The 288358-nt window shown below is 35.7% G+C and overlaps 1 protein-coding gene across 1 annotated transcript; it reads left to right on the top strand.

Annotated features, from left to right (window-relative positions):
- Positions 1–40252: 40252 nt before the first annotated feature.
- LOC122755171 (V-type proton ATPase subunit C 2-like) lies at positions 40253–233814 on the top strand. The gene is given in 4 exon segments (XM_044003512.1): positions 40253–40454; positions 231278–231302; positions 232649–233568; positions 233571–233814. Coding segments are annotated over 4 exon segments (1344 nt in total). The 3' UTR covers positions 233768–233814.
- The last annotated feature ends 54544 nt before the right edge of the window (positions 233815–288358 follow it).

Below are 288358 nucleotides of genomic sequence, written 5' to 3' on the forward strand. Positions count from 1 at the left end.
TAAAATATGTCTGTTTTAATTATTAATTTGGTAAAAATAACCAACTTTAAGAATCTCTTTCAGTTCTCCATGAATTTTTAAGTACATTAAGGGTTTCCTAAAACCAAAAGAGGATGACCTAGAGTGAGCCTTCTAAAAGGAAAAGAACAAAAGTGTCATCTAGTGGCCAAGGTAAAAGCTCATGAACTGATAGAAAGTAATATAATCAGAAGTGCCATCTAGTGGCAGAATAAAATATTCTAGGGCATGATTGGGAAAGAGACAGGGGCTAGACCTAGACCTAGGCATATATTATCTTTGCTATTTAAAGCCTTTTCAAACCTGACCTAAATCTACCACACAACTTTATATAATCCCTTTCATGAACTCTATAATTTAGCCAAATGAACTATTTCTTCACACAATACTCCATGTACCACCTCTGTGCCATTGTGTAGAATAGAATCAATTGGGTATTTCAGTGGGCTTGGAATAAAGAAGACCTTTCTTCAAATCTAGACTTAGGCAATTACTATCTTTCTGACCTAGGACAAGTGATTTAACTTCTCTCAGACTCAGTTTCCTCAACTATACTATGGAGATCACAACAGAACCTTCTTCTGAAAAATTGTTATGAGGATCAAATGAAATAATATTTATAAAGCACTTACCACAGTATCTTTCACAGAGTAGGTATTATATAAATGCTTATTCCCTTCCCTTGCCTGGAATGGATTTCCTCCTAATCTCTCTTAGAATCCCTAGCTTCCTTCAAATCTCATCTCAAAGACAGTTTTTTGCATGAAATCTTTCCTTATACCATGGCTTCCTCCCATTGCTAATGGTTCCTCCCCATTAAAAAAACATACCTGACATTTGTGTGTGTATACATATATGCCTTTGGGTGGAGACAATTATCTACCCAAAGGCATCAAAAGGACAGTTCTGTGTATGCTGCACACATATGTGAGACCTGATTACCTGAACTTACAGCATTAAGTCAAGTTGAAAGAGGTGAAAGGAAAGGAATGGAAGGGACACAATAGGAAGTAGTATAGGAAGGGAAAGCTAGAGCACAAGGGTGAGGGATTAGTCAAGAGATACAGAAGAAAAGCAAGATGTGAAATTTGAAAGTATGACTGGAGTCCACATAACTATAGATGCACAGCAATCTAACCTCTCCATTTAATGCCCAGCATCTGTAACCCCAGAGATTGTTAAAAGACTTGAATTGGTAGAGCTGAGATTTTATCTTGCTCTATATCAGTCAGTCAGCTAACTAGAATTTATTTAAGTGCATATAATGCACTAGGTGCTATGCTAAGTACTATGGGTATAAAGAAAAGGGGAGGGGAGAAGTCACCTGCTTTCAAGGAGCTCACAGTTTAATGGGAAAGATAACATGTAAATAATTACTTACAATCAAGGTATAGACAGGATCAATGGAAAGAAGTCTCAGAGAGAATGACCTAAGATGAAGGAAGACTTGGAAAAGCTTCCTACAGAAGGGGGCACCAGACTGAGACTTTTAAAAGGCCTGAGAAGTTAGATAGTTTTGAGAAAGGAACACAGGGAGTAACCAATAAAAAATGCTCAGAATTGGGAGATGGTGTATCTTTTATGAGGAAGAGCAAGGAGGCCCGTGTCACTGGATCTCAGAATATGTGGAAAGGAATAACATGGAAGAAGACTAGAATGGTAGGAAGGGGCAAGGATATGAAGATATTTAAAAACCAGTGGATTTTATATTTGATCCTGTGGACAATAGTGAACCACTGGACTCTATTGAATTGGGGAAGGGATGTGACATGGTCAGATGTGCATTTTAAGAAGATGAATTTGGCAGGTGAGTGTAGGATGGATTGGAATGGGGAAAGATTAGAGATAGGGAGACAAAGCAGCAGGCTACTGCAATGTCCCAGGCATAAGGTGGTAAGGACCTAGAATAGGGTGGTGTGAATGTCAGGGAAGAGAAGGATCCACACACAAGAAAATGTCTTAAAGCCAAAACAAAAAACTTGTCAAATGATTGGATTTGGGTCATCTCAATTGGATATGGCCTTAGATAGAGTGGTGGGCCTAGTCAGAAAGACCTGAGTTCAATCCAGCCTCAGATACTTATTAGCTATGTGACCCTGGCCAAGTCACTTCACCATGTTTGCCTCAGTTTCCTCATCTGTAAAAATGTGAATAATAATTGCATTCACCTTTCAGGGATGTTGTGATGATTAAATGAGATAATTATAAAGTGCTTAACATAGTGCCTGACACATAGTAATTCCTTTATAAAGGTACATAATTATTGTTATTGGTTGTTTTTGTTGTTATATGCAATAGAGAATTCAAGGAAGACATGTAGGTTATGAGCTTGGGTGACTGGGAGGATGTTGAAACCCTCAATAATTATTATTTTTTTATTATTATTTTTTTGGGGTTTTTTTTTTTGCAGGGCAATGAGGGTTAAGTGACTTGCCCAGGGTCACACAGCTAAGTGTTAAGTGTCTGAGGCCGGATTTGAACTCAGGTACTCTTGAATCCAGGGCCGGTGCTTCACCACTGTGCCATCTAGCTGCCCCCAAAACCTTCAATAATTATAAGGAAATTGGGAAGAGGAGAGGGTCTAGGTAGAAAGATGATAGGTTCTGTTCTGGGAACATTGTATTTAAGATGAGACATTCAGTTCAAGATGTGAGACATCTAGTTCAAGATGTCTAAAAGGCAGTTGAAGGTTATTTAAAGGGAGATATAACTGAATAAGTATATCTGAAAGTCAACCACATGGAGAAAATATTTCAAAGACGGGAGCTGGTGAGATTAGCAAGTGAAAATAGTATAGAGGGAGAAGACAAGCAAGCCATTGGTGGAACCACATGAGACACCCATGGTTAGCTCCTGAATAAATGAGCCCATTTATCTAAATTATTCGGTCTCCTTCCTTAATCTGTATAATTTCCTTGATGTCTGCTTACTATTTGCTTGGATAAATGTTTTAGAACATTTTTTGTGTGTAAGAAATTTTTGGTTGCTAGTGTCTTATCTGTGTGAGAATAAGCTATCTTTTAACTTTCCCTTTAAAGCAATTAAAGAAAGTTGGTTTTTAATGTCTAAAATAGCAATATAACCACAATCATAAATATATAAAGGACAAAATATAGATATAATTTTAGCCCAATTAAAATAGAAGACAAAGAAAGTGATTTTATAGTCTTGACTCTCCTGGGTCCTGAGTTCCTCATTAAGCAGGTGACTGTCAGTAGAAGGAAGGACTCCTACTCTCCATAATAGTATAAATTGCAGTCTCCCAGGAGAGAAAGTTGGCCAGATCCCAGACATCTGCAAGTATGGATTCTTTGGCTTAATATATTTGTATCCCCATTGCTTAGCATGGTACTTGGCACTTATTAGGTGACTGACAAATGCTTCTTGAATTTTCCTTGCTTCATTGATGTTTTCTTCCAAAACTGCATTTAAGGTTCTTGAGGGTGGGGCCTATTTTATTTTGGTCTTTAAATACCCAGTACTTGTCACATAATAGGTGCTTCATAAATGCTTGTTGTTGGAAGATATGATAATTTCACGTTTTAACGTTTGTAAATATTTTACATAAATTATTCCATTTGATCCAAACAACAACCTAGTGAGGCAGGTGATATTCTTACTAACATTTTATATGGTAGAGTTTAGATTGAAGCATACCTCATGAACCATTCATGGGGAGGATGGGCATTCCTTGGAGTATGCATGGAGTTGAGATGAATTCCCTTGGACAAATCTAGTGATACATGTCATTCAGTACAGTACTCATAGCAGCCACCTCTTAGGGTTATTGTCAGGATCAAAAGAGATAATATATGAAGTATTGTGAATATTTCAAAGCCATATAAATCTTAGTAGGTAAATAATAAATTGTAAATTATAAAATATCTACCAAAAATGTTGAGATGAATATCTAAATGTTAATACTCTCAGTCAACACAAATACCAAAAGGAAAAAGAATGAAAAGGCTTTAGTAGCAAATAGTAAAATTGAATTACTGAAATTTCATGTCACTTTCATATCAATTTAGAGCAAAGTTTTTGTTCTTATTATCTCTGAACACAATATTATTCCTATAAGTTTACAAGAATGATTATTTTCCTTAACAAGTATTAACTGTATGCATACTAAATATACAAATCTGTGTTCATTCTGTATGGAAGGTGGGGTAGGAAATAGAAAATTCATCACAGAAGAAAAAACATAGCTTTTACAAAACATAGCATAAAGTAGTAGATGATTATATGATGCAATGAGTTGCACAGACAATAAACACAACTGTAGCCTGAACATTGTAGGTTGAAATGATGAGGAAGGATTCATGAGAATGGGAATGAAGTTGAGATTTTAGAATGGGCCACATTTAGATAAACAGAGGAAGGGGAAAGGGCATTATAGTAATGGAATCAAATTGTGGTAGAGTAGAAAGAATAAGAGACTTTGAGTCAAAGCTTGGGCTCTATTCTAGAAACTACTGTTTACCATTTGGAAACCTATGGGAAGTTATTTCACCTTTATGTTCCTTAGTTTTGTTATATATAAAATGAGGTTGATGCATTAAAATATTTATAAAGACCTTATAGCTTTAACATTATATGGTTTTGATACTCTATATATTAGGTACAGAACCAAAGAAGACCATTGCATGTTTGGAGTAGCAAAATGAGTCTGTTGTGATTGAAAATTAATAATTAATAAAAAATAGCAATCCATTCCTGGCTAAAAACATCCCAATCTTTCTTTAGTAGGCAATTAAACATGATGCACATAGTAGAACAATTTAGCTTGATAAACAAGGGGGTAGCTCTGTTTAACTCCATATTTTATCAAGAACAGTAAACTCGACCATATTAGGGGCAGAGTGAAGATGGCAGAGGAGAGTCTGTGACTCCCACAAGCTCCGGATAAACCTGTCCCAAATAATGCCATAAAAATAAAAAATAAAAACCAGAACAGCCTAATGCACATATGAACAAAGTGAGACTATTTTTCAGCAAAAGATGGCAATTGCGATCACCTGCTGCTCAGGCTGAGCGAGGAACTCAGCATGTGGTCTGGACCCAGGCAGAAACAGGCAAAACATCCAGCACCTCAGAATCTTCAGCAACAGTGACTTCTTCTGAGATTCCCCCACAGACTGGTGAAGGGGTTCAGCAGTTGGCTAGGGAGAATTGGCTGCAGTCTCTGCTGGAGTTGGGGCAAAGTGCCCAGGTTCTGAACCAGTGGGCTGAATTGAGTGGTGGTGTCCCAGTGGGGAAGGGGCACAGACACACCAAGCTTCTGACCATAGAGAATCAGTTTTCAATCAGAATTCTCTTTCCCAGTCAAAGAGAAGGAAGCCATGGTTAAAAACAGTCCAGGCAGGCTGAGAAGAAACCCTATCACCCCCTGGGCCATTCTGTAGCTCAGAACAGTGTGTCCTGGAAGCAGCACTACACTTTAACAGTGAGTTAAAAGCCAAGAAATAGACAGTCATGATGAGTAATAAGAGAAACCATAGACCACTGAAAACTTCTTTGGGGGAAAGGTAGACCAAAATATACCCTCAGAAGAAGATAATAACAAAGTCGAAGCTCCAACATCTAAAGCTTCCAAGAAAAATATGAATTGATCTCAGGCCATGAAAGCACTCAAAAGTGACTTTGAAAAGAAAGTAGGAGAGATAGAAGGAAGATGTAGAGATATGGAGGAAAGTGGAAAGAGAAATGAAAGCAATGCAGGAGAGTCTTGAGAAAAAAGTCATCAGCTTGAAAAGCCAAATGGGAAAGGAGATAGAAAAGCTCTCTGAAGAAAATAATTGCCTAAGAATTTGGATTGAACAAATGGAAGCTAGGGACTTTATGAGAAACCAAGACACAGTAAAGCAAATCCAATTGAATAAAAAAATAGAGGGCAATATGAAATATCTCCTTGGAAAACAGCTGACTTGGAAAATAGTTCTGGGAGAGACAATTTGAAAATCATTGGACTACCTGAAAACAGGATCAAAAAAAGAAGCTAGGCATCATGTTCCAAGAAATTATCAGGGAAATTTTCCATGATATTTTAGAAGCAGAAAGTAAAATAGGAATTGAAAGAATCCACCAATAACCTCCTAAAAGAGATCCCAAAATGAAAACTTCCAGGAGTATTATAGTCAAATTCCAGGGATCCCAAGTCAAGGAGAAAATATTGCACACAGCTAGATAAAAGGAATTGAAATAATGTGGAGCTACAGTAAGAATACAACAAGAACTAGCAGTATGCATATTAAAGGATTAGACGGCATTGAATATGATATTCCAGAGGTCAAAGGAAATTTGACTACAGCCAAGAATCATATACCCAGCAAAATTGAGTATAATCTTTCAGGGGAAAGAATGGGACTTCAATGAAAAAGAACACTTTCAGGCATTTGTGATGAAAAGACATGAACTGAATAGAAAAACTGTCTTTCAAATACAAGACCCTAGAGAAGCATAAAAAGGTAAATTGCAAATATAAATCATGAGGGATATTAAAATATTAAACTGTTTACATTCCTACATGGGAAAATAATACTCCTAATTCATAAGATCTTTCTCAGTATTAGGGCAGCTGAAAGGAATATACTTAGAGGACACAGGTGTGAATTGAATATGAAAGGATGATATCTGCAAATCATTTATTTTCTGTTTATCCTTGGTTTTTTGTGTAGCAGGCAGGGTGGGGTGGCTTATGTCTAGGACTTGATGTGTGCTTGGGGCCTCCTGGGTCCAAGTCTGGTGCTTTGTCCACTGTGTCACCTTGGTGACCCATGATAACATATTCAAAATAAAGGTAAGGGGTAAGAGGAATGCCCAGGAAGAAAGAGAAAGGGAGAGGTGGAGTGGGTAAAAGTAGTTCACATAAAAGAAACAAGAAAAGTCTTATGGAGTAGAGGAGAAGATGGGAAAGGAGAGGGGAAAGGATTGAGCCTAACACTATCAGAATTGACTCAAAGATGTTTTGTATAACGGCACATGCATGACTTATATTGAATTGCTGGATTTCTTACGATGGGATGAGGAAGGAGGAAAGAAGAAAATTTAGAACACAAAGTTTTAAAAAATCAATGTGAAAAGTAACGATGAGGAGTAGACTGAGGGGGTGGAGCCAAGATGGCAGAGGAAAGACATTAAACACACAGAGCTCCTGATACAATCACCCCAAAACAGCAATAAAAGAACCCCTGGAGCAGAAAAATGCACAAAAATACGGGCTGAGATTATTCTCCAGCTATAAATAGATTTCAGGGGCCTGTGCTGGAACATTAGTAAAGTCTAACCCCACAATCGAGCTGACAGATACAGCAGACATGCCACTGAAAGAACTTACCCTGGAGCCTCTGAATTGGCTACAGTGCCAGTGTCTTCTGGAGCTGAGCATGCAGTCGGGTGAGAGAGCTGATCAGCTGGAGGGGGTTGAGCAGAAACTGCAGAGGTACCAGTGCAAGCAGGGAAAAATTCAGCTGTTCCACCTCAGTGGGGAACGAGGAAGAAATCCTGACAGCGGGAGGCTCAGGTGGGGGAGGGGAGTAGGCAGGCTCATCTGAAGCTAAGAACCACACCACAGAAAGCTTTGCTGGTTGGGTGTTTAGTAAGGAGGCTTGAGATTATCTCCAGACCAGAGAACAGGCCAGGTGAGAGAAAACCTGGCCCTCCCTCAAACCAAAACACCTGGGACCCTCTGAAGCTGGGAACAGGAGTGGAGCCAAGAAGCAGCTCCGCACCCCCAACCCCAGTGGAGAGTTTAAAATCAATTAAAACATGATCAAGCAAAGAAAGTTCAAAATAATAGAAAGCTATTTCAGCAACAAGGAAGATCAAGGCCCAGCCTCAGATGAGGAAATCAACCACAGGGCCCCTCTATCCAAAGCTTCGAAGGAAAACATGAACTGGTCTCAGGCCATGGAAGCTCTCAAAAGGGACTTTGAAGAGAAATTAGGAGAGATAGAAGGAAGATGTAGAGAGAGGGAGGAAATAATGGAAAGAGAAATTAGAGCAATGCAAGAGAGTCATGAGAAAAAAGTCAACAGTTTGAAAAGCCAAATGGAAAAGGAGATTAAAATACTGTCTGATGAAAATAGTTGCCTAAGAATTAGGATTGAACAAATGGAAGCTAGTGACATTATGAGAAACCAAGACACAGAAAAGCAAATCCAATTGAATAAAAAAATAGAGGGAAATGTGAAATATCTCCTTGGAAAAACAGCTGACCTGGAAAATAAAGCCAGGAGAGATCATTTGAAAATCATTGGACTACCTGAAAACTATGACCAAAAAAAGAACTTAGACACCATCCTCCAAGAGATTGTGAGGGAAAATTGCCCTGATATTCTAGAAGCAGAGGCTAAAACAGAAATTGAAAGAATCCACCAATCACTTCCTGAAAGAGATCCCAAAAGGGAAACCTCCAGGAATATTATAGCCAAATTCCAGAACTCCCAGGTCAAGGAGAAAATATTGCAAGCAGCTAGAAAAAAGGAATTCAAATACTGTGGAGCTCCAATAAGGATAAAGCAAGATCTAGCAGCTTCTACATTAAAGGACCGAAGGGCATGGAATATGATATTCCAGAGGGCAAAGCAACTGGGACTACAGCCAAAAATCATGTACCCAGCGAAACTAAGTATAATCTTTCTGAGGAAAAAATGTAATTTCAATGAAAAAGAGGACTTTCAGGCATTTGTGATGAAGACATGAACTGAATAGAAAATTTGTCTTTCAAATACAAGACCATGGAGAAGCATAAAAAGGTAAACAAAAAAAAAATCACGAGGGACATTAAAAGATTAAACTGTTTATAGTCATGCATGAGAAAATAATACTTCCAACTCAGAAGAACTTTTTAAGCAAGGAATACACAGAGGATACAGGTCTTAAATGAATATGAAGGGATGGTATTTGTAAAGCATTTATTTTTTGTATATCCTTGTTCTTTGTGGAGCAAACAAGGTGGGTTGTCTGGTGTCTGGGGCTGGATTTGAGCTCTAGGCCTCCTGGGTCCAGGGCTGGTGCTTTGTCCACTGTGCCATCTAACTAACCCATGATGATATCTTTAAAATAGAGGTAAGGGGTAGGAGGAATAGACTCAAGGAGGGGGGAGAGGGGAGGGGAGAAGTGGAATTGGGAGAAGTAGATCACAGTAAGGAAACAAGAAAATCAGAATTGGCTCAAAGAGGGAACAACATATATACTGAAGGGGGTATAGTAATATATTTTTTTTGTTTTTTTGTTTTTGTTTTTTATTTATTTTTTGTAATATTTTATTATATATTTTGTTATATTTTGGTTATATTTTGTTTGTTTTTAATTAATAAAGTATTTTGTTTTTCCGTTACATGTAAAGATAGTTCTCATCTTTTGTTTATACAAGCTTTACAATTTCAGATTTTTCTCCCTCCCTCCCCTCCCTTCCCCCTGCCCTAGACAGCAGGTAATCTGATATATGTTTTATATATAATATATATGTATATATATATATATATCCATATACACAAATATATGCATATACATACATATATATACACATATACACATAATAACATTAATCCTATTTCTGCATTAGTCATGTTATAAGAGAAAAAATCAGAGCACTGATGAAAAACCTCAAAATAGAAAAAAAAACAACAGCACCAAAAACAAAAGAAATAGTATGTTTCATTCAGCATCTATACTCCGCAGGTCTTTTTTTTTTTTTTCTTGGATTTGGAGATCCTCTTCCATCATGAGTTCCCTGGAACTCTTCTGTACCATTGCATTGGTGAGAAGAATATAGTCTATCACAGTAGATCAACACTCAATGTTGATGATACTGCAATGTTCTTCTGGTTCTGCTCATCTCACTCATCATCGGCTCACGCAAGACCCTCCAGGTTCCTTCTTTGAATCAAATCTAATGAGAATAGGGTTGAAACAATGTTCACCCCTCCTTTCTTTCCCCCTATTGTAATACTTTTTTTTTCACCTCTTCATATGATATAATTCATCCCATTCCACCTCCCCTTTCCTCTCCTCCCCATAGACTCCCTTTTTAACCCCTTAATTCTTTTTTGTATCATCACCTCAAAGACAATTTATATTTATACCCTCTATGTAAAGTCCTTCTCTCTGCCCAAATACATTTACAGTTCTTAAGAGTTATGAGTATTATCTTCCTGTGTAGGGATATAAACAGTTTAACCTAATAGGGTAACCTTTTTTTCCCCCCTCTGTTTACCTTTTTAAACTTCTCTTGAGTCTTTTATGTTGAGAGTGAATTTTCTATTCAGTTCTGGTCTTTTCACCAGGAAAGATTGAAAGTCCCCAATGTCATTAAATGTCCATCTTTTCCCCTGAAAGAGAATGTGCATTTTTTCTGGGTAATAGACTCTTGGCTGCAATCCAAACTCCTTTGCCTTCCAGAATATCATATTCCAAGCCTTGCGGTCCTTTAATGTTGAAGCTGCCAGGTCCTGAGCAATCCTGACTGTGGCTCCATGATATTTAAATTGCTTCTTTCTGGCTGCTTGGAGTATTTTCTCCTTCACCTGATAATTCTGGAATTTGGCTACAATATTCCTTGGAGTTTTCCTTTTGGGGTCTCTTTCAGGAGGTGATCAGTGGATTCTTTCAATGATGATTTTATCCTCTGATTCTATGTTATCAGGGCAATTCTCCTTAATAATTTCCTGGAATATGGTGTCTAGATTCTTTTTCTGGTCATGGCTTTCAGGCAGTCCAATGATTCTCAAATTGTCTCTCCTGGATCTGTTTTCCAGATCAGTTGTCTTTCCAATGAGGTATTTCACATTTTCTTTTTTTTTTTCATTTTTTTTTCTGCTTGACTGATTCCTGGTGTCTCATGGATTCCTTATCTTCCAACTGTCTAATTTTAATTTTTAAGGCATTGTTTTCTTCAGTAAGATTATGTACCTTTTTTTCCATTTGGCCAAGTGAATTTTTTAAGGCAGTGTTTTCTTCAATGAGATTATGCACCTTTTTTTCCATTTGGCCAACTGAATTTTTTAAGGCATTGTTTTCTTCAGTGAAATTATGCACTTTTTTTTCCCATTTGGCCAATCTTTGTGCTTCCTTTTCCAAGCTGCTGATTCTTTTTTCATAGTTTTCTTGTTTTGCTTTCATTTCTCTCCCCATTTTTTCTTCTACCTCTCTCAACTGATTTTTTAAATCCTTTTTGAGGTCTTCCAGGAAGGCTTTTTGTTCTTGACACCAATACACCTTCCCTCGTGAGGCTTCACATGTAGGCAATTTGAGGGTATTGTCCTCATCTGAGTTTGCGTTGGCTTCTTCCCTATTGATACAGGAGCTCTCATTGGAGAGGGCTCTTTTTTGCTTCTTACTCATTATTGCAACTTATTTATTTATTTTTTAAGTTGAGGTCTGCTCTGGGGGCACCAGGGTCCCTGTTTTGGGCTTCTTGTGCAGGGGTATAAGTGCTGTGTGACTGGCTTTTTACTCTGAGGCCTTTATATTGTGTGCAGTTCGCCCCCCTGAACTTCCTGTCTGAGTGTGCTCGGCCAGGCACCCAATCCCGGCCACCGATCCTGCCTGCCCCGTTCGTGGCCCTCCTGGCTGGGGCAGATAGGTTTTTCCACTGTCCTTCTTGGCCACCAGATTTTTGAGCTAGGTTCCAGGGACCTCAGTTGTTCGGCTGTGGCCCGCAGCTCCTGCTGACTCGCCCTGACCCTCTCAGTGCTGGGTTGCTGCCCTGAGATGGGCCTCCCTTTTGCCCAAGTCAGACCGACCTTTTCCTGAAGTCTTCTAAATTATCTCTGTTTGGAAGACTGTGTCTCTCTGTCTCTTTGCAGGTTCTGTAGTTTCAGAATCTGTCCAGAGGCTTGATTTAATGTTCTTTTTGAGGGAACAGAAGGAGAGCTCAGGCAGCTTACTGCTTCCTCTCTGCCATCTTGGCTCCACCCCCCCAGTAATATATTTTTGCCCTGAGGAAAAGGGGGAAGAGAAGGAGATGGGGGAGGGGGTGTTGGGAGAAGAGGGGAAAGAGGGAAGGGAAGTTTGGGGGAGGGAACTGTAAAAAGCAAAACACTTTAGAGGAAGGTGAAAAAGTTCAGCATAATACCACATGTATGACATATATTTAATTGCTTGATTTCATAGGGAGAGTTGAGGAGGGAGGGAGGAAGAAAAATTTAGAAAACAGAATTAGCTCAAAGGCCATAACCTCATCAGAGCAGGCTCAAGGAGGGAATAACACACTCATCCAATAGGGAAGAGTAATCTATTTAACCCTTCAGGAAAGTAGGAAGGGAAGAGGATAAGGAGGGAAGAGTGAATGAAGGGAGGGTAGAGTGGAGGAGGTCAGTAGCCAAACACTTATGAGGAAGATTAGGGCAAAATAAGGTAGACAATAGAATAGATATCATTGGAAGGGAATGGGATAGAGGGAAATAGTTCCATTAATTGCCTACAATGTTAAAATATATGGTACCTACTCTGCTGGGCTATTGTGAAGAAATTTCTATGTCAACTTCAAGATACCATATGAATATGATGAACAGGATGCTATCAGAAAAACCTGGAAAGACACACATGAACTGAAGCAGATAGAAATATACTGTATACAAAATAACGGCATTAGTGTAAGATGATCTGCTGGGAAGCATGTGATTACTTTTAGCAAGGCAATGATCCAATATAACTCTGAAGAACCTAGGAAAATTGCAGTACATCTACAGAGAAAGAACTGATAGTATCTGAAAACAGACTGAAACACATTTTTTTTTGACAATTCCTTTATCTGAAGTTTTGTTTTTATCTGATTCTACTCACAACCTAGATAAGGTAGAATTGTTTGCCATGACTACTCATATATAAATTATTTTGAATTGTTTGAGTTCTTAGGGTGGGTGTGGGAGGGGAGGGAGGAAAAGAAGTTGGAACACAAAGTTGTTGTTTTTTTTTAATGCTGTCAAAATTTGCTGTTACATGTAACTTGGAAAATAAAAGTCTAAAAGAAAAAAAAAAAGAAAAGTAATGATGAGCAGGAGGATTTCAGAGAATCCTGGAAGGACGTATATGAGCTGATGCTGACTAAAAGGAGCAGAACCAGGAGAACATTGTACACAGTAACAGCAACATTGTGTGATGAACAATGGTGATAGACTTGGCTCTTTTTAGCAATGCCCTGGTCCAAAGTAATTTCAAAGAACTTCATAATAGAAAATGTTCTCAACATCCAGAAAAAAGAACTGTAGTTTATGAATGCAGATTGAACCATATTCTTTCTACTTTTGGGCTGGGGGTTTTCCCCTTCTTTTTTGATGTTTTCCCCTTGTGCTCTGACTCTTCTTGCCAATATACTAATGCAGAAATTAAAAAAAAAAAACAAGAACAGCCAAGTCAGAAAATGTAGTGCTCTAGAGGAATGGGGAATAAATGACACATCAGAGGTTTGCTTTAATGGTCATTATTTAATACTATATATATTATATATAATCTACTCTTGATGAATGGATTTAATCTGGCAGAAAACTATGATTAATAATTAGTGAAACCATTAGGAAAAACAAGGGTTTTTTGACCCTCTGACCTCTTCTATAGGATTATTTCCCTACTGACTTCAACCTTCTGTCATTCCATTGATTTCACTTATATTCATCATTCATCCTAATTATCTGCACTCATTTCCTAAAATAGACAACCTCTTCTTTAAATCTATATGCCATCCTAAGAAAAGTTTAGAGAATTCATATTCTTCCTTTCTTCAATCTCAATATATGCTTTTTTACCTAAGCTGTGTAGATGAGAGATAGAGAGGGGATAAGTGAAATGGGACAAATAATCAGAATAAAAATGATACATTCAGAAATTATGATAATAGCTGATACTATCTAATATTTATATAGTCCAAGGATTTTTAAAATTGTATTTGTATTCCCATTGTTTAGCACAGTGCATGACACATAGAAGCCACTTAATAATGTTTGTTGACTAACTAACTAAGGAATAAGAAAGACTTCCTGAAGAAACTGGGAATTTAGTGATGAAAATTATAGCTTATATCCTCTTGAAACCTTCATGGTATATGGCCTTATCCTAAATGCAGGAAAATTTACTCATAACTAGTAAATTGGGTACCCAGTGCAACAAGCACAAGCCCGCAAATCAACTTTGTAATTCAAGACAGTAAAATAGAACAGGAAATAATAAAGGCATTATGAAGAGAAGAAAGGGAAAATAATTTTTATAATGGTTTCTTCCCCCTGTGTTAAATTTTTGTCTCCCTTGTACTTTGATTATCTGGGGGAAACAATTATCTCACCTCATCTCATCTCTATATAGAAGAATAGGTTTTCCTGGGTGATCGTTTTTTTTCTCATTAGCACCTTATTTTGACTCTGACCTACCTTATAGTTTGAGCTACTATTTATTTATAAATATCTAAAAGTAATGAAACTGATGGATCAAATCCATATTGTTGTTGTTAATCATTGTCTACTGAAACCACAAGTACAAACTTTACTGAGGAAGACTTCTTTTCAAAGTAGAAGAAATATTTTATTAAGTAATGATAAAAATAACTAAGTTATAAAATGTTTCAAGGGTCATAAATCACTTTGCAGATATTAACTCATTTGAAATTCACAACAAACCAGTGAAGTAGGCATTATACTATAACATTTTAGATTTTTCAAGGAATAAATATTTAGTTTTCTTTATAGTTTCTGTAGTTTCTTTGGATTACAATTTGTCTTCTATTCAAATTTTCAGTATTTACTCTTTTGTATTTATTTTAGATTTCTTAGATTTTTTTAATGCAGATCCAGTATATATATATATATATATATATATATATATATATATATATATATATATATATATGTATGTATGTATGTATGTATTTTTTAATTTATATTTTAAATCATTGTTTGTATAGTCTTTGTAGACTGCTGTGGTTGAATCTCAGTAGTTTTAGTATATTGCAATTAATATTTCATTTCACATAATTATTAATTAATTTTGTAATATGTTCTTTCAATCACTGTCATTTAAGATTGTATTATTAAATTTAAAGCTATGTCATTTGTTTGTGCTGCCCAAATTGATTACCATTTTAATTGTTTTACTGTCTCTAAAGCCTTGCTTAGAACTGCTTTTTTCATTTACTTACAATTTCTCTATAACCATATAGAAGGTTAGTTTTTACAAAAGCATGATTTAGTATGAGAAATGTGTAATGTTTTTAGTGGTTCAGAACACAAAGTGCCATGATTCTTTTAGTTCTAATTTCGCTAAAAATTTTATTTTGTTCTATATTTTACCTTTTGTTTATCTTACTGTTAGATTTGTCCAGTTGTGGGAATGTGAGAAAGCAATATTAAAGTCTCGTTTTATATATATATATATATATATATATATATATATATATACACACACACACACATACATACATACACACACATATATACACATATAAATACACATATACGTATATATCTATACATATGTGTTTTTAGCTAATTTTTCTCCATAAATTTTATTTTTATGTCATTTGGAGCATATGTATTTAATATTGATATTGGTTTGCTGTCAGTGATTCATTTCTTGGCAATAAATGGTAATATATCATCATGGCAAATCTCTATATTGTAATTTTTTTGCTTGTTTTTTTATTCTTCTGAAAGCATGATTGAAAATTCCATTTTTTTAAGATATACTTGATGTAGAATAAATTTTGTCCCAGAATCCCCTCTTTATTCTATGTAACCCTCTCTTATTTGGAAATTTATTTTGTCAGCAACAAATTGTATGGTTTTATTTTCTTATCAATATGAGCTGTCACGTTATTAAATTGTTTAATGCTTTACATTTAAAATTATGAGGTTTACATTTTCTTCCATTGGTGCTGTTATATTTTGTTTAATATTAAGATTTTTTGGTCTTCATTTAAATCAGTAGATTGCACAGTGAGTTGTTTTTATTATTCTAATTTGTCAACTCCATTCTCAAGGCTTTCTTCCCTTTACCATCAAGTGTACCACCTTCATCCCATTTTCAAGCTCTTCTTTAGATTTTATTTTCATTTAAATTATTGATTTCTCAATTGTTGTTGTTGTTTTCCCTTCTTTATTGAAGAGAACATTGGAACAATACCATGACCTGCACTGAATTGGATTTGTGAAGGAAGGATGTGCAAGGTCATCAACCTCACTCTCTCCTCCAGAGAAGTCTTGGTTAACTGGCAAGATATATATATCAGAGCAACTAGAGATGGGCCTGGATTTTAAAGAAATTAGGGTTGATAACTTGACCAGGATCATACAGCTAGTAAGGTTCTGAGGTGAGATTTGAACTCGGGTTCTCCCAACTTTAGGGTTACTTCTCTATCCATGGCACCACCTAGCTATCCATGATTTCTTAATATTTTATTCTATTTTTCTCCTTTTCATTTCTCTGTTCAGCTTATCATTGAATTGAAAATCCAACCTTTTCAAAGTCCTTTCTATTTTTTCTTCGGTAGCTTTATTTTATTTTTCTATTAATTTTGATTTTTAAATCATATCATTGTCTGTTTTTTCATATTGTAAATTTTTACAGACCACTTTCATTGTTAAGACAGCAAAATCATTCATTAAATCTGATCATACGGTGATCTGAAAAACTGGCAGTGCTCCACAGGCAGGCTCCGGCAGTAGGACTGGCACGCTGGTGATGGGAATCCCTGGCAGCAGAGGCAGCTGCAGGAGGAGCAGCACCTCAGGCTGGCCTCTCAATTGATTTTTAAAATCCTTTTTGAGCTCTTCCAAGAAGGCTTTTTGGCCTTAAGACCAATTCTTCTTTGCTCTTAAGGCTTCCCATGTAGGTAATTTGAGAGTATTGTCTTCATCTGAGTTTGTGTTTAGCTCTTCCCTGTTGACACAGAATCACTCAATGGCAAGAGCCCTCTTCTGTTTCTGACTCATATCACAGCTTATTTTTTTTTTAATTGAGGTCTGCTCCTGGGGCACAAGGGTCACTGTTTGAAGCTTCTTGTGCTGGGGGATAGGGGCTATGTGACTGGCTTTCTACTCTGAGGCCTCTATGGCTTGTGGATTTCTCACCAGCCTAGACTTACTCCCTGTACTTGCTCCAGGTACTGGGATGGTCAGGCCCAGTGGTGCCTGTCCATGGGTGGCCCTCCAGCTGACAGCCTGCCCTCTCAGCTGGTGATGGTGGATCTCACCACTGGCCTGCTGTGCCACCAGCTTGCTGAGCCAGGAACCAGGGATCTCAGTTGCTCCTCTGTGGCCAAGAGCTTCCTGCTGACTTTCCCAGACCCCCTCTGTGCTACAGTGTGCTGAGCTGTCCTGTGTTCCCCTTTTGCTGAGTGAGACCGACCTTTCCTGAAGTAAAATTATCTTGAGTTGGAAGATTGTGTCTCTCTGTCTTTTTGTAGGTTCTGTAGTTTTGGAATACATTTAGAGGCTAGATTTAATGTTGTTTTTGAGGGAAATTTGGGAGAGCTCAGGCAACTTCCTGGCTTCTCTCACCATCTCTTGGCTCCATCCCCTCCTGCCTCCCCTTTGATACACCTTCATATTATGCAATCCAGAAACACATTGGTTCCTTTGTAAGAAGTATAAGAATTCTGGACTTTGGTCCATGGTGTTTTTTGCCTCTAACTCCATTATCAATTCTGTTTCTTTGAATTCCACTATCTCTCTTAAAGGTATCTTTGCTTTTTATTTCTCCTCCTGATGGCTATCTTTCTTCTTTCCCTTACTCTTCCCCTTCCCCAAAGTAAAAGCCCTCAGTTCTATTTGGAGACCTACATACAGCTTAGATGCTGGTGGGGGGAGAGATGTTGAATAAGAATCTTAAGTTTTTACTTTTTTGAATATTAATTTGTAATGTTTTGTCTTGTTATACATTATTTTTCTTGTTTATTATTATTTATGTATCTAACATTTTAAATATTATTTTATTAATATTTTTAAATTTCTTATGGGGACAGATAGAATAATTCTACCTTGAATTATTCTCTCTTTTAAGAGTTACCAGAAACTGAAGAAAATGCCTGCTCCTAGTCTTGTGATTAGAAGTTGTTTTTATTGTTGTTGCTCTTGCTGTTTTTACCTAAACTACACTGTCGTAAATTTGGTAATGATGTTTTCATGAATTTGGGAAGAGTTAAGGAAGACAAAAATACCTGCAGGCATCAGAGAAATGGAATGGGGCTTACTGAATATGAGATGGTATATAGAGAGTAGAAGTATAATGCACTATATATAAAGTCACCTGGTCATCCCACATTACTCCTGGTCAGACATAGGTTAGCTCAATTAAATACATGGGCAAATTTAGGTAACTCAACTGTAGAAGTCCATGGTAGAGACAGAAATTTGAGGAGCATCCCTTCTAGCTTTGTGTACACTACTCAAGGCTGCTTTATATGCAAGAAGTCAAAGAGAATGACATCTGGCCCATATGAGCAAATAGCACAAAAATCAGAGGACTCCTATCTATTCTCCATTATGTCTTTCATTAACCCGGCCACTTTATGTTCCTGACATTATCAGGTTTTATAGGTTGTTCTGGCAAGAAGATATGACAGAATGATAACACCAGTTTAGATAGGTCTCTGGCAAATATGGGCAATCTTCCTCCCCCCGAATGTTACTTGTAACTGCCCTACTCTGGGATAGTAGCTGTAGTAATCAAATCAGGACTGCGCTGAGTATTCATGTCCCTAGGGACACAAGAAGCAATTTGGGAGCTTGGTTGGTCTGCTTCTGTTTTTACAAACTAAATGTTCTCCAAGGTGACATTGCCTTGGTCAAGCCACTGATCATATAAAACAAGCATCAGCTCACAAAGCATCTGGTCTGAGATCTTACCTTTAATCTGACTCCACAAACTATTTTTTTTTTCTTTTTTTGTTTTCCACAAACTTTATTAAGTGAGTACTATATGTGAGACACTATTCTAAGTGGGTTTTTTTCCCCATATTTAAATAAAATACAATAATAAACATCTCACAGGAATAAGAACAAGTATACATGGATGGAGGTTCAGGGGTTCAGAGCAACAATTACCCAACATATCTATCAAAGGTAACCTGAATAGCCCTGACATTAGTGATGGGAATAATGGACAAAAGAATGTACCCACCTCCTTGTTAATATTAGGGGAATGAAACTTTTTATCATGTGTCTGTATGTACGTTTAGAGATATTGATCAAGAGTAATTCAAACTCTCTCTCTCAAACACGAACACACACACACACCCACACCCAATAGTTGTTTGAGGGATCCTTATGTGTGATGGCCAATCACATTTGACTATGCAAATTGAACAATCTTCCCCTCTCTCTGTCCTCGCAGCTCATATATTACCTCATATTTTACTGAAAATGTTGATAACATTCTCACAGAATCTCTACCTTTTTCCTCCTTACTTTATATTTCTCAGATGTTCTCAAGCTATTAAATCCTTATTTCCCTTGTCTCACATGAAGATGTGGCCCTTCTCCATTCCAAGACATTCCATTCCATCCTGTCTTCTCCAGACAAGTCATCCCACTCTATTCTGTTTTCTCCAGAAAGGTACTCTCTCTTTCATCCCATGTACTCTTAATGTCTCTCCCTGTTTGCTGGCTATCTCCCTACTGCCCACATACAAGCCCCTGTCTCCATCATCCTTCAAAACCCACCATCCCTGCTATCATCTCTCCTCCCTTTCATGTCTAACTTCCTTGAAAAGGTTGTCTACAATAGATGTTTCCAATCTGTTTTCACAAACTCAGCTTTCTGCTATCTGACTTCTGATGTAATCATTCAATTGCAACTGATGCCTACAAAATTTAAAATGATCCTTTAATTACTAAATCTAATAGTCTTTTCTCAATCCTAATACTTATTGACCCTCTACAGCCTTTGACACTGATGATTACCCTCTTCTCCTATTGATTTTCAAGATATCCCCATATCCCAGGTCTCTTCCTATCATCCTAACCATTCTTTCTAAGTACTCTTTGCTGGAGTTTCATCTAAGTCATGTATGCTAACTTTGGGTGTCCTCTAAGGATCTTCCTGGGGCCCTCTTCTATTGGTTTATATTATTTTGTTTGGTAATTTTAACAGATTCTACTGATTAAATTATCATCTCTAATCAGATTATATTTAGATCTATTTATTCAGACCTATTTTAACTCCTGACCTCCTGTCTCCTCATATTTCCAGTGACCTATTTAACATCTCCAAGTGGATATCTTGAAAACTTCAACTCAACATATCTAAAATTTAAACTTCTCTTTCCCCGAAAATATCTTCTTTCTCCAACTTCCCTATTGCAACTGAGGGTACTACCATCCTCCCACCAACCCAGGCTCACAATCCTTGTGCCATCCTAGACATCTTACTCTCTATTACCACTGCAACCCCATACAAGATTTGTTGCAAAATTCTGTCATTTTTACCTTCACAGGGAAAATATATGTCACTCATATATGTTCTCTTCTCATCTGACACTACCACCTTTCTCATATAGGCCCTCATTACCTCATGCCTTTACTACATCAATAGCATGCTGATTGGTCTCCTTGCCTCAAGTCTTGTCTGACTCCAATTTATCCTCCACACAGCTGTCAAGTTGATATTTCGAAAGTGCAGGTATAAATCATGTCATCTCTCAATTCAATAGATTCTAGTGGTTCCTTATGGTATCTACAATCAAATATATTTAAAAAATTGTTTCTTTTTAAGTCCTTCTTACTTTCCAATCTTCTTAGACCTTTTTACCTCCCAGTGACACTGGCCTCCTTACTGTTCCTTGCATATGCCACTTGAACTCCTGACTAGGAATTTTCACAGTCTGTTTCCCCATACCTGGAATTCTTTCCCTCTTTATCTTTGCCTTCTAACTTCCTTCTCACCTAAAGCTTCATCTTTTACAAGAAACCTTTTCCAGTGCTCTTTAATTTTAATGCCTTCTTGGGTATATTATTTCCAATTTATCCTGTATATTTGTTGTTTGTGGATAATTGCCCATCCCCCCCCATTAGACTATCAGCTCTTTTAGAACAGGTACTTTTTGTTTTTTAGAATAATTTTACATACACACACACACCCATTCACATCTAATGATAACTATCTCTAGCTCAGGGCAGGGTAGAGAAGGAAAAACTGGAAAAAAGAAATGTATATGATAATTTTGTTGTATATTTGAAAGTAATAGCAAGTTATACATAGTATATTTGCGGTTTCATGTACAGTCATCTTTTTTATTGTACCATGTTATAGAAATACTTGTTTTATTACATAAATGAAAAATAAAATAAAATTTTTAAAAGAACATGTACTTTTTCAGTTTTTTAGGTTGTTTGCCTTTCTTTGTATCCCTAGAACTTATCAGAGTGCCTGACACAGAGTACACACTTAATAAGTTATTGATGACTTGATATTATCTGAGGAAGGAAGAAATGTGTAATATCCATGTTAGTTAATCAATAAGCATTTTTAAAGGGGGGCAATGAGGGTTAAGTGACTTGCCCAGGGTCACATAGCTAGTAAATGTTAAGTGTCTGAGGTCGGATTTGAACTCAGGTCCTCCCTCCTGAATCCAGGGCAGATGCTTTATCCACTGTGCCACCTAGCTGCCCTTATCAATAAGCATTTGTTATGCAGTTACTATAGGAGTCAGGGGTGTGCAAAAAAAAAAATGTCCTAAGATGATAACAATCAAATGGGCAAGAGAATATGTAAACAAACATACAAGTAAGCTACATGCAGTAAATAATTAACAGAGTGAAGGCACTAGAATTTAGAGGGATTGGAAAATGCTTCCTAGCCAAGAAGACTTGAAGGAAACAAGGAAGCAGAGATGAAGAAAGAGGGCACTCCATGAATGAAGGACAACGAGATAAAATGTCAGTGCAATAGCAACCAAGATGCTAAATAGGCTACAAAACATGAATCACTTTAATCTGGAAAGCCTTCTCAAAAGTATTCACAATAACTTTATTATATTTATTTCAACAATGTATTACTCTAAGCAGGGTAGATGACATCTCCATCAAGTAGTAGCAGCAGCAGCTTGGAAAAGACCAATTCAGAGCAATACTTGTGGGAGCACAATACAACAGCAATAAGGTCCAAGAAATTGCAAGGAGATAGATCCAGGAGAACCATTCCAGCTGGGAGTCAACATCTTGTAGGAGATTGAGCACTAGACTTGTAATCAGGAAGAATTGGCTGCAAACACTGCCTCAGGCACTTACTAGCTAGTATGTGACACAAGGGAAATCGTTAAATATCTCTGGTACTCTTTTTATTTATCTATAAAATGAGGGAGTTTAACTCAGAGAGTTTAACTGCCCATCTAATATCCTGATCATGAGTAGTTCTAAAGAGCAATCCTTCTCCCACCCATGGTGTGAGACTATAAGCAATTATACCCCATTGTGTATGAAGTATTCTTCTTTTTTAAAATTTTATTATAATTATTATTCTTTTGATAGAAAACGGACTGGGAGAGCTGCCTTGACTTCAAAGTTGTTCGAGTGTAATGCTCATTTTAAAAATTCAGCTCAAGTTTGCAATAAGGAAACTCTACACCTAATGGTACCAGGTGGCCTGTAAGTTTTCTTAGCTTTTTACAATTCAAGATTCTCTTTCAGTCCAGATTGTAGTCTTGAGTTGATTATACACTTACTGATATGCACATTTACTCCCTGTTCTTGTTTATCTAATCAGTCCCACTGATCAACCTCACTGTTGTTTTTGTTGTTGTTGTTGTTGTTTTTTAAATAGTACAACATAGGGAGTGAGGAAAGAAAATAGAACATTTATTAAGTACTTATCATATGCCAAATATGATAAAAATCACTGGTGCCAAACTGTATTGGCTCTGCCTCTCCTTTGGATCCACCAATGTCGCGGAGAGGGAAAACCTGCTGCATGGGCAACAGCTTGTATTCCATATTTGATCTGCCCAGGCCAGCACCCTGGGGAGTATACTCCAGCTACTCCTTATAGGGTAGATACAACACGGAATGTGGCAGTTACCGGTTATAAGTCACTCAGGAGCTGCGGCTCTCACATCGGACTGCACAGCCACACTGTGACCTGTGGCTCTTCAAGGTGCTGATCCATGGTCGTCCTTGACTGGTGGAGGCCTACTACAACTACTACTACTATCATATGCCAAGCAATGTGTCAAGAGCTTTACAAATATGTCATTTGATCTTTGCAACAATCTTGTAGGTAGGTGTTCTTAATATCCCCATTTTGCAGTTGAGAAAACTGAGGCAGACAGAAGTTAAATGGCTTGCCCAGGGTCACAAAGCTGATGTCTAAGACAAGATTTGAATTTGAATCTTCCTGACCAAGGGCATCACCTCGTTAACTATATCATATATCATAATTTTGATAATTAATGCTAATGATAATTAGTTTTGATTAATTAATTATAATATGGAACATTATTTGATAGTCAATTTTACATTCTAACCCCTTTTTAAAAATTCTATCTCTTGCTATTTTTATCTTAAATTCCTCTAATGGGATTTTATTATTTTTGTCTAACTTCATAAAATAATTATGAAAATATTAATAATAGTAATCATTATCATGTATACAGTGTTTTAAGGTAGGCAAAGCACTTTACAAATATCATCTTATTTTATCCTTAAAGCAACCCAGGGAATTAGGTCCTATTATTTCACTCATCTTATATATAAAGCAACTTTTATGTAGATAAAAATTAAGTGACCTCCCCAGGGTAAAATAGCTAAGCTAGTATCTGGGGCTGGATTTAAATTCAGTTCTTCCTGCCTCTAAGTCAAGTGCTCTACTGTACCACCTAGCTGCCTCCAGTACTATGCTCTAAGTACTAAATGGATTGGAATGGCACTAAATCTTTAGAGTGGTATATCACTCTATAGGTTGGAAACTATAGAGTTATTTTCATAATATCATCATTTGTATTATATCATTGTGGCCCCGTCACAAATAGTGATTCTCCTTCATCTCTCCCAGTTATTGATACCTCTCATTATGAAAAATTGTTTTGTAATTGCATGTACATAAATTCTGCTTGTGTATCTTGGTAGGTAAATGTCCAAATATAATGTAATTTGCTGTTATTTTAAATGGATATTTTTCTCCTTTTTTTGCTTCTGACTTCTGTTAATAATATACAGATACGTTGATTTCTCAAATGTATTTTATGAATTTGCTGTCCCATTTAAGGTATTAATTCTCCTAAATTCTGCTAATTCTCTAGGGTTTACTAGGTTAGCTCTAATATGTACAAAGTGACATAACTTCCCCTCCTCTCATTCCTCTAAATTATTTTTATTGCTTTATGGAAAAAGGAACCATTTCTCATACATATCAAATAATAGTAAAGAAAATTGGAATGGTTCTTTCAAAGCTGATTTTGTTAGAAAAGATTCAAAGGATTTTCTAATACAAATAACATTAGCTCTTGGTTTAGTGTCATGTTTTATTCCTTTACTTTTCAGTATTTTTAAATGAGAAACATTTTGGTGAAGACTTTTTTCTGCATCTTTATATAATTGTGTTTGTGGTGATTTTTATTATTATAATTATTTATGCATATTTAAGGTATCTTTGTCTGCCTTGCATAATCCACTGCAACTTGTAATAGTGAAAAAAATACATATATTGCTATAATTTCTTTGTTTCTATCTCACTTAATATTTTAAATAATTATTTTCAATATCAATGGAATTGGTATATGGTTATATTCCTAAGATTTATTATTTAAAGAACCATATTTTCTCATGGAAGAAATTCTTTCTTGACTTTTACTAATAGTTTTGTGTTAAATAGAAATCATTTGTTCCCTAGATTTTGATAGATTTCACTTCTAAATCAGTCTGAACATCAAGCCCACCCCTCCTTCCAACTTTGGCTTTGATTTACAAGTTCATCTAATACTCTTTCTGAGAACAAGTCATTTGGAATCTCTTAATAGTTTTAATATAGTTGTTATATATTTTATTATAAATGTTACACATTTTAATTTGTTTTAAAGATAATTTGAGGAGCATTATAAGTAAGTATAATAATTTCTGATGCTTTTTTTGTATTCCATTCTCTATGTGTTGTATTGTTTTAAGTAGCTTTTTTGTATACCAAAAATTATTGGGTTGTATTTTTCTAATGCATTCCTGGACCCATTTAAAAAAAATTATACTCATAGAGTCCATTAAATCCATAGTAATAAAAAATTTAAAACCCCATAGCTATATGCATATAGTGAAAATTATTCTGTTGTATTAAGAATACTAAAAAACGATTAAAAATAAAATAATATATCTTCAGTATGATTAAAGGTATCTTGCTAAAACCATGAGCTAGCATTTTTTGTAATAAAGAAACACTGGAAATGTTCTCAGTAATTTATCAGGGCTCATTTGCTCAACAAGTACTTGACGTACTTCAGTGCAAGAAATACTAGAATCCAAATGTGGAATATACTGTCTCAAGGTACAGTTGGTTCCAAATCACTGGAGATCTTCAAGAAAATGCTGGCTATTTGTCAGCAACACTTCAGAAAGTATGTTTGATGAGATATAGCTTGTACAAGATGGTATCTGGGGTTCAATCTGATTCTTACATCCTATTTTTTCTTCTCTTTTGAAGATTATTTCATTTTACCCATTGTTATACTAGGTTTATATTGCCTTGCATAAGTGATTACAGCAATATTTTATAAGAATTACTGGATTTTGCACAATCTATTATAGTATTATTTCTTTTAGAGGATGTTGCATTTCACAGAAAATGAGTGATTTTTAATTCTCAAAGATTTATATTTACTTTGAATCAAGATACAGCTGGGTTTCAAACTTGGCCCAATGTATTTTGCATCCTTCATCTGGCAAAACTATAGCATCTCTACTTTCAAACAGTGGCTTTATTCCTTTTTTGTAGCACAATCAAAGTATTCACAGGGCTCAAAAAGGCTTATTCACAATTATTCTGGAAGCTTCCTCCAGAAAATGAAGTGAGCACACTGTTTCTCTGAAATACAGCCAGGACTCAGCAATTTAATGAAAACAAGTGAAGCGGACCACACAGTGAGTACAATCTTATTGTAGGTATCCAGCCTGCTAAATTAGTAATAATACTACCCAGATCACTTATATTAAATGAGAATATGTCTCATATCTATTGTTTACATTCTGAATATACACAATTTTAAAGGTACTATGTTCCTATTTACTGACTACTCAATCCATTACTTTTATTTTTTAAAAGCAAGCAAGATGATAGTTATGAGGCTAATCAATTTGAAATGAGTTGTTGGGAAAATGTCCTTCCTGTACATGTACACTGGGTCAAACATGAAGCACCTACAAATAGGAAATGGAATGTACGACTTCCATTTTGAGAAACTTATTCCCAGTTAAATAGGAAAATGAGACGTGCCAATGAAGCATGAAATATTTAGTTTCTCAATATAGTGGCTTTTACTACTTGATTATTCTGTTCCCAATCCTACTGAAAGGTACATTCAAATGCTGTGGGGACAACTTAAACAGCCTCAGCCCTCCAAACATATTGGGCCTTAATTTAATTTATTCTTTAAAAATAATTATATAATTGGCTGATACTCTCAAAGTTTTCCCTCTAGCTAGTGGGTTTGTTTACTTTAGGGAATTTCTGAACTTATGCATAAAGAATTAATGAGCAGAATAATTTACTCATTTTATGTCCATGAAGAGCTTTTCCACCTCACAACACATCTACCTGACATAAAGCCTGAGAAGCCTATGAAAAAGATGGTTCTCGATTATAGTTATGTTACTAAAGCAGTTAAATTCAATGCAAAAAAAATTCTTTTTTTTTTTTTTTTTGCATTGCTACTTATAGAATTCTAAAACACTGAGAGGAAGATATCCAATGCATTGGGAAGATCATCAAAGGAGAATTTATGGGAAAATATGAATAAAAAATACATAGTACTAGAACATAGGGATAATTTATCACTTCTACCATTAGAAGAAACCTTTACATTGATGAAAGCATGGAACCACTGAAGCATAGAAATACTTTTTAAATTTTGCCACTATAAACTCTATATTTGAAACTTTTTAAAAGGATCTGCAGGAAAGATCATCAAATTTGTATCTAAAAAGTTAGCATATGTGTATGAGATAGCTAATCTAAATCCAATTATGAAAAGAATATGAAGGATTGTAATAACTTCTTCCTTAAACACTGGGGAACTTGTAAGTCCTGTGACCAAGGAGGTAGAGGACTAGATAATTCCTCCATTACCCACTAACTGTCAAAAACAAATACAAACCTACAAAAAGGAGTAATGGATCAGAGGAAGAATAATTGAAATTGAATCTACAGGAGAAGAAATTGAGAAGCCCCAAAAGTTAAACAGTCCATTAAATAACATTGGAGAATGACAAACCTCTAGCTACTCACTCAGTACCCCTCCCCTACCAACCTCCATGTGCAAGCAAAATGTATAAAATGACTTATTGACTTGAGACTTGGGAACCACATAAAATGCTGCAGAATATTTGTTTGTGCACTCCACCTCTGACTTTTCCCCCATCATCCCATTTCAACAAGGGACTGATATAAATTCTGCTAAGATTGGTGAGAAAGTGATAAATGAGGGGGTTAGAGATCATGCTTCCCTTTCCCTGAGGAAGTTTCTAGTTTAGGGAATGTCAAGAAATCAGAAACTATACAAACTCATATACCACCCTCCTACAGCCCTGTAAAAAAGTAGAAAACATTTATTTATTCCACCCATAAACCTAACAAAACATGAAATTTGGACAGAAAATCTGCCTGAATAGATGCATCAGCTCAGAAGATAAGGGGAATGATATCTAGCTGCAACAGTGTTGCCTGCCAGAAACTCCTTTGTGGCAGATACTGAGATCAAGAAAAATTCCTTGGCGAGGGGGGGGGGGGTGGAGCCAAGATGGCGGAGAGGAAGCAGCAAGCTGCCTGAGCTCTCCTTCTGTTCCCTCAAAATGAACATTAAATCAAGCCTCTGGACACATTCTGAAACTACAGAACCTGCAAAGAGACAGAGGGACACAGTCCTCCAACCAGAGATAATTTAGAAGACTTCAGGAAAAGGTCGGTCTGACTTGGGCAAAAGGGAGGCCCAGCACAGGGCAGCAACCCAGCTTCACTTAGCCAAATGGAAAAAAAGGTGCATAATCTCACTGAAGAAAACAATGCCTTAAAAATTAAAATTAGACAGTTGGAAGATAAGGAATCCATGAGACACCAAGAATCAGTCAAGCAGAATAAAAAAAATGAAAAAATAGAAGAAAATGTGAAATACCTCATTGGAAAGACAACTGATCTGGAAAACAGATCGAGGAGAGACAATTTGAGAATCATTGGACTGCCTGAAAGCCATGACCAGGAAAAGAATCTAGACACCATACTCCAGGAAATTATTAAGGAGAACTGCCCTGATATCATAGAATCAGAGGATAAAATCATCATTGAAAGAATCCACTGATCACCTCCTGAAAGAGACCCCAAAAGGAAAACTCCAAGGAATATTGTAGCCAAATTCCAGAATTATCAGGTGAAGGAGAAAATACTCCAAGCAGCCAGAAAGAAGCAATTTAAATATCATGGAGCCACAGTCAGGATTGCTCAGGACCTGGCAGCTTCAACATTAAAGGACCGCAAGGCTTGGAATATGATATTCCGGAAGGCAAAGGAGCTTGGATTGCAGCCGAGAATCTACTACCCAGCAAAAATGTGCATTTTCTTTCAGGGGAAAAGATGGACATTTAATGACATTGGGGACTTTCAATCTTTCCTGGTGAAAAGACCAGAACTGAATAGAAAATTTGATCTCAACATACAAGACTCAAGAGAAGTTTAAAAAGGTAAACAGAGGGGAAAAAAAAAAGTTACTCTATTAGGTTAAACTGTTTATATCCCTACACAGGAAGATAATACTCATAACTCTTAAGAACTGTAAATGTATTTGGGCAGAGAGAAGGACTTTATATAGAGGGTATAAATATAAATTGTCTTTGATGTGATGATACAAAAGAATTAAGGGGATAAAAAGGGAGTCTATGGGGAGGAGAGGAAAGGGGAGGTGGAATGGGATGAATTATATCATATGAAGAGGTGGAAAAAAACCTATTATAATAGAGGGAAAGAAAGGAGGGGGGAACATGGTTTCAACCCTATTCTCATTAGATTTGACTCAAAGAGGGAATAACATATACGTTCATTGGGATAAAGAAACTTAACTCATTCTTTAGGGAAACAAAAGGGGAAGGGAAAGGGGGGGACTGATAGAAGGGAGGACAAAAGCAAGGGAGAAAAGGCTAAAGAAAAGAGAGGGGGGTGATAAAAAGGGAGGGCAGATCGGGGGAGGCAGGGGTAAGAAGTAAAACATCAGTGAGGAGGAATAGGGTGAAAGAAGGGGGGAAAAGTACAAAGGGGGTAAATAGAATGGAGGGAAATAGACAGTCTGTAATAATAACTCTGAATGTGAATGGGATGAACTCTGCTATAAAACGGAAGCGAATCTCAGAGTGGATTAAAAACCAGAACCCTACAATATGCTGTTTACAAGAAACACATATGAAGCAGAGAGATACACACAGAGTAAAGGTAAAAGGTTGGAGCAGAATATATTATGCCTCAGCTAAAGTAAAAAAGGCAGGGGTAGCAATCCTTATCTCAGACAAAGTACAGGCAAAAATAGATCTCATTAAAAGAGATAAGGAAGGAAATTACATCTTACTTAAAGGTACTATAGATAATGAAGTAATATCAATATTAAATATGTATGCGCTAAGTGGTATAGCATCCAAGTTCTTAGAGGAGAAGTTAAATGAATTACAAGAGGAATTAGATAGTAATACTATACTAGTGGGGGATCTGAATCTCCCCCTCTCAGAATTAGATAAATCTAGCCAAAAAACAAATAAGAAAGAAGTGAAAGAGGTGAATAGATTATTAGAAAAGTTAGACATGATAGATGTCTAGAGAAAATTGAATGGGGATAGAAAGGAATATACCTTTTTCTCAGCAGTACATGGCACATTTTCAAAAATTGACCATGTATTAGGGCACAAAAACATCATAGTCAAATGTAGAAAGGCAGAAATAGTAAATGCATCCTTCTCAGATCATGATGCAATAAAAATTACATGTAAGAAAGAGCCAGGGAAAAATAGAATGAAAATCAATTGGAAACTAAATAATTTCATTCTAAAGAATGAATGGGCCAAACAAGAAATCATAGAAACAATCAATAATTTTATCCAAGAGAATGACAATAGTGAGACAACATACCAAAATCTATGGGATGCAGCCAAAGCAGTGCTTAGGGGAAAATTTATAGCTCTAAATGCTTACATGAATAAAAAAGAGAAAGAGGAGATTAATGAATTGGGCATGCAACTTAAAAAGCTAGAAAAAGAACAAATTAGAAATCCCCAATTAGACACTAAATTAGAGATCCTGAAAATTAAAGGAGAAATTAATAAGATTGAAAGCAAAAAAACTATAGGATTAATCAATAAAACTAAGAGCTGGTTTTATGAAAAAACCAATAAAATAGATAAAATATTGGTTAATTTGATTTAAAAAAAAGAAAGAAGAAAACCAAATTACCACTATCAAAAATGAAAAGGGTGATGTTACCACCAATGAAGTGGAAATTAAAGCAATAATTAGGAAATATTTTGCCCAACTGTATGCCAATAAATTTGACAATCTAAATGAAATGGATGAATATTTACAAAAATACAAACTGCCCAGGTTAACTGAAGAGGAAATAAAATCCTTAAATAAATCCATATTAGAAAAAGAAATTGAACAAGCTATTAATGAACTCCCTAAGAAAAAATCCCCAGGGCCAGATGGGTTTACAGGTGAATTTTACCAAACATTTAAAGAACAATTAATTCCAATATTATACAAATTATTTGGAAAAATAGGTAAAGAAGGAGTTCTACCAAATTCGTTTTATGACACAAATATGATGGTGATATCAAAACCAGGCAAAGCAAAAACAGAGAAAGAAAATTATAGACCAATTTCCCTAATGAATATTGATGCTAAAATCTTAAATAAGATATTAGCAAGGAGATTACAGCAAGTGATCACCAGGATAATACACTATGACCAGGTGGGATTTATACCAGGAATGCAGGGCTGGTTCAACATTAGGAAAACTATTAACATAATCAACCACATCAATAAGAAAACCAAACAAAATCATATGATTATTTCAATAGATGCAGAGAAAGCTTTTGACAAAGTACAGCACCCATTCCTAATAAAAACACTAGAGAGTTTAGGAATAGGAGGAGCTTTCCTTAGAATAATAAACAGTATCTACCTAAAGCCATCAGCAAGTATTATATGCAATGGAGATAAATTAGAGGCCTTCCCAATAAGATCAGGGGTGAAACAGGGATGTCCATTATCACCCCTATTATTTAATATTGTTCTAGAAATGTTAGCTTTAGCAATCAGAGAAGAGAAAGGAATTAAAGGAATTAGAATAGGCAAGGAGGAAACAAAACTATCACTCTTTGCAGATGATATGATGGTATACTTAAGGAATCCTCGAGAATCAACTCAAAAATTACTTGAAACAATTAACAACTTTAGCAAAGTAGCAGGATATAAAATAAATCCACATAAGTCATCAGCGTTTCTATACATGACCAACAAAGTCCAGCAGCAAGAGATAGAAAGAGAAATTCCATTTAAAGTAATGGTAGATAATATAAAATACTTGGGAGTCTACTTGCCAAGACAAACCCAGGAACTCTATGAACACAACTACCAAACACTCTTCACACAAATCAAATCAGATCTAAATAATTGGAAAGATATCAATTGCTCATGGATAGGCAGAGCTAATATAGTAAAAATGACAATACTGCCTAAATTAATTTACTTATTCAGTGCCATACCAATCAGACTACCTAAAAATTATTTTATACAGCTAGAAAAAATAATAACAAAATTCATCTGGAAAAACAAAAAAATCAAGAATGTCTAGGGAAATAATGAAAAAAAAAATTCACAGGAAGGTGGGTTAGCGGTACCAAACCTGGAGCTTTACTATAAAGCAGCAGTCATCAAAACTATCTGGTACTGGCTAGAAAATAGAGTGGTAGATCAATGGAATAGGCTAGGCTCAGGAAATGCAGTAGTAAATGACACTAGTAATGTAGTGCTTGATAAACCCAAAGACTCCAGCTTCTGGGATAGGAACTCAGTATTTGACAAAAACTGCTGGGAAAACTGGAAGATAGTATGGCAGAAATTAGGCGTAGACCAACATCTTACACCTTATACTAAAATAAGGTCAAAATGGATACACAATTTAGACATAAGAGGTGATACCATAGGTAAATTAGGAGAGAAAGGAATAGTGTACCTATCAGATCTTTGGAAAGGAAAACAGTTTTTGACCAAACAAGAGATAGAGTATATTATAAAATGCAAAATGGATGATTTTGATTATATTAAATTAAAAAATGTTTGTACAAACAGAAGCAATGCATCCAAAATTGGAAGGGAGGCAGAAAGCTGGGAAACAATTTTTGAGGCCAGTACTTCTGATAAAGGCCTCATCTCTAAAATATATAGGGAATTAAATCAAATTTATAAGAATCCAAGTCATTCCCCAATTGAGAAATGGTCAAAGGATATGAACAGGCAGTTTTCTGATGAAGAAACCAAAGCTATCTATTCCCATATGAAAAAATGCTCTAAATCTCTAATGATTAGAGAGATGCAAATTAAAACAACTCTGAGGTACCACCTGACACCTATCAGATTGGCTAAAATGACAAAAAAGGAAGATAATAAATGTTGGAGAAGCTGTGGGAAAATTGGAACACTAATGCATTGTTGGTGGAACTGTGAGCTGATCCAACCATTCTGGAGAGCAATTTGGAATTTTGCCCAAAGGGGGATAACGCTGTGCATACCCTTTGACCCAGCAATCCCACTTTTAGGTCTTTTGCCCAAAGAAATCATGGAAGGGGGAAAGGGACCCACATGTACAAAAATATTTATAGCTGCTCTTTACGTGGTAGCAAGGAATTGGAAGTTGAGGGGGTGCCCATCAATTGGGGAATGGCTGGACAAGTTGTGGTATATGAATACAATGGAATACTATTGTGCTGTAAGAAATGATGAGCAGGAAGAGTTCAGAGAAACCTGGAGGGTCTTACGTGAGATGATGATGAGTGAGATGAGCAGAACCAGAAGAATATTGTACACAGTATCATCAACATTGAGTGTTGACCTACTGTGATGGACTATATTCTTCTCACCAATGCAATGGTACAGAAGAGTTCCAGGGAACTCATGATAGAAGAGGATCTCCAAATCCAAGAAAAAAAAAAAAAGAAAGAAAGAACTGTGGAGTATAGATGCTGATTGAACCATACTATTTCTTTTGTTTTGGGTGCTGTTGTTTTTTTTTTCTATTTTGAGGTTTTGCATCACTGCTCTGATTCTTTCTCTTGTAACAGGATTAATGCAGAAATAGGATTAATGTTATTATGTGTATATATATATATGTGTGTATATATATATGTATATGTATAGAGATATATAGATATAACCTATATCAGATTACCTGCTGTCTAGGGGAGGGGGGAGGGAGGGGAGGGAGGGAGAAAAATCTGAAATTGTAAAGCATGTATAAACAAAAGTTGAGAACTATCTTTACGTGTAACGGAAAAAATAAAATACCTCATACATTAAAAAAAAAGAAAAAAAAAAGAAAAATTCCTCAGAATCATCAGAGACAAAGATGATATTTCTTTTGAGTCTCTAGGGAATACCTCTGTATAATCAAAGAAAGAGTCAAAGTGAATGACAGAGAAATAAAAGAAAAAATAGAGAGAGCAGAAGTAGATGAAAACACAGAAAAAAGAGCCAAAAGAAGAGAAAATAAGTAACAAAATAGCTAACTCTGTAAATCAATATTCAAACAAAAAACAGTAAATTCTTTAAACATTCAAAACATTGTTAATAAATATTAGAGCAAAAAATAATTGATTAATATCGGAAGAAACAACCATGTGGATTTCCAAGAGAAGGTGGGAACACAGCAAAATATTCCAGAATAATTTTTTAAAATGAATTAGAATCCTAAGAGGTTAGAACAAATAACAGAATTTATAACCTGAACAATAGAAAAATGTGGCAGAATAGTAAATCTTAAATCTATAATGGTGAGTCACTCCAGGTAATTGAAAGAAGAATAAACTGGGTATACCAATATAACAAAACCCAGCAAAATCTAGAAAGGAAACACTTTTTTTTTAAAGCTAAAAGACCACATGATCTCAATTCAATCAAAAGTCATTGGTGTAGTCATTGATGAGGCAGTATTTTTAGAGACAAATTCCAGAAAGAATAAAACAAGTTTAAAATCCTGAATATCATAATATAAGAACTCATATAAGAAAACTGCCCAGACTTTCTGAATACTGGAAGCAAGGCACTTAAAAGAACCTACAGGTTCCCTTTAGATAAAAACTCATGCTTCAAACTCCAAGACAGAGGGTTATTTTATGTAACAATTTCAAGGTCAAGCAAGAATTTCTGCAAATGGGGGGAGGACTTTTAAATATAAAGAAATGAAATTTGAATAAATAAAGGTCATTTTACCACCACCAAAAATAAAAGAAGGGAATAATATATTACAAAAGGCAAAAGTGCTCAAGATGCAGCCCCAAATAATACTTTCTACAAAAGTGAGTTTAATCATCAATTAATAAAAAAAGATTGATATTGAATAAGAGAGAAACATGTTAAGCAGCCCCACAGAAAGAATCATTATCAGAATACTGCAGAAACAAAATAAGCATAAACAAAAGAAAGGAAAAAATATCACCAGGATCCAAGATGGAAGAGGAAAGACAGTGACTCTGGTCTTTTAGTGACCACAAGCACTCTGCCCCTGCTGATCCAGGGATCTTATTGCATTATTTAAAGGTATTTTGAGAGGTTTGGAGGAGACACATAAAAGAATTGGAAATTGATGGGATGCTCACCAATTGGGGAATGGTTGAACAAAATCAAAGTTCCTAAATCAAAAGCCTCTAAGGAAAATATGAATTGGTCTCAGGCTATAGAAGGGCTCAAACAGGACTTTGAAAATCAAGTAAGAGGTAGAGGAAAATGGGAAAAGAAATAAAAGTGATGCAAGAAAATAATGGATAAAAGAGTTAACAGCTTACCTAAGGACACACAAAAACAATACTGAAGAAAATAATATCCTCAAAACCAGACTAGGCTAAATGGTAAAAGACATACAAGAAAACAATATAGAAAAGAATGCCTTAAAATGAAATATTGGTCAAATGGAAAAGGAGACACAAAAATTCACTAAAGAAAACAATAACTCCTTAAAAATGTGGAATTAGGCAAATAGAAAAAAGAGGTTAAACTAGAGAGTTTAGGAATAGGAGGAGCTTTCCTTAGAATAATAAACAGTATCTACCTAAAGCCATCAGCAAGTATTATATGCAATGGAGATAAATTAGAGGCCTTCCCAATAAGATCAGGGGTGAAACAGGGATGTCCATTATCACCCCTATTATTTAATATTGTTCTAGAAATGTTAGCTTTAGCAATCAGAGAAGAGAAAGGAATTAAAGGAATTAGAATAGGCAAGGAGGAAACAAAACTATCACTCTTTGCAGATGATATGATGGTATACTTAAGGAATCCTCGAGAATCAACTCAAAAATTACTTGAAACAATTAACAACTTTAGCAAAGTAGCAGGATATAAAATAAATCCACATAAATCATCAGCGTTTCTATACATGACCAACAAAGTCCAGCAGCAAGAGATAGAAAGAGAAATTCCATTTAAAGTAATGGTAGATAATATAAAATACTTGGGAGTCTACTTGCCAAGACAAACCCAGGAACTCTATGAACACAACTACCAAACACTCTTCACACAAATCAAATCAGATCTAAATAATTGGAAAGATATCAATTGCTCATGGATAGGCAGAGCTAATATAGTAAAAATGACAATACTGCCTAAATTAATTTACTTATTCAGTGCCATACCAATCAGACTACCTAAAAATTATTTTATACAGCTAGAAAAAATAATAACAAAATTCATCTGGAAAAACAAAAAAATCAAGAATGTCCAGGGAAATAATGAAAAAAAAATTCACAGGAAGGTGGGTTAGCGGTACCAAACCTGGAGCTTTACTATAAAGCAGCAGTCATCAAAACTATCTGGTACTGGCTAAAAAATAGAGTGGTAGATCAATGGAATAGGCTAGGCTCAGGAAATGCAGTAGTAAATGACACTAGTAATGTAGTGTTTGATAAACCCAAAGACTCCAGCTTCTGGGATAGGAACTCAGTATTTGACAAAAACTGCTGGGAAAACTGGAAGATAGTATGGCAGAAATTAGGCGTAGACCAACATCTTACACCTTATACTAAAATAAGGTCAAAATGGATACACGATTTAGACATAAGAGGTGATACCATAGGTAAATTAGGAGAGAAAGGAATAGTGTACCTATCAGATCTTTGGAAAGGAAAACAGTTTTTGACCAAACAAGAGATAGAGTATATTATAAAATGCAAAATGGATGATTTTGATTATATTAAATTAAAAAATGTTTGTACAAACAGAAGCAATGCATCCAAAATTGGAAGGGAGGCAGAAAGCTGGGAAACAATTTTTGAGGCCAGTACTTCTGATAAAGGCCTCATCTCTAAAATATATAGGGAACTAAATCAAATTTATAAGAATCCAAGTCATTCCCCAATTGAGAAATGGTCAAAGGATATGAACAGGCAGTTTTCTGATGAAGAAACCAAAGCTATCTATTCCCATATGAAAAAATGCTCTAAATCTCTAATGATTAGAGAGATGCAAATTAAAACAACTCTGAGGTACCAGCTGACACCTATCAGATTGGCTAAAATGACAAAAAAAGAAGATAATAAATGTTGGAGAAGCTGTGGGAAAATTGGAACACTAATTCATGGTTGGTGGAGCTGTGAGCTGATCCAACCATTCTGGAGAGCAATTTGGAATTATGCCCAAAGGGGGATAAAGCTGTGCAGACCCTTTGACCCAGCAATTCCACTTTTAGGTCTTTTTCCCAAAGAAATCATGGAAAGGGGAAAGGGACCCACATGTACAAAAATATTTATAGCTGCTCTTTACGTGGTAGCAAGGAATTGGAAGTTGAGGAGGTGCCCATCAATTGGGGAATGGCTGGACAAGTTGTGGTATATGAATACAATGGAATACTATTGTGCTGTAAGAAATGATGAGCAGGAGGAGTTCAGAGAAACCTGGAGGGTCTTACATGAGCTGATGATGAGTGAGATGAGCAGAACCAGAAGAACATTGTACAAAGTATCATCAACATTGAGTGTTGACCTACTGTGATGGACTATATTCTTCTCACCAATGCAATGGTACAGAAGAGTTCCAGGGAACTTATGATAGAAGAGGATCTCCAAATCCAAGAAAAAAAAAAGAAGAACTGTGGAGTATAGATGCTGATTGAACCATAGTATTTCTTTTGTTTTGGGTGCTGTTGTGGTTTTTTTTTCTATTTTGAGGTTTTGCATTACTGCCCTGATTTTTTCTCTTATAACAGGATTAATGCAGAAATAGGATTAATGTTATTATGGATATATATATGTGTGTGTATAGATATATATCTATATATGTATATGTATAGAGATATATAGATATAACCTATATCAGATTACCTGCTGTCTAGGGGAGGGGGGAGGGAGGGGAGGGAGGGAGAAAAATCTGAAATTGTAAAGCTTGTATAAACAAAAGTTGAGAACTATCTTTACGTGTAACGGAAAAAATAAAATACCTTATATGTAAAAAAAAGAAAAGAAAAAAGAGGTTAAAAAGTTCAGAAAAGTATTCCTTAAAAATTAGAATTGAGAAAATGAAAGCTAGTGACTTTATGAGAAATCAAGAAACAATAGAATAAAACCAAAAGAATGAAAAAATGGGGCACCTAGGTGGTACAGTGGATAAAGCACTGGCCCTGGACTCAGGAGGACCTGAGTTCAAATCTGTCCTCAGATACTTAACACTTATTAGCTGTGTGACCCTGGATAAGTCACTTAACCCCAATTGCCTCACAAAAAAAAAAAAAGAATGAAAAAAATGGATGGTGATGTGAAATATTTCACTGAAAAAACATGTGACCTGGAAAATAGCTCCAGGAGTGATAAATTTAAAAATTATTGGAATACCTGAGAGTCATGATCCAAAAAAAAAAAAAAATTCCTAGGTATCTTTCAAAAAGTTATTAAGAAAAATGTCCCCAATCATCTAGAAACAGAGGTTAAAATAGAAATTGAAAAAATTGACTGTTCACCTCCTGAAAGAGGGGAAGGGGATAATGGGAGAGGGATGAAAGAAGGGAGAGCAGATTGGGGAAGGGGGAAGTCAGAAGCAAAACACTTTCAAGGAAAGATAGGGTCAAAGAAGATAGAAAATAAATATCTTGGGGATGGAATAGGATAGAGGGAAATACAGTTAGCAATAGTAACTGTGGGGAAAAAAAATTGAACCAAATTTGTCTGATAGGTCTCAATTCTCAAACACATAGAGAACTGAGTCAAATTTGTTAAAATAAGAGCCATTCCCCAATTAATATATGACCAAAAGACATGAAGTTTTCAGATGAAATAATCAAAGCTGTGAACTGATCCAACCATTCTGGAGAAAAATTTGGAACTATGCCCAAAGGGCTATAGTACTGTTCATACCCTTTGACCCAGTGGTACCACTGCTAGTTCTATATCCCAAAGAGATCATAGAGGAGGGAAAAGGACACACATGTACAAAAATATTTATAGTAGCTCTCTTTGTGGTGGCAGAGAATTGGAAATCGATGGAATGCCCTTCATTTGGGAAATGGTTAAACAAGTTTTGGTAAATGAATGTAATGGAATACTATTGTGCTGTAAGAAACAATGAGTAGGAGGAGCGAAGAGAAACCTGGAAAGACTTAAATGAACTGATGCTAAGTGAGAGGAGCAGAAGCAGGAGAACATTTTACACAGTATTAGAAATACTGAGTGATAAACAATGGTGATAGATGTGGCTCTTCTCAGCAGTGCAATGATCCAAAACAATTTCAAAGGACTCCTGATAGAAAATGTTCTTAACATCCAGAAAAAAAGAAGTATGGATTATGAAAGCAGATTGAACCATACTGTTTCTAGTTTTGTTTTTTTTTCCTTCTTTTTTGAAGTTTTTTTTTTCCCTTGTGATCTGATTCTTCTTTCACAATGTGACTACTACAGAAATATGTTTAATGGGATTTTACATATATACACTATATCAGATTGCTTTATGTCTTAGGGAGGAGAGAGGAGAAGGTGGGAGAAAAATTTGGAACTAAAATCCAATGAAAACAAGTATTGAAAATTATGCTTACATGTAACTGGAAAAAAATAAAATATTTTTATTGAAAGAAAAGAAATATTCAAAGCTACCTATAGCCATATGTGGAAAAATGCTCTAACTCACTATGGATTAGAGAGATTAAGGTAAAAAAAATTCTGGGTACTACCTCATACCTACTAGATTGGATAATAGAAAAGCAGAAGGAAATGACAAATTTTGTACAGGATATGGAGAAAATGAGACATTAATACACTCTTGGTAAAGTTGTAAACTGATTTAAATATTCTGTAGAGCAGTTAGGAACTATGGCCAAAGGATTATAACATACACACTCAAGTGGGTATAGTAATATATTGTGCCCTGAGGGAAAATGGGAGGGGAAAGACATGGGAGGGGGAGAGGTGAAGGAAGTGAGGACAGATTGGGGGAGGGGGCGGTAAAAAGCAAAACAGCTCTGAGGAGGGTTAGGGTAAAGGAAGATAGAAAATAGAGTAAATATCAAGGGGAAGGAATAAGATGGAGGATAATCCACTTAGCAATGGTAACTGAAAGAAATGATGAGCAGGATGATCTCAGAAGGATGCATGAAAAATGCAAACTATCAACAGAGGAACAACTGATGGTATCTGAATGGAGATTGAAGTATGATTTTATTTATTAACTCCTCTTTCTAAAGGTATTTTTTCTATTTTCTTTCACAATCTGACTAATGAGAAGATGTTTGGCATAACTCCACATGTATGGCTTATATTGAATTTTTGGATTTCATAGAGAGGGATGTGGTAAAAAACAGAAGTTTTAGCTTAATCATTTGAGAGTTGAGTATATGCTACTGAAGCGGCTTTTGAAGAACCACCCTTTTGGAGAGAAGACGAATGGCCATGTGCCTGCTGCTGCCCAGAGAGCGTGGCCAAGCATGCCGTACTTCTGGGATGCCAATTTAAAAAGGGGAGTAGAATGGAAATTCACTCTCTGCTCTCGGTCTCGCACACTCTGGCTTCTCAGTTTAGTGGTGACGGAGCGTTTTGGTGATTGGCTCTGGTTCTCGGCCTGGCAGGCAGTTTTGGCATTTGGTGAGTTTTATAAAAGAATATAGACTAAGCTTAGATCTAGGATTATTCATTTGTATTTCTACTTTCCTATTTCCCTAATCGGTATCACCTGTTTGTTGTCTAATTAATTTCTAAACAATAAAAGCTAATCCCTCACTGATTAAAGTTCAGAGGCTTCTTTTTCTTAGTGGTCTGGGAGATATATAAGGGAAAAGTTAAAGGGGGAGTTTAATGTTCTTATATCCAATTTTAAATCTCACAGGGATGAGGAGGGAGGGAGGAAGAAAATTTGGAGCACAAAGTTTTAAAAAATCAATGAGAAAAGTAATGATGAGCAGGAGGATTTCAGAGAAACCTGGAAGGACTTACATGAACTGATGCTGACTGAGAGGAGCAGAACCAGGAAAACATTGTACACAGTAACAGCAATATTGTGTGATGAACAATGGTGATAGACTTGGCTCTTTTTAGCAATGCAATTGTCCAAAACAATTTCAAAGAACTAATGATAGAAAATATTCTCAATATCCAGAAAAAAGAACTGTGGATTATGAATGCAGAATGAGCTATGCTGTTTCTACTTTGGGGTTTCTTTTTTTCCTTCTTTTTTGAGGTTTTTCCCTTATGCTCTGACTCTTCTTTCACAATATGACTAATGCAGAGATGTGTTTAATGTTGTCGAAATTTATTTTGATTTGGGGACCCTGCCTTTAGGCTGACATTAAAAAGCCTTAGGCTCTCAGGGGTTTTTTCTGTGTGAGGGGCTGGCTCCACTTCAGCTGAGCCAAAAAAGCACAGTGGGCTTTTCAGGATGCCAGGTCAGATGGCTGGGGGGAAAAAAAAGTCCCGGCTCCCTATGCCCTGAGACAGCTGCCCCAGAGATCCCAGGCTTGTCATCCCAAGTCCTAGCATAGCCTGTGCAGAGGTCCCAGGTGCACAGCAGGGTGCACGACCCCTTGAGCCCTGCTGAGCACAGCCCTAGTTCGGCCAGCAGATTAGCTTGGGGTGGGGGTGGGGGTGCAGAGAGCACAAGGTTTGAGGGGAGAGAAGGATCATATATACAGGGGAGCGAGACAGTGGAGGGTGCAATGCCAGAGGACTAGGAGGATGCAGGGAAGCCAGAAGATTAAGAAGACAGGAAGGGAGGACAGACAAAGCGGGGACTCTGGATCACTAGGAGAACAGAAGGAGAGATCAGTAAGAGAGAAACACAGGGGTTCAGCACAGTAGTACAGAAAGGAAAATTTAGAGGGCTTTTCAGGGGGGTAGACAAAGTGAAAGGGGCTTAGAGTTAGAAGAAAGGAGTGGAGCAGTGAAAGCAGAATTGAAGTGAAGGAGTAAAAGTTGAAGAAAGCTGGAGCATACCCTAAGGCAAGAAGCAGCAATGGCCCTTATTATATTAACAGCAGACAGGTTGTATAATTTGCATTTCTTAACCCTTATCATTTACATTGATTTTTATAAATAAATTCTGCTTTGATTAATTAATTAAGAGGCTTCTTAATCTTTTGCTTATTAATTTAGGAGTGGAGCAGTGTGGAGAAAAATTTCAAATGGCCCATATTAAATTAATAGCAATTAGATAGTCAGCCAGTCTAAACTCCCCAGATTAGTCCTTCAGTTATATTAGGCCTTGCAGTCAGTTTAGTACCCCCAAATTAGGCTAAGCAGTTAAAATATTCTTACATTTGAATGGTGACTCTAGTGGGATTTACAAGCCAATTATAATTTTTCTAAACTTATAATTTTTCATATAGATATAATTTTTCATATAAGTACAGTTATAAATATTTTCAGATTAAGATTAGCTAGTTAATAATTTTTTCTTTACAATGTGATTGCATCATATATAAACTATATTGGATTACTTTCCATTTTTGGAAGGTGGGAGGGAAGAGAGTGTGGGAAAAAATTTGGAACAAGAAATCCTATGAAAACAAATGTCGAAAACTATCCTTATATGTGACTGCAAAATAACAAAATATTGAACTAGAAGGAAGGAAGGAAGGAAGGAAGGAAGGAAGGAAGGAAGGAAGGAAGGAAGGAAGGAAGGAAGGAAGGAAGGAAGGAAGGAAGGAAGGAAGGAAGGGATGCTATCAGAAAAACCTGGAAAGACATACATGACCTGATGTAAAGTGAAATGTTCTCTATATAAAATAACAGCAATAGTGTAAGATGATCTTCTTGGAAAGACTTAGGTATTTTAAGCAATACAATTATTCAAGACAACTCTTAAGGACTTATGAAAAATGAAATCCATCTACAGAGAAAGAAATGATGGTACCTGAATACATATGGAAGTATAATTTTTTTGCTTGTTCCCTTTTCTAAAGATGTTTGCCTGTTTTCTTTCACAGCCTGACTAATGTGGAAGTGTTTTACATGACTACACATGTATAACTTACAAAGAATTGCTTTAGTTCCTAAGGATGCATAGAGAGGGAGGGAGGAAGAGAATTTGGAACTCAACATTTTAAAAATCAATGTTAGGGGCAGCTGGGTGACACAGTGGATAGAACACCAGCCCTGGATTCAGGAGGACCTGAGTTCAAATCTGGCCTCAGACATTTAACACTTACTAGCTGTGTGATGCTGGACAAGTCACTTAACCCCAATTACCTAACCAAAAAAAAATCAGTGTTAAAATTTGTTTTTACATGTAATTTGTGGGGGAAAATAAAATTCTAAATAAAGCTAAAAAAGAAATATTTCATTGGAAGAAAATCTGACTTAGAAAATAGATCCAGGAGAGATGATAAAAAAAATTCTAGACATTATCTTTCAAGAAGTTTTCAAGAAATATTGCCCTGATATTCTAGAACCAAAAGGTAAAATAGAAACTGAAAGAATCCACTGCTAACCTCCTGAAAGAGATCCCAGAATGAAAACTTTCAGGAATATTATCATCAAATTTCAGATCTCCCAGGTCAAGGAGAAAATATTGCAAGCAGCCAGAAAGAAACAATTCAATTATCATGAAGCACACAGTCAGGATCACACAAGATTTAGCAGCTTGGATATTAAAGGACCAGAGGGTTTGGAATATGATATTTCAGAGGACAAAGTATTGGGGATTACAAACAAGAATCACCTACCCAAATCACTTAAGGGGGAAAGGGGTATTCAATGAAAAAGATGACTTTCTGGCATTCTTGTTTTGTTTTATTTTGGTTTTTGGTTTTTGGTTTTTGGTTAGGCAAGCTAGTAAGTGTCAAATGTCTGAGGCAGAATTGGAACTCAGGTCCTCCTGACTCCAGGGCCAGTGCTCTATCCACTGTGCCACCCAGCTGCCCCTCTTTCTGGCATTCTTGATGAAAAGACCAGACCTGAATACAAAATTTGACTTTCAAATACAAGACTCAAAAGAAGCATAAAATGATAAAAATGAAAATAAAATCAGAAGGGATTTTTTAAAGTTTAAATTATTTATGTTCCTACAAGGGATGATGATACTTATAACTCTTAAGAACATTTTATTTATTACAATGGTGACAGGCAGGATCAAAACAAAGTCAGAGGAGGACAACAATGATAAAACTCCTACATATGAAGCCTTAAAGGGGAAGAAGAATTGGTCTTGAGACCAAAAAGCCCTCCTGGAAGAGCTCAAAAAGGATTTTATAAACCAAATAAGAGAAGTAAAAGAAAAATTGGGAAAGTAAATGATAGTTATTCAAGAGAAAGTCAAATAGCTTCAAAAAAGAACATAATATATTAAAAGATCCAAATGGACAAATGGAAAAGGAGGCACAAAAGCTGACTAGGGAAAATCATTACCTAAGAATCAGAATTGACCAGATTGAATGACTCAAGAAGACAACAGGAAGAGGTAAAACAGAATCAAAAGAATATAAAAGTAAAAGACAACATAAAATAACTCTTTATACAAAACAACAGACCTGGAAAATACATCCAAGAGGGACAATATTACAATAATCAGATTACCTGAGGACCATAACCAAAAGAAGAGCCTAGACAGCAAATTTTAGGACATTATTAATAAGAACATTTCCCAATGTCTTACAATGAGAGAAAAACTCAGTCATTGAAAGAATCTACCAATCAACTCCTGAAAAAAAACCCAAAAAGAAAATGCCAAGGAATATTGTGGCTAAATTCCGGAACTATAAAGTATTGGAAAAAATATTGCAAGGACCAGAAAGAAACAGTGTAAATATCAAGAAGGAACAATAAGAATTACACAGGACCTGGCCGCTTCAAAATTAAAGAATAAAAGGGCTTGCAATATTATATTCTGGAAGTCAAAGGGACTGGAATTCCAACCAAGAATGTACTACCCAGCAAAAGTATGCATAATCTTTCAGGGGAAAATATGGGAATTCAATAAAATAGGAGACTTTGAAAATTTCTTAATGAAAATTCCAGAACTGAACAGAAAATTCAATCTACAAATACAACACTCAAGAGACACATGAAAAGGGGAAAAGGGGAAAAAAATGTTGGGAAGAAGATACTTGTAAATCTTGAGAACTGTATCTTTATTAAGGGAGATAGAAGGAAGTACACACTAACAGAAGGTATGGGTATAAGTGGATTCTGATGTGATGATATTAAAAAAAAAAACGTAAAGGGAAACCAAAAAGGATGATATTGGAAAAGAGGAAAGGGAAGGAAGAATGGGGTAAATCACATCACATAAAGAGACACAAAAGACCTATTACAATAGAGGGAAAGAATGGAGGGGTGAGTATTGTTTTGACCTTACTCTCATCTGATTTGGCTCAAAAAGGGAATAACATATGCACTTAAATGAGCATAAAAATTTATCTTACCTTATAGGGAAGTAAAAGGGGAAAGGGAAAAAGGGGTGGGGTGCAGATAGAAGTGGGAGTAAAACTAGGAGGGGAAAGGGGAAAGGACAAAAAAGGAGGTGGGGGTGATAGAAAGGAGGGTAGACTGATGTGGCCAGAAACAAAGCACTAGTGAGAAAGGAAAGAGGAAAAAGAAAGAGAAAATACAAAATAGGGAGAAAATAGGATGCAGGGAAATACACAGTTAGTAATCATAACTGAATGTAAATGAGATAAAGGGATAAACTCACATATAAAATGGAAACAGTAGAGTGGATTAAAAAACAGAATCCTACAATATGTTGTTTACAAGAAACACATTTAAAGCAGAGAGATACACACAGAGTAAAGGTAAAAGGCTGAAGCAGAATATATTATGCTTCAGATGAAGTAAAAAAAAAAAAGCAGGGGTAATAATCCTTATCTCAGAGCAAAAGCAACAATTGACCTAATTAAAAGAGATAAATAAGGAAACTCCATCTTGCTAAAAAGATACCATAGACAATGAAGTAATATCAATACTAAACATGTATGCACCAAGTGGTACAGCATCCAAATTCTTAGAGAAGAAGTTAAGTGAGTTACGAGAAACAGTAAATAGCAGAACTCTAATAGTGGGAGACCTCAGCCTCTGTATCTCAGAACTAAATAAATCTAACCACAAAATTAATAAGTTAGGGAAGTGGGGGTAGCTAGGTGGCACAGTGGATAAAGCACCAGCCCTGGATTCAGGAGGACCTGAGTTCAAATCCAGCCTCAGACACTTGACACTTACTAGTTGTATAACCCTGGGCAAGTCATTAATCCTCATTGCCCTGCAAAAAAAGTTAAAAAAAAAGTTAGGGAAGTGAATAGAATTTTAGAAAATATTATAGACCTCTGGAGAAAACTGAATGGAGATATAAAAGAATTTACCTTTTTCACACTGGTACATGGCACATACACAAAAAAATGACCATGTATTAGGTCATAAAAACCTCATAGTAGGATGCAGAAAGGCATTAATAGTAAGGGCATCCTTTTCAGATCATGATGTAAATAAAATTATGTATAATAAAGGGCCATTGAAAGAGACCAAAAATGAATGGGAAACTATATAATTTCACCCTAATGAATGATTGGCTCAAACAACAAATCATAGAAACAACCAATAACTTCATCCAAGAGAATGACAATAATGAGACAACATACCAAACTCATGGGAGGCAGCTAAAGCAGTTCTTTGGGGAAATTTTTTATCTCTAAATGACTACATGAATAAAATAGAGAAGGAGATCAATGAATTGGGCATGCAACTACAACAGCTAGAAAAAAAAATTAAATACCCAAATAAATATCAAACTGGAAATTCTGAACATTAAAAGAGAGATTAATAAAGTTGAAAGTAAGAAAACTATAGAAATAATTAGTGAAACTTATATGGTTCTATGAAAAATCCAATAAAATAAATAGTCCTTTGGTAAATTTTATTTAAAAAAAGAAGAAAGCCAAATTACCAACATCAAAAATGAAAAGGCTGAACTCACCACCATGAACAAGAAATTAAAGCAATAATTAGGAGCTATTTTGCCCAACTATATGACAATAAATTTGACAATCTAAATGAAATGGATGAATATTTAGAAAAATATAAACTGCCCAGATTAACAAAAGAGGAAATAAAATCCTTAAATAAGCACATTTTAGAAAAATAGATTAACAAGTGTGGTAAAAAAAAAAATATGAAAGTTTTTTAACAGTCGGTTAGGATAACTGAAAGACGCCAGTTTTTCTTAAGGACCACCCTTTTGGGGAGGAGACCAACGGCATGAGCTACGCACTCGACTTCCGGGGTGCGAGCTTAAAAGACAAGGAGAGAACGGACGTGGAGCTTTTTCGTGCTCTGCTGGTCTCCTGACTGCGCTGCACAGATGGTCTCTCACTCTCTCTCCAAAGGTGGCCTTCGGTTTTGGTGAGTTTTTATAAGGAATATAGACTAAGCTTAGACTATTGATGATTTGTATTGTGTTTCTACTTTCCTATCCTTCTAATCAACATCACCTTGTGACTACCATAACAATAAAAGGTCTATCTAGAAAACCAAAAGCTTCTTCCATTTACTAGTCTGGGAGATAAATTAAGGGAAAAGTTAAGTAAGGGAGATTTATGATCTAATATCCAATTTTAAATCTCACACAAGCCATCAATGAACTCCCTAAGAAAATTCTCCAAGACTGGATGGGTTTACAAGTGAATTCTACAGGCATTTAAAGAAAAATTAATTCCACTATATAATATATTGGGGAAATTAGATGAAGAAGGAATCCTACTAAATGCCTTCTATGAAACAAATATGGTGCTGATACCTAATCCAGGAAGAACGAAGAGAGAAAGAAAATTATAGACCAGTCACCCTAATGAATATTGATGCAAAAATTCTAAATAGAATATCAGCAAAGAGATTATAGCAATTCATCAACAGGATAATATACTGTGACCAAATAGGATTTATAACAGGAATATAGGGCTCGTTGAATAGTAGGAAAACTATTAAATTAATTGACCACATTAATAACAAAAATTACCAAAATCATATGATTATCTCAATAGATACAGAGAAAGCTTTTGACAAAATATAGTACCCATTCCTATTTAAACACACACACACACACACACACACACACACACACACGAGATCACAGGAATAAATGGAGCTTTCCTTAAGATGATCTATCTTATCTATCTATCTAGCAGTATCTATCTTAAACCATCAGCAAGCATTATATTCAATGGCAATAAGTTAGAGACATTATCAGTGAGATTGGGGTGAAACAAAGATGTCCATTATTGTTACAATTATTCAATAATATACTAGGATGTTAGCCTTAGCAATAAGAGAAGAAAAAGAAATTGAAGGAATTAGAATAGGCAAGGATGAAACAAAACTATCACTCTTTGCAGACAATATGATGGTATACTTAGAGAACCCTAAAGAATCAACTAAAAAACTACTTGAAACAATTAACTACTTTAGCAAAGTTGCAGGATATAAAATAAACCCACATAAATCATAAGAATTTCTTTATCTGATCAAAAAAGCCCAGCAGCATGAGATAGAAAGATAAATTCTATTTAAAATAACTGTAGACAATGTAAAATACTTGGGAATCTACCTGCCAAGGCAAACCCAGGAACTATATGAACACAATTACAAAACACTTTTCACACAAATAAAATCAGATCTTAACAAATGGAAAAATATAAATTGCTCATTGTTAGGTCATGCTAAGTTAAGAAAAAAGACAATTCTACCCAAATTACTTATTCAGTGCCATACAAATTAAACTACCAAAATAGAATTTCCTAGAGCTAGAAAAAAAAATAACAAAATTCATATGGAAGAATATCAAGGGAATTAACAAAAAATGCAAAGGAAGGTGGTCTAACTGTAATATATCTAAAATTATACTATAAAGCAGTAATCACCAAAACTATTTGGTACTGGCTAAGTAATAGAAAGGAGGATCAGTGGAATAAGTTAGGCATACAAAACATAGCAGCAAATGAATATAGCAATCTCCTGTTTAATAAACCCAAAGACTCTAACTTTCAGCATAAGAACTCACTATTTGACAAAGAATGCTGACAAAAGTGGAAAATAGTATGGCAGAAACTAAGCATAGACCAACATCTTACACTATACATCAAAGTAAAGCCAAAATGGGTACAAGATCTAGATATAAAGGGTGATGCCATAGGTAAATTAGATAAGGAAGGAATAGTTTACTTGTCAGAACTGTGGAAAGGGGAAGAATTTATGACCAAAGAAAAGATAGAGAATATTATGAAATGCAGAGTGGATCATTTTGACTACATTAAATGAAAAAGGTTTTGCAGAAACAAAACCAAGGCAAACAAGATTAGAAGAAAAGAAAAGCTGGGAAACAATTTTTGCAGACAGTGTTTCTGATAAAGGCCTCATATCTAAAATATATGGAGTACTGAATAAAATATATAAGAATTCAAGTCATTCCCCAATTGAGAAATGCTTAAAGGATATGAACATGCAGTTTTTAGATGATGAAAATAAAATTATCTACAGCCATATGAAAAAATGTTCTCAATTAATACTGACTATAGAAATGCAAATTAAAACTACTCTGAGGTACCACCTCACACCTATCCAATTGCCTATTGTGACAAAAAAAGGAAAATGATAAATGTTGGAGAAGATGTGGGAAAATTGGAACACTAATGCACTGTTGTTGGAGCTGTGAACTGCTTCAGCCATTCTGGAGAGCAATTTGGAACCATGCCCAAAAGGCTGTAAAACTGTACATGCCCTTTGGCCCAGCAATACCACTACTAAGACTAAATAAAGGGACCCACATGGACAAAAATATTTATAGGTGTTATTCTTGTGGTAGCAAAGAATTGAAAATTGAGGGTACACCCATCAACTGGGGAATTGCTAAACAAGTTGTGGTCTATGAATGTAATGGAATACTATTTTGCTGTAAGAAATGATTAACTGGGGCAGCTAGGTGACACAGTGGATAAAGCACTGGCCCTGGATTCAGGAGGACCTGAGTTCAAATCCAGCCTCAGACACTTGGCACTTAGCTGTGTGACCCTGGACAAGTCACTTAGCCCTCATTGCCCTTCAAACCAAAACAAAACAAAAGAAAGAAAGGAAGAAAGAAATGATAAGCAGTTAGATTTCAGAAAACCTGGAAAGACTTACATGGATTGATGCTGAATGAAATGAGCAGAACCAAAAGAACATTGTACACAGTATCAAAAATATTTTGTGATGATCAACTGTGATAGACTTAACTCTTCTCAGCAATACAATGATGCAAAACAATGACAAAAGACATAACAGGAAATGCTCTCTACATTCATAAAATGAAATATGAAGTCTGAATGGAGACTGAAGCATACTATTTTCACTTTAATTGTTGCTTTTTTGTTATTGTTCTTGTTTATCCTTTCTTGTGTTTTTTTTCCTTTTGTTCTGATTATGTGGAAATATTTAACATGACAGTAATGTATAATCTATATCAAATGGCTTACTGGTCTCGAGAAGGGTGAGGGAAGGGAGGGAGGGAGAAAAATTCGGAACTCAAAAATATCTTTACATGTAATTTAGAAAAATTAAGAATTAAAAATTAAAAATGGATAGAAAAGCAAAAAAAGAATAAATAATTATATCATCTCTAGATACTATTATAAAGATAAAATAGATTCAGTTGAAACAAGAAAAACAGAAATTTCTCCTTTAAAAAGTATACAAACAGGGCCAGCTAGGTGGCACAGTAGATAGATCACTGGCCCTCTATTCAGGAGGACTGGAGTTCAAATTTGGCTTCGGACACTTAACAATTACTAGTTGTGTGACCCTTGGCAAGTCACTTAACTCCAATTGCCTCACCGAAAAGAAGAAATATTTTTTTTTAAAGTATACAAACAGAAAATGTGTTTTCAATACCCAAACAATACATTTTGTGTGACTAACTTTAGAAATGCAAAGATATATAGAGAAAAGGAAAAAGGGATAAAAGTGGGTATTCTGATGGATCCTTATGAAGACCTTAGGTGAGCAAAATTAAATATAGCTCCTCTCATTTCTCAGTAAGAGGGGTTTAAAAAGAATGTAAAGGGAGTGATTGAAACCAGGGCAAGGATATTAAAAAAAAAAAAATTCTACGTAGGAGGGAATCTCCCCTTAAGCATACTTCCATGTTGGAAGTGAAATAATCTGTTATAGAAGAGTGGGACCTTGAAATGATTCCAATCTGTGGGGAATTGGCATATAAGTAGACCACCTTCCCTGTGATAGTTCTGTACTCAACAGATAACATCTTATTCAGGAGAAAGGAAATCATATACCCCGAAAGAAAGTGCCAATGGGAAAAGTGGAGGAAATTGACCCAGAGAAGAGATCACATAGCAACTGGAAAAAGAAATGATCATGGGGTATTTAAAAGATAGAATTATGTAACAAAAGAAACTGGGAAGCCTATCTGGGCAAAAAAACCCCAATATCTGTTAAGAGGAACAAAGTTGGAGTGTACAATCCATCCAGTATGGTCTGAGACCCTGCTATGTAAAATTCACAGTTATTTATTGTTCTCTTGATTCATGTATGTTGCCACAAAGTCCTCTAGAGTCTGGTTCATGTATGGCACAGAACTACATTTTGTAGGTCTTTATGTTTTAATGTTTTTCTTTCCATGATATCTCAATTAGTATTTTCCAGGGCTTTCTTACTTCAACAATCTGCTTTACATTTTCTTACTTCATCATTTTAATATGAAGATTAATATAAAGGTATGGTTATTATGGTCACATACTTAAAGTTTGTACTTTATAATAATTATAGTCACCCTCCTAAGGTTAGCTAACACAGGTACTACATATATATAAAGCAGGAATAACTGTGTTAGTTAACCCATTAGTGTTCCTCTGGGACTACATCATAGTTTCATTTACATGGATTTTTACCCAAGATTATACTCTTACTCAATCATGCAATTACTTCCCATCTTATTAAAATTATTTTCACTGATGAATGATTAGCAAAGTAAAGCACACAGGGCACTGATTATTGATCTTTCCTGTTACAAATGGAACACATGATTTGAGACAAAGGGAAATCTTTACCATGGGACAATTGTCATAGTGAGGTAGAAGAAGAAAGTGTGGAAAGGGAACATTTACAATGCAAATATAGAAATTAATTAGATAAGGAAAATCAAACTTGATACTTGAGAAGCTTTAATTCATTAAGGAGACAAAAGAAGCTGGAGAATCAATAGGTTTGTAGGCCTTTAGATCATGTATTAAAGAATGAATTCTGGAAGATAGCAAGGGGAAAGAATTAATGGATAGAACAAAGTAAAGAAATCATTCTTAGTAAAAGGCACAGAAAAAGAAGAAAAATTAGCAAACAAAAGCATTTGTTGGGAATAGACTAGATGGGATTTCAAATTAGGTATTTAACTATTTTATGGAAAATACAAGTGGAAAAAGGGATGATTAGATAAATAGGAGGGGAAAAGAAAAAAAAAACACCAATAAGTAAAACTCCAAAACTAGGAATAAGCTTGACAAAAGTCAAAGTGTGGTTAAGGTGAAGGGAAAGAGAGATTGTGGGAAAAGTATTAAGGTATTATAAACAAACTAATTGTAGAGAAAATGTATTAAAGTAAGAAGGGTAACCCCCCAAAAAAAATCTGAGTATAGAAAAGGTATACTAGAGGCACAAATGGAAGAAAATATAAAGGTAATTGAATTTTAAATGTTGATAGATAAGAACACTGAACATTATAATCTATTGCTGATGCTCAAAAAAAAAAGACATAAAATAACATATATCAGGGCATGGAAGTTATTCTTAGACCAACATCTTAAACTATATTCCACAGTAAATTTAAATGAACATGTGACTTGAAAATTAAGTAACTGTGAGATCATGGGTGAGGTATGAAGAAGAATAATGAGGCAAACTGTTTATTACTCACAATCATTTAAGTATGTGGCTCTAAAACCCCAGTTTGATTCTACAAAAGCTAATGCTGTCTTGGTATACAGTATAATGCATGCTCCAAAAAGAGCCCAGTTCTTTGGGTATCTGTTCTTATACCTAATTGTTGCTTCACAGATTCAAAGAAGCTGAGTGTGAGGGAGACTTCTGAGGTTGTCAAGCAGTATGTGGTCTGACTGTACAAGGGTATTGTCATTTAAAAAGTTTTCTAAATTTGCATACATGGATTAGGTGGTTTGCTAAACTGATCATAATCCATTGAATCTTGCATTCATCGCCTAAATGATGTTGACTAAACTAATATTTGATAAATAGGAAATTCTTAGAATATAGGAAGGTCAATCAGTAGTCAAACATAGAGTCATGTATGTAGGCTAATAGGCCAAAACTCACAATAACATAAAAATTCTAAAAAGAAGCAGCTATGTACCTTTCACAGCTACGGCTAAGAGATGAATTCTTAACCATAAAAGGAATGTAAAAAAACACAAAAAATAAAATAGATAATTTTGTATTCACATGAAATTAAAATGGTTGCACACAAAGTTAATTCATCGAGGATAAGAAGTAGAACAGTCAAATTGGGGGAAAAACATTACAAACTTCTCAGATGTGTTTGGAATCCAAGATATATAGACAATTAAGAGAATCATATAAGACCAAAGCATGAATAAACATATCTCAAAAGGAATATTACCAACTATTAACAAAGAATTAAAGAATACTCCAAATCTCTAATAATAAGTGACATGCAAATAACTGGCATTTTCAGTAATGCCTAACAAACTAGTGAAATTTTTTTAAAGAATAGTCAATGTTGGAAAGATGTGTATTTGGTGGAGCTATGAATCAATATAACCATTTTGGAAAGCAATTTTAAATTGTCCTAAATATCATATTTCTCAAGGAAGTCAATTGAAAACAAGAAATACTCCATATACACAAAAATATTTACTACCGACATGTTTTCTGGTAGCAAAGAATTGGAAATAAAGTTAATAAAAGAAATGAATGAATAGATAGATAAACAATCCCATCTACTGAGGAAAGGCTAAACAAACTATGAAATATGAATATAATTGGATATTATATTTCTGTAAGAATAATCATGATGAATACAGAGAAACTTAGAATGACTTCTATTGTAAACTGAAATAAAGACAAAAAAGCAATATTCACAAGGACTACAATAAAGTAAAAGGGGACAAAAACACAACCACAAAGCGATGCAATATAAACCTTGCAAGTTACAAAGAAAAAGCTGGGCTCCAAAGAATACTTTTGAGACATTTCCTCCTATTCCTTTGCACAGTTCGGAGTGGAGGGTCCACTGGTAGCAGAGGTTTCATATAAAGTCAGATCTTTTTTCAAGGTATTATTGATTTTGCTGATTTTTTTTTCTTTTTCCATTGTATTGTTTTATTTGTATTGGGGTTTTTTGCAGGGCAATGAGGGTTAAGTGACTCGCCTAGGGTCACACAGCTAGTAGGTGTCAAGTGTGTGAAGCCAGATTTGAACTCAGGTCCTCCTGAATCCTGGGCCAGTGCTTTATCCACTGTGCCACCTAGCTGCCCCCTCCACTTTATTGTTTTAAAAAATATGTTCTAAGAAATAATTTAGAAAATCTAGGATATATAAAATAAGCAATATCAATACAAATATATTGTTTTATAAAAAGGAAAAAGCTTTGTGCAAAAACCTAGTAGTAAATAAATATTTTAAGGGATCAGAAAAAAATTTTACATCATTTTGTGAATGACATTGAATTTTTCAGCATCTATTATTCAGTTGTTTCACTATTCTGAAGTACTTAAGTTCTACTCCCACATTTTCCTATATAAAACTTATTTTAAAAAATAAAATAAAACTCAATATCCTCTCCAACTACTTAAAAAAAAAACCTGATGTGTTGTGAAATAGGTAATTTTCTCGCAAATCCTAACCTTTTCTTTTCCTTAACAAGATTCACTGTACTATAATACATACCACTAACATTATTTCTGTTCCTTTTCTATTAGGTCAATCAAATGAATGAGGTCAGACAACACTAATGAATACCTGAGACTGCCAGGGCGTGAATGAGACTACCAATGCAGGGTACAAACTATCCAATGGAAGAACAGGAATCATGTACCAGTAGCACTGATGACCATATTGAATCACTAGCATTACAGTAAACAGATCTAACCTCAGCAAGCCTTGGTAACAAAATCATGAGGGGGAGGAAGAGATGTCTGTCCATCCCAACTGGGCCTGTCTGAGGAAAAGCTATGAAACAGAGAAAGTTTGCATTTAGTGCCTGTCACTAGTGTGTCCTATTATCCTTTTCTGTGTGCCTCCTTCACCTCTAACTATTGCTCCTCACTTGGGATCACTCCATTCTCAACATGTTGCATCACTTTCTTCTTATGAAAGTTTATCTGTACTTGAAATTCCTACTAGGTTACAGGAAGTTATCTGGCAAAGTAACTGAAGCAATATGCTCAAATGTTTAATATGACAATTTTCGGTTTTATTTTTCCCTCACAACCAATAGCTTCATTTTAACATATTTCATAATCTTATTTTTTAGGAGGAGATATTCAGGGAGGAATCTGAAACTGTGATTTAATTGGTATAGAGAAATTTTTCCTACTTCATACCCCAGACTCTATTTATTAATGCAAATCAGCAACTATTTAACAATTTATAATATTAGATTAGTCACCAATACACCAAAAAGTTAATTTCTTTGCCCAGGAACACATAACCAGTATTTGTTCAGGAAGGAAACTTGAACACATGTTTTACTGATTCTGGTTTAAATTTCCAGTTCAGCATACCAAATTGCTTATAAACTCCTTAACAGAAAGGGAAAATGGGGGGATTTCAAATGTTACTTTGAAAAGGCTTTTGCAGGAGATAATTTGGAGACAGGTGGAACTTTCAGAATCTTTCAAATTATACATTTCTATGTGACTGCCTATACAGCTCAAACATAAGCCTAGTTTTACATTCTAATTTGCCATAAATTTTACTGCTAATTCTTATGTCACCAAAAAGAGCCTCTGGGAAGAGGAAAGAATGTATATGTATGCATTTGTGTTCTTATTTTTGTTTCAAACATGTAAGATTACTAATGGTGGATCACAGAACTTCAGGGAGGTTGGTCATGTGTTGTTAAAGATGCAAATATGGGAAAGGCATACATTCAACTGGCAAGTCAAAACAGAAAGTGTCCATGGTGCTAAGTGCCAGGGATACAAAGAAAGACAAAAAACAAAAATTCAAGGAGCTCACAGTCTGTCGTGGAAGATAGCATGCAAACAACTATGTACAAAAAAGATGATAGATAGATAGACAGAGCAATTGATAGATGGATGGATGGATGAATAGATAGATATCCAATATATAACACATTTATCACTTATATATATGTATATATCATATCAAACATAGTTTATATATTTATCCTATAAGAATGTTGCATATTGTTAATCATATTATATCATAAATATACGTATGTATATAATTTATCTTACTTATAGGATAAAATATAGTCATAGAAGGAATGCACTAAAATTAAGGAGGACTAGAAAAGACTTCTGGAAGAAGGTGAGATTTTACATGAGACTAGAAGGAATCTAGAAAGCCGTGAAGCAGAGGGGAAGAAAAGAATTACAGGTATGTGGGCAGGACAGCCAGAGAAAATAGAACAGAGTCAGGAGATGGATTGTCTTGTGCAAGGAACATGAAGGAGGCCAGTGCCACTGGATCATGGAGTATGTACTAGACAGTCTCAAAAAAGTTCGTGTGGATGGATTCACAAACAATCCAGAAATTAACATTTTCCCAGAGGGATAGCCTACCATAATATCTGGTGGGTAAAGGGATTACAGTTATTCCCCAATTGGTGCTTATATAATTTAACAAATAAATATTTTTTTTACAAAATTATCCCAGGTTATCATGTAGTACTGTCTTATTGTTTCCAAAGGTCTTTTCTAAATTCAAATATGATAAAGAAAAGGGAAAGAAAACTAAGCTTCTTTTCTCAGAGGTAAAGTCTAGTTACTCCATCCTCCCAGGATATATAGAGCTCCTTCTACAGGGATTAGGGAGCTGGGATTGGCTGGAAGTCATGCTTTAACCTTGAGGTAAGAAAACAAACAACATTTTCTTGGTACCTACATAACGAAATAGACCCACTGGGCATGGTGAGGCATTGGGGGGAACATTTCTTTTTCCTTCTCCCTCTAAGGGAACCCTCCCAGAGGGTGTCTTGGAAACTCATTATCTGTCCTACTAAGGCACTCCTCTGTTCTGAACCCATAGCCATACATCAGGTTCATTCCTGGAAGCAGAGTGAAAATTCTTGGGTTACTGAAACATATAGCAAAGATAACTAGATGTACAAATTTACTTTTCAATGGGACTCTTAGGCTAACTTCAAATGGAAAACAAACTCAAAAAAGTCCTTAGGGGGTATGAGGCTCCCCAAAATGCTTTAATCATTTGGAGTTGAATAAGGTTTTCATAATCATCAGACAAGCATTTTCTTATAAATGTGCATTACGTAAGTATCTTGGAAAGTGTTATGGACTTGTGTCATGGTAAGACAAATAGTGTAGGTCTTAAAATTTTAAATGAACTTGAACGAACTCCTTTAGTGTGTGATAGAAAAATTGCTAGATACCAGTATTCTAGAGCTACAATATCCATCCTGCTTACATTAGTTGTAGTACTCATGATGGACACAGTAATATAACAGTTAACAATAAATTAACATTCAACCATGCAGAAATTATCTCAAAGAAACTGGTCTGACCTATAAAGAAAACACACCAGGAAACTAATTACAATCTAAAATAAAAGAGAAAATTTGCAAATTTTTTTCTACTTTATGCCTACAAAACTAGGGCACCCAAAAAAAGAAGATCCCAGATGGAGAATCTCTCTAGTGCATTCCTGCAAATGCATAGGCCACCCAAATATGACCTGTATAAATATTCATAGTATAATATTAAGGTACTGGCTATTCCCTCCCAATTTGAACTAACACTTGTGCTCTACATCCCTAGAGAATGGCTGCTATCTTTTTTATGGGAAAACTCTGTATGGCTATTGCTAATGTAACTTAATTAGCTCTTAGCAAAAGTATTTACTCATAGGAATGGTTGCTACAAAATATCCTTTCTCTCATAAACTCTCCAACAAAAAGAATGGGCCCAAGCTTGGAGTATTAGTGAGGCTCATATTTAAGATACTTGTCCAACAAAAAGTAATCCACAAATCCTGTTATTTTCTGGTCCACCAGTCTTTCAAACAATCAGATCTCAAAGCCATATGTTGTCCTGAATCACTACTGATTTTCTAGGGCCTGCTGCTCTCCATAGCTATCTGTTGCCTTTCAGGGTTCCTATTCCTAAATTCTTGAAATTGCTTCTTCCCTTAATTGACTGACTCTCCATATCTGTGTCTAGCTGAAGTGCATTTTTTTCTATTGCCTTACTGTGCCTCAAAGTTTCTTTTACTAAGGAACTCAAACTTCTGAGTAGCTCCTTATATTCCCTAATCATCTGAGGTAATTTATTCCCTTTAATTAAGTCAGAGAAAGGTGGTCACATGTCTCAATGGGATCAGAGTACAAATTTTTACAGTTTAATATCTAGTAATTAGTTCCATTTTATGCCATATAGTCTGTAGTCCATTGCCCTAGAATGTCCTCCACTCTAATATATACACATATAGACACAGATACAGATATACACACATACACATACACACATATCCATCTCTTCTTAAAAGAATTTAGAGAAGCCCAATGACAAGAATTACAACAGAAGAGTGGGTATAGATAGATTAATATTGTCATAGTTAGAAGGAGCACCCATATTGATGAAATCATAGATACAGTGGAGAATTAAGCATTGAAGAAATATAATTTTAAAAAAGATAACTATGGATCATGACATGTAGCCTCAAATTCTCCTAGTTTCCCTTATTTATTGATATAAATTCATGAAATGGCAATGACTTACCCATTATCTACTTCCTCCACCATAAGGAGTTTGGTCTATAATAATGTTAAACGTTATTCCAAGTACAAGACTCTGTAATTCTGAAATATCATGGTATTCAAACTGCTATCAAATAGAGGTCTTATTCACTATTATATCTCCATTCCTAGCAAGGATAGTATATGTAGACTACTACTACTACTACTACTACTACTACTACTTCTTCTTCTTCTTTCTTCTTCCTTCTTTCTTCTTTCTCCTTCTTCCTTCTTTCTCCTTCTCCTTCTCCTCCTTCTCCTTCTCCTCCTTCTCCTTCTCCTTCTTCCTTCTTTCTCCTTCTCCTTCTTCCTTCTTTCTCCTTCTCCCTCTCCTTTTTCCTTCTTTCTCCTTCTCTTTCTCCTTCTCCTTCTCCCTTCTTTCTCCTTCTCCTTCTCCTTCTCCTCCTTCTCCTTCTCCTCCTTTTCCTTCTCCTTCTCCTTCTTCTTTTTTTGGTGAGGTAATTGGGGTTAAGTGACTTGCCCAAGGTCACACAGCTAGTAAGTGTCTGAGGCTGGATTTGAACTCAGGTCCTCCTGAATCCAGGGCCAGTGCTCTATCCACTGTGCCACCTAGCTGACCCGTATATGTGGACTTCTAAAAGCCCTACTCTATTGTTCTACTGATATCTGTGATTGTCAAACTCTGTACCTGTTTTTTTTTTTATCTTTGAAATGAGATAATTGGACTAGACTATCTCTCTAAAGGCCCTCTATGATCTAACATCTAGTGATCCTTTCCTTGTATTAGAGAAAATTAGAAATGTCTTTTTTCTTCAGATTTTCAGCTGATAAAATTCCAATTAACAATTTTTATTATATTGCTTTTTCAGCGCCTTTTTGGTTTCATTCCACATTCTGATTGAACTAATGAGAAGGAAAGAAATTATAAGGTTTCCAGAGGAGAGCAGCAAAAATGAGATATAGGAATGGAAAATAAATCCTCTGAGGAAAAAAATAATAAATCTGGGGTGGAAGTTCTTCAGTCAAGGGAATAGAGAGCTAAACACTGAATTAACTATCTTTTATATCTATTTTTAAAAGGAGTCCTAAAAAGAAGACACCAATGATATGTATTTGGTTTTTTAACCCTAGATCATGAAACTGGAATAGATCAATCAATTAAAAATTATTTGTTATGTACATACCATGCGTCAGCCTACTTGCTAAGTTACAAGCATGCAAAGAAAAAGAAAAAAAATGTCCCTCATCTTAAATATCTTATATTTGAAGGGGAAAGATGACACAGATATAAATAGATATGTATAATATGCATGCAGAGTTGTTAGAAGGGAAGGGATTAAGAGCTAGGAAAACCAGGAAAGACCTCCTGCAGGTAGTCGAATTCAAGCTGAGTCTTGAAAGATTCTAATTAGTTAGGAAGCAGATTAAAAGCATAGAAATGGGAGATGGGATGTTGTATATGAGGATTGAAAAGTAGGCCATTATGACCTATGGATCTAGGAAAGTAATGCATAAGGAAAACAGAAACAGGGAAGAGTTCAGGTTGTAAAGTGCTCTAAATGATAAAAGAGATTGTATTTAATTCTAGAGCTTAATAAGGAGTCAAGTTCAAGTAAGAAGATGATATGGTCAGATCTTCTCTTTGAAATGATCACTTTGGCAGGTTGTGAAGGCTAGACTGGAATATGGAGTAACTTATGGCAGGGAGAGCAATTGGAAAGTTATTGTAATCAACTAGTTGGGTGGTAAGTAGTTCCAAAACTAGGATGTGATTGCACGGAAAGACACTTGACACTTAAATATTAAATATTGGGGAGACTGAGATTATGGAGTGAATCATAGACAGGAGCTGAGAAAGACATCAAACTTGAGAACCTAGGTGAATAAGTGGACAGTTATGCTCTTGCCAGTGATTTGTATATTTGGAAGATAGTTAGATTTTTGGGGGAAAGATTATGAGTTCTGCTTTGTACATGTTGAATTGGGCATTCCCTACAGGATATCTAATTTGAAATGTTGACAATTGTAGTTGCAGGACTAGAAATCAGGTGATGGGGGATGGATATGCATATGCCTATATAAAGAATGTAATTTAACAAATAGGAGCTGATGACATCACTAAGTGAATAGTGTCTAAAGAAAAAAGTCCAGGACAAAGCCTTAGAAAACACAAAGAATGGGGGAGGCAAGGTGGTGCAGTGGATAAAGCACCAGTCCTGGATTCAGGAGGACCTGAGTTCAAATCTGGCCTCAGACACTTGACACTTAGTAGCTATGTGACCCTGGGCAAGTCACTTAACCCTCATTGCCCCACCAAAAAGAAAAAAAGAAAAAGAAAAACAACATAAAGAATTAGTGTGTGTGACATGGATGAAGATCCAACAAAGGAGTAGTCAGAAGTCAGATTGATAGGAAAACTAAGAGAATGAAATGTTACTTCAGCTCTAATCCTATCAAATATATATTATATTATTCTACATTGTATCACATTACATTATATTAACTGTCTTGTTGCTTTGTTGTGTTGTTATGTGATGTGTTGTGATGTGATCTGATGTGATCTGATGTTCTATTATATCTCCAATGCTATATGTGTCTTTATGTATAGGAATCATCAAAGAGAGGATGCTAACCACCATGTTAAATATGTAAGCTTATGCTAGAGAAGAAATAAAATATTAAAAAAGAAACTTCTTTGGATTTATGACATCATGAATGTGGGTAGACCTTTCATTGTTGCAGATTGCAACCAATGGACAAGTTTCCATTCTAAAATATTTTTATCCATGCTCCCAAACAAATTGTTCATCCCTTCTCTTAGGTACTTTTTTCATTACATAGGTACCAATTCAACATGTAGCATGCTCATCTGTCATCTCTTGCTCTTTCTTCATATCCAAGCCCCCTTCTTTCCTAATCATGATATAGGGATGTTTACCAGATATGTGATTCCTTTGGGATAGGGAATTCCAAGGAGAGAAAGTAAATACATTAATGCAAGTAGGGACCTTCTCTGAATCTTATAGTCTTGGAGAGTCACCTAGAATACAGAGAATCTAAGTTACATGGCCAATATGAGTAACAAAATCAGAGGTAGGACTCAAATTCAAGTCTTTCTGGCTTACACTAGAACTCTCTGTCCACTACAAGAAGCTCCCCAATTCCTTCATCATACATGTGGAGAATACTTTTGGCAAAAATAAATCCTCATTGCTAATATGTACCAGCCTATTTATACCTAACATATTCATTGCCCTTTATATCACATAAAATTTAAATTCTTAGGAGACAGTAGTGTTTCATAATTCATTCATATAGCATCACAAGATGACTATCACAGTCTTTTGAGTATTAATGTTTTGAGGAGGTTGGTTGGACAGGAACAAATCTGACTAGTCCTGTGTATGGAGATTAGAGTTAAATGAGGTCTTTACTTTTATCACAGGTATTATTTGTTTAAGTTAAGCAAGACCTGAGTATAACTGTAGACAGAGGATAATGCAATGGAGAGGGAGAAATTGAAAATTCACAATAAGTGGACTAATGTTCTGGAGAAGGCAAGGGGGAATGGGCTAGAGAATTCAAGTTGAGTAAATCTTAGAAAAACAGGAGCATTCTGAAATAAAAGATGATGGCAAAAATACTGAAAAATTTTGAGATAGAGAAGAAGGAATACTAGGGAGCTCCAAGAGAATGGTGTTGATCTATTCCATAAAGGAAGAGGTGAAATAATTTCTCAAAAGTGAGTGGGACAAGAGTTCATTGAAATTTTAAAAGCTATCACACAGGGTTCTGAACACTAAGAGTAATTTAATACGGAGAAAATGGTAGGTGAATAAAAATCTTTCCAAAAAGCTATTGAAGTTAGATAGTATGGTATTTAAATTGGTATGTTTGCACACCATTGTGATTTTCTTGACTGTTGAGAACCTGAAAGAGGAAATAAAAACCACCAGAGGTGACCTGTGGTTGGCAATTACATCATGGGCACAGGATAGTAACATTTGGGTTCAGGGTCTTCCAGGACTATCGTGAGACCAGTAATGAAATGTTTTACTATGATTTACACCTGGGAGGGGGAGGGTGGCGTCCATTCAGAGGTGGGTATAACCAAAAAGAAAATCATACATGTGTGAAAATAAAAGAAATAGAAAGTAAAGAGATGATGGTTAGACAAAATGTGTTCTCAATTAAAAATCTTGGAGTTGGAGCAATTTGCCTGGAGAATACATTCCAAGATCTAACCCTGCCAATGGATTATTCAAGTTGTAGTGTATGAGAGGTTGGAATAAGCTTTTATATATTACCTATATAAGTGGTGTGCTATTTATATAACACATATATGTGCCAGGCACTGTGTTAGGTGCGCTACCTCACAACAACCCTATGAGTTAAGTGCTAATATTTTTCTCATATTACAGTTGAAGAAACTGAGGTAAATGGATTTAAAGTGGCTTGTCCAGAGTCACAGAGCTAGTCTGAAGCAAAATTTGAACTCAGGTCTGTCTTCCTGACTGCAGTCCTAGTCTTCTATCTCCTGTGCCATCTAGCTGCTGAGAATAAAGTAAAAATGATAGCTGTTAGCAACAAGAAACAGTGAAGTTTGGGTTATCAACATGGAGCTGAAGTTTCTGAGAATTATGGCAAGGAACTGGAATGGGAAAACAGATCTCCAAGTCAGGTTGGTGCATCAAGGACCCTTGGAATTGACAGTGATTTTCAGAAGGTTGCACAGGTTGATATTATACACTTAAAAATTTCTGGCGAAACAGCTACCTAAATTTTCAAAGAGAACAAGAAATAGATCACCCTCTCTACTTGACTACTGAATCTGAGGAAATAGGATGCAAAATGTCTTCTAGGCTCCTTTTCCAAACTGTTCATTCATTCATTCATTCATTCATTCATTCAACAAATACTCATGGAACATAAAACAGTGGACAAGGAATTATACTAGGTTCTATAGTTGAAATAAATATGAATTAAATGGCATTTGTGTTGTTAAAGAGTTTTTCATCTAGCAAGTTTGAGGACTTAAATGTCTTCTTTGAAGATTCAATAAAATATCTCCTATTTCCTCTCTCTTTTGAAGGTTCAAATAGAATGATGTTTACATTCAGTATAAAGGTCTGTGTTCAGTGCAAATTGTTTCTACATCTTTTTTAAATCACTTTTCAGTGTTTAAACAAAAGTGAATGAAATGACCATGCCGATATAAAATAGAAATGCTTTTAGTCTTTGAGCAGAAGACTCTGTGGTTTCTCTTCTCCTGTTTCAATTCTTCATACAATGAGCTGTATTAATTACTGTGAGTGGTACAGGATGCTTTATTATTAAATAACAGATTTTTCCTGGCATGGAATATCCCATTAGTGCTACATTATAATAGCCTAGTAAATGGAGTTCTAAGTACTTTATCAGCTTCCTGTCCTCTTTTTGAATGACAGCCCAAATCATTAAAAACAGTCAGCACTAAAATGATTTATTTTCATCTAAATAAAGATTACTTCATTTAATTAAATACACTTTTTCATGCTTCCAACAAAGTGCTTCCTGAAACCTTCCACCTCAATATTTAATACACAGGCTCAATGGAATACCACAGGGGATGTGGGTTTCAGCCCTTCTTTTGATTTGCCTTGCAAAGTACTTTCAAAACCTATGAAGGTTGTAGAAATGTAATTTCTACCCATTAAATTTACATAGTCCACACCCACAGATATCAATGGTCACTCTAGCCAATATCCAGGGCTCTTAGCTTCAAGTTATGGACTTTCCTGTCAATCATTTCTCCCAGGTCATAATTTTAAAAAGCAAATCCATATTTAATCCAGAGACAGAACATCTCAAAGATTTATGAAGGCTGAAAAAATGGTTTCATAATTCTCCCACCAATTCTATTACTTTTAATTTTATGGTCTTATTATATAAACCCTGGAAAATATTGGTATTAAAAATGATCCCAAGGAGAATCTTTGGGTTATTATAAGTCCTCTGAGGTTTTTCAAAGGTGATTGAGCCTCTTATTCTTTTTTTTTTCTGGGTCCAAATTACTTTTCACTTGCATTGTTTGCCCAATATACGTACATATATGCACATATACACACAAAGATAAAGAAAGGTAGAAAGAGCAACAGAGTGATTGAAAAAGAGACATCTATAGATACAGGCCTATGTATATGAGATAGTACATTAATTTCATTGGTCAAGGGAGTCTATGATTTCATTTGGTAATCACTAATATATAATCTATAATGTCCAAATAGAGTATGCTGTATATATTTTGGATAAGTTTTGTGAAATTTAAATCAGATTTTATGTATAAATAAAAACAATTCCTTTTAATTATAAACTTTATATTGATTACAAATCAGAAAACAGATATGTTTTGAAAATATATTGAAAATAAAGTTTTTATTTAATTTACTAGTTTTGATTTCTCATTAGAGAAATAATATGAATTTGCACCCTTGTAACATTTGGTATGAGATCAAAATCTTATCAATTTCTTTTGGTAGAAAATTGCTGATTTTTCTTAATGGTATTCATAAGGGGCCTAAGTTTAGAATTTCTTGGCAGGAATCTCAATGGTTACTTCTTATTCTCAGGACTTAAAAAAAGTAAAGAAAAAATGTCATACCAGTCTCTTATAGCTAGAGAAATGTCCATAGTCATACGATAGTATCATGTAATTCATTAAACCATACCAAAGTAGAAAATAGAATAAAAATCCACTTAAAGCATTTCAGAAATAGAATGACCCTGGGCAGGTCACTTAACCCCCATTGCCCTGCAAAAACAAAACAAACAAAAAAGTGAAAAGGGTGAATTCACCACTAATGAAGAGAAAATTAAAGCAATGATTAGGAGCTATTTTTCCTGTTTTCCAAAAAACCTGACAATATAAAGGAAATTGATGAGTATTTACAAAATATAAGTTGCCAAGTTTAACAGAAGAGGAAAAAATACTTAAATAACCCCATTTAGAAAAAAGAATTCCAACAAGCAAGCCTTCAATGAAGTCCTTAAGAAAAACCCCCAAGGCCAGATGGATTTACAAGTGAATTCTACCAAACATTTAGAGAATGATTAAATCCAAAACTATTTAAGTTATTTGGAAAAATAGGTGGAGGAGACCTATCAAATTCCTTCTATGACACAAATATGGTGCTGATACCTAAACCAGGAAGAGCCTCAATAGAGAAAGATAATTATAAACCAATTTCTCTAAGGGATATTGATGCCAAAAAATTTAAATAAAATATTAGCAAAGAAATTAAAGAAATTTTTTACCATGACAATACCCTATGACTAGGTGGGATTTATACCAGCAATGCAGGGCTGGCTCAATATTAGAAAAAGATTAGCATAATTGACCATATTAATAACAAAATCAATAGAAATCATATGATCAAATCAATAGATTCAGAAAAAGCTTCTGACAAAATATAGCATCCATTCCTATAAAAAAAAAAACACTAGAGAGCATAGGAATAAATGGTGTTTTCCTTAAAATTATAAGAAACATCTAGGGAAGCTAGGTACCACAGTGAATAAAACACTGGCCCTTGGATTCAGGAGGACCTGAGTTCAAATCTGGCCTCAGACACTTGACACTTACTAGCTGTGTGACCCTGGGCAAGTCACTTAACCTTCATTGCCCCACAAAAGAAAAAAACAATGATAAGCAATATCTATCTAAAACCATCAGCAAGTATTATCTGTAATGGGGATAAGTTACCAGCATTCCCAATAAGATCTGGGTGAAATAAGGATGCCTATTATTACTACTACTATTATACAATATTGTACTAGAAATGTTAGCTTTAACAATAAGAGAAGAAAAATAAATTGAATGAATTAGATGAGGCAAGAACAAAACTATCACTGTTTATAGATGATATTATGGCCTACTTAGATAATCAGCTAAAAAACTACTTGAAATAATTAACAACTTTAGCAAAGTCTCAGGATATAAATTCAACCCACATAAATCATCAACATCTCCATATATTGTCCAGAATCAGGAGATAGAAAGAGAAATTCTATTTAAAATAATTTCAGAGATTATAAAATATTCATGAGTCTACCCACCAGTTCAAAGCCAAGAACTATCCAAACACAATTACAAAATACTTTTCACACAAATAAAGTCAGATCTAAACAATCAGAAAAATATCAGTTACCCATAGGTAGATGGAGCTAATGTTTTAAAAAATTACAATTCTAGGGGGCAGCTAGGTGGTGCATTGGATAAAACACCAGCCCTGGATTCAGGAGGACCTGAAAACAGCCATGAATAGAAGGAAAGAATATATCTGAAAATAATTTTTTTAGCTAGTATTTCTGATATAGGCCTCATTTCTCAAAAATATAGAGAACTGAAACAAATATATAAAAACACAAGTCATTTTCCCCATTGATAAATGGTTAGAGGATATGAATGAGCAGTTTTCAGACAATATAATCAAACCAAATGTTATGGGGGAAATGGGGTACAGGGTTTGGGTTAGGGGTTCTTAGGAATTCTTCTTTAAAGAATTACACCCTTTTGCACACAAAAGCAGTTAGAATAAGATGGTAGTTGATTTAGGGGGAGGGGAGGGGAGGGGAGGGAAGGGAAGGGAATGGGAGGGAAACCAAGAGAAATTCTTGGACATCTCTTGGAGAGAAAGGCACAAGGCAGGGCTCTGAGGTACCAATCTCCTGGAGCAGGAGACCAGCAGGTAATTTTATAGGGGACTGATGGGGGTGTGACCATCTGCCTATGGAAGGTTCCTTTAGTGAGGGAGGATCATCCCCCACTAGTGGTGGCTAGAGCAGTTGGGTGAGGAGTGGAGGACCATCCACCACTGGTAGTGACTAGAGGAATTAGGTGAGGGGTGGCTATGGATCTCTCTTCAGGACACAAAGGCCACAGCCACACCCAAATTTATCTCCCCAGGGGTAAGGGAGATCAGAATGAAGGGTGGAGATCCCAAAGTTAGCTCAGTCTGATCTGGTTCTACTTATCTCTTTTGGGTGTGTATGTCCTTGATTGAATTCAGGAGGTCTGGAAAGCAGGGTGTCCTTTCTGACAGGTCCCCCAAAAGGGGATGGCTGCAGGTTTTTATGGGCCATATGTGGCCACTCCGACAGGTACTGGAAAGGACAGCTGCCAGGTTTTGTTTTCAAATCATGTACCACATGATTGCAAATACTAGCAGAATTTAAGTCTGACCCACAACACTGGTGGCCACAGTGGGGTCACTCCTTTTTGAGTTTGGTCTTGATTCTGCCAGTTAGTGGAAAACATAACTTGATCTGAAAACCAATACAGGCAATTATATAAAACTAGAATAAATTTGGTAAGCAAGGTGTGGCCAGGGTGATATTTGAAATCTGTTAAATATTACCACTTTTAAGCTCTTTTGTAGTAGGTTAGCTGGAAATAGTGAATCTCATAATATGAAATGCTTGGAATAACTAGCCCTTATGTAAAATATAATACTGAATAATTGAAATTATTAATTAAGGTTCAGTATGATAACATTTAGAAAATAGATCCAAGTTAATTGAATTTATTCTGGTCTCATTTTAAGTGAAATTTAGTATTTATTATTAATATACTATATCAGGAAATTTGTTAGCTGTGTGGTTTTAAGTCAAGTTACACATTTATGTGATTTGTAATATGTGAAAGAAGCGTGCCTAACATTGATATAATAATATATTGTATTAGAAATATTGTTAAAAATGTGACTTCTTATTTAACTTTTTTGATGGGGGCTGTTATGGATTTAGTTGTTCAAATTTTAATTGTTAAGACTGATGTAAAAAACTGATCAGTGACAGATTAGTAACTGAGTTAGAATATCATTATTTTAAGATTTCAGGATAAAGCCCCAATGTTTAGGTAGTTAAAGTACAATGATTTGACCTCAGTTAAGAACTAGAAATTATAAAGGTAAAGATTTTTAGAAGTCAGTCTGTAATCAATTTTAGTCTAAGAGTAAGTTTAGGTAATCATCTGGTTAATCATGTCCACCCACTTTTGAGGATAAATCTATAAGGAGGCCTTATTAAAATCTAACACTAAATAAATGTTGAGTTGTGATTTGTCATTATTACGTAAAGTCTCATTGTTTCCTTGAACTGTTCAATTATTTAATTATTTAAATTAACCTTATAAGTAACTGTGAAAGCTCAGATTTCTGGCTTGGGAAACTGGTCATTCCCTGACAGCATTAAATCAAATGCCTTAGCTCTCTTTGCCTGGGCCAAAAAGAACAGTACAATTTAGAATCATGGAATATTTTAGCCCAGCACATTTTAAGCTAACCTGATAATAACAGGTGTGAATTAAACAGTTTGTAAAAAATTATATGTATTTCCTAATTACATGCAGCTTGAAATTCTGAGGAGGATGGGAATGAAGAGCTGGAATGCTCTTTATCTGGGTATCTGGGTAGCTCTTTATCTCATAAATCTCAAAAGTAGAGAAAGGGGAACTTAGGAAGGAGAGGAAAGGGTTATTCAGAGTTAGGAACTGTCACCATGTGTCTTTTAAAATGGGAAATACATTAATTAATGGCTTGTAATATATTTTCTTTGAAACTGCTAAGAGTATTGGGCCTTAGGAATTAAAATGTTACCATTAATGATTATAAATCCAGATTTGATTTGATTTAAGCCAAGATCTTTCCTGAAGAAAATAAGAATGGGGTATGAGAGTTCTGTCCTTGTCAGTATTTTTAAAAAATATTTCTTATTTGGCATTAAGAACTTTGCTAGGTGTATGGCCCCAGGAAATTTCCATTAACCTCAGTTTATTAACTTCTGTAGGGGGATAATAGAACCCACTTTCCAGGGTCTGTGTGAGAATCACATGATTGTAAAGTACTTAGCACAATGCTTTGTATAGGGCAAATGCTATATGAGGTTTAACTGGTTTTATCATCTCTTCAATTAGATCTAATTGCTCCATACTTGATCACTTTATATGAGATTTTAGATGTGATTGTATACTGATACAGTGCCAATGTGGATAAGATGAATGATTTTCTGTGTAAGGTAATTTGGCAGGGTATTCAATTAAATTAAAGTCACCCAATTGGTAATGGGTTTGTTTCGAGTTTAAAATACATATTATTGCTTATGGTATTGTTATATTTCTCAATTTTTTATGTTGTATAATTTGGTAAATTATCATATCAGATATGTTGTTAGAAAACAATTTCTCTCATATTCTAGATGTTGTTAGATTAAGAATTGTACTGTGTAAAAAAAGAGAATGAAGGGGGCAGCTAGGTGGCGCAGTGGATAAAGCACCAGCCCTGGATTAAGGAGGACCTGAGTTCAAATCTGGACTCTGACACTTGACACTTACTAGCTGTGTGACCCTGGGCAAGTCACTTAAACCTCATTGCCCTGAAAAAAAAAATGAATGGGTTAGGAAGCTATAATATTCTGGAGTACTGTAATTTAAGAACTCGAAAGTTTTGCCTTTATTTAAAAGGAGATTCATTTAAAATTATTTGGATATCACTGTGAAAATCATAAGATGGTTAGCTAAGTTATTTGGAGTTTTGTTTGTTTTTTTTAAATCAAGTATACATAGGTATTTTAAAGAGAAACTGGTAATTATACAAATAAAATACCTTTTTAAATCTCTTTTGCAAATGCATAAATACTCTTAGAATCAACTAGTCATAAATTTTGTCAACCCTGTAAAAGTTTTCTGTGTTGTGGAATTCTTACTGAATAAATGGGAATCCTTGCACAAAATGAGATTGAAATTTTCCAGCCTATTCTAAGGTTATTTGCCTATCACTTATGGTGGTTAAATACATCTTGAAGCAACTTTTTTTTTTTTGGCAGGGCAATGAGGGTTAAGTAACTTGCCCAAGGTCACACAGCTAGTAAGTGTCTAGTGTCTGACCCTGGATTTGAACTCAAATCCTCCTGAATCCAGGGCCAGTGCTTTATCCACTGTGCCACCTAGCTGTCCTGAAGCAATTTATTCTTAACAAACTCCACTCTTAAAGATTAATTTTGCCTTAAGTGATGAAAACAAAATACATACATACATACATATATATATATATATATATATATATATATATATATATATAAATGTGTGTGTGTGTTATGTTATGGGAGTATTATGGGCCCCAGTTACCCCAGAACTTTTCTGGGGAGGTCAAGGAACTTTTTCCTTGAAACCCCAGGAGTTTTCCCTTGAGATCAAGGAAGCTTCTCCTTGAGCTCAGCCAAAGGACAGACACACCAAAGTGATGAGCAACACTGGATGGAACTGAGCAAGATTGAGGACCACCACCCTGCATTCCAGTCCTCTTCACCAACTGGATGAGGTAATCCTGTTAGGCAGAAGGAGGGGACACAGTAACCTCCCACCAGCAGACTACTTGGACCCACCAGGATGGAGTTAACGCCCATCACCAGATTGTCTACTACCCATCATTGAACTACCCAAACCCACCACCAAACTACTTCCAACCCATCACCCAATAAAGGACATTTTACCCACACCATCTTAGCCCTATAAAAGGGCACTCCCCAGGCTAGTCGGGGAGGAAAGTGTTTTTTAAATCTTCCTCCCGGCCAGTTTCTCTTGTACCCCAATAAACCTGTTCTTTTCTTCCGAAATAGGACTTGCGTGAGAATGTAATTCTTTACGGAGGAATCCTAAGGACCACGTGCTTTCCCCCTATATCACATATGTATATATACACACATGTATATACACACGTATCAATCACAGAGATGCAATTCTATTAAGTTGTGAGGTTAAAGGCAGGAAGCATGATCATCAAGGAATGCTATTGATCCAGTAATCTATGATGCAGCACACCCCATGAGGTTTTATATGCATAAACTGCAGGTGAATTTCTCATTGGAAAGGCTGGGAAAATGACTATTGACATCAACTGAGGAAGGATTCTTCTGACTCAATTTCCTTAACATGACATTTCTTGAATGTAAAATATCCCACCTGGCTGACTTAATGCAGTTGGCCCTCTTAATATCTTTTGCCTGGAATTTACATGAACTTAGGGAAACATTATAACCTTACTGTATAATTATGTCCCTAATCTTCTTTTATGAAAAATTTCTATAATTATGTTAGAAGATCACTATGAACATAATTTAAAAGCTTTATCTTATGGGATAATACAGGAGTACTAGTAACTCAACTAAAATAATATTCAGGTATGAGATTTGATAAGATTTTATTTCTTAGACCTAGAATTTTAGTCCTTAATATATTCCAACTAACTAAGCATTTGGTACTTAGTTAGTAGTTATATATCCCTGTATACTTTAAAGTCATTTAATTTCTTATAATGGTATGGGAATAATTAGGCATATGATGCAAAGACTTGTGAAACCTGAATATGATTCTGTTACTTAGTGAATATCATAACTGTTTAACTTTTGTGTTAAGAAAAGGAATATTAGCACACTTAGTTATCTTAAAAGAAGAATGGCTTGTGGTCTATCTTGTAAATGCCTTAAAGAGATATCCACTTTTGTTAGGAGTAATTCCTTTGAACATGGCTAGAAGTTAAAAATGTTATTATTATAAATAACTTACTTCATATGCACTGTTTTAAAATATATTCCTCGATGCATTATATACCATTCCTGAATGTTTTGTCATAATTGAAGTTAATCTGGCAACTTTTAAATGAATTCATTTTTGTATTAGAATCCATCTTCTTATAAAAAGTGTTCTGTTATAAATTCCTTAGTGGAGTCTTATCCTCCTCATGGGGGAATGAACAATGCTAAGTATAAAAAGTGGGTTCTAATTTTTTTTAATTTATATTTGAGTTCCTTAGAAATATCAATATAGCAATTGGCTAACCTAAAATTTTAAATCCCAGGTCTAAAAGGTTGCAAATTTGATATTATAATAGTAGAAACATAGGAGTTAACTTTCCCTATTTGACCTGGTTATTGGCAAGGTAAATTTAAATTATGCTGAGGCTGATTTTGTAGATTTTTAACAGAGGAAGAAGATCTATACAAGTAACCTGAGTCTAAGAAGACACTCAGCTGGAAATTGTTCTGAGACCACACCCAGACTACAGGGCTGCATCAGATGGTGTCCCAAGAACCAGATAACTGTATGAGATGAGATTTCTGAGCCTTAAATGGACAATTTAAGTTGATTTTTTTTCCTCTTTGCTCTTTCCTTATACTTACTAAAAGGGACTGACCTCTTTGGTTTTGTTAATATGTCAATCAATTTCTCCCCTTTTCCCCCTTACGTTGTTACCTATCATAAACCCAATAGTTAAGAACCCTTGATGAAGTGTTTATAACACCAGTTATTCATTGAGAAGACTTTTTTCCCAATTATAATCAAATTGGGGAATATGACAAATGAACATTTCTCTTATATTTAATAACCAGTGTATTAGGACCAAGATTTTCCCCTTTTCTACTTCCTCAACCAGAAATCAACTAGTGTGGTAAATTTTTCTTAGATATTTACCCAGGCCAAGGTCTAATCAGACAGTAAAGGAAATCCTAAGTTTAAGCTAATGGGTTTATTCCTGCTCATCATATTTCCTCAGACAGGTCCTGGGAAAATGTTAATTCTCTCTATTATCAAGGCAGGTGATATGGAAATTGATGTCCCTTAAACCAAGATTTGAAAGACCTAAGTCACATGCCCCAAGACAGCCCACCTCCCATTTGATTATCCAATCAGAGTTGATTAGGCATCTCTCAGGAACACCTCCTATTCAAAGGGCATATAAACTATGACCCCACTGCCATTAGGGGCTCTTTGGTCTAAGAGAGACTACTAAATGACCATCCTTTTATGAATAACCTACTGACCTCATTAATAATTGATTAAATGATCCAGAATCGATGTCTCTCAACATTATAATCATCATAGTTCAGGTTAGATGGAAGAAAAATCAGTGCTTATAATAATTCAGGGGAGATGCAATAAGAACATGTATACTAGGATGATATCAGTATGAGTTGAGAGAAGGGGACAGAAGCAAGTTATTTTTTAGAAGTAAAATTGATGAAACGTATATGTCCTCAAAGATCAATACAGTGTTTATCATATACAGCAGGCATATAAAAGATATTTAAATAATAAATGTTTTATTCTACTTCCCTTCAATGCACAGGATCAGTCACTCACTTTAGAGGTAGGAGAGCAATGAGTGTTCTAGTGTCCTTTCCAAGGACTTATATTAGTCCACAAAACCTCACTGAAACATATTAATAACCTCTCTTAATTATGCAGCTAGAGAACTCTTTCATGTTTTTCACTCACTATAGAACACAGCAAAACACACACAAAGAAAGAAAAGGTGTTAAAAAGAATTAAGACTGCAGATTGGTATTGGATAGTTGTAATGCTGCAAAATGAAATTGGTGGTCAATGTGTCTAGAGGGAGTTTTTAAAGCAGAGAAAGTATTTATTTTTCTCTTGCTGTTTTGTGTTAACTAACGTATTAAGGATTTGCTCCCAATCCCAAAAGAATGAAGTGCTCAATCTGGGCATAATATGGTTTATTGACACTAAAAAGTCTACAAAAAGCAACCACTAAATGCATTTCCCCTCCTTTCCTTGCTTGATGTTAAAAATTTGTGCTGATTTCACTACACATGGTAAATGGGGTATGGAAAACAAATGGAACACATTAGGTGGAGTGACATTCTTTCCTTGCTGCTTTCACATACAACTCCCAACCTCACTCAAACAAAATATGGGGAGGGGAGAAGGAAATTGAATCATTGGGGAACTTTGTTGAAATGTCAGTGATGCTGTCTCACTTATTTATCTGAGGAAAAAATAATTACTTCCATTCTTATTGCTATAATACATTGCCTTCCAATCAATGTTCTCCCCTGGGCCATTGATGTAAATGTTTATTTCCCTGGTTTCTGTATAGGTGTTAGATATTTTCACTCCTTTTTTTGTTTTTTAAAAAAGGTTCAGGACAAGGGAAATCTCAATTACTCCTATATGGAGGCACTATAGAATTATCCCTGAAGGGTCTTGATTTTTCCCTTAAGGTTGCTAAAAGGCAGACTTTATATTAATTCAATCCACCCTATCCTATCCTAGTTACATTTAAAATATATTTCCCAGAAGAAGATATTGATGAGCAAGGATTTTTGGCAAAATATTTGAAGCCAAATCATTGAATGAATTAAAGAGTTGGCAGAAGAGAACTAGAAATCTTAAAAATGCTAGGGTCATTGAATCACAGACTCTTCAGAGTTAAGTAGGATATCAGAGTTCATTTATTCCAACATGTTACTGACAAATAATATCCTCTATAACATTCCAGACAGAAAATTTGGTCATCCAGCCTGCACAGGAAGACCTCTAGTGATAGGCAACTCACTATATCCAAAGGCAATGTGTTTAACTTAAACTCATTTCTAATTGTTTGTGTAAAAGAAAGGTGATGCAGAGAGATGATGAAAATATTGAGGCTACTAGGTGGTTAGAACATCATGCTTGTAGTCATTCGAATCCAAATCCAAATCCTGTCTCCTTCACTTAGTAACTTTGTAACAATGGACAAGTCACTTAAGTTCTCCTAGCCTGTTTCATAATCTGTAAAATGAGGATGATAATAGAACCTATAACATAGGGCTATGGTGATAAATTGAGATTTTATATATATATAAATTCTACACACGTACACGTCAGCAACCTTGACTAAACACCAAGTTACTCTACCCTACTGTAGTAGTTAATTACCAAGCAGGCCCAGATTCAATGCAGGGAAAGAAATGAGATACAAATGGAGAATCCAGCAGTTAACAAAGGGACTTTCCTTACCTCTTTTATGGAAAGGATATTCAATAAGGAGATAGTCTTGATTAAGTTGAGTATACTTTCTCTGCCTCTGTATTGCCCATGATACCTTGTGGTCAGAAGCCTGTGGAAACAGTTGCAGTTCTTCCAGCTCATGGCCCTTTCTATATTCAGGTGATAAAAAGTTATGTCAATGCCAAAGATTCAGGGGTGGAAACAAATAACCCAAACAATTAGCTTAGCCTATGTGAGCTAGGTCTTACAAAAAATGTCAGCCTAATATGGCAGGGCCCCAGGAAATATTATTTCTATGATACCTAGTAAAGAGGATGATTCTTGAAGGAAATATATGATTTCTCTTTTTCATATAATTCTGTGACAGAATTACCATATATAGTTCTTTCAAGATGCTTGAGGTCTTCTCCATATTATCTTTATATTGCACAAATATTAACATAGAAGTAGAATATATGTCAGTTATCCTATCATTTCTCTATGTACTTATGACTTTTCCCCTTAAGTAATATATTTCTAATAACAACTCTTTGTTTTTTCCAATTACTTGTAAAAACAATTTAAAATAAACATTTATATTTAAAGTTTTGAGTTCTAACTTCTATTCCTCCTTCCCTCCCTCCCCTCCCCCCTCCCTGAGACAGTAAGAAATCAGATATAGATTATACATGTGCAATTATGTAAAACATTTCCATATTAGTAATTTTGTATAAGAAAACTTGAACAAAAGAAAAAATAAAAAATGAAAAAATATCATGCTCTCTATTTTGTGTTCATTCAATATAAGTTCCTTCTTTGGAGGTGGATAGTATACTTCATCATTAGTCCTTTGGGATTGTCTTGGATCATTGTATTGCTAAGAATAGTTAAGTCATTCACAGTTCTTTATTGAACAATACTGTTGTCACAACATTCTATTGTGTGTAAGTATCTCCCATTCAAACATAGTTAATGCAATTACTCATCTGCCTCTTCAGGCAGTGGCTTTTCTTTTTCTTTTTTTTTCTTTTTGTCAGGGGGAAATAGATGGTGGGAGTCCTTAGATATTGCTCTTTAAAGAATTACCCCTCTCACACAAAATCCAATTAGAATAAAATAGTCTTTTATTTGAGCACTAGAGAAGGTAACCAAGAGGGAAGTCTTCCCTTTTGGGAAGGAGATGGCTTAGAATCAAACATCTTTTCTCCTTCCCTCAGTGGAGGGGAGGTAAAAGCTTTTATAGAGGGTGGATGGGGGTAACTAACCACCTAAAAATGGAGGGATAGTTGTATGGGGAAAATGGAGTGTGAGTTTGGGATAGGGGTAGGGGTTCTTAGGAATTCTTCTTTAAAGAATTATACCGTCTTGCATACAAATCCAATTAGAATAAAATAATAGTTTATTTAGAGGCTGGGGAAAGGAAGCCAAGAGACAAATCCTTAGACTTCTCATGGGGAGAAGGCATGGAACAGAGGCAAGTCTCTGAGATGCCTATCTCCTTGAGCAGGAGACAGGCAGATACTTTTATAGAGGATTTATGGGGGTGATAATCTGACTATGGAAAGTTACCTTATTGGGTGAGGACTATACACAACTGGTGGTGGCTGGGGGAGTTGGGTGATGGGTGGCTGAAGATCTCTCAAGCCATCTCGCTCCTCCTCAGGACACAAAGGCAGCAGCCACACTTAATCTTATCTCCCCAGGGGTGGGGGAGACTGGAATGAAGGGTGGTGACCCTGGAGCTAGCTCAGTCATGATCCAGTGCCACTTACCTCTTTAGGTGTGTCTGTCTTTTGGCTTAGTTTCCAAGGAGAAGGTTCTTTGATGTACCCCAGAAAACTTCTGGGGTGCTAAGCCTATAACATAATGGTCCTGACATCTAGAGTTATCTCTGTCCCTTGGCACTGCTCAGGCAGCAGCCCAGTCTAATGAGCTTATCTCCCTTACTTCTCAGGTGTGTCTTTCCTTTACTTGAGATTCTCAAGGAAAGTTACCCCAGACTTACATCACTTTTTTCCAGCTGTGATAAAATAATGGAATTTGGCAGCCACCCAGGGGTCCCACCTGATTGATTTAGTATTGTTTGAGAAACCACCTAAGTACCTACTTGAGATGATTAGATTGTAGCCACACCTGGCCTGCCCTGAGTGATGTATACTGCTGACATCAGCAGGGGGACCACTCTCAGCCATGCAACTTGAAGGACATCCCTTTTGGGGGAGGGAGAGAAAAAGTAGAACTGAGGCTGGGAAGCTCTTTTTCCTGTTGGTAAGTTTCTGAGAGCAGACTGGAGAGGGGCTGCACAGCTGACTCCCATAGAAACTATGGACCCCAGGTGGTGAGTTAATAGATACACGGCCAGCTCTTAGAATTAGCTGAGCTGGAAGCAAATTTAGGGATTGAGTCAGTCTTTGCTAGAGCCAGGGAGCTTATTCATTTTTTTCTTCCCCTATTTCTTTGTCACTGGCTTTATTAACTTCACCTTTGCTACATATTTTATTCCCATTAATAAAACCTGATTTGTTTGTGGAGAAGAGGCTGTTAATCTCCTTTCTTATTGGCCTGGGAGAAATAACTTAAAAAGGCAGTTTGGAAGGGAGGAAACTGTGGACGTAGAGGTCCCCCATTATTTTCTGAACCCCAATATTATGGCAAGCCACCCAATTAACTCTCCCCATATTAAATTTGGCCCTTACACAGCAAAGAAAAAAATCCTTTTTGTGGGTATTTAGTTTCACTTTAGATGAATTTTGAATTTTGCTTCACTGGCCCATTAAGAAATGAAAGATGGGGGCAGGTAGGTGGCACAGTGGATAAAGCACTGGTCCTGGATTTACGAGGACCTGAGTTCAAATCCGGCTTCAGACACTTGACACTTATTAGTTGTGTGACCCTGGCCAAGTCACTTAACCCTCATTGCCCCACCAAAAAAAAGAAAGAAAGAAAGAAAAGAAAAGAAAAGAAAAAGAAATCAAAGATAGTCTTTGTAGGCTACTGTTCTAGCCTCTTGGCAAAACTAAGCCTTTTACTTTGAGGAAGTACTCAAAGAGAAAACTCTATGATTCCCCTTCCAAAACTCACAATTATCCTTTCTAAATAGATAGTTTGGGGAACTGTCACTCTGCTTTTTCAGTTCTGTTACTTAATAAGCTAATCTTAGAAAACCTCACACATGTTGATATGCAAACTAGGAAGAACAAAAACAGAAAAAGAAAATTATAGAACAATTTCCCTAATAAATATTGATGTGAAAATTGTAAATAAAATTCTAGCAAAGGGACTGCAGCAATATATCACAAGTATCATACAGTATGACCAGGAATACAGAGCTGGTTCGATATTAAAAAAAAAAACCTACTAGAGTAATAGATCATATCAAGAACAAAAACCAACAGAATTCATATTATTATCTCAATAGATATTGAAAAAGCCTTAGAAAAAATAAGGCATCCATTCCTATTAAGAACACTAGAAAGGGGGGCGGCTAGGTGGTGCAGTGGATAAAGCACTGACCCTGGATTCAGGAATTCCTGAGTTCAAATCCGGCCTCAGACACTTGACACTTACTAGCTGTGTGACCCTGGGCAAGTCACTTAACCCCAATTGCCTCACAAAAAAAGGACACTAGAAAGAATAGAAATAAATGAAGCTTATCTTAAAAGGACAAGTAATATCCCCCTGCCAAGACAAACCCACAAACTATATCACCAGAACTTTAAAGCGCTTTTCACACATATAAAGTTAGACCTAAACAATTGGAAAAATATTAATTTCTCATGGGCAAGTGGAGCCCGTGTAAAAAATAATTTTACCTAAATCAATCTATTTATTCAGTGCCATACCAATCAGACTATGAAAAATTATTTTATACAGCTAGAAAAAAATCATAAAATTCACCTAGAAGAACAAAAGCTCAAGGATTTCAAGTGAATCAATGAAAAAAAAATGCAAAAGAAGGTGGTCTAGCTGTACCAGGAATGAAACTATATTAAAAAGTGGTAATCGGGGCAGCTAGTTGGCGCAGTGGATAGAGCACCGGCCCTGGATTCAGGAGTACCTGAGTTCAAATCCGGCCTCAGACACTTGACACTTACTAGCTGTGTGACCCTGGGCAAGTCACTTAACCCCCATTGCCCCGCAAAAAAAAAAAAAAAAAAAAAAAAGTGGTAATTATTTTTTGTTTGTTTTGTTTTTGGTTTGGGGGGGTTGTTTTGGGTTTCTTTTGGGGGGGCAAGGGCAATGAGGTTTAAATGACTTGCCCACGGTCACACAGCTAGTAAGTGTCAAGTGTCTGAAGCCGGATTTGAACTCGGATCCTCCTGAATCCAGGGCCAGTACTTATCCACGATGCCAAAAAAAAGTGGTAATTATTAAAACAATAGGGGGGCAGCTAGGTTGCATAGTAGATAGAGCACTGACCCTGGAGTCAGGAGGACCTGAGTTCAAATCTGGCCTCAGACACTTGACACTTACTAGCTGTGTGACCCTGGGCAAGTCACTTAACCCTACTTGCCTCACTCAAAAACCAAAACAAACAAACAAACAAACAAAACAACAATTTGGTGCTAGCTAAGAAATAGAGTGGTGGATCAGTGGAATAAAATAGGCATGAATTTCACTATAGTAAATGACCATAGTTTGTGATAAATCCAAATAGTAAGCTTTTGGAATAAAAATTCATTCTGAGTCATCAAATGCTAGGAAGACTAGAAAACACTATTGCATAAACTAGGTATAGAACAACACATCACACTGTATACTAAAATGAGTTCAAAATGGGTACATGATTTATACATAAAGAGTGATACATTAAGCAAATTAAGAAAACATGAAATCATTTATTTCTCAGACTTTTGAATAGGGGAAGAATTTGTGACCAAAGAATATATAGAGAGCATTAAAAAATATAAAATGGATAATTTTGCTTATATATAACAAAAATGTTTTGTACAAACAAAACCAATGCAACCAAAATTATAAGTAAAGCAGAAAACTGGGAAAGAATTCTCGCAACATATATCTCTGATAAAGACCTCATTTCTCAAATATGTAGAGAACTGAGTCAAATTTATAACAATACACCTCATTCCTGAATTGATAAAAGGTGAAAGGATATGAACAGGCTGTACAGACAAATAAATCAAAGCTATATATAGTCATGTGAAAAAAATGGTCTAAATCACCATTCATCAGAGTACTACTGCAAATTAGAACAACTCTGAGATATCACCGCACACCCTTCAGAATGGCTAATATAACAAAAAATGAAAAACTTGGATGTTAGAGGGGATGTGTGAAAACTAACATACTAACCTGCTGTTGGTCCAGTTATGAAATGATCCAACCTTTCTGGAGAGAAATTTGGAACTATGCCCAAAGGGCTATAAAACCATGTATACCCTTTGATCCAGTAATACTGCTGCTAGGTTTATATCCCAAAGACAAAAAATGGTGGTGGTGGTGGGGGGGGAGAATGAAGGACCTATTCTACAAAAATATTTATAGCAAATCTTTTTTTCTTTTTTTTCCTCTTAATAGGATTTTATTTTCCAAAATATATGTAAAAACAAATTTTAACATCAATTTTTTAAAACTTTGTGTTCCAACTTCTCTTCCTCCCTCCATTCCCACCCCCTACCCACAAGATTTCAAGCAATTCAAAATAAGTTATATGTGAGTAGTCATGGGAAAATTCCCTTATTAGCTAGTTGTGAGAGAAAACAGTCACAAAAATCAAAACTTCAGATTAAGGAATTGTCAAAGAGGAAAAGAGGAAAAAATGTTAAATGTGTTTCCATCTGTTTTCAGATACTATCAGTTCTTCCTCTACAGATGGGCTGCAATCTTCATAAGTCCTTCAGGGTTACATTGGATCATTGCCTTGCTGAAAATAACCACATGCTTCCCCGCAGATCATCCCCTACTACTGCTGTATTATTTTTCTCTGAAAGATTATACTCAGTTTTGCTAGATACATGATTCTTGGCTATGATCCCAATTCTTTTGCCCTCTGGAATATCATATTCCATGCCCTCTGGTCCTTTAATGTAGAAGCTGCTAGATCTTGCTTTATCTTTATTGGAACTCCACAGTATTTGAATTCCTTTTTTCTAGCTGCTTGCAGTATTTCCTCCTTGACCTGGGAGTTCTGGAATTTGGCTATAATATTCCTGGAGGTTTTCCTTTTGGGATCTCTTTTAGGAGGTGATCAGTGGATTCTTTTGATTTCTCTTTTAGCTTCACCATCCTCCAAGAGAATGTGAGGGGAAATTTCCCTGATATTCTAGAAGCAGAAGCTAATATAGCAACTCTTTTGTGGTGGCTAAGAATTGGAAATCAAAGGAAGCCCATCAATTAGGGAATGGCTAAATGAACTGTGGTACATGAGTATAATGGAATATTATTTTACTAAAAGAAAAAATAGGCAGGATGATTTCAGAAAAGAAAAACTGGAAAGGCTTACAAGAACTGATGCATAGTGAAGAGAAGCAGGAGAACTGTGATGTACACAGTAACAATATTATACTATGAATGACTGTGTGTGATTTATCCATTAATTTATCCATTCTCAGCAATAAATTGATCCAAGACAATCCCAAAAGACTGAAGATGAAGAAAACTCTCAAGAGAAAGAACTGATGATTTCTGGGGTGGAGCCAAGATGGAGGAGGAAAGAAAGTAAGCTATTGGAACTCATGACACAATTGCTCCAAAAAAACTCCAAATAATGCCATGGGACAATTACTGGAGCAGCAGAACCTGCAAAAAAATGGGCTGAGATTATTTTCCAGTCAAAGATGACTTAGAAGGTCAGCAGTAGGGGGCTGCTTTGCTGGGAATGGAGTCCAACCCCGAGGTCACACTGACACAGATCCAATCCCAAACAGGCCTCATCAGAGAAAGAGACCCCTAGAGCCTCTGAATTGGCTGCAATGCTGGTGTCATCTGGAATTAAGTTCACGGTACGGTGAGAGGGCTGAGTGGCTGGCCAGGAGATTAAAAGGATCTCTGCTGGTGCTGAGGACTGAATTTGGGTATTTCACTGCTGCTGGGAACCAGAAAGTATGCTTGAGTGGTGGTGGCCCAGGTGGTAGAGGGGAGCAGGCTTGTCAGATCTTAGACATTATCTTCCAAGAAATTGTCAGGGAAAACTGCCCTGATATACTAGAAGCAGAAGGTAAAATAGAAATTGAAAGAATCCACCAATTACCTCCTGATAGAGATCCTAAAAGGAAAACTCCTAGGAATATTTTAGCCAAATTCCAGATCTCCCAGGGCAAGGAGAAATTATTGCAAGCAGCCCAGAAAGAAAGAATTCAAGTACTGTGGAGCCCCAGTCAGGATAGCACAAGATCTAGCATCTTCTACATTAAAGGATCAGAGGGCATGGAATATGGTATTCCAGAGGGCAAAAGAATTGGGATTATAGCCAAGAATCGTGTATCTAGCAAAACTGAGTATAATCTTTCAGAGGAAAATAATGGGACTTCAACAAAAAAGAAGACTTTCAGGTATTTGTTATGAAAAGACCTGAATTGAATGGCAAATTTGACTTTCAAATACAAGACCCTAGAGAACCATAAAAAAATTAGAGTTGGGGGACATACCTGGGGTTGTGCAGTGGGGTCCTATGTCTGAGGCCGGGGTTTGTCTGGTGTCCCCCTGCTTCTGGGGTGGATGTTTTGTCCACTGTTACATAGCTGCCCCATAATGATATCTTCAGGATAAAATTGAGGGGTCAGAGGAATGGACTGGGAGAGGGGGAAGGGAAGAGATAGCATGGGGTGAAATCCCACATAAAAAACAAAAACAAAAAAAACAGGAAAGGGTTTATAGAGTGGGGTAAGAGATGGGGGAGGAGCAGGGTGGTAAATTAACTTTACACTCATTAGAATAGGTGCAAAGACCTTAATCTCATTAGAGCTGGCTCAAGGAGGGATTAACATACACACACACACACACACACACACACACACACACACACATACACTTGAGTTAAGTAATCTATCTAACCCTGTAGGAAAATAGGAGGGGAAGGGGACAAAGAGAGAGGGGCAAAAGAAGGGAGGGCAGATTGGGGGCGGGGACAGACAGAAGCAAATCCCATTTGAAAAGGGATAGGGTGAAAGAAGATAGATAATAGAGTCAATATCATGGGGAAGTGAATAGGATGGAAGGAAACAGTTAACAATTATAATGGTGAAAAAGAGAAAAGGGGGAAAAATTTAAAAAAATATATTTATAGCAACTCTTTGTGGTGGCTAAGAATTGGTAATCAAGGTAATGTCCATCAAATGAGGAATGAATGAAGAAGCTATGGTGGCATATGATTGTAGTAGAAGGGTATTGTACTATAGGAAAAACAAACAGGATGATCCCAGAAAAACCTGGAAAGACTCATATGATCTAATGTATAGTGAAATGAGCAGAACTGGGAAGACATTGTCCATCGTGACAGCAGTATTGTTCTATGAGCAATTGTGAATGACTTAACTACTCTCGGCAATACAATGATCCCAGACAATTCCAAGGTACTAATGATGAAGCATACTATCCACTCCCCTAGAGAGAACTGAGAAAAAAGATCACTTGTGGATTAAACATATATAACCTATACCAGATTGGTTGCTGTCTTGTGGAGGGGGAAGGAAAGGGAGGGAGGGAGAAAAATTTGGAACTCTAAATCTTATGAAAATGAATGTTGAAAACTAACCTTACATGTAACTGGAAAAAAATAAAATAAATGTTTGTTTAAAAAAAAAGAAAGAAAAGGAAAAAAAAAGAAAGTAGGTGCTATCATTATCCCCATTATTATCCCCATTTTACAGTTGAGGAAACTGAGGCAGATGGTAGTTAAATGACTTGCCCACAATCTCAAAGCTAGGATGTATCTGAGACTGGATTTGAACTGAAGTTTTCCTGACCCCTGGCCCAGTGCTCAATCCACTCTGCCACCAGCTGCCAAATGGGCAACTAAGACTGGGCCATAGTTACTAACCTTAACTCCCATATGAAAGACAGAGAAGACTAACAACTATATGTCATAGCTGTAGAAAAGCTAAGGTCCCAGTGGAAAGAAAAGGATTTATCCAAGAATTAAATTTCTATGGTCAAAGGCCAGTCAGAGGCTACCCCATCAATCAAGCCCAGCATCAAAGCACTGGGCTTCCTTCAAATACCTCATTTTGTCTTTCCTCCACCACAAAAATGAAGGGACAGACACAGCCTAAAGGATAGGCCAATGACCTTTCCCTTGTAGTACCTCTGAACTTGCACACTGGTCCACCTATTTCCATTAAGAATGCTTCATCCAGAAATACTATTGTGCTCTAAGAAAGGATAAGGAAATGGATTTCAGAAAAACCTGAAAAGACATACGTGAACTGATGCTGAGTGAAATGAGCAGAACCAGGAGAACATTGTATGCAGTATCAAAACATTATGTGATGATCAACTGTGATAGAGTTAAGTCTTCTCAGGAATAAATACAATGATCCAAGACAATGCCAAAAGACTTATGGTAGAAAATGCTTTCCACATCCAGAAAAAGAACTTTGGAATCTGAATGCAGATTAAAGCATACTCTTTTCCGTTTTGTTGTTGCTTTTCTGTTACTGTTTTTGTTTCTTCTTTCTTGTGTGTGTTTTTTTCTTTTTGTTTTGATCCTTCTCTTACAACATGACTAATGTGGAAATATGTTTAACATGAATGTAATGTATAATCTATATTAGATTACTTTCTGGCCTCAGGAGAGGGGAGGGAAGGGAGGATGAGAGAAAAATTTAAAAAGGTCTTTACATATAAGTGGAAAAAATAAAAATAAAAGAAAATTTGAAAAGTAAATAAATTAAATTAAAAATTAAAAGAAAAAAGAAAATAGAGTAAATATCAAGGGGAGGGAATATGATGGAAGGTAATACAGTTAGCAATAGTAACTCTGAAAGAAATGATGAGCAGGATGCTGTTAGAAGAATGTATGAAAAAATGCAATCCATTAACAGAGAAAGAACTGATGGTATCTGAATACAGATTGAAGTATAATTTTATTTGTAAATTCCTCTTTCTAAATTTATTTTGTCTGCTTTCTTTCACAACCTGACTATTGTGAAGATGTTTTGCATTACTGCACATGTATGCCTTATATTTAATTGCTTGGTTTCTTAGGGAGAGTTGAGGAGGGAGGGATGAAGAAAATTTGGAACAAAAAGTTTTAAAAAACTTTTAAAAATTCAAAATATCATTTTTGCTGGTTTATTGATCACATCGTCCAGAGGACTATGTTATTTGTTTGGTCTTAGTGTGTCCCATTTTTAGCATAATGAGCATAGTGTACTGCATATAGCCACCTCTTAAAAATGTTTCCTATATTAAAAGGAATCAACCAAATCTCCAACAATGAAATAAATACTCATTGTGCCTAATTTACAGATGAAATGTAAATGTTACTTTATTTAGCTGAAATTTGGGTTTACTCAATCTAGTGAGTCTAATGTTATGTTACCAATTTACAAACAAAAACCCCTCCAGGGTTCTAACAAAATTTCAAAGACTTCTACAAGAAAAAAATTGGAAATTTCAATATTAATCCCTGAAATATTTAAAGCTATTTTTGCTAAGTCAAATGGCTGGATTTTATAAATAGAAAATAGATATCCTCATGAAAGATTTTGAAAATGTACAATCACATTTAGTACAGTTCCAATTATACAAGTTATTGAGAGAAAGTAAACACAGCCTTACTGAGTTATTTAGGCACAGGATAAAATTGTTCTAAAATATAAGACTTTTAAAATTAGCTTCATGTTGTTTTTTATTAGCAGAAGGTATTTTAAAGATTCATTTTAAAAGACCAGACTTGAAAGGTTACACTGATCCATTGCTTAAAATGAAAGGTTCAACTTTTGCAATGTGTGTCTATACATACATATTTATGTATGTAAACACACATATATAGATAACTGTATAATATGTGTGTGTGTATACACACACACACACACACACACGCACACACACACATAATGATTGGAGTGATGCCACCTGCTGGAGAGTTACTGTAGGAATGCTCCGCCATGAGAAGAAGCTGTCTGAGGGCAAGCCATGTGGTCAAGTTCCTTGGTGTCAGAAAGTGATGTTTGCTCATGGGTACTGTCTATCAAAGCTACCAGCCAATCAACTTGAGGAGTCTCCCATTTCTGGGAGGAGAATACAAAGTAGGAAGTGGATGCTGGCAGAGGGGTTCTTCCTCTTTGAGTTTGAGACATTGGCTTGGTGGCAGGACTTCACATGATAGGTTAGAAAGCCTAGGATTTCCATGCTATAAGAAATCTGTTCTCAATCTTTCTCTCTCTTTACTATCTTATATCTTTTAATAAACCCTTAAAAGCCTAAACTTTTGGTGAATTTATCAGTGATTTTAGCCAGTTTCCTCCAAAAACTGCGGGGGGACCGAGGGGGGGGACAGATTAGAACTCACATTTAGATTTTTAAAGAACACATTCACATACATATAACATGTTTTATGTCCTGAAATTTTCATCCCAACTTCCCCTCATACTATATTTATGCTGTATGTTTGTACTGCATGTACTGTATGCATATATGTATATGTATCTACACAGATGTTCTAAATGTATATACATTTATATTCTTTTTTAGGAGAGGTGAGGCAATTGGGGTTATGTGACTTGCCCAGGGTCACACAGCTAGTGTCAAGTGTATTTGAACTCAGGTCTTCCTGACTCCAGGGCCAGTGCTCTATCCTCTGTGCCACCTAGCTGCCCCTATACATTTATATTCTAAAACTCCTATTCCAACTCATACTCACACTCATTAGTTCCAGGAATGCTGCTAGGATGTTGATGCAAAAATAGGAAGTCCTCCAGATCTCAAAAATTCATGTGGTCTTCCTCCAATTAAAGGTGAGAATCATGACACCAAAACCAAGGATGGGGAATCTGCTCCTCCCTCATTTTCTACCCACAGAAATTACTTTGCAGGGGCTTAGGTGAAACTTTCTCTATTCTCTACTTGGTAAAATCTCAAGTTGTTTCTTTATAAAATATAGTAGACCTACAGTGCTTGACCAGGTTTATTTATCCAAGCAGAATAGATTTCCCCAACAATATCACAATAGTTTATATAGTAGTTTTCAAGAACATATTAAATTGATCAAATATTTTTCATGCTTACCTCAAAATCTTTGAATGAGTCATGATCTCACCTTTTTAAGGGCTTAGCATTTTATCATTTACTTAAATAGGATAGGGTATTGATTTGCAAAATCAATCCCCACCTATCTCCTCACATGATGTGTACATGTATGGCAGTATCCTGGCATTTTGAAATATATTCCCCTGGCTAAAACCTTGATTCAAACTGGCAATGGGGGGGAAGCCATCACATAAAACAAAAGATGGAGGACTAGACATTTTTTTCTGATCCACATGACCTCTTAAACTTCTCAAAAACAGAAGTAATGCACCAAAGGTAAAGAACCCAGAATACAAAAAAGGTAAAAATAAATCCTCCAAACCCAGGAACTTATGCTCACTCACCCCAAGCTTATGGAACACAATCCTCCATCTTTGGTAACAAGGCTATGCTAGTAAATCAAAGGACATGATATATGTCATTATATCAAAAACATTAAATTTACATCAAAACTATTCCTATACTCTCATGCCCATTCCTCTTTCTTTCTTTTTTTTTCTTTTTTGTTTTTGTTGTTGTTGTTGTTGGGTTTTTTTGCGGGGCAATGGGAGTTAAGTGAATTGCCTAGAGTCACACAGCTAGTAAGTGTCAAGTGTCTGAGGCCAGATTTGAACTCAGGTACTCCTGAATCCAGGGCTGGTGCTTAATCCACTGTGCCACCTAGCTGCCCCCTCCCCCCCCCATTCCTCTTTCTAATTCCCTATGGACCCCAGATCCAGGCTGCAGATGTTTTCTTAGGCTTCAACAGACAGCTTGACCACTCTACCAAGCCTGAGGAAAGACATGGTTTCCAACTGGGGCCAGTTCTGACCACCCTAAAGTTGAGGTAGAAACCTACACTGGTAAGCAGGAAATTTTCCAGTGGACAAAAAGGCTAATATTCCTTGAGACCCAAGCTCTAACAAAATCACGATCAGAGGGGAAGGAGTTAGGAGGTGAAAATAAGGTGGGCAAAAATACCAAAAATTCCAGGAAGAAGAAAATGGAAATATTGAACACAGATAAATCAGTAGGAAAAACAGTAACAACAAAACAAAATATGGCTTTGAGATGTAGTTGAGGAGCTTAAGCATCTATGAATAAATACTGCAAAATAAAGGAAAATGATCTACCTCTTGATGAGACAGAGGACCCTATGAAATTTCAAGAGAATACAGAACCACAGCATTCTCTTCCTCAATGGTTTAAAAGAGAAATGAGAATTATTAGAGTAAAACTTATGTCCTGCATAACAAAAATGGGCAGAGTAGAAAAACTTGAATGACAAGCCTTATCAAAAAGAAAAAAAAAGAAAAGAAAAGAAAAAGAAAAACAGCAAAAAACCCCATTAGATTGTGAATAAAACATGTAGAAGTGAAGAACAACCTAGAAGAGAAGAAAAAACAATGACATTAAAAGAAAAAAATGCACATTATTCAAGCAAAACATACTAATATCAAAGACAGGATGTATAGAGCCAACGTAAGGATAATGTGTCTCCAAGAAGAACACAATAGGACAAAAATACTTAATACCACAATAAAGGAAAAAATAGAAGGGAATTACCCAGAACTTTTGAATATAGAAAATGAAATTTCAATGAAAATAATTCAAAGATTACTTCCCAGGATAAGGGTGGAGGGGACACACAAGGTTATAAACTCCTAGCCACTTACTGGTTAAATTTAACAATTCAGTTTGTTGGGGGAGAGGAGAGGGGTAGGGTGAAGAATCTATTAATAGGAGGTTGTCTCTTCTTTGTTTACTTTCACAGAATATTATAAATGTGTATATACATATAAATTCTTTGTATTAATATGTTTATATACATATATAAATGTATATACATATAGATAAACCCTTTGTTTCTCTATATATGCACATATATTTGCATATATACATGTGAATGCATGTGCATATAAACACATGTACATATACATATGCATGTGCATATGAGGTACTTCTCACAGTTATTTGTGTATATATTTAGGTCTTCTGATCTCACCTAGGCTGAAAGTGTACTCACAGGCCTGTTACCATACTTTATTGGCCTGGAAGTTATCACCTGTTTTATTTCTGACTTGGGAAGATTTGTTCTTCCTTAGGCAACCTGGTCCCCCCTAGTCCTAAGGATGCCACCATATTGTTTCTGGACTTGCTGCAGATATACCATTGACTTTAGTTCTGAGCTCAAAGTATCTATTCTCAGCTTCCCCTAGTATCAGGGATTACAGAAGTGCACCACCATAGTTAGCATACTTTTTGCCTACTTTTCACATTTCAAAATACTTTCAAATCTCTTGTTTCATATAAGATTTATAACACACTAGTGGAGTTAGTAGATGAAGTATGAGAGAAATGGGGAAACTGAGGACCAGAGCAGTTAAGTAATTGTCTTGATTTCACAGAGGTTTTTTTTTTTAATTACAAAGCTAGGAAAACAATTTAGATTTGTTGAATTTGATTTCCATATTCTTTTTAGTAGGCCACAATATCTACTGGATGCTTAGCATGTTACAAGATTTATGAATTCTACTGTATATTCTACTACCACCAGCAACATATTCATACTTGGTGGGGAGCTGCCAATTCAACTGGTAAATATTTCAGTGTAGTTAGTTCATTGAAATAAGAGGATGGAATTTTGGAGATCAAGGAATTTAATGGAATCTAAGAATTGTAAGGGATATCAAAGGTCATCTAGTCCATCATTATTTGAATCATGAATACCTTCTACCATTTGCCTTCTAATTCAACTTAACTAAAGATTTTCAGAGACAGGGAAGGAATTCACTAATTCTTGAAGCAGCCTTTTCCATTTGGGGAAAATTCCCTTATATATGTTTTATGCATAAAACATAGTTCAGTCTAGAAAAAATAATAATAAAATAAAAATGTGTTAGGGAGCAAATTTTGCTTTCCAATTGGTTGGATTTCATGCAAACAAATATGAAAGACAGATAAGATGATAAATGAAATGATATGATATGATATGATATGATATGATATGATATGATGTTTGACAGTAGTGGTCCCTTGAAAATAGGGATTGCCTTTGTTATTGTTGTTGTTGTTTTGATTGTTTTTCCTTTTTTTATATCTTTAGACCCTAGCACAGTGTCTGTCACATAGTGAATGGATACTTAATAAATGCCTGCTGACTTGAACTGTCTTTTTCAGTCTACTTTGATGGATCTTAGTCCATGTCATGCTTTCAAAAAGTGAAAGTCTCAGTCTTGGACTTCTTTCTTTTTTCATTTTAGCTTGTCTCATTTATCAGATCCCTTTGGCTCACCTGTCATCTCTATACAGATGATTCTTAGATTTCTAAATACATTGTGAATCTCTGCTAAGATGTAGTTGTGAAACTTGAACAGTCTCTTCTACACCTCTGATATTGCATAGGCATCTCAAACTCAACATGTCCAGAATAGAAATCATTACTTTTCCCCCCAACTTCTTCCCCCTTCTGAACTTCCATATTACATCAATGGCACCATCAACCTACCCATCATCCATGTCTACAATATTAGTGTCAACTTAGACCCTTCAATCCTACACACCCCATATATCCAACCTATTGTTTAATCTCGTCCTTTGTACCTTTATACCACTTGTATAGCCACAACTCAAGTTCAAGCCCTTATTTCATTTTTCTGGAACTATTGAAAGAACCTTCTAAGAGTTCTCCCTGCATCAAGTATCTTCTCACTCCAATCATCCTCCATTCATCTTCCAAAATTATTTTTCTTAAACATATTTGACCATATCACTTTACTCTTCAATGAGCTCCAGTAGTTCCCTATAACCTCCATGATGAAGTCTAAAGTCCTCTGATTGCCACTTCAAGGTTTTCATTACCTAGACTCTTCCTACATTTCCAGTCTTCTAATTCCTTAAATCTCCATAAACTCTATGATCCAGCTATACTGGCCTACTGGCAATTCCTCAAGCATGCATGATACACCATTTCTCATCTCTGGTCCTTTGTACTGGTTTCCCCCACATTAGGATTGCCCATTTCATCATTTTAGCTTCTCTGTTAAATACTGTTTTCTGAAGGAGACCTTTTCTCATTCTCTCAGCTGATAATTATCTTCATTTATTCTCTGTATATCTTCATATACCTAGTTATTTATGTAATATCCCTCACATTATAATGTATACTGAGTTACCTAGAAGTAGATTCATTTCTTGAGTGAAGTACCTGCTTTTGTTCCATCTTTCTTTGTATCTCCAGGACTTGTTCCATAATTGAAACCAAGTCCTTTGATTCCAAAACTGTTTCTTATTCTATTTTGCCACAGAGGTTGAGTCCAATACTCAACATGAAAAAAAAAAAAAAGATTCTACGATTCAAATTGGCTTTGGTAGTATTCTACTGCCACATAGAATAAAAAAACAAAAACAAACCCAGAACAGAATCTCTCTGAGGAAGAGACTAAAGGCCTTAAGGAGTGGCAAAGGGAAAATATAAAGTTAGAGAAGAGTTATCACTGTCACATGCCATACTTTTTAATTGTAGACTTTATGATCACAGTCAACTCTGCCAAATTGTCTTTGATAAGCCATGTCCTCTTTTTTCAGTGCACACCAACACCTCCTGGTTACCTTCATACCAAACATTCTGTACATTTATACAGTCCCACAAATTCTGTACATCTCCCTCCAAATACCTAAAGCTATTCATGTTGATAACATGTCCTGATCTACCACTTGCCTTCCTCCCTGCCTTATATCTCAGTTAATGATCTATAAGAAAATGATAGACTAATATTAGGGTTCCAGTCACCAATTTCTCTATGGTTTGGGAAATGGTATTGCGAACGTTGAGGACTCCCATCTACTCCAGCATAAAAAGGAAGAGCTCAGTGCAGCAGAGACATCACCCAAAATAGGTGTTTGCCTAGATTCACACCCCTATTTATGTTTGCCTGACCATCTGCTGACCTTGACTTTGATGTATGAACCATGGGTGAAGTCAATACATGGTTTTACCTCTGTTCTTTTGTTCAGTCTGCTTCTGGGTTGCCTATCATGAAAGTAATGATGGGTACTAAACTGGCAAAAGGAAGAGCATTTCCTCATCTGTAGTGATTAGGTCTTGTTTAACTTGTTGGCTGAGGTAAGTCTCCATGTCAGGTTTGCACTTGACTATCCAAAATGAATTTTGTCCTTTTATCCCTAATTGAAATTACACAGCATCGATTACAGGTACACATGAGTCTCTTTTCAAAGTTCACACAGACTTCTGCACAAAAACTAATGGTCCATGCCATCTAGAGTCCTGTGTGACTGTAGCTGATGCCAGATGTTTCAGAGGAAGGCACACAGGCCCAGTAATGAACCTAGCCATGAAAAACTAAACCACAGAGAGAAATGACTTCCCCACCCCAGGTGGGGATCTAGCAAATGCCTGGAGGTATAAGGATCATTAGAGCCCAAGCAATTTCATCCCAGCAAGGCAGCTGCAGATAGTTTTGTTGTGTTTCTTTCTTTCATTTTTTTTTTTTGCTTCACACAGAAATAGCTAGCATATTTTGTGCATTTTGCAACTATTTCCAGATACTTTGCTTTTTGAGAGACTTTCTCTGAAATTTTCTTCAATTCTCATCATGTAAATGGATATTATTCATTGTGCTAAGCAAAGTATTAACTTCTGATTCTTAACTTTCCTCTGTATCTGAAAGTGGACAAATGTCATTAAAGGTACTGATTAAATGTGTATCAGGGACACAAATCTCTTCTCTCAAGGCAGGACTACTTTAGGGAGAAAGCGATTCTGTCCCTGTTTTCATGTTTTTGGAGATCTTTCTGAAGCAGCTTCAGGCTAATTTGATGAAGCCCATTAAATGTCCCAAAAGGAATATGGAAGATAGAAACACACATGAGGGATAGAAGGTGTTGCCTTCATAGCCCTAGATATCAGTGATGCAAATGGTAGTCTCAAGGAAGCAAAGAGTATAGGCTTGCCTTGAGCCAAATGAAAATGGGAAAACACTGCTTTATAAAGGATACTTTCCTATAAACACCTTAAGAAACCCTTTATTTAGAGGAAAGGGATGTAGGACTTGTATATACAATAAAGTTTCTAAAGAATAGAGACACTCTGTTCCAAGCTGTAAATATTTTTATAGGGACCAGAGAATGACCCAGAGAAATGAGGAGTGTCAAAAGTGTACCTAGGTCTTTATAATGAGGAGAGAGTTTCTGAATAGAAAGATTATGAAGGATTATGTATGCAAACAGACATATGTACTCTGTACTCACATACTCACATCACTAGGTTTGATCCTGGGAGCCTGATGCTGAGCATCTTTATCTGATTTTAGCCATCCTTCTCCCTGAGTGAAGGCCCAAGGAAATCTCTAAAAATAAGCTTAGATATGGCTCATTTCTAATGTTTCTCCAAAGCAGACAACTAAATCCCTTTCAAAAAGGCACTTATCCTATGATATGAGTATCAGATATGAAGCAACTCTTTTTTCTTTATTCCAACACAGAAACTGTATAATATCCATAGAATTCACAGGAATACACACACACACACACACACACACACACACACAGAGGGAGAGTAAAAGGGAGATGGAGAGAAAGAGAGAGAGGGGGAGGGAGGGAGGGAGGGAGAGAGAGAGAGAGAGAGAGAGAGAGAGAGAGAGAGAGAGAGAGAGAGAGAGAGAGAGAGAGAGAGGAGGGGGCGAGAATATAGAGGAAACATAAAGTAGTAAAATAGTCTCTACTAGTCATTGTATTACCCTTGAATATATGAACCTTGTGGAACCGCCTTACCATTCACCTCAGATTTACACTGTTTGAGCTCCACACAGGAATTATCATAGCAAGTTCAATGAGATCATATCTAATGGGCTCTCATTACATGTATTTAGTCCTCCAGTTACAAGGCAGCTTTGCTGTGGCTCTCTCCTCCCCTGAGAGAATGTTGTTAAGAAGATCTTTAGATCATCTTTGATGATCAATAAGATCTCTTCAGCCTCTAAATCTAAGATCAAAGCTATTCTGCCTCTGGGTGGTTAGTGCTTAACTTTCAAATTCAGAAACCTTTAAACACTAAAGTAATTTTAAGGCTGAAAGACCCATTTCTCTATACTGTTAGTCAGTAACATGCTTTGAAAAATGCATAGAAAAGAAGATGAAGGTAGCAAATAACTGGGAGGTATAGACACTCCAGTTGTGGGCTACATTCAAGCATGGTTCTTTTAGGCCATGTACTTTTGTTAAGTCACCATTGTTGATGCTGTAAGTCACCATTGACTGCTTGCTGAACTCTAGTCCGGAATTCCAAGAGTCTCAGTTGAGGAACTTCACACAAAAGGTTAAAGTTCAACTGATATGAGTTCATATGCCACCTCTCAGTTATCTTTAAGGTAGTCATTGGGTCCCTATAAAAGGAGGTCACTGTGGCCTCCATAAAAAAGCTAGGGTGCATAGCCCCCAGCAAGAGACTGTGGCACACATTTAGCTGTAGAACACATACCTTCTATTTTTGTTTCGTGGTTTTTTTTGTTGTTTTGTGTTTTTTTTTTTGTTTGTTTTTTAGTGAGGCAATTGGGGTTAAGTGACTTGCCCAGAATCACACAGCTAATAAGTGTTAAGTGTCTGAGGCCATATTTGAACTCAGGTACTCCTGAATCCAGGGCCAGTGCTCTATCCACTGTGCTCTGCCCCATACCTTCTTATAATAAACATCCAGTCATGTTGATTAGAGGAGTCACCCCTACTAGACATAATACTCATTTTAAGCAAAATGAATTATTCAATCTCAACCGTTGTAGGCCTGCTCTCTCCTTTTTGCATACTTTTACTCCTGACATCACTCTCTCCAAGAGCAGTCTCCCTACTCTTCCCCCCATCTATATTAATTGAAATAATTCTTTTTCATCAAGGCCCAATTCAGGCACCAGCATCATCTTAGTTAAGCGCTCCCTGATTCCTCCATTTGAATGTCAACTTTAGCACTTCAATTTTCTCACAGTGCTTTGAATTGACCCTTTGCACTTATCATATTCTTCCATGTATTGAAGTTATTTGTGTATAAGGATTATCCCATTAGACTCTGAGCCAGTTGAGATCAGGGACTGCATCTTTTTTTCCCACCTTTGTATTCCTACCATCTAGTACAATATCTTGCACAAAATAGGCATTTGCTTTATACTTTCCAGAGGCTAGCATAGCATTTGGAACATAAGTGATTCATATTTGATAATTTGAGATGTGAATAGACCCATGTGTGCACCCAGTGGTGTGGTTCCCAAACCATCTATGACTTTTTAAACTATGCATTTTTCCATGTACTTTCATTTAACCTGACCAGAGGATTTCACTCAAACCTTGTATGTTTACCTTAAAGTCTTTTGATGTTTTGTTGTCACCCATGTAACATAATCACGCCCTCTTGCTACATAATCAGTTGTCTCCTGTTATGGCCATCTTTGTTTTTTTGATGATGTCTTCTAGGACATTTTATACAATATAAATCATTAATAGCTATTTGCTTAGGTCTATTCACACTCACCATGTGTCTTTCTATTTCATTTTGTTTCCTCTGTAATTTTGAGTTATGTAATGGGCAATTCAAAGGATAAAAAGTAGGTCTTAAAAGAAAAGATAAGACTAGGCCAGAAATTCTTATCCTTTTATGTTTATTGCAGAAGCCTTTGGCAGGCTATAGATGACTCTTCAGGTTTTCCTCAGTATTTCTAAATGCATAAAATAAAAAAAAATATTAGATCACAAAGGAAACTAATTATATGAAAAATAGTTTCCCACCTATACCTTTCTATTTTAAATACACAGGTCCCAGGTTAAGAACAATGGGATTAAAAGAACAAGACTTGTAAAACCCAGAAAAGTAAAGGCTAACGGGCTAGTCAATGACTGTCCTCAAGCACATAAAAGCCATTTAAAGGGAAATGCCGATGAACTGATATTTTTTTCTGCTGGGACTAAAATTATCCCAGGGATTCTGACTGGACAGAAGAAAGATTACTTTGAACCTTGTGGTAATGTAATACTAGGATGAGACATTTTAGGATCTCTGTTCCAGGATCAAGATTCCATAAAGCAGATTACAATCCTTTGCATAGATATTGATCTTCTTTTAAGCTTTCATAAACATCTTTTTGGTTTTTGCCTAAAAAGCCCTTTCCCTCTCTTTTAACAACACATGTTTTTATGTTTCTTCTGCTTCCAATTCCTCTACAAGGGCTTTCCTGATGAAAATAATAAAACTTGAGTTCTTTAGCTGGATTTAAGAAGGCTTTGTCTCTCATTCTTTGACTCAGTTAATCATGTGTTTTGAAGGCTTGGCATATCATTCCTTAGTTGCCTTATCTGTTCAATAAGTTTGGCAATCCTGGCCAAGCTTACTGGAATTCTGTCTATACATCACCTTTACTGGTTTAAAAAAAGTGCAAGATGGGCATTATTTTTAAGACTGGAGAAAAGTCCATAAAATGTGCTTACTGTTAGACTAATCCTGTTGAGGCAAAAAATTGAAAAGTTGGGAAGAAAATGCAGTCGTATTTGGGGATATTCAATCCCTGTCCAGAAAACAGAAATGCATTTTCAAATAGATCTTCCCACCCTTCAGTTTGCTTCATTTTCTTGCTTGCCAAGCAAATGCAAAGAGATCTAGGTGATTCACATGGCAGGCCAGTCACTGAATAAGTATGGAATAAGGCCTTAGGAGCAATATAGAGCAGAAACCCTCTCTCTTGTGGGTAGCAATAGAAAACTCTACTTCAATCTTTCTGTGTTTCAGACAGCATTATGCCAAAAACTTGAAAGAGTAGCTTGCTTATTAATGCTACCAATCCATTATGTCATGCTCATCTATTTTTTTCTTTTGTTTTGTAAGCAGTCTGGACATCTTCCCAGATTATTAAATATCTGTCCTTCCAGCTAACACTTCAGAGGTTGCAGGAATAGGAGAGATGAGAGAACAAGTAAATTTGTCAAGAGTGGGTGGACCTCTCCTTCTTTGTAAATTCAAATGTTTTCCTCTTCTCCCTTTCAAAGAGCATAGGAAAAATAAAATAAAAAAGATCTCTGCCTGTTATTTGGCTTAAGCAAATACACAGATCAAATACCTGTCTTGTCTCCTGCCAGAGAAACAGAGCTTTGTGTTTGCTGTCCTGGATCCATCTGTACAATGAGCAGTATATCAGTAGCTTGACTGAGATGCAGATTCATTACTGAAAGAGAGATTTGTCTGGGGCATAGTTAAAGTACTGATTTTTTTTAAAGCCCCTTACTGCTTTCATTTTAACTCCTCTCCAGATGTTTTCTCTCCATCATGCAATCGGGAAAGTGATGGATGTAGATGAGATGAAATTAGAAGACAAGGGGAAAAAACTGAAGAACTTAAAGACAATTTTCACAAGGCACCCGATACAGAGATTCCTTATTTTTTCCAGCTTTGTTTCTGCAGTATGAGGAGGAGGCAGATTGATTTGACGAATGGGTGCCAATATCAGTGTTCTGGTGATTATGTCACTTATGTCATGGGGGGGGGAGAGTAAAAAAAGCAGCAAAATAATCTCATTCTTTTTCGTTGGAATATATGAAAAATAATCTTTATCCAAGAAAGGTGACCACCTCCCCCTTCCTTCATGTTGTGCAGGGATCATTAAATTGACAAAGTTTAATGGTTCTTCTAGTCATAGAATCATATGATGAATGAAGATGAATGAACATTATTATATGCAAAATACTGTGGTAAGGACTGGAGATATGAATAGAAAACCAACTCAGTCTCTGTTTTTAGGAGCTCCCAACTTAAGAGAAGGAGAGAATATATACATGACATTTTAGCTTCATGTCAAATGGAAAGACACCTCAGTCTTTATGATGCAGTCAACAAGCTTTATTAAAAACCTACCATGGGCCAAGCATTATACTAGACACAGAAAGAAAGGCAAACAACAGTTCATGCTCACAAGGATATTATGACAAAGCAATTATTAATGCATTTTTTGTCATTTTCATTATAAAACTTTCTTGGCTTCTTATGTTGATTCAATGGGCAAGTGCTAAGCAAATTAGATGGCAAGGATACTTTCTCCTTAATCTATAGCTGTGGCTCCTGAGGAGGCAAGAGCTACAACACTTGTGGATGAAATTCCCAGGTCACATCTCTTTAAGAGTGGGTTTCTTGTACTGCAGTGTAAGGATGAGGCTAGAAGCAGGATCAGTGGAGCGAGCTCTTCTCTAATCTATTACAATCTGAAAGGAAGTAGTGGTCAAAGTGATTGAACCTAAATAGAATATGCTACCTCCAGTCTTTTCCTTAGTGAACCGGGAAGCTTACTTTATGCTCTCTTGTCTGCAGTATATCAGCAAATGGTGATAGTCATGGTAGAAGGAATGGCAGGGGCAGCTAGGTGGTGCAATGGATAGAGAACCAGCCCTGGAGTCAGAAGGACCTGAGTTCAAATCCGGCCCCAGACACTTGACACGTACTAGCTGTGTGACGCTGGACAAGTCACTTAACCCCAATTGCCTCGCAAAATCCCCAAACAAACAAAAAAAGGAATGGCAGAGTCCTTACTCATAAGATTTGTTCTCTGTGATAATGGCCACAAGATCCAGAGTGGAAGTAGAATGACTAGTCGTGCTTTCTACTCTCCTATTACTCTGCTTTAGAGCTATTATTAAAGCTATTTTATAGAGTATAGATTTAGCATTTTATTAGAGGGTGAGTATGGAAGGTTAGGATAGGATTTTACAGATCATCTAGTCTAATGATCTAGCTTCAAAATGAAGAATATTAAAAGGACATACCAATAGGCAAGATAAAGAAGACCTTCCAACTCCTAGATCAACAAGAATAAATTAGGAGAGTTTATATATCCTTCAATAATTAAATATTAGATACTATGTGGGAGGCAGCATGGTACAGCAGACAGATTATTGAATGTTGGATTGTAACTCCTGGGTTTAAAAGCAGCTATATATTTACTACATATGTGACTGTCAACTCATTTAATCTCTGGCATTCTTAATTTTCATCATCCCAACATGAGGGAATTGGAAAAGATGAACTTAAAGGTCCTTTCTCTCTCTACATTTATATTTCTATATCATGCCTTGCCAGTTGTCATAAGAGATATGAAAGGAGAATTAAGCCATATTCTTCAACTCATAAAATTTAAAATTTATTTGGAGCAGTCATAGAAATAAAACATGTAAACAATATACACTTAGATACTTAAATGAAAGGATTAGGACCAAATTGTAAACTTTTATAAGACTTCAAAGGAGTGAACCATTGTTTTGGCCTGGAGTGGTTAGAGAGGTTTCATTGAAGAAATTGGATGTATTTGCCTATGCTCAAACTGCCAGTCAATGAATAAGAATTCACTTAAATAATTAGCTTTCAGAGCTGAAGTGTAAACAAAAGGAAAATAGATCAATTTATTAATTGTCTTTCCTTGACACCAACTAGGAACTAACATTGGTCTTTATCCAAGAGAGTAAATAAAGACAATGTAAACAAGTAGAATTTCTAGGAGTTATGAAGAAGCTAGAACCTGTCTTGTTATTCAAGTGTAGCCATGACTACTTGGAGAATCACCCTAGATGAAAAACAGCCATCTCAGGGAATCAGAGTATTTGTTTACACTGAGCATTTGAAGTGTATGGAAAGAACCAGCAAAGATAGGTTACTGAATAAATAGGCAACAATTTCACCCAAAACTTCCTGAATAAAATTCTTTGCCCTCTAAAAAACACAAAACATTAGGGAGGAGATCAGTACCTACTGACAGAATGCCTAACATAAAATGTTTCCAGACAAGAGTCCGATGGAACATTTCACTTCAACATGTCATATTGATTTTGAAAAGCAGAAAGGATTCAAAGCACTGTGACAGAGCATTCAAGTGGTTCACCAACCTTGTTCATTGTATTTTGGCAGGCTGTCCCATTTTCTAATGATAAGTTGATGTCACTAAATTCCAAGTTAAGTTCTCTTTGCTTGGCAGTGTATACAAGGTACTTAACTATTCACTACTTCTCAACAGCTAGGGAAGGGAGATGACAAAGGCTACTTCTCACCAAGATAAAATATTAACTGGTCATTTCAATAGTGTAGTGTAATAGAAAAAACACTGATTTTGAATTAGAACTGGGATATAATCCTACTTCTGTCATTTAGTAGCTGTGTAATAAAAGCTAATTCATTTAACTTCCCTGAGTCTCAGTTTCCTTATCTATAATACTTTAATGGAGTTGGTCTTATCATGTGCCAAAGGCAACAAGTAACAACATTTCCTGGGACATTTGATTACTTTGTATTGCTGTTTTCCTCTGTTCATGTAGAAAATGGGGATAATAACATTTGTACTACCTATCTTGCAGAGCCGTTCTGAGGAAAACACCTTATAATCCTAAATTACTATAATGATGTGAGTTGCTACTCTTTGTTTTTTGTTGCACACCCTTCCACCAACTATGAATTTAAAATTCCTACAAAGAAATCAGTCAATAGGCATTTAGAAAGTACCTACTATGTGCCAACCACTATAATAAGCATTTGGGATAGAAAACAAAACAAACAATGCTTTTTTTTTCTTTCTAATAGATGGTTATTTCAACCTGTCCTCCTTTTATTTCATGAGCTAAGTTTTCTGCTGATTTTCCTTCTTAAGTAAGACTCTATGTGACATAGCATTTCACGGCTTTATCTCATACATATATATTGATGTATGTCAGCATCACTATTTGATGGTGTAATGATAAATTTCTATATCCATTCATGTCCCTCCTATTATAAGGACCTCAGTAAATATCTAAAATGTACACCATAATTTTTTTCTAAATTCTTACATTCCTTGTCATGTCATTCCTATTTGATGGTCTCTTGAATTACTTAACCATAATCTCTTCTCCTTTGCAAACTCCATATAACTTGTTAAACTAACCATCTTAAAGGGACAATATATTCACCAAATCTCTAGTGATGGAAACTGAATCAAGAAGACAAAAATAATTAACAAGGTGTTTTTTTTAAAAATAGAATATAACATCAAAAATGAGGGGGCAGCTAGATGGCACAGTGGATAGAGCATTGGCCCTGGAGTCAGGAGTACCTGAGTTCAAATCCGGACTCAGACACTTAACACTTACTAGCTGTGTGACCCTAGGCAAGTCACTTAACCCCAATTGCCTCACTAAAAAAAAAAAAAAATGAAACACTTAATGCCCCTAATCACTCTCCAATTCAGGCTAGTCACAGACAGTTAATATGGGTTTTCCATAGCAGCAAGTCAATCCAAATCATGCCCACTCCCCTGAACAAAATGTGGAAAATGCCAATCCTGTCCAGCCACTCAAGAAAATAAGAGTTTAAACTGTGAAGGTGGGTAGTGGAAGTCATGGCAGGCAGAGCCAGCAAGAGATTCAGAGGAATGCATACCAAAAAAGAAAGGGGATTACAATCTCTTTTGATGGACTCTTCTATGGTTAGGGAACCTACTAGAACCACATATTCAGGAAAGGGAAGATGATAATACCAAGACTTGTATTGGCACAAGGCAAAAGGTATATACTATAACAGTAGAAGGGAAGGATAGGCAAAGCAAAAAGATAGAGAATGTTAAATAGGAATATAAGAAAAAGGGTGAAAGACAAAAAATTCAAAGGAGAAAGTTGCATTACAAACCTAGCTTCCTGGCTGATAAAGCAACAATGAGTCTAGAAAAGACAGAAGAAATAATGAGTGTTTAAAGAACCACAACATATTTAATAAGTATTTTAAGTTGAATAAAAATAAAACAAAACCCCTAATGAAAGATAGAACTCTCTGCATTCTCTAGAGACATTCAACACAAGGAAATTCCAAAATGGTTCAAAATAAAAATATAATTGTCCAAAAGGATATTTAAATAGAAATTATGTTGGAAATCACAGCTTTCAAAAAGAAATGATTAAACAGCAGAGTATGCAAAAGAGAATATATGATTGAGAATTCTTCAAAGCAGGAGAACAGAATTGAAAGACATCCCAGTTAGGAGAGGGAAGGCAAGAGACAAAGAACTGGAGATGTATTCCATTCAGTCTCAAAATAAGCAGAAGATTATTCTAGTTTCTCAACAAGTATGACAAGTTATGAGAAATTAGGCTACAGAAGAGGGAGTCAAAGAAAGAATAAGCCTTTATACAGTGACTACTATGTGCCAGGCACTGCTAAGTACTTTACAAATATTATCTTATTTGATGCTCACAACTCTGTAATATAGGCGCTGCTATTATCCTCATGGTAACAATAGTGGAGCAAAGGGGCTAAAAAATGTAAGACAAGTGAAAACTGGTGTCCACTGATTATTTCACTGCACTAAAAAGTTATCTTTGTTGCATAAGAGCACTTGTTGATGATACTCAGAATACATAAGCTTGAGGTGTTTATATAAAATCAGGAGGTAATACAGAACCAAGGAGAGTTTTAGGTCTGGCAGCAAAGAGAAAGAACATGGAAACCAAGAATTTATCTGGAAAAATTGGTATCAGAGCAAATGAGAAAAAGAGACAGATAAAGTAGGACTGAGTTATGGAAGAAAGAGGTCAAGAGCCCAAGGAAAGCTATCAACCCTACAGGTATCTTAGAGGAGAAGACCAACTAGCAAAAGACCTACCTATAATTTTCTCAATATTGAACCAACTCCTGTACTTGAAATAAATATAGCTATGACATAGTGTAGCATCTTTTGACAATAACAAGAATAACAACTAGCAGTTATATATCACAAAGTGTATAAACTACTTTTACAACTATTTTATCCTGACAATAGTCCTGGGAGAGTGTTGTTTTAGTTAGTAAGTATCTGAGAGAAGATTAGAACTCGGGTCTATAAGAATCCAGGTCCAACATTATGTTCAATGAGCTGCTTTGCTAAAACAGAAACTTTGCAATAATATTCATTAGGCATAAAGATTTATGGTTTTGTTTCTGTTTTGTCTCTACCAGTTTATTCATCAAGACCATATTTGGTAATAACAAAGCAAAAAGATTATAGTAAAATTCCTTATCCACGGCCAGTGCTTTTATCTACTGTACCACCTAGTTGCTCTCTTATTTTTTCAAAGAATTTATGTAGTACTGAAATTAATTGTTCTTTGAATGAATTATTAGATCCTGGTCCCAGTTCCTCCTCCCCTCCCCAACCTGGAAGTTCATTGAGGGCTTGTTCAATTTCTTTATATGAGTTTAAACTGAATCCAGGGCCGGTGCTTTATCCACTACGCCACCAAGCTGCCCCTCAAATATCTATTTTTCATTTGACTTTTCTGAAATGATTGGTACTCCCACTTTTTTAAGTTCAGCTGATACATAATTTTTTTTTCTAGCCCCTTATTTTAACTCTATTTGAATCTCTGTATTTCAAGTATATTACTTGTAAAGAACATAGTATTGGATTCAGTTTTCTTATCCAATTTGCTTTTCTGTGTTATTTTATGATGAGTATATCCCATGCATATTTAGAATTATGTCCATAAATTTTTCACTCCACCCAATTTTGTTATACATTTTCCCCTGGTAGATTTTTAGCACCCACCCTCCCATCCCCAATTTTTTTCTTGTAAAATAAAAGATAAGTGAGGAGTGATCTCAGTACCAGTGGTCTAATTTTGGTTTTAGTCTGCTTTTCTTCCCTTTCTCTTCTTTCATTTGGCTTCTGCCTTGGTATCTTTTGCAATTGTAGCTATTTATTATCAGTATCTTTTCCCCCATAATTCTACTAAAAAAAAAAACTTTTTGAATTGGAATTTTGTGTTTAGTAACAGGTTCTGCAAAATTCTGGGGAGGATATTTGGACTCAATATGGTCTGAATATATCAATTGGAATAACGGGAAGCATGAAGAGGAATGAGGAATAATTTTTAAAAACTTGCAGAATCTTCACATTCCTAATTACAATTTTTATAATGGGGAATCTTTTTTTAAATCTTAATAGTATTTTATTTTTCCCAGTTACATGTAAAGGTAGTTTTCAACATTTATTTTTATAAGATTGTGAGCTCCAAAATTTTCTCCTTCCCTCCCCCCTCCACAAGATGGCAAGCAATCTGATATAGGTCATATATGTACATTCACATTAAGCATATTTCCATATTAGTCATGTTGTGAAAGAAGAATCAAAATAAAAGAGAAAAAACTCAATAAAGAAAAAAAAATAGTAAAAATACTATGGTTAAATCTGCATTCAGATTCCACAGTCCTTTTTCTGGATGTGGAGAGCATTTTCTTTCATGTGTCCTTTGGAATTGTTTTGGATCACTGTATTGCTGAGAAGAGCTAAGTCTATCACAACTGATCACCACACAATGTTGCTGTTACTGTGTACAATGTTCTCCTGGTTCTGCTCACTTCACTCAGCATCAGTCCACTGAAGTCTTTCCAGGTTTGTTTGTTTGCTTTTTTCCCCAAAAAATCTTCCTGCTCATCATTTCTTATAGCACAATAGTATTCCATTATATTAATATGCCACAACTTGTTCAGCCATTCCCCAATTGATGGGGATCCCCTCAATATCCAATTCTTTGCTACCACAAAGAGAGCTGCTAAAATATTTTTCAACATGTGGGTCATTTTCCCTTTTTAATGATATTTTTGGGATACAGACCTAATAGTGGCATAACTGGGTCAAAGATTATCACAGTCCCTGAGCCCTTTCGGCATAGTTCCAAATTGCTATCCAAAATGGTTGGATCATTTCAAAACTCCACCAATATTGAATTAGTGTTCCAATTTTTCCACATCTGCTCAAATATTTATTATTTTCCTTTTTGTCATATTTGCCAATCTGAAAGGTGTGAGGTGATACCTCAGAATCATTTTGATTTGCATTTCTCTAATCAATAGTTATTTAGAATATTTTTTACTATTTTCCCTATAGATTACTTTGATTTCTTCATCCGAAAACTGCCTGTTCATATCCTTTGATCATTTCTCAATTGGGGAATGACTTGCATTCTTATAAATTTGATCTAGTTCCCTATATATTTTAGAAATGAAGCCTTTATCAGAAACACTGACTTTTAAAATTGTTTCCCAGCTTTCTGCTTCCATTCTAACTTGGCTGCATTGCTTCTTTTTGTATAAAAAATTTTAATTTAAAGTAATCAAATGATGCATTTTGCATTTCTTAATATTCCTTATCTCTTGTTTGGTCACAAATTCTCCTCCTCTCCATAGGTCTGAGAGGTAAACTTTTCCTTCCTCTCCTAATTTACCTATGGTATTATCCTTTATGTCTAAATCATGGATCCATTTTGACCTTATTTTAGTATAAGGTGTAAGATGTTGGTCTAGTCCTAGTTTCTGCCATACTATCTTCTAGTCTTCCCAGCAGTTTTTGTCAAATACTGAGTTTTTATCCCAGAAACTGAAGTCTTTGAGTTTATCAAGCAGGAGATTATTATAGTCATTTACTACTGTCTTTTACTACATTATTTTACTACATTTACTACATTATTTACTGTGCCTAACCTATTCCAATGATCCACCACTCTATTTCTTAGCCAGTACCAAAGAGTTTTGATGACTGCTGCTTTATAGTGTAGTTTTTTGATTTGGTAGAGCTAGCCCACCTTCCTGTGCATTTTTTATTAGTTCCCTTGATATTCTTGACCTTTTATTCTTTTTGGTTTTGTTTTTTTGTTTCATTTTTTTTGTTTGCAGGACAACGAGGGTTAAGTGACTTGCCCAGGGTCACACAGCTAGCATCAAGTGTCTGAGGCCAGATTTGAACTCAGATCCTCCTGAATCCAGGGCCGGTGCTTTATCCACTGCACCACCTAGCTGCCCAACCTTTTGTTCTTACAGATGAATTTTGTTATTTTTTCTAGCTCTATAAAAATTTTGGCAGTTTGATTGATATAGCACTGAATAAGTAAATTGATTTAGGTAGAATTGTCATTTTTATTATATTAGCTCAGCCTACCCATGAGCAATTGATATTTTCCAAGTATTTAGATCTGATTTTATTTGTGTGGAAAGTGTTTTGTAATTGTGTCATATAGCTCCAGGGTTTGCCTTGGCAGGTAGACTCTGAAATAATTTATATTTTCTAAAGTTATTTAAAATGAAATTTCTATTTTGTCTCTTGCTGCTGGGCTTTGTTGGTCATATATAGAAATGCTGATGATTTATGTGGGTTTGTTTTATATCCAGTAACTTTGCTAGAAGTTAATTTTTTCAAGTAGTTTTTCAGTTGATTCTCTAAGTATACCATCATATTATCTGCAAAGAGTGAGAGTTTTGTTTTCTCCTTGCTTATTCTAATTCCTTCAATTTCTTTTTCTTCTCTTATTGCTAAAGGTCACATTTCTAGTAAAATATTGAATAATAGAGGTTTTGATTGGGTAAAATTGAAAAGCATTTAGCTCAACGGAGCTAAGAGGAAAGGGAAATTTAATTGGCGAAAAATCTTTGCATTGATTATCTGATACTATATCCTACATGTGTTTATAGATAGATAGATATAGATATGTGATAGATTCAGACAGATACAGATAGATGGATGGATCAATTGATTGATATATAGATAACTCACATATGTAATAATTTCATTGTTTTCACTAATGAGATATGAGTAATCATTTCTCAGAAGACAAATTACAAAATATTAACAACCACATGAGAAAATGTTGAAATCCCAAATAAAAAATAAACCAAAAGGACTATTTTGGTTGACCTACATAACAAAATCATTAACAATTATCACAAAAAGAGTTAAATAATTGAATTTGGAGCAACTGGGAAAAGATGGCACACTAGTACATTTCTAGTGGAGTTGTAAATTCATCCAAGCATCATGGAAGACAATTTGGAAGAATATCCTGCAAATCCAATTACCCAAATGCCCATATAGTACAACCTATATATCTCACTGATATGTGTGTGTGTGTGTGTGTGTGTGTGTGTGTGTATCCCAGGACATAAACATCAAACAGAAAAGTTCCATAAATATTAATATATTCATGGGAACACTTTTGTGGTAGCAAGGAGGGTGGGTGATGAGGATAAAGACCCAATGATTGAGGAATGGCATGAGTTAATATATCATATAAATACAATAGAAAATTATCTAAAAATGAGAAGTCACTGACATGAGGAATTAAGAGAAATGTTTTTAAAAATTGTCACAACTCATGCAAAATAAGGAAAGCAGAAATGTGAAAAATATGTGAAATTTATAACAGATTTTAAAGAACAACAAAACAAAGTAAAACTCTGTGAGATTGTGATGACTATTCATTGTCCCAGATATAAGAAGTAGAAATACACTTCCTTCCTTTTTTTGGAAAAGTGGAAGACTATTGTCACTATCAGATACAAATAATGTATTTGTTACATAAGTTTAATCTTTTCCTTATTACAAGAGAAAGCTAATTTGGAAGAACAGAATGATTTTTGGTAATTATGTTACATAATATCAAAATAAACAGATTATTGTTTTTTTTAAAAGAAGGCTGTAATAAATTATCCTTTGTATGATATGATCTAGGCTTATTCTCCCAACTCCCACTAACACTGGAAAATTAGATTCTTAAAAGACAGCTAATATATCTCTTTTCAGTACTTTAAGAGTAAATCCTTAGGTATTAGGGGTATCTTTCTAGTACTACAGCTCACAAGCCCCCATTGATATGATTTCCCCCCACCCACAATAAATATCATTTAATATAAATTATCTAGGCAGATATAATTGGGTTTTAGAATTGGGTATTTACTAAGGTAGTAAAGTAAAAAAAATGGTACAAAACACTTCCATCCCAAAGTAATAGGGCCATACTTTCCAAAAAAGTATATGCATAATCCAAAGAAAAGTGGACTCAAGCTTAGAACACAAGATGGAGAAGGGAGGAAGGTGGTAACCCATAGTTCCTGAAAGTCATTTTGTTCAAAGTCCTTTTTTCTACTTCATGAGGTCCTTATGAATTTCCCTTTGGGCATGTTACAGCTTTCTGCTGCATTTCTTATAGAATAATGAAATTTCCTTTCTTTGGTGGGTGTAGTTTGTCCGTGGCTTTTCATGCAGATATTGCCATCAGCTATTTTGTGGATGCTAGTTGGATACCAAATAGAAGTCTAAAACTGCTACCCATTTAAAGTTCATAGGGTCCTTTTCTGGTCAAAGTAGGGAAGGGAAAGAAATCAGATACTCCCCACCCCTACCTCTGCAAGGAATTCCATTTCAAGTGTTTGGCTAAAACTATGATCTACTTTAAGCTGACAGACACTTGAATGATTCTTGGTTCTGAAGTGACTTACTATTTTATGTAAGACCTACTGGGTATGTCATGTTTTGTATGTATAAATGTATCACGACCTAAGCACTGCACCTAGAACAGGCATTTTGATGATCAATATACAAGATCACTTAAAACAAGAAACAATTACTAGCATTCGTAGAGTACTGTATTCACAGTCTCATTTATTTTTCATGACAATCTTTTGAAATAAATGCTATGATCATATTGTCCCAATTTTATAGATGAAGAAACTGAGCCTAGGATGTTCATGATCGAGGGATCTACTATCCATGTTGAGTGCTAACTTTCAAAGAACTTTTGCAATGGAGCTAATTTACATTGACATATATAGATAGCACTATCCTGAAGATAAGGAGATCTAGATTCTAGCCCTGATGACTCTATATGACCATAGTCCTATCAATGTTAGCTGGGCTTTTGGGTTTCTCCTGCTAACCTTATGGACAAGAAGAGAAAAATGGGCTAAATCAAAGTACAATTAGGTTGATTTAAAGCCAGTTGAATGACCAGGCCTAAAAAGTGGTCATCATACTTCAATGTTATCTTATCTTTTCAATGTTATATTTATCTGTTATGTTTTTTTTTAATGAGATATTTTATTTTTTCCATTACATGTAAAGACAGTTCTCAACTTTTGTTTATACATGCTTTACAATTTCAGATTCTTCTCCCTCCCTCCCCTCCCTCCCCCCTCCCCTAGACAGCAGGTAATCTGATATAGGTTATATCTATATATCTCTATACATATATATATATATATATACACACACATATATATATACACATAATAACATTAATCCTATTTCTGCCTTAATCCTGTTACAAGAGAAAGAATCAGAGCAGTGATGCAAAAACCTCAAAATAGAAAAAAAAAAACCAACAGCACCCAAAACAAAAGAAATAATATGGTTCAATCAGCATCTATACTCCACAGTTCTTTCTTTCTTTTTTTTCTTGGATTTGGAGATCCTCTTCTATCATGAGTTCCCTGGAACTCTTCTGTACCATTGCATTGGTGAGAAGAATATAGTCCATCACAGTAGGTCAACACTCAATGTTGATGATACTGTGTACAATGTTCTTCTGGTTCTGCTCATCTCACTCATCATCAGCTCATGTAAGACCCTCCAGGTTTCTCTGAACTCCTCCTGCTCATCATTTCTTACAGCACAATAGTATTCCATTGTATTCATATACCACAACTTGTCCAGCCATTCCCCAATTGATGGGCACCCCCTCAGCTTCCAATTCCTTGCTACCACGTAAAGAGCAGCTATAAATATTTTTGTACATGTGGGTCCCTTTCCCCCTTCCATGATTTCTTTGGACAAAAGACCTAAAAGTGGGATTGCTGGGTCAAAGGGTATGCACAGCTTTATTGCCCTTTGGGCAAAATTCCAAATTGCTCTCCAGAATGGTTGGATCAGCTCACAGCTCCACCAACAATGCATTAGTGTTCCAATTTTCCCACAGCTTCTCCAACATTTATTATCTTCCTTTTTTGTCATTTTAGCCAATCTGATAGGTGTCAGGTGGTACCTCAGAGTTGTTTTAATTTGCATCTCTCTAATCATTAGAGATTTAGAGCATTTTTTCATATGGGAATAGATAGCTTTGGTTTCTTCATCAGAAAACTGCCTGTTCATATCCTTTGACCATTTCTCAATTGGGGAATGACTTGGATTCTTATAAATTTGATTTAATTCCCTATATATTTTAGAGATGAGGCCTTTATCAGAAGTACTGGCCTCAAAAATTGTTTCCCAGCTTTCTGCCTCCCTTCCAATTTTGGATGCATTGCTTCTGTTTGTACAGAAATTTTTAAATTTAATATAATCAAAATCATCCATTTTGCATTTTATAATATACTCTATCTCTTGTTTGGTCAAAAACTGTTTTCCTTTCCAAAGATCTGATAGGTACACTATTCCTTTCTCTCCTAATTTACCTATGGTATCACCTCTTATGTCTAAATCGTGTATCCATTTTGACCTTATTTTAGTATAAGGTGTAAGATGTTGGTCTAAGCCTAATTTCTGCCATACTATCTTCCAGTTTTCCCAGCAGTTTTTGTCAAATACTGAGTTCCTATCCCAGAAGCTGGAGTCTTTGGGTTTATCAAACACTACATTACTAGTGTCATTTGCTACTGCATTTCCTGAGCCTAGCCTATTCCATTGATCTACCACTCTATTTTTTAGCCAGTACCAGATAGTTTTGATGACTGCCGCTTTATAGTAAAGCTCCAGGTTTGGTACCGCTAACCCACCTTCCTGTGAATTTTTTTTCATTATTTCCCTGGATATCCTTGATTTTTTGTTTTTCCAGATGAATTTTGTTATTATTTTTTCTAGCTGTATAAAATAATTTTTAGGTAGCCTGATTGGTATGTCACTGAATAAGTAAATAAATTTAGGCAGTATTGTCATTTTTACTATATTAGCTCTGCCTATCCATGAGCAATTGATATCTTTCCAATTATTTAGATCTGATTTGATTTGTGTGAAGAGTGTTTGGTAGTTGTGTTCATAGAGTTTCTGGGTTTGTCTTGGCAAGTAGACTCCCAAGTATTTTATATTACCTACCGTTACTTTAAATGGAATTTCTCTTTCTATCTCTTGCTGCTGGACTTTGTTGGTCATGTATAGAAATGCTGATGATTTATGTGGATTTATTTTATATCCTGCTACTTTGCTAAAGTTGTTAATTGTTTCAAGTAATTTTTGAGTTGATTCTCGAGGATTCCTTAAGTATACCATCATATCATCTGCAAAGAGTGATAGTTTTGTTTCCTCCTTGCCTATTCTAATTCCTTTAATTCCTTTCTCTTCTCTGATTGCTAAAGCTAACATTTATAGAACAATATTAAATAATAGGGGTGATAATGGACATCCCTGTTTCACCCCTGATCTTATTGGGAAGGCCTCTAATTTATCTCCATTGCATATAATATTTGCTGATGGCTTTAGGTAGATACTGTTTATTATTCTAAGGAAAGCTCCCCCTATTCCTAAACTCTCTAGTGTTTTTATTAGGAATGGGTGCTGTACTTTGTCAAAAGCTTTCTCTGCATCTATTGAGATAATCATATGATTTTGGTTGGTTTTCTTATTGATGTGGTTGATTATGTTAATAGTTTTCCTAATGTTGAACCAGCCCTGCATTCCTGGTATAAATCCCACCTGGTCATAGTGTATTATCCTGGTGATCACTTGCTGTAATCTCCTTGCTAATATCTTATTTAAGATTTTAGCATCAATATTCATTAGGGAAATTGGTCTATAATTTTCTTTCTCTGTTTTTGCTTTGCCTGGTTTTGGTATCACCACCATATTTGTGTCATAAAACGAATTTGGTAGAACTCCTTCTTCACCTATTTTTCCAAATAATTTGTATAATATTGGAATTAATTGTTCTTTAAATGTTTGGTAAAATTCACCCGTAAACCCATCTGGCCCTGGGGATTTTTTCTTAGGGAGTTCATTAATAGCTTGTTCAATTTCTTTTTCTAATATGGGTTTATTTAAGGATTTTATTTCCTCTTCAGTTAACCTGGGCAGTTTTTATTTTTGTAAATATTCATCCATTTCATTTAGATTGTCAAATTTATTGGCATACAGTTGGGCAAAATATTTCCTAATTATTGCTTTAATTTCCACTTCATTGGTGGTAACATTACCCTTTTCATTTTTGATACTGGTAATTTGGTTTTCTTCTTTCTTTTTTTTAATCAAATTAACCAATATTTTATCTATTTTATTGGTTTTTTCATAAAACCAGCTCTTAGTTTTATTGATTAATTCTATAGTTTTTTTGCTTTCAATCTTATTGATTTCTCCTTTAATTTTCAGGATTGCTAATTTAGTGTCTAATTGGGGATTTCTAATTTGTTCTTTTTCTAGCTTTTTAAGTTGCATGCCCAATTCATTAATCTCCTCTTTCTCTTTCTTATTCATGTAAGCATTTAGAGCTATAAATTTTCCCCTAAGCACTGCTTTGGCTGCATCCCATAGATTTTGGTATGTTGTCTCACTATTGTCATTCTCTTGGATAAAATTATTGATTGTTTCTATGATTTCTTGTTTGGCCCATTCATTCTTTAGAATGAAATTATTTAGTTTCCAATTGATTTTCATTCTACTTTTCCCTGGCTCTTTCTTACATGTAATTTTTATTGCATCATGATCTGAGAAGGATGCATTTACTATTTCTGCCTTTCTACATTTGACTATGATGTTTTTGTGTCCTAATACATGGTCAATTTTTGAAAATGTGCCATGTACTGCTGAGAAAAAGGTATATTCCTTTCTATCCCCATTCAATTTTCTCCAGACATCTATCATGTCTAACTTTTCTAATAATCTATTCACCTCTTTCACTTCTTTCTTATTTATTTTTTGGCTAGATTTATCTAATTCTGAGAGGGGGAGATTCAGATCCCCCACTAGTGTAGTATTACTATCTAATTCCTCTTGTAACTCGTTTAACTTCTCCTCTAAGAACTTGGATGCTATACCACTTGGCGCATACATATTCAATATTGATATTACTTCATTATCTATAGTACCTTTAAGTAAGATGTAATTTCCTTCCTTATCTCTTTTAATGAGATCTATTTTTGCCTGCACTTTGTCTGAGATAAGGATTGCTACCCCTGCCTTTTTTACTTTAGCTGAGGCATAATATATTCTGCTCCAACCTTTTACCTTTACTCTGTGTGTATCTCTCTGCTTCAAATGTGTTTCTTGTAAACAGCATATTGTAGGGTTCTGGTTTTTAATCCACTCTGCAATTCACTTCTGTTTTATAGCAGAGTTCATCCCATTCACATTCACAGTTATTATTACTGACTGTCTATTCCCCTCCATTCTATTTACCCCCTTTGTACTTTTCCCCCATTCTTTTACCCTATTCCTCCTCACCGACGTTTTACTTCTTACCCCTGCCTCCCCCAATCTGCCCTCCCTTTTTATCACCACCCTCTCTTTTCTTTACCCTTTTCTCCCTTGCTTTTGTCCTCCCTTCTATCAGTCCCCCCCTTTCCCTTCCCCTTTTGTTTCCCTAAAGAATGAGTTAAGTTTCTTTATCCCAATGAACGTATATGTTATTCCCTCTTTGAGTCAAATCTAATGAGAATAGGGTTGAAACCATGTTCCCCCCTCCTTTCTTTCCCTCTATTATAATAGGTTTTTTTCCACCTCTTCATATGATATAATTCATCCCATTCCACCTCCCCTTTCCTCTCCTCCCCATAGACTCCCTTTTTATCCCCTTAATTCTTTTGTATAATCACATCAAAGACAATTTATATTTATACCCTCTATATAAAGTCCTTCTCTCTGCCCAAATACATTTACAGTTCTTAAGAGTTATGAGTATTATCTTCCTGTGTAGGGATATAAACAGTTTAACCTAATAGGGTAACTTTTTTTTTTCCCCTCTGTTTACCTTTTTAAACTTCTCTTGAGTCTTGTATGTTGAGATCAAATTTTCTATTCAGTTCTGGTCTTTTCACCAGGAAAGATTGAAAGTCCCCAATGTCATTAAATGTCCATCTTTTCCCCTGAAAGAAAATGCACATTTTTGCTGGGTAATAGATTCTTGGCTGCAATCCAATCTCCTTTGCCTTCCGGAATATCATATTCCAAGCCTTGCGGTCCTTTAATGTTGAAGCTGCCAGGTCCTGAGCAATCCTGACTGTGGCTCCATGATATTTAAATTGCTTCTTTCTGGCTGCTTGGAGTATTTTCTCCTTCACCTGATAATTCTGGAATTTGGCTACAATATTCCTTGGAGTTTTCCTTTTGGGGTCTCTTTCAGGAGGTGATCGATGGATTCTTTCAATGATGATTTTATCCTCTGATTCTATGATATCAGGGCAGTTCTCCTTAATAATTCCCTGGAATATGGTATCTAGATTCTTTTTCTGGTCATGGCTTTCAGGCAGTCCAATGATTCTCAAATTGTCTCTCCTCGATCTGTTTTCCAGATCAGTTGTCTTTCCAATGAGGTATTTCACATTTTCTTCTATTTTTTCATTTTTTTTATTCTGTTTGACTGATTCTTGGTGTCTCATGGATTCCTTATCTTCCAACTGTCCCACTTTAATTTTTCAGGCATTGTTTTCTTCAGTGAGATTATGTACCTTTTTTTCCATTTGGCTAAGTGAATTTTTTAAGGTACTGTTTTCTTCAGTGAGATTATGCACCTTTTTTTCCATTTGGCCAAATGAATTTTTTAAGGCTTTGTTTTCTTCAGCTTCTTTTTCCAAGCTGCTGATTCTTTTTTCATAGTTTTTTTGTTTTGTTTTCATTTCTCTCCCCATTTTTTCTTCTACCTCTTGCAATTGATTTTTAAAATCCTTTTTGAGCTCTTCCAGGAAGGCTTTTTGTTCTTGCGACCAATTCACCTTCCCTTGTGAGGCTTCAGATGTAGACAATTTGAGGCTATTGTCCTCATCTGAGTTTGTGTTGGCTTCTTCCCTATTGATACAGAAGCTCTCAATGGAGAGGGCTCTTTTTTGCTTCTTACTCATTATTGCAGCTTATTTATTTATTCTTTAAGTTGAGGTCTGCTCTGGGGGCACCAGGGTCCCTGTTTTGGGCTTCTTGTGCAGGTGCTGTGTGACCGGCTTTTACTCTGAGGCCTTTATGGTGTGTGGAGATCCCCTGCCCTGCACTTCCTGTCTGATTGTGCTCGGCCAGCCAGGTGCCAGACCCCGGCGTCTGATCCCGCCGTTCGTGGCCCTCTCGGCCGGTGCAGGTAGGTTTTTCCACTGTCCTTCTTGGCCACCAGATTTTTGAACCAGGTTCCGGGAGCCTCAGTTGTTCGGCTGTGGCCCGCAGCACCTGCTGACTTGCCCCGACCCCCTCGGCGCTGGGTTGCTGCCCTGCGCTGGGCCTCCCTTTTGCCCAAGTCAGACCGACCTTTTCCTGAAGTCTTCTAAATTATCTCTGGTTGGAGGACTGTGTCTCTCTGTCTCTTTGCAGGTTCTGTAGTTTCAGAATCCGTCCAGAGGCTTGATTTAATGTTCGTTTTGAGGGAACAGAAGGAGAGCTCAGGCAGCTTGCTGCTTCCTCTCCGCCATCTTGGCTCCGCCCCCTATCTGTTATGTTAATAGGATTATTGCATTTCCTTGTTATAATGTTGATTGATTGATTGATTGATTGATTCAGATTATTCACATTGCTTCATATCCTAATAGAATGTGATATGTAAGCTTCTGAAAGTCCGGGGCTATGGCAAACTGTCTTTATATCTTTAAGGCCTGGCATATTTGTTTGTTTATTTTTATTTGGATCTGTAATTCCATTAAGTTTAGGGATCTCCTAGGGAGGGTAAAAAATTCTAACACATGATTTTAGAGATTTGCATCAAGTATTGAGAGGATAAAGTCACCTGTCCAGAGTCACATCATTAATATATGTCAGAAATAGGATTTTGATTCAGTTCTTCCTAATTCCAAAGTTGTCTATCAACTACAGTATAGTGCCTCTCATAATGAGGACTTAATATAGACTCTTGTCGAATGCATGAATTTTATAAATTGGGGAGAGATAGCTAACCTGCTGAGAATCAAAAAAGGATACAAAGAAACCTCAGCATGCTAAAATATTAGGCCATATGTAATTAGCTGAAATTTAATGGAGATAAATTTATTTCCAACATTTAGTATAAAATTGAAATTCATAAGTGTATGATGATAATTTATCCAAAAATATGTAGATATTTGAATGGACTGTAAGCTCAGTATGTCAAGAGAGTGAGAAACCTATCAGTCCAAAAAGCTAGCATGATCTTATGTTACATTAAAAGAACTATAATATTCAGGTAAATTTCCTGCTATTTATTACACAGGCCAGCTAACTTTTCAAAAATTCTATTCAGTTTAGGGCTTACCATTTTAGGAAAGATATTCATAATGTAGATGATGTTCATAGGAGAATGATCAAAGGTGACCTGAGATCATACAACAGAAAAAAAAAATAAAACAGGTGAAACCTGGAGAAGTAGTAGACTTAGGAGGAAAATGATGCCTACCTTCAAATATTTGAACATCTGTTATGCAGAAAAGGGATTGATTGATTGATTGTTGTTTGATTGGTTTTTCAATCATGTCCAATTTTCTGTGACCCCATTCAGGGTTTTCTTGGCAATGATACTGGAGTGGTTTGCCATTTCCTTCTCCATATAATTTTGTAGATGAGGAACTGAGGCAAATTAAGTGACTTTCCCAGGGTCACACAGCTGGTAAGTATCTCAGACTAGATTTGAACTCAGGAATAGTCCTGACTTCAGGCCTGTTGCCTTTTCCACTGTATAACCTGGTTGCCAGAGGGATTTGAGTTGTTCTGATTCATCTCAGAAGGAAAAAAAAGGGTGGTAGAAGTCACTGATAGGTAGATTTCAGTCTGATGCAAGAGATAAATGGGGAAGGAAGTTCCTACTAATTAGAGATATATACAAAAATTGAACAGCCTGACTCAAGAAATAATGACCTCTCCTCTCCTTACCCCTGCTATCCCTGACAAATGAGATAAGGATTTAAGAGGCATATTGTAAAGAGGATTCATGTAGACGTAGATGCACTAGATGACCTCTGATATCTTCCAATTCTGAAATCCTAGGATTCTATTATTTAAAATTTTCAGACCTTCCTTTCTTCATATGCCAAATTAGAGCATTGGGCTACATCCTCTATAATTTCCTTTCCATTTCTAAAATATAATTCAAAATAGAAATTAATGAAGAATCTGGGCTTATATTCTGGATACTTTAAAATAAACTTTATGTGCATACTCCAAATGGGGGCTACAGCAATTCTATTGTTGATTAAAAATAAATCAAAAGAGAAAAAATATATGAGATTTTAAATAATCAGATAATGCTTACAAAACAAAAAATACTTAGTTTTGAATTAAAAAACAGATAAAAACTATAAAAAATCATCTTAAAACAAAATTAAACACATTGCCTGGGTTAGTTCCCTCAGAGATCAGTAAGAGCTAAATGACAGGGATCAGAGACTCAATCTGGTTGAAATTCATCTGGTAATGTTTGGATGTTTGATTGGAATGTGATTTTTTTAAGGGCTTAACAGAATAGAATAGCAGGAATCTAACAGTACTAACTGTACACATGAAAGGCTGAATACAGCTGCTGTTTCTTTATCTAGACTTCCAAATATTAATGACATTTATAGAAATGGTCTGATTTGATAGAGTGTGCAATAACAAGAGATAAGCTAAATTTAAATTAAATAGTTCCTTTTATGGTAGAAGTAACCATAAATTGGGTGTTTTTCAAGTTTTTTTTCCCCCATATCTGTCTTTTGCTGTTTTTTAGAGTCTAAAAACTGCCTAAAATTTATACAATGACATTTATACTTACTAGATAGTAAAATGTGAGAGAGAGGGAAAGGGAAAGATGGAACAGAGGAGCAAATAAGGCCTGTATGATTCTCTGTACATATAAACCATGCTTTGATAGATTTTTTTTTCTACCAGAGTCTAATGACAAATCATCATACAATGAAACCTTATCATCCCTTACTCGATTTCCTTTGGAACAAAATGGTGCATGGTTTCTAATGGATATATTAGGTTGGCTTTTCAGAGCAAAGAAGCTTGTATAAACAGAGCAGCACTGCTATGACAGAATCATGAGCAAGTTACCAGTGCACTGTATCTTCTCTGTTTCTCTGTTTAAACTGTACTGAAACCCCTGGAGGGCACAGGCACAAACCATTGCATTTGTCCGCTGTGCCTTCAGTTCTCTGGAGGCATTGCATTAGTAAGACAAATAGCTAATTCTCTGCAGCCAAATGTTACACATTTCATGATTAAATATGAGCCTCCCCAGACCGGGCTTCATTTGTTTCCCCTGCAGTGAAATATGTGTGGATTTATATTTTTTCATTACTACATAAATACAAGCAGTTTATAAAATAAGAGGAATTATCAAAGTTAAATCTCCCATTCCAGGACTATGGATGGCACTCTCTTTTTGTTTCCCCCATTAAAGCACCAGCTACCATAAAATAATTTTTTGGGGGGAATCTTATTTAATTACATTGTTTAAAAAGTGAAATAAATAAAATTTTCCTCATTTGCCAATGAATTCTTTTGGAGTTCAACCTTTGGTCTCTGGAAATTAAGGGCTACTGTGAGGAGTTGCCACTTCAGCTGGTCCCACTTAGTGGAATTAATAGCTTGCTGCTGAGTGCGGATGGATTTGGTACATTATTATCATTATACAGTTTCCATTGCTTTAGTCTACATCATTAATGAGGCTAAGCCTAAGCACTCTTAAATAATATGCACTCAGGAAAGATGGTCTCATAAAAAATCAGCTTCACACACAAAAACACAGAAACACACACACACAAGGAAAACTTTACATCTAGTTGACCAGTCCTGTTGTGTTCCATGAATAATACATACGTTGTTGATAAGGGGCAAACTGCTCTTGAAGCATTGATTGGGCCAAGGAAAAAAGAAAGTGAAGCTTACTTTTCATATTTAAAATCCCATATTTAGAGCTGGAATAGTGCTTAGGGCAATTAGGTAGTATAGTGGATAGAATTGAGGACCTGGCATTAAGAATCTGACCTCAGATACTTACTGGTTGTGTGATCATGGGCAAGTCATTTAACCCCGCTTGCCTCAGTTTCCTCATCTGCAAAATGAGCTAGAGAAGGAAACGGCCAACCACTCCAGTACCTTTGCCAAGAGAACCCCAAATAGGCCCACTAAGAGTGGACATCACTGAAAACAACTAAAGAAGACTCCTTAGTTATCATAAAGTATGACCACCCTCACCATTTTACAGAAAAGGAAACGGAGAGCCAGGGAGTGAAATGCATTGCCTAAGAACACACATGTAGCAACTTTATATTTATTTTCTTTTTTTATATTTATTTTCTAACCTTTTGTTTTGGCCTATTGAAAGAATGTTTTGGGTTGAGTATGTTCTGTCAGTAAGTAACCAAGCTAAGGTTTGAGCCCAGTTCATCTGATTCCAATATTCTTTCTTCTGTGCCATATGTTCAAACTCCATTCAATTGTTTACGAAGTTTAGAAAAACTAAGAGTTTAAGTGACCAGGTTTCCAGAACCTATAAGTCTAGCATTACATTGACATGACAGGTACTCACTCGGCATGCCATCTTTATCCCTTAGCTTTTTACAAAGTCTTATATTCCTACATGAATCCATCTTCCTAAACAGAACTCTTCCTCCCTTTTATCATTCTGTCTCTTTCAATGTCTGGAAGATATTCTTTAGATGAATCCTGATTAATACCAACATCTTCTCATGTGTCTCTCTGAAACAGCAGGCTGGCTCTGGCCCTGTTCCTTCCAAGGCTTCTGTCTATAACAAGTGTGCTTTTAGTTAGCATCCATGTTAGCAGCAGAGGGAAGAGAGAACATTGAGTTATGTTTAGTTAGAATCCTCTCCAAAGCTTGTCTCTGCACAAAGTTCAGTTTAAGTGAGAAGGGTCTCCCAGATCAGACTGGGTAGTCTGTCTAAGGCAGAACTCCGAGCTGCAGCTGGCAGGTAGATTTCACAGAGCAGTAGGGAAAATTCAGAAGAGAGAAGCTATTTAAAGGATTTATTTCTGGGGGTTTTCTCCCTCTCCATCAGCCTAGAAACCTGGATAAGACATGACCTGATAAACAGAAAGAGGAAAAGGCCAAACGCAGATTATTGGTTCACAAAATGAGGAATCATACTATTCTCTTTTATTTTTCAGAATGTAATAGGCCCTGTTAGGTTAGCAAAGCAAAGATGCTGGATGTGGAAGTTCTCTGTCCTAAAAATAGAAACTAGGAACTTCAATAGAGAAATAAGGAAAAAGAAAAGAAAGGAGAAACCTTAAATTTTTCTCTTTTTTTCATTGTTGCCTCCAAAAAGTAGCCATAGATATATAACAGCTTTCTAACCCAACATACTCAACCCCAAATAGACTTTCAATAGGCTGAAATAAAAGCTTAGAGAGTAGATGTAAGGTTGTTTTCCGTAAAGTCATTACTGAACTAAAACAGTAGTGGGCTATTAAGCACCTTGGCCTTTAAATTTATTTACCCCCTAGATAAGGTAATTACTGAATCTTATTGATAAGAAACATTGCTAGCTTGGCATCTAAATTAAATTCACACTGTGTTTGACTGAGAAGCAATCTTTAAAAGAAGTGGAGATACAAGGGATGATCTGGCATTTCAAAACCCTCATTTTACTTTCCTAATCTTATCAGAGAATGGTGATTTTCTGCTGAGATCTATGAGTTCTTGGCTCCTTAAATATTTTACTGTCTCTGCCATCAGTCCCTGAAAATAATTATTTTCCATAAAATTCAAAATCAATTTTTGTTAGTTTTTGCTCTCAACATTTGGGGGAAATAAAACCCCTTCCTCAGATCAGTATAGGGTCATAGATTGAGAACTAGAAGGAAACACACACTTTCAATTTAAGGTTGATGCAACCATGGCCCAGAGAAGTTAAATGACTTGTCCAAAGTCACACAAGGTGATAAGTACCAGAATCCAGGTTTGAACCAAAGTTCTCTGATACTAGATTGAGCAAAAAGCTCCAGAAATAGAAAGGTGAGATCTGATAAACACAGAGCTAAAAAGACAAACAGCATGCTATTTAATGCTTCTTCTGTTCTGTAGCAAGAACATATTATTTCCAATGTATAAGACTTGGAATTTTTGAAAGCTCAGTTTTTAATGTCTTAGGGGTGTTGCACACATTCCTCTCCTTGGAAGACTATTCAACTGTTTATATTCCCTCTTACTCAGTCATACCACCCCCTTGTAGCACACTGAATTAATTTCTCTACTTCTCTAACATTCATACCCTTAAGATATTTGCAGACAATAATAAGGTCTCTCTCTTGAGTTATTGCTTAGCTGAGCTATACATATTTAATTCTTTTTGTGTTTCTTCAAAAAATAAAAATCTCTCCTCCATACCATCTTAATTGTTAATTTTTTTTCTCTTTTCTCCTCTGTGAGTTGAAGGTTAAAGAGCTTTCTGAATACTCAATAGACAATCCTCTCATTAGTGGCCCATTCACGGTATAAAACATTGCCCACATCCTTAATTTTTTGATACTAATCAATTTCTAAATCAGTTGGATAGAGATTGGAGGGACTGACTATCATCTCTAATCTATTTTCATTATTTATCTACTCCTCTTATACTTCAATAAAATTGTGATCTCATCATTTGGGGTGTTCCTTCCAACAGCATTTATGATCCTGTAGAGCTCTTGATAATTGATAGTTATCAGTGGAACACCTAGGCTATACATTAGTTTATTCCTTTCTTACTCCTATTTCATTTGTTCAACAAGTATCAAGCACTAACTATATGCCAAGCATTGTGATAGTCACTAGGGATAAAAAAAATGAAAAAGAAATGCCTTTTAGACGCTTACTTGTTATTAGGGCTAATTATATAAAAAAGAAAGGATGGATTTTGGACTCAGAGTATCTGGCAAGTCATGAAACCATCCTGGCTCTCAGTTCTTCATCAGTTAATAGAAAGAGTTGGATTAGGTGACTTCTAACATTCCTTCAAGCTCTTAAAAAACTCTCTAAAATATTTATGCACTCATCTTCAATGTCTGTCCAAATATGGCAACACAAAATACATATAAAATAATTTCCAAAGAGAAGGCATTTACTACTGAGCACTGGGCAGGATGAGGATAGGCCTCAATTAGGGAGCAGCATTTGAGCTGGGCATTTTGAAGAGATCTAAGTATTCCATGAGGAAGGGGTATAATAGGCATTCATTCTAGATACCAGGGACAGCCTGGAAAGAAACACAAAGATGGGAAATGTAACATAGTGAATAGTTGAGAACATGTAGATAGATCTTAACATGAGTCAAGAAGGGTCACATGTAATGAGCCTAAAAAAGTAGGCTGACATTGTAAAAGGCTTTAAATCCTTAGGATAGAAGTTTATATTTTATCATAGAGGCAAGAGAGCTCCTGGAACAGGGGAAATGAAATCATCACACTTGCACTTGAGGGATATCAATTCATCAGCTCCTTGGAAGATGGATAGGAGAGGGAAGAGTTTGAAGGTGGAGAAACCATTCAGAAGATTAATGCACTAGGCAAGGTAAGGAGGGATGAGGACTGCCTTAGGGTAATGGCCAATGAAATGATGGGAAATGACATAATTTAGATGAGTTTTGTTATCTTAATGCATACTATATTTTTATATAAACTTGAAATGAAACAAAATACATGAGGATGCAAAAAGTGCCATTTTACTTAGCATATTTTTAATTCAGGTATGTATATAGCCATACATATTGACAGATATAAACCCATATTTTGACACATTTGTGTGTATATATGTGAATATATACATATATATATGTATACAACTATATAACTAGTATATCAATATATACTAGATATAGTAGTTATTCATCTGTATTTTCTACCCATATATACATATTAGTATATATGTATATACATATGCATATGCACATACATATATGTATGCATACACATAATATACACTAATGTATATTAGTATATATTCAGTTGTGTGTAAATGTGTGTGTAGATAGGTATACCCACACACACACACATATATATACACACAAATTTATATATATTGAATCAATATATTCTTAACTAGTTTGCTATGTATAGCACTAAGCTCTTGGGTTCTTTTGTTTAATATTTAGATAGGAGATATTTCAGATGAACAAATAGTAATATATATGTACACAAATACATATATACATGCATATATACACATATACAGGATGGATTGTAGATATATGTAACAACTTGATTACATAATTATTTTAAAACTAATAATTGCTTTATTTTTCTAAAAGTTCACATTTTAATTTTTGGAAAAGTGAATTAACAAAAAAGTTCAATTTGTGATGAATAAATACATCATTTAAAGAAAATACCAATGGGAACCACTGAAACTAATACAGGAAGACAGGACAATAGAGATAATTTAAGCATCAGAAATACAGAAACACAAAGTAAAAAGGCCATTCCAGAGGGAAAAACTACTATGATTTTATACTATATTCATCATTAGATTCCATAAGTATTGTTATCAGTGTAGAATAAAGACCTCTGTGCATGCCTTATACAACTCATTAGCTTTGGATAGCATGAAACCTAATATGACAAAACATCTTGAAAGTGTATACACTGAATATGTTGGCAAGAAAGGGAAATTTTCCAGAGAAAATTAGATGCTTTTCATAAGCAAAACCATTTTCAAAAAAAAAAAGACTCTTGCATCAAAAGCCTTTCTTGCACTATAAAATGTTGCCTAAAGGATTTCAAGTGTAAAACCTTGTTTGACAGTAGAAATAATAGTGCTACCTGCTTCTCAGAATATAAGATTTTTTTTGTGGGGCAATGGGGGTTACGTGACTTGCCCAGGGTCACACAGCTAGTAATTCTCAAGTGCCTGAGGCCGGATTTGAACTCAGGTCCTCCTGAATCCAAGGCCAGTGCTTTATCCACTATGACACATAGCTGCCCCCCAGAATATAGGATTTTAAATCAAGAATGGGAAGGGATTACAGAGACCCTCTAGTCCAATTCCCTCATTTTACAGATGAGGAAATGAAAGGCTAAAGGAAGTTGAATGACTTGCTAAAGGTTATACAGATGGCAAGCTTTAGAGGCAAAATTTGAACCCAGATTCTTTGACTGTAGAGTCAATGTTCTTTTCACTTTTCCATAATTATCAAAACAGTCCTTGGTAAAAAAGTATCTTAGATTGGTTTGATTTGGGTTGCTGATAAAATGGGGCTCAGTCAGGATAATGGAGGGAAAGAGAACTGACCCTAATATTGAAATTGATATTGGAGAAAATTTGATATTTCCATATCATATTGATATCAATGTAATCCATCAAGAGAAAATTTCAAATGAAATAATTAATCTTCTATTGAAAGTGTTAGTTATTGTACTCTACACTGATGAAGACCAATTGTTATCAGGCTGAAATGAAAGCCTATGAACACTACTTTAAAATGTGAGATATATTTTGTACTTTGTACTAATTGGATGCTTCAAAGATAATAATTTATATTTAGAAATTCAAGTGCTGAGCAAATATACATTTTCACATTGTAATAGGCATAATAAGCCCTACAAAACAGTATATTAAAAGGTCCAAAGTTATAAAAAATTTTAAGCTATGCATAACAAATTTTAAAACATTTTTGCTATATATTTCCCTATTTTTTTAAAAAATCTATACTGAAAATAAAATAAAACAATAGACACATTTAATGTTTAACTCATAGAGAAGTACTACTTGTTTTATTTTAAAGATATAGATATTTGTAAAGATAGATTAATAAGGAACTCTTTTGACATGGATATATATTATACTTGGTCTTGCAATACTGGAAAACTTGATTAGCAGTAATTTTGTTTTATAAGAGGATGTTGAAATAAGCATTTGAACTTGAACATCTTAAGTTTTGTCTATAAATAAAGGTTCTCTGGCTTATCAAATAAGCCAAAGCAGATTTTAAAATCATTTGTGGGTAACATTGTTATGAAATATGGCTTTCTACCATCACTGTTGTATAAATCAAATGTTAATTTCAATTAGTAGCTGAAAAATAGCAAGATAATCATCAATGACACTAGATTTTTTGCCAAAAATAAGCCTATATTTCATATTAATATTATTACCATGGTTTTGATTCTATAATTAAAATGTAAATATTATAAAGGATGAATAAACATATATAACTTGTATCATGTTTTTTCATTTCAAAAATTTTAATATTTTAAATTTTTATAAATTCTTTTTATTTAAATGAATTACAAATTAATGAAATTATTTAAGAAGATTATTTTAGGGGAAAGAATGTGTGACTTTTTACTAAAATAAAAGAGAGAATCACTGTGGCATTGTCTTCAATTTGCAGTACGTATTTAGAATATAAGTTCTTTGAAGGCAGTATTTCCAGCCTTTAGCACAGTGTATGACATTAACTAAGTAAAGACTAAATAAATCCTTTCTGACTGTGCAAGGTTTGGAAACCATTGATATTCAGTGGTTATTTGAAGAGTTCTTAAATCATATTTATGAGTTTTCAATGCAGTGACTCTATATTTAGGACTATTGACCGATTTTCATTCTAGAACAGGATTCATAACCTTTCTTATATCATGGACCCTTTAGACAGTCTGGTGAAGTCTATGACTCTCTTTTCAGAAATTTCAGTTAAAGGCTAGTAAAAATAAATAAATACATAAATACATAACTTTTTTTCTCATCCATGTTCACAGACCTCCTGAAATCTATAAAATTCCTGCTAAACAAGAAAGACATATCCATGGGGACCATATTGAGAGGAAAACTTATTTAAATCTCAGTGATTAGAACATTTACTAAGATTTATTGCATGATTTGGAATAAATTCTTGGTCTCTTAACTGGATTTAGTGAATGAGACTGTAGTGGAGGGAAATTTTTGTTGATAGGGTCTTTTCCTAAGATCAATTGATTGGCTCAGACAATTGAGAGGACAAAATTTTGTCTGAAGGGCTACCCCTTTGTGTTGACCTACAAATGAACCTTCATTATTGTTGAGTTTGGTTTTCTTGTTTACTTTTCTCCTTCTGTCTTTCTTCCTTAAAAAGATCCTAACAGTATAGCAAGTAATTGTGCCTAAGTGGGTGGACATGGGATGATGGATTTGGTCTTCAATATTTGTGATTTGAGGGCTCTAATCTCTGATACAATTTTCAACCGAATAACTTTTTTAAAAAGTTTTAATTCTCTTTTTGTCATCTTGTATATTAATGTAAATAAAAAGAATGATAACATAAAATTGAATACTATGTTATTATAAAGACCAAACTGTCTCTAGAGACGAGATGATGATATGCATTTAATACTTTTGTTTGAGATGTAGGGGGTTATTACTGTGGAACATTTTATACAATGTAAAATGCAAATGTTGTTTTCTTTAGTTTTGTTTAAGTGTGGTTTTCCCCCTTCTTTGTTATAAGAGAAGGCACATGAGGTGGGGTAGATGGAGAGAAAAATACCTGGGGATGACTGTGTTATAAAACCAAAAGGCATCAACAAAACTTTAAAAATAAATTTAATAATAAATTAATTGGCTCAAAAAAGCTTTAAAAGGAAATCACAATTTTTCCTTCAATATCTCTCCAATATCCATGATGATATAATACCAGGGATTCTATTTCCCAGAAGTCTTCCACACTGACATAAAAAAAATCATAAAAGATTAGGAGTGAAAGGGTTCTTACAGAGATTCTAAGTCAGTCATTATTGTAAAGGACTATCATCCTTGTAAATGGGTGATTTACTTCATTGAGGATCTCATACTTGGGAAAGTCATACTGAGATTTTTTTTTTCAATTTCCTAATGTAATATTGTGTTGAAAAATATGTAACTAGTTGCTAGGCCTGTGAGAATATGGTGAATTATATATGATGCTACTGCAAGGGTTCTGGACCTTTATATATTGAAAAAAATAGAAATAGCCTTAAGAAAGGGAAAATACACTGTTTATTATTCTATGATATAAACTAAATATTCTCACTGGTAGGATAGGGAAGTATTCTTTACTTCCTTCCTTCCTCCTCTCCCCAACCTGGTCAAGATAATGATCTAAGAGTTTCTGTTGGCCTACTTGTCTCCTGTGGTCTTTACCTGTACTAGCTTTCTACCCACACATACCATTGGATTGAGTAGATAAGGCAATACAGTACAAGTATATAAATTTCTGTGCAAGAAGAGAATTAGAAATGATAGTAGCCATTGTGAAGCCAAAAAAGAACAAAGAATAAGCATAAATAAACCTGACTGGAGTGGGAGCTCCCACTTTTAATAGACCCAGGCTTTCTCTACATTTTCATTAAATGTCAGTTTTCATTCACTTTAAAAATTGATTCAAAGTTTCCCTTTTGTTTTGCTTCATTGGTACTAAATTTCAGATTTTAATAGAATTGGCCTTTTTTGTTATTCTGTTCAAAAAACTAACAGGAAGTAACCATAGTAACCAAATAATAATAGGTACCTTTTGAATATCTTTAAATATTTTTTGAATAATTTTTGTGGTTATTATAGCCAAAATATATATTTTGCACATGCACACACAAAATGTTTTTTGTGATGGTAAGCAACTGAGAAAAAATTATAGGTAATTTATACTTTTTAGGCCTGTTTCTATGGTAATATAAGAAACTGCCATTACCTCAGTCTTTGTTACCATGGTTATTTCAGGTAATTCCACATTATTAATGCCTATAAACCTAAAGTGATTTTTTGGTTGTTACCCTTGAATCAAATTATAGTTAAAATCAAAAGGAGGGAGAGAAATAGTCCTTATTGAAATAAAGTTACATATTTGGTGCACTGTGGTGAGAAGAATGAAAGGAAGGGAAGGGAAAATGTTTTCATTACTCCATCTGTATTTAAAATTGTCTTCCCTTTTGGTGTGCAGGATCTCACCAACCCATCTTATATATCTGCAAATTAGCAGCAAAAGCAACTATTTTACTAAGAAGGGAGAAACAGAAAATGCTTGAGTCAATGATTCTAAAAGCCTACCTATCTCCATTGAATTTAGATTTGGGAAGGTCAATAGAAGATTTAATAACAGTCTTCAATTATATGATTATAAAGAACATTGGCAAGAAATTGTGCATTGCCATTGATGAAAGTATGAGATGAAATGGGTTTAATGTACAGTTAAGGATATTAGATTAGCTACATAGAATATTTCCCCAAAGTACTGGTTATAGGTTATGAATCATTATAATTGATCAATGAAAGAGATAATGAAATTTCCTTCTCTTAGAATTTCTTGTAAAAGAATAGTGTGTCATCTGATAAAGATGGTTTAACACCTTGAGGACAGTGGCTTTCTTATAGGCTCCTTTACTTCATATATAGTGTAAAACAATCACACAATCTTGGAGTTGGAAGGGACATCAAAGCTAATTGAATTCAATTTTTCTCTGAACAGGAATGCCTTCCACAATGTACCTGACCAATTGTAATCCATTTTTGTTTTAAGTACTTCCAGTGAGGGAGACTCCACTACACTTCCCCAAAACAGTTCTTTTTGTTCAATTCTAATCATTAGGGAGTTCTTCCTGACATGATTAAATTTATCTCTGCAACTTTTGACTATTTCTCTGAGTTCTACCTTTTGGGGGTACATAGATTAACATTAATCCCTTGTTCTATGTGGCACAATAAATATTTTTTCATTGAACTTAGATATGAGACCACCACCACCAATAACATTGTATGGTTTCTTCTAATTCCAATGTCGTATGAAGATATAGCATGTTCCATTCTTCATTCATCCTAGAAATGATTATTGTTCTCTTTAATTGGTGGATTAGATTATTTTCCCTAGCAATAGATTTTAAAATGAACCAAAAGCCCAAAGTCAGTCTTTGCATACATATTGTCTCCATAACTTTTCTGGATGTTGAGAACATTTTCTATCATGAAGTTCTTTCAAATTACTTTGCAAAAACAGCTTGGAAGGTCAGAAGGAGGGAGCTGCTGTGCTGATACATGGAGCCCAACCCCACAGTCACCCTGACACAGATCCAGTCCCAGGAAGGCTTCACCAGAGATGGAGACCACCAGAGCCTCTGAAATTACTTTGGACCATTGCAGTGCTAAAAAGAGCCAAGTCTATCACCACTGTTCATTACACAATGTTGCTGTTACTGTGTACAATGTTCTCCTGGTTCTGCTCCTCTCAGTCAGCATCAGTTCATGTAAGTCCTTCCAGGCTTCTCTGATTTCCTCCTGCTCATTATTACTTTTCACATTGATTTTTTTCAAACTTTGTGTTCTAAATTTTCTTCTTCCCTCCTTCCTCATCCCACTCTAAGAAATCCAGCAATTCAATATAAGTCATGCATGTGCAGCTACACAAAACATCTTCTCATTAGTCAGGTTGTGAAAGAAAAGAGACAAAATACATTTAGAAAGAGGAGCTAACAAATAAAACTATTCTTCAATCTGTATTCAGATAACATCAGTTCTATCTCTGTTGATGGTTTCCATTTTTGATACATCCTTCTGATAGCATCCTGCTCATCATTTCTTTCACAGTTACTATTGCTAACTGTATCATCCTCCATCTTATTTACTCTATTGTCTATCTTCCTTCACTGTATCCCTCCTTGAAAGTGTTTTGCTTTTTACTGCCCCCTCCCCCAATCTGTCTTTCCTTCCTTCGCCTCCCCTCCTCCATCTCCTTCCCCTCCCACTTTCCCTCAGGGCACAATTTATTATTATACCCACTTGAGTGTGTATGTTAATCCCTCTTTGAGCCAATTCTGATGAGAGTAAAGTTCACTCATTCCCCTGCTCTTTTCTCATCTTCCCCTCTACTCCATAAGCTTTTCCTTGTTTCTTTTATGTGAGCTACTTTTCCCCAGTCGCCTCTCCATTTCCCTTTCTTCCAGTGCATTCCCCTTATCCCTTAGCTTTATTTTGAAGATATCATCATGGATCAGCTAGGTGACACAGTGGACAAAGCACCAGTCATGGATCCAGGAGGACCCAAGCCCACATCCAGCCCCAGAGATAAGCCACTCTACCCTGCTGGACAGTCAGTTTAAAAAGCAAGAGATGACATATAAGCTTTCAAGTTCCTCATTAAAGAAATTCTTCTATAATTAACTGGATAGAAAAATAGTTTGCATCATTTAGCAAATTTTTCCTTTCAATCCTATTTTTTTAACATAAATAATTTTCTTTCTTTTAAAAATGTCATATTTTTCAGATATTATATCACATACTTGACAAATTCTGCCTTTCAATATGCAATCCGGTCATGTTCCAACAAATATTATATACAGCATATCAAAGGAAACTTGAGATCTCAATTTTAATAAAATTTTATGCTTTAACATAATTTTAAAATGTTGAATGGCATGGCAGTTTCACCATTAACAGAAAAATGCTTCAAGACAACTTAGCAACTACTTAATAATTGAAAAAGAACATTGATTGAGTAGGCTACAAGAGCTAAGGTGTCAAGATGGACTTGGAAAAAAAGAGAATGAGCTATATTTTCCGTTTAGGGAAAGACATCCAGCAGAAGTGTGAAAGTGGAAGGAATCTGATAGTGTTTTCACCTCATTAGCTGAGGTGAATAGCACCCTCATGAGCTGAGTAGAAGTGAAGATTGTATACTAGGCATTTTCTAGTTGATTGAAAACCACAAAACAATAACAGAACAAAGAAAAAACAACAATTATTTTGTTGAAATAATAAGAAATTGAGTCAATCCAGGGCTAAATAAAGACCATAAACTTTTCCCCCAATGAAACTATCACTGTGAAGTTTAGAACAACCAATATATCTGTTATCTTATATGATGAACATATTACACAGAAAATCTTACTTCTTCTACAGTATATTTGGGAATTTACTGGAGATTTGTGTGTGTGTGTGTGTGTGTGTGTGTGTGTGTGTGTGTGTGTGTATGAAAGAGAAGACAAGAGAAGAGAAGACAAAACAAGACAAGAGAGATTAGGAATTAATAAAATATAATTCAGTAAATGTTCTTTGCTAAGATCTATGAATTCCAATAAAGGGAAGACAAATTTATTTTCTGCAAATACTGAAGCTTTTTTCTCTAACACAGTGCTATAGTCAAATGATTAATATTTCGCTTTTGGTACTGGCATGAAAATATTTATGAAAACTAGCCAATTAATTTCATAACCTCTTGGTTAGCCAAGATTCAATCTTTAAGAGAGGCACATAAAAATATATTTCTCTGTCTGATGTAGTAGATTCTTGCATTTGGAATTAAGCGGGGGGTATATGCTATCTCATATACTTACTAGCTATATTATCCTAGACAAGTCACTTAACTCAGCCCCAGTTACTTCATTTGTAAATTGGGGGTAATAATTACACCTACCGAACAAATTTGTTGTGAGGATTAAATGAAATAACATGCAAAACATGTTGTAAACTTAAAACATTATATAAAGGCTAGTTATTTATTATCATTGTTATTTTTATATCTGTGTTCATTTTTAAATTGAAAATATTTGATATAATTTTGCATTAACTTGTCTTTTCTCACAATATAAACTCTTATTCACATTATGCATTTAAAACGTATTTTGGAAAAACATCATAATTTCCAATGTAGGAGCTAGAAAGTGAAGATGAAACAGAACTATGATTTTCCAGAGTATTTTTGAACTTGTTTCAAACAACCAAAATATATTTCACTTGTTTTAAAACAACCAAAATACATTTCACAAGTCTTCATGACTTGTTTTTTACTGGATTGTTTTTTTTTTTTGAGGGGGGGGTGAAGTATCTGAATTGTGAGATACTCAAATTTATTATCAGATGTTTCTGTGATATAAAAAATGATAAACAGGGGCAGCTAGGTGGTGCAGTGGATAAAGCACTGGCCCTGGATTCAGGGGGACCTGAGTTCAAATCTGACCTCAGACACTTGACACTTACTAGCTGTCTGACCCTGGGCAAGTCACTTAACCCCCATCGCCCCACAAAACAAACAAACAAACAAACAAATAAAAAATGATACACAAAAAGTTTTTTTTAACTCTCATTTAGATCTCCATTTTAACATAGTATTTGTATATCAAAACACTAACCATGCTCAATATGAAAATTTTCTAATTCCAAGTTACTAATACTAGATAATATTAAACATAACCAAATGACCTTTCTGTCTAACATTAATTCTTATGTAAAGGACAAACAAGGTCTTTATCATAAAGCAATCCCAGAAAATAACCACTATCTGAAAAACATTGACAATTAAACAATAATTCAAGGATTTTGATTTTAAGTACCCTGTGTGTGAGCAGATTAAGAGAATATTGTCTACGTAATTCAGAAGAAAACCAATTAAGCCTACTATATAATGAGCAATGATATTCTCTCACATCTGCCAGCAAAACCAATCAACATAATCTATTACAAACTGACATGCATCCTATTTAGTATTCTCTCAGGATGATTTAAAACAATAAATTATGTATCCATAATTGACAATTGGTCATATGTTTGGAGATGTCACACTTCTCAATCAAATGACATTTAAAAACAAAAATAAACAAAAAATCAAATAAATACATAAATAAATGAATGAATAAGTAAATAAATGAATAGATAAATAATCAAAAGAACACTCTTAAATTTGTTATTTCATATTTAGGAAAGTTTGAAAATAAAGTGAATATTTCAATTGTGACTGAACATAGATATCACAAAATTGCATGCCAAAGGCTTGACAATAAAGAGCTCAGTTAAAGTTCACTCCATGATAACACATTTTAACTCATTGGTTCTAGCATTTAAGGTCTACCCTTATATAAAGTGCAGTTCTTTCTCATTTAACAACACATTTAAAACTTTACTCTGGCATTGATTATGTACCCTTGCTACACGGTGAAACCTCTTTGACTTGTCACTCAGTCAATAAGCATTTATTGCATGTTTATGTGCTCCACTGATTGAATCAATATTAAGGATTATTGATTGGCACATGAGCAGTTTCTGAGCATCCCAACTATAATTAGACCTTTAAAGTAGGAAGCCAGACATGTAGATAGTTAGAGACAAGATAGCCAAAGAGAAGTTGGTCACAAATACTCATAGAAATTCTAGTTTCCACCACAACATCATGGTATCAGAAGCCATTCTGGGAACAATATGACTCTCCTAAAGGAAGAAACATCCTGGCCATGGAGATAAGAAAAGATAAAGATAATGGCAAAGCAGTGAATATTTCCTATACAAAGTTGGATAACACAGTAATACAATATGGTAGGAATGGAATAATGTGAATAACATAAGGGAGAAACTCCTCGACAATCATAGGAATTTTGATGTTCAACCTCATAGAAAGATCCATAGGAGGTCATAATCAATGACCATATTCTAGGATCAAATGGGGTTTTTGAACACAGCAGGAACTAGAGCTAAGAAGGAGCAAGGGACAAAAAACATAAAGTGGAGGGGAAAAAGTATGTCCTATTCGAGTTTCTAATAATGTTGAGCAAATTAGATAATAAAACATGCAGGAAAGAGAATAAACTCTAGATTCCCTACATTTTTATGGGAGGAAATGGGAGGTCCAACCCATATTATTTTAAATCAAAAGGTGAATATAAAGACCACTGACAAGATCACAGGGAACACTGAGCTGACACTGGATGTAGGACCTGGCACTGTTTGACAGTGCCAATAATTATATTCAGTTCTGGGTCACATTTCTGGGTAGAGAGGATTGTTCATGATCAGTCACAAGAAATCTGAGGTCCTGATCACAGTTTCAAGAGAAAGAGGAGCACTAGCACTTTCAGGGATAAGGGAACTGAAGATCTGGTCACAATTTAAGGGTTGAGAGGAGTGCAAGTGCTTGTTCCTACAAGGGAGTAGGGCCTTTCATGGTTAAAGACCAGAACATGGACTAAGAGATCAGTGAAAACACCAATCTTAAGACAACACCACATTGCAAGCACAAAAAACTTTCAGACTCCCAGAACTAGCTCTGAAAATAGTAGTGTGAAAAAAGCCTAAAGTTTGGGACACTGTCTCCCCACCACCAGGTAAATATAGACCAACTTTACCATAAAGTTCAAAGTGAAGAAATAGACCAGAAAATGAGCAAATAACACAAAAAGACCTTGACCATAAAAGCTACAATGGTGACAGGGAAGATAAAAACAAACTCAAAAGAAGACAACGATGTGAAAACAGATATACACAAAGTTTAAAGAAAAAAAATGCAACTAGGATACAAGCCCAACAAGAATTCCTGGAAAAATTAAATAAATCTATAAGGGTATTAGAGGAAGAATTGGAAAAATAAATTATGGTGTTGCAAGAAAGTTATGAAAAAAGAATAAAAATTCTGACAAAAGAGACACAAAAATTCACTGAAGAACAGAACTCCTTGTAAAGTAGAATTGTCCAAATGGAAAAAGAGATGCAGAAGCTCACAAAGAAATTAATTCCTTAAAAATTAGAATTAGACAAATAGAAGCTAATGACTCCATAACAAATTAAGAAAAATAAAACAATTTCAAAAGAATGAAAAAAAGTAGAAGATAATATGAAATACCTCATCAGAAAAACTATAGACTTAGAAAAATAGAGATAAGTTAAAAATTATTGCACTACCTGAAATCCATGATAGGAAAATAATCTAACCATCATATTTCAATAAATTATAATAGAAAACTGCCCTGATATCTTAGATCCAGAGGGCAAAATAGAAATTGAAAGAATCCACTGATCACCTCCTGAAAAAGACCCCAAAATGAAAAATCCCAGGAATATTATTGACAAAATTATAGATTTTCTACATCACAGAGAAAATATTACAAGCAGCCAGAAAGAAACCATTCAATAATTGTGGAGCCTTAGAGAGCATCACACAGGATTTAGCAGCTTCTACATTAAAGGAGTGAAGGACTTAGAATAGATATTCTAGAATTCAAAAGAGCTGAAATTACAATCAAGAATAACCTACCCAATAAAACTGAGTACAATCCTCTGTCAGGGTTGGAGAGATGGATATTTATTGAAATAGAAGATTTTTCAATCATTCTTGAGGAAAAGAACAAAGATGAATAGCAAATTTGACATTCAAAAAGAAGACTCAAGAGAACCATAAAAAGTTAAATGTGAACAAAAACAAGTTAAACAAGAAAGTTAAATCAAAAGAGAATCATTAAGGTTAAACTGTTTATATTTCTATATGGGACAATAAATGATATAACTTAAGAACTTTATCATCATTAGGGCAGGTACGAGTCTACATAGATGTAGGACATGGGTGTGATTTGATTTTGTTGGGATAATTTCAAGTAAATGAAAGGGTAATAAAGAAGAGGAAAGGGAGAGGAAGAATGGGAGAAATTATCTCAAATAGTGGAGGTGAAATGGGAGTGACTAGAGAGCAATGCTCAAATGGTTCAGCAGAATTGGTTTGAAGAAGGAAGAAATGCATATACATATATAAATGTGTATGTATGTATACTTATAAAAACATACTCAGTTGAATGTAGAATTCTATCTTAGCTAACAAAGAAGTAGAAAAGCTAGGAGGTAAAAAAAGGAGAGATGGGTGATAAAAGGGAGGGCAGATTAAGGGAGGCCAGATTTTTGAGGAGGGAGAGGGTAAAAAGAAAGAGAAGGATAAATAAAAGATAATGGGATAGAAGAAAATGCACAGTTACTCATAACTGTGAATGTGAATTGGATGAACTCACCCAAAAAACAGAAGAGGATAATAGAATGATATCATATTGTTGTTTATAAGAAATATATTTAAAAGAGAAAGACACACAAAGAGCTAAAATAAGGGGCTGGAATACAATCTATTAGACTTAAGATGAGGTAGAAAAGGTGGGGGTAACAACCATGATTACAGACAAAGCAAAATGAAAAAATAAATAGACCTAATTAAAATAGATAATCAGGGAAACTATATATTGCAAAAAAATTACCATAGAAAATGAAGTAAAATAAAAAAAATTACTTCAAGTTTTTTGAAAATATGCATTCATCAAAGATATATGGGACTGTTTATATTTATAAAAGTAAGAGGCCTTTTTAATAGATAAATCATCAAAGATGTATTTTTAGAAAAGCTGCCAGTTTTCATAACATCAAAGCAATCTACAAGCACATGAAAAAATCTTCTAAATAACCACTGATTAGAGAAATGAAAATAAAAATGAGTCAAAGATGCCACCTCACACCTATCAGATTGGCTAACATGACAGAAAAGGAAAATGACAAATGATTAAAGGGATGCAGAAGAAATAGGGACACTAATGTCCAGTTGGTGGACATGTGAACTCATCCAACCATTCTAGAGAAAAATTTGGAACTATGACAAAAGGGCATTAAATTGTGCACACACTTTGACTTAACAATTCCATTACCAGGTTTAGATCCCAAAAAGATAAAAAAAAAAAGAAGGGGGAAAAAGGACCTATATGTATAAAATATTTATAGCAGCTCTTTTGTGGGGGCACAGAATTGGGAATTGAAGGGATACATGTCAATTGGGGAATGGTTGCAGAAGTTGTGTTATATTATTGAGGTGAAATTAGTGTTCAGTCATTTTGATTATGTCTGATTATACATGACCCCATTTTGTGGTTTCTTGGCAAAGATAATGGAGTACTTTGCCATTTTCTCCTACAGGTCTTTTTTTTTTTTTGACAGATGAGGAACTGAGGCAGAAATTATTAAGTGGTTTTCCCAGTGTCACATAGCTACTAAGTATATGAAGTCAGATTTGTACTCATGAAGAGGATTCTTCCTGATTCCAAGTCCAGTGTTCTTTCATCTGCACTACCTAGCTGCCCCTGAGAAGTAATACAATTGTGTTATAAGAAATGAAGAGCAGAATGATTTCAGAAAAAATAGAGAAGGTACTGTATGAATTAACACAGAGTGAAAGGAACAGAGCCAGGAGGACATCACTGTACATAGCAAAAGCAATATTATAATAATGGTCAACTGAGACAGACTTAGTTACTCTAATCAATACAATGATCCAAGACATTTCTGAAGAACCCAATGAAAAATGCTATCCACCTTCAGAAAGAGTAGTAATGGACTGTAAGTGCAAATTGAAATATAAGGTTTTTACTTTATTTTTCTTGAGTGTTTTTTTAAATTTTTGTCAACATGACTAATATGAAAATCAATTCTGTGTGTTTTCACATGTATAAGCAATATAGGCAATATCATATTAATCACCATATCCATTGATGGAATGAGTCTGGAAGAAAGTAGAGGATTTAGAATTTTTTTAAAGGAATGTTAAATAGAAATATTAATTTTTGAAAAATAAAAACATATGTTATAATGAGGACAGTAAAAATTAATGAGCATGCCTAGATCGTATACTGAAGGTCCTCTAGGTATGAAAGTCTATTAGTTGGCAAAAGGATTCACAAAGGAAATAAACAGTTTCATTCCTCTGAAGCAGGGAAAACTAATAGGATGACAATGTTTAAACAATAAACTGTCCTTCTTAGTGGGTCTTCATTATTCTTATTTAATTATGTATTTATTAATACTCCATTACATTTTATATACTTACTTTATATTAACATGTTATTTTGATTTATAAATTAGTCAACCAATTTTTGATGCATCACACATTGATTGACATATTGAATTTACCTCATTTGGCTTATCCAATCTGTACCTGTACACTTTTTTCTACACTTTTATCTGTTCATTTGTCAGTTTCCCTTAATTTTAGAAAACCAAAGGCAATTTATGCAGTCAGGATATTATCATCAATCCTCTAAAAGATTATTTAAAATTCTTCTTAAAAAATCCAAACTAATGGCCTGGTGACTGTTTTTATGGCTTTTTAATGAAATGTGAAGAGCTCTGATTGTTGTCAATGAGGTGTTAAGTACAGTTATTAAATAGTGCTTATTGTATCCTGGTACTTAATTTGCTCAAAACAATGACTTCTATAGCTTAGAATAAAGTAGAGAAGCCAGAAAAGATCAGAGAGAAAAGTTGATTGTAGTCCTTATTTGTAATATGTTCAAATAGGAGGAATACTAAAATGATCACCAAACTTGTATTAAGCATCTACTATCATATTTTAAAGCAGCTCTAATATTAAAGGAATATGTTTTAAGTTCTTGCTACAAGTGAATATTTTGAGAAAAAAAGATAATGACACTAATAATAGTATTTACTTAACACTTTAAACTTGTCAGGGGATTTTATGTGTATTATTTGACTGGATCCCTACCAAACTGTAAGGTATTATTATTATTATGATGCTCATTTTATAGATTAGGAAACTGAGGTTGGTGAGGTTAAGTGACTTTTCCCAAGATCATATACCTAATAAGTGTTTCTGGCAAGCTATAAACTCAAATCTTCGTGATTACAGGCTCAGCATTCTATCCACTGTGCCTCTAACTGCTTTCATAATTTTTTTTTTTTTTTGCGAGGCAATTGGGGTTAAGTGACTTGCCCAGGGTCACACAGCTAGTAAGTGTTAAGTGTCTGAGGCCGGATTTGAACTCAGGTCATCCTGACTCCAGGGCTGGTGCTCTATCCACTGAGCCACCTAGCTGCCCCTTCCATAATTCTTTTGATACACACACACATACACACACACATACCCATCATCAGGAAGTCTATCTGTAATATAAGAAACAAACAAAATTATTGCTGATTAAGTATCTAATTAAATTTTGTCATAGCCAATATAGTTTTGGATCACATTTTATTTTTTTGTTTTTAAATTTTTGAAATAGCATGTATTTCCATAACATAGCTAAATTTTTAAAAATTATTGTACATAAAACTATCATCTATTATACATTACTTGCTAATCCTTTTTAATATATAATAAGGTTATCAAGGAACTTCCTTTCTTTTCCCTTTTTTTATCTCCCCACCCTAGAGGCAGTTCCCATTAGACACAAATATGTCTATTCATGTAAATCATTCTATATATACTTCTATTTATCAATTCTTTCTCTGGTTAAAGATAACATCTTTCTTATGTTTCTTCATAAGTCCTTTGTAGTTAAATGACAGATGCTCAAAGCTTTTTGTTGCTGTTGGGGTTTTTTTGTTGTTGTTTTTTTTAAAACAATATTACTGTTACTGTGTACAGTGTTCTCTTGGTTCTGCTCATTTTGCTCTTCATTATTCATGCGTCTATCCATATTTTTCTACAATCAATAACCTCATCATTTCTTATAGCACAGTAGTATTCCATCACAATAGCATCCTACAACTTTTTAGCCATTCCCCAATTGACAGACATCCCATTCCAATTTCTAATTCTTGGCCACCACAAAGACAGTTGCTATAAATATTTTAAGATATATAAGTTCTTTGCCTTCTTCCCTAATCATCTTTGGAAATAGACCTAGTAGTGGAATTTAATAATTTGGGTCAAATTTCAAAGTTTTATCTTATGTGTATACTATATATATACTGAAATCCTTTATAAACTTGAACTAATGAGAGAAAAGGTGTTTCTTAAATGCCTACTTCATGCAGACATTGTGATGGGCATTAGGGGTATAAATACAAAAGTTTGATAGTTCTTCCCCTCTACAAAATTGAGTCCTAATAGGAGGAAAAAACATTATTCTAATAGTAAGGAAGTGGTGGCCAGGAAAGGGACCTTTGGCCTTTTGTCATGGAGAGTCCCAGGGATGAGGAGGATAATCACAGGGCACCCAATTGTCTCACCTTTTCTAGAAATAATAGTAATATTTGTTCAAATACTGTGTTTAGAGAAAGAGATAGAAAATTGGTATCTGTGGGGTTTATAAATGTTATTTTGTCAGGATTGTCACATCGGAGCTCCTTTAAGCAGTATCTGATTGAACTGGTATGGAGACATGGGCAATCTGAAACCATCACCACACTGGGCTTTCACTATTGTGTTCTTCTTCCTCAGTGAATAAGCACTGATGCTTTTCATTTTATGAAGTAAGCACCATATGTTTTAAATATAAAATTTAAGTTTTCTTATAAGGCCATTCCTTTTGAATTTATATATTGTATGTAAACCATTGCTACTAGGAAATGTGAGCAATAAAAAAGCTTACATCTGGATGCTTCTCCCTCTCCCCCTACTTAGTGCCTTCTTTAACTTCTCTTTTATCTAGAATTCATCTTCCAAAGCTTTGTTAGTCAGGACTACGGAGCCATCATTGGAACTTCTCTGCACTGGAACCTAGTGAATCCAGCCTATTCAATTTGCTTTACGCCATTGTTATACATTGCCCACATCTGAATGTGACAGAAACTTGGGTACCTGTTTGAGGCTGGCAGGACAGTGCATCATATACCATATTTCTTTGTACATAAGACTAATGCACTGTTGGCAGCTTTATCTGTTTTAGTTTCTTGGCAGTATTTAGTCTCCCTGTCCTTGGCTCCATTCCTTCATTCCTGAACTCTCGGGAAATTTCATTTAGAGAGCTTTTAAAAAGACACATTTTTAGACAAAATGGATGGACATAGTCACAAAAGCACTCCCCACTCCATTACCCAGTCCAAGAAATGCAGCCTTTACAGTGGTTAACTGCTGAAGCACAAATATATTTTTGATCTTGAGAAACACAATTATTTTTAGCAACCGTTGCCGTTCAACAACAACAACAATAATAAATCTTCATGGGGTGCTCTTAGGAATTTGTAGGTACCTCACAAGGAAATATTTAATACATACCTCCTTGGTTTTCCCTGAGATACTGCAAAGTAGCAAATTGAAGGAGCTTTCCTAGTGGCAAATGTCTATACCACTGAAAATTGTTATTTGTTGAATTCAAATTTTAGTTTATTAAAGTGAAAATGTAGAAGCAGCCCTGAAGAAACAGATGATTCATAACTGTGGAATACTTTACTAGCCATGGTTTACCTGAGGATTTCCTTTCACAAATTAGGTGCTGGACAGCAGTTTTCACATGCACATAAAATGCAAGGGGACATAAACTTCTGTGATTAATCCAATATAACAGAACTATCAGGCTGAATAGAAAACAGACTTCACTAAAGCCATCTGCACTAATGGGAATGAAGTCTCCTAGTGTCTACTCTGTGTGTATGTGTGTGTGTTTATGTATACAGATGTTGTTTCCCTGAAAAAGAATGTAAGGTCCTTTTGGGAAGGGGCTACTCCTTGATGTGTATATGGGACTCCAGAGCTTAGCGTAGTAGCTTTTATATAGTATTTAATTAATACCTTTTATTTGATAGTTTGATTGATTATAATTGAACTCAAACTGTATCTCACCTCAGTGTTATTGTAATGGAAAATATTGTTCTTATTCTCTGCCTTTCTAGTTTGTCAGACAGCTGGAAATTCTATTTATACATACATTTGAAATCATAATATTTTGCTTCCTCAAGATGATATAAAATTTTATTATTTAATTCAACTACTTCATGTTGAAGATGAGGAAAATGAGAGCAGAAAGTTTAAGTTACATGATCAAGAATGCATAAGTGTTTAAGTGACAGAAACAGGAAAGAAGCCAAATTAATTGACCCTAGGTCAGGTGCTCTTTCCACTACTACACCATTGCCTAATGGTAAAATGAAAAAACACACCCTAAATACTGAATTGACGACTAATCTAACTACATTTTTTGTGTGTGGGGGGGGGGCAATGAGGGTTAAGTGACTTGCCCAGGGTTACACAGCTAGTAAGTGTCAAGTGTCTGAGGCCAGAATTGAACTCAGGTCCTCCTGAATCCAGGCCTGTTGCTTTATTTACTGTGCCACCTAGCTGCCCCTAACCCCATTTTTAATCACATTGTTCCATTACAAAACATTTCAGATGATATTTTTGATTAAGAAGAATCAAATGAAATATACCTGTGTCAAGTAAGATCTAGAAGTGATATAGTAAGGCTTAATTAGTACTCTACATATTAGGCAGTAATTTTTAGAAGTGTTCAAGACCTCTAGGCTCCAAATTAGATTTAGAACCAAAGCTTTAGCTATAGAACTAGCCTAGAACTAAAGGCTAAGGGATCCTTGCTCTTTTCCCAAAGATAGGGTAAAAAATCATCTTCAGAGACCACCAAAGCAACTAGTCCTTATGTAGAGGTGATACAGTGACCCAAGACAACCTGTTACAGTCAACAACTATATCATACTTCTCTGGCTGTGATAATATAGATGTTGAGTATGATGAAGTCAGCTTGTTTGTTAATCACCATTATCACAATAATATTTACAAAAAATTAATGTCCTATACTGGATACCATAGAAAGAAATGTTAGACTTGTAGAGGCTGAATAATGAAAGCCAGTGACACCCACAAATGAATGTGCATGTATATAATATATAAATATACATATATACTGTAACAATTGGAATGACGCCACCTGCTGGAGACTTACTGTAGAAGAGTTCCACCCATGAAGCGAAGGTCTTTGAGGGCAAGACCAGGAGTCTTTTCTTTGGCGTCAGGAAGTGACGCGGGCGAGTGGGAGGAGGAAGGAAGAGACTGGCGCTCGGTCTCACGCTCTTTCCTTTGTACTCTGGTGGAGAGCGGAGCTAGAAATGTGCTTCCCTTTAATAGATAGGAATCTAGACCTTTTCTTCTCTCTTTACCAAATTCTTATTCTCCTTAATAAATGCTTAAAAGTCTAACTCTTGCTAAAGCATATAATTTATTGGTGACCACTCATTAGATATTTTAGACAGACTAGCTAGAATTTTAGCCCTTAACAATACACATATACACATGCATATGTATATTATACATGGGTATATTTATGTATATATAAAAGCCATATATGCACAAAGAAAATTAATAATACTAATATATAAACATATATTATGTAATCTAGGAATAAAATTATATATTATAAATATATAATATATAATACATTATTATTGTATATGTAAATATACACACGTGCATATATAACTCTTATGTTCTATCCTACCGTTCGCATTTCATATTTTCAGAAGTACAAACTAGCACATCAAATACTGAATAAATAAATACATGCACTATGAAAGGCAAATATCTCTTCTGACATTTTGAGATTGCCAAGTGAAGCCCCGGAATGGTATAGTGTATTTAGTGTATCAAGCTGCATATTTAGACAGATTAATTCTCCATTGCGGTGCACAGTTTACATTAAGTGAACATGCTGCTATGTAATTGTATGAATGCAGATTGACAAATAACTGAATTTTTTAGGCCTGTTGGATAGGACAGGCTGTCATAGCTAATTGCTACTGCTCAAGAACAGGCACTGACAAAAAGTCAGTGGGGAGAACTTCAATTATTTTTGTCCATTCACCTTCCTCCATGGCATTCAAGGCCCTTTGCAGTCAGCCACTTGCTGTAATTGAGCTTTATCCCATATATTTCCTCCACATTCTCTATGTTCTAAACAAAGTAGACTACTTGCCATGAGCCTTATAGGGTTGGAGTTCAAAAGTGGACTTCTACAGGGGACTATCCATGGTCCTGTGTTCATTAAGATCATGATCAAATATTTTATATATATATATATATATGTGTGTGTGTGTGTGTGTGTGTGTGTAATATATATTTTAAAATTTATCATTTATTTATTTGTTTGTATATATTTTTTTGTGGGGAAATGAGGGTTAAGTGACTTGCCCAGGGTCACACAGCTAGTAAATGTGAAGTGTCTGAGTTCAGATTTGAACTTAGGTCCTCCTGAATCCAGGGCCAGTGCTTTACCACTGTGCCACCTAGCTGCCCCCAATATCAAATATTTTGATAAGGCAGTTCATAGCAACCTTAACACATTTGCAGACAGCATTAAACTGGGCAGGGTGGTTAGCACATTGTTTGAAATAAGCATGAAACCAAAAAGATTGTGATTGGCTAGAATAATAGACTAAATTGCATAAAATGAAACAGAAGAGAAATAAACATAAAGTCCAACAACTGGGTTTTAAAAAAAATAGTTTCACAAGATAAAGAGGTAAGTGTGGTGATTCACCCCAAAATGACCTGGACAATTTAATGAACTACAAGATCAACATAAATAAGCAGTTCATGGCAACCTAAAAAAGCTAATGTGGTCTTCGGTTTTGTTAAGATAGACAAAATGTTCAGAAGTCAGAGGATGATGCTGTCATACTCTGATATTATGTACTTTGTGGCATCAACTCTAAGTGCCACATTTCAAGAAGAACTTTGATAAGCCAGAGAACATTCAAAAGTGAATGATTAGGATGGTGAGAGAAATAAAGAACACATCCTATGAGGAGCAGTAGAAAGGAGTAGGTATCCTGAGTGTGAAGGAAAAAAAACTAAGGGAGAAAAGGAAAAGTGATAGCTAGCTTTAAGTATTTGAAATCCTGTTATATGACTGAGAGATTATATTTCTGCTTGGCCTCAAAAAGTAGAACTAGGAGCAATGGATAGAAGTTTCAGAGAAGGATTTTTAAGTATAATTTAACAACAACCCCAAAATCTTCCTGAGACAGAGTTATATTAAATTGGAAGGGGTTCAAAAATAGTGAATTCCTTCTTCATTGGAATATTCAAATGGGATCTGGAATATCCCTTTTTGCTGGTGGGGGGGGGGCGGGGTGTGATATAGAGAAAATAGTCTTTTCAGGACCAGGTTGCACAGGTGACTTATAAAGTTACTTCTAAATGAGATATTATGATTTAGTTGAGCTAACAAGCAATTTACAGATGAAGAAATGTAATGCCAGTGAGCTTACAGTACCTATATCATCTCTTGGTTCTCCTAGAGCCTTCACCTGAAAACATGAGTCCACCACCACCACCTCAAGTCTATTCAGGGCACTGGACTTGTTTGTGTACCACTCCAGCTTCCCCAAAGCTTGCTTGGGTGAGCTTTTATTGGAAGGGGAGGGGAGAGAAATATGGGTTAAGTGATTTGCCCATGGTCACACAGCTAGTTAAGTGTCAAGTGTCCGAGGCCAGATTTGAACTCAGATCCTCCTGAATCCAAGGCTGGTGCTTTATCCACTGCACTACCTAGCTGCCCCTTGGATAATCTTTTGAAACTGGTCCTTCAGTAAGAAGCATTTCTAATGGCTTTGCTATTTATAGTAGGTCCACTCTAGATTATTAAGCAGCTGTCCATTTTAAGAGCTCAATCACCAATATACTACTCCTGAAGAACATTCTTGAGGACTTTCAATGGTGTTTCTAGATGGTTGATTTGAAAGCTCCTCAAAAGATCAGTTCCAGCTATAAGACCTCTTATTATTGTATACTTGAATGTGGGTATTTGAAAAAACTGTTAATCATGCAACCATACTTCTTTTTACAAATAATGAAAAAATCACTTAAAGAACTAGAAACATATAATAGGATACACTGTAATGTTCTCATAATTTTCTCATAATAGTCAAACTATTTTAAAGCTTCTGAAGAAAGCTCTGAGACCATGAAATTTAAACCACTTGTTTTACAAATGAGGAAACTGAAGTTCCATTATTTTAGATGTACAGTAAAACTTGATTCAGTAAAGGCATTTGAATGACTTTTCTCAAGACATTTTTGTGGATAAAAGAGAAAAGAAGGTGGAATTAGAATACTGGTAAGTAAAATGGTAACTGTTTGAAAATTCTTGAATCAATCTATTATGTTATTAACTTGGAAATTCCCTCCAATAAAGATTAAAAGGTATCCATGCAGCTCTATACAGGGAGGCAAATAATAATGAAAAGATAAGAAATGTCATACAAATTTCCCTATCAGGCATTACATTTCTCCAGAACAGTCAAAGATCAAATCTAATAAAATTTCACTGCATCCATTTTAATGGAGTTAACACTATTGGTAGATAAACTTACAAATGTAGAACTGAAAGAGATGTTAGAGGCCAAGTAGTCCAAACCCCTCACTTTACAAATGAGCAAACTGAGACCTACTAATTGAAAGATGAAATACATCTTGATTCAATTAAGGGATTTGAAGAAAGTTTCTCATATCATTGTAACCAACAGAGTAGAGATTAGAAAAGAGTATAGTGAAATAAAACAATGGTTGTTTGAAAATTTTCAAAGGAATCTGTAATAGCATTGAATTAGGGGTTCTCTTCAGTGAAATATGTCATAATCCAAGCTATCCTTGACCTTCCTGTGTAACACTTGGGTATGACCTACGGTAGTTCCTCACAAGACATTCACCCAACAAGCTAGAGGACTTTCACACTTTCTCTTAATATTATAAGAGGAACACTTTAACTATCTTGATAAAACCTCTCATTCTTGCCCTATGAGCAATCTATGTCTTCTTCCTATGATATATAGGCGACCATCTTCTTGATAGTACCTTTTCCTTCTACTCTTCTTTGATATTTCCCATTGGTTACATTTTGACTTGCTCTATCCACCATGTATCTCTCCAGTGCACTTTACTAATTTTTAATTATTAAGAGGCAATTTGCTATGTTTCATATTTCAAGGGCAATTAGTAACAGCAGTAGAATGTGGGTATTAAAATACACATTTGATTCAATTACACTGGGACTCTTTACTAATATTTTATCTAATTTTTTCCCAATATTCATTAGCCATATTTGTGAGTAATTTGCTTTCTTTATCTTGTCTCTTCTGAGTTTAGATGTGAAGATAATATTTATATCAAAGAAGAAATATAATAAGATCTTTCTTCTTCCAGTTTTTCAAACAGCTTATGTAATACTGGCATTACTTTTTCTTTGAATGTTTTATAGAATTTGCTCCTAAATCCATTTGGTGCCATAGGCTTTTTCTTTGAGATTTCATTTATAGCTTACAAAACTTCTTCAGAGATTGGTTTATTTAAATTCTTAATTCCTTGTTTTATTTATCTATTTCATTTAGGTTGTCAAATTTATTGGTTTTATAATTAGATAGTTTCAAGTAATTTCCTTTATTTTTCATTTTTTGTGATATTTTTGACTTTAGAAAATTGGTTTCTCTCTCTTATAAAAAGTATCTTATGGGGGCAGCTAAGTGGCACAGTAGATAAAGCACTGGCCCTGGATTCAGGAGGACCTCAGTTCAAATTTGACCTCAAACACTTGACACTTTTTAGCTGTGTAACCCCAGGCAAATCACTTAACCCTCATTGCCCTGGGAAAAAAAAAGTAACTAATAGTTTAACTGTTCATAAATCAACTCCTATCTTTATTATTAATTCAAGTAAATTAATTGATAGAATAATTTGAAAACAATAAATTACATAAATAAAAAATCAAATATATCAAAAATACTAAAGAACATTTCACAATAAATGGAGAAAATAAAGGAAATTATTATAAACTACCTTTTTGAATTACATATGTACATATATACACTTGTGTATAATGCAAAAAAAAAGCTGTTGAAAAAATTCAGCACCTATTTTTTAAAATATTTCTAGAAACCAAAGTAGCGTAACAATATTTTTTTGTTTGTTTGTTTTTTCAGGGCATTGAGGGTTAAGTGACTTGCCCAGGGTCACACAACTAGTAAGTGTCAAGTGCTTAAGATCAAATTTGAACTGAGGTCCTCAGGAATCCAGGGCTGGGGCTTTATTCACTATGCCACCTAGCTGCCCTACAATATTTTTAAACACAGGAGATAATATCAATTTAATCTAAGAGCAAACATCATGTTTTATTTAAAAATTATAAAACTTAGAGACCTTTCCAATAAGGTCTAGGATAAAGCAAGGATGATCATTATCACCATTATTATTTAATATAATGTAAGAGATGCTAGATATACTAATAATACAAGAAAGAATTTAAGGTAATATGCATAAGCAAAGATGAAGCAAAATTAGACTTTTGCAGAATATATGATGATTTACTAAGAAAACCTTAGGGCCAAAGGAAAATTAATTAAAATTAAAAGATGTAAAATTAATCCACATCTATCATCAACATTTGTGTATGTTTCCAATAGGAACCTCTGGAAAACTGGTATACAACATACAGAAGCAAACAAACACAAGAGCATAGTGTTTGATAAGCCTAAAAACCCAAGTTATTTGGGAAAGTACTTACTATTCGACCAAAACTGCTGGAAAAACTGGATAACAGTCTAATAAAAATTAGGTTTAGAAAAATATCTCACATTATTAACCCATATAAGCTCTAAATCTTGGCATTGGCTAGTCTTTTTTTTTTAAGGTTACATCATAAACCAATTGGAGGAGCATGAAGAAATTACATTTTGGCTCTATGGATAAGGGAAGAGTTCATGACCAACAACTCTAAAACGAGCATGACAGAAGATAAAGCTGAAATTTTTATTATGTAAAATTTAAAAGATTTTGTACAAACAAATCTAATTTAGTTAAAATTAAAAGGAAAACAGGTAAATGGGGGGAAGGAGACATCTATAGAATAAGCTGCTGTAGTAAAGCTGCCATTTCTAATACATATACAAGTGATTGATTCAAATTTATAAGATGAGTTATTCCTTAACAAATACAAGCTAAGAACAGGCTGTACCCAAAGGAAGAAATCCAAGTTATCAATATCAATGCTAGTTAGTAATTAGAAAAATACAATTAAAGAAAAATATAGGCTCCTCCTCATGCCTATCAGACTGATATAGTGACAGAGAAAAATTACAAATGATGAAGGGAATTCAGGGAAATGGGCACAACTAATAAACTGTTGATGGTGCTATAAATTCTTCCAACAATTAGGGAAAGCAATTTGAACTTTTCTTCAAATGTCACTAAGCTATGCATATCCTCTCATAGTGATAAAACTTCTAGGCCTTTATTCCAAAGAAATAAAAGAAAGGACTTATATGTACAAAATTATTTAAAGCATCAATTCATATAGTCCTAAATTAGAAGCTAAGGAATTGTCTTCCTATTGGGCAAAGGCTAAACAAATTATGTTTCATGAATGTAATGATCTATGTTTCCATGTAAGAAATGATGAAGTAGACAGCTTCAGAGGAATATGAGAACATTTTTATTAACTGATGCAGAACAAAGTAAAAAGAATTAGAATAATTTATACAGGCACTACATTGCAGAGACAAACAATTCTGCAAGACTTTAGGACTCTGATCAATGTAATTCTAATACCCAAAACCAGAAGGGAAAATATAAAACAGACTGTTCATCTCCTTCCATAAAGGTGAATGCTAATATATGAATTTGTTTTGCTGGACTATGCATGTTATGCTGATATATTTTTGTGGCTGTTGTTGTTTCTGTTGTTCAATTGAGGTGGGGCAGAGGAAGGCCGGATTAGAAAGTCATGTAAAATAAATAAATACATCGAAATTTTTAAATGGTTTTACCCTTGTAAGGGAGTTAGTCCTTGAAAGCCTAGAACCAAATAACAGACAAGAGGTTTATAATATGGTTTTTAAATAATTTAAATTTGTCCAGGTGATCCCTTTAGGAGCAACCCAATAAGATGAATGATGATAAGCCACCCACCCAACTAACCTTTAAAAGTCAATCTATGGGCGGCTAGGTGGCACAGTGGGTAAAGCACCAGCCTCTGGATTCAGGAGGACCTGAGTTCAAATCTGGCCTCAGACACTTCACATTTACTAGCTGTGTGGCCCTGGACAAGTCATTTAACCCTAATTGCCCTGCTTAAAAAATAAATACAAAATAAATACAAATAAAAAATTGAAAAGTCAATCTAGGCTAAATTAGGGGAAGAAGAACCTACTTCCTGATAAGACATGTAGATGATACAAGACAATGTGATTATCTTGGTTTCTTGTATTTGTATTGCCATTGCTTAACATGATGCTTGACACATAGTAGGTATGCTAAAACGCTCTATCTAGCTAACTATATATTTATATTTCTATGTTATTCTTAAAATAAAATATTTAATTCAGTCTCAATAAGCAAGCTTTCAATGCCCAAGGAATGTTATTGATATATTCTTGCCATTCTAACTTAAATATAGCATTTATGTGACCAGGAATAAAATTGTCTAAGATTCTGGAGGTAACTATCATAATAGACCCCAATATCACAATCAAATAATAAGACAAGTAAAACCATTTCTCTATTAAACCTTAATCATGTCCCCTTCCCTTAGCAATGTTGAGAATTTTTCAGCATACTTTCCCTGTCTTAGTTTATTGGTCAATTGGTTATAATGTACTTTAAGGGCAGCAAACTGATGAAGCCTTTTTTAATCTAATAAATGACATTTAGCTTCTATTCTTTTCTTACTTTGTGTTGTGAGATGATGGTTTTCAAAAGTTGAAGGGCTCCCTTGAAGTATTTTCTGTAGAAAGATGAAGAAAGCAAGAGGGAATGTAATTATCTACCACTCAGGGTGTTTCATGCTATGTTCTTTCATTGTTAGAAATGAGAAAAAATTGAGGAAGAAAAGGATTATATAAAATCATTTTCACTATTGCATTTAAGTTCATTGGAAATACTATTCATCAGAATCTTCACTATTAAGACACTTAACTAGAATTCTTCCCTAAGAATATAATTGAACAATTTTCTTTAAAATTTAATTAAGCAATAAAATATTTCTTTCCTTTTGTAAACAGTTAAGATTTGCTGAATTATATCATTGCTTTTCTTGGGAGAAGAAAGATTTTTGAGGGGACATAGAACAAGGCCCAGTGGAAAATATATGAAACAGCAAAAGAGTCTGAGTTCAAATATCTCTGGCATTTTCTACCTATGTGATTATGGGTAACTTTTTAACCTCTCTGGCCTCAGTTTTCTCATTTTTATAGATGACTCATTTTATAATGAATTTTATAATTCTATTAAATTATTTTATAATGAGAGAGTTAAACTGGATAACCTCTAAGGTCCCTTCTAGCTTTAAAGCAACAATCCTGTTGATTTTGGGGGAGGCTGTTTTTGAAAAGTAAGCCAATCTGTCATGGCTTCTTTATTTTCTGCATTTTCAAAGCAAAGTCATCAACATCTATCAGCACCTGAATGGCTGCTTCTGCTGGTAGCTGTAGTCTATTGATTTGTGTACTTCAGGAGATCAGAGAGTCTACCTCCAGTTTCTAGGTTATCTGTTGCTACTTCAAGTACAACTGCCTATAATAGTAGGGGGAAAGATGAGGAAGGAGGGACATATTCCACAGCATTTCTATTCCATTTGTGATGAGAAATAGATCCCTCCTAACTTTAGCCTAATTCCTATGGCTAGAAAGGCATATAATAAGAACAAAGAATCTCTAGCACTGGAACCAGCAATCTGATTTTCAAAACAAGAATTCCTATAAAATGAGACGTGATTTCTAATTCTTTATGAGAAAAATTAAAACAAACCTTGATGAGCCTTTTGCAGTAAAATCATCCCTAAGATATCCCACATACAGATACAACATCTGGAGGCATGGTTTAAGGCAGGTAGGGGAGAAAGCAGCTAAGTCTTCTCTGAATCCCATTTTCTGGAAGAGCAGTATTTCCTGGAGCTCTGGTGAGCATCAGAAAACCCCAAGGCAAGGCACATGACTTCAAACTGTATCACATAACACTTAATCCTTCCCACAGTGAACATAATTAATTGTTAATATCAATCAGGCTGCCCACTTGGTGGGGTCAGAAGGTGTTCTTTTATAGTTATCAGGTTCCAACATGAGCTTTTTGACAATCATTCATTCATTCAATTTTATTGAGTGTCTGCTATGTGTTATACACTGGGCTTGGCTTTCTGCTCTTTACATTATCTACCACTTATTTTACTTCAGCACAATCTTCTGAAGCAAACTTAAAAGATCAAAAGGAAGAGGGGAGGGACCTATTGATCCAGCAGTGAATTCCACTCCCAGAAACCCAGTAAGAGAGAGAGTTGGGAGGATTTCTTCTAACCCACTCCCCCTTACAAGGTGTGGTGAACTCTCATGTGTGATGTTTGATCTAAATACTTCTCAGAAACATCCAAAATGAATCCCACCAGTTATTATTCAGTGTTCCTTGTTATTTTTCTCTCACCAGAGCAATTGAATTCTTCATGCCCAGTAGGCTTGTCCATGTCCCTCACTCTCTCTGAGATGGGTAAGCATTGTTTCTGGCTAAATCTGACAGCTAATACTAACTCATTTGTTATGGAAATAATTTCCTCTCCAATCATTCTATTGTCAGCCACTGGAACTATCAGCTGGCTGAGATCCTTTTTTGCTCCTTGTGTGAGGAAATAATTATTAATAATGGATTTATTGGAGAGGAGAGACACAGGGACCCAGTCTTCATCAGCTTTCTCTTCACCCCCACTGGAAAGTTTAGTTCAGGAACTTTAGCTGGTCTCATAAGGAGATTAAAACCACACCTATTTGAAAGCTGCTTTGGCCTCAGAGGGTCTGTCTTTTGCTAGACCCTGATGTCATCACTGTACAGCTCATTTTAATATGGGCCACTCTTAGGTCAAGTCAATCAATTAAGAACCACCTCTATTGGAAGAGGAAAGAGCAGACCACAAGGTGAGCACCATTCTGGGCTTGTACTCTAGGCACAGAAAGCTGTTGGTTGGTGAGCTCTCTCCTCTTAGGACAGAATAGGTAATGTAGAGAAAATATGGTGCTGGGGGGGTTTTGGTCTTGGGTTAAATGTCACATGGTCAATGCTCTTCTAGTATTTAATATACTTTAATAATAAATGCTTATTACTCAAAATGGGTGCAATAACCATTAATTTGTAAGTAGCAATAATTTTACTAAACCCAGCCTGGTCCCTGAATAATTTAAATAACTCATTTGTAAAAAGGGTATAGCAGCAATTTAAATCCTTAATCTTTGTGTTTGTGCATTACAGGCCTAGAGGCAATGAGGTGGTACAGTGAACAGTTTGGGGCCTAGAGTCAAGAAGATTTGAGTTCAAATCCAACCTCAGATTATTCCTACTAGCGTGACCCTGGGAAAGTTGATTTTTGTCTAAGTTACCTCAACTGTAAAAATCAGGATAATAATATCACCTACCTCCCAGGCTTTTTGTGAGGATAAAACAAAAAGACAAAACAAAACAAAATGTGTAAAGCACTTAGCATAATACTTGGTACATGGTAGGTGTTTGTTATTCTTTCTCTTCATTCTTTCTTTCCAATGCTCCTTCCTTCCTCCATCCCTTTCTTCTTTCCATATATTCATTTCAGGATAGTAATAAGTACTGTTGCCTTACTTGGTCAATTCACTACATAACAGAGTAAAAGATAAATATTAATGTGATTTGAAGTGAGGGCAGGAACAATGGAGATTCTATCTTTAATTATCATGAAGAGACTTTGAAAAATAATTGATTGATCCATACATGTATAAAGATAAAAATTAAGAACTGGAAGGGAACTGATTGATCAATCAATAAACATTTATTAAGTGCCTACCATGTGCTAAGAACTATGCTGAGCACTGAGGATACAAAAAGAGGCAAAAGACAGTTTCTACCTTAATGGAGCTCAAAATATGATGGAGGAGACAACATGAAAACAAATATATCCATAGTAAGCTATATATAATACAAATAGGAAATTTCTAACAAACAGAAGGCACTAGAATTAAGAAGAGTTGGGGAAGGCTTCCTTTAGAAAGTGGGGTTTAGTTGGGACTTAAAGAAGCCAAGAAAGAGGTCAATAGTTGAAATACAGGATTAGTCATTAATTCCAACCTCTTCATTTTACCAATGAGAAAACTGATCTCTAGAGTATTTCAAAAATGTAATCTCCTTGAAAACACAGACATCTTTTATTTTTTCCTCATATTCCCAGAACTTAGCTCTGGATACATAATAAGCACATAATTTATTATTATTAATATTAAATCATATTTAGCATGATTGAAAAAGTGATTTTTCCAAGATCATGGGAGGAAAATTCAGTAACAGTCCCCTACTCTTAAGGAACTTATATTCTAATAAATGAGACATTTACCTAACTATGAACATACGAGATGCATAGAAGTAGATGGTATACACACTAACAACTAATAGAACCAGACAAAGTTTCCTAAAGGGGATAATAGTTGAATTGTGTCTGAAAGGAAGTCTGGGATTCTAAAAAATCAAAGAGCATGGGGTTTTGAATTAAGGTCAGGGAGTTGCAGTTCAGTGCTTACCATGCTGCTTGTCTAAGGAAGTGGGGACTATTTCATTTTGATCTATATATGTCCAGAACCTAGCACAGCATCTTTACCATAGTAGGTACTTAATGCTCATTGAAATAAATTGAACAGACCCATCTTTGAGAATGGAAGAAACCTATTTGATGAGCCTCTGCTGGTATGTCCATTCTCACAAATCTAATTCCTTCTATATTTGTTTTGTGGTATCTCTTAGCTCCTAAATGTGCTCTTCATAACCCTAATGTTTCTGCAGGACTATTAGTAGCTTAAAGCATCCCCTCTTCCATGGCCATTTTGCTCTATTTGCCCCTAGTGCCACCATTAGAACAATTGTGTCAGCTCTTCCTAAAAGGTAGCTCCCTTCAACAGCAAACAGAGTGTCTCAATACATCACACAGCCTTCAGGAAATGCTAGGCACACATCTCAATGACAAGTTGACTGCCATGCCAAATATAGTCATGGAAAAAAAAATATTGTCACCCATGGGATTAATGCGGCAAATCCCATTAATGACGGCAGTGGAAAACTATGACTATTGCTTTGCTCTCTTTGCTGACTTCAGCCAAGAGGAAAAAATGTGTATGCAGTATGTGTACTGAAAGGCAATTTGAAATCAAGCATTTAGATGGTTATATTTCCCAGTGGTCTGTCACAGGATTTTACAGTTAACTAGGAACTATTGTAATTGTCATAGTAAAATTCATCCTGTCACCCTGAAATCCTGACATTTAATGAGGCAAAAGTAAAATGTATAGCCTGTTTGATCTGAGTGGGGAGCAAGCAATCAGAGGAAGCTGCAAGAAGGGACATTTTTGGAGGCGTCCACTTAGTTAAGACTGAACCATTAAAAACATACATATTCCCTCAGAAATAGCCCTACAAAATCATAGCAAGGTATTCCACCCATGCAGTTCTTTGCAGAATGGTCAATGTCTCTCTGGGGAGCCATAGCATGCAAACTTAAGACAGTTAAATGTAACTGAATAAGGAACTTAGCAGTACAATGCTTGGTTAACTAATAGGAGAATGCTGTTACTCACTAAATCTACATTATCCATTCTGCCAGAGCAATTATAGAAAAGAGAGGTAAACTAGACTCCACAGCTGGCTACCTTATGGGACTCAAGTCATATAATGCCTCAATTATCCCGGGAAAGAATTAAAAGATCCTTATGGATCTCAAACAACATGCAAGGGAGTATCTCTTGGAGTGACTGACAGTTTGCCTTACAGAGAGGTTAATGTAACAAAACAATGGGATAAGACAGGCAGAGCTAAATTTTTGTATTGGCAAATATTTGGAAATTATGGGGATCTCCATCATATGCAAAACAGATGAATAAGTTGGGGTATATGTTTATAATAGAATAATATAGTGCTATAAAAATGATGAGCAGTTGGATTTCAGAAAAATCTGGACTTTAATGAACTGATGCTGTGTGAAGTGAGCAGAACCAGAAGAACACTGTATACAGTAACATCAACATTGTTTCACAATCAACTGTGATAAACTTAGCTCTTCACAATACAATGATCCAAAACAATTTCAAAAGACTCATGATGGCAATACTCTCCAAATCCAGCAAAAGAACTATGGAGTCTGAATACAGATCAAAGCATACTATTATCACTTTTTGTTGTTTTTTGTTTGTTTGTTTCTTCTTTCTAGTCTTTTTTTCCTTTTTTTGCATGATTCTTTCACAACATGACTCATGAAAATAGGTTTAATTAGTTTGTACTCTATCAGCTATATCATATTGTTTGATATCTTGGGGAGGGGGCAGGAAAGGGAGTGAGGGAGAAAAATTTGGAACTCAAAATCTTACAAAAATGAATATTGAAAACTATATGTACATGTAATTAGAAAAAAATAAAATACTATTAAGACAGGTAGAGCTGTTAGTAAAAAGTCAATTTTAAAGTGCTTAAATGTTGTCAGATACCCTAATGACAGTGAGGGTCATGAGTTTCATGAGGCACTGAGAAGTAAACTAACTATAAGAGGATTACACAGCCAATATATTTCAGAGGTGGTGCTTGAACCCGGATATTCTTGACTCTAAGGCTATCTCCCTATCTACTACATAAAATACTGCATCTTATGCTTTTCATGCATTTTATGAAACTAAGACTTACTTGAATTGATATTATTCATCCTATGCCTAACAAGCTTTTAAGTGGAAAAATTAAAGACTATTTTTAGCACCATAGTATACCTTTTAAACAAGCCATTTCCTAGCGTAAAGATAAAGTATATGAAAATGAACAAAAAAGTAAATATCCATTACCAAATACATCTGTTATAGACTACAATTTGATTTTTTTTTAAAAAGTAATGAATTTAAAGAACATAACAATAGTCAGTGACTTAAATGGATTCTTTATAAGGACATTTTGAATAATTAGTGAGCCAAAGGAAAAATTATGAAAATAATAACTATGTAAAGTGATAATAATATGACAATATGCCAAAAATTTGGTGATGCAGTTAAAGTAGTCCTGACAGGGAAATCATATTTCTGAAAATATTAACAAAAAAATTAACAAATTCCAAATAAATACAAAAGAAGAAATATTGAAAATTTGGAGAGAAAAGGATAAAATGAAAACCAAAATGATATAACTGATAAAGAAAGCTAACAGTTGGTTCTTTGCAGAGACTAACAAAATCATGACATAGTTAACCTGATTAATGACATTGTGGAATAATCCCAATTCAGTCAGATAATCAATAAAAAAAATGACAAGAAAAAAATCATCAAAGACAGAAGGGATTCAGATGGAAAATAACTTTAGAAGAGACCTCACTGACCATAACATTTAGAATTAGAAAAGACCTTAAGAGGTCTAAATCTAAATCTCTCATTTACTAATAAGGCAGCTAAGGCCCATAGAAAGTGACAGTCAAAGAAACAGATCATAAATAATGAAACAAAAATTCTTCTAGCCAATATCACAGTATCCTCAAGAAAATGGAGATGACATTACAGAGATTAGACAAACACATCTGGCTTAGGGGAAGATTCTAGCACATGGACAACTGCATTTTTGACAACTATAATAACCTCCTCAGAACTTACTTGTTAGGGACTCAGGTGATATTTTACATGATATTTTACTAAGTATCCTGTATCCTAAGCACCTACAACTCAACACTCACTTTTTACTTAGTTGTTACTTAGGTAAAACAAAAAAGAAGTGATAATTGCTATACTTAAGGATATAAACACAGATTATTCAAGTTTACCTGAAAAAGAACATACATCATATACCTCCTCCCTTCTCTACTTTCTACCCTCTGTTAGTACTTGACACTTAAATATACATACATATATATATATATGTACACAAGTACACACATATATACATATACATTTACATATACATTCACATATGCATGCACATGTACACACACACACACACACCCAACAGGGAGTAGGCTCCAGAAGTGACTCTATCCTTAGAACTCTTCACTGTTCCTTGACTAGTTTGAATTCGCAGATTCAGTTTGGTCCTTAATAAAGGCATTTTTTTCTTCATATACCTGTCATTACTATGGAATGAGTCCTTACTCTTTGTTACTTGTTTGCTTTAATTTCTTTGGGACTACTTTAACTCTCATGGTAATAGAGAGACCTTATTAAATAAAAGCACCAGGGCATAGCAAGTAGATTCTGGTCATAATGCAGACTATTATAACTGAAAGATTTTCCCCAAGAAAATATTGCTTCTGAAGGTAAACACCTAGCTCCAGATAATAAACAATATATTTAAAGTATTCGCATTTCTAAAGCCCCTTCCTGGTATAAAAATACAATGTATTCTAGATTGGTATGAGATGTCAGATTTATTCTCCTTGGTAATGGGAAAAATTTTAGAGCAACTCAGAGTTCTCACCTTATTAATGAGGATGAATTCCATATCCTGAAGCAACTTGAAATATAATCTATCAACAGAAAAATTATAGTGGAGGAGAAAAAAAAACTTTTTATTTAACTCAGACATTCCATGACAGAAAATCATGAACTCTTTTCATCAAGGTTTCTGATGAATGTTTCGATAATTTTATTTTAAAACTCACCTTCCCAACTATAGTTAATTTAATTCAAAGGAAATGTGATTCCCTCCCCAAAGAGTCAAATGATTTGGGCACTGTAGAATTAACTTGTAATAATCATAGAAACATAAATAAAAGCAATTCTAAGATAACACTTTACATGTATTAAGCTAGCAAAAATAGTTAAAAACAAATAGGCATACTATTCCATAGGAAAGTTAGAAAACTTAAAAACTTTTCAGCCAGTGATCTTAGGAAAAGGGGAAAACATATCGATTATTTTTAAATGTTCATAGCAGTATTTAAAATAAAAGAACTGGATATAATCACTATGTTCACTAATTACAGAATGCTCACATAGACATAATGACATATTATTGTTTCATAAAGAAATGACAAACAAGAAGATTTCAAAAATAGGGAAAACATGTAACAGAATTTTATCTGAGGGGGCAGCTAGCTGGTGCAGTAGATAAAGCACCGGTCCTGGATTCAGGAAGACCTGAGTTCAAATCCAGCCTCAGACACTTGACACTTATTAGCTGTGTGACCCTGGGCAAGTCACTTAACCCATATTGCCCCACAAGAACAAAAAACAAAAACAAAAACAAAGAATAGAATGTTCAGATCATTGGTGGCAATAAACTCATTGTGCTCAGTGCAAGTTATTTTTTTTTTAAAGAATTTTATCTGAGGTAAACACTATATTTCCTTTAAATCCCTTGACTTTCCTTGATACTCTGCTATGGTAGTATGGGTGGTAGGAAAGATGGATACTAAAGCAGTAGTATAACCTTCATACTGGCTATAGAATGCATTCTGAGAAGAGCTCAGGGAAAAAAAAAAAGAATGTGTTATGGGGAGTTGAAATGTGGAGCCTGGTAAGCATATTGTACAGAGATCCAAGTTCTGCATGGGTGAAGCTTCCTAGCATTTAATCCAGGCATTATAGAAATTTTGCCACACTTTCCATTTTAAAGGCATGAGTCTTAGACAGGTGGTTTTTCCTGGATAGTTTGTATGTAAATGGAATTAGGATATATTCAAACAGGAATGGATTCTGAAGCTAGTTTTCTATTATTTTACCTTGATATTCTGTCATTAAATATCTTATCATTTCAATGCATGCTTCTTTCCTAATCTTTTGGAATGGTGGAATTTGAATCTAGTTAACCTCAGAGGTTTCCAATTGGTCCTGGCCCTGACTTTCTTGAATTCAAAAAACAAGCTTCTCTAATGCTGACTCATCATGCTCAAACTTCCTCCAGCATTGAGGCCTCCTTGCCCTGGACCCACCTACTACTAGTATATATGCTCAGCCTAGAATATTCTTCTATAAAGGCTCTTCTCCTCTTATCTCTCTTCTCTCCAGAAGTTCCTCCCCGAGCTTCCATTTTGTGGATGGGCCCAATTCAAAACCAGGTTCAACTTTTACCACTTACCTCTTTCCCCCTCCCTTTTGCCTCCACCCTTACTTTTCAGCTCTCTTTTGTATATTGTCTTCTGCCAATAGAATGTCTTTCTTTTTGTTTGTAATTTGTATTCCCAGAGTTTAGCAGAGTACTTGGTACTTAGTAAATGATTAATAAAAGTTTCGGGTTTTGGGTTTTTTTTTCCTTCGTTCCTTAACCTGAGTTGAGACAATGAACCAAGGTGAGTGATTCACCAGAAGAGGTCTATCATAAACTGAAAATATCTTCATAATTTTACTTCTACTATACATTAATCCAGAGAGGAATAGCATACAGAATACAATAATATAGAAAATAGAATCAACGTGTAAAAATATACAATTTCAACAATGAAATAATAATAGGCATGAGAATAGTGTCAGCAGTCTTTTTGTTTGTTTTTTCAATAGATACAGCTGGAGGCACAACAGAACAAGACTAGGCCTAAAATCAGAAATACCTAAATCCAAATCTAGCCTCAGATACTAATTGTGTGATCCTGGGCAAATCACTTAACCTTTATTTGCCTTAGTTTCCTCAACTGTAAAATGGGGATAATAGCAATACGTACCTCTCAGGGTTATTGTGAAGATCAAATTGGATAGTATTTAAATTTTCAAAAGGGGAAATGTGTAACAGAGACTTTGGAATAAGCAAAGGTCAGGGACTCTCATGGGTCATTAGAGTATACTCTGATTACTTAACATGGAGACAAGAATCTTGTCAGCAATAACTAAAAGAGAGACCCATTGTGATTGTCAAGCAGAAACCACATCCAAATAGCAGCCCTGAGTAAGTGAGAGTGAAATTCAGAGAATATAGACCATATGAAACTTATCAAAAGCAATTGACACTCCAGCTCTTTCTGAAGATGTACATTATCTACTATATATCTATATTGAATTTAGTCTGCCATCTTGTCCAATTATCTAATTTTATGAGGTCCTTCTGGACTTACTCAGAATTTTTTAAACTCTTGATTGCAAATATTTTGCAATATCAGCAGACCTTGCTACTTAATTATTCGGTCTCTGTTCCTCATCATTAATAAACATATCAAACAGCATCAGTCTAAATAATAAATAGGACATCTTAACCTCTTTACTTATCAAACATTATCTATTTAATCCTACTGCTTGCCTTCTATTTCACACCAAGATATAAATTCATGCTATGACTTTCTTTGTACCTTACTCTTTCATCTCCAATTATCTTTTAAATGTATGCATTAAAATATTTAGAAAATTCACATCAAGGTTGAAACAATCCATTGGTTTTTGTAACATCTTTATCAGTGTCACCTATTTTTTACAGTCTCGAAATGTAAGTAATACATAATCTTAATTGATTTCTTAAAAACTGTTGATTAAAAAATGTTATCGTCAACAATAGTTTGTTCTCAAAAATCTGTAGCTATCTCTGCTGTGCTAGAAAGTAGTAGGTTCACTTGAACTGCATATCTTCAAACAATCAGAATGACTACTTCTCAGGCATAATGACAATAATGGGGATTCTTTGGGGATGTATTTTGGCTTATAAGAGTACTGAAGTCCCTTATAACTGTAAATTCTGTGATTCTGTTTTTTAGGGTAAAAACCATTACTACAGATATTTTCTCCAGTGAAATAATCATGTGTGTAGCAGTATTCTGACCTGGCATATTCTATCTGACTTTTGGAATCTATGACATTTTTTATTTATAAAGTACTGTAAAAATAAAAATATTTGCACAGATGGGTCACAATTTGGGTTATTCAATTTCAAGCATGGGTTGGAAAAGGAGGATTTAATCAATATAAAATTAACTGCATTTATCCCAGGTAAATAGCTGGAATCATTCTGAACAGGTTTCAGTACAGTCCTTCCAAGCAATCCCAACATATGCTTATCCTCATTATAATTACCATCAACATGTGTTTAGTGGCCCAGTGAGCCAGTCTTTTATGAGATGGGCCAAATTTTGCCAAGGAAAGAGGAAAAAAATGTTTCCTTTCAGACCCAAAAGAGAAGCTGAAGAATAAAATAGAGAACATCAAAATCTGATTCATGTCCACAGCTGATCACTCTTGCAATATATTATGGAACTGTTATCTGACTCAGGGAAACAGTAGAGAAAGACAACGGGGCAGAAATGTATTCAATAATATAATCACCTACAATCATACTATAATATCACTGAGTCATAGAGCTGGAGCCAACCATAAGAGGTCAGCCATCTTATGTTAGAAAATGTTATTGCTGCTGTTGTTGTTTATAATGAGTATGTTCTTTGAGCTAGACTGAAGGTACTATCACTATGTCAGCAGAATTTGAAATGACTGTAGGGCTATTAAAAAAAAAAATACTTGCAAGTTGTACTTAGCTTCAAATCACCAGGAAAGATCATTGACAACAGGTTTTAGAAAATATAAGTTCTACCAATATAGTGAAAAGCTCACATATGCACTATGGATGAATATAAGCTGGCTCAACCTCTGAGTTGAAGGAAAATGGCTGCAAAATGGAACAAAGGTATTATAACCAACAATAAAATATAATTCTAGGACAGGTAATAATTTGCCCTGTCCAATTTTTTAGTTCAATTTTTTAAAGAAGTTTGATGGGGATATTCTATATTCCAGGCATATAAAGAATAATATTTCATGTCAGGAGTTCAGGATTTGAAGTCAAAGGACCTGGGTTCAAATTCTGGTTTTAAAAGTTATTGTGTTTATGACCTTAACTAATAATAATATCAAATGTTTGTATAGCAGTTAAAAGTTCACAAAGCACTTGACTTGATATCCCTGTGAGATAGATGTTATCATTACCCCCCTTTTACACATGAAGAAACTGAGGCAAAGAGAAATTAAGTGACTTGTCCATGTTCACACAGATAAAAAGTGTCTGAGACATTATTTCAACTCAGGCCTTTCTAAGTCCTCATATTCTATTTAATTTAATACCTAGCTACATAGTCAGTTACCGTATGTGGTCCCTAGTTCTCTCCTCTTTAAAATAAGAGGGTTGGCCTTTCTACCCTAAATCTAAGGTCTTTAGTGGCCATATATAAGACACCTAACTCCTAGGAGCCTCAGTTTCCTGACTCATAAGAGGGAGAAAACAATACCTCTAGGACCTACTTCATAGGACTATTATGAGGTAGTTCATATAGAAGATATTAAGAAAAGAAAAACTTTAAAGGGTCAAATAAACTTCACTTATTGTTTGGGGTTTGAAAGAGAAATTGCAGGAGAGAATGCTTAAAATAATTCCCAAATGTATTAAATAATTCACTTACGGTAAGAATTGTTCCTCTTTGGGTGACACCAGGATTAGAAAATAAGATAAACTCCAAATGTTTATTCCTCACTTGTGAAATTGCTGCTATCCAGAAATGCATTTTTTTTCAGGTATACAACTTAATAAACACACTTTTCCTTTATTCTAATTAGCTAGGAATAATACTAAGCAGAAAATTATTTTTCCACTTTTAAAGTAAGTGAGATAAAGAAATAGTATAAATCCAGGGACATCCATGTTTCTATTCTTTGAAACCCTTATGTACAATGTCAAACACAGAAACTAGTAAGATCTGTGCCTTTCTAGTTGGCCATCTTGTTGTCACCTAGTCATTCAGGTGATAGGTTACAACTGTTAGCTGCCAAAGCTAAATTAACCAATCAAAATAAATCTTTTCCAAAAACATATACTTGTGAATTCAGTTGCTTTTATCAGTAAAAAGAGTAAATTAGGTCAATCTACCCTAATGATAATAATGAAGAGTGGACAATCATGGTCCATTCTGGATATCACAAAGATAACTTAAAACATGCCTCCCATGATATAGTAACTAGTGACCCCATGGCATCTCCCAAGCCTCCTGTATTTCTCTTAGAATCATGTTATAATTTATGTTGCTCACTCAAATCACTCAATAAATAATATAGTTTTATCAGCCTGTAGGTGCTAGAACATAAGAGGAAGAAATGGCCTTATGAATATTGGGTTATTAGGGGTTGTCAACTTGCCATGAAAAACTGAAACAAAGGATGGGGCAAATCATCTATTCATATGGCAAAAAATCTAGTCACAGCAGTCTATAGGCAGCTAGTGAAACAGAAGGCTCCAAGGAGAAGCTCTTTTATCAGCTCATGCAATTTTAATTCATGAGTGCCCTACAATTTTCAACAAATCTGTCTCTGACTTTTAGAGCGGCAGAACTAAAAGACAATATTCAATTCTATGTATAGACATTGTACTATGTACTGGAGACACAAAGTTAAAAATTAAATAGTCCTCATGTTCTAACTGTAAGAAACAACATATAAACAAATAAGTAACTACAAAATGTACCTAAAGTAAATATAAAATAATTTTGAGTAAGAGGGAGTCAGTAATGACTGGGAAAGGTTGCTGCTCATTCATTCAATTTAGTCAATTCATTAATAAAAATATTTATTAAGCATCTACTATGTGCCAGGCACTATTTTAAACATTGGAGATACAAAAAAATAGACAGTTTGCTCTCAGAAAGGTCACAGTCTAATGGGAGAGATATTATGCAAACAACTATAAACAAAAAAAGCCATATGCATGATAAATTGGAAATAATCAGGAGAGGGGAAGAACTAGAATTAAAGAGATTTAGGAAAGGCTTCCTTTAAAAAATATTTTAGCTGATACTTAAAGGAACACAGGAAGTGGAAATGAAGAGAGAAAGAATTTCAAGCATGGAATACAAGTATGGAAAAATGAAAATACCAGAAGTTGAGAGAAAAATTGTCTTCTTCAAGTAGGAGCAAGGAGGCCAACATCATTGGATCACAGAATATATGGAGGGTGTGTTGCTTGAAAATAGATAGGGGTGACTCTCTCTGTTCCAAGTTTTAGGGAACTTAGCCTGGGTTTCCAATATATTGTTACTTAGAAATTAGAGTATTGTACCAGTTTGGGGGCATTAAGCATTTATTAAAGCATATTAAATGTTAGTAAAGAGAGAGCATATGGCTCTGAAAGTTCAGAAGCCCTATCTACGTAGGATAGAGGAAAGAGAGAGTAGGCCTCATGGCTGCCTCCTTCAGCGCCCCAGGCCAAGAGGGGTTGAAAGAGCATAAGCTCCCTGCAGTCCAGAGGAGAGGCAGCCCTTACACACTGCTCCAAGCTAATTGGCTAACATCATTCAAATCTATTGCTTTACTAGACTTGAAGGTGGTCCATAAGCAGTTCATGATGAGGTCAGGGTCCAAAGGACAGTCCTTCTGGGGGGGAAAGGCTTTCAGGTAGGTGTGGTTTTAATCTCTTTTGTCAGGTAGGTAGATGGCATAATAGATAAAGCACTGGCCCTGGATTCTGGAGGACCTGAGTTCAAATCCAGCCTCAGACACTTGACACTAGCTATATGGCGCTGGGCAAATCACTTAGCCTTCATTTCCCTAAAAAAAAAACCCCAAAACTCTATTGTCTTTATTCACAGACCAAGGTCCAGCTTGATTGACTGGGTTGGCCTTAAAAGAGGTCAAGCAGTTAGGCCCTCAAGTGGAGAGGCCTCTGGGATCCTCAAAATCCATTATTTTCCCACAGGAAAGGGAAAATTTTTAATTTAAGATGGCTTAAAGGTAGGATGGGGTTGGGTTATGAAGAACATTGGATCCCAAACAAAAAGTTTTATGTTAGATCTTGGAGATGACTGGGAATTACTAGAATTTAAGGGATGTGGGGTGTGTGATATGGTTAGAACTGTACTTTAGGAAGATTCCTTTAGCAGCGCAATGAAAGAAGGACTGGAAAAAGTCCTTGTGGCACTTGTGGCAGTGAAAATAACTATTTCAATAGTCCAGGAATGAGGTGATGAGGACCTACATCAGGGTGTGGCAGTGTCAGAAAAGAGAAGGGGGAATATAGAGACATTTTATAAAGATAAAAAAAATAGGTCTTGACAATAGATTGGATGGAGATTGGGGGGGCGGGGTTGAGAGTGAAGAGTTGAAGTTGCTAACTTTTGAGCCTAGGTGACTGGGAATATGGTGGTTCCCTTGGGAGTAATAGGGAAGTTAGGGAAAAGGAGATTTTTTGGGGGAAGAATGAGTTTTCAGTTTCGGACTTGAATTTAATATATAAAAAGACAGTTTAATTAGGAGAGGAAGGAATAGTTTTCCTCTCAGATCTATGGAGAGGAATACAATTTATGACTAAACAAGAAATAATCTTATGAAATTCAAAATGGATGATTTTGATTACATTAAATTAAAAAGGTTTTGTTTAAACATACATAGGGAACTAAATCAAATTTATAAGAATGCAAGACACTCCCTAATTGAGAAATAGTCAAAGGATATGAACAGGCAGTTCTCAGATGAAGAAATCAAAGCTATCCATTGCTATATGACAAAATGCTCCAAATCACTATTGATTAGATAAATGCAAATAGAAACAACTCTGAGGTACCACCTCACCCCTATCAGATTGGCTAATATGACAAAAAAAGAAAATAATAAATGTTGGAAAAGTGGTGGAAAAATTGGAACACTAATGCATTGTTGGTGGAGTTGTGAACCGATCCAACCTTTCTGGAGAGCAATTTAGAACTATACCCAAAGGGCTATAGGACTGTTCATACCCTTTGACCCAGTGGTACCACTGCTAGGTCTGAATCCAAAAGAGATCATAGAGAAGGGAAAAGGACCAATATGTACAAAAATATTTATAGCTGCTCTCTTTGTGGTGACAAAGAATTGGAAATTGAGGGGATGCCCACCAATTGGGGAATGGCTAAACAAGTTGTGGTATATGAATGTAATAGAATCCTATTATGCTGTAAGAAAAGACGAGCAGGTGGGTTTCAGAGAAACCTGGAAAGACTTACATGAACTGATACTGAGGGAGATGAGAAGAACCAGGAGAACATTGTACACAGTATCAACAACATTGTGTAATGATCAATTGTAAAAGACTTAACTCTTCTCAGCAATACAATGATCCAAGATAATTCCAAAGGACTCACAATGGAAAATGTTTTCCATATCGAGAAAAAAGAATTGTGGATTCTGAAAGCAGATTGAACCATATTGTTTCTACTTTTTCTGCTTTTCTTTTTTTCTTTTTTGAGGTTGTTTCCTTTTTGTTCTGATTCTTCTTTCACAACATGACTAATGCAGAAATATGTTTAATGTGATTGTACATACATAACCTATATCAGATTGCTTGCTGTCTTGGGGAGAGGGGAGGGAAGGGAAGGAGGGAGAGAGAAAAATTTGGAACTAGAGATCTTATAAAAATAAATGTTGAAAACTATCTCTACATGTAACTAGAAAAAGTTCATTTATGATTAAAAAGAGACACAGTTTGAAATATTTAATAAGCAGTTGGAGATGTGAATTGAAAGTCCACATAGAGGTTAGGACTGGGCAAGTACTTGAGAATTGTCATCATAGAGATGATCATTGAATCCATGGGAGCTTTTCACCAAGTGAAATAATATAGGGTGAATCAGGGAAGACACCAGGAAAGAGCATTTCAGCTGAGTGTGTTTTTTGTGTTTTTTTGTTTGGTTTGGTTTGGTTTGGTTTGGTTTGGTTTTTTACCACAATAATGTTTTGCTTACTAAGGCCTTCTTAGCTTAGGTAGGTCTGGGATTTCCCTTCAACAGTTTGAACAAATAGAAAAATTTACAAGAGAAGATGGAATTTTTATTGAGAAAGAATTTTTGAAACAAATATCTCTGATAAAGATTTCATTTCTCAAATATATAAAGAACTGATTCAAATTTATAACAATACAAGTCATTCCCCAATTAATAAATAGTCAAAGAATATGAACAGGCAGTTTCCAGACATAGAACCCAAAGCTATCTATAGTCCTATGAAAAAATATTGTAGATCACTATTGAGAAGATAAATGCAAATTAAAACAACTCTGAGGTATAACCTCATACCTATCAGAATGTCAAATATAACAAAAACAGAAAATATTGGGTGTTGGAGGGGATGTGGGAAAGCTGGGGCACTCATCCACTGCTGGAGTTGTGAAAAGATCAAACCATTCTGGAGAGCAATTTAGAACTATGCCAAAAGGGCTATAGAATTGTGCATACGCTTTGATCCAGTAATACAACTCCTAGATTTATATCCAAAGACATCCCCAAAAAGAGAAAAAGACCTATTTGTACAAAAATATTTATAGCAGCTCTTGTTGTGATGGTTATGAATTGGAAATCAAAGGAATGCCCATCAATTGGGAAATGTCTAAACAAGTTGTGGTATATGATGGTGATGGAATATTATTGTGCTATAAGAAATGACAAACAGGATGAGTCCAAAAGGATATGGAAAGACTTGTATGAAGTGTTGTATAGTGAAGAAAGGAGAACCAAGAGAATATTGTACACAGAGACAGCAATATTTTTGTTGAAGAACTGTGAATGACTTACCTACTATCAACAATACAATGATCCAAGACAATCCCAAAGGACTACTGATGAAACATACTATGCAACTCCAAAGAGAAAACTGTTATTGGTGGAATACAGACAAGCATGCTGTTTTTCTTTCATTTTTTCTTTTATTCAAGTTTTCTTATACAAAATGACTAATACAGTAATGTTTTATATAATCCTACATGCATTTTAAAAGGTGGAATTTCTTTCTTGTTTGATATAGTTTAATGACATGCATTTGCCTAGTTGCAAAGCTCTGGTATTGCCCAGTACTCTCTTGGAATCATGAGGCAGGTTAATAGCAGTAACAGGGGAATGAGTTTTACCAGAAATATGTAGGAAGCAAAGTCACTACTCTGGAATGCAGAGGACAGAAAAAATTATTCTCCTGCTCTGCTTCTATTGTCCTTGAATTTCCAGACATATAATTCAGTCCTTACAGTTATTTTATTTCACTAGAACTTCAGCTACATCTACTGGGATACTCAGGATCATATAAATGAGGTGATGCTGGGAATTTCTAAACCAGTGCCTCTATCAATCTTCATCCACCTTGGCTCACAGAGTGGTAAAAAGAAGACTTTTTGTTTGTTTTGTTTGGAACAATGGGGAAAGAGCTTCTCTCTGTCTCTCTCTGTGTCTGTCTCTCTTTCTCTGTCTCTCTCTGCCTGCTTGCCTGTCTGTCTCTCTATGTGTGTGTCTCTGTCTCTGTATATTTCTGTCTTTTTGTCTGTCTATCTATCTATCTATCTATCTATCTATCTATCTATCTATCTATCTATCTATCTATCTATCTATCCATCCTTCCATCCATCCATCCATCCATCCATCCATCCATCCATCCATCCATCCATCCATCCATCCATCCATCCATCCATCCATCCATCCATCCATCCATCCATCCATCTCAACCTTGAGTTTGAGGAGAGAAGTCTCTGTCCCTGCCTTCTTAAGACCAGGTCAATAGGAGTGTAGTGTTTTCTATACTATTCAACATTTTTATCTATCCTCTGCTTCCTCTGTTCCCCATCACCTTGACCCTAAGATCAAGGTCTTTGTCATTGAAGAGGTCCCTTAAGGGTGACATCATAATACAAAGCAGAAGAATCTTGGGCAGTTGAAAGGACTGGTGTTTTCAGTCTGCATCTTGTAAGGAAAAAGATGGAAGGTGAGAGAGAACATGCCATTGACGCATAGATAAGCAGTTTTAACAAGACACAAATGACAGAGGGGCTCTAGGAATTAATAAAAGAAGAATATGTGTGAGGAGCTCTCATATTCAATGTGCTTCATGTGCAAATCTATCTATAGCAATTTGAAAAACTCCTTTTAAATCCTAGACACCTGTGTTGGAGGTGGTAGCATGTGGGTCTGGGAAGTGGTAAGTCAGAGCATTATGGTAGAGAAACCCCCAAATGGGAGTCTTATCCGATGCCTCAGTGAATAGGCAAGTTGATCCCTATCTCAAACAATTTCCCATCCATCGTTATCTTCTAGGTCTCAGAGTCAATGAGAATACAGAAACAGAGTGCTCCTGGTCTAGCCAGAATAGGAAAAGGATGGATGAATGTTTACCTCAAATATTGAAAAGTCAAATATTCTTCCCCCCAAAATCTAATTTGACCCTACTCCTAAAAGAAGAAGGAAAAAAATAAAAAGATGGGTGGGGTATAGGGTGTTTCCCTTTTCTTCCCCCAAACAAACTGTATAATGTACAAAGGTCTCTGTAATTGAATATTTGAACCATTTCTCATAGAAGGTTGGAATTCCTGGATTGTGTATTCTTAGGAACCATATGCCTCAGCTTCCTTATGAGTCAGTCTGGTGGTATAATGGAAGAGTGAGCCATGCTAATCTGACCTCAGACACTTACTACCAGTGTGTCTCAGGGAAAATCACCTACCCTCTGTCTGCTTTAGTCTCCTCATCTGTAAAATAGAGTTAATAATAATGCCTACCTCTCTGGGTTATTATGAGGATAAAATGCAATGATATTTGTAAAATGCTTTGCAAATTTTAAGTGAGAAATAAATGCTATCTTTTGTGAGTATTAGTTAAAGAGAGAAGTCTACTATATGCACTACAAAATAATATGACTGATTTTCTTTAAGGTGACAACCTGACCAGAATTTTTCTATCCGAAATTATTTTTGCCTTCTGAAGTAGTCACCTTGCTACACAACATGGATCATGTTCCAAGCATATTAGGAAATTGTTTTGTGGAACAGCTAGTTTAGAAGCACATATGTACATGCACATACACACACTCACCTATTATATTGCTTGATAGTCACAGATGAGATAGTTTGACCAAAAACACCATTACTCACCATAACCATTCATTTTATTCACTAAACTTGACCTCTAGTGTCTTGTGTGTATCTTATAATGCATACATGTATATGTATATGCATGTATTCACACACATATTGGTATATATGTGTATATCAGTATAAGATGTCCTGGAAATCTTAGTGCAATTTTAAATTCTTTAAGCTTAATACTGCACTAAGAATTTGGGGACACCTGGTATATGTACATGCATACATGCATGTGTATATGTGTACATTTATATAAGTAATATGTATATTCCATAATTGTATATATATATATATGTGCATGTATATTCATATGAATGTGCATATGTGTGCGAATCAGACATATTCTTGACCCTATGGAAACGTTTTAAAGTAAAGTACCACAAATCTTCAGGTAAATTTCAAAAGAACTCTAATATTTTCTAGCAATATTAACATCACTGAAATAAGTACAGAACCTTAACTAGAATGGGGACAATGGAGCTTTGTCCCAGGGTACTGAATTTGGAGGGCACTATATTTAAGAATTGCTCACAGAACTTACAGTCCTTCAGCAATATAGAAACAATAGTGATTAGTACCTAATTAGCAATAAGAATTAATAAACATAGGCAACTACTAGCTGGAAACTGGAATGAGCCATTATACCCTCCCCACCTATTCTTCTCTCATCCCCATAGGGCAGGATCCCCAGAAGATATCTATCTTTAGTGTCCCAGGCTCTCTCTCACACACACAAGTCCATATTCCATGACACTCCTTTTAACTGAAGACTCATCACTTTCTCTGGGATGTTTTAGGTGCTTGCCCTTTCCACTCACAAATACCCCCAATCATACCTTTGAATGAATGCAACATTTCTCAGTTATGCACTATGTTAAAGGTGGCAGCACTCATTTGGCTAAAGAAGTTATTTTTGCTAAAAAATCAAGTTATTACTATCAAACCAACAAATTTTCCTTAAATCCTGAGTGACAGTGGATAGAACATTGGAACTGGAGTCAGGAAGACCTCAGTTTAAATGTGGCCTCACATATTTATTAGCTGTATGACCCTGTTCTAATCACTTAGTCTCTGTTTGTCTCAGTGTCCTCATGTATAAAATGGGGGAAATAATAGCACCTACCACCCAGAGTTGTTGGGAGAACGAGTGTCTTGAATATAGTGATATGTAAATGTTAGTTATTATTGTTGTCATTATTAATTATTCAAAGTTACTGGCTAAGAAAGAAAAAATATTACTACCTTAACCTTGACAAAACACAAACTTAAATCATTTTACTACCAGAATACAACATAGGATAATACCATTCCAGTTATATTTAAACCTCTCTGGCTTGAAAATTGAACATGCGATTGTCATGGAATTTGTTTTTATTTATTAAAAAGAACCTCCTGTGTCAGTGAGTACACATGCCTGCAAGCACATGCACACATGTGTGTGCACACCCACACTCACAATTTTAAAAAGGTACTAGCTATCAAAGCCATATATGCTGTACTTTTTAGCCAAAAGAGGAAAATCTACTCATTCCTCATCCTATTCTATCTGTTGGCTATCCCCAATTCACGCAGAATTACATTTTTCATGATTTATTAGGAAAGGTGCAACAAAATTCAGCACAGAAACTTTGAATCACCAGTGACAGTAACAATTTTCTCCCTTAATAGTAGGGAGGCAGAAAGACCAGATGCAAATTGAGTATGGAGCTGAGTAGGGGCAAGGCAGGGTGGACCCATGCATATATAGACCCATACACATATACATTTGAGTGTGAAGCAGGGCCTATAAACCTTGATTAGGGAAAGTATTTCAAGAAATCTAAACTTCACCTGACACTCAGATCTAAAAAGCAATGAAGATGGAGCAGCCACACTGACATTCCTTTCTCAGATCACAGAGGACTGTAATGATTCATTCTTCATTGCTATGCCAGTCTACCTTTCCTACTCAATCCTTCATTAAGGTTAAGACAAATGGAAAAACAAAATCCTATGTGAGGGGTAGTGTCTTCCTGTAAGTTTTTGAAAATGAGTGACTTGTCAACATGATACAAACCCCTGTGCACGCCTCTTGAAGCTTGGTAGCTGAATACATCTAATGATAGGGAATTTGGGAAGGATTTTATATAAAAATGAAATGGGGAATTTTTCTAATGCTACTTTACAGCTTGTTGACTGACCTTCAGAGGCATTAATGTAATGTATAGGAAGGCTGACTAACCAGACACAGTGGAAGATAATTGGCAAAGTAAGGAGTTTTTTAATACAGTAGTATTTTTTTTAAGTGTGTAGAGACAGGCAGGTGCTTTATATTCTCAAGAATTTTTCAAATGTGTGTGAAAGAAAAATATGAGAGCTTAATTCAGCTTTCATAAAGTAATCCCATTATGAAATATAAAAATTATAAAATACTCTGAATCCTTTGAAGTGGATTTTTCAGTATAAGTGTCAGGCTAAAGTCCTCTATTCACCTACACAGGTCTAGCCAGTGGGACCACTTTGCCTTTTGGAGAAGTTTTACTACTTCCTGGACTTAGATATATGCAGATGTGCAGTAGGAAAGAATGTAATAGGAAGTAGAATAGAAGAATCATAGAATCTTATGGCTATAGATTTAGAGTTGGAAGAGACCTCCTTCATTTTAATGCCTTCATTTTATAGATGTAGAAACTTGGGCTCATGGAGATTAAGTTACTTGTCCAAGGTTACATAACTAATAACTGACATAATCAAGATTTGAACACAGTTCCTCTAATTATAAATCCAGCATTTTGTCCATGTACCATAAGGAGGAAAAGGCCCTTTGGGTAACCAAAATAATTCTAGTTTCTCTTTGCTCATTTATTTTTCAGTCAGGTCCAGCTCTTTGGAGTTTTCTTGGCAAAAATACTGAAGGGGGTTGCTAATTTCCTTCTACAATTCATTTTACAGATGAGGAAACTGGGACAAACAGGGTTAAGTGACTTTCCCAAGGTTACCTAGCTAATAAATGTCTGAGGACAGAACCCAGCACTCTATCCACTATACTACCTAGCAGCCCAACAACAAAGTTTCTGTCTATTTGAACCTAATTACAAAAGCAAAAGCAATGAGAAGTTTTATTGTAGTCGAGGAAAAGCAATAAGCCTTATTATCTGCCCCATTGCTATGTCCTCCAAATGACCTGCCAATTAACCCCAATGATCCCCCAGTCTTCATATCCACATTCCTGCCGCACCCTCAGGACTTTGAGGTCTTTTTTATCTACCTCCAGCCATATCCACCTATATGTGTTTGATCCCCCAATTAGAATAAAAGCTCAATGAAGGCAGCTAGGTGGTGTAGTGTATAGAAAGCTGGGCTCAGGGTCAGAAAGTCCAGAGTTCAATTCTGGTCCCAGATATTCTCTATGTGACTCTGGGGAAGTCACTTCACCTGTTTGCTTCAGTTTCCTCATCCATAAAATGAGGATAATAACAGTACCTCCTTCCCAGGTGTAATGATTGGAATGATGCCACCTGCTGGAGACTTACTATAGGAAAGCTCGCCATAAGGAGAAGGAACCTGAGGGCAAGACATGTGGCTTTTCTTTGGCGTCAGGAAGTGAAGGTTGCTTGTGGGAGGATGAGGGGGCAAGGCTGGCACTCTCACTCTCTTTCACCAGGACTCTTGTGGAGAATGGAGCAGGAGAACTATAGCTCCCCAAGATAGATGAATCTAGGCCTTCCTCTCTTCACCAAATTCTTATTCTCCTTAATAAATGCTTAAAAGTCCAACTCTTGCTAAAGCTTATAATTTATTGGCAATCACTCATTAGATATTTTAGACATACTAGCTAGAATTTTAGCCCCTTACACAGGGTTGTAGTGAGCATCAGATGAGATAATAATTGTAAGCTATTTGACATGGTGCCCCCAAGATATTGTTCTCAAAGAGACCACAATCTAATGGAGGAAACAACATGTGTGAGAAATAATTATTAATAATCAATATCTTGGGGGACCCAGTTATCTCCCTTTCTTTCTCAAGCCCTTTCTTCCAACCAAAGGCATGATCTCCTTGAGAGATTTCATCAAATCTTATCTAGCTCAAAATCAACCCAAACTGAAGCTAACAAAAGGAGCCTTAGGTGGAGACAGATGCTTTTGTCTAGATAAGCTGAAGCACTTTACTGATAAGATTTGGCCTGCATAAACAAGTTCTGGGTGGGAACCATCACTTTGGATCAGGGTCTCACATTTTCCTGCCAACTTCATTTTAATATAACCCACTTCCACCAAATGATACTAACCAATTAGATTTGATTGCTGTGTGATGGACCTCCTCCAGTATAAAAGGTATATGAACCAGACCCCACCACAAAGAAGTGGTCTTTGGTCTGAGAGAGATTACCATAGACCTCATTTTACTAATATCCTGCTAGCCAAATTAATAAAATGATTAAATTGCCCAGATACTATTTCTCTCATATTTTTAATCATCACATATGCAAATAACTATGTACAGAAATATATAGGACAAATTGGAGATAATCAACAGAGGCAATGTACTAGATACAAGGAGGATCAGAAAAAAAAATTCTTATAGAAGGTGACATTTTTGCAGAGACTTGAAAGAAGCAAGGGAAGTTTAGAAGCAAAAATGATCAAGGAGAGAATGCCCCAAATGAAGGGCACTCAATGAAAATGAACAAACTTGGAGAATTGACTGTCTTGTTCAAGGAACAATAAGGAGGCCAGAGTGATTGGATCATAAATTACTTGGAGGAATTAGCAGAAAGTGAGTTATCTTGTAGAAGACTCATATTTGGGGTATGGGATGAGAGGGCACTGTGTTAATTGGGACATTTTTCTCATCTAGAAATGCTTGGATTTGGAATAATGCTAAATTAATAAAACATGGCTCTAGCATACTTGTGCCTGAAAGTAGAATACCATGTCATTTTTTCCCAACATATCTGACTGACATATTAAATATCCTGAATTCAGGGTACTGAACCCTGTCCTAGATTTCATCAATGCTAGCTGCTACCATCTCTGATAACATGTCTCTTTCTGGCCTTTAACTGTTAACTGGAGTCCTTTAACTGTTAACACTCTCCCCCATGTTACCAAACACTTTGGTGAGCCAACCCTGCCTCTTCCTATGTACTAATGCCAGAATCTGCCCTATAATATGGAGGAGCTGGATATATTTCTATACTCTTTACTTATGCTGGGCAAGTCAACTTCCTTGTCAGCCATCCTGACAGATGGTCCAGGTTTCTTAATCAGCTATTTTGCATCCACCTCAACAATCAACTGACTCTCAGCATCTACTTGCTATACTATTCCAGCTGGACCAAAGGCTGACCCTTGGCATACTTCCAGAACCTGTGAGATCATTACTTTCTGGCTCCAGACACAATTATAAATTCCTTTTCTATATAATACAATCAAACCTTCTCTATTTTATTTGCATGATTGATCCACTTTAAATGAAATTTCCTCTGTGGTAATATTTGATATGCTGAATGCCATTTTTGTTCATCTGTTTGTATCAATGAGGCAAGATTACTTGCCCAAAAATGCTTTGAAATTATTATGAGACATTAATTATCTTCTAAATGACCTCTTAATCATCTAGCAATAGAATATATTTGAACTTTGCAGGTAAGCATGAAATTCTGAAATGTTCTTTCATTGCAAGTACAAAACAGGATAAGACCAATCGGAAAACATCTTTCATACACCCATGGAGTACTTAGTCATTTTGTAAGCAAGAGATAAATATGAAATGATCTTGAAAACACTAAGGCATAATCATCAGGAAAAAAAACCAACATGTTTTATATAAGCCTGCTGCATGAATATATCTAAGTGCAGTTCATTTGTCCTTATTCTTCTTAAACCTAGCATCACTTGATTCACTTGCACCTGGTAGGATAAAATTTGTTGAGCATTGCAAAAAATAGATTGCCATTAGAGTTATATCATTAGGGAAGGGATAGAGTATGTTTAGCAATTCAATTTCTTCTTTTTTAATCAATAAGATTTTTCTACATCTTTATGGTGAGCTCAAAGCTTTTCACTAAATCTATTTACAATGTGACTGGGAATTTTAAAGTGGAAAATAATTCTACAAAAATGTACTTTTCTTACTCTCCCAGATCTGATTTTTTACAATAATTTTTGGACTTGAGACAGAAGAACTTTCTGAGAATTTGATAGAAAACCATTTAGGAAACTATCCAACTTCTCTAGTTTAAATGTATACAAATTTACTTTGCTTGATGGCATACTTTGAATCAAACTGGCACAAGACTTGAGCAAATGTCCTTTCAAAGTCTTTATCTTATCTTATCATGACAAGGCAACAATCTTATCAGGATTGTAAATGTCTTATCCTTGTGACTTTCTATGTAAACATAGGTATCTGTTTTCCTTTTTAGCATTTGTATAGCTTGCACTTTTCTCCTTTGCTATTTATAATAGACATGTTGAAAACCATATAACAGAAAATGATGCTTTGTACAGTAGTTCATGAGACAGTATACTCATAAACCCAAACTCTTTTCTAATATTTATTATATTACTTTTTCTCCATCCCCTTCTATTTCCCTATAGTTCTTTTCCAATTGCCTCAATATTGTATGAACAGTCACTTCTTTGCATCTCTTTCCTTACTTAGCTCACCTATATATCCTATGTCTTCTTTGCTAGTCAAAGCAACATTAATTTTTTAGGGCTCTTGCTGCTGAAGCAACCAATTACAAGGCTTATTTGAATGGTACCTTAACTTTTACTTTTGAGGACAAATGATCTCCCATAATTATATAAGCCTATTATTCGTTTTTTCTGCTTCAATTTTTTTTTGCTTCTTTGGATGCTAGATGAAGTTAATTTATTGTATTTTTCATTTTTATGGGATTCTAATTTGTAATCAAATTAGTTTATTTCTATGGAGAGATAAGAAACAGTAGAAAGTATTAGGAATAGAAGTATGCTAGAGATACTGGTTTATATATATATATATATATATATATATATATATATATATATATATATATATATATATATATATATATATATATATAATAGGTTTTGTAGGTAGAGCACATTTTTTATAGGATTAAAGTGTTTTGAAAATTATCTTCAATATTGCCGCTATAATAGAATTTTGTACATTGCTTTCACTTCTAGAATCATGAGGCAATAAATAACTCTGGAAAATAAGAAATTTAACTCAAATTTATGATTATTATAAAGGGAAATATATATTTTGAGCTTTCAATAAGTTATACATTTTTTCCTTTACAAAGAAAAATACTGATTAATAATTTGTCTTTATCAGTGCATTGAGTTTAAATTGAAATGTACATCTCCAATAAATGGCATCACAAATAATCATTCATGGAAATGTGGCACCTCCCTCTCAGTTCACTCTTCAATCTTGTACTTATACTGATAGTTTGCTTTCCCCAGAAGGAAATACTTTCAGGGTTCGAGGAATAAGCCTGAAGTTCACTGAATATTTTCAGTATTGTTAATCAAGAGCACCCACCAAGTTTTAGTGATGGTAATTAAAGTAAATTAGCTTTTAGAAAGTATATTCACTAAAAAAGGTATAGCAAGGAGATTTGGTTTTGCAGTAGCAGCAGCATTTCCTCCTTGCCCCCAACAAAATACTTGCATTTGCATGGATAAACTATCTAGATACAGAGGGCTCAAGCATAAAGGCCACATGTTGCAATAAGGTAAACCTATAGACTCTAATTACTTTTTCTTCCTTTTATAGATAACTCATAAAAATCCCCCTCTTTGCGATGTATCCATAGAGTTCTGAGCTGATTTTTATCATGTTTTGTCCTCAGTGTGTCTCAGGTCCTGATTAAGAAGTTGCAATGAACTAGTATTACTCTTATGAATACTGGTACATGGGATAGCTTGGTGGCACAGTAGATAAAGCATAGGCCCTGGATTCAGGAGGACCTGAGTTCAAATTTGGCCTCAGACACTTGACACTTACTAGGTGTGTGACCCTGGGCAAGTCAGTTAACCCTCATTGTCCTGAAAAAAAAAAGAATACTGGTACATACACTTATTAGATGTTCACAAGATCATCACCCAGTTAATGGTGGGAGCATTGCTCTTGTGGGGGCAGCTAGGTGGCACAGTGGATAGAGCACTGCACTTGGAGTCAGGAAGAAGCAAATTCAAATACAGCCTCAGACACTTACTAGCTGTGTGATGCTGAGCAAGTCACTTAACCTTGTTCGCTTCATTTTCCTCAACTGTAAAATGATCTAGAGAAGGAAATAGAAAACCAGTCCAGTATCTTTTCTTTTTTCCCAATATTTTGACATTTTTATTTAAAGTTTTGAGTTCCACACTCTATCCCACTTCCTTTCTTCCCTCCCATCCCAACTCACTGAGTTGGTAAGAAATCAGATATAAGTTTTACATGAGCAATTATATAAAACATTTCCATATTAATCATTTTTGACAAGAAGACTCAAATAAAAGAAAAAATGAAGGAAAGAAAGAGAAAAAACAGCATGCTTCAGCCTGTATTCAATCAATATCAATTCTTTCTCTGGAGTTAGATAGTATGCTTCATCATTAGTACCTTGGAACTGGATCATTGTATTGCTGAGAATAGCTTTCATTCACAGTTCTTCATTGAACAATATTGCTGTTACTGTATACAACATTCTCTAGGTTCTGTTCATTTCACTATACATTGGTTCATATAAATTTGACTCAGTTCTCTATATATTTGAGAAATGAGGCCTTTATCAGAGATACTTGTCCAAGTTTTCTGCTTTCCTTATAATTTTGGTGGCACTGGTTTTGTTTATGCAAAAGTTTTTTGATTTTATCTAATTAAAATTCTCTGGTTTATTTTTTGTGATGCTCTCTATACTTATTTGGTCCCAAATTCTTGCCATGTCCATAAGTATGACAGATAAACTATTCCATGTGCTCTTAAATTGCTTCTGGTATGACACTTAATGTATAAATCATGTACTCATTTTGATCTTATTTTAGTATATCAGGAATGCAGGGCTAGTTCAATATTAGGAAAACTATCAGCATAATTGACCAGAGCAATACCTTAAAATGACAAGTAATATTGATATAAACCCAGCAGCAAGCAGTATCTATAATGGAGATAAGCTAGAAGCCTTATCAATACAATCAAGGGTGAAGCAAGGATGTCCATTATAACCTCTATTATTTAATATTGTACAAGAAATGTTAGCATAGCAATAAGAGAAGAAAACAAATTAAAGGAATTAGAATAGACAATGAGGAAACAAAATTATCTCTCTTTGCAGATATGATATACTTAGAAAATCCTAGAGAGTCAATGAAAAATTACTTGAAATTATGAACAACTTTAGCAAAGTTACAGGATACAAAATAAACCCACAGAAATCATCAGCATTTCTATCTTTTGCCAACAAAGTTCAGCGGCAAGAGATAGAGAAATTTCACTTAAAATAATTGGAAAAGGGGGCAGTTGGGTGATGCAGTGGATAAATCGCAGGCCCTGGATTCAGGAGGATCTGAGTTCAAATCTAGCCTCAGACACTTGACACTTACTAGCTGTGTAACCCTGGGCAAGTCACTTAACCCTCATTGCCCCACAAAAAATAAACAATTAAATAACTGTAAACAATATAAAATACTTGGAAGTCTATCTGCCAAGACAAACCCAAGAGCTATATAAATACAACAATGAAATGCTTCCCACATGAATTAAGTTGGATCTAAACAATTGGGAAAATATTAATTTCTCATGGATATGCTAAGCCAATGTGATAAAAATAACAATACTACCTAAATTCATCAATTTATTCAGTATCATAACAATCTACTAAAAAATCATTTTATAGAGATAGAAAAAATAACAAAATTTCTCAGAAAAAACAAAAGCTCAAGAATATCAAGAGAATCAATGAAAAAGTGTGCAATAAGGTACTCTAGTCATACCAGACCTCAAACTGTCATAGTACATGATCCTTGTGATATATTGCTGTAATCTCTTTGCTAGTATTTTATTTAAAATATTTGCATCAGTTCATTAGGGAAATTTTTCTATAATTTTTTTTCTCTGTTTTGGTACTTCCTGGTTTATACCATATTTATGTTTTAGAACAAATTTGGTAGGACTCCACCTTTTTAAAAAAATTTTTCCCAAACTATTTATAGAGTATTGGGATTAATTATTCTCTAGATGTTTGGTATAATTCACTTGTGAATCCATCTGGCCTGGGGGATTTTTTCTTAAAAATGTTTGATGCCTTATTCAATTTCTTTTTCTAAGATTGGGTTATTTAAATATTTAATTACTTTTAATCAGAATAATATATATTTTTAGATATTCATCCATTTCATTTAAATTGTCAAATTTATTGACATATAATTGGGCAAAAAAAACTCCTAATGATTGTTCCTCTCCATCAGTGGCAAATTCACCCCTTTTATTTTTTTTTACTAGCAATTTGGTTTTCTTCTTTTCTTTGTTAAATCAAATGGCTTATCTTTTTTTTCATGAAATTAGATTTTAGTTTTATTTATTAGTTGAATGCTTCTGTTACTTTAAATTTTATCAGTCTCTTCCCCATTTTTCAGGATTTCCAATTCAGTGTTTAATTGGGGATTACTAATTTGTTCTTTTTCTAGTTTTTTTAGTTGTATGTCCAATTCATTGATCTGCTTTTTCTCTGTTTTATTAATGTAAGTAAGTACAGATATAAGTTTTCCCTTAAGTATCATGTTGGCTGCATCCCATAAATCTGATATGTTGTTTCATTGTTGTCATTTTCTTTAATGAAATTATTGATTGTTTCTATGACTTGTTCTTCAGCTCACTTGATTTTTAACATTAGATTATTTTATTTCCAATTAATTTTAATCTCTTTTTCCATTGTCCAGTACAGAATGTAGTTTTGTTACATTATGATTTGAAAAGAATGTGTTTACTACTTTATCTTTTCCACATTTGGTTGAGAAGTTTTTATATCCTAATACATGGTCAATTTTTATGTAGGTGCCATGTACTGCTGAGAAAAAAGGTATATTCCTTTCTATTCCCATTCAATTTTCTCAAGAGAGCTATCATATTTAACTTTTCCAGAATTTTATTCCCTTTCTTAACTTCTTTTGATGTCCTGTATCTTTTCCACAAAAGCCCAAAATGGAGTCATGAAGAGTTCCACACAACTGAAAAAACCAGTGAACAACAACTTTCTCTATGGAGTCCTTCACCACCAGATTTGACTATCCAATGGAATATATGGTTTTGAACTGCCTTACTATGTTATACACAGACCCAGATCACCCAGTCACAGGAAATTTCTTGTGTGGCATCATGCGTGTTAAGGCTAAAATTCTAGCTAGTCTGTCTTAAATATCTAATGAGTGGTCGCCAATAAATTATAAGCTTTAGCATGAGTTAGTCTTTTAAGCATTTATTAAGGAGAATAAGAATTTGGTAAAGAGAGAGAGAAAGGCCTATATTCATCTATCTATTAAAGGGAGAGCAAATTTCTAGCTCCCCTCTCCGCCAGAGTCCACAGGAAAAGAGCAAGTCAAAGCACCAGGCTCCCCCTTCTTCCTCCCACAAGCAAACGTCACTTCCTGATGCTAAAGAAAAGACATATGGTCTTGCCCTCAAAGACCTTCACCTCATGGGTGGAGCTCTTCTACAGTAAGTCTCCAGCAGGTGGCGTCATTCCAATCATTACATGTGTCTTCATTCAATTATGAAAGCATTCACAGATCTCAAATTAACAGTGGCTTACTTGTATCTATATCTATGATTGATTTGTTCAATTCAGCTTTCAAGGCCTTCTGTAATTACATTAACTGTAGGATGGTTACTCTTCCTTATAGAAATAAACTTTTGTATTCCACTAAAATCCTTAATTAAAAAACAAAACAATGATATGAGAAAGAAGGAATGGTCTTTAAGTTGATGAAGCCAGAAAAAAAGTAGCTGAACCTAATCTGCAAAATGCAGAAGAAATCAATTCTAGAGATGACTAGTTTTAAGAATTGTATGTCAAAGATTAACTTGAATGATTGTTGTGAGAGAAGTGCAAACCTTAGAACGCTATATAAATATGAGTTCTTACTATTATGGTGGCTATAAATAGGTTGTAGTACATTACTAATAAGGAATTATACAATAATATCAGTAGAAGAGATATTCTCAGAGATTTATTCCTAGAAAAAGAAATGTACTAGTCATAAACAAGAGTGACAAATAGCAGAATGGAAGCACATGTGTTTCCCTGATAGTCATGTATAAGAATTTCTAGAAAATCTTTCCTTTGATGTTTGGTACATCCCCTATTGAGATTTCAATAGTTACACAAAATAAGGAATTGTCAATGGACTGTAATTTATACTGATGGAAGGAATGTTCCTCTCAGTGAGATTGCTAACATATTTAAGTACTGAAGGATTATATGGCTGGGCACCATGGGGCAGTATGAGCTCTGAATAACCCAATGTACATAACACAAAAATAATGTGAGCGTTTTGAAGTAGGAACTATATTTATTTTTCTACTTCTTTCTTTTTGCTTAGCTCAGCATCTGGCACAGAGTAAGTGCTTAATAAATGTTTATCAGTTCAGTCACTAACAATTGAATATGCATAGTTGTTTCAAAGAGTTTGAAATGCTCATTTAACTGTCAGAAGTGGTGTCTGAGATGTCATCATGTATTTACTTCTGAGGGTCACATTTTAAGGACTATGAAAAGGTAGAGCACCCCCAAGGGATGGAAAAGGACCTTTAAATATGGCTCAAAGGAAGTAGTAATACTCGCCAAAGAGAATAGAAGACTTGCTTGGAGGGGTGAGTTGAGGATTGTTTTTAAAGCATTGAAAGAAATATCCCATAGAAAGGGGAAAGACTAATTAATTGGTCTTGGTCACAAGGGGCATAACTAAGAACAATGGGTAGAAGTTGCAAGGAGGGATTTAGGATTTATTAAAAGACAACACACTAAGAAATAGAGCTATATGAAAGGGCAATGGGTTGCCTTAAGATGTAAAGGGTTCCCTTTCACTGAACATCTTCCAAAAAAATGGTAGATGGCCACAATTAGCCATCTACCTTATTTTTGTACAAATTTTTGTACAGGAACTTGTTGAACTAGATAGCCTTTGAAACTGAGAATCTGTGACTAATGACATGAAAGAAGGTGAAAGGAGGTATGTTGGCTAAATGCAAGACTGAGGCATAACAGATGTAAAGAGAGCATTGTACTTGTACCCAAAGAATCTTAAATAACCATGAGGAATGTTTCTTTCAGGTCATATAGAGCGTGTATGGAAGATTTCTGAGTGGACATAGATAAAATTTGCACAGAATGAGATGGCATAAATAATGGAGAAAGAATTTGTAGTGATAAAACCATGGATATAGTATAGTAGCCTGGCATAATTTAATTTAACTTTATCTACCCACACTATTCATTTTCATTACTCTTGTCATTTCACTAATGTTTTAATGGTTTCTAGTTTCACCTGTGTAGTTCTAGGCCGTGAGTGGGATCACCATTTCTGTGGAACAAATTAATCAACTGACCACCTAATACAAACATAGGGTTCAGAAAAGTTTCCTTAAAGGAAGTCTAGTCTCAAATTTATTATTTTGTTTTGTTTGTTTTTCAATTACTTAGCATTCATTTTTTTCTCCCTCCCATTTCTCCCAATTTAAAAGAAAAAGAAAAACCCTTGTAACAAATATGCAAAGTTAGGCCAAATAAATTCCCATATCGCCTATGTTCAAAAATGTGTTTCTCATTCTGCATACTGAATCTATAACCTCTTTGTTAGAAAGAGGGTAGCATAGTTATCATTTGTTCCCTGAAATTATGATTCATCATTGCATTGATCAGAGTTCTTATGTCTTTAGAAGGTTTTTTTGTCTTTTCAATATTGTAATTGCATAAATTATTCTCCTGATGCTGATCACTTGAATGTGTTATTTTGAAAGGAATAAAATGGGCTAAGTGCATACAGTCAGATGATATTAATCAAACAAAAATCCTTTGGCTGACTACCAGAGATATGCTTGAAGACAGAAAACAGCTAGTAGGGTATTTTTGTAGGTTTTTTGTTTGGTTGGTTCCATTGATGATTAATCTGAAGAAAGAAGGATGAAGAGGAAGAGGGAAAAACAGTGGCTACATTTTAGTTGGATTAAAAGCTTATAAAGTTTATCAGTAAAAGAAAAAGTAGCAAAACTAATTTCTTTTAGTGAGAGTTCAACAGTGATCTAGGATATAGTTTCAATGCTGGTGACGCTAGTCATCCCCACACTTATTACATGGCTGCCTCTATTCACATTTGGGGAGAAGGGACCAGTTTCCCTTGCCCCTATCATGACTCCAATTTATATTTTATTAATCATCAAGCCAGTTTACATAATTGAGTTTGATTTATAAAATAATTAGAAAAATGAAGCCTTTTTGTGACCATGGAGGGCAAAAAAACAAAGAGAGTGAAGGATGGCTGGGTTGGCCCTGTTAAGGGCTAAAATTCTAGCTAAACTGTCTAAAATATCTGATGAGTGGTTGCCAATAAATTATAAGCTTTAGCAAGAGTTAGGCTTTTAAGCATTTATTAAGGAGAATAAGAATTTGGTAAAGAGAGAGAGAAAGGCCTAGATTCCTATCTATTAAAGGGAGAGCACATTTCTAGTTCCGCTCTACACCAGAGTCCAAAGGAAAGAGAGTGAGACCGAGCGCCAGTCTCTTCCTTCCTCCTCCCACTAGCCCGCATCACTTCCTGACGCCAAAGAAAAGACTCATGGTCTTGCCCTCAAAGACCTTCACTTCATGGGTGGAACTCTTCTACAGTAAGTCTCCAGCAGGTAGCGTCATTCCAATTGTTACAGCCCTATGAAAAATCAAGCAGCTTTCAGTCTCCTGGTAAGAGCCATCCTCACCAAAGTCTTGGAGAGACCTGGATGAAAAGTAAATCAGTTTGAACTTTTTGAAAGACAGTTTGTGTTTAAAGAGTCTAAAGAAAATGTAGCTATGTTGAATTCCAAAGCCTTGAGTAATTGAAATCCTCTACATCCTAAAAGTTCACTCTAGTTCTAGAATTAACATATTGGAATACCCTCTGCTCCTTTAGTCTCTTCCTCCGAAGAGATGGCTTGTCCCAGAACTTCTATTTAAGGAATGCACAGAGCCAAATCACATGTCAGTCCTTTCCAGACTACACTCTTGAACATTCTCTAGTATGCCCCTCACATGTACCTTGTCTCCCCTGAATCCCCACCGCACGCCCAACCTTCTTCAGTTTCCTTTTATGTGCTGGCTACCTTACTCCATTAGAATGTAAACTCCTTAAGGACAGGGATATCTTTGTATCCCTAGTACTTAGCATAATGCCTAGCACAGAGTACGATCTTAATAAATGCTAGTTGGCTGAAAGAATATTTTAGTTACCCTGAAAGACTGTTTTAGTTTGGTTGAGGTGTTTTCAGGACACTGGCCATGCTGATGTTTAAGACAGGTGTTTAAACAGAATGTTTCCTCCTACTCCTATGCCACAGCCAAATTCAAGGTTTTCTGTGTCATAATACCATAATATAATTGCAGAAGCTTAGTACCAAGCATAATGCAAACAGTCATGTACTAATTAGGCAATTGTCCTGATTACCTGGAGCTTTTAGTAGATATGCTACTTGGGAGAGATTTCTTTTCATAAGTTCGTTTAAAAAATGCATAAAAGCTCTAAGATGTGCTTTTAAGCATTGTGTTCCCAGTAACTGTGAAGCTGTTAATAGAAAGGAAAAGAGCCTAAAAGACATAAAGATCTGTGCAATGGCAAATTACTTTGCAAGCCATCAATTCACACCTGTTAACAACTGTGAACTGACTTCCAAACAAGACTGTGTGTCATTTAACTTGTTTTCTGTGCCTTTTCTTCATTGTTTAAAGATATTGAGCTGTTTGAAGTAAATCTGTTCCTGACAGTTTCCCACGAGTAAGTTAAATGGCAGTGTTGTCTATCAGCGAGGTGCCTTGACTTCCCTAGTGCAAAACACAAGGCAGTAGCATAAGGCCATCTCAAGCATAAGAGACCAGAAGTGTTGACATTCCTTGGGAATTCCTGGCTTTTATTCCTGACCCATTATTTTGTTCATTCTTGTGGAAGAGACATAGGTATCACCTAACATGGTGTCCCATACACAAATGCACAGTGGTATTAAGGAAAGAACCCTGGCCTTAGCATCAAAATACTTACATAGGAGGCAGGGGTGAAGTAGTGAAAGTTCCTTTCACTGGCCGTAGTCAAATGTTAAAGTTTCAGTGTAAGCATTTACACCTTAGAAATTGGTAAACGCTATAAATCAAGGTTTTATTCATTGTTTTGTCTAGTGTCTAGACATAATGAAGAAAATGCTAATAATGCAAATTAAATTTGAAAGCATATCTGGTGTCCATTTTTCTTTTTTTTTTCATAGAAGTAGTTAAATATTTACTGGCATTCCCCTGTTTGGAGGCCTGACTGAGCAAGACATTAAACTCCTTGAATCCTAGTTTTCTCATCTGCAGAAACAAGATAATATAATCAAAATAATAACCCCATTGGTAATTACCGTTTATCCTTAGAGGACCCAAATTTATTGATCAATGCAGACTATGCAATGAAATGGTGCAAACTGTATAATGGATCACAGCATGTTGCACAAATTTAGCATCTATTTTATACCTCAAAAGAGATGATCTAACTGGCTAGAATTATACAATAGAAACTCACTATTGTCTACAAACTAACAGATGGCAAATCACCTTTTAAAAGCACAAATCACCAACTATCTTTGAAAATCCAACCAATAAACTATTAGAAGCAAATCATAATTGCAGAAAGAACTACTGTCCACATAACGTAGATCTCAAAAAATGTATGAATGTTTTAAAGGATTTCACCATCCTGAATATTCATAAACTCAGAAGTACTTGTAATGAAAAAATACAAAATATAGAGTCATTGCAAAAGAAATTAAATCATGTGGGAACAGGATGAGGTACAAGACAACCATTTTTTATCATTTACTACTGGAATTATTTATACTGAAGATACTTTCAGTGACTCTACAGAAGAGAAGCTTACCTCTTAATTCTCATATTTAATTGCAAGTAGCAATCATGTTATATACGTTCATATTTTCAGACTATTAGATAGAAAAGAAAAGTGGAAAAAATTGTGACTTGTATTTGTACTATTCTGTTTAGCTATTTATTATTATTTTTTTGATTTTTAAAATTCTGAATAGAATTTTATTTTCCAAAATATATGTAAAAACAAAATTTTAACATCAATTTTTTAAAAAAAACTTTGTGTTCCAACTTCTATTCCCCACTCCGTTCCTACCCCCCACCAACAAGAACTCAAGCAATTCAAAATAAGTTATACATGAGTAGTCATGGAAAAATTCCCATATTAGCTAGTTGTGAGAGAAAACAGTCAAAAAAACCAAAACTTCAGATTAAGGAATTGTCAAAGAGGAAATGAAAAAAAAAATTTTTTAATGTGTTTACATCTGTTTTCAGATACTATCAGTTCTTTCTCTGCAGATGGGCTGCAATCTTCATAAGTCTTTCAGAGTTATATTGGATCATTGCCTTGCTGAAAATAACCACATACTTCCAAGCAGATCATCCCCCACTATTGCTCTTATTTTCTATACAGTACATTTCACTCTGCTTCAGTTCATGTAGGTCTTTCCAGGTTTTCCTGATAGTATCCTGTTCATCATAACCTGTATATACAACCTTAAGCTTGACAAAGAATTGTCTTCATAAAAACCCAACAAAGTAGGTACCATACGTTTTGCCATTATAATCAATCATCATAACTATTTCCCTCCATCCCACTCCCTTCCCATGACATTTACTCCATCTTCTTTTTACCTATTCCTCCTCAGAGGTGTTTTACTTCTGACTATCTTCTCCCTCACTTTGTACTCCATTTTCTCACCCTTCCTTCCTTGTCCTCTTCCCCTCCTATTTTCCTGCAAGGTTAAATAGATTGCTCCTCCCAATTGGGTATGAAAGCTATTCCCTCCATGAGCCCACTCCAATGAGATCAGGGTCCCTGAGCTAATTCTGTGTTCTAAATTTTTCTTCCTCTCTCCCTCCTCAACCCTCCCTATGAGGTCAAGCAATTCAATATGTCATACTAGTGCAGTAATGCAGAATATCTTCATCTTCTTTGAAAGTGTTTTGCTTTTTACTGCTCTCTCCCCCAAACTGCCCTTTACTCCTTCCCTTCTCCCCCACCATTTTCTCCCTCCCCCCCACCCGGGCAAAAATATATTACTATACCTACTTGAGTATGTATGTTAGTCCTTCTTTGAGCCAATTCTGATGATATTAAGGTTCACTCACTCCCCAACTCCTTCCCCCTCTTCTACTCTCCTCCATAAGCTTTCTTCTTTCCTTCATGTGAACTACCTCTCTCCAGACCATCTCTCTCCTTCTCCCTCCCCCAGTTTATTCCTCCTACACCTCAACCTTTTTTAATGATGTCTTCATGGATTAGTTCAGTGGCACAGTGGACATAGTACCAGCCCTGGACTCAGGAGGCCCCAAGCCCAAATCCAGCCCCAGACATAAGACACCCAACCCTGTCCGCCCTACAAAGAACAAAACATAAATGATTTACAGATATCATTCTTTCATATTCAGTTCAGCCCTGTCTTCTGTGAATTTCTTGTGAAGACTCTTTTGTTTTGTTTTGTTTTGTTTTTTGGTGAGGCAATTGGGGTTAAGTGACTTGCCCAGGGTCACACAGCTAGTGTCTGAGGTCACATTTGAACTCAGGTTCTCCCGAGTCCAGGGTCGGTGCTCCCTCCACTGTGCCACCTAGCTGCCCCTGAATTTCTTACTGAGATAGTTCTTATGATTTCAAAGTATTATCTTCCTGTGTAGGAATGTAAACAGTTTGATCTTTTAATATCCCTCATGAAGTCTTTTTCCTGTTTACCTTTTTGTGCTTCTCCAGGATCTTGTATTTGAAAGATAAATTTTCTATTCAGTTCAGGTCTTTTTATCACAAATGCTTGAAAGACCTCTTTCTCATTGAAATCCCATTTTTGCCTCTGAAAGATTATACTCAGTTTTGCTGGGTACATGATTTATGGCTGTAGTCCCAGTTCCTTTGCCCTCTGGAATATCATATTCCATGCCCTTTGGTCCTTTAATGTAGAAGTTGCTAGATCTTGCTTTATCCTTATTGAAGCTCCACAGTATTTGAATTCCTTTTTCTAGCTGCTTGCAGTATTTTCTCCTTCACCTGGGAGTTCTGGAATTTGGCTATAATATTCCTGGAGGTTTTCCTTTTGGGATCTCTTTCAGGAGGTGATTGGTGGATTCTTTCAATTTCTATTTTAGCTTCTGCTTCTAGAATAACAGGGAAATTTTTCCTCAGCATCTCTTGGAGGATGGTACCTAAGCTTTTGTTTTTGTCATGGTTTTCAGGTAGTCCAATGATTTTCAAATTATCTCTCCTAGATTTATTTTCTAGGTCATCTGCTTTTCCAAGGAGATATTTCACATTGCCCTCTATTTTTTTCATTTAATTGGATTTGCTTTGCTTTACTGTGTCTTGGTTTCTCATAAGGTCACTAGCTTCCATTTGTTCAATCCTAATTCTTAGGCAGTTATTTTCATCAGACAGTTTTTTAATCTCCTTTTCCATTTGGCTTTTCAAACTGTTGACTTTTTTCTCATGACTCTCCTGCATCACTCTCATTTCCCTTTCCATTCTTTCCTCCCTCTCTCTATGTCTTCTTTCTATTTCTCCTACTTTCTCTTCAAAGTCCCTTTTGAGAGCTTCCAGGGTCTGAGACCAGTTCATATTTTTCTTGGAAGCTTTGGATGTTGGAGCTTTGACCCTGTTATTGTCTTCTTCTTCTGAGGTTGTATTGTGGTCTACCTTATCCCCAAAGAAGTTTTTGATGGTCTTCTGCTTTCTCTGCCTACTCATCCTGGCTTACTATTTCTTGGCTTTTAACTCCTTCTTAAAGTGTGGTGCTGCTTCTAGGACACACTGTTCAAGCTACAGTGTGGCCCAGGGGATGGTTGGGCTTCTTCTCAGCCTGCCTGGCCTCACTTTCATTTGATTTTAAACTCTCCACTGGGGGTTAGTGGAGTGGTGGGGGATGGGGGGTGGGGGGGTGGAGCTGCTTCTCTGCTCTGCTCCTGTTATCAGATTCAGAGGGTCCCAGGTGTTTTGGGTTGAGGTGGGGCAGGTTTTAATCTCACCTGGCCTGTTCTCAGGTCTGGAGATAACCTCAGGCCTACTTTACTAAGCAACCAACCAGCAAAGCTTTCTGTGTTGTGGTTCTCAGCTTCCGATGAGACTGCTCCCCTGCTCCCCTCCCCCACCTGGGTCTCCCACCACTCAGGATTTCTTCCTGGTTCCCCGCTGGGGTGGGACAGTCAAATCCTTCCCCCCAGTCCACTGGTACCCCTGCACTTACCCGCCGGGGCCAGACGTTCAATCCAACCATATGCTTGGTTCCAGAAGACGTTTGTGCTGCAGCCGATTCAGAGGCACTGGGGCAAATTCTTCTGGCTGGTGTCTGGTGTGTTGGCCCTATTGCAGGGTTAGGCTTTATTCATGGACCAGCACGGCCCCCTGAAATCTATCTATAGCTGGAGAAAACTCTCAGCCCGTATTTTTCTGTGTTTTTCTGCCCCAAGGGTTCTTTTATTGCTATTTTGGTGGTGATTGTATCAGGAGCCCTGTGGGTTTAATGTCTTTCCTCTGACATCTTGGCTCAGCCCCTGCCTTTCCTATTTATTATTTTTAACATTATTTTATCTATGTATTTGGAAGACCAAAAGGATGCTGTTACCCTCAAAATTACTAGAGAATTTAGAAAGAGGGATTTATTTAGGGGAAAACAATAGGGATTTGGGGGGGGTTAAATATAATGAGATTTATTACATTAGCATAGGCAACTTATAGTTGATGAAATTACCTTTCTCAATTCAAGACAGTCAATAAACATTTAATAAGTGATTTAATAATTGCTTTTATGTGCCAGTACTAAGCTAAACACTGAGGATGCTGAGAAAAACAAAAGATAGACCTTGCTTTAAAGGACTCCTCATTTTTCTTTTATATCTAAACAAGCTATATGCAGAATAAAAAAGGAATAATAATCTAAAGGAAAACACTAGAACTGAGAGGAATTCAGAAAGGTGAACTATAGAAGGTAAAATTTTATCTGGAACTTGAAGGAACCCAAGAGGTGGAGGTGAGGAGGGAGAGCTTTCTAGGAATGGGAGACAGTAAGTAAAAATGTCTGGAGCTTGGAGATGGAGTAACTTATCTAAAGAACAATAAGTAAGCCAATGTCACTGGATTCCAGAGTATATGGTGGGGTGAGGAATGTATAAGAAGATCAGAAAGGTGGAAGTAGAGGAAGATGGATGGCTTTGAACACCAGAGGATTTTCTATTTAATCCTGGAAGTAATAGCAAGTCACTGGAGTTTAGTGAGTAAAGGGGGAATGTCATAGTCAGATTGCTTTAGGAAAATCACCTTGAGCTTTGAGTGAAGGGTGGGCACTTTCTCTGTAATTTATATTCTTAGAAGACTGGGAGTTTGTGAATTATTCAACATCACACAGCTAGTAGGTATTTGATTTGGGACTTGAAATAAAGTTTCACTGTCTCTATCTATTACACAATGCCATTGATAAATTATAGATATAAATATTAATGACATAGATATGATATCTATGTAAAAGTATAAATAAATTTATAAGTAGATATCCAGGTATATAACAATATCTATATCTACATATAGATATGGCTATAATATGCACTTATGTGTTTATACATGCAATGAAACATATATAGAGGGTGTCCCAAAAATCTTAATATAATTTTAAGTTTCAATAGAGTACCTAAACTAAGAATCTGAGGACACAATATGTGTATATGTGTATTATTCAAATGAAACAAAGCATGTAAAGGGGAAGGCATTGAATGGATGGAGGGATGGATGGATGGATGGATGGATGGATGGATGGATGGATGGATGGATGGATGGATGGATGGATGGATGGATGGATGGAAGGAAGGAAGGATAGATGGACAGACAGATGATAGACAAGTTAGATAGATAGATGATAGATGTAGATAGATAGATAGATAGATAGATAGATAGATAGATAGATAGATAGATAGATAGATAGATAGATAGATAGATAGATGATAAATAAATGTAGATAGATGAATAGATATGTCATATAAGTTATACTCTTTTAAAGTCATGAGCAATTCATAGGTCTTCTACCACTGAGTCTCAATGATACTGACTAGACCAAATTTGTCTCTTTGCATTAGGGATTTCTAGTTCATTTTGCTTAGTTACCTATACATTATTCATTTTATATAGACATTTGAATCCATAGATTTTGTTATTGATTCTTTTCTTGGATTCTTGTCCCCTCTGAAATTTGAATACCTTTATTTATATTATTCTTACATTGTAATAAGTCTTTATTGTATGTACATTGGTGGATATGTACAAATTCACCCTACTTTTTAAGTTTAAAATTATTTTTTAATTAATTCAGCTTGTAAGATTCTAGGCCAATACATTGAATTCAACATGCATGCAGCAAAATCATATGATCATTAAAAAGGTGTGGTAGTAGTTTTCCTTAAAAAAAAATTTAACACAAAAAAATAGAAGAAACTATGTAGCAGATATAAAACAATTTCTATTCAATCGACAAAATATGAAGACAGACAATACTGCATAGAATCATTTCTTAAATCCATGAATAACATCACACAAATTAAGTACTCAGAGCTCCTACAAGGAATTATATGGATTTTCTTCAGATTATAGAACAACAAAAAGAAACTATAGGGTAGTTCAAAATAGAATAATCTGTCAAAAGAATGTATAAAGAATGAAAATAGAATAGAAAGAAGAGATCTTAATGTGAAATTTTAAAAAAAATATGATGCAAAATTTGAAAGATATAAAGACATTTTCTCTAAAAAACTAGAAGGCATGAAAAGGAAAATGACATATTGTGAACAGTATGTGACACACTGAATAAAGTAGCAGGTCTGGCATCAAGAAGACCTGAGAGGCAGCTAGGTGGCACAGTGGATAGAGCACCAGCCCTGGAGTCAGGAAGACCTGAGTTCAAATCTGGCCTCAGACACTTGACACTTAACTGTGTAACCCTGGGAAAGTCACTTAACCCCAATTGCCTCATCCTCCCCCCCCCCAAAAAAAATGAAGACCTGAATTTGAATCCAGCCTCATAATCTTACTAAGTCTTTGACCCTGGGAAAGTCACTAAAACTCTGCTTACCTCAGTCTCCTTATATATAAAATTATTTAAATAATAGTGCCTACCTACCAGTTTTGTGCATGAGAATCACATGAGATAATAATTGTGAAGTGCTTAGTGCTAAGCCTAGCGCCTAAGTGCTTATTTAAATGTTATCTGTTAGCACTATTATCAAAGAACTATAAAACAATTTGGAAAAAGAGAATAAAACATCAACAGTGCTAAAACACCAGAATTCTATGTAAGCCAAATAAAATGGCCAGGAGCATAGAATAATCTGACATTTTTATGAGTAATTCAGATGAACTGACTTACTGATCTGGTTAGATTTATCTACTATCTTAGTAAGGTAGTAGATATGTGAGTAAAGAGAAGAGGTCAGATTGAGAGATATATAAGTAGAAAAACAAAATTTGGCAATGAATTAGATATTTGAGGCAAATAGAAGGAAGAATTTGAGGTTAATTCCAATAGAGTACTAGGCCTGTAATCAGAAAGACTATTTATCCTGAGTTCTAATCTAGTCTCAGACATTTACTAGCTGTGTGACCCTGATCAATTCACAACCCTACTTGTTTCAGTTCCTCATTTATAAAAGGAGCTAGAAAAGGAAATGGTAAACCACTCTAGTATTTTCCCCCAGGAACCCCAAATGGGGTCACTGAGAGTCAATGACTCAACAACAAAATATAAAAATAAAAAATATATCCTACCAAATTATAAACACAAACACTCACATACACACACATACATGCATACACACATATCTATGCGTGTGTGTGTGTGTGTGTGTGTGTGTGTGTGTGAATTTATCAACATCAAACCAGGAGAAAATAATAGAAAGGGAAATAGTGTCCAATTAACTACAAACCATAAAACATCATGGAGTTAACCTACCAATACATACTAAAAACATCTAAATACAATTTTTAAATGTTCTTTAATGAAATAAAGAAGAATTTAAATAACTAAAGGGATATCCCTTTTTTAAAGAAATGATTCAATTATAAGAAAAATGAAAGCACTACCAATAATTACTTAGAATTAGTTATACCAATCAAATGAGCAGCAAAGTACTTTACAGAGATAGATAATATAATATAATTTTAAAATTAATTTGTGGCATAGAAGGTCTAGAATCACAAGGAAAATAATGAAACAAGACTGGAATGAAGGAAGAATAAAACTTCCCAACATCAGATAATAATAGAAGACAACTTCCAACTTGGGAGATCAGGAAAAGTCTTGTATAGGAGATGGTCCTTGGCTTTTGCTTTAAAGGAAATTTAGAAGTCAAAGACAGAGGTAAGGTGGGTTATGTCTTCCAGGCATGGTAGACATGCCAAATCTTGGAAGTGGGAGATGGAATATACATATATATATATTTGGGGGTAGCAGGGCAATGAGGGTTAAGTGACTTGCCCAGGGTCACACAGCTAGTGTCAAGTGTCTGAGGCCGGATTTGAACTTAGATCCTCCTGAATCTAGGGCTGGTGCTTTATCCATTGCACCACCTAGCTGCCCCCTGGAGATGGAATATTATTGACAGAGAACAGCATAGATCATTTGAATGCAAATGTGAAGAATATGGGAAGATGGTAATATAAGTAAGATTGTAAAGATATGCGGCAGTAAACCTATGAATGTAAATTAATTAAGAGTAGGAATTATTCCATTCTTTGTATTTGTGTCACTTAACCTAGCACAGTACCTTGTATATGGTAGTCACTTAATAAATGTTTATTGCTTGATTTGTATACTAGATTGAAGACTTGAATTTTATTTGAGACAACAGGGTCAGCATTTCTATATATTACCAATGAAGACCAGCAGCAAAAGATAGAAAGAGAAATTACATTTAAAATAATTGTAGACAGGGGCAGCACAATGAATAAAGCACCAGCCCTGGATTCAGGAGGACCTGAGTTCAAATCTGGACTCAGACACTTGACACTTACTAAATGTGTGACCCTAAGCAAGTCACTTAACCCTCATTGACCCACAAAAAATAAAATAAAATAAAATAACTGTAGACAACATACAATACTTGGGAAGTCTACCTGCCAAGACAAATACAGGAACACAACTACAAAACACTTTTCACACAAATAAAGTCAGATCTAAACAATTGGAAAAGGATTGATTACTCATGGGTAGGCCAAGCCAATATGATAAAAATGACAATCCTATGTAAATTAACCTATTTATGTAGTACCACAACAATGAAATAAATGAAAATATTTTAAACAGCTAGACAAAAAAATAACAAAATTCATCTGGAAGAACAAAAGCTCAAGGATATGAAGGGAGTAAAAGAAAAAAATGCAAAAGAAGGTGGACTAGTAATACCAGATCTTGAACTGTATTATAAAGTAGTAACTATCAAAACAATCTGGTACTGGCTAAGAAAATAAAGTAGTGAATCAGTGGGCTAGAAAAGGTATGAATTATAATATAGTACATGATTATAGTAATCTAACATGTTTGATTATAGTAATCTAACCCCTGCTTTGGGAACAAAAACTCATTATTTGACAAAAACTGCTTGGAAAACTGGAAAACAGTATGGCAGAAACTAGGCATAGACCAACATCTCATAATGTATACCAAAATAAGGTCAAAATGAGTACGTGATTTACACATAAAGAATGAAACCATAAACAAATTAAGAGAGCAAGGAACAGTTTACCTATCAGATTTATGGACAGGGGAAGAATTTGGAACCAAAGAAGATATAGAGAGCATTATGGAATAAAAAATAAGTAATTTTGATTATATAAAATTTAAAAGCTTTTGCACAAATGAAATCAGTGCAACCAAAATTATAAGAAGAAAACTAGGAAAGAATTTTACAAACAGTATCGCTGATAAAGGCCTCATTTCTCAAATATATATAAAAAGGAATCAAATTTATAAAAATGCACATCATTCCCCAATTGATAAATGGTCAAAGGATATGAACAGGCAGTTTTCAGATAAGGAAATCAAAGCTATCTATAGACATATGTAAAAAATGTTCTAAATCTCTAATGATCAGAGAAATATAAATTAAAACAACTCTGAGGTACCACCTAACACCTGTCAGAGTGGCAAATATTTAAAAAAAAGGAAAATGTTGCATGTTGGAGGAGATATGGGAAAACTGAGACTCTAATACACTGTAGGTGGATCCAACCATTCTGGAGAGCAATTTAGAACCATGCCCAAAGGGCTATAAAACTGTGCATACCCTTGACCTAGCAATAGAACTATAGGTTTATATCCCAAAAACATCCCAAAAAAAGAGAAAAAGACCAAAAAATATTTATAGCAGTTCTTTCTGCAGTGGCTAAGAACTGGAAATCAAAAGAAAGTCCATCAATTAGGGAATGGCTAAACAAGTATATGTTTGTAATGGAATATCATTGTGCCATAAGAAATGACAAGAATAATTTCAGAAAGGTCTGGAAAGACTTAAATGAACAGATGTATAGTGAAATGAGTAGAAACCCAAGAACATTATACACAGTGACAGCAATATTGTTCAATGAAGAATTGTGAATGACTTAACTATTCTCAGGAATGCAATGATTCAAGACAATCCCAGAGGACTAATGATCAAGCATACTATCCACCTCTAAAGAAAGAACGGATATTGATTGAACACAGATTGGAGCATACCCTTTTCATTTTATTTCTTTCATTTGAGTTTTCTTATACAAAATGACATATAATGTTTTACATAATTGCACATGTATAATCTATATCTGATTGCTTTCTGCCTCAAGGAGTGGAGAGGGAGGAGACTGGACAGAGGGATAGAATTTGGAACTCAAAACTTTAAATAAAAATGTTTATCAGGAGGCAGCTAGGTGGCTCACTGAATAGAGCATCAACCCTGTATTCAGGAGGACCTGAGTTAAAATCCAGCCTCAGACACTTACTAGCTGTGAGACCCTGGGTAAGTCACTTAACCCTCATTGCCCTGCAAAAAAAAAATGCTTATCAAAAAAGGGTGGAAAAGAGTCAATAGGGAGCCATTGAAAAAATTTAATAAGATATTAACATGGTTAAATCTATGGTTTAGAAATATTAATTTTAGGTAGTTTTCAGATGAAGAAATCAAAGCTATCTAGTCATATGAAAAAATGCTCTAAATCACTACTGATTAGAAAAATGCAAATCAAAACAACTCTGACCTACTAACACATATCTATCAGACTGTCTAATATAACAGAAAAGCAAAAATGACAAATGTTGGAGGGGGTGGGAAAATTGAGACATAAATGCACTGTTGGTGGAGTTGTGAAATGATTCAACCACTCTGGAGAGCAATTTGAAACTATGCCCAAAGGGCTATAAAACCATGTAATGGTTTGACCTTTAAACCTTTCACCATGCTATACAAGTACTAGGTCTATATCCCAAAATGATTTTTTTAAAAAGGAAAAAAAGACCTAGATATACAAAAATACTTATTACAGCTGTTTTTGTGGTGGCAAACAATTGAAAACTAAGGGGTCTGACATTTCCTTTTCCAATTTTTTGCAAACAGGGGTTAAGTGACCTGCCTAGGATCACACAGCTAGTAACTGTCTGAGGTCAAATTTGAGCTCTAGTCCAAGTGTTCTACCTACTGTACCATCTTGCTGCCCCAATATTCAACAGGTCAAGTCAAAAATATTCCAATTGCATAGAGTTTTCTAATGTTTACATTTTCTTTTAATCTGGACTGATTTTTAACTTTGGTCTAACCAGTGGATTATCTAACCATATTAGAGAGGTGATTTTAATATGATTGCTATCTTGGTATACAGCTGTGTCTTATCTGTTAAAATAATCCATTAAAAAAACAATCAATTGGCTAAAATGACAAAAAAGGAAGATAATAAATGTTGGAGAAGCTGTGGGAAAATTGGAACACTAATGCATTGTTGGTGGAGCTGTGAGCTGATCCAACCATTCTGGAGAGCAATTTGGAATTATGCCCAAAGGGCAATAAAGCTGTGCATACCCTTTGACCCAGCAATCCCACTTTTAGGTCTTTTGCCCAAAGAAATCATGGAAGGGGGAAAGGGACCCACATGTACAAAAATATTTATAGCTGCTCTTTACGAGGTAGCAAGGAATTGGAAGTTGAGGGGGTGCCCATCAATTGGGGAATGGCTGGACAAGTTGTGGTATATAAATACAATGGAATACTATTGTGCTGTAAGAAATGATGAGCAGGAAGAGTTCAGAGAAACCTGGAGGGTCTTACGTGAGCTGATGATGAGTGAGATGAGCAGAACCAGGAGAACATTGTACACAGTATCATCAACATTGAGTGTTGACCTACTGTGATGGACTATATTCTTCTCACCAATGCAATGGTACAGAAGAGTTCCAGGGAACTCATGATAGAAGAGGATCGCCAAATCCAAGAAAAAAAAAGAAAGAAAGAACTGTGGAGTATAGATGCTGATTGAACCATATTATTTCTTTTGTTTTGGGTGCTGTTGTTTTTTTTTTTCTATTTTGAGGTTTTTGCATCACTGCTCTGATTCTTTCTCTTGTAACAGGATTAATGCAGAAATAGGATTAATGTTATTATGTGTATATATATGTGTATGTATATATATATGTGTGTATATATATATATATATATATATATGTGTGTGTGTGTGTGTGTGTGTGTATGTATAGAGATATATAGATATAACCTATATCAGATTACCTGCTGTCTAGGGGAGGGGGGAGGGAGGGGAGGGAGGGAGAAAAATCTGAAATTGTAAAGCATGTATAAACAAAAGTTGAGAACTATCTTCACATGTAACGGAAAAAATAAAATATCTCATAAAAAAAACCATTAATATTAAAATATTCCTTTCAGCATAAAAAAAATCAATTTCATTTTGTGTGTGTGTGTGTGTTTGTGTGTGTGTGTGTGTGATTTTAGGTAATCAATCTGTCTATCACCTTCTGGTTCTCTTAGTGAGGAAAGTGTTCATCAAAGTAAAGAGTGGTTTGAGCAGATCTTTCTCTTTTTTTACTGTTTGCTTTTTCTGAATCATGTTTTATACCATATTTTTCACTGTCCTCTACCATGCTGGCCTTCATATTTAGGACACCAAGTATAACTGTGTCTATAAACATATAATCAATATATATACATATATATGTACGTATGTATACACATGCATACATGTATATATAAACAATTACATTTATACGGATACATGTTATATACATATGTACATATAGTATACATGTGTATATGTATATACATATATATGTTGCTTTTACAGAAATTTCGTAGAATCTCCCTTTTCCTTTTCCCTCCCCCCTTCCATAAACTGTAATTATTTTCATGTTTCTTTTTCTGCTAATGCTCATCTTAGGTACCGAAAGATGAAATGACCAAATTACCCATGAAACTGGGTTTCTTGTTGGCTTTGGACACATGATGAATCTAACTGGGCCACCCCAAGTCTTCTATTTGACTCTTGTGGAAGGTCGTAGGACTTCAACCTTCCCTTTAGCAGCAGCTTCTTTTAACTTCATTTATAGTAGAATGTCAAGACCACCATGACTGATTCTCCCCAGCCCACCCCACTAGTGTGTCCACTCATTATTAACTGAACAAGAATTTATGTCAGGAGACAAATTAATATTGGTAAATCTTCTAAAAGTGTATGGTTTCTAAAAGCTCTATCCCCTTTCCTGCTGCTATTGCTGTAGGAAAAGATAGGAGCCATATAATGCTGAAGAATGAAGAATGAAGGTTGTCATGGCCAAAACATTCATTACCAAATGGTTGATCTAGTACTGGTGACCCTTTCCAGAGTCTGGTCCGCAGAAAGCAGATTGTTTTCTGTCAATAATCTGCTTGGGTCCTCTCAAACATGCTAGAGCATGTGTTCTGTAGAAATAGACTTCTAGAATTCACCTCCTTACCACAGTGAGATATAAAAGTAGGATTTTATATAGGTTGCTAACTCTTTATTTAGGTACTAGAACCTAAGATATTAGAGACAGGGGAATTACTTTGCTATTTTCCATGTAACGTGTGTTCTGGATCCAATTGGATTTGGGTTTACCTGATATATATATATATATATATATATATATATATATCAATATATATATATCATTTATATATATATTAAAGACCCAGAAATAATAATGAATGAGGTTTATTTAATTATTCTTTCAACCAGGTGATTTGTTCATATATCTAGACCTTTAATTAAAGTGATTTGTAGGTTTGAATATAGATTCCAACAGAACTTACACTCTCCATAAATCCCCAGAATTACATAGGTATCATACTGGTTCTATAAAAGGTTTTATGAGAAAATATAGTTTAAGACAAGATAGCTGGCATTTAAATTATATGAATGAGAGAAATTACTCTTATTCATTCAGCACATGATTTATTCATGTAACAAGTTTTTAAAAAATAACCATTCCATAGCACTTAAAATTAGGCAAACTTAAAACTCTTAAGATTTAATCGAAATAATCCTAATGAGCTTTAACATTTTTTTTCCTTTAAATGGTATGGGATATGAAGCCAACTCCCATCTTTATTATGAGTTACAATGCAAAAGAATAAAAGAGAGCTGGCAGAAAGAGTAGGAAGGTCCTTTGAGTTGCAGACAGAGACAGAGACAGGGAAAGAGAGAGAGAGAGAGAGAGAGAGAGAGAGAGAGAGAGAGAGAGAGAGAGAGAGAGAGAGAGAGAGAATGAATGATGATGGTGATGATGATGTTTTCCTATCTACAAACTGAATTTCTTTAATCTACTTAAGCAGCCCCAGATAAATGCTACTCTGTAATTCAGCACCTGAATAACAATAAGAAGCAAAGGCAATCAGGAAACCAAATTAAAGAAATACATTTAGCTGATCAAAACTCCTTCTTCTTATATCAATAACACTCATATGGTCCTCATATGGCACAAAGGGCCTGAATACCATTTAGGGATTTCTCACTGCTTTGACTCATTGACCTGACCAATATAAAGAACTTCACTATTTGATACCATCTTGGGTATTATCACAGGCTCCTATAGTAAGCATGTAGTTCACATAATACAAAATTAATCTTATTATATTCAGCCTAACCTTCTATCTAGCCTGTTCTGAACTTTTTTGGATCCTAACTACTATCCAGTATTTTATCTATCCTTCCCAGGCAATATCATCTAATATTTTCCCTTAATTCAGTCCATTGATAAAATGATTAGATAGCACAGGGCCTAGGGAAGATGTAATAAGCATTCCCTTAAAGATGCTCATATTAAAGTTTGGCTCCAGTTATTCAACCTTTTGTAGATACACCTAACAATAGATTTAAGGAGGACCTGTGAACTTGGATGGGGAAGAGAATACTGACCTTTTGTTTCCTATGTAACCCCATGGATTTTATTTTATGCATTTAAAAACATTCTTCTAAAAAGGGGTCCATAAGTTTTACCAGGCTACCAAAGAAGTCCATCTCACACACACACACACACACACACACACACACACACAGTCACATGGTTAAGACACCCTTATCTAGATAGAAACAGCAAAGAAGAACAAAGAGTGTATAGCTCCTTATGGCCCATTGTGTCAGGGAACATGAGAGAAGGAACAAACCATACTGAAGTGGGGTGCCAGGTATGTGCTTTCTTCCAGAAGGATCCAGGTTACTGTGAGTGCCAGAAAAATATTGGGAGTGTGTCAATCAATAAACATTTATTAAGCACTTACCATGTAGTAGGCACGTTGCTAAATATTGGGGATACAAAGGAAGGTGAAAAACAGTTCCTGCCTTGACAAAGCTTCCAATCTAATGGACGGAAATAACAAATTTTAAGGGAGCTGAAAAGCAAGGTGGGAACATGACAGAGGAGTCCAGAGGAATGGATCCAGATGGGATAAGAAGAGATGGTTGGCCTTGTCATGCTCATTAAATGGAGGTTCTAGGTGGAGCTCTCCACCTTCCAAAAGTAAGGAACAAAATAGACGGTACTGACAAGGAGTGACTTCTAGGACTGAAGTGATCTTGCAGGATGAAAAGGTTTCTGGGGCCTGAGGAAGAATTTCAGAAGAGTGCAGTCAGATGAAAAATGAAGGGGTGTGTGTGTGTTTGTGTATGTGTGAAAACAGGACAGTGACACATATCTTCAGAAGAATATTTTGGCAACTGTGTAGAGATAGTGGATTAAAAAGGGGAAAAACTGGAATATAGGTTTTGTTTCAGGGAAGTGTCTAAGGTCATTGAAAGTACTACACAATCCCCCAGCTATTTAATTCTCACCCCAGATCATTGTCCATTGGCAATTCACATCTAAGATCAAAGAAATGATAAATTAATTCAGTGGGCAACTGAGATATCTAGGTGTATATCATTGTCTAGGGGAAAACCATTTTATAAACACTTCACTTTTTTCTTCTATGGCTTATTAGACCAAGTTTTTTTTTTCAGAGGTTATGGATCACATTTAAGAATCACAAAAGTATTCTGTGGATTGATACAATTAACATAATACCATTCCCAAATAAGCACAGACTAATACCAAGGAGAGATTGTTGCATTTCTAGTCTGACAAACTTCTAGTTACTGACTCTGTGAACCTGAACTATCAGCAGTTAGCACATGCTAAGTCTCCTTAAGTCATGCAACTATTCTGATTAGGTGACAAGTTCTGTTGTTATCCAATCTCAAATTCATTCATACCACATCATCATCACTAGTATTCATAGTGCTTCAAGTTTTCCTGAAACCTTATTTATGCTAACTCACTTAATCTGTATGAACCAGGTTGGATTTTAGTTCAGACTTGAAGGAAGAAGCTAGGAAGTTCAGAAGATGGAAATAAGGAGAGGAAGAATTCTAGGCATGGGGTACAGGGAGTGAAAATACATAGTTAGAAGAGGAGAGTGTTCTGTGTGAGGAACAACAAGGAAGCCAATGTAACTGGATCATAGGGTACATAGAGGAGAAAAAGGTATAAGAAGGTAAAGGTAGATGGGAAGGTAGTTGTGGGGGGGAAAGTTATGAAAGGCTTTGAATGCTTAACAGAGGATTTTATATTTGACCCTGGAAGTGATAGGGAGTCACTGGAGTTTATTGAATAATGCTCAGACCTGCACTTTACAAAAATCACTCTGGCAGCTGAGGAGAGAATACACTGGAGTGAGGATAGGTTTGAAGTCTTCCAAAGGTGAAGTGATGAGGGCCTAAACCACCTGATGAAGGTGGCGGCTGTGTCAAAGGAGAGAAGCAAATATAAGAAGACAGATGTTAGATGGCTAGAATCAACAGGATAAAACCCTTTCAGGTATACTGGGCAAATACAGCAGTACATACCTTTTATCAGCCTTTAGTATTTCTTTTTTTTTTTTGGTGAGGCAAATAGGGTTAAGTAAATACCAAGTGTCTGAGTCCGAATTTGAACTCAGGTCCTCCTGAATCCAGGGCCAGTGCTCTATCCACTGTGCCTCCTAGCTGCCCCAGCCTTTAGTATTTCACGAATGAATGATTTTGTTTGTTGCTGTATTATTTCTGTAATTTTTCATCCCACTTAGGACTTATCTTTAGAATATCTATCAATTCTATTCCTCTTTTTTAATCAAGAATTGTTCATTTTTCTACAGCTACCTAAGGGTGACGGGCCTTTTGATTCATTAATGTACAAGTATTTTTAGAATATTTTCTGTATATTGTTCTTTTTATAGTTCTCAAAGCATATATTAAGAATGGTATTTCATAGGTGTTCACTGAGGGTTTTTTTAATATCATTATTTTTATTGCCAGAGTCAATAACTGAGGGAAAGTATCCGACTATCTCTCCAGTTTCTAAGCTTTCTTCATATACCATTCTTTATGGCAATTTTCAATTATTATCTAGTTTATTTAATTAAGGTTTTACATTTTAAAATTGGCTCTCAAGAGCTGGTTTAAGCTGGCTCCAGTATAACCCTCAATGGGGTAGGGGGCATAATGTTTCAGATCATCTGCTTACTGTACTGATTCAATAAATACCCCCTTTCCAATCTGCCTGATTAAATTATTTTCATCTAGAAACCTTGAAGGAGGAAGGAGAGGCAAAGCACTGGGGGCTCAAGGAAATGGCATTAGAGGATTACCACTGACCCCTCAGGAATATTCCTAGAACCCTTAAGTAGTAATGTAAATAACCTAGCTCTGGGAACCTGACTCATAAATGAGAGTGGGAGTTTGAATAAGGATTCCTAGAGTTTATACAGACAACACAAAAGACAAAAAAATAAGATAATTCCTGTTTTTTAAGGAGTTTACATTCTATTGATCAATACCATGTGCACAGAGAAATATAAGCATGTATCCAAAGTAAATACAAATTATATTGGAGGAGGGCCTAAAACCAGAAGCCAAGGCTTCATGTCATTCAAAGATACTTTTTTGGACTGAATCAACTACCTTCTGAGGAAATAAAGTCAGAGATTATGGGAATTTGATTTTCTTTGCTTTTTTTTTTTTGTGCAGTTTCCAGAGGACAAATACATTGCCAATGGTTCAAAAACAAGAACAGAATCTCTCCTGCTTTCCACTGGTGGAGTTCTTTACACCCTTTTCAGCATGGCAGAGTTATCATTCATGTGAAGGGCTTGAAAACTAGCAAAGGGAGAGTAATGGGGTGACAGTTGCCAAGGTTTAAGGAATCATCTTTGTTCTCAGAAGAATGTTTGACCTACTTAGATGACTGCTCGCATATGTGAAGGTCCTGAAAGGTAATGTATGAAACTCCTTGAATATTCCTTATACAATGCATCTCCATCCACCTTGAGAGCATCTGAATGAATTCTATAATTTTCCTGGCTTTTTTCAGACTTTGCATCTGGTAAACCATTATAGATACTTCATCTCACATAATGGATAAGAGATGGAATTTCTTTTCCGTAAACATGACGTGCTTCAGATCTTCTGAGGATATAAGAAGCATAGAGATTATTACAGTATTTTTCACAGATACCATTCATTCACTGGCAGTATAGAGGATATTCATTGTTCTTGTCGTAAGAATTCCCAAGGTTCTTTGCTTTAGTAAAAGATTTCCTGCTTTTTTCCATGCTCTGTTTCATCTCAGTTTCTTCTTATAATGAGCCTCCTGAATTCTTCATAGTCTTTACATAGAAAGAGGCTGATATTTTGCCCAGCCTTTTGTAATTTTCCTTTTGCAATCTTTACTTTTTCTCTTTCTTATTTAAACTAGAACTTTGATTTCATTTGTATAAGGAGCTCCTGGTAAGGAATTTTCTATACCAATATAGATTAGCATTTGTTCTATGATGTATAGCTTTAGAGGTTTGCCTGGGATATTCAAAGATTAAGAGATTTGCCCAGGGTCACATAGTCAGTATGTGGCAGAAACGGGGAACTGAACCCAGGTCTTCTTGATTGAGACTAGCTCTGCACCAAACCTTCTGCAAGAAGCCTTTCCTAGTTCCTTTTTATGCTAGTGCCTTCTTTCTGTGATTATCGTCCACGTATATAGCTCCTAAATGCATGGCCATGCTTCTTCTTCAATGCTCTTCATTAAGATTAGAGCTAGAGGGGCAGCTAGATAGTGCAGTGGTTAAAGCACTGGCCCAGGATTCAGGAGTACCTGAGTTCAAATCTGGCCTCAGACACTTGACACTTACTAGCTGTGTGACCATGGGCAAGTCATTTAACCCCCATTGCCTTAAAAAAAAAAAAAGATTAGAGCTAGAAAACACCATAGAGATAATCAGTTCCAACCCTTTCATTTTTTAGATGAAGAAAATCAGTCCCAGAAAGGTTCAGAGACTTGCAAATGGTCGCACAGGTAGCAAGTAGAAGGACTGGGATTCTAGCATACTTCCCACAATGACACCATAACTATCACCCTCTTACAAGACCTCTTTCACAAATTCACCTTTCTGGAGGTGAGAAACTACTTCCACTTGATATATAGACATATGAGGGGAGCTTCTTAGTAACATTTTCACATTCTTTTTCTTCTTTTCCTGAAGTTCTTCAAATCTCAATGAACTGTTACACAGTGCTTCCACATAGAAGTATCTTTTTGGTAGGCTGCTTTGTACTTTTCTTACTTAACCTTCCTTCCCAATGTCTAAGACTACTGATAGTCTAAAATGTGACTACCCAAGTCATTGTAGCAGATAAAATAAAAACAAAAGAGGGAAAATTAAAATTAAAATAGTCTATAACAATGACTTGGGCAGTTGACATACTATGCAACAAGCCTAAATGTAAAACTGACAATTGCCTTCCTCTCAAAAAGGCCTATAAGTATCATACCCAGATAGGTGGAGTTGGTTTTATTTTATTTTAATTTTGGTACAGTGATGCTGTTCATGTTATTAATGTTGTGATTTCTTCTTGCATTGGATTGCAGTGCTTAGACATGTAAGATGTTAAAAGTGATTTTACTATATGCTCCTGATGAGAGTTGTAGCCAATCCCAAAAGAAGGCAAATGAGGAAATAGAAAGCCGATATCAAAGTCTCAAATGGGTATTGTAAAGAAAGTTGATGTACACCATTGTTCAGACCAGTTTGAAGTCTATTATTGGGCAGAGATCCATTAAGCATGAGACCAGCATCAGCAGATTTGTAAGAGACAGCTGCAATTATTCAGTAAGGATTTATTAAAGATATATAGATATGTATGTATATGCACATATGTATCTGTATATACATGTGTATAGATAAATATGTACATATAGATGTTGAGAGAGAGAACTCAAAATCAATACAAGTTTGTTTTGGAAGGGAGAGCAATAAGAGTTGGGAAATCAGATCAAGAAAAACTTCATGTAGATTGTGATGTTTGAGCTGATCTTTGAAGAAAAGCAGGGTTGATCAGAAATGGAGCTGAGTGTATTCTAAAGGTATAGAGAGGGGAGATGCAATGTCATGTGTTACAAATATCAGTAAGGCTTATCTGACTACAGTCCAGCTGCAAGACCATAGAATACCAGAAAGGGAGTGATATTTAACGAACCTGAAGAAGTTGGAATCAAGCTTTAAAGAATTTAAAAACTAAACAGCGGACTTTCTATTTTATTCTAGAGGCATTTAGATCATTATTGCAATATACCAGTTCAGGTGAAAGGTGATGGGGACCAGAATAAATTAGGGTAGCAGTGGTGTAGGTAGGGAGAAGGAGAAAGATATGAGAGATATTGTAACTCATTGAACCAGTACTTATCCACTGTGCCAACTAGCTATTCTGGGAGTTTAGCATTTCCTAAATTCTGGGATTTATTCATGTAGCTAAAAAAAAAAAGGATATATGTGCTGACTGGGCCACAACTTTGCTTCGTTATCAGATTCACTTTGTGGCATTGTGATTGCTATTGCCTTACATTGACTTGCCTACTGCCTACTCTGACCTCGGGTAATTGCCAGGCTTTCTCACTTCTGCCACTCACATAGTAACATTTTCTCCAGTTCAGGAATCCTGCCCAAGTATCATCCACAAACCAGAAAAAAATTGTATTAATACATTTCTTAACTGGGGTCCTGTTTATAATGATATTATTTACCTTAATACCTTCTCTCTTTCTATGGAACGGTCATTTTGTAAACAAAACAAAATAAAAATTGAATGAGTTTGGAATCCAACTAGGAAATGTAAGGAATGTGCAGTTTATACTTGTTGATGTAATTCAAACACCTGAACACTTATTGACAAACAGTAATGACTATAATTAACTATGGAGACCTTTATTTAAACAGATGTTTTTGGTTGTAAGCACAACCCTAACTAATGAATTCACTAATACTTGCAGCCAGAATCATAAGATCATAGGATTTCAGAGTAGGGAGGGACTGCAATGACCACTGAGTACCTGAAAAATAATTCTCTTCAGACAATCAATCAGGCAGCAAGCATTTATTACATTGTGCCAGGCATTGTGCTAAGCATTAGAGATACAAAGAAAGACAAAAATAGTCACAACCCTCAAAGAGAATTCTATCATGCAAATAACTAAGAGCAGGTACAAGGCAGACTCAGAGGGTGGGCAAAAGCATTACAAGGGATAGGGAAAGGTTTCTAACAGTTGCTGAGATTTAAAGAGATATGCTTACTGTTTACAGCATGCCCTACAAGTGGTTACTGAGCCTTTGCTCAGTTATAGCATGGCTATAAGATAACCAATGAGGGGAACTCACCTTTGCCCTAGGTAGCCCAGTTCACTTTCAAACAGCTGTAACTATTAGGAAATTTTTCTCACATTGTTTCAAAATTAGTCTTTTAGCAACTTTTACTCATTGCACTTAGTTGGGCCCTCTGGGGACAAGCTTGATAAGTCTGTTTTCATTTCCTCATTATAGTCCATCTAATTTTAAGACATTGATCATGAATCCCTTGAATCATCTCTAGTTTAAATATTCCTAGTTCCTCCAAATATTCTCAAGCACCATGAATTGGAGGTGTTTCAACATTCTGGTTGTACTCTCAGGGAATGTTCTCCATCTTTTCAATGTTCTTTCTAAAATTGGTACCTAGAACTGAAATCACCACCCCAGATGTGGTCTGATAGGACAGGAAATAGATGCACTCTTCCCCCCACATCCCAGAAAGCTATGTCTATCTCAAAGCAGTCGGTGATCTGGTGAGCTCCCTTGGATGCTACAAAACACTACAGAACCAAATTGAACTTGCAGACAATAAACCAATCAGTTAGACTACTTAGCAAGAAGCTACTATATGTCAAACTCTATGTCAGGTGCTAAGGATTCAAAGCCAGAAATCACCATTGATCTCATTGAGCTTACACTTAATTTGGGGAGATAACATGTACATATATAATTATATATAAAATCCCTTGAGGACACATAATCTCAATGGAGGATATTATTTTTGATCCTGGAGCTAATAGGGAGCTACTAGAAGTATATTGAAGAGTGGGGTGACAGGGTCAGATCAGCATTTTAGGAAGATTACTTTAACAGCTGAGTGGAGGATGAATTGGAGTGAGGAAAGACTTGAGGCAAAGAAAGCAACTATAGGCAACTGCAATCATCCTGGCATGAGGTGATAAAGGATTGTACCATGGTGGAGGAAGTGTCAGCAGAGAGAAGGGTACCTAAACAAGAGATATAATGAAGGTAAAATCTACAGGAGAGAAAGCATTTATTAAATACCTACTATATGCCAGGCACTATGCTAAGGACTTTATAAATATTTCATTTAATCTTCTCTGCATCATTATGAGATGTGTTTTTCAGTATCTCCACTTTGGAGTTGATAAAGCTGAAGAAGACTGAGGTAAAGGTTATCACCTAGATGAAGAGTCCAGACATATAGGTTGTAAGCCTGGGAGGCTGAGAAGATGGTGATATGATCAATAGTAATGAGCGCTTGTAAATTTGCTGGATATGGCCTATTAGCTCTAGTATCAGAATATCCATTCTATACTGATTCACTCTAGAATAAGGATTCTTTATCTTCTTGTGTGTCTATGTGTCCTTGCTCCCTTGGGTAGCTTGGTTAAGCCTATGTACCCATTATCAGAATAAAGTTTTTAACTGCATACAATAAAACACATAAGACTACAAAGGAAACCCAATCATATTGAAATAGTTATCAAAATATTACCCAAAAAGCCAAAAAACAAACAAAAACTTCATAAACTCTAGGTTAAAAATGACAGCTTTACATTGATTTTGTTTCCAATTTTGAACCAGAACCTCCTGTATTGCCTGGATTCCCATTCAGGCAGATATGAGGAGTAAAACTATGTCACTAGGAATGGGAAGCTTCCATTCTCTGGAAGCCCTTATTGTTTGAATACATTCTTGAAAAACAAAAATATGATAGTGTCTAGAATATGGAACAAAACCTAAGCCATGGTGTCTGGCACATATGATAATGGAAAATGGTCATGTTACTTAAGGATGACATAAGATTCTTCAATAAAATCTGTCTCCCCTTTTGAACCAAGTCCATAGGATAGCTAGACAAAGGTTGTTAAGGTCCCAAGGATTTAGCCAGAACTTCTGCATTCACCATTATGTTTTCATTCATACTAGATATAGAGCAGTTTCTCTGACCACTGGTGATATCAGAACACAAATTCTTTTGTCCAGGTTTCTTTAGATACCTCACTAGCAGAGTATCATAATGTACCTATTGCATCTATTCTTAGCTACTTCCATTTTATTGGGGGCACTACCATTTGCCTGGAAAGTTTGGAACAAGGTTTGGAGGGAATGAGATATGGAATCAGTAGGTTGGCACATAAGGGTTGCCTGACAATAATAAGAGCCCAGCTAGGTTATGTGACATAAATTTAGAGTTAGTGAGGTCACCTTTATTCCATGACTTTCTCCAATGACTCTCAAATATTAGAGAGTAGGGGCAGAGAATTTGAATGGTTATAGTTTGGGATGAAAATTACCAAGATAGGAATAATGGAAGGGAGTAAAAGAGATTACAGGAAAGGAGGTGGTTGTTATGGTTCAGTCATTTTTCAGTCTTGTTAGATTCTTCTTGAGCCCATTTGGGATTGTCTTAGCAGAGATACTGGATGGTTTGCTATTTCCATCTCTAACTCATTTTACAGATGAGGCAACTGAGACAGAGTTAAGTATATGGAACATTAGAGGGAAAGATGCCAGAAACTACTGGCACTGAGAATGACATTTCAAACATCTGGATCTTGAAGATGACACAAGTCCTAATAGTTAAGCTTAATGTGTGACCAGAACAATATGTGTCTGATGTAGTATGGGAAAGATCTTTGGAAATTATGAGACTGGGGGAATGAGAACTCAGGTTAATAGATATGTTGTCCTCTGAATCCTGAAGAGCTGAGCAAAGAGGTCACTGAAAAGGTAAGCATATATAATTTAGAAAAATTCCATACTAACTAACTTTTGATATCCCTTTGTTTCCAGAGTGTTTTACACTATTATTTTATCTTCACAAAAACCCTGTGCAGATAAGGAAACTGGGGTATACAGAGGTTAAGTGATTTACCCAAGTCTATTCAGCTACTAAGTGACTGGGTAAGATTTAAACTTTGGGGAGCAGCTAGGTGGCTCAGTGGATAAAGCACCAGGCCTAGATTCAGGAGGACCTGAGTTCAAATCAGACCTCAGACACTTGACACTTACTAGCCATGTGACACTGGGCAAGTCACTTAACCTTCATTTCCCTGAAAAAAAAAAAGTTTAAACTTTGGTCTTCCATAATCCAGGGCTAATACTCTATCTACTTTGTCACTGAAGTGTTTCTTCCCTCTTATCTCTCACTATAACCTCAAGAGAAGAAAAGTAACTGAGGAACAGTGAAAAATGGGCAGTCTAGAAATGGTGGTGCTTCTTTCTGGTCTTAAAAAAATTGAAGAGTGAGAAAAGGAAGGGATTGAATGCTACAGGAAAAAAATTGCAAGGGACATAATGATTTGTGCAGTTGTCACACTTGTCTGTCTAAAGACATAACAATACTTAAGACACAAACCATTGGGTTCTATCCAAATTTGTAAAATGATAGGGCCTAATATTTTTCTTCAGTTATACAATCAAAGCAAAGCCTAGCATAGTGAGGCAGAGAAACATAATGTCTTGAATTCTGTCCATACTTCTTGCCATTCTTCATTAGATTTATTATTAGTTTGGGGCCATTCTTTCCTCCCTTTATACATGGACTTAGGCTGCATATATTCTCAGGATTTGTTGAGTGTTAAGGAAAATGTTCAGTTAACATTTAAATGAAGGCAGACATGTTTGTCTTATGTTTTTCACATTGATTCACCTCATATGTATAACTAGAAATTTAAAGCTAAGGTGTTCTATTGAAAAAAGTCCCATTAAAATAATGTGAATATGATTTTTTAAAACTCTACAATCATGAGACAAAAATGATAAAATTTGGCTGCATTATCATTTCTCTACTGCTACTAATTAAAGGGGAGAAACTATTTTTATCCTTTTGAGCAGGCCACAAGCCAACTCCTCTTCTGCAAACACACCAGTATAATCAATGGTTCTATCTAGTCAACAATGTTCTTTTTCTTGTGTCTCACCAATATGTTTTAACTGGCACAGAATGCAATCCCTATTCTCATTAGGAAACAGCATAGCAAAAATCTGTTACAAAGGCATGAATTCATCTGTTTACTCATCTAATACTGCACCTCATGAGAAATCCTATCCTTGATCTTGAATATACTCAATAAAAACAGCAACATTCTGAGAGTTCCTTATTTCTATGTATCCCAGTTGAGATGAATAGAAAAAGTTTACATGCCCAGAGGCCAGACCTGAACATTCTCCAAAGACAAATAACATTTTAGCCTAAGGAGTCTGTGGGTAATCCCCTTCAACAAACTATCCTTGCTCCCCTGCCAGGAGTTAATTCAATCCTTCTGGAATGAAGGCTAAGCTTGAAACTAAAACTAAGCCGATGAAAGAAAAATTGAAAAATACAACTCTTTAAATCTATCTCTCCTTGTGAGGTGTACCAAGTGACCTTTCTTCTAACATTCTAATACCATAATCACAATCATTATAAAACTTGAAAAGTAATTAAATGCTTAAATCGTAAGATTTAAACTTATGATCTAGAGTTAGAAGGGACCTTGGAATTTATGTAGTTCAACCTCCACCTATTGCATATGAAGAAACTGAGTCCCAGGGGATTAAGTGATAAACTCAGGGTTATCCACAAATGGTTTTGATGTCATTGATTTGGAAGTTGAAAAACAAATCTATCTATGCCTTCCATTTTATGGAGTTCTTGTTGGTGACCTCCTATAATTTCATCAGAAAGAGTCCTTTCAACATGCCGAAGCTCTTCCTTGATTTCTCAAGGGTATTAGTGGAAGACACTGACCACCCATCTGCCATCCTTTGAATTTGCAACATGACCATCCCATTGTCTCTTCCAATTCTCATAAATTTCCTTCAAGACAGATTTAACATGTTCTTTGGATATCCTCATTGGAGCTGATACCATCAGAAAAATGCCATCTACAAGAGAAGCAATGAAAAGACTAAGCTATCCATGGGGACTACCTCTATAACTTGAACTCTGCACTGGATTTCTTTCATCCTTGGAGCAAGCACCTTTGGCAAGCATACAAGAGATACACAAAATAAATTTAAAAGGCTTTACTTAGGGATAGGCACCACTAGGTAGGAGAATGGAGAAAGGCCTTGAGTAAGGTTACACTTGATAGAACCTTGAAGGTAAAGTTTCCAAAAGAGGAATGAAAGGAGGGATAACAAGTCAAGCATGAGTAATAGCTTGTACAAAGACATATAAGCAAGGATATAATGCCATGCATGAAGAACAGCACATTGGTCAGCTTGATTGGGGTATAGAAAGTTTAAGTAATCCTGTAAACAAATCAGATAAATTGTTAATCTGAACTACTAGAGTAAATTTCCACAGAAGTATCTCCAAATAAAATTGAAAATGACAAGTAAAACCAAAAGAAATCAGTTAATCAATGAATAAATAAATGAAAATACCTTCCCAAATACTATAGGAAGAATAGAAATATTATATTTCTAAAATAAACCTTTGCTTATAAAAAAAATCTAACATTGGTCAGTTAAAGGTTTCAATATTCTTTCTAAGCACAGACTATTTGCCTCCCAAGTGAGGGGAAGAATCGATAACAAAGTTCATTATCTTGATTTTATTGGTTTTATGATTTTTTTTGTTAAATTTGACAAGACATTTCACCTCATCAGACTTCAAAGTTATTGAATGTGATGTTTACTTTGAAATGTAGCATTATAAAAGATATTTGATAAAGTATTTAGTTAGAAAATAATTAGATTTTGGAATTCAGAAATTATGCTTTGATAGAGTCATGACTTCATTGGTATTTGTACTCTTTCTACTGCTAAAAGTTGCAAATGATCCTCTGGTATTCTTGTTGATGCTTTCACATAAATCCTCCACAGAGGATTTAGACAATTTCCTGCAAGCTTTCCTCTTATCCTTTTGGTTTCTCATGGATTATTGCTTGGGCTATTTCTCAGTCTCAGTGTACTATTTCTCTGTGTTCTTTCTGGTCTTACTTATTATCAACAATGTGTTTTATTTATGACTTCATACGATGGAAGTCATAGTTGGTAACATGTTACAGCCTTCTTATAACCAAAGAAGCTTAGAATCTGAGTGTTGGAAAAGACTTCAGAGTTCATTCAATTGTTGAAAAGTGGTCATTAAGCTTCTAGGAGGCATCAATTGAGCTACTTGAACATTTTTTTTTTGCAGGGCAATGGGGGTTAAGTGACTTGCTCAGGGTCACACAGCTGGTAAGTGTCAAGTGTCTGAGGCCGTATTTGAACTCAGGTACTCCTGAAACCAGGGCTGGTGCTTTATCCACTGTGCCACCTAGCTGCCCCCTTGAACATTTCTTAAACCCAAGTCACTCTGGCTTTCACTAATTGGCCAACAATATTTTTCTCATTGTTTGTCCTTCATTCTCAAAAAGGATCATTACATCAGTGTGATGTCATGACTTGCAGTGATTGGATTTAAGTGAAGGAGGGTTGGCAAGATCACCAAACTCACTCTCTCCTCCACAGTCATGTGGGTCCAGTGGCCCAATATAATCAGAATGACTAGAGATTGGAGCAGCTAGGTGGCACAGTGAATAGAGCACCAGCCCTGGATTCAGGAGGACCTGAGTTCAAATCTGGTCTCAGACACTTAACACTTACTAGCTGTGTGACCCTGGGCAAGTCACTTAACCCCAACTGCCTCACTAAAAACAAAACAAAACAAAACAAAAAAAAGAATGACTAGAGATGACCCCAGCAGTTTTAAGCAATTGCATTTGAGTGACTTACCCAGGGTTACACAGCTCGTAAATGTTTGAGTTGAGATTTGAATGCAGGTCCTTCCAATTTTAGGGCCAGTGTTCTATCCACTGTGCCACTAATAGGTCCCAGTACAAGCCTCACTTCATCAATGTTTGGAATTCAATGGTGCAAAAATGAGTGTAAATAACAATTGCTTCTCTTTTGGACAGAAACCCTGAGGGGCTTGCCTTCCCAGATTGATTTTTTTTTATTAGGTAAAAGTGTCCATTTTTGCCTCCTTTTTTACCTAGCCTTAATCACAGAATGGGTGTTGCCTCAGGCAAACTGAGACCTGGGAAAGACCTTAGCTTAAAAAGGCCAAGGATTTCCCACTACATCCCTGGCCATCTCCAGTCAGAGTGTGTGTGTGTGTGTGTGTGTGTGTGTGAGACACACTGAGAGAAAAAGATAGAGAAAGAGATTGAGAGACAGAGAGAGAGAGGGAGGGAAGGAGGAAGGGATGATGTCATTTGATCTTCTGGAGAAGGAAGAACAAGCAACAACAACAAGGAGACATGTGAGGCAGACCTGAGAACTTCTGGACACAAGTCATGCTCTAGCTTTTGCTTGAAGATATCCAATGCGGGAGAACTTACTATCTATGAAGACATATTATTATCATTAGAAACATCTTGAATTATTAGAAAGGGGTTTGTGTTCATTTGTTTTAGGTTTGTGGGTGTTTTTTTTCCTGACAGAATAAATCTCAGTCTTTTCTACCTTCCATTCATTCCCTTATGGGGCCAAGCAGAATGAGTACACTGCTTTTTACTATAAGACAACCCTTCCATCCTTGAAGATAGTTATCATTCCTTTCCTCTACCCCTTAAATATTCTCTTCCAAAGGCTAAACAAGTTCATTCCCTTCACTAGTTCCTTAAAAGGCATAGTTCTCTGTATTGTCACGATTTGAGTCTTCCTATTCAGTACATATTCCAGTTTGTCTTGTTAAATGTAGTGACCAAATCTAAGTATACAACTCCTGATGGGGTCTCATAAGGCCAGAGAACTTTGAAAAAAACTGTTAGTGCAAGAGAAAAACAAAACTTTTTAGTAAAGAAAAAGTCTTAACTGCTTAGTTTTTTGTTTTTTAGTCGATGTTCAATCAATATCAGTTCTTATTCTGGGAGTGGATAGTATGCTTCATCATTAGTCCTTTGGGATTATCTTGGATCATTGTATTTTTGAGAGTAGTTAAGTCATTCACAATTGCTCATAGAACAATACTGAGGTCACTGTGCACAATGTCCTCACAGTTCTGCTTATTTCACTATACATCAATGAGACTTTCCAGGTTTTTCTGGAATCATCCTGCTTGTCATTTCTTTTGCACAATAATATTCCATTACAATCATATACCTAGGCTTCTTCAGCCATTCCTCAATTGATGGACATTCCCTTGATTCCCAAATTCTTAGCCACCACAAAGAGTTGCTATAAATATTTTTTGTACAATTTCCCCCCTTTTCTCTTTTTTACAATTACTATTAACTGTTTCCCTTCATCCTATTCCCTTCCCCATGATATTTACTCTATTATCTTATCTTCTTTCACCCTATCCCTCTTCAAAAGGGATTTGCTTCTGACTACCCCCTCCCCTAATCTGCCCTCCTTTCTTTTGCCTCTCTCTCTTTATCCCCTTAGCCTCCTATTTTCCTGCAGGGTTAAATAGATTACTTACCCCGAGTGTGTATATAATTCTCTTCTTGAGCCAATTCTTATGAGATTAAGGTCTTTGAGCCAATTCTGATGAGTGGTAGGCTCATTTACTGCCCAGATTAAATAGATTGCTCCACCAATTAGGGGGGCGGGGTGTTACTCCCTCCTTGAGCCAACTCTGATGAGATTAAGGACTTTGAGCCTATTCTGATGAATGTAAAGTTCATTTACTGCCCTGCTCCTCCCCCATCTCCACTCCACTCCATAAGTCCTTTCCTGTTTCTTTCATGTGGGATTTTACCCCATGCTAACTCTCCCCTTCCCCCTCCCGCAGTGCATTCCTCTCACTCCTCAATTTTACCTTAAAGATGTCATCATGGGGCAGCTAGGTGACACAGTGGACAAAGCACCCACCATGTACCCAGGAGGACCCCAGCTCCAATCTGGCCTCAGACACAAGCCAGTCACCCACAGCACAGCACAACCCCAGGCATGTCACCTAACTCCAACTTTTTATTGTTCTCTAGGGTCTTGTATTTGAAAGTCAAATTTTCCATTCATATAAGGCCTTTTCATCATGAATGCCTGAGAGTCTTCTTTTTCATTGAATTCCCATTTTTTCCTCTGAAAGATTATTCACAGTTTTGCTGAATAGGTGATTTTTTTGTTGTAATCCCAATTCCTTTGTCCTCTGAAACATCATATTCCATGCCCTCCAGTCCTTTCATGTAGAAGCTGCTAGATCTTGTACTATCCTGACTGGGGCTCCACAGTACTTGAATTCTTTCTTTTTGGCAGTTTGAAACATTTTCTCCTTGACCTGAGAGTTCTGTAATTTGGGTATAATATTCCTAGGAGTTTTCTTTTTGGGATCTCTTTCAGGAGGTGATCAGTGGATTCTTTCAATTTCTATTTTACCTTCTGCTTCTGGAATATCATAGAAATTTTCCCTGACAATTTCTTGGAAGATGATGTCTAAGCTATTTCTGTGATCATGGTTTTCAGGTAGACCAATAATTTTCAAATTATCTCTCCTGGATCTATTTTTCAGGTCAGCAGTTTTTCCAAGAAGATATTTCACATTGACCTCTATTTTTTTATTCATTTGGATTTGCTTTATTGTACCTTGGTTTCTCATGAAGTCACTAGCTTCTATTTGTTCAATCCTAATTCTTAGGCAATTATATTCATAAGAGTGCTTTTGTATCCCCTTTTCCATTTGGCTTTTCATGCTGGTGACTTTTTTCTCATGTCTTTCCTGAATTACCCTCATTTCTCTTTCCATTTTTTCCTCTACTTCTCTAATGTTATCTTCAAAATCCTTTTGGAGTACCTCTATGGTCTGAGACCAATTTCTATTTTTCTTGGTAGTTTTAAATATAGGGGCACTGATGTTGCCATCCTCCTGTGAGGGTCCATCTCAATTTTCCTTGTTACTAAAGAAACTTTCTATGGTCCTCACCTTTCTCTGTCTGCTCATCTTGCCTTTCTTTTACTTGTCTTTCAGCTCCTTAAAGTGGGGAACTGTTTATAGGCTGTACTGTCCCAAGCTTAAGGAGGTCCCAGGTGATATGATTTAAGGAGGGGAAGGTTTTTCTCTTCCCTAGCCTGTTCCTGGTCTTTAGATAACCCCAGGCCAACTTTCTATGCATCCAGACAGCAAAACTTTGTGTGCTGTGGTTGTCAGCTTTGACAAGCCTGCGCACTTCCCCCACCTGAGCCAAGCCTACCTCCTAGCTCCCAGCAGGGGTGAAAAACCCAAGTTCTTCCTTAGCACCAGCAGAGATGCCTGTCATCACCCCATTCCAAGGGCTCAGCCCTCTCACCATACCATGAGCTTAGTTCCAGATGACACTGGTTGCTACAGCTGATTCAGAGGCTCTGGGGGTCTCTTTCTCTGGCAAGGACTTTCTGGGACCAGATCTGTGTCAGTGTGACTGTGGGGTTGGGGTCTACTCCTGTCTCCACACAGTAGCTCCCTCCTTCTGACCTTCTAAGCCATCCTTGGTTAGAAAATGACCTCAGTGGGTTCTTCTGTGGATTTTGCTCCTCCAGGAATTGTCCTACGGCATTATTTGTAGGTTATTTGGAACAATCATGTCATGAGTTCAAGAGCTCACTCTTAACTTATTAGTTCTTATGCTTCTAAATTTGGCCTAAGATGGCATTCACTTTTGTGTCTCTCATGATATACTATTGACTCACATTTAGTAAAGTAAAATCCTCAAATGTCCCATTAATAAAATGTTGTCTAGCTGTATGACATTGACACTGTGCTTGAGAAGCTAATTTTTAAATATTTCTATTAACATCTAATATCTAATCATCATCAACACCTTCTCAATTTCCTCAGTTGCCTCTCCCATCTGTTCACAGGGTTGGAGTTCATGGAGGAGGCTAAAAGGGTTAATGGATAACCTATCAACTGTAGCTAAAAGAGGTTAACAGATAACCTAAGATCAAGAGTACCTAACAAGGTTAACAGAGAAACTAAGGTTTATATTATAATCAAAAGAAACCATCCAACAATACCATCAACAGGAACAGTAACTAGAGACCATTAACCATTAATAGTCATTAATATTCCTAGATGACAGAACACCTAGAAACCAGATATCAAGTAAAGACATATCAAAAACACAGAGAACCTCTGGGTCTGACAAGTTTAAGCATGCCATTAGGAACATATGCAGAAAGGACCAAATGTGTCCTTAGGTTCACCTTATAGCATGTAAACCTCAAAAACATACCTCTAAGGAAAAATGTACCTACCTAGGAGGTTGTCTTAGGACCCCAGGAAGTCCAAATAAGGATAAGACCTCCCATGTAAATCCTTAAGAAGGAGATTAAGATAATGAGGAGATAACCTGCTTTTTCTCACTAAAAATATAACCATCTTCCATCTCCCAACCTGAGCCTCCTTTTGGGTGCTATGTGGTCATCACAGTATTTTAATAAAACTTAGGAAACTGTATCACTGAGTCTTGTAATTTTTTGTGATGCCTCATGATCAATTTGAACAATTAAATCCATCCTATATCAGAGGGAGAAGCAATAAACTTTTCCCCAAACCTTCCTTCTTCCCAAATCTCAGACCTTTTCAAATAACTCTCCATTTTCCATCAGTATCTTGGCTATGTTTCTACACCATGGAATGTTATGCCTCCTCTCTGGGTAAGTTTTGGTGGTCCCCACCCCTGCATTTCCAGCTTTTTTTTTTTTTGTATTATCGTCTCCCATTAGATACTCATTAATGACTTTTTCTCCTCATACTGCTCTTTCCATTCTATTTTATTCTCCAAATCCTCAGCATGATACAGTTTCTGGAGTATGAAATTTAAACTCCCTCCTTTATCCCATTTCTATCTTTCACTGTCCTCCCAGTAATTCTTACTATGCTACATTCTTAGAAGTATCAATTCATGAGGGAAGCCATGTTGAATGAGAGGAGAGTTGTATGGTGGGAGTAAACCTGTGTCCTTAGTTATGAAGCTAAGTCTTATTCCCTGTGCTGATTGTGGTCATTCACAATTCTTAAGGTCATAAGAATTTATCTTTGGTTTTATGTTCCTCCTATTATTCTAGGAGCCCTTGGGGAATTACACCTCCTCTCCTTTGAGTTCTAGAAATTACCCCTTTGGGGAAAAATGTTGTCACCTAATATTCAAATTCCCCAAAGAAGAAATCCATTATAAGGACCTCCTTCTTACCACAGATTTATACTTTCTTCCCCATTTCTTTAGGAAAACTATTTCATTTCTCCTTCCATATTGATCAACCAACCCCATACGTCTTTTAAACCATAGTTTTATCCTATTTTTCCATAGCTCCAATTCGTATTGAGAATCTAAATCAATTATTATTATTATTACACTAGTTACTTACAGACTTTGTAGGGGCACATAACCAGTTTCTGTTTATAACTCCCATTTCCCCATTCACACAACATCACAAAATTCTTCCATTAGGGGTTTTGTTTCATCTTTCTTTGTATTGAAATGTTTATTTTATGTGTAATGAACTTTTAAAATATCTTTACTTGTTTTTCCTTCTGTCTTTATGATTCTTGCTTTGGATTTTTTTGCTTTAGAAATACATTTATAACCAGCCTTTTCTTCTTGGATATTTTGTCTTTTGACCCTTTTCTCAGATTCCTGGTAGCCTGTTGCTAACTCTCTGGCCCTGTGCTATTTGATCACCATGTAATGTATAATTTTGCCCTTCACAGTCTTCTAAAGTTGGCTATCCCCAGACTGAAGTGGAAAGGTGAAAGGGTACAATGGAATCTCTATTGAAAGTAAACAGCTTAGGGAGCTAGGTGGTGCAGTGTATAAAGAACCGGCTCTAGATCCAGGAGGACCTGAGTTCAAAGCCGGCCTCAAACACTTGACAGTTACCAGCTGTGTGACACTGGGCAAGTCACTTAATCCCAATTGCCTCACCCTCCCCAACCCGCCCAAAAAAAAAAAAAGGGTTTACACTAGCTAGTCCTTTTTCTCTTAGACACAGAAGCCCCTTCCCCTTTAGCTAACTTGTTACTGCCAGATTTTTGACCTCCATATTGATAATCAATTATTCAATTAAGACCAGGATTTTTTCACAAACCCTGCAGGTTTTCAGTCTCTGAAGGACATTACTGATAATGAGATTGGATTAACTTTCTTAGCAAACCTGTTCAAACTATACCCAGGTGGGGAAGCCCATTTTGCTCTGCTCAGTTTTGGGTGGGTGATAAATTCTTTGATTAGATTGCGATTTAGAAGTGAATTCCCCCCAACCATTCATTATAATGCTTATTCCTCTCATTGTAAGATTCATTCTCCTCATTATTTGTGAACCAATAAGACCAAGGGCATATAAACTGTGAGCCTTTCACCATGATTCTTCTTTGTCATTCCAGAGCACCATTGACCTCTTTTATTAATAAAATGCTAGCATTATTAATAGAATGATTAATTACCAAGAAATCATGTCTCTTGAAAATTTTAAATGTCAAATGCGTCTCTGTCTTATATTCTTCACTAGGACAGCCTGATTCAATAAGGGGTAAGTCTGAGTGTTTTCCTTAGTTCTAACATGAAACCTAGTTACAAATTTGGCTGGATGGCCACAATTTGATTCTTCAATTTCCTATTCTAAGGAAAGAATACATGTCTAACTGTGGCCATTTTGCACAAAGGGTTAAAATATTTTGAGGGGAGATAGCATATGCAAACAAATTCTGTTATGGTATAAAACATCTAGTTTTTCCAATAAATCTTACAATTTAGATGAAATGGATGAATATATACAAATTTATAAATCGCCCAGATTAACAAAAGAGGAAATAAAATGATTAAATAATCCCATCATATAAAAAGAAATTGAAATTCTTACGGAAAAAATTCCCCAAACCAGATGGATTCACGAATGAATTCTACCAAACATTTAAAGAACAATTGATTTTAGTACTATCTAAACTATTTGGGAAAATAGGCAAAGAAGATGTTCTTCCACATTCCTTTTAAAACACAATTATGATGCTTCTATTTAAACCAGGAAGAACAAAAACAAAGGAGGAAAATCACATATCATTTTTCCTAATGAATATAGATGAAAAAATTAAAATAAAACATAAGCAATAAGATTATAGCAAAAGATCATATACAATGAGTAGGTAGAATTTATACCAGTAATGCAGGGTTACTTCAATATTAAGAAAACCATAAGCATAATTGACCATATAAATAACAACCAACAAAAATCATACGATTATCTCAATAGATGTAGATGTAGAAAAAGCTTTAGACAATTATAACAGCCATTCCTATTAAAAACCTTTGAAAACATAGAAATAAATGGAGCATTCCTAAAAATGATAATAGTATGTATCTAAAATGATCAGCAGGAGGAAACTAGGTGGTGCAATGGATAAGGCACCAGCCCTGGATTCAGGAGGACCTGAGTTTAAATCCAGCTTCAGACACTTGACACTAGCTGTGTGACCCTGGGCAAGTCACTTAACCCTCATTTCCCCACAAAATAATAATAATAATAATAATGTGATCTACAAGCATTATCAATATTGTACTAGAAATGCTAGCTATAGTAATTAGAGAAGAAAAAGAATTTGAAAGAATTAGAATATGCATTGAAGAAACAAAATGATCACTCTTTGCAGGTGATATTACGGCATACTTAGAGAATCCTTGAAAAGTAACTTTAAACAAATAGTTGAAATAATTAACAACTTCAGCAAAGTTTCAGGATATAAAAAAAACCTACATAATTCATCAGCATTTCTATATATTGTCATTAAAGTCCAGCAGCAAGAGATAGAGAAATTCCATTTAAAATTCCTGTACATCACTTACTAGCTGTGTGACCTTCGGGAAGTCACTTAACCCTCAATGCCCAATAAAAAAATAAAATAAAATATCTTTATACAATGTAAAATTCTTGGAAGTCTACCTGCCAAGACAAATCCATGAAATATATGAACACAACTACAAAACACTTCACACAAATAAACTCAGATCTGAACAACTGGAAAAATATTATTGCTCATGGGTAGGCCAAATCAATCTAATAAAAATGAAAATTATGCCTAAAGTAATTTACTTATTCAGTGCCATAACAATCAAAGTACCAAAAATATTTTATACAGCTAGAAAAAACAAACAAACAAAAAAGTCTGGAAGAATAAAAGTTCAAGAACATCAACAGAATTAAAAAAAAAAAAAGCAAAGCAAGGTGACTTAGTCATACCAGGTCTCAAAGTGTATTACATAGCAGTAATCATCAGAACATTCTGGTACCAGCTAAAAAATACAGTGGTGGATTAGTAGAATATATTAGGCTCATAATACACAGTGGTAAATGGCTATAGTAATCTAGTGTTTGATAAACACAAAGTTCCAGTATTTGGAGACAAGAACTCATTATTTGACAAAAATTTCAGTGAAAATTATTTGGCAGAACCTAGGCATAGACCATTATGTCACAATATACACCAAGATAACGTTAAAATAGGAACATGATTTAAACACAAAGGATGATATCATAAGCAAATTAGGTGATCATGGACTACTTTACCTGTCAGATTTATGGGAAAAGGAAGAATTTATGACCAAACAAGAGATAGAGAACATTACAGGATAATTTTGATTACATCAAATTTAAAGGGTTTGTACAAACAAAACTAATACAGCCAAGACTAGCAGGAAAGCAAAAAACCGAGAATGGGGGTAATTTGACAGCATGTCACTGATAAAGGCCTCTTTTCCCAAATATATAGAGAACTGATTTAAATTTATGAGAATATAAGTCATTCCCTAATTGATAAATGGTCAAAGGATATGAGCAGGCAGTTTGCTGATAAAGAAATAGAAGTCAAATCTGTCTATAGTAATATTAAAAAAAATTCTCAATAATTTTTGATTAGAGAAGCACAAATTAAAACAACTCTAAGGTACCACCTCATACCTATCCAAATGGCTAATATGACAAAGGAAAATAACATATAGCAGGTGAGGAGGGAAAATTGGGACACTATTGCACTGTTGGTGGAATTATGAACTATTCTAACCATTCTGACCTATGTCCAAAGGCCTATAAAACTGCATATCTTTTGACCCAGCAGCACCACAACTAGATCTGTATCTCAAAGACATTTCTTTTAAATGAAAAGGACCTATTTGTACAAAAATATTTACAGCAACTCTTTTTGTGGTGGCAAAAATTTGGAAATCGAGGGGATGTTCATCAATTGTGGAATGGCTGAAAAGGTTGTGCTATATAATTGTAATGAAATACAATTATGCTATAGGAAATTAAAGGCAGGATACTTTCAGAAAACATGGAAAGACCTACATGAACTGATACAAAGTGAAGTGAGCAGAATCAAGAGGACATTTTATATAGTAACAAACAATAGTATACAATGATCAATTGAGAATGACAGCTATTCTCAGCAATACTATGATCTAAGACAATTCCAAAAAACTCTTGGTGACAAATGTCCACATCCAGAAAAATAACTGATAGAGTCTGAATGCAGATTGAAGCATACTACTTTTCATTTATTTTTTTGTTTTTTTCACAAGAAAATTAATATGGAAATCTGGTTTGCATGACTGCACATGTATTACCTATAACAAATTGCTTGCTGTTTCAGGGAAGGGAATAGAAGAGGGAAAATGGGATGGAATTTGGAACTCAAAAATGTTTTTTAAATATTAAAATCTTTTTACATGTAATTGGAAAAAATAAAACATTCTATTAAAACATCACATTTTAAATGCCTCACTTTTATGAGCAAACACAATATTTCAGACTGGTGGCAAGCCTAAAGACAGCTGAGATAATGGAGAACCAACCACTAAGGAAACAACACAGGCAGATTTCAAAGATAGAAATGAAAGTGACACTCAATCTAGTACTTAGGCAATTCATTCATAATGTGGCTCTAATCAATACACAAGAGAAAAATCAAATCAAGAAGTCCTTTAATGAGGCTATGGGCATAAACATCTCTCACAAGCTGAGTCCAGATTGAAAGTCTATAATTTCTTGAGAGTCTTTATATTTACCTCTGAGACTTGGAACTACCAGATATGACTGTGAAAAAACTAATGCCATCTTAGGCTGCCTATTGTTTAGGAAAAAGTCATGATTGCCTCATACCCTATCCTAGTCAGACCATATATGGACTATGGTGTTCACTTCTGGCCACCACATTCTACAAAGGACATCAATTCTAGGAAGCACATGAGAATCTAAAGGAAGTCAACCAAGATGGTGAAAGAACTCTAGAATAATGCCATGTAAGTATGCATTTAAAGAACTGTGAAGTTTTGGCCTGGGGAGGTTTTAGAGGGAACATGATCACTGTTTTCAAATATTTAAAAGAGTATCCTATAGAAGAAGTATTGCTCTGTTTCACTCCACAGGATCAAACTAGAGAAAATGGGTGGATGGTACAAAGAGATATATTTGGACTTGTGGTAAGGAAAATTCTCAAACAATGAGAGCTATTACAAGATACATAGGACTGCCTTGAGCAAGAGCAGGTTTTCCCTTATGGAATGTCTTCAAGCAAAGGCTGAATGACCACTTATCAATTAAAGTATGATGTAGCAGAACATCTTGTTCTTGGACCAGTTAGATAAGATGGTCTCTAGTGTCCCTTCCAGTTCTGAGATTACATGATTCTGTGATTTCACCTCTTCTGAGCAGAGCACACATGGATAAATGGCTAAGAACAGGATGTCCAGGTAACTGTTGTATAGTGAGTGGAAGTGGAGCTGGCAATCACAAGCAGAATTCAGTGGAGTGTGTTCTCAAACAATGGGATAAGACTGTGGAAGACTGCAAAAGCATAGCAGTGAACACATGAACTTGAACCATAATTCTAAGGAAAGGAGTGGATGTTCTTGAATAAAAAAAAAAAGAGAAACAAATAAAAACAAGCCTTTTCTGAAACTAATTTCTGAGCGGTTGTAGTGCCTTAGTGATACACAGAATAGTAATTCCTGGACACCCAGATTGTAATCACCATCAGTCACACTTTCCACAAAATATAATGCCAGTGTTAGGCACAGGGAATCTCAAAACAATAACACTTACTAGCTTATACTTTTCTACTTTTATTTAGAACATCACTACTCTGTCTTTTTTTCAGTGCTAATTATGACCTGAATGCATATGCAGATTTGATTAATTTTTATTAAGCACCTACTTTGTAAGAATTATTGGGCTAAGCACTGGGAAAGATTTTTTTTTCAAAAAAAGTTTAGATGAGACAAGGTCAATGGCTGTGGACTTGCATTTTAAACATTCTAAGTTATGAGAGAGAAATCTGTAAAGATGGAATGGAGAAAGCAGAAAACTGGGGAAAAATTTTTTCAACAAGTATCTCTATTAAAGGCCTCATTTCTCAAATATATAGAGAACTAAGTCAAATTTCTTTAACTTCAAGCCATTCCCCACCTGATAAATGGTCAAAGGATAGGAACAGGCGGCTTTCAGACAGAGAAGTCAAAACTATTATAATCATATAAAAAATGCTCTAAATCACTACTCATTAGGGAAATGCAAAGTAAAACAATTGATGTACCACCTCACACCTATCAGATTGACTCATAAGACAAAAAAGTAAAATGATAAATGTTGGATTCATTTTGGTCATATTAAGAATGCACTTGTTATGTAACCCAACTCTTGCAAATAGCTGGGTATAAGAAATGATTCTATCAAACACAGGACCATTATATACTGGTTGATACTTTAGGTATTTACCTTTTGTTATTTAGATCTTCCCAGAGATCAAAAAAGGGACATTAATTTGAAATGCTGAGAAAAATAAAGTGGGCAGCACTGAGTAGCAATTATAATACTACCCAGTAAAAGGGATTAGGGATCAACACTGTATCTGTCATAATGATTGACTCTGGACTGTCATTGTTAAAGAGCTAGAGTCCATGCCCTTGAAAAGTTTATATTCTAAGTTCTTATATGTCTTTTTTGGTGAGGCAATTGGGGTTAAGTGACTTTCCCAGGAAAATTGAAAGACTAAAATACATTGTTTGTGGAGTTGTAAACCAATCCATCCATTCTGGAGAATGTGGGGACCAATTTTTAATTGGGGAGTGCTAGCTAAGCAGCTCACCGCAATATTGGGGCAAGGAAGGAGACCCGGCAGAGCCACCCTCAAAACAGAACAAGATTTATATATATATAAAACCTATATCAGATTACCTAGACAGCAGTCTAGGGGAAGGGGGAGGGAGGGGAGGGAGAAAACTCTGAAATTGGAAAGCTTGTATAAACAAAAGTTGAGAACTATCTTTATACATATATATATATATATATATATATATATATAATGGGAAAAAATAAAATACTTTATTAATTTATTAATTAAAAAACCACACAAACAGGATCAGTAGGATCAAGGGAAAGGAAATAAAATGGGAAAAGGGAAATTATAATACCTGAAAAAATACCACCCCCCAAGAATCAGCTGAAAATACGCAGCCCAATGCCTGTCATTTTCCAGCTTCCACCTAGAATGCCCAATTCTCCTCCCCCAATGGGATGGCCACTCTGACAGTCACATGACTGCCCTCACTAGGCTTCCAATCATTATAATTTTGCCAGGCCCATGTAGGCGTCAGCGAGTGGTGATGACATGAGGTGCCAGAGCCCTGGCAAGGGCTACAATCAGTGGGTAGAACACCATGGGGTTTGTAGAGCCCCAGGCCAGTGCACAACGAGGCATAAAAACCTCAAATAACAATTCTTTACAAGAACAACTTGGAATTATGACCAAAGGGCTATAAAACTGTGTATACCCTTGACCCACAAATGCAGCTGCTAGATTGATATCCCAAAGACATCCCAAGAAAGTGAAAAAGACCTAATTATACAAAATATTTATTGCAGCTCTTTTTGTACTGGCTAAGAATTAGAAAACAGGGGCAGCTAGATTGCACAGTGGTTAAAGCACTGGTCCTAGATTCAGAAGAACCTCAGTTCAAATCTGACCTCAGACACTTGAAATTTACTAGCTGTGTGACCCTGGACAAGTCACTTAATCCTCATTGCCCTACCAAAAAAAATTAGAAAACAAAGGAATGCCCATGAATTGGAGAATGGCTAAATAAGCCATGGTTTATGAAGGTGATGGAATATTATTGTGCTATAAGAAATGACAAACAGGATGATTTCAGAAAGGCCTAGGAAGACTTATATGAACTGATGTATTGTGAAGTGACCATAACCAGGAGAAGATTGTACACAGTAATAGCAATGTGTTCAATGGTGAAAGACTTAACTATTAGCAGCAATACAATGATTCAAGAGAATCCCAAAGGACTAATTATGAAGCAGCTTATCCACTTCCAAAGAAAGCACTGATATTGATTGAACACAGACTGAAGCATGCTATTTTTCGCTTTCTTTATTTTCTTTTTATTCTAGTTTTCTTATACAAAATGACTAATATGGTAGCGTTTTACATAATTGCACATGTGTAACCTGTATCTGATTGCTTATCACCTCAGGTAAAGGGGAGGGGAGAGAGGGATAGAATTTGGAACTCAAAACTTTAAATAAAAATTTTTATTAAAAAATTGAATAGAGCCAAACTATTGATTGCCCTGAATATTAGGCTAAGGATTTTGGGCTCAAAATAGTTGGCAATAGGGAGTCGGACTACTCAAGAGTTTTGAAAAAAAGGTATGAAATGATCAGATCTACATAAGAAAGATACATCTGAATTTCTGGAATAACTTGGCAATAATTATCACATCTCTGCCACTTAAAACCATACATGCTTTTGGAAACACTAATGGTTTTCCTGTGGCCTTGACTAGACCTCATCTTGTACATAATTTCTTATTGCTTTAAAGATAATTTTGAGGAAAGACAGTAGGCCTCTCTGTGTGGCTAAAACACAACACAACAAATATCAATAGTGATTCATTGCTAAATAAATGAATGAGAGGACAATATGGTTGTTGAATTTTTTTTTTCAGCTACACTCCTACTCAAGAAAACAAAGGTGTTAACAATAGCATATTTGCAAAGAAAATACAATAACATTAAGGGAAATCACTTAATTAATATTCTAAATGTCTGCTCATCAGAATACAAATAAATAGTTTTGCTGTTCAAATCCCATTACAACAAATATTTCTATAAGACTAAATAATATGCCCAATTTCCCACCCCAATAGCCTAGTGACTTTAAGCAATATTAAATGAACGGTGAATTTCTGGTACAGAAAAACAGTCTGCCTGGTCCCTTGTCTTTTTGTGATGATTTGACCTGTCCAATGTGCTTTTTTCTTATACTTCTTACAGTGAAGGAGATGCATGGCATGGTCATGTTTTCTCAAACTCTATTACTAGTATTTTCCCACCAGGATTCTGGCAGCTATAACAAGAAGGAAATTATTTATTAGAAGAAAACAAAAGAAAACAAGGATATGAGAAAGAACACTGAGCTATAACTGTGTGAGAAAGTTACACTTTATCTCCCAAAGCACAGCTTGAATGGACAATATTACATAATTATCTCCCTTAGACTTCTCCCCTGGCTCCCATAAGACAACTCCTAGTTTAAATGCAAACATTTAATTTGAGGTATTACTAAATTATTTTCTTCTTATATCGTGCATGGCATTAGACTTAAAGTAAAAAATAACACTTGCTAGGCATCTTAATCTAAGTATCTACTATCTCTTAATGTGTCAAATGAATATGATATAACATACTATTAGCATGAAAAACTGTAAGTTGCCTTCTCCTCAAACTGCTGATGATTATCATAATTATTCTTTACTAAAGCAGCACAGTTGCAAGACTAGACTGAAGTCTCTTGGTTTAACTTTATCCCTCAATTACTCCATTAGGAAAACAGAAAATAATGTACTCTTCACTATCAACATACCATAAAGAAATTGGAAGATAATTAACAAGTTTACCCATGGAATGCTTTTTGAACCCTAAGAAGTATTAGAGTAAAACCACATTTGATTATTTTATGAATATTTTTTATTATCACTGTCATTACTTTTTGGCCCATACAACTTAGTCTCAGGGAGGTTACATTTCCCCAGATCCCTTCTCCCATCACTACATTCAGCAGACCTATTCCTTAACTGGCTATTCCTGGGATGAGAAAAATATCCAGATGATCAGTGGGAGCTGAGCTGTCCCTGGTGCAATAAACATGTGACATCGATAATCCTTGGTTTCAGCCTCCATCATCAATGCCCAAGAACATCCTGTAGCATTCAAGCCTTTTCTTGACTCTGATAGCATTAAGTGAACACTCTTGATAGTAAGTTGCTTGCAACCTCAGGAGGAAGAAAAAATGCATAGATAGTCAAGAATCAATACACAAGATGTATAGACCAAAATTATACCTCAATTAAGGGTATATATCCAGAATCATGTCATATTACATGTATAGACAGATAAATATACTTGTACACTCTAATGTCAAAAAAGGCAGAAGAGGGGCAGCTAGGTGGTGCAGTGGATAGAGCAACAGCCCTGGAGTCAGGAGTACCTGAGTTCAAATCCGGCCTCAGACACTTAATACTTACTAGCTGTGTGACCCTGGGTAAGTCACTTAACCCCAATTGCCTCACTAAAAAAAAATTAAAAATAAAAAAATAAACCCAAAAAAAAAAAAAATAAAAAAAGGCAGAAGAGACCTAGACTGGATTTCAGATGTCAAGGTCACTGGAGACATTCAAGGAAACCATGATTCAAATAAACCATCACCCTTACCTTAGTACACCTACTATGTGCAAAAGCTATTGTGTATAAATTCAAAACCATGGAACTTAAGACAGCTACAGTGGCCTTTCCTGTATAAGAAGAGTTAACTTAATTTCTTTTTTTAATAGTATTTAAGTTTTTTTTTGTACAGTTACATGTACAAAGCAAGTTTTCAACATTCATTTTTGTAAGATTTTCATTTCCAAATATTTCTCGCACTCTCCCTTCCCTCTCCCCTTCTGAAGCTAGCAAGCAATATGGTATAGGTCATACATTACAATCATATTAAACATGTTTTGACATTAGTTGTGTTGTAAGAGAAGAATGAGAACAAAATAAAACACTAGAAAGAAGAAACAGCAACAACAAAAAGTAGAAATAGTATGTTTCAATTTGTATTCAGACTCCATAATTATTGTTCTGGATGTGGAGAGTATTTTCAGTCATGAGTGTTTTGTCATTGTCTTAGATCATTGTCTTGCTGATGTTAAGGGCTAAAATTCTAGCTAGTCTGTCTAAAATATCTAATGAGTGGTCACCAATAAATTATAAGCTTTAGCAAGAATTAGACTTTTAAACATTTATTAAGGAGAATGAGAATTTGGTAAAGAGAGAAGAAAAGGCCGGGAGATAAGGAGAATTTGCAGGCTCTGGAATGGATGAACACAGTAACCTCCAAGTCTAATCTGTCCCACAACACAAAATTTGCCATTCCTGATTTCAAGGTGGGGACTTTGGATTCCCTTGTTTGTCTCTCAGATGAGTTGGGGAAACTTGATATCTTCACTGAAAGCCTTATAAAGAAGATGGCTCAGAGTGTAGTAGAAGTTATGGAAGATGCAAAGGGCAGAGTTCATGAGAACCTGTTGGCCAATGGAGTTGACTTAACTTCTTTTGTGACCCGCTTTGAATGGGACATGACCAAGTATCCTGCCAAGCAACCTCTTGTGGTCATTGTGGACACGTTAGCAAAGCAATTGGCACAAATAGAAACAGACCTGAAAACTCGAACAGCTGCCTACAGCACTCTGAAAAGAAACCTGGAGAATATGGAAAGGAGATCCTCAGGAAATCTCTTCACTCGGACATTAGTTGATATTGTGAACAAAGAAGATTTTGTGCTGGATTCAGAGTATCTCATCACTCTCCTGGTGATAGGTCCAAAGAGACCAAACTATTCACAGTGGCAAAAAAGATATGAATCTCTTTCAGACATGGTGGTACCTCGATCAACCAAACTGCTTGCTGAAGATGACGAAGGAGGCCTCTTTCCAGTCACAATGTTTCAGAGGGTGATCAATGATTTCAAAGTCAAAGCCAGAGAAAAGAAATTCATTGTCCGTGAATTTTTCTATGATGAAAAAGAAAATAAAACTGAAAGGGAAGAGATGACTAAATTGCTTTCTGAAAAGAAGCAACAGTATGGTCCCCTTTTGTGCTGGCTCAAGGTGAACTTCAGTGAAGCATTTATTGCCTGGATTCACATAAAGGGTTTGAGAGTATTTGTTGACTCTGTGCTAAGGTATGGACTACCGGTGAATTTCAGGCAGTGCTTTTACAACCCCACAAGAAGGCCACAAAACGTTTAAGAGAGGTTCTAAACTCAGTCTTCAAACACCTGGATGAAGTAGCAGCAGCAAGTATACTGGATGCTTCTGTGGATATTCCTGGATTACAACTAAATAACCAAGATTATTTTCCTTATGTCTACTTTCACATTGACCTTAGTCTTCTTGACTAGCTTTTTAAGAGTCCAGTGACCCTTGGTAACTCTAGAAAATAGCCTTATTTCACATCTCTATGTAATCAAATTTAATTGTAGATGCTGTTTTCTCTAAGTTAAGAGAAGTTTTACAAATTAGTTAACTTCAGAATAGAAATTACTTTTTAAAAAATGGCCTACTATTTAGAATGTTATAACAAAAATTACTCTCAAAAATTATTTATGGTTGTATTTAGTTTTTGTAAGTTACAATAAAGAAAAACTCCTAGAGTCTTTGAAAAAAAAACCTTTAAATTAAAGTTGAATTTGAAATTGGGGTGATACCCATCAATTGGGGAATCGTTGAACAAATTGTGGGATGAGATTATGATGGAACACTATTGTGCTATAAGAAATGATGAGCAGGATGCTATCAGAAAAACCTGGAAAGACTTGCATGAGCTGATGCAAAGTGAAATGTATGGTATGCAAAATAACAGCAATATTATAAGATGATCTACTGTGAATGACTTAGTTATTTTCAGCAATTCAATGATCCAAGACAACTCTGAAGGACTTATGAAAAATGAAATCCATCTCTAGAGAAAGAACTGATGGTATCTGAATACATACTGAAGCATAATATTTTTGTTAGTTCCTTTTTTTCTAAAGTTTTTTTGTCTGTTTTCTTTCATAACCTGACTAATGTAGAAATGTTTTGCATATCTAGACATGTATAACTTATATTGAATTGCTTAAATTCTTAAGAGGAGGTGGAGAGGGAGGGAAGAAGAGGATTTGGAATGCAAAGTTTTAGAAATTTATGTTAAAATTTGTTTTTACATATAATTTTGGGGGGAAAATAAAATTCTGTATATTATAAAAAACACTTTAAATTGTTATAAACATGCCAGTTATTACTCAGTGATTGTGACAATTTTTTTAGATGAGTTCATTTCAAACCAAGATGTTCTCTAGTATCATATGAACAAGGTTGTGCTCTGACATCTTGATTTATAAAATAATCTTAATCAAATCAATTGGTATAACAAGTCTTGAGTAAGACAAAGGTGTATTTTACAGAGGCCAAAGGGTTAAGTCAGCTGAGAGTTTCTGAATGAGTCCTGGAAAAGGGCTCACTCAAGTTCAAGAACTTGAAGCAAAAAGACCCTTAGTGTTATTTATAATAACCTTTTTCACTTTATTTAAGGAATATCCTATGGCAAATACATTTTCTTCAATTGCTCATGGGGATGGTGACTGCAGAAGAATATGCTGAAAGTAGGGATAGTGTGGAGTAGGACACTGCTATTTCTGGGACTCTTGGCACTACCTGTCTAACAGAGGAACTAAGTAAATGTGTATTAAATTATACTTAATTGGATTTGATTAGATACACAGTATAGATATTTAAAGAAAAAGATATTAAAAATGCACTAGAAATATAAGAAGCAAATCCCTGAGACTTGAGCTGGCCTTTAGATATGTAGAATTTCAAAAGAAAATGAAGAATGAAGGCATTCCCTTGTCAAAGATACAAGATGAGCAAAGTCATGGGAATAAGCACGACCTGTTCATGAAAAAGTGAAGAAACTTTTCTGCTTGGAGGATAGTGAAGTAGAGCTATACAATTTTGAACAGAAAGAGTTAGGCTAGAATTTAGAGATTTCTAAATACAATCCTGAGATATTTGGACTACTCTTGGGAAAATGCACAAGGGCGCATCTTTCTTTTGATCCCTACTGTATCCAAGCTTAACTTCTGATCCACTCCCTATAAATCATGTCCTGGGACTCATGCCTGCCCTAGGCAGGAAGCACATGGGATGACCCTGGCTGAGGCATAAGGTTGCACCCTTGCCAAGGTATCTCAGTTCCATGTTGTTGTATTTCCTTGACTGCAAACTGACTTCACAGTCTTACCTCATTCACTGGATCATATGGATTTCTAGTTGCTGACTACCTAATAGATCAAATTGATGTAGTCTTTTTTTACAGTGATGAAAAAGAGATTGTGCCATTTGATTTTCATGATTGCAGTGGAAAGTAGATGCTGTTATCACCGCAAATTTACAGGTGAGAACCTCAGAGATATTAAAAAATGTATCCAGAATCAGAGTAGCAAGGGTTTAAAGTGGGAGCTGGATGATGATGATGCTAACAGCTAACATTTATATAGTGTCTTAAGATTTTAAAAGCATTTTACATATTATTTCTTTGATCCTTACAACAACCCTGTTATTTGTGGGCTATTACTATCTAGTAAGTGTTGGTAAGTATTAATAGCTAGTAAGTGTCTGAGACAGGATTAAAACCCAGATCTTCCTGAATCTAAGTCCAGAATGCTATGCATAATACTGAAACTCTAATATCACCACTTATGGGACTGTATCTATGTTAGGGTCTCAAATGTTCATAGAATAGAGAGTTATAATTATTTGTTCTCTACCAAGAGAATATGTCTCTGCCATGTTAAATTAGTCATCTTCTGCGGGGATATTTCACATTAGAAAATTGGAAAGGAATGCCTAGTTCTACCTAGCACTGCTTTTCCATCACAAAAAGGAGAGAATTATTTTTTAACTACATTACAATATTTGATGCTATAATTATAGTGATGGTGATTTAATTTTTTTGAATTAAAGAAAGAAAGACAGGATTCAGCCATCAGTCCTGTTCTGTTCTTTTGATTAAAGAGACAGCTCAGAATAATTCACTTTACTTTTGCTGTTAGGTTAAGAAAGACAATCACTGATCTGATATTCCTGTATTAGACTGCTTGATGCATGATGAAAATTATCAGCTGATTGTAAAAATCAAGAGTAATGGCCCTATCAAAGAGGCTTTCTAAGATGAGCTGAGAGTGAACTGTTTCATGTGAGTCACTGCAGAAAAATCTAAATCTGGCATTCCAGAATGGTTCAATTAACATTTGAATTCTTGGCTTCCATGGATGCTAAATATGGTTATCTCTACATTATGCAGAAGCATTTCTTTTTTACCTCATAAATAAGTACTTCCTTTTGTAGAAAACAATAACAATCAATGATTTGAATTTCATGATGGATTTATTCTAGTAGCTCCACACAACATAGGTTTCATGTGTTTCACAGCTATCCTTATTTTCATTTCTGATTGATTCAGAATTGCATAGTGAAAGAACACTGGATTTGTAGTTGACAGACTTGAGTTCAAATCCTGTATGACTTATTATCTGTTACATTGAGAAAGTTCTGCATTTTACTTTTCTTATTTATAAAATGAGTATTGTGTTAGATGGACTTGTATTAGGGGGTTGTATTAGATTTTAGTTGCCTTCCAGTGATAAATATGTGAATCCTGACTCTTTAGCATATTATCCTAGATGCTATTTCGAGCTTTCTCCTCTGTCTTCAGGCTGACAACTGATGAGTGAGTGGCTGTATATAAATCTGTTTCACTTAATCAACTCAAAATTTCGTTTAAAAAAAGTGTCTCAAATATGGGGTGGGGGAGGGAGATTACATACAATTTTTTCAGAAAGAGGACTCATTTTTCAAATACATCGAGAACTGAGTAAAATTTAAAAAAAAATGAACCATTCCCCAATTGATAAATGATCAAATGATATGAACAAGCAATTTTCAAAGCAAGAAATCAAAGCTATCAATAATCACATTTAAAAACTGTTCAAAATCACAATTTATTAGAGAAATGCTAAAAAAAATGTATAGAACAACAGAAATATTGTAACAATGATCACTTGTGAAAAACTTAGTAACTGATCAAAAAAACTGGTCCAAAGTAATTCCAAAAGACAAATGATGAAAAATGAAATCTGCCTCCAAAGAGAGAGAGAGAAAGAGAGAGAGAGAGAGAGAGAGAGAGAGAGAGAGAGAGAGAGAGAGAGAGAACTGATGAACTTGGAGTGCAGAATGCAGAATATTTTTTCACTTTCAAAATTTTTCTTATTTTTGTGTGTTCTTTTGCAACATGGTAAAAGTAGAAATATTTTGCATGATTTAACCTGTATAATTGATATCATATTGCTTGCCTTCTCAAGAGGTCAGTGATAGAGGAGGCATAGGGAGGGTTTGGAATGCAGGTTTTTTTAATTAATGTTTAAAAAAATTTTAATGTAATTGGGAAATATGTAATTAGACAATTTTTTAAAACATGTGCAACAAACACTTTGAAAAAGGCAATATCAAAAGAGAGAAAAGGATTGAAAATATCCTAAGGCAAAACAATATATAGACAGTAAATGAGTAAGTAAGCAAGCATAGAAACCCCAAAACAATGAAAAACTACTATAAGGTGAAATAAAACAAGAAGAGCTCACCAGAAAAATAGAATAATAATAATAATAATAATAATAATAATAATAATAATAATAATAATAAACTATACTCCTACCATAAATGAGAATTGATCAGGTAAAAGAAAATTCAGAATGGTTTAGATAGAAATGTATATAAATAAATTCAGATAGAAAGAATGTAAGATATTTAAATATATTAAAAATCACTATTAGAACTCAGAGAGAATAAAAAATATTATTGACTGTTTAGAATTGGTGATGGAAAATCTTAATAAAACAATGACCAGAAAAATAAAGGGGCAGAGGTGAGATATTAACATACAGAATCAGCCAAGAAATATCAGAGCAAAATTAAAAGAAATTTAAAAAAATATTTGAAGCCTCTTCAAACCTAAAGGAACTGACCTCAAATACAATACTGATCAGAACTGACAAATAGTCATCTCCAAGGAAAATATGAAAAGAGGTATCAAATTCCAGGAAATCATGGAGGAAATTGTACAAAAATATTGGAATTAGATGGTCTCAGCTAAGGTCCCTACTTCTGTAAAAATGTTTTCCCCAGTTCTCCTTAATCTTAGTTCCTTCCCTCTGAGATTGTCCTGTCTATATGTTGTTTATATACAAGTATTTGCAAATTGTCTCCCATTAAACTGTGAGCTCTCTGAGAGTAAGGATTATTTTTTTTTACTTTTATTTGTATCTCTTATTTTCCAGTCACATGTAGAGATAGTTTTCTTTTTCTTTACTTTTTCTTTTTCTTTTTCTTTTTTTTTTTTGGTCAGGGCAATGAGGGTTAAGTGACTTGCCCAGGGTCAGTCAGAGAGTAAGTATTAAGTGTCTGAGGTCATATTTGAACTCAGATCCCCCTGAATCCAGGGCCATTGCTCTATCCACTGTGCCACCTAGCTGACCTTAGAGATCGTTTTCAATATTTCTTTTTATAAGATTTCTAGTTTCAAATTGTTCTCCCTCCTTCCCCTCCCTCCTCCCTCCCCAAGAAGCAAGTAATCAGGTATAGGTTATATATGTACAATAACATTAAACATATTTCTGCATTAGTCATGTTATAGGAGAAGAATCAGAGCAAAAAAGGAAAAACCTCAAAAAAGAAAAACAGCACCAAAAACAAAAGAAATAGCATGGTTCAATCTGCACCCATATTCCACAGTTATTTTTTTCTTGATTTGGAGAGCATTTTCCATCATGAGTCTTTTGGAACTGTCTTGGATCATTTTATTGCTGAGAAGAATCAAGTCTATCACAGTTGATCAACAAATAATGATGATACTGTGTATATGTTCTCCTGGTTCTGCTCATCTCACTCATCATCAGTTCATGCAAGTTCTTCCAGGTTTCTCTGAAATCTGCCTGCTCATTGTTTCTTACTACATAATAGAATTCCATTACATTGATATATCACAACTTTTTCAGCCATTCCACAATTGATGGGCAACCCCTCAATTTCCAATTCCTTGCCACCACAAAAAGAGTGGCTAGAAATATTTTTGTACATGTGGGTCTTTTTCCCTTTTTTTAATGATCTCTTTGGGAATAAAAGACCCAAAAGTGGTATTGCTGAGTCAAAGGGCATGCATAGCTTTATAGCCCTTTGAGCATAATTCCAAATTGCTCTCCAGAATGGCTGGAGGAATTCACAGCTCCACCAAACCAATTTTTCCACAGCTTCTCCAACATTTATTATTTTCCTTTTTTGTCATATTAGCCAATCTGATGGGTGTCAGGTGGTACCTCAGAGTTGTTTTAATTTGCATCTCTCTAATCAATAGTGATTTAGAGCATTTTTTCATATGGCAATAGATAGCTTTCATTTCTTCATCAGAAAACTGCCTATTCATATCCTTTGACCATTTCTCAATTGGGGAATGACTTGGATTCTTATAAATTTGATTTAGTTCCATATATATTTTAGAAATGAGGCCTTTATCATAAGTACTGGCTATAAAAATTATTTCCCAGATTTCTGAATCCTTTCTGATTCTGGATGCATTGATTCTATTTGTACAAAACCTTTTTAATTTAATAAAATCAAAATCATCCATTTTGCATTTCATAATATTCTCTATCTCTTGTTTGGTCATAAACTGTTCTCCTTTCCAAAGATCTGAAAGGTAGACTATTCCTTTCTCTCCTAACTTACCTATGGTATCACCTCTTATGTCTAAATCATGTACCCATTTTGCCCTTATTTTAGTATAAGTTGTAAGACACTGGTCTATACCTAATTTCTGCCATACTATCTTCTAGTTTTCCCAGCAGTTTTTGTCAAATACTGAGGTCCTATCCCAGAAGCTGGAGTCTTTGGGTTTACCAAACAGTACATTACTAAAGCCATTTACTATTGTATCTCCTGTGTCTAGTCTATTCCATTGATCTTCCATTCTATTTCTTAGCCAATACCAAATAGTTTTGATGACTGCTGCTTTATAGTAGAGCTTCAGATTTGGTACAGCTAACCCACCTTCCTTTGCATTTTTTTCGATTAGTTCCCTTGATATTCTTGACCTTTTGTTTTTCCAGATTAATTTTGTTATTATTTTTTCTAGCTCTATAAAATAATTTTTAGGTAGGCTGATTGGTATGGCAATGAACAGGTAAATTAATTTAGGTAAAATTGTCATTTTTATTGTATTAGCTTGGCCTATCCATGACCAATTTAAATTTTTCCAATTATGTAGATCTGATTTTATTTGTGTGAAGAGTGTTTGGTAATTGAGTTCATAGAGTTCCTGGATTTGTCTTGGCAAGTAGACTCCCAAGTATTTCATCTTGTCTACCATTATTTTAAATGAAATTTTTCTTTTTATCTCTTGCTGCTGGACTGTGTTGGTCATGTATAGAAATGCTGATGATTTATGTGGATTAATTTTATATCCTGCTACTTTGCTAAAGTTGTTAATTGTTTCAAGTAATTTTTGAGTTGATTCTCTAGGATTCTCTAAGTATACCATCAAATCATCTGCAAAGAGTGATAGTTTTGTTTTCTCCCTGCCTATTCTAATTCCTTTAATTCCTTTTTCTTCTCTGATGGCTAAAGATAACATTTCTAGTTGTAAAGAATTAATTGTTATTTGAGGTTTTTATGCCTCAGCGCGCACTGGCCTGGGGCTCCGCCAACCCATGGTGCTCCACCCACTGGTTGTAGCCATTGCCAGGGCTCTGGCACCTCACGCTGTCACCACTTGCCAATGCCTACAAGGGCCTGGCAAAATTATAATGATTGGAAGCCTAGTGAGGGAAGTCATGTGACTGTCAGAGTGGCCATCCCATTGGCTGGGGCTGTGTGGGGTGTTTCTAGGTTTGGGGGAGGAGAATTGGGCATTCTAGGTGGAAGCTGGAAAGTGACAGGTGTTCTGCTGCGTATTTTCAGCTGATTCCTGAGCGGTAGTATTTTTTCAGGTATTATAATTTCCCTTTCCCCATTTTATTTCCTTTCCCTTGATCCTACTGATCCTGTTTGTGTTTGTTTTTTTTTTTTAAGTTCATTCTTGTTAAAATAAATCTTGTTGTGTTTTGAGGGAGGCTGCCGGTCTCCTTCCTTGCCCCAATATTGTGGCAAGCCACTTAGCTAGCACTCCCCAATTAAAAATTGGTCCCCACAGTTTTTGGCGAGTCAACCAGGAGTTGATTAACCTAGTGAATTTCTTTAACCCACCCCCCCTCCCCCTTATTTTGCCATGAGCCAACTAACCTAGGGGACCTTCTTGCCCCTCCCTCACTGCCCCCTTAGGCAATCTCCCTAGCTCTTAACAAAACCTTAGCATATATCTTGTTGGTCAGAGAAAAGCCGGTTCATTTTGAACTGCACCATTATTGAATATTTGGCTCCCCCCTTGTATATTCTAATTGGCATATTTTGGGACAGCATATTGTCCTGATTTAAATTGTTGGCCTGCTCAATACTTATTCATGGCATTGCTGGATTCCTCCTCACAAACATAGTAAAAAATCTTTGGAACAATGGTATGGGAGAGTTTATCTTTCCCACTGAGCACATATACAATATTACTGGAAGCATTACAACTAAATTAGAACTTTACTATACCACTATCATTATAACTCAAATGGCTATAAATTTTATTCTCGTTATTGTCATTATTGCAATGTGGTATTTTTTTTCCAAAAAAAGCTGTAAAGAGAGGAAGGGATGTGATCATAGTAGACCACGTGTTCAGAGGGATACCAGTACAGGTCCCTCTATTGGAGATGACCTGAATTCAGAAACAGATTTAGACCAGTCTTTAGAATCAGATCAACAGAAACTGCTCCCCCTACAGAATGTTACAGCCTGCAGAGGAGCACAGCATAAAATATATAGCCCATTCAGTCCAAAGGATCTGTGTGCATGGAAGAAACTTATACCTAGGTTTGATCAGAATCCGAAGTCAGTAATTTCACAGTTAAGGTCTATATTTAATACATATCAACCCACTTGGGCCGATATCACTTGTCTTTTGGAAATTATACTATCCCCAAGTGAAATTGCAGATATTGTCACAGCAGGAAATTCCTTAGTGGCCTCTGGGGAAGCATTAACAGAGTGGCCTCTCCAGGAGCCAAACTGGGATTATAATGATCTACAGCAATTCCAAGAATGAAAAAATGCTAGGGAAACTCTACTGAAAGGAATGGAATCCTGTTCTAAGAAATCTGACAACTGGCAAAAGTTTTTAAAACTTGCTCAGGAGCCTAATGAACAACCTAATAGATTTTATGATAGACTTTGTGAAGCTGCTAGGCAATTTATAAGACTGGACCCACTAGATTCAAAAGATTCCTATATTGTATGGAATACATTCGTATATCAATCATTGCCAGAAATACGCAAATTTTTTATGACACAGTGTCCAGGCTGGAAAGATATGGCTATAGAAAGGCTTAAAGAAATTGCCACCTGTATCTTTGAGGTGAATGAAGACAATACGGCTAAGCAAACCATTCTGTCACCAGCACTTTCGGGTCAGGCATTTAAAGGTCAGGACAAAACCCCTAAGGTGTGTCAGTACTGTGAAAAACAAGGACACTCATTGAGAGAATGTATAATTAGAAAGCAAGAACTCAGGTGGGCAGTAACTGAGGATCTGGAATATTTTTTCAGGAGAAACCAGAATAATTATGGAAATTTTTACCAAAAAGGAAACAACCAAGATAATTACAGACCTTATTATAATCAGAATCAGTATACTCATGGACCCTATCAGGGAGGTACAGAAGGACAGAATCAGAATCAGGGTAACTCTAGAATCCCTCAGAGGGAGACACAGGACTGACAGTGTCCAGGGGAGGAGTGGTAAATAAATACAGAAAGCTTTACTTTTCCAGATCCTGAATTTTTGAACCCTCTTGTATCAATCCATTCACCTCCCCAGAGTAACGAACCCCATGTGACCCTCAAAGTTGGGGACATGTATTATGATTGTCTGTTAGATACAGGAACTTCTAAATCAGTCTTAGTGCGAAAACCAGACCCTGGATGCAGTGCTATTGGATCTTTAAATGTTGTAGGAGTCTCAGGTAAGGCCCAAAGAGTGGCAGAATTAATCCCTTGCATGGTATCTATGGGGCCTTTAACTGTAGAACATTCATTTTTACTTATGCCTGATGCCCCTGTAAATTTATTAGGTCATGATCTCCTTTGTAAACTTAGAGCAACCATATCTTGTGCTCCAGATGGGGCTGTCTCTCTGTGGTTGCCAGAGGATACTGTTCATTTATTACCAATTTTGATTGCAGATGCTCAAGGAACAGTACGGGATACATCCAAAATCCCCTCTGACATTCCTGAGTTCCTATGGGCCTCATCCTCTACTGAAGTGGGGCTCCTTAAATCTGCTATGCCTGTTACTATTAAAGTTAAAGGGGGACCACTTCCATCCATTCCACAGTATCCATTGTCTAAAGAAGCTATAGAAGGGATCACCCCCATAATTGAGGCTCTGAAAAGTCAGGGTATTATTGTCCCATGCCATCATTTTCCATGTAATGCTCCCATTTTGCCAATTAAAAAACCCAAGTCTGGCCCAGATGGCAAACCTGTTTATCGTTTTGTACAAGATCTTAGAGCTATTAACAATTATGTTATTCCTAGATATGCTATAGTCCCTAATCCTGCCACCATAGTTTCTTAAATTCCATGTGAGGCTACATGCTTCACAGTGGCAGACCTCTGCTCTGCCTTTTTCTCTATACCAGTGCATGAGGACTTGCAGTATTTATTTGCCTTTACCTGGAAAAATACACAGTGGACCTGGACTAGACTCCCACAGGGATTTGTGGACAGTCCTACATTATTTTCTCAAATTTTACAACAGGACCTGGCCTCTATTACTTTTAGCCTCCCCTGATGCTTATACCTGGCAGGAAGACAGCCGTCATTTATTATTAGAACTATACAAGAGAGGCCACAAGGTCTCTAAGTCAAAGGTGCAATGGTGTTTACCTCAGGTAGAATATTTGGGCTTCATTCTGGCTGCTAGAACTCGCTCTGTCTCTCCTAAGTGAGTCCAGGCTATTCAACAACTCAGGGCTCCCTCTACTAAGAAGCAGTTAAGGGCCATTTTGGGAGCAGCTGGGTATTGCAGACAATGGAAACCCTCTTTTGGAACAATTACTAAGCCTCTTATAGCTCTAATAAAAATTCTGTCCCAGAACCTTTGCAGCTGGATTCCCAGCATCTCTCAGCTATAACAGAATTGAAACAGACGTTGTTATCAGCACCTGCACAAGGACTCCCAGATTACAGTAAGCCTTTTACTCTTTTTGTGCATAAACAGAAGGGAGTGGCTTCTGGGGTCCTGACTCAATCATTAGGATCTCTCCAGCATCCATTAGCTTATTATTCCAGCCAACTAGATTCTGTGGCCTCTGGGGTGCCACCATGCCTCAGGGCAGTGGTGGCTACAGCCCTTTTGGTAGAAAAAGCCTCTGATTTGGTCCTAGGTAATCCTCTTACAATACAATGTCCCCAAGAAGTAGAGGCCCTCTTACTACACCATAGAACACAAGCCTTTTCAGATCAAAGGCAAGCTAAGTATGAAGTAACCCTGCTTGGTCATGAAAATATCACTTTAAAATGCTGTACAGTCCTTAACCCAGCAACACTGCTCCCTAACTTACCACTCTTGGGGGAGCCATTGCATGACTGTGCCTCTTTAGTTGATATGGCTGAGAAACCCCGTGACGACCTCTTGGATACACCTTTAGAGAACCCTGATATTGTCTTCTATATGGACAGTTCTTCATTTATGATAGATGGTACCTGTTTCACTGGGGCTGCTGTAGTTTCTTATTATGATATTATCTGGGTAGCTTCTCTACTTTCACATTTTAGTGCACAAGCTTCTGAAATTGTGGCTCTTACACAAGCCTGTAACTTAGCCAAAGGGAAGAGTGCTACCATTTATACCGACTCCAGATATGCCTTCAGTGTATGCCATGCTGTAGGCATGCTTTGGCTACAGAGGGGCTTTCTAACATCCTCTGGCAAAGCTATTGCTAATGGAGACCTTATCAAGGACCTCCTATCTGCCCTGAAACTTCCCTCTGCTCTAGCAATTGTACATTGCCCTGCCCACACAGGGAATAGTGATCCTGTTTCAACGGGGAATTCATGAGCTGATTCAGCAGCTAAGCTGGCTGCTTTAGAAGCCCCTGAACAAGTATTTAACCTCTCACCTTCTAAGGACATTTCTCTCCACCTAACTTATGATGATTCTGAAATAGAAAGGTGGAAAAAGAGATTCAAGGCTAAACAGATCAATGGAGTCTGGATGTCTTTGGAGGGAAAACCACTTCTCCCCCGGAAATTCTATCACCAGGTATGCCTCTCTTTTCACAAGAAAGGCCATTTTGGCACACAAGGCATTGTGGACTCAGTTAGAGGGACCTGGTTAGCACCAGGTATAACTAACATAGCATCTCAAATCTCCTCGGGCTGCTCCACATGTCAGTCTTACAATAAACATGCTTTCTGTGCTAAAGCATATGGAGGGTGCCCTTTGGCATATACAGCTTTTGAACATATACAAATTGACTTTATTCCTATGCCCAAAGCAAGACAATATAAATTTTGCCTTGTTATTGTTGACCAGCTCACTCAATGGGTGGAGGCTTTTCCTGCCCCAAGAGCAACTGCTGGCTTTGTGGCCAAAGCTCTCCTTAAAGAAATTGTTCCTCACTTTGGGCCACCAGCATACAATGACTCTGATAGAAGTACACATTTTACAGATTCAATTCTCTCCCAGATTTATTCTTTCTTGGGAGTAACTCCTAGATTTCATACTCCTTACCACCCTCAAAGCTCAGGCCAAGTTGAACATATGAGTAAGAGCTTAAGAGCATGATTAGCAAGTTATGTACTGAAACCCATTTAAAATGGCCTGATGTTCTACCCTTGGCATTATTCTATCTGAACAGTAGAACAAGAGGTGAACTCCACATATCTCCTTATGAGATGCTTTTTGGTCACCCTCCTATCCAAGCTAAAACATTTTCCCCAGTCTATACATCACTGGTGGGAGGTAATACTTCTGTTGCTTCCTATATACAGGAACTACAAACTAGGCTATGTGAACTCCATGAAGCAGGAGTTGCTGTACAAGCTGGTCCTTCAGACTTTTCCTTGCGTGATTTAAGTCCTGGAGACAATGTATATATTAAGAATTTTTAGCGGACCAGTGAGACCCAGCCCTCTTGGGAGAGACCTTTTCAGGTATTTTTGACAACTCCTACTGCTATTAAAATTGGAGAATAAGAATCTTGGATTCATTGTTCCCATGTGAAGCCCACACTATTTGTGGATAATGTAATTTCAGATAAAATTCAACCAGCTGCTGAAGAGCAAAGAAACCGAACAGAGCACAGGGGTAATAGAGAGTTCCAATTTGCAAGCATTATCACTCAATTGCAAACCCTGGGACTCAAACTCCATAAAGCATCAGGAGATGGAAATTGTCTTTTCAGAGCCCTCGGAGACCAGTTAGAAGGTCATTCCAAAAACCATCTCAAACACAGACAAGAAACTGCTAATTATCTGCTCAGTCATAAAGAAGACTTTAGGTCTTTTATAGAAACAGATATTCCCTTTGAAGAATATGTTGCTGATTTGAAAAAAGCTGGTACTTGTGCTGGGAACGACACCACTGTAGCCTTTGCCAAACATAACCAACTGAATGTAATCATTCACCAGTTGAATGAACTTCTATGGCAAATTTGTGGCACAGACTAAGTCGACGCTACAGAACTCCATATTTTCTACCATAACAGTCATTATGACAGCATTAGAAGAATCAATGCTGATTCAGAAACACATGCCACTTTGGCATGAAGAGAATTGGGGAACTAGTTTTAAAAATGTGGTATACCCCAAATTCTAGCATTATAAGCTTTTACCTTAAACAGGCTTTTCCTCCTACAGGCGAAGAACTTCTCCACCAAGAGCACATGGCTCTGTCTTCTAGAAAGGGTTATTGAACCTTATTGCTTGATTTATAAGGCAATTAATGAACATATTGAGTCTCGCTGATGTTTTATTTCCTTTTGATAAATTGTTTATCATTTCAAGTATCTGTTATTTTCATGGTACTAGATATAGAATGCATGGACAATATGATGTAGTTTACTTACTTAATGAAGATTCTGTAATAATGTTTAATAATATCAGCCATTTACATTCATTTATCATTTGTATTTCATTGTGACTATGTATACTGTGGGTATGGTTTGGGATTATATATATATTTCAAGTATATCCTAAGTTATACAGTGTAGCATGCATTTTTACCATCAAATTGTCTTTGGTGAAATTAATATGAGATTTATGATTCATGGAAACTTACCATTTCAGAGACTAATTGCTCTCACAATGAGCTTAATGGAGATGGTTCAACTCCATGTTGCAGGCCCTGGATAGAATATATGTACAACAGGAAGAGGGACAGGTACATGTAAGATACCCTGATAGAGGCTGAGAGAACAGCCAAATACATTCAGGAAGTTCATAGTTTGCTTATGAGGGCAGCTATGTAGAGCACAATTGCTGGACATAGTCCACTTTCTTCCTCTCTCACTCCAAAAATGTTCTGGTGTCATGTTAGCCCTAATGCATGCACCTGGTTTAACTTAACTTGGCTTCTTCACTCAATCTCTTGGCATGGTCAGAATCGGTCCACCTGAGGTCTAGCACAATTATTAGACGTCTATGCACCAAGAGTTGTGGTATGGTAACCTTTCCATAACATTTTCAGGTGTCATCATGGACACATAACTAAATTTGGCCTTGATCCAGACATATAATGGTAAAAAGTGTTAGTAATGTCATAACTGTCTCAATTTTGTATTGCATATGGATATGAGTATCCACCAAAGGGGGGATTCCAATATGCTGTATATATATCAAGTTTAAACTTGTTTTGTATATTTTGAAGAACTTTCATTGTTTAATTTGAACATTTTTGGACAATGCTATATTAAAGATTAATGAAAATCCAGCAGTTCCAGAGACAACCAGAATTCAGAGACAACCAGAATCCAGACCAGAGTCCAGTTCCCCTGATGACATCTCAATCCTCCTTTGAAGACAAGATTTTAAGGACTTTAAATGGACATTTTTGTTTTTCCTTCTGTTACTATATACATCATCTGTAATATGTATTTTCCCTTTCCTATATTGTTATTAGTATATTGTTTGTTATCATTGGTTATGATATTCTGTTATTTTTTTAAATTTATTTATTGTTTATTGTTCCATCAAGGAAATACCCCATGTTTCTTGATGAAACAAAAGGGGGAATATAAAGAATTAATTGTTATTTGAGGTTTTTATGCCACTGCGCACACTGGCCTGGGGCTCCGCAAACTGCACAGTGTTCCACCCAGTGGTTGTAGCCATTGCCAGGGCTCTGGCACTTCACGTCATCACCACTCGCTGACGCCTACATGGGCCTGGTAAAATTATAATGATTGGAAGCCTAGTGAGGGAAGTCATGTGACTGTCAGAGTGGCCATCCCATTGGCTGGGGCTGTGTGGGGTGTTTCTAGGTTTGGGGGAGGAGAATTGGGCATTCTAGGTGGAAGCTGGAAAGTGACAGGTGTTCTGCTGCATATTTTCAGCTGATTCCTGGGCGGTGGTATTTTTTCAGGTATTATAATTTCCCTTTCCCCATTTTATTTCCTTTCCCTTGATCCTACTGATCCTGTTTGTATGTTGTTTTTTTAAGTTCATTTTTGTTAAAATAAATCTTGTTGTGTTTTGAGGGAGGCTGCCGGTCTCCTTCCTTGCCCCAATATTGTGGCAAGTCACTTAGCTAGCACTCCCCAATTAAAAATTGGTCCCCACATAGCACAATATAGAATAATAGAGGTGATAATGGACATCCCTGTTTCACCCCTGATCTTATTGGGAAGGCCTCTAACTTATCTCCATTACATATAATGCTTGCTGATGGTTTTAGGTAGATATAGCTTATTATTTTAAGGAAAGCTCCACCTATTCCTAAGCTCTCTAGTGTTTTTATTAGTAATGGGTGCTTTATTTTGTCAAAAGCTTTCTCTGCATCACCGTAGTTATTTTTAAAAGAAATATTATATGTGTATATACCAATTTTTCTAGAATCTAAACACTTAAGGGAAAAACTACGAAAATACAAAAGATCTAGGTAATAAGACCATAATTGTTTGAAACTCTAATATTTCTCTTCCTGAACATGACAAATCTACTGATAAGATTAATAAGAATTAATTGATCTGAATAAAATACTACCAAAATAAATTTGATGGATTTATTATACTCTTAAAGAAAATCATTATTTTTCAGGGCTGTCCTACAAATTTACAAATTTGATTATATGTTCAAGCATAAATAAATAAATGCTGGAAAGCAGAAATATTAGACCCATCCTGTACAAACTATAACCCAATTTAAATTAGTGTCAACAAAAGAAATGCAGACAAAAGATAAATACTAAATAGAGATTATATAATGATATTCTAACCCCCTCAATTAAGTCAATAAAGCAACAAGCATTTGTAAGGCACCTGGTATGTACCAACTGTTTATTAAAGTTACAATAAAGCAAAAGGAAAGAAGGAAGGAAGGAAGGAAGGCAGGAAGGAAAGAGGGAGGGAAGGAGGGAAGGAGGGAGGAAGAGAAAACCAAAACTCAAGCAGTATATGTTATACTAATGGTTGCATTAAGCAGTTCTTATAGCTATAGTGATCTATAAAGTTATGACCATATAAAATATTCCAATAAAATAACTAATATATAAAATATGAATGCATATTTGTATGTTTTTGTCTAGATCTGTAATTTCACCAGCATGAGGAACTTCCTGGTGTCAAAGTTCTCTGAATCAATCTGCTGATACCACTTATCTACTGATCTGTAATTTATTGTCTTACAGTTTTATTTGGGGCATTGAGAGACTAAGTGACTTGCCTATGTTCTCACAGCTAGTATGTGTCCAAGACACATACTTAATTCAGGTCTTTAGATTACAAGTCTTCTCATTTAGGCCACAGATCTCTCCATACAAACACATACCACCATCTATCCATCTATCCAAGCATTTATAAAGTGCCTACTACATGCCAGGCATTGGGGCTCCAAAAACAAAAATGAAACCTCCCTCAAGGAGCCTATATTCTAATGGAACAAAACAACATTGTAACATATAAATATTCAGAAAATATATATAATGCAAGTGTAGGATAATGGGAGAGTACAAGCAGCTGAGAGAATCAGGAACAAATTGTAGGAGAATCATGTGAAGAGATCTTTGGTGGAAACCTGGATTCTAAGAGGTGGAGGGAGATAGATGTGCCTTACTGCTATGAGCTAAACAAAGACAAAGTTCAGGGAAATGGAATGATATCTTTAAGGAACAACAAAGTTAGTTACTTTGTAATGTAAATTGTCCATGAAAAGGAGCAATGCATGATAGGATTTTAAGAGCAAATCAGAGTCAGATTGTGAACTCTTAAATTTCTTTTTTTTTTAATTTTTTTGTTTTTAGTTTATGGAACAAAACAAGCACTTCCATAAAATACCCTAGAAAAGATGATTACACATGAAACTGCAAATCTATTTCTTTCAAATATACAACAAAATTATTATGTAAATTTCTTTGTATTTTTCCCTGCCCTAGAGATGCCTACCATGAGACACAAATAGGTACACATGAAAACACAAACATACACACACACACACACACACACATATATATATATATATTTACACAACCATATGTAATATATGTGTACATGTAAAATAATTCTATACATACTTCTATTTATCAGTTCTTTCTATGGATGGAAAGAGCATTTTTCTTCATATATCCTTTATATTTATTTTGGTATTTTTTTAGGTGAGGCAATTGGGGTTAAGTGACTTGCCTAGGGTCACACAGCTAATAAGTGTTAAGTGTCTGAGGCGGGGTTTGAACTCAGGTACTCCTGATTCCAGGGCCGGTGCTCTATCCACTGCACCACCTAGCTGCCCCAGTTTGGTATTTTTAAGAGCCACAATAACATATTCACTCAAAGTAATTCTTTTTTTGTTTTGTTTTGTGTTTGTTTTTTTTTTTTTAGTGAGGCAATTGGGGTGAAGTGACTTGCCTAGGGTCACACAGCTAGTAAGTGTTAAGTGTCTGAGGCTGGATTTGAACTCAGGTCCTCCTGATTCTAGGGTTGGTACTCTATCCACTGTACCACCTAGCTGCCCCTCAAAGTCATTCTTAAAACAATATCTCTGTTATTGCATACAAAATGTTCTCTTGCTTCTGCTCATTTTGCTCTTCATTATTTCATGAAAGTTTTTCCATGTTTTTTCTAAGATCATTGAGCTTATCATTACTTATAGCACAGCATTATTCATTCACAATCACAGACCACAACTTGTTCAGCCATTCCCCAATTGATGGACATCCCTACAATTTCCAGTTCTTTGCCATAGGTGTTCATGTTTTATCTGGGAGGGAATAGAGAAGCACTTGAGTTTATTAAGCAATAAAGGAAGAATGAAATTTATACTTTAAACATAACCCTCTGGTGATTCTGGAGAGGATGGATTAGAAAAAGGAGAGGCTTAAGACAAGGAATCAAATTAGATATGTGAAAGGGTAGTTTAGGTGCATAAATAGTGTGTGCATATTTATACATACATACATGTAGATATAGACATTTGTTTAAAGGTTTAGTTCTTTGCCTTTAAGCTCACTAATGATTTGTGTCTCTTCCACAAATACATGAACAACTAAATATTATTTTGGAACTCACAAATAAACTATTGTTATTTTTGACACTGAAACTCCCCATTTTACAGTCTGGGAATGCAGCAGTCACTCACAGGTTCCGACCTTTTGTTTACTAGCATGGAAGCTATGACCTACTCTTGGATTACCTAGTTCAGTTTGCTCCTTCATAGGCAGCCTAGTGTTCCCTTCCTCCACCCCTCTCAAGGATTCACGATATTGGTGTCTGACTTTAGTGTACACACTCAATCAACTTAGGACCACTACAGCTCACAACTCCTGAGATTAAGTGACTGATTTATCAGTCTGAATCTTCCCAGTAGAAGGGAGCATAGGCTTATGCTACCACTTTGGAGTTCACCAATAAATTAAGATTGGACTTCATTGATCATTTTGCCTGCCTCACATACCTATTTTATTCTTTTCAGCCAGTTAAACTAACAAATGCTTTATTTTCTCAAAAATATTCATAAAGAGGTTAAAGATTTGTATGCTGAAAAGCATCTTTTATTTCGAAGACTTTTTATAGGAACTAAAGGAAAATTCATGGTCAAAAAGAACCTTACAAAAGAATATTAACTCAGCATGATCAATGTTACTTTAAAAAAAAATTTTAGCAACACACCAATTAAAGCAACACATAATTATCTTTCATTATTTGTTGCTTTAGGTCATGTCTAAAGATTCAAAGTGTATTTCCAAAACAAAGAAGTATTATCCAAAAGATTTAAGCCAATAAAATGACTTTTTGTCTGAAATATTCAGATTCAAATGCAAAACTTGCATCATATGCCATAAGCAGGTGCGAAGCCTGAAAAGATATGGATGATTAAATGAGCTGTAATTGATAAAAGAAAAAAAATAATAAATGTACTTCCATGCTACCCTGGTACTAAATGATACATATTAGTTGTTTTAGGGGGAATTCATGGGATGACAGCAGCACAGTTAAAATGTGATATGTGTCACTGCTAAAGACTGAAAGCCAAAATAATGTCCCAGCAGGAAAGAACAATTTGAAAATTTGTAGATTTCACTAAAGCTTTCGATTCTTTTCCTAACAGTAATTGTTATAGGAATCATTATAGAGCTTACATATTTTTAGTCTTTTCACTGTTACCCTTCTGGTTAAAATTGTTGAGAACAACATTATGGACAACAGACATGTCTATCTATACCCTGTGGTCTACTCCTAGTGGTATTGTTTAGCTATCATTTTCCATATGTGTAATAGGCCAAACTTGAATAAACTTTCAAATGCTGCATTGGGTCTTCATATAAAATAATTCTAAGTATATTTCATTAGACAATGAAAGAATCTTAAAACCATTTGAAACATTTCCTTGACTTTTAATTTTACATAAATTTTGGCTCTCCTTGTCTTGTTAACATCATCAAAAGAATATCAACATTCTGGTAAGACATCTTTACATCAGAGGAATTGATTTTTTAAGGCTAAGCATTTATTAGCAGGTAATTGCCAATTTTATTTTTATCTTTGGAAATGTCAGTGTCTAACATTTCCTTGAATAGAGTGGATAGAACTGCAAGTCATTTAATGACAATATCGTGTTTTCTCTATAATATTTACAAGAAAGATCTATGCATTATTTGAAAGCATCCTTGATAAAAAGATAAGAGGATAGCCAAATATATCATTAGGCTTTTCCAGGAAATGATTTGCTCCAGATCAAATATTTAGAGTTTACTCCCATAATTCATTTAGAGGTATAAAGAATGGAAGACCCTAATGGTTTTATTGTTTATATATTGGGGGGGGTCAGGAGGAAGTGTTAAATCAATAGAATAAAGTGTAACTTCAAAGGTTCTCTCACAACAAGGAGTCTGTCATTCATAAGTTGTTGTTGTTTGGGGGGGGGGGGTTGGGGTTTTTTTTTGTTTTTGTTTTACAGGGCAATGAGGAAGTGACTTGCCCAGGATCACACGACTAGTAAGTACCACGTGTCTGAGGCTGGATTTGAACTCAGGTCCTCCTGAATTCAGGGCCAGTGCTTTATCTACTGTGCCACCTAGCTGCCCCCCATATGTTAAGATCACATAGGAATCCATGATGGAAGCAAAAACGAAATAATAATATGTGTAATTTATGGATTCTTTTTAGGTTTACAAAAATCTTTATGCAGGTTGTTTCACTGGGGCCTCACAAAACCATTTGAATTAGATTGTGTAAATATATTCTCGTTTTAGAGAAGAGGAAATTGAGGCTTGCAAAGTTTCAATTACTTGCCTATGGTCACACAAGTAGTTTCAGAGGCAATATCCACTACTCAGATTTCTCCTTTTACCATGTCCAATGTTTTTTCTTCTAGATATATGTAAAAAAAAAAAAATCAACTAAGCATAAAACAGGAAAACATGGCCAATCCTGGGACAATGGAGAAAACCCTGCAAAAAATCCAAACAGAGGGTGCTTAAGATTAGGGGAAGATACGATGCTGTTTGCACCAAGGCTTAGAATACTACAGGGTATCCCAATAAGACCTATGTGTCTCAAAAATATATATACTAATTTTTATTATTTGTTTATTGGAAATTATCTCATAAGATATCATCCTACACAGAAAAAAGTAGTGGGAAAAGATGCATATTAGGTAGCTAGGTAGTGTAGTAGTTAGAATATGGGACTTGGGGTTAGAAAGATGTGTCTAAATGCTGCCTCTAAAACTTACTGCTTGTGTGACTTTAACCATATCACCTAACCTGTCTCTGCCTCAGTGTCCTGATAAGTAAAACAGACAATAATCACACTCACCTCATAGTATTATTGTGAGGATCAAATAAGTTAACATATGCAATGTGCTTTTCAAACCTTAAAACACCATAAAATCCTATTACTATTATTTGTTGTGGTGGTTATTGCTACTATTACTATTGCAACCACTAATATTTTCCTTAAATTATCACTTTATTTTCTCTCAATGCATAAACAGAAATAAAAACTTTAGATTCAGTTATTCATTCTGCAACAACCATTTCCTAATGTGCTAAACACTGGAAGAGATCAAATAAGGACAAAATCCTTGTTTTCATGGGATTTGATATCACACATGCACACATACACATATACACATACCGAGTACTGATAATCCAGTAACTATAATGCATTATAGAATGTTACCAGTGCATGAGAACATCATACAGTTAGAGCTAGAAGGGACATAGAAAGTCATTGAGTCCAAGCACAACATTTTAAAGATGAAGGAATAAGGGCCAGGTAGAGTAAAATGATTTTCCCTGACTCACACAGCTGGTAAGTATCTGAGGCAAGACTTAATCCCAGTTCTTTTTGACTCTAAATTCACTGCTTTGTCCTCTAAATCACAATATCTGTGATTGTTGCCTTTCTTTTAATCCCCTGAGCTTAGTGTAGTGCCTGGTCCGTGGTAAGCATTTAATAAATGCTTGTTGAATGAATACTGTTGTTGACTTTGACCCTCAATTTGCTCATCTATCAAATGAAAGATTTAGACAAGATAGTCTCCAAGGTCCCATACAGCTCCAGATCTATGATTCCATGTAATGGTATGAGCCCTTTGAAATTTCTTTTAGCTTACAATATTTTTGGGGGGGGAGTATTTGATTATATCTCTAGGTTTGGTTAAATAAGGGAATTGGTGATCTGAATGGAAAACAAAAGGAAAGGATACATGTTCAAATAAAGGCATGCTCAAACAAGTATGACTTGCCAATATCTATTGATTCAATTCATTCATTGAATTAATATTTATGTGATATCTGCATGGTTTATAATAATATGTACATGAACAGTCCTAAATAAACATTAACAAGGGATGGAAAGAATGGTTGGATTGCACTCCATCGATGCCTCTTCTGTGAAACCTTGTCTTTAATTATCAATTGATCAATAGATACATTAATCAACAAATACATTGTAAGTGCCTGCTCTGTGGCATGGATAATAGCCCCTGAAGATACAAAGATAAAAAGTGAAACAATCCCTTCCTTTGAGTTTATATACTCTATCAAGGAGACAACTGGTGGAAGAGGTTGCATAAACAAATATCTACAAAATTTGTGCTAGAACAATACAAGGTGGATTTGGGGGAAGAGAGAATTAACAGCTGTTGCAACAGGAAAGGTGACATGTAAAAGATGTCATGAGAAGATTTCAAAGAAACAAGAGGTTCTAAGAGGCAGAGGGTAGGAAGGAATATATTCTAGATAAAGAGGACAGCTAGTACAAAGGCACTGACATATGAGATATTCAGAATGTGATGTAAAAACAGGAACACAACCAGTTTTTCCTGATCTTAAAGAATTGGAAGGGGAACAATTTACCCTATATTCATCTAGTATATATCTAATATCTGCTCATTTACACAAATGCTGTCTCTGATAAAATGTAAACTCCTTGAAGAAAAGAACAGTGTCTTTTGTTGTTGTTGTTGTTGTATCCCAAGGGCCTATTACAGGGCATGGAGTATAGTAGGCACTTAATAAATAGAGTTGATTGATTGATTGATTCATGCTTATAGAATGCCTGAAGAAAATGGTACTGAATAAAAAGGTTTTTGACCATCCCCTTTATAGGGGTAGAGGATTTCTTTTTTCTCATTTCTAGCTGTGGTCAGTTACCTTAGGGAAAGTCCACTCTCCCCACCCCACACCAGCATTTGATCATTAAGTTAATCTATTGACAAATTAATATGTGTGTTCTATCTTGCTAGGGTAGAAAAATGACCTCTTTTTTCCAGTTGTTCACAGCTGCAACTAAGAGAAACTGAAATTAACATTAGCCCTAAAAGCAGATCCAAACTGGAAAAATGCCAGAGTTTCAAAGTAAGTGTAAAAACACCCATGCCTGGAGCAGGAGATGATGGCAGATGCCTAATCCATTTCCCAGAATGACAAGTAATTAAAAATTGCCCAATGAATCTTAAGCAGCTAACATTTTTGTGGGCATCATTTTCTCAACTATTTTATACACACAGAGGCCTGACAAGCTATCTTCTACTCTCCATGTTTCTCGTTGTTACTGACTCCAATCAAAAGTTTAGCTGACCCAAGGCAGAAGCACTTTTCAGCCTATAGTTTTTACTGTAAACTGGTGAGAAAAGACAGTAGGTTCAGCTGTATGAAAATGGGAGGAACAGAATCCAGCCAGAGCAACGTCCAATGACTTGGAGCTTTCACAGAATGTTGCTATGGCCTTCTTCTAAGAGGGAGTGGTCAAAACTCATCACAGTTCCCATCATTTAGACTTCTTCCCTAGTTCCAGAGTCAAAATTTCTTTTTTTGGTTCTTAAATATATTTTTATTTTTAACATTTTCTCTCCTTCATTATCTGTCTTTAATTTAATGTTCCTAATGCATCTTTTATTTATTTATCTTTTTTTTCTTGGTCTTTCCTCTTCTCTCCCTTGAACTCAGCAATTACTAACATCTATTATTTCTTTGATGACTGTCTTCATTAATTCACAAATCCCACTGTAGCAACTGACATAGCTATTTGTTAACTAATAATAATAGTAATAACAAACAACTAACATTTAAGTAGTGTTTACTGTGTATTGGGCATTGTATTAAGTGCTTTACAATTATTGTCAAATTGTTATCTAATTTGAGCTCAACGGGTAGGTGCTATTATTATCTTCTTTTTACTGTGATGTTTAAAATCTAACGTGGTTCCTTACCTGCCCCCTCCCAGTTTTGGGGGGAAGCTGGCCAAGATTACTGATAAATTCAGCAAGAGTTTAGGCTTTTAAATATTTATTAAAGTGTATTAGAAGTTAGTGAAGAGAGAGAGAGGGTGAGAAGAGATCTCTTATACAATGGAAAACCCAAGCTTAGATCTATTTGGTATAGCTAGAGAGAAAACCTTGCCTTTCCCTAATAACCCACATGAAGTTCTGTCACTATGGTGAATGTCCCAAATGAAAAGAGGGTGATCCAGGAGGCAAGGCTCACCTTCCTACTTCCTGTCTCCCTCCCTGAAAGGGAAGGTCCTTCGAGCTGATTGGTTGAGGGTGGTCTCCTGTTGATGTCATAGTCCACAGCCTCTGAGAACAACACCCAACTCAGGGCCAGCCAGGCATGGTCTCAATTTTATCAATCTTAAGTAGGTTCTCAGTCAGTTTCTCAGTCTCACCCAATTCAATCAATTCCAAATCAATCTTCAGGTGGGGCCCCTGGGCATCTGTCAAATCCCATTATTTTATCACATTAAAATTGAGGAAATGAAGGTAAATAGAAGTTGTGATTCACCAAGGATCCTACAGCCAGCAAGTGTCTTAGGCAAGATTTGAACTCTTGTTTTCCTTACTTCAGGTACAATGCTCCACAAACTAGAAGTAGCAGCATGAAGTTTCTACTGCTGTGAGTCTGAACTCACTTTTTAAAAGAAAAATTTTGGAACAATATAGGGAAAAAAGTTAAGGGGGACAGTTGGAGAAAAAAATGCCTTAATGCTCTATTTGTTTATAACTCTATTGAGAAGTAGGGTAACTGAACACCTGCTACTGCATGGCCCCACTCCTTTACCTTTTGCTTTCATCTCTTCCCTACGTGAATTGATAGTGTGCAGTTGGCCTAAGCCCTGAGTTAAACATTTCTGATGGCTTTGGCGAGTTTCCTGATGAAGCACCAGATGTGCAGGTACTAGAAGAGTGACTATCATTGTATACTTTAAAGGAAATTGTATTGGTGAGCCCATCAAATTCTTTTAAAGTAGATTTTTTTTGTTTTTCTTATGAGAAGAAATTGATGTTTATGTACATGTTTAAATGAGTGGAACAGCTAAAAGATTAGAGAAAGCAAAGGCAATCAAGCAGATAGTAGTATGTGGAGAAGAAATCACTAGCTCTGACTTGACATTCCATCTGGCTAAGTGCTGGATATTCAACAACAACCCTGAAACTCAGATATTCTTTTTGGATTTTACCTTTTATTTAGTCATTTCTATCCCACACCATACATATATCTCTCTTCTGAAAGGTCATCCTAACATTTTTGAGACCCATAGACCTTTAAATGGTAAAGGGTCAGGGAAAAAAAAAAAGATGTTTGCTTCTCATTCCCCATTTCTTCCCTCTCCACTATTGCGTTTAATTCCTTGCCCACTCTAGGCCTTTCATCTTCTATGTGTGAATTTCCCATGAATTCTAATTATAGAAGAGGGGATAACAACTAGCAGAAAGGATATATTTTATTTTTATACCTGCTGCCAAAAGCTTGCTACCCACATTGCTCTAGAAGAAGGGAAAAAAGGTGCCTGTTTACTAGTATATCATTATACAGCAGATCTTAAATTGCACAACTATTAGCTGTTACTATTGACTATTGTCAGAGCTTAGCTGCTGCCAGAGAAAAGGTCAGGTCTTTTCATTTGAGGTTGTTTTTTTTTTAAGTGAAAAATAACAAATAACAAAACTAAAAATGCATTGGGCTGTTGAGACCTCTTTCCCCAACCTGCAGTCTAGTTACCCAATCTATATTTACTTTGCTGGCATCACATACATATGTTGGTTTTGTTTTACTTTTTTTAAAAATCCTGAGAAGATGGTTGGGATTGGTGAAATTACTGCTACAAGAATGTAGTGACTACAAGAAAGTTGAATAAAGGTTCCAAAAACCTCATGTGTAATAGTATGTCTTCCACCAAGAACTCAATGACTTCTCAACTCTGACAAGGAAACAAGATAATCATCAAATCCTAAAAGTGTCAAAAGTTGGCCTCATCCATTTCCACTCAAGTTTGGAGGCATTATTGGTGGTATGTCTGAATGGCAAAAAGAAAAACATTACTTTCTTCAGATCACAATGAAGGTGTGCTACTTCAATGTAAATAGCAATCATAATTCATCATTTCTTTTTCTCAACAGGGAAGAATCATTATTCTGAGGGGAAAAGATTAAAGTCAAAGTGTACTTTGTAGATGATGACCTATAGGCTGCAAAGAATATGGGAATCATCTATCCTGTACTGTCAATCAAAGGCCACATATGGCTATTTTCAACCACTGCACCCAGACCCAGTGACATTCTATGCTTGCTAAATCAAGTGACCAAGTCAAGTAAAGATGTTGAACCTTATATACCAGAGAACTGAATCCCACTGCCATATAATCAACCAAGAAATCAATTGATAAACATTTTAAGCACCTACTATGTGCTAGGCCCTGTGTTAAGTGATAGTCATAAAGATGCCAGTCACTTCACCAGTCCCCAAAGCCCCAAACTGAGAAAAATGGATATTTCTCTTTTATATTAATAACCAATTATTAAATTAAGATTAAGATTTTCATTTTTTTTATTTCTTCATTCAAAGTTCAGTCCCCATGAACAACACTGCTGTTTATGAGAGTACCCAAATCCTCAGGATACATGCCTTCTGAACTTTGGTCGGACTCCACCCAACAGGAAGATCTGAGAAACAGAATCCAATTGGAAATCTTGCTCTTAGGAAAAATCCCCTGTCCTTGGAGCCATTAGAATTTAGGGTGACCTAGCTTATAAAGGGGAAAACTAGCCAGCAAGATCTGGGTAGAGATAGATTCCTTTGTCCTGATTGCTGGAAATAGCTGAGTCTCATGATGAGATCAAATTCTCTGAAGGAGGAGCTGAAGATTTTTTGTCCACCTCCTCATTGATGGCTTTTACTTTAAAAAATTTATGTTTTTCATTATGTTATGATCAACTGTGATGGAATTAGCTCTTTTCAACAATACAGTGATCCAAGACAATTCCAAAATACTCTTCCAGCAAAAGAACCATGAAGTCTGAATACAGATTGAAGCATGCTGTTTTCAATTTAGTTGTTGTTGTTGTTGTTGTTGCTGTTGTTCTTTTCTTTCTTGTGTTCTTTCCCTTTTGTTCTGATTCTTCTTTTACAAAATGATTAATGTGGAAATATGCTTAACATGATTTTACATATATAACCTAAAAATCTGTTTTTTACATGGAATGGCTGCCAAGAAAGGGAAAGAAGAGAGGTTCTGAGGGAATTATGGTGATATAAAAAGCAAAATATAATGATAAAAATCTTTAAAAAAACAAAATTGTTATCCATACATGATTTGTACTCCATATAAACTCTGTGCATGCTGATCCCAACTCCTATTCTAACATAAATTTTAGATCCAAGAGTAAAGTTATATCTCCCTACCTCTTGGGGTTCTAACTGAACCCCAAGGTAGTTAGTGGTGATTCTTTAATGCTATTATCTTGAATTCCTACTGGTATCGTTTTACTGATATTAACAGTTGTGTGAATATAGACAGTCAGCCTTATGTGGCTTTTTTTTTTGGTGTGAGGCAATTGGGGTTAAGTGACTTGCTCAGGGTCACACAGTAAGTGTCAAGTGTCTGAGGCTGGATTTGAACTCAGGTCCTCCTGAGTCCAGGGCCAGTGCTCTATCCACTGTGCCACCTAGCTTCCCCTTTATGTGGCTTTTTAAATTTAATATTTATTATGAAAGGACAGCTAGGTGGCACAGTGGATAGAGCACTGGCCTGGAGTCAGGAAAACCTGAGTTCAAATCCTGCCTCCAACACTTATTAGCTATGTAACCATGGACAAGTAACTTAACTCTGTTTGCCTCATGTTCCTCATATGTAAAATGAGTTAGAGAAGAAAATGAAAAATCATTTCAGTTTCTTTGCTAAGAAAAGCCCATGAGGTCACAAAGTGTTGGACATGACTGAAATGACTAAAACACAGCAACAATAATAATTTTTTAACAGAGTACAGAAAGAACAGTTGAAAGTCAATGAAATACTTCCATGAATTCATATACATTCCGGAGGAAAGTGGAATCAAACTTAGAAAGGACATGTGGCTTTTCTGATAGTTTTTTTCTGATGTTTTTGGGGTTTTTTTAACTGTTTTTTCTCACAACTAGCTAATATGGGAATTTTTCCATGATTACTCATGTATAACTTATTTTGAATTGCTTGAGTTCTTATGGGTGGGGGGGGTGGGAATGGAGGGGGGAAAAGAAGCTGGAACACAACATTTTTTTAAATGGATGTTAAAATTTTGTTTTTACATATATTTTGGAAAATAAAATTCTATTTAAAAATTTTTTTAATTTAAAAAAACAATCATAAAAAACAGAAAGGACATGTGGCAAAGAGATAATGAAAATAATCTAAAAACAGCTATAACCAAAGCCTCAAAGAAAAATACTAATTGGGGGCAGCTAGATGACACAGTTGATAAAGCAGTGGCCCTGGATTCAGGAGGACCTGAGTTCAAATCCAGGCTCAGACACTTGACACCATCTGTGTGACCCTGGGCAAGTCACTTAACCGTCAATGCCCTGTGGAAAGAAAGAAAGAAAGAAAGAAAGAAAGAAAGAAAGAAAGAAAGAAAGAAAGAAAGAAAGAAAGAAAGAAAGAAAGAAAGAAAGAAAGAAAGAAAGAAAGAAAGAAAGAAAGAAAGAAAGGAAGGAAGGAAGGAAGGAAGGAAGGAAGGAAGGAAGGAAGGAAGGAAGGAAGGAAGGAAGGAAGGAAGGAAGGAAGGAAGGAAGGAAGGAAGGAAGGAGGAAAGAAAAGAAGGAAGGAAGGAAGGAAGGAAGGAAGGAAGGAAGGAAGGAAGGAAGGAAGGAAGGAAGGAAGGAAGGAAGGAAGGAAGGAAGGAAGGAAGGAAGGAAGGAAGGAAGGAAGGAAGGAAAAGAGTGATATAAGAAAATTATGAAAAGAAAATTAACAGCTTGGTAAAATAGGCACACAAAAAATACTGAAGACAATAGAACCTTAGAAAATAAAATTGGCCTAATGGTAAAAAGAGGTCCAAAAATTTCACTAAAAAGAGCTCCTTAAAAAGTAGAATTGGCCAAAGGGGTGTAAGGTCTAAAATTCTAGCTGTGATGTCTACAATCTAATGAGTGGTCATCTTAAATTAGAAGCTTTAGTAAGAGTTTAGCCTTTTAAGTATTTATTAAAGTATTAAAGTACTTATTAAAGTGTATTAGGAGTTAGCGAAAAGAGAGAGGGGGAGGTAAAACAGCCTTCATCTAGCTATCTAAGAGCCAGCATCTGTCCTCCCGCCAAGCCCCAAGTCCAGAAACTGAAAGACCCTCACTTCTCCCTGGCTTCTCCTAGAAGCCTCCTGTGAAACAGGAAACAGGGCCATCCACATACACACAGCTCCAAGCTAATTGGCTGGTAGCTCTGATTGACACTACCCACAGGCAGCAGACATCACTTCCTGACACCAATCTGACCTTTGAAATCTCCAGAGGTCACCTCATGCTTTCTCTTCATAGAGGAGCTTCTCTGCACAATCTTTCTCAGCAGGTGGCTTGGGCACTGATTCTCATGGGGGCACAGATATATAAAAATTTACTAAAGAAATTCATTCCTTAAAAATTAGAACTGGGCAAGTGGAAGCTAATGACTACATGGGGCATGAGAAAAAATTAAAACAAAGTCAAAATAATGAAATAATAGAAGAAAATTTGAACTATCTCATTGGAAAAATAACTGACCTAGAAAACAGATCAAGGAGAGATAATTTAAGAATTCTTGTACAATCTGAAAGTCATAATAAAAGAAAGACCTAGATATCATGTTTCAAGAAATTATCAAGGAAAACTGTCTTGATATCTTGGAAAAAAGGGTAAAATATGAAGAATCTACTCATAACTTCCTGAAAGAGATCACCAAATAAAAACTCCCATGACTATTATAGCCAAATTCTAGAACTCCCATGTCAAGGAGAAAATATTGCAAGAAGCCAGAAAGAAACAATAAAAATATGGTGGAGTCACAGTGAGTATCATACACAATTTAGCAGCTTCCAATTTAAAGTAGCAGAGGGTGTGGTTGTTAACTGGTTCAATCATTCTGGAGAACAATTTGAAACTATACCAAAGTGCTATAAAATGGTGTCCACCCTTTGACCCAGCAAAACAACTACCAGGTCTATATTCCAAAGAGATTATAGAAAAAGAAGAAAGGACCTATATATACAAAAATATTTATAGCAATTCTTTTTGTGGTGACAAAGAATTGGAAATTGAAGGGAATTGTTATCAACTGGGAATAGCTGGAAAAGTTTTGCCATATAATTGTGTAGTACTATTGTGCTATAAGAAATTATGAGGGAGATGATTTCAGAAAACTTGGGGGGCAGTAGGTGTGGGATAGAGCCAAGATGGCAGAGGAAAGGCAGCAATTTGCCTAAGATTTCCTCAAACCCCTCAAAATACCTTCAAATAGTGGCATAAAACAATTCCTGTAGAAGCAGAACCCACAAAAAGACAGTGTGACCAAATTTTCCACCAAAAGATAACTTAGAAGTTCATCAGGGCTTTGAAGATAATATTGTGAGGGCAGCTAGATGGCACAATGGATAGAGCATTGGCCCTGGAGTCAGGAGGACCTGAGTTCAAATCTGGTCTCAGACTGGCTGTGTGACCCTGGGCAAGTCACTTAATCCCAATTGCCTCACAAAAAAAAGATAATATTGTGCAACATAAAGGAGCTAAAATTATAATCAAGACAAGCCTACCCAGAAAAACTGAGTATAATCCCTTAAGAGGAAAAAATGGGATATTTAATGAAATCAAAGACTTTCAAACATTACTGATAAAAAGATCAGTACTGAATAAAATAGATGCATAAAAAGGTAAACAGTAAAAAGAAATCAAAAGGGCTATTAAAAGGTTAAACTATTTGCATTCCTATATGGGAAGATGATACTTGTAACTCTTAAGAACTTTCTCATTACTAGGTCAGGTGGATGGAGTATATTTAGACAGAGGGTACAGGTGTGAGTAGAATATGAAAGAATGATATCTTTAAAAAATAAATTTAAGGGATGACAGAGTAATGCACTGGAAGAAAGGGAAAGGCTGAGGTGGAATGGGGTAAAGTATTTCACATAAAAGAAGGAACAAAAAGCTTATACAGTGGAGGGGAAGAAGGGAGAGGTGCTGGGGAGTGAGTGAACCTTATTCTCATCAGAATTGACTCAAAGAGGGAATAACATGAATACTTAATTGGGTAGAGTAATCTATTTTACCCTGCAGAAAAGTAGGAGGGGAAAGAGATAAGGAGGGGTTATAGAAGGGAGGGCAGATTCAGGGAGGGGGTAGTCAGAAGCAAAACACCTTTGAGGAACAAAAGAGTGAAAGGAGACAGAGAATAGAGTAAATTAAATGGAGAGGGAGTTGGATGGAGGGAAATTCAGTTAGCAATAGTAACAGAAAAGCATTTTGAAGAAATTTTATCTGATAAAGGCCTCATTTCTCAAACATATAGAGAACTGAGTCAAAGTTGTTAAAGTAAGAGCCATTCAAAAAAAAAAGGGCAGCTAGGTGGCGCAGTGGATAGAGCACCGGCTCTGGAGTCAGGAGTACCTGAGTTCAAATCCGGCCTCGGACACAACATTTACTAGCTGTGTGACCCTGGGCAAGTCACTTAACCCCAATTGCCTCACTAAAAAAAAAAAAAGTAAGAGCCATTCCCCAATTGATAAATGATCAAAAGATATTAACAGTTTTCAGATGAAATAATCAAAGCTATGCATAGCCATCAGAAAAAAAACCAATGCTCTAACTCACATTGATGAGAGGGATGCGAGTCAAAATAATTCTGGGGTATTACTTCATACCTATTGGCTTGGATAATGGGACAGCAGAAGAAAATGATGAATGTTGGAGGGAATATGGGGGAAATGAGACACTGATGCACTGTTAGTATAGTTGTAAACTGATTCAAACATTCTGTAGAGCAATTTGGAACTATGGCCAAAGGGCAATAAAACTATGTATACTTTTTGACCTGGTAATCCCACTGCTAGGTCAGTATCCAAAAAGAGATAAAAAAAAAAAAGTTAAAGGATCTATATGTACAAAAATATTTATGGCAGCCCTTTTCTAGGGCAAAGAATTCAAAATTGAAGAGTTGCCCATCAATTGAGGAATGGCTGAATAAATTGTGCAATGAGATTATGATGGAACACTATTGTGCTGTGAGAAATGATGAGCAGGATGCTCTCAGAAAAACCTGGAAAGAATTACATGAGTTGATGGAAAGTGAGATGTACTGTATAGAAAGTAATGGCAATATTGTAAGATGATCAGCTGTGAATGACTTGGCTATTCTCAACAATGCAACAATCTAAGACAACTCTGAAGGACTTATGAAAAATGTCATGCATCTACAGAGAAAGAACTGATGACAACTGCCCTTTGGGCATAGTTACAAATTGCTCTCCAGAATGATTGGATCAGTTCACAGCTCCACCAACAATGCATTAGTGTTCCAATTTTTCCACAGCTTCTCCAACATTTATCATTTTCCTTTTTTGTCATATTAACCAATCTGATTGGAATGAGTTGGTACCTCAGAGTTGTTTTAATTTGCATTTCTGTGATCAATAGTAATTTAGAGCATTTTTTTTTCATATGGCAATAGATAGCTTTGACTTCTTCATCAGAAAACTGCCTGTTCATTTCCTTTGACCATTTCTCAATTAAAGAATGACTTGAATTTTGATAAATTTGATTTATTTTGTTATATATTTTAGAAATGAGGCCTTTATCAGAAATATTGGCTGTAAAAATTGTTTCACAGTTTTCTGCCTCCCCTTCTAATTTTGGCTGCATTGCTTCTGTTTGTACAAAACCTTTGTAACTTAATGTGATCAAAGTCTTTCATCTTGCATTTCATAATATTCTCTATCTCTTCTTTAGACATAAATTGTTTTCCTCTCCATAGATCTTGAACCCATTTTGACCTTATTTTTGTATAAGGTGTAAGATGTTGTTCTATTCCTAGTTTCTGCCACACTATATTCCAGTTTTCCCAGCAGTTTTTGTCAGATACTGAATTGCTATCCCAGAAGCTGGAGTCTTTGTGTTTGTCAAACAGTAGATTACTAGAGTCATTTCTTAGTGTGTCTCCTGTGCCTAACCTATTCCATTGATCTACCACTCTATTTCTTAGCCAGTACCAAATACGTTTGATGACTGCCCTTTATAGTATGGCTTCAAATTTGGTATGGCTAGCCTACCTTCCTGTGTTTTTTTCATTAGTTCCCTTGATATTCTTGACTTTTTGTTCTTCCAGATGAATTTTGTTATTGTTTTTTCTAACTCTAAAATAATTTTTGGTAGTCTAATTGGTATGGCACTGAATAGGTAAATTGATTTAGGTAGAATTGTCATTTTTATTGTATTAGCTTGGCCTATCCATGAGCAATTTATTTTTCCAATTACACAGTTCTGATTTGATTTGTCTGAAAAGTGTTTTGTAATTGTGTTCATAGAATTCTTGGGTTTCTCTTGCCAGGTAGACTCCCAAGTATTTTATATTGTCTACTGTTACTTTAAATGGAATTTCTCTTTCTATCTCTTGCTGCTGAGCTTTATTGGTCATGTATAGAAATGCTTATGATTTATGTGGGTTTAGTTTATATTTTCCAACATTGCTAACGTTGTTGTTTCAAGGAGATTTTTAGTTGATTCTTTAGGATTCTTTAAATATTCCATCATGTCATCTGCAAAGAGTGATAGTTTTGTTTCCTCCTTGCCTATACTAACTCCTTTAATTCCTTTTCTCTTATTCCTATAGCTAAAATTAATAGTACAATATTAAATAATAGAGGTGATAATGGGCATCCCTGTTTCTCCTCTGATCTTGTTGGGAAGACCTCTAACTTATCCCCATTACATATAATGTTTGCTGATGGTTTTAGGTAGATACTGCTTATTATTTTAAGGAAAGCTCCACATACTCCTGTGTTCTCTAGTGTTTTAATAAGAATGAATGTTGTATTTTAGCAAATGCTTTCTCTGCATCTACTGAGATACTCATATGATTTTGGTTAGTTTTGTTATTGATGTGGTTGATTATATTAATAGTTTTTCTAATGTTGAACCAGCCTTGCATTCCTGGTAGAAATCCCACTTGGTCAGATTCTGGTGTTCACTTTCTGTAATCTCCTTGCTAATATTTTATTTAAGATTTTTGCATCAATATTCATTAGGGAAATTGGTCTGTAATTTTCTTTTTCTGTTTTGGCTCTGCCTGGCTTAAGTATCAATACCATATTTGTGTGAAAAAAGGAATTTGATAGAATTCCTTCTTCACCTATTTTTTTTCCAAATAGTTTGTATAGTATTGTAATTAGTTGTTCTTTAAATGTTTGGTAGAATTCACTTGTAAACCCATCTGGCTCTGGAAATTTTTTCTTAGGGAGTTCATTGATGACTTGAATCCTCTGAAAGAGAATGCTCAGTTTTGCTGGGTAATTGATTATTTGTATTAATTCAAGATCTTTTGCCTTATTGAATATAATACCCCAAGCCCTATGATCCTTTTATGTTGAAGTTGCCAGATCCTGTGCAATCCTGACTGTGGCTCCATTATATTTAAATGATTTCTTTCTGATGGCTTGGAGTATTTTCTCCTTCACCTGATATTTCTGGAGTTTGGCTACAATCTTCCTTGAAGTAATCCTTTTGGGGTCTCTTTCAGAAGGTGATCAGTGGATACTTTTAATGATGATTTAATCCTCTGATTCTACAATTTCAGGGCAGTTCTCCTTGATAAATTCCTGGAATATGGTGTCTAGACTCTTTTCTTGATTATGGCTTTCAGGTAGTCCAATAATTCTCAGATTATCTCTCCTGGATCTATTTTCCAGGTCAGTTATTTTTTCAATGAGGTATTTACATTTTCTTCTGTTCTTTCAGTCTTTTGACTCTGCTTGACAGATTCTTGGTGTCTCATGGAGTTATTAGCTTCCATCTCCCCAATTTTAATTTTTAAGGCCTTATTTTCCTCAGTAAGCTTTTGCACCTTTTTTTCCATTTGGGCAATTTTTTCTCCCATTTGGCAATTTTTTTTCTCTCATTTGGCCAATTGTATTTTTTCTGTTTTTTGTTTTGTTTGCTTGTTTGTTTTTTGGTAAGGCATTTGGGGTTAAGCGATTTGCCCAAAGTCACACAGCTAGTTAAGTGTCAAGTGTCTGAGACTGGATTTGAACTCAGGTCCTCCTGAATCCAGGGACAGTGATTTGTCCACTGTGCCACCTAGCTCCCCCTGCCAATTGTATTTTTTAAGGAATTGTTTTCCTCAATCGATTTGTGTGTTTCTTTTTGCAGTGTAACTCTCATTTCTCTCATTTCTTTTTCCATTTTTTCTCCTACTTCTATTATTTGGTTTTTAAAAGCCTTTTTGAGCTCTTCAGAGAAGGCTTTTTGGTCTTGAGACAAGATCACCTTCCCACTTGAGTCTTCACTTGTAGGCATTCTGACAAACTCATCTGATTTTGAGTTTTGGTCTTCCCTTTCACCATAGAAGATGTCAATGGTAAGGGTCCTTTTTCGTTTCTTGCTCATGTTGTAATCTATTTTTATACTTTATAAAGCTCAAGTCTGCTCCTGGGGCACAGGGTTTGCTGTTGCAAGCTTCTAACTGCTCTCAGTTGTACCACTCCCAGCTGTGTTGAGTTGCAGCAGTGTCTTGCTGCCCACTGAGCTGAGTTGCCAGCTGAGCCTAGCAGTACCGAGTGCCTTCCTCCCCCCTTTCACCCAGGTGAGACAGACCTTTCCTGAAGTCTTCTTAATTATCTCAAGGAGGAGGACTGTGTCTCTCTTTTTGTAGGTTCTGTAGTTCCAGAATCTGTTTAGAGTTGTGATGTTTAAAATCTAAATTGTGGTCACCTTAAATCAGAAGCTTCAGCACCAGTCTAGACTAGAGTTCCAGCCTGGTTGGGTTCTTCCTGAAGTCCTCCTCCATGAGCCTGCTTTAATCAGGAACACACTAGCAAGCTGTTTGTGGAAGCTTTTTATAGATCTGGAACAGAGGCGGTCCTTACACACTGCTTCAAGCTGATTGATTGGTGTCATCCAAATCCATTGACTTTGAAGGTGTTCTCAAGTTGAGTTCACAGTCTAGTTTCTGAGAACAATACCTTCTTAAGGGATAGCCAGGTGTGATTACAATCCAATTAACTTGAAGTAGGCTTAATCAGCAGTCAATCACTCTCACTTGATTCAATCAGTATAGATTAATCTCCAGGTGGGTCTTTGAGTATCTGCTAAATCCCATTATTTCATCACATTCCCCCCTTTGTTTCTTCTAGGAACAAATGTTGCTAGATGAAACAGTCTTGATTTAATGTTGTTTTTGAGGGAAATATAGGAAAGCTCAGGAAATTCCCTGGCTTCTCTCTGCTTTCTTGGTTCTGCCCCTGGAACTCCCCTTCATTGCTTTTTAAGTGATCCTTAACATCTATTCCTCAGATACCATAGAATTATTTAGCTCAGGGGCAGCTAGGTGGTGCAGTGGATAGTGCACCAGCCCTGGATTCAGGAGGTCCTGAGTTCAAATCCGGCCTCAGACACTTAACACTTACTAGCTGTGTGACCCTGGGCATGTCACTTAACCCCAATTGCCTCACAACAACAACAACAAAAAAAAAAAGGAATGTAAAAAAAAGATTAACTAAAGAATTATATAGCTCAAAGTCATCTATACAACATAGAATCTCCAGGAGGATACTGGTTTTTTTTTGGTTTTTGTTTTTTTGTTTTTGTTTTGTGGGGCAATGAGAGTTAAGTGACTTGGCCAGGAACCACACAGCTAGTAAGTGTCAAGTGTCTGAAGCCAAATTTGAACTCAGGTCCTCCTGCATCCAGGGCTGGTGCTTTATCCACTACACCACCTAGCTGCCCCCAGGGGGATACTGTTATTATAAAGGTAGATCTTTGTTTCAGAATGAACCTTGGGATCTGTCAGTCATTCAATATTATGTATTAAATGTTCCCTATATGTTCAGGTAGTATGCTAAAGACTGAAGATACCAAAAAAAAAAAAAAAAAAGGCAAAAACATCATCCCTGCCCTCAAGATCTCACCTTCTGATTGGGAAGACAATGTGTTAAAAATTATGACCACAACATATATACAGGGTCACTGGAATCTAATATCATTATTAAATGCACTCACAACAGAGAGGATTGGGAGAGATTACTTGCAGCAGGTATAATTTCAGCTGAGTCTTAGAGGAAGCCAGGAAAGCTAGGCATTGGGGGTGAGGAGGGACAGCATTCTGGAAAATGAATGACAGCAAAGATCTAGAGCTGGGAGATGGCACTTCTTATGTGAGGAACAGCAAACCTGCATTGTAAAGAGTGTTGAAAGTCCTAAAGTGTAAGAAGACTAGAAATGTAGAAAGGAACTTTTTTATAAAGAGCTTTAAATGTCAAACCGGGGGCAGCTATGTGGCACTGTGGGTAGAGCACCGGCCCTGTCTTCAGTAGGAACTGAGTTCAAATCTGACCTCAGACACTTAACACTTACTAGCTCTGTGACCCTGGGCAGGTGACTTAACCCCAATTGCCTCACCAAAAAAAAAAAAAAAGAAAAGAAATGTTAAACCAAGGGTTTTATATTAAATCCTGGACTTAATAGGGATCAAATACAGTTCATTGAGTTAGGGGGAAGGTTTTATGGGGGAGGGAAGAGTGTAACATGGTCAAATTTCTAAAAATATTGTGGGAAAAAGCAATTGTTTTCCTCCTGTTAAATGCTACTCTCACCTCTTTGAGAAACAAAGCAAATTACAAAATGCTTTGCAGTTATTTTCCCAAACTTTGGCTTCTTCAGTGAGGGTGGAAAGGGAGCAAAAAAAGGTATAGTGGATACTAAGAATTAATTAATTATTATCATTATTCCTTGGTGATAAAATTGGTTATTTTAGAGTTCATGGCATTTGTGGGACTCCCCATTATCAATGGAATCAATAAAATTTGCACAACCCATCCCTTTTTATTGCTCAGTATATTATTTCCAAAAGTCTTGAGCAATACACCTGAAACCTAATCATGGACATTAGGTTCTGCTTCTAATCTTCCCAAAATCTTTAAATTCAGAACCTTAAGACCATTAACCCACAGAATCATATGTATACAAAGAAATGAGTTGACAATAAACTTGAGTTTAAAAAAAAAACTGATGTGTTAGGTGAGTTACTAAGGAATTTAAAGACAGTAAAAAATCCTCAGAAATCTAGGTTTAGGAATCATGATTAACATGTGACTACCTAAGCAGGACAGTGTGCACTGATTGGCAGAGAAACAGAAATGGACAGATTCATAGATTTAGAGTTACTAGGGGCATTAGACACTACCCACTCCAACCTCATCATTTGAAGGATAAGCAAACTGAGACCTAGAGTGTGGCTTACCTGTCATCCAAGTAGTAAGGTAAAAAATCATGATTTAAACTCAGATCATCTGATTAAAACCATTGTTCTATTGTATGGCTTTTCCGTCTTCAGTGGAATATCTTATCTGCTATAAGACTCTGAGATATGAATCTAATTTGATATCAACAATCCTTGACCAAATACATTCATTTTTATTCTGAAGCACATTTAACTCGAAATGTCAAGAAAATGGGCAAACCAAGGAGATGGCCAACTGCTCTTCATCTCTGCTGGTAACAAAACAAAGAAAAATTGACTTAATCGACCACTAAATCAATCAACAAGCATTTAGGCTTCAAGTTGGAGGAAGTAAAGATTTCATAAAACAGTATCCATCACTTGATAATGTTAGATGTTACAATGTGAAGTTGTAGAATCATTTCCTCCAGAAAATGAAATTTTCTAAGATGATTTAGCTAGACTATACTTAACAATTTTTATTGATTCCACATTTTAAAATATATTGAAAAATTTTAGGCAGCAATACTTAAACTATCATGTGAATATTCCCAAAGGTTCTGATACTTGGGTCCAAAATCACATTAATGCTAACAAAGTCTTACTCTTTCATATTGTGTCTGTCCTGTATGTCCGAGTCATTCACTAGTAAAAAATATAACCTCAACTAGAGAATAACAAGCAACAAGCTAATAATATATTAGCACATTCCTATCTTTGGTTCATTTAATCAATATAATTTCCTCTGGACTAATATTATCTCTATTGTGGAAGAATCAGTAAGTTTACCAATTATTAATTTTTTATTTTTTAAATTTATTTTCTATTTATTTTTTTTTGGTGGGGCAATGGGGATTAAGTAACTTGCCCAGGGTCACACAGCTAGTAAGTGTCAAGTGTCTGAGGCCGGATTTGAACTCAGGCACTCCTGAATCCAGGGCCAGTGCTTTATTTACTGTACCACCTAGCCTCCCCAATTATTAATATTTTTAAACATTTGTCTTGTTCACTCAGAACTTTTGTTGTTTTTTTTAATTAGATCTGGGATTTGATTTCTGGTGTTTTGTTTTATTATTAATCCATCAGCAAAAAGAATATCATTTTTTATCATAGACACATCCTGCTATATGAAACTGGCCCTTTACAGACATGACACTTTTTCGTGGACTGTTTCAAGTGGCCCACACAATAAAAATAAGGTCTTCTGTCCCTACAAAATGCAATTACTTGCTTATGTATTTAATTACATTCTATTTACTTGCATGGCCCATACAGGGATAAAGAAGGCAGGTTCTACTCAAAGAATAATGTCATGTGATCTTGGGGGCAAGTACTATTTTTTATATTTTATTTTTACTGCTGAATAGTCTATAAATAGTCACATTAAACCTCTGTAAATAGACATTCCCTCTCCACTTTTCTGTGTTTCCCTTTTTTTTATCTACTTGGCCCTATTCCATATGGAAGGGAATAGAATAATATACTATTTTGTTTGTCAAAGGGGTAACAGTGTTTCTATAAGCAGCATACAAGGCATACTTGTATTTGAAAAAGGCAAGGATGTGTACCTAAACATGTACATGTATAGAAGTATCTGTATGGAAGCCTGAGAGTCTGCCACCTGGCACAGTGGCATCTTTGCAGAGGAACTTTTAAAAAGATATATAAAAAGACAGGGTGCCACCTTTGTGATAAATTACAAATTCTTTTATTTGCCAGTAAAATTCATGAAAATCTCACCACATTAGAGCCTAACTCATTAATGCTGGAACCTGATGCTGTTAAGTACTTCTATAACATTTATCTCATTATACTAAAAATGAAAGTTAATCTAAATATAGGAGTCTAAAATAGAATCTACAACCATTCTCCCTCTTTGTAGATTTCTCACTGACTTAATTTTGCTGCTGAGTCCTTTTATCTACTATACATGGGTTTTGTAGATTGTGGGGTTTTTTCCAGTTTCAGCCAGATCCTCCCCTCCCCCCCAAACACAAACACTGTCCCCAGCACCTTCTCCCCTCACCTCCACCTCCACTATCACCATCACCCACCCTCAAAAAAAAAAAAAGTTGAATGGGGGGTGGGGTATCATTGTCAATGGTGGAAAGAGTCTACATAGTGATTGCATAGCACCATCTAGAGCCTTGAGAGCTAGTGACAAACTTCCTAAAGAGAAAAGCATTGCCTTTATTTTCCCAAAGGCTTAAACAAGACTAGGAAAATGAAGTCTTGAAATTTTTCTCTGACATATTACCAATTAAATCCACCCATATAATACTGATAGCCACCATTTTTTCTGACATCTTTTTATTCCCCAGAACATTCTTTTGAACCTTTACCAAGCCACAAATATTTCACAGAAAAGAGATTGGAGGTGATTCATGGCTTAGTTTATTTTAATCTTAGCACCATGGGACCAAGGAAATTTAGTGCTGACATATAAGCTCCTGATTATATATCCTAGGGAAAGAGTTTGTCTTTATTTATTTATTTACATTACAGCAACTAGAACTCCATTGAATGAACAAAACTAGTCAACAAGTCATCTGAGCAAATTGCTTTTAAATGAACTTTTAAATATTTTTGGAATGTTCTCTAAGAAGCTAGGAAGGAGAAAACTGTAAAGTCTCTGTTTCTGGATTATTTTCGGGACTCCCTCTTCCTTTTAAAAATCCTTACTTTATCTCAGGCGTGTGTTGGCTTCTCCTTTGCTGTGTGGCTGTATTTTATGAATATCTCTTTTTTGCAGAGGGCTGCCTAAAGCTATCGGTGGTCCATAGAGCTGAGGAATTAATGCAGTTGATAAGCGGTAAAAAGGAGAAATGTTGGTAATATATGATTACAGATTAAATGATGCAATTTCAGGTCAACACTACCAAAAGCACTTATGAGAAACCGACAAGAGAAAATGAATGGGAAATGAATGAGGGCAGTTAAAGTGTTTAATATGTACTGCTTTCTCCAAGATCCACAGGCTCTGCTACCATCTGCTGGCTTGTTTGGGGAAAAAAGCCAGAGAATCAATTTTATAAGCTCCTCATACATAATCTTTCAGCTGTCTCTCATTATGAGAACAGCCCTCATTTTAGGTTGCAGCTTACCTTCAGCCTCCACAGACCTGTCAATTAGCCCCTTTTGGGGTATTCTGATTAATTTCCAGCAGAAGGCATGCCAAAGACTGGCAGCAGCTCTGGGAAATGTATTCTGAACATGAGCATTATTTTCAATGTTAAATGTGCAGCAGTGATTTATTTCAGCTATCACACTGATAAATTTAACCATCATATACACACACACACAGACACACACACACACACACAGACACACACACACAAGAAGAACTGCTGGTAAATTTGAGGTGTATAATTATCAAAATGTATGTCTTTTCTTGTGCATCTCCTACTATTCCCTTCTCCCAACCCCACAAACACACAATAAATGCATCCTGTGCAGTTTGAACACTAGGTCACTGAGCAAAAATATCCAGAGAATATTTATTTCTCTGTTCATGTCTGTCCAGGTACATGCATATTTGAACAAACATCTATACATTCAATTGTGAACATTTATTTGCCCACTATGGGCCTTGAAACTCTAAACATGAAATTCTGCAGCATTTCTAATAAGTTTTGCAAATTGACTCAGTATTAAATTTTTCTCAAGAGACTGACGGCTGCCTCCAGGTCACAGGAAGATTTCTGCTACATGCATTAAGCACATGAATGCAAACAAAGTGCATGCAAAAAAGAGGGGGAGGTAGTATACAATAAGGAAGACCATTCTGAGACCAGTCATCAAGAAAGAGGAAAGCAAAGAATAAGTAAAGGGAAATTTAATTAGAGCTTCTTCTAGTGATTACATTGACATGTTTGGGATTGTTGGTTGGCACTTAAGAGATGCTCAGTAACAAGGCTGCTGTTTCAGTTCTGCTCAAGGGGTATTCCTTCCTATGATGGAGTGAGAAATGGAAACGATGTTCTGGATGAAGAGAATGAATATCTCCAGGCATTTTGGAATTATGATAGCCTAAGCTACCAATTTTTTTCTGGACTTCTGTCCACCACCATGGTGGTTGGAAAAGGAATAATTAAGTTGTTTCGATTAGCACTATATGTAGTATTGAACTGCTATAGCACTACCTAACATGGTAAACTTTGAGGACGGAAACCAAGTGTAACACTGTGCAAATTGGTGAGAGGGTACCTTTGTTTTGGACTCTGACTACCTCCTCCTATAGAAAGTATGGAAATTTTAGAGGCAGTTCAGTACAATTAACAAGAACCCTAGATTTGGAGTAAAAAGGCATGGGTTCAATTCCTGCTGCTATTACTTACTATCCATGGGCCTTGGGCAAATCAGCTACACCCAATGGGTGTCAGTTTCCTCATCTTTAAAATGATGGAGTTGGGCTACTTGGCCTTTAAAGTCCTTTTTGAGTTCCAAATCTATGATCTTATGTACATCAACTACTCTGGGGCAAAGCTTTCTATAATCTAAAAACAAATGGCAGGGAGATCCCACAGATAGCTGACCATAGGTCAGAAATCATAGACCCAAGGGCAGACCTGGGTCTGTGGTAGGAGGAGCATAGGTTAAGGGACAGTGAAGCCTGCCCATCAGTAAACACACCCAATAGAAATATGATTAAATGGCATAGACTGGGTTCTCCAAAACCACACTTTTAAAGTACCTTATACATAGGAGACTTTTAATTGATATTTGGTGATTTGAAATTGACAGAGCCAAACTGTTGAACTAAAGTCATTCTTACCTTTTAGGGTTGTCCAATATGTTTTGCAAACTTCATTTTCTTTATTTCCAGATCTTGGTTTAGAGCTATAGCCTGTTGTCTCCCTAACCAATGAGTATTTACATTTCTGGAGTTGGGTTGCCAGGTAAAAATCAATTTCATCCTTCCAGAACAGGCAGAAACAAATTGTAGTGATTGCTTGCTGAATTGAGCTTTAATATTATTGAATTGCATATAACACCATGATAACATTTGCTTTTGGACAAGAACAGGGATAACAAGTATATGGAGGACCCATGGGACTAAACTAATAAGAATTATAGACTATATACTCCTTGTCATTAGCAAGGATGGAAGAATGAAGAAAGAGATCCTATTGACCAAAGTATCCAGATTAGGCAGTGCTGTGTAATGAATTATGGATAAAATGAACTAATTGAGCTTTTTTGTCAGCTTAAGAGGCAAAAAGGAAAAGTCTAGGGAGTCAGATTTTAGTCACACAGCTAACCTTTCCCAGTAGATTAATTAATTAATCCATTAGCATAAATGCATGTTAATAGAAAGTTATAAATGTAGATGTATTTTATTACACAATGCACATTTATGTTTGTAACTATATGGACACACATTCAGAGTTGAGAAACCTGATTTAAAAATACTCGATTCTAATCCATAGCTAGTATTGTGGGTGCTAGAAAAATCCTATCATTTCCAAGATTTATTTTCCTTAAAACACAGATCGCACCACATCACTCCTCCCTATTTAATAAAACCCATGGTTGCCTATCACTCCCAACCTCAAGATCAAATATAATTCAAAGTCCTTCATAACCTGGCCCCCTCCTACCTGTTAGTCTTCTTATGCCTTTTCCACCCATATGTACCGTGTAGTCCATAGAACTGACCTCTTCACTGTTCCTAGGACAAGAAAATCCATCTCCTAATTCTATTCATTTTCCCTCATTGCCTTCCATCCCTGATATCCTCTCCCTGCTCATCTCTGCCTTCTTGCTTCCCTGACTTCCTTCAAGTAGAAGCCAAAATCCTACCTTCCACAAGAAGGTTTTCCTGATTTCCCTTTCCTTAATGCATCCCTCAGGTGATTATCTCCAATATATACTGTATTTATCTTGTTTAGACAAGATAGTTTAAACATTGTCTCTCCCATTAGACGATGAGAACTTGAAAGCAGGAACCATTTTTTAACCTCAGTACCCCTAGTGCTTAGTATAGTGCCTGGCACATGGTTATCTTCAACAAATGATTGATTTTTATATCACAATCAGTTCTCCTTAATCTCAACCAATCAATCCTTTCTTGGAACAAATTATGTATGTGTGTATGCGTGAATGTGTGTGTGCACATATGTGTGCATATACATATATGTACATGTGTCTATATAGAGAGAATATACATTGTATGTATATATATAACATATAAATATATACACAGAAATATGTTCATTTGTAAATATATGTGCATTTTTATATTTCTTCAATGCCAAAGCAACCGTACCTGACAGCATATGCCCAATTCCACATTTATAATCACCATTTGTTTCATTTATCAGTACACCAATACTGAGATTGTGCGTTATAAATCAATACTTTGATTCATTTTGAGACCATGATTTAAATTTTCTGTCTTCATATATTATTAAAAGACTGAAATCGCTGGTGCCTAAATACCCCTCAGTCAGTAAGCTCTTATAAAGTACCTACTATGTGCCAAGCTTAGCATAGGCTCTTGTATATGACGCATCCCTCCTTCTATTGGGGGTAAGCAACTTGAAGTAAAGAACTATATCTAATTTATCCTTGGATCTCCTTATCTACCACTGTGCTCTATATGTATTTTTTAGTTGTTGTTGTTGTTTGTCCTGCATTCTCAAAGACGACTATGAAAGATGCCATGACGTGCAATGAATTGAGTTTAAGTGAAGGAGGACTGTGCAAAGCTAGCAGCTCCACTTTCTCCTTCAGAGCCATCTGGGTCCAGTGGCAAAATATATTATTGTTACATGACCATGGAATAACTGGACTATAACTAGTTCCTGTAATTCATCATACTAACTCCCATCTCCATATACCTAGGATGTATTCCATCTTCATTTCTGCCACCAAAATTTTTAGCTTCCTTCAAGGCTTATCTCTGGATCTACATATTGTTGGTGGTGGTGGTAGTTGGTGGTTGGTTGGTTGTTGTTGGTTGTTGGTTGTAGTGGATGGTGTGGTTGCAGTTGTGGTTGTTATTATATACTTTTTTAAAATCAATTTTTTAAAACTTTGTGTTCCAACTTCTCTTCCTCCCTCCATTCCCACCCCCAACCACAAGAAATCAAGCAATTCAAAATAAGTTATACATGAGTAGTAATGGAAAAATTCCCTTATTAGCTAGTTGTGAGAGAAAATAGTAAAAAAAAAAAACCCAAAAACTTCAGATTAAGGAATTGTCGAAGAGGAAAAGAAAAAAAATTTTTTAAAGTGTTTCCATCTGTTTTCAGATACTATCAGTACTTTCTCGGCAGATAGGCTGCAATTTTCATAAGTCCTTCAGGGTTATATTGGATCATTGCCTTGCTGAAATAAACCACATGCTTCCCAACAGATCATCTCCCACTTTTGCTGTTATTTTGTATACAATACACTTTACTCTACTTCAGTTCATGTAGGTCTTTCCAGGTTTTACTGATAGTATCCTATTCATCATAACCTGTATATAGTACCTTAATCTTGACAGAGAATTTTCTTCATAAAAGCCCAGCAAAGTAAGTACCATACGTTTTGCCATTATAATCAATCATCATAACTATTTCCCTCCATCCCACTCCCTTCCCATGACATTTACTCTATCTTCTTTTTACCTATTCCTCCTCAAAAGTGTTTTACTTCTGACTATCATTTCTCCTGCTCTGCACTCCCTTTTTTCACCCTTCCTTCCTTATCCTCCTCCCCTCCTACTTTCCTGCAGGACTAAATAGATTACTCCTCCCACTTGGGTATGAATGCTATTCCCTCCATGAGACTAGTGTGATGAGATAAAGGTCCCTTAGCTAATTCTGTGTTCTAAATTTTTCTTCCTCCCTCCTTCCTCAACCCTCCCTATGAGATCAAGGAATTCAATATGTCATACTTGTGCAGTAATGCAGAACATCTTCATCTTCCTTGAAAGTGTTTTGCCTTTGGGGCACCTAGGTAGCGTAGTGGATAAAGCACTGGCCCTGGAGTCAGGAGTACCTGAGTTCAAATCCGGCCTTAGACACTTAACACTTACTAGCTGTGTGACCCTGGGCAAGTCACTTAACCCCAATTGCCTCACTAAAAAAAAAAAAAAAAAAAGAAAGTGTTTTGCTTTTTACTGCTCTCTCCCCCAATCTGACCTTCCCTCCTTCCCTTCTCCCCCCACTTTATCTCCCTCCCCTCCCTCAGGGCAAAAATATATGACTATACCTATTTGAGTATGTATGTTAGTCCTTCTTTGAGCCAATTCTGATGATATTAAGGTTCACTCACTCCCCAACTCCTTCCCCCTCTTCTCCTCCCCTTTATAAGTTTTTTTCTTGTTCCATTCATGTGAACTACCTCTCCCCAGACCATCTTTCCCCTTCTCCCTCCCCCAGTCTATTCCTCCTACACCTCAACCCTATTTTAATGATGTCATCATAGGTTAGTTAGGTGGCATAGTTTTTCTAATTACCTCATATATTAATGCTCACTTCCTCCTCAAATGACCTTGAATATTAATATGTTGCATTCTCCCAATTGAATGTAAATTCCTTGAGAACAGAGATGCTTCTTTTTGGTTTTTCTTGTTTTTTCTTTTGTAACTCCAGGTCCTGGCACAGTTCTTTGAATCTAGGAGGACATGAAGATTGGTTTTAAGAGTTCGATAAAAATTTGTTGACCTGAATATGATTAAACTCTCAAAATTCATTCAAGAACACACCCCCAACAAACTTTAATGGAAACAACTTATATTTATATGAACACCAACTCTAGGAGGAAAACATTAAAGTCATAATTAATGTAAATATACAATACATTTTTCAAGATGTTATTTATAGGGAGTTGATAAAGGGAGTTCCCTTATCAATATAAGTGTACAGTGAAGTGAGCTTTTGTGTGGGACTTTTTAATTTTAATATCCTGCAAAAGATATGACACCTCTTGTAGAATGCTTATCATTAATATGTCCTGCTTCCAAGATGAATGCATGGACTGAGAGGCTTGGGAAGACAGACTCTCAAGAGTAGAATCATTGCTTCGTTCTGACATATAAAAGAGATTTTTTATTATGTATTGCTTGGGCCTTTCTCCTCCATTTTCTACTTTTCTTCTTAAAAGATGGTAAGAACATAGAGGATGGCATGAGGAAGTTTGTTTCTGAAAAGTTGAAGCAAAGGCAACTTGTGCTCACCCATGGTACTTAAGTGTAGTATTTGGACATCACTGCTGAACCCTAGTCTTCTGGTAAAAAGAGGGGGGGGGGAATTCCTGATCAGCTCTTTCCTCAGGGATGGATCGTGTATAACCCCAAGTTGATAGCTTGAGGATTAGCTTTTATTCAGAGAAAGGGAATTTCCTAAGCAATGTGATTCTTGGTGAGAAAAGAGTACTTCATATATGGCTTCTATTGACAGGGGGAAAGAAAGTAATGGATTTAAAGTCATTATATGGAGAAGCAAAGGCCATTAACTTTGTACTCCAACATTGCAACAAGTTATGGAAACAATATGGATCCAAAAGGGAGGAAGTCTATCTGTCTAGTAGTCCCACTTATGTTTCAGTTCTGAGTAAATCCAACCCCTCCAAAATAGTAAATTTTTTTTGTGAGGCAATTGGGGTTAAGTGATTTGCCCAGGGTCACACAGCTAGTAAGTGTTAAGTGTCTGAGGCCGGATTTGAACTCAGGTCCTCCTGAATCCAGGGCCGGTGCTCTATCCACTGTGCCACCTAGCTGCCCCTCCAAATAGTAATTTAAAGTTAAGTGCCAATAAGTGTTTCAGGGGTAAAATTACAAAGGGTTGCCTCTTCATAAGACCCAAATGTGTATCTGTACTGAGAGTAAGTCAAATCACACAGTGGCAATGAGTGTCAAAAATCTCACTTTTCTGTGGGATCCTAAAGGAAAAAGAATTGCATTTTTGGTTTCTCGAGGTGTCGTATGCCTTATATGTGTTTTCTACATTTGTTTGTATGCTCATGTTGAGTCCTTTGTGTTTTTTTTTTAATTTTATGTGGAGTAAAATAAAGTCTGCCTTGTAGATGATATGTATACATTGTTACCTAGAGTACTTATACTGGATACATTATTACCTGTGGGAACCTAGATATAAGCGAAGGAGGAGGAAAAGGAAGAGAGAAGATGAAGAAAAGGAAGAGGAGGAGGAGGAGGAGGAAAAGAAACAGGAAGAGCAGAAAGAGGGGGGAGTAGAGGAGGAAAAAGGAAAAGGCGGGGTACAGGAAAAAAAGGGAGAGCAAGAGTAAATGTCACTTGGGTGGTACAACGTATAGAGGGTATGGCCTAGAGTAAGGAAGGCCTGAGTTCAAATTTGACAACAGATAGTCATTAGTTGTATGACCTTAAGCAAGTCATTTAGGTTCTATTTGTCTCAGTTTCCCCAAGGATTAAATGATGATAATAATAGTACCTACCTCCTCCCAAGGTTGTTGTAAGAATCAAATAATATTTTAAGGTACTTAGTATAGTGCCTGGCACATAGTAGGAACTAAATAAATAATGGTAATTATTATTACATTACTAGTAGTATTGGTAGCAGTAGTAATGGTAGTAGTAGCAGTAGTAATCGCAGTGGTGGTAGGAAGAGGAGGAGGAGGAAGAAGAAGAGGAAGAGGAGGAGGAGGAGGAATAGTGGTAGCAGTAATAATGGTGGTGGTAGTTGTTGTTGTAACAGTGGTAGCAGTAGTAAACTATCATCACCATATTACAGATGAGAAAACTAGGCTGAGAGAGAGGTATGAAATGGCTTTTCAGGGTTACATAGTAAATTTCTGAGACATGATTAAACCTCAGATCTTCTTATCTCTAAGTCTGTGTTTTATCCTCTATACCAATCTGGAAGAGAGAAAGAATTAAATCTGATCTCTGTAAGCATAGAATTTAGGGGATGCTAGGCCTTGGATTACATATATAAGTTCACTAACTGCAAATATTACATAAATCTTGTATTTATGAGGTAACAAAATATTGTGTATATGTTTCTGGAAAAAAAAAGTTATTTATATACTTCAAAATCTCCTGAAGTTTTGCTGTTATTATTGTTCTTGGTGTTTTTTATGGTTGTCTTTTTTCAGTAGAACAATTCTGCAGAAAATTTTTGTTTGAAAAAATCCACAAACATTTATTATATTATTACATTAGAATTATCAAGTATTTCATATTAACAATATTAATAATTAATATTATTAAGTATTACATGCAAGACAATGTTTATACAATAAACAAAAGATACGCTAATCCTCTCAATTTGCTTACAATCTACTAAAAGAGAAACAAAGCAGAGTATATAAAAATATCTATCATACTAGACAAGATATGGTAGGTGCAAAGGGGAGTTCCAGCAAAATGCTTTGAGGAATTTTAGGAGGGAGAAATCTTTTTTATCTGGAGAGAGGGAGTAGAAGATCAGAGAAAGGTTCATAGAGTGGGAGATGCCTGTATTAGACACTGAAAGAAGGGAAGAACTTCAATTATGTTGTGGGCCAGTACACTAGTGGACCTGGGGAAGTGTCCGTTGACCTCAGTACTTTTATATCTTCAACATAAGCAGAGTTTACACCAAAAATGTCAGTCAAGTAAGAGCTAACAAGTGCTGTGTTTGTAAAGCCCTAGAAGTCAGTAGTTATGAGAGTTTTACATTTATTGACTTTAATTAATTGGGGGTAGCTATATGGTGCAGTGGATACAATGCAGGGTCTAGAATCAGTAAGATGTCAGCCATTTGCTAGACCTGTGACACTGAGAAAATCACCTAACCCTGTTTGCCTCAGTTTCCTCATCTGTAAGATGAGATGGAGAATGAAATGACTAATCACTCCAGTATCTTTGACAAGAAAACCCCAAATGGGGTCATGAAGAGCTGGATATGACTGAAAAAAAAATGACTGAACACAAAATTTGACTAACTTTATCTGACTCTGTCCTCTTGCCTTACTTATATATTTCTCTTATCATCATCTTCCTCATCACTTTTTTTTTCCCCACTTGAACACCTGTGTGGTTATTTGACTACATATTTATCCTGTAGCTTCTAGGATTATCTTGTGGTCTCATAGCTTTCCATGGGGTCAAATATTTTTCAAGAATAAATCTGGAAACTCATGTCATCATCTTCCCAGGGCAGGGGATGGACAATCTTCTCCTAAAGGCATCAAAGGTAGCATTTGAACTAGAAGGATAGTAATGTTAACTGAAAGCCAGGCAAGCTTTGTACATGGCTATCTGCTCAGCATTAAAACCTAAGTGCTAAGAGGAGAAAATCTAGCTGCCAGGACACAGATGCAGGCCAGTACTGTATGTCCTATATTAGGAGGCAAAATGGAGAGCGCTTCAAAGAGTTCAGTAGTTAGCAGACCTGAAAGTGTTCTTTCCCCCTCCTCACAAATTCCTAAACCAATTTATCTGGTTATCACTTTTACTTTCCCATCACTACCTATATTTTACACCATGTCAAATCCCACCCCATCTCCAAAATAATGTAAAGTCTTTGAAAGCAGAAACTTTTGTTTTGGTCTTTGAATCTCCAGCACCTAACAAAGTACTTTGTGAATTTTCTTGTTGTTTTGGGCCTTTTTCCTATCATGTCCAACTCATCATGACCCCATTTGGGGTTACAGATGAGAATTGAGGCAAATAGGGTTAAGTGACTTGCCTAGGGTCATAAAACTATTAAGTGTCTGAGGCCAGATTTGAACTCAGGAAGATAAGGCTTTTTGATTCCAGGCCCAGTACTATATCCAATGTGCCCTATAGTTGCCCTACTTTTGCAAAGAGTAGATATTTAATAAAGGTTTGTTGAATTGAATTAAATGAGTTTAACTTGGCTTGCCAAAGTGTCATTTCTTTTAGGAGAGCTACTGTCCTTGATTTCTTCTACCCTACCCCTTCTTCCCTTCCCCCTGTCAATGATCTAACAGGGGGTAAGGGCAGGGGAAAGATACAAGTTCCCTCCTGATTAAACGATGCCCATCAGACTGTGGGTTTATGTATGATCACCTCTCTCATCAAGATTTTTCTAGAAATGAGTTTGTCTATAACTTTTATACTATTCACAAGGAGATGAGGATGCTAAAATATCATGAAAGTAATAATACTGTGTTTAAATATACACACAGTATACTGTGCTGGTTTCCAGCTGCATAGGTTTAAACAGAAAGCATTAAGAAAAACAGATGGTATTTCCAAAACACAGAATGTTCCAATAATTTTAGGTTACTTTTTTAAAGTATTTTTTACACTAAAAGGGTTATCTCCCAACATAATCTCATTGTTGTTTAAGTGAATTTAAGAATTCAGATGGTATGGGGAAGACTAGGCTGGCATCTACATATTGGGATTTGAGGATTGTCAGGTGGGTCCCATCTGCTCTTAAAAAAATCCTCACCTTGTTACCATAATAGAAGTTCCACCATTAAAGATTCATTACTTTGGATTGAGGAAAATCTCCCTCTCCAGATCCTTGTAAAATGCAAACAGCACCAAAAGGGATAACTCTCTGAGCTGTTATTGATCATTAAAACCCTAATGTATATTAGTGTGGCAGACTATCTTCTTGATAAGCAGTTGAATAACACAAAAAGCAGCATTGCTTATTGGATAGAGAAACAGCCTCTCAGCCAGTATTACAAGGATTTAGGCTGTGCCTCTGATGCATATTGGCTGTTTGACCCTAGACAAGTCCCATTACCTCTCAATACCCTAGGTGATGTTTTAAGACCCAAAAGTTGCAGAATAGTTGCCCGTTTGCATGAATAGGAGTTTCTTACTACATCAATTGCTACATAAATTAAATCATAGGTATGGGTGGAAAGAGTTAGAAGAGGCAGAACATTCAAAGAAAGAGGGTGACAGAAGATATGGCTAGGGAAAGGAAGATAATTTTGAAGCAAGAAACTTAGGTTGAGGGAGGGGGAAAGTGGACTAGGCTGGGTTATGGCATTGAGAAAACAGCCATCAGGACATAGCTTGAAGATGCTGGTTGCCTGTCAATAGAAGAAAATCAGGGGAAGAGTAAGCCAAATGACATGTTACCCACTTTCCAATTCTGCTGATTACTGATCCTCCCCTTGCATAGGTAGAATACTTAGCAAGGTGTTATAATTACCACAGGAGAAGAGAGCTACCACCATATAATTCCCCTTTTCTACATATTCATAATAAAAATTAATGATAATATGATAATTAATTCTGTTTAGTACTATTTCCACTATGTAGTTGTACAGCTATCTAAAACTAATATGTGTAGAGGAAGAACTATTGAACTTGGATGTAATAAGAAGAGGTGGATTTGAACCCTATCTCTTACACTTTTTTGTGGGGCAATGAGGATTAAGTGACTTGCCCAGGGTCACACAGCTAGTAAGTGTCAAGTGTCTGATGTCAGACTTGAACTCAGGTCCTCCTGAATCCAAGGCTGGTGCTTTTTCCCCTGCACCACTTAGCTGCCCCTCTTCCACTTTTTTTGACACACTCTAGACAAGTCACTGAATTCCTCATTTCTCAAGCCTTAAACAACCTGTCTCATAGAGTTGTTGTGTGATGGAACCATTTCATCACATATCTCCATGTGAATAATTTTAAGAGATCCTTTTCTGAGTGGAGAAAGTCAAATTAGCATGTGGGTACTTAGAAACCTGAGAAAGAGGTGGTGTCACAAAGAATGAGGGTTATTATGGACAGGAGGAAACTGGAGAAACCAAGGGCAAGCTCTTCTTCCTTCACAACTCTGTTGAGCTCTAAGCTTTCTCTATGGAAATAAAAAGTCAAGAAAAAACTGGATGTTGAGTTCTGCCTCATGAAATCAAAACAAATGAAACCCTTTGTGTGTGTGTGTGTACGCGCTTACACACCCCCACATGCTGTTATCAGTTAAATATATGATAATCCAAGACAAGTTGTCTTATTTTTCTGGCACTACCTTTCATCCTGCATATATTTTGTAAGTATATATGAGGATAACTGAAATTATCTCCAAAGAATGAAAACAAGAAGCTCATTTGGATCTAAATGATATGGTTGCAGAAGTTCTATTTTCTCATGGATGAATATTGTTTCAGTTGCTGAGCTGCCTCAGAAGAAAGAAACTAACCAAGGGATTAGGCCTCTGTCTCTTGAGGATGATGAGACATGGAAAACAGCTGTTCTTTGGAGACAGAAGGCCTTATTCTGCTGTGTATATTTGGGCTGGGGGATGGAGTTGCCGGATTTTTTTTCCCCTAAATCATAAAATTAAGACCTAGCAAACTTAGTTGAGGTTGTCTGTTACGGGGGGGATTTTCACTATAAGCCCAATATAAGAAAATAATAATTGCCATACTAGGTAAGGTTTATGGGCCATTTAGTTCTGTAACAATGACAGGCACCAAATGACATCCTGTGGAATAGTATCACTTATTCTTCTTTGTCCTTTTCCTCTTCCTTCTCCCTTTTCCTCCTATCAACCCTCCTTCTCCTCCTCCTCTAAAAAAAAACCACAATAATGATATAACCGATAGCAATTTGTTTTGTTTAGCGTGTTATTCTTATAAAGCCCATTATACACATTATAATCATAAAAAAACAACAATAACTGACATTTATAAAGTGTTTTAGAGCTTATAAATTTTTTAAATGTATTGATTTATTTGATCCTTTACAACACCCTGTATGGGGGCAGGGTAAGTATTATGCTGATTCCAAAAAAAATTGAGTAATTAGTACAAGGTTAAACACATTGTTTAGTTAGTTGCAAAGGCAAGACTTGAAACAATAAAACTCAAAGGTTAGGGACATACCATAAGGGATGTTTGTTTCCTTTAGGAAATTTATTGTTTATCTATTAACTGCAAATTGCTCTAAGCCTCATTTGAATCTATGTGTATCTTTAGCTTTGCACCCCCTTTGATATCACCCCTTAGGTTTCTGTG

The sequence above is a fragment of the Dromiciops gliroides genome, chromosome 4 (genome assembly GCF_019393635.1).
Source record: "Dromiciops gliroides isolate mDroGli1 chromosome 4, mDroGli1.pri, whole genome shotgun sequence".
Classification (NCBI taxonomy): domain Eukaryota; kingdom Metazoa; phylum Chordata; class Mammalia; order Microbiotheria; family Microbiotheriidae; genus Dromiciops; species Dromiciops gliroides.